The 259,745-nt window shown below is 44.4% G+C and overlaps 2 protein-coding genes across 2 annotated transcripts; one reads left to right on the top strand and one right to left on the bottom strand.

Moving 5' to 3' along the window:
• The first annotated feature begins 63,766 nt into the window (after positions 1–63,766).
• LOC120036882 (metalloprotease TIKI1-like) lies at positions 63,767–238,682 on the top strand. Its single transcript, XM_038983177.1, has 9 exons — positions 63,767–63,874; positions 64,710–65,270; positions 109,303–109,449; positions 110,034–110,208; positions 181,648–181,738; positions 196,011–196,289; positions 206,353–206,507; positions 235,352–235,747; positions 238,432–238,682. Exons 1-9 carry the CDS (start codon positions 63,767–63,769, stop codon positions 238,680–238,682), a joined length of 2,163 nt encoding a protein of 720 aa, XP_038839105.1.
• Positions 238,683–251,956: 13,274 nt separating this feature from the next.
• Positions 251,957–259,739, bottom strand: LOC120036877 (protein Hook homolog 3-like). The gene is made up of 3 exons (XM_038983173.1): positions 259,607–259,739; positions 259,258–259,329; positions 251,957–255,308 (listed from the first exon to the last, which is right to left on the bottom strand). Exons 1-3 carry the CDS (start codon positions 259,622–259,624, stop codon positions 255,168–255,170), a joined length of 231 nt encoding a protein of 76 aa, XP_038839101.1. The 5' UTR covers positions 259,625–259,739; the 3' UTR covers positions 251,957–255,167.
• Positions 259,740–259,745: the final 6 nt, after the last annotated feature.

The following is a 259,745-nucleotide window of genomic DNA, read 5'->3' on the forward strand; positions in this document are numbered from 1 at the left end:
CCTAGAGGTTACCTGGCTGGTATTAAATGGTGTCTAGAGGTTACCTGGCTGGTATTAAATGGTGCCTAGAGGTAACCTGGCTTGTATTTAATGGTGCCTAGAGGTTACCTGGCTGGTATTAAATGGTGTCTAGAGGTTACTTGGCTGGTATTAAATGGTGCCTAGAGGTTACCTGGCTGGTATTAAAAGGTGTCTAGAGATTACCTGGCTGGTATTAAATGGTTCCTAGAGGTAACCTGGCTGGTATTTAATGGTGCCTAGAGGTTACCTGGCTGGTATTAAATGGTGCCTCGAGGTTACCTGGCTGGTATTAAATGGTGTCTAGAGGTTACCTGGCTGGTATTAAATGGTGCCTAGAGGTTACCTGGCTGGTATTAAATGGTACCTAGAGGTTACCTGGCTGGTATTAAATGGTGTCTAGAGGTTACCTGGCTGGTATTAAATGGTGCCTAGAGGTTACCTGCCTGGTATTAAATGGTGCCTAGAGATTACCTGGCTGGTATTAAATGGTACCTAGAGGTTACCTGGCTGGTATTAAATGGTGTCTAGAGGTTACCTGGCTGGTATTAAATGGTGCCTAGAGGTTACCTGCCTGGTATTAAATGGTGCCTAGAGATTACCTGGCTGGTATTAAATGGTGCCTAGAGGTTACCTAGCTGGTATTTAATGGTGCCTAGAGGTTACCTGGCTGGTATTAAATGGTGCCTAGAGGTTACCTGGCTAGTATTAAATGGTGCCTAGAGGTTACCTAGCTGGTATTAAATGGTGCCTAGAGGTAACCTGGCTGGTATTAAATGGTGCCTAGAGGTTACCTGGCTGGTATTAAATGGTACCTAGAGGTTACCTGGCTGGTATTACATGGTGTCTAGAGGTTACCTGGCTGGTATTAAATGGTGCCTAGAGGTTACCTGCCTGGTATTAAATGGTGCCTAGAGATTACCTGGCTGGTATTAAATGGTGCCTAGAGGTTACCTGGCTGGTATTAAATGGTGCCTAGAGATTACCTGGCTGGTATTAAATGGTGCCTAGAGGTAACCTGGCTGGTATTAAATGGTGTCTAGAGGTTACCTGGCTGGTATTAAATGGTGTCTAGTGTTTACCTGGCTGGTATTAAATTGTAACTAGAGGTTACCTGGCTGGTATTAAATGGTGCCTAGAGGTTACCTGGCTGGTATTAAATGGTGCCTAGAGGTAACCTGGCTGGTATTAAATGGTGTCTAGAGGTTACCTGGCTGGTATTAAATGGTGTCTAGAGGTTACCTGGCTGGTATTAAATGGTGCCTAGAGGTTACCTGGCTGGTATTAAATGGTGCCTAGAGGTTAGCTGGCTGGTATTAAATGGTGCCGAGAGGTTTGAATCCCCCAAACACCTCAGTACTTCTTAGGTTATTACCGTGTCATTATATTTTGATCGTAACTTACATTCCAGCACAAAACTATCATAACAAAGCTATCGTTAGAAAGCTATCATAACAAAGCTATCGTTAGAAAGCTATCATAACAAAGGTATAATAATGGCCACTTTAAACTATGCACTTTTATGTTTACATACCCTACATTACTCATCTCATATGTATATACTGTACTCGATAGGCATCTTGCCTATGCCGTTCTCTACCATCACTCATTCATATATCTTTATGTACATATTCTTTATCTCTTTACACTTGTGTGTATAAGGTAGTAGTTAGTGGAATTGTTAGGTTAGATTACTCGTTGGTTATTACTGCATTGTCGGAACTAGAAGCACAAGCATTTCGCTACACTCGCATTAACATCTGCTAACCATGTGTATGTGACAAAATAAAATTTGATTTGATTTGATTTGATAACAAATCTATCATAACAGAGCTATCATAAAAAAGCTATCATAACAAAGCTGTCATAACAAAGCTATCATAACAAAGCTATCATAACAAAGCTATCATAACAAAGCTATCATAACAAAACTATCATAACAAAGCTATCATGACAAAGCTATCATGACAAAGCTATCATAACAAAGCTATCATAACAAAGCTATCATAACAAAGCTATCATAACAAAACTATCATAACAAAGCTATCATAACAAAACTATCATGGCAAAGCTATCATAACAAAGCTATCATAACAAAGCTATCATAACAAAACTATCATAACAAAGCTATCATAACAAAGCTATCATAGCAAAACTATCATGGCAAAGCTATCATAACAAAGCTATCATAACAAAGCTATCATAACAAAGCTATCATAACAAAGCTATCATAGCAAAACTATCATGGCATAGCTATCATAACAAAACTATCATGGCAAAGCTATCATAACAAAGCTATCATAACAAAGCTATCATAGCAAAACTATCATGGCATAGCTATCATAACAAAACTATCATAACAAAGCTATCATAACAAAACTATCATAACAAAGCTATCATAACAAAGCTCCAACACCAATAGTGTTACTGTACATCCTGTAAAAGCCATGTGGGGCGACTACAGTCAAAGGTTTGGTTATGTGGTAATGGCGCCATCTAGCATGGCTAGACTCACAAAGGAACAGGAAGTTAAACTGACCTCCTACCACCTTAAACTGAACAGGAAGCAAGAGGAAATCCTTGGTTCTTCCAAATTCTTCCACATGTTCCTATTATCAAAATATATGTAAATAAGGTCACATATAGTGTCACCGTTTACATTGAGAGAGGTACTATTCTCTTCCTTATCTCCTACGTTTTGCCTTACTCAGTTCGGACCAATCATCGCCCACTCAATACAGACCTGGCAACAAATTGAAAAATGTTGTAATTGTGATGTCCAATGGCATACCCAAACACCAGTATTTAGAAATATCCCTCCGGTTGCGGGAAACCTATTATTTTTCAAGAATGGTCTAAACAAGGAATTCATAAACTTTCGGACATAATGAACGATGAAGGTTTATTACACTTTCATGACCTAAAAAAAAATATATGTATAATTTACCTGGTTCGTAATTGTTTATTTATTTGCAGTTAAGAAACCTCTATGCTCACTTATGGTGTCCAGTGGAGTCAACCACTCCCACTCACTTACTGAGTCGTTAGGTAATCACAACAGAAGTAGAGGTTTTGTATCCAGTCTATATAAAAACTACTAGAAGCCCTCCGTAAACCAATGGGTATAGTTACTGTATGGAACATAGATCTTAAAGACTTCCGACAGAATACAGATTGGAAAAGATTCTAGAACAATATCTCTATGTCCTCTCAAAATTTGAATCATCAACCGAAATAAACTACAAAGTAATTAACAGATGTTATTTGACTCCGCGGGAAACGCTGTCAATTTAAACTTGCTCCTTTTCCAAATTGTCTGTTGTGTTCTCAAATAAATATTGGAACCTACAAATTGAAAAATGTTGTAATTGTAATTGTGATGTCCAATGGCATACCCAAACACCAGTATTTAGAAATATCCCTCCGGTTGCGGGAAAGTGCATTGGGAAAGTATTCAGACCCTTTGACTTTTTCCACATGTTGTTACATTACAGCCTTATTCTAAAAAGAAATCATCAATCTACACAGAATACCCCATAATGACAAAGCAAAAACAGGTTTTTTTTAGAAGAGTTTTCAAAAAACAGAAATATCTTATTTACTTCAGTATTCAGGCCATTTGCTATGAGAATCTAAATTGAGCTCAAGTGCATCCTGTTTCCATTGATCATCCTTGAGATGTTTCTACAACTTGATTGGAGTCCACCTGTGGTAAATTAAATTGATTGGACATGATTTGGAAAGGCACACACCTGTCTATATAAATTTCCCACAGTTGACAGTGCATGTCAGAGCAAAAACGAAGCCTTGAGGTCAAAGGAATTGTCCGTAGAGCTCCGAGACAGGATAGTGTCGAGGAACATCTGGGGAAGGGTACCAAAACATTTCTGCAGCATTGAAGGTCCCCAAGAACATAGTGGCCTCCATCATTCTTAAATGGAAGAAGTTTGGAACCACCAAGACTCTTCCTAGAGCTGGCCACTGAGCAATCGGGGGAGAAGGGCCTTGGTCAGGGAGGTGACCATGAACCCGATGGTCACTCTGACAGAGCTCCAGAGTTCCTCTGTGGAGATAGGACAACTTTCCAGAAGGACAACCATCTCTGCAGCACTCCACCAATCAAGCCTTTATGGTAGAGTGGCCAGACGGAAGCCACTCCTCAGTAAAAGGCACATGACAGCCCGCTTAGAGTTTGCCAAAAGGCACCTAAAGGACTCTCAGACCATGAGAAACAAGGCTCTCTGGTCTGATGAAACAAAGATTGAACTCTTTGGCCTGAATGCCAGGCGTCACATTTGGAGGAAACCTGGCACCATCCATACAGTGAAGCATGGTGGTGGTAGCGTCATGCTCTGGGGATGGTTTTCGGCGGCAGGGACTGGGAGACTAGTCAGGATTGAGGGAAAGATGAGGCGGAGCAAAGTACAGAGAGAGATCCTTGATGAAAACATGTTTCAGAGCGCTCGGGAACTCAGACTGGGGCAAAGGTTCACCTTCCAACAGGACAACGACCCTAAGCACAGAGCCAAGACAACCCAGGAGTGGCTTCGGGACAAGTCTCTGAATGTCTTTGAGTGGCCCAGCCAGAGCACGGACTTGAATCAAACATCTCTGGAGAGACCTGAAAATAATTGTCAGCAACACTCCCTATCCAACCTGAGAGAGCTTGAGAGGATCTGCAGAGAAGAATCGGAGAAACTCCCCAAATACAGGTGTGCCAAGCTTGTAGCGTCATACCCAAGAAGACTCAAGGCTGTAATCGCTGCCAAAGGTGCTTCAACAAAGTACTGAGTAAAGGGTCTGAATACTTATGTAAATGTAATATTTCAGTTTTCATTTTAATACATTTGCAAAAATCTGTTTTTGCTTTGTCATTATGGGCTATTGTGTGTAGATTGATGCAAAAAAACTATCTACTAAGACTGTAATGTAACAAAATGTGAAAAAAGTAAAGGGGTTTTAAATACTTTCCCGAATGCACTGTATATATATGATTAAAAACAGAGGGATTCCCGAAGCTGTTCCTTTGATATGTTGATTATTTACCACACGCACGCTTCACACTTGTAGCCTATGCATAATCTGTCGGGCAGGGAGAGCGCACAGCTCTCAAACAACTGGTTGTTCTGTGGAGTTAAGACTGACAGTGGTAGTGGTAGGAAAGATGTTCTGTGGAGTTAAGACCGACAGTGGTAGTGGTAGGAAAGATGTTCTGTGGAGTTAAGACTGACAGTGGTAGTGGTAGGAAAGATGTTCTGTGGAGTTAAGACCGACAGTGGTAGTGGTAGGAAAGATGTTCTGTGGAGTTAAGACCGACAGTGGTAGTGGTAGGAAAGATGTTCTGTGGAGTTAAGGCTGACAGTGGTAGTGGTAGGAAACATGTTCTGTGGAGTTAAGACCGACAGTGTTAGTGGTAGGAAAGATGTTCTGTGGAGTTAAGACTGACAGTGGTAGTGGTAGGAAAGATGTTCTGTGGAGTTAAGACCGACAGTGGTAGTGGTAGGAAAGATGTTCTGTGGAGTTAGAACTGACAGTGGTAGTGGTAGGAAAGATGTTCTGTGGAGTTAAGACTGACAGTGGTAGTGGTAGGAAAGATGTTCTGTGGAGTTAAGACTGACAGTGGTAGTGGTAGGAAAGATGTTCTGTGGAGTTAAGACCGACAGTGGTAGTGGTAGGAAAGATGTTCTGTGGAGTTAAGACTGACAATGGTAGTGGTAGGAAAGATGTTCTGTGGAGTTAAGACCGACAGTGGTAGGAAAGATGTTCTGTGGAGTTAAGACCGACAGTGGTAGTGGTAGGAAAGATGTTCTTCGTTAATATCTTCCAGTAAATGCTAAGGCAAGAATGGGTATGTTAATCAGCTATTTAAAAAAAAGTTAATAGTCTTGGTTGAATATATGCGTCATCATGGAATAGCCAATTTTATTCATCAGACTCAGGCTCTTTGGTCCTTGAAAAGTCACTGAAGTTACATTTTGGATGGAATTGTTTTTCTCGTACAACACTTAAACATAAAATGTAGGTCCATGAAAATTACATTTAAGTGCCAGAAAAAAGTCCTTGAAGTGCTTGAATTTGACTTGCCAATGTCTGTCTGAACCCTGTAGAGGTTATTTACTAAGCCTGCAAATGAAAGATCAAATATCCTGCTATTGAGTGGTGTTGGACTGGGTCTGAGTGGTGTTGGACTGGGTCTGAGTGGTGTTGGACTGGGTCTGAGTGGTGTTGGACTGGGTCTGAGTGGTGTTGGACTGGGTCTGAGTGGAGCTGGACTGGGGCTGAGTGGTGTTGGACTGGGTCTGAGTGGAGCTGGACTGGGTCTGAGTGGTGTTGGACTGGGTCTGAGTGGTGTTGGACTGGGGCTGAGTGGTGTTGGACTGGGGCTGAGTGGTGTTGGACTGAGTCTGAGTGGTGTTGGACTGGGTCTGAGTGGTGTTGGACTGGGGCTGAGTGGTGTTGGACTGAGTCTGAGTGGTGTTGGACTGGGTCTGAGTGGAGCTGGACTGGGTCTGAGTGGAGCTGGACTGGGTCTGAGTGGTGTTGGACTGGGTCTGAGTGGTGTTGGACTGGGGCTGAGTGGTGTTGGACTGGGTCTGAGTGGTGTTGGACTGGGTCTGAGTGGTGTTGGACTGGGTCTGAGTGGAGCTGGACTGGGGCTGAGTGGAGCTGGACTGGGCCTGAGTGGTGCTGGACTGGGCCTGAGTGGTGCTGGACTGGGTCTGAGTGGTGTTGGACTGGGCCTGAGTGGTGCTGGACTGGGCCTGAGTGGTGCTGGACTGGGTCTGAGTGGTGTTGGACTGGGGCTGAGTGGAGCTGGATATATAAATATCCTGCTATTGAGTGGTGCTGGACTGGGTCTGAGTGGACCTGGACTGGGTCTGAGTGGACCTGGATATATAAATATCCTGCTATTGAGTGGTGTTGGACTGGGTCTGAGTGGTGCTGGACTGGGTCTGAGTGGTGTTGGACTGGGTCTGAGTGGAGCTGGATATATAAATATCCTGCTATTGAGTGGTGCTGGACTGGGTCTGAGTGGTGCTGGACTGGGTCTGAGTGGTGTTGGACTGGGTCTGAGTGGTGTTGGACTGGGTCTGAGTGGACCTGGACTGGGTCTGAGTGGACCTGGATATATAAATATCCTGCTATTGAGTGGTGTTGGACTGGGTCTGAGTGGTGCTGGACTGGGTCTGAGTGGTGTTGGACTGGGTCTGAGTGGAGCTGGATATATAAATATCCTGCTATTGAGTGGTGCTGGACTGGGTCTGAGTGGTGCTGGACTGGGTCTGAGTGGTGTTGGACTGGGTCTGAGTGGACCTGGACTGGGTCTGAGTGGACCTGGATATATAAATATCCTGCTATTGAGTGGTGTTGGACTGGGTCTGAGTGGAGCTGGATATATAAATATCCTGCTATTGAGTGGTGCTGGACTGGGTCTGAGTGGTGCTGGACTGGGTCTGAGTGGTGTTGGACTGGGTCTGAGTGGTGCTGGACTGGGTCTGAGTGGACCTGGACTGGGTCTGAGTGGACCTGGATATATAAATATCCTGCTATTGAGTGGTGTTGGACTGGGTCTGAGTGGTGCTGGACTGGGTCTGAGTGGTGCTGGACTGGGTCTGAGTGGTGCTGGACTGGGTCTGAGTGGTGCTGGACTGGGTCTGAGTGGTGTTGGACTGGGTCTGAGTTGAGCTGGATATATAAATATCCTGCTATTGAGTGGTGCTGGACTGGGTCTGAGTGGTGCTGGACTGGGTCTGAGTGGTGTTGGACTGGGTCTGAGTGGTGCTGGACTGGGTCTGAGTGGACCTGGACTGGGTCTGAGTGGACCTGGATATATAAATATCCTGCTATTGAATTTATGCATCATTGCTTTGCTGTCAGATCTTGACCAGGGACAGTCTTTTTTTCCGTTTGGGTCAGCAGTTTTCAGTTAGCACTGGCCTGGTGTACCACTGGTACATTTACTTGAATGTCAAGCCCTGCTGTGTGCTGTGTAAATTTACTGAAATGTCAAGCCCTGTTGTGTGCTGTGTAAATTGACTTGAATGTCAAGCCCTGCTGTGTGCTGTGTAAATTTACTGAAATGTCAAGCCCTGTTGTGTGCTGTGTAAATTTACTGAAATGTCAAGCCCTGTTGTGTGCTGTGTAAATTTACTGAAATGTCAAGCCCTGTTGTGTGCTGTGTAAATTTACTGAAATGTCAAGCCCTGTTGTGTGCTGTGTAAATTTACTGAAATGTCAAGCCCTGTTGTGTGCTGTGTAAATTTACTGAAATGTCAAGCCATGTTGTGTGCTGTGTAAATTTACTGGAATGTCAAGCCCTGCTGTGTGCTATGTAAATTTACTTGAATGTCAAGCCCTGCTGTGTGTGGTGAAAATTTACTGAAATGTCAAGCCCTGCTGTGTGCTATGTAAATTGACTTGAATGTCAAGCCCTGCTGTGTGCTGTGTAAATTGACTGGAATGTCAAGCCCTGCTGTGTGCGGTGTAAATTTACTGGAATGTCAAGCCCTGCTGTGTGCGGTGTAAATTTACTGGAATGTCAAGCCCTGCTGTGTGTGGTGAAAATTTACTGGAATGTCAAGCCCTGCTGTGTGTGGTGTAAATTTACTGGAATGTCAAGCCCTGCTGTGTGCGATGCATGTAGGGCCTATATGTCGAACACTTTGTGGAGCTATTAGCGATGCTAATGATAACCTAACTGTTTTCGTTGAGATTGAAAGGCAATTGAAATGTAACTACAAAGTATGTTTTATGACTACCAGGCAGAATCGTGATTATTTGCATCAATCCAGTGGCCAACTCCATCACAAGTGTGCTAAAGAAACAGTGTTATCCAAACACTACTGTCTGTCTGGTGAATTAAAGAGTAACTACACAAAAAAAATCTACATTTCTCATCAATTTTCCCAGAGCTCTAAAATGGTTCCCTGATGTGGTTAAATCCTTCTTGTGGACTTAGAAAAACAATACAATTGGATGTTCTATTTTAAAAAGTGTGATTTAGAAAATAACCTGAAAAAACTTGGGGAAATCATAGTCCTCCCCTCTTTCCTAATTCTTATTTTCTGCCCTCTAGAGGATTTCACAGAAAACAACACGACACTTTGAAATCTGCAATAAATACAGTTTGCACTTTCTTTAATACTTTTGTTTATTATCAATATGTATTTTTATTTTACAAAAATGGTGTGATCAAATTATCTGATGGTGCCACCAATGGAAAATGTTAGTGTAGAAGCCCCCCACACACACACACACACACACACACACACACACACACACACACACACACACACACACACACACACACACACACACACACACACACACACACACACACACTCTCACTCTCACATGCTCCAGATATGCAGATGTGGTTCCAGGATAATCCCAGGCAATCATATCTGTTTAGCAGATACCGCTAATCACCGCTCATCCGTTAATTCATCATAAACAACAGTGGGAGCATAACATCTAATTAACAAGCCTCATCTAGCCATGATACTCTGTGTGTGTGTGTGTGTGTGTGTGTGTGTGTGTGTGTGTGTGTGTGTGTGTGTGTGTGTGTGTGTGGGTGGGTGGGTGGGTGGGTGGGTGGGTGGGTGGGTGGGTGGGTGGGTGGGTGGGTGGGTGTGTGGGTGTGTGGGTGTGTGTGTGTGCCTTAGTGTACGAGTGTTGCTCTAGGATCAGTTCACAGGTCCACAGACGACGGAATCGCAATCACACTGCACACTGCCCTAACCCATCTGGACAAGGAGAATAACTATGTAAGAATGCTGTTCATCGACAGCATCTCAGCATTTAACACCATAGTACCCTCCAAACTTGTCATTAAGCTCGAGACCCTGCGTCTGAACCCAGCCCTGTGCAACTGGGTCCTGGACTTCCTGACGGGCCGCCCCCAGGTGGTGTTGGTAGGTAACAACATCTCCACCCCGCTGATCCTCAACACTGGGGCCCCGCAAGGGTGCGTTCTCAGCCCTCTCCTGTACTCCCTGTTTACCCACGACTGCGTGGCCATGCACGCCTCCAACTCAATCATCAAGTTTGCAGACGACACTACAGTGGTAGGCCTGATTACCAACAACGACGAGACGGTCTACAGGGAGGAGGTGAGGGCCCTCGGAGTGTGGTGTCAGGAAAATAAACTCACACTCAACGTCAACAAAACAAAGGAGATGATTGTGGACTTCAGGAAACAGCAGAGAGAGCACCCCTCTATCCACATCGACGGGACATTAGTGGAGAAGGTGGAAAGTTTTAAGTTCCTTGGCATACACATCACGGACAAACTGAAATGGTCCACCCACACAGACAGCGTTGTGAAGAAGGCGCAGCAGCGCCTCTTAAACCTCAGGAGGCTGAAGAAATTCGCTTGTCACCAAAAACACTCACAAACTTCTACAGATGCACAATTGAGAGCATCCTGTCGAGCTGTATCACCGCCTGGTACGGCAACTGCTCCGCCCACAACCGCAGGGCTCTCCGGAGGGTAGTGCGGTCTGTACAACGCATCACCGGGGGAAAACTACCTCCCCTCCAGGACACCTACAGCACCCGATGTCACAGGATGGCCAAAAAGATCATCAAGGACAACAACCACCCGAGCCACTGCCTGTTCACCCCGCTATCATCCAGAAGGCAAGGTCAGTACAGGTGCATCAGAGCTGGGACCGAGAGACTGAAAAACAGCTTCTATCTCAAGGCCATCAGACTGTTAATAAACAGCCATGACTAACAGAGAGTGGCTGCTGCCAACATACTGACTCAAATCTCTAGCCACTTTAATAATTAAAAATTGGATGTAATAAATGTATCACTAGTCACTTTAATAAACAATGCCACTTTATATAATTTATTCATACCCTACATTACTCATCTCATATGTATATACTGTACTCTATACCATCTACTGCATCTTGCCTATGCCGTTCGGCCATCGCTCATCCATATATTTATATGTACATATTCTAATTCATTCCTTTACACTTGTGTGTCAAAGGTAGTTGATGTGAAATTGTTAGATTACTTGTTAGATATTACTGCATTGTCGGAACTAGAAGCACAAGCATTTCGCTACACTCGCATTAACATCTGCTAACCATGTGTATGTGACCAATAACATTTGATTTGATTTGATTTTCCTTTTTGAGATCATAATTAATACAATTTATATGGACCTGATCCTAGAACAGCACTCCTACTCTGAGATGCTTTGAGAACAGGTTCAGATCAAGGTTATAATAGTCAACTTAAACTGAAACTAAACATTTTACTAAAATTTTTTTTTTAGTAAACTGAAATAAAATAATAAACCAACTTGTTTGGAAAACTAAAACCAATTTCATGAAGCTCTCAACGAACAGTTCTTGTGCTGACGTTGCTTCCAGAGGCAGTTTGGAACTCGGTAGTGAGTGTTGCAACTGAGGACAGACGATTTATAAGCGCTTCAGCACTCGGCTGTCCCGTTCTGTGAGCTTGTGTGGCCTACCACTTCACCGGCTGAGCCGTTGTTGCTCCTAGACGTTTCCACTTCACAATAACAGCACTTACAGTTGACCGGGGCAGCTCTAGCAGGGCAGAAATTTGACGATCTGACTTGTTGGAAAGGCGGCATCCTATGACGGTGCCACTCTTGAATGTCACTGAGCTCTTCAGTAAGGTCATTCTACTGCCAATGTTTGTCCATGGAGATTGCATGGCTGTGTGCTTGATTTTATACACCTGTCAGCAATGGGTGTGGCTGAAATAGCCGAATCCACTAATTTACAACGGTTGTCCACGTACTTTTGTAAGTATTGTGGGGCTGGTATGTCTGGTGTATAGGACTTGTATTGTAATCCAACCGTAACTGTATTCTAATTGGCTCCTGTATTAGAGCAAGAATTTCTGGGTAGAAGATCAGTCAGAGCTGCCGTGATTTGTTATTATAATAATTTATTTTGATATGAATTATGAGTTTTGCATAGTCTCATCCTTAGAGTTTATAGTCTAATGTACTGACGGTGCGTTGTGTCAGCTTCTTCAACCACAAGACTTACAACCCACCGCCTTACAATATAAAACAAAAGTGACTGAATGAGCGATGATGATAAAAACTTCCGCAGTGTGGCTCATTAGTTCCTCACACAGTAGAAAAGTTTAGAATAAGGAAGTCACATCTTTTTAGATGAATAGTGAGACAAATTGAAAACATTGACATCAACAAATTGAACCATTTAGTCCAGGGGTCTTCAACCATTTATAGCGTGACGACTACTTTTAAATTGTGAGACATGTTGTGAGCAGCTGACACCTTCTTTTCCTACACTCCACGAAAAAAGGGTTCCAAAAGGGGTTTTCGGCTGTCCCCATAGGAGAACCCTTTTCGGTTCCAGGTAGAGCCCTCTTTGGTTCCAGGTAGAACCCTCTTTGGTTCGAGGTAGAACTATTTTTGGTTCCATGTAGAACCCTCTGTGTAAAAGGTTCTACATGGAACGAAAAAGGGTTCTACATGGAACCAAAAGGGTTCTTCAAAGGGTTCTCCTACGGGGACAGCCAAATAACCTTTTTAGGTTCTAGATAGCACCTTTTTTCTGAGTGTAGCTTTCAAATAGGCACTTTGTATTTTCCCAAATTCTTGGTTTTATTGGTTTTATTTGTTCCTGGTTATCTGCTCTCAAAATTCTAATTATTCTGCAAATGATGTGTACGCAACCAATAACATTTGATTTGATTTGACTAGCTGTCAAAGTGCTTTATAGGCAGATGGTCCAGGGGGTGACCTCTGATCCTGACAGGCTGATCAGAAATGGAATGGATCACGGCCATTCTTGATCATATCCATAATGCATTGACTGCTAATCTGCCTGCAAGGAGCTTTACCTATGAAACAGCCTACAAGGCAGAATATATAACAAGACTACCTAGCTCACTCACAAGACTAGCCAAGTTAGCTGCATTGCTACTTACGTGCAATTGGCTGGTGGTCTTGGGGCTGGCACACGGCCTGGGAGAGGCACGCGGCCTGGGAGAGGCACGCGGCCTGGGAGAGGCACGCGGCCTGGGAGAGGCACGCGGCCTGGGAGAGGCACGCGGCCTGGGAGACAGGGCTGCCTATCAGGCATCGTTCAGGTCTTAAATGTCCCACGAGGGCTTGGCTGCCCCACCAGCTCTTTAGCTCAAGGTAAAGGACGTTTAGCTCAATAACATTCAAACTTCTAAACTGACAATGAGCTCCAAACACAAATGAAAGCATGATGTCAGCATGTACCATCCCTTAGTGTAGCAGTCAATAAAATGTATGTTCTGATCCACCGTGGGCTCTGCCGCCTCGGCCATCCTGTCCATCCACCGTGGGCTCTGCCGCCTCGGCCATCCTGTCCATCTGTCATCAATACGTACACTCCTTTTTATAGAGTTTATCTCGTGATCTCGACAAAACCAACTTTTCTTATGTTGTCATCATGAGATAAATCAGATGTGATCTCAACATAACAAGGGAATTTTTTTTTTCATTCATATATGTCCTCTCTGGATTTCCGTAGTTTCAGCACATTAACTATTATTAATATTGATGTGTTGAAGAGATCTGGTAGTAGAATACCGGGGGGGAAAGTAAAAGTAGTGAAACAGACGATCTAACTTAGAACTTCCGTATGTAATCTGAGCAGGGCTTCCTTAAAGACAGCTGCTGACTTTCGGAATCTTCCACGAAGAACGGAAGCATGGTAGGACAAGACAGCAAGAGCCACACACCCAGGATGCATCACATCCAGTCGTGATTGAGAGTCCCATAGGGCGGCGCACAATTGGCCCAGCGTCGTCCGGGTTTGCCCGGGGTAGACCGTCATTGTAAATAAGAATGTGTTCTTAAATTAATTGATAAGTTAAATTAAGGTTAAAAAATTAATTAAAAATTAAAAACAAATTGACACAATCACTCTCTGGTCACGGAGATAACAATATAGATGTTATGTAAAGACCACGCAGTAAATTCACCCAGCAGCTCCCAAATGAAACCCTATTCCCTATATAGTTTACTACTTTAGACCAGAACCTTATGGAACCCTATTCCCTATATAGTTTACTACTTTAGACCAGAACCTTATGGAACCCTATTCCCTATATAGTGCACTACTTTAGACCAGAACCTTATGGAACCCTATTCCCTATATAGTCCATTACTTTAGACAGACCCCTATGGGTCCAAGTCAAAAAGAGGTGCACTATATAGGGATTTGGGTGCCATTTGGGACACAACCAAATAATAACCTTGTGTCCTCCACCAGAAACAGCTAGTCTCTCTGTTACCGCATTGCTAACTTCTGCTTCTGTTTACAGGATTAGTGGAACAGTGGTAGGAGTCAGGGTCGCCAGGGAGGGCCCCCTCAAACACATACAACCTCATCCAAGGTAGACTAGTCCTGGTTAACCTTCACTAGTCAGAGCAGAGGACCGAGAGATGGAACTGTTCCTCTGTGACCCACAGATCAGTCTGCAGCTGGACAGAATACTCCACTTCTATTTCATTTCATTGTAACTAGTAAAAGTAAAGAGGTAGAGTCCTGGCGACCTCAGCAGTGTGTTCACCAGAACATTACGAGTGTGTTTTGTTATCAACAGAAAGTGTCTGGGGGGCCTGCTGCTGTATTACACTTAAATTAAGCAGACCCAGTCCAGCTCCACTCAGACCCAGAACCATTCAGAACCAGCTCCACTCAGACCCAGTCCAGCACCACTCAGACCCAGTCCAGCTCCACTCAGACCCAGAACCATTCAGAACCAGCTCCACTCAGACCCAGTCCAGCACCACTCAGACCCAGTCCAGCTCCACTCAGACCCAGAACCATTCAGAACCAGCTCCACTCAGACCCAGTCCAGCACCACTCAGACCCAGTCCAACACCACTCAGACCCAGTCCAGCACCACTCAGACCCAGTCCAGCACCACTCAGACCCAGTCCAGCACCACTCAGACCCAGTCCAGCTCCATTCAGACCTAGTGCAGCACCACTCAGACCCAGTCCAGCACCACTCAGACCCAGTCCAGCTCCACTCAGACCCAGTCCAGCTCCACTCAGACCCAGTCCAACACCACTCAGACCCAGTCCAGCTCCACTCAGACCCAGTCCAGCACCACTCAGACCCAGTCCAGCACCACTCAGACCCAGTCCAGCACCACTCAGACCCATTCCAGGACCATTCAAACCCAGTCCAGCACCACTCAGACTCAGTCCAGCACCACTCAGACTCAGTCCAGCACCACTCAGACTCAGTCCAGCACCACTCATTCCCAGTCCAACACCACTCAAACCCAATCCAGCACCACTCAGACCCAGTCCAACACCACTCAGACCCAGTCCAACACCACTCAGACCCAGTCCAGCACCACTCAGACCCAGTCCAGCACCACTCAGACCCAGTCCAGCACCTCTCAGACTCAGTCCAGCACCTCTCAGACTCAGTCCAGCACCATTCAGACCTAGTCCAGCGCCACTCAGACCCAGTCCAGCGCCACTCAGACCTAGTCCAGCGCCACTCAGACCCAGTCCAGCTCCATTCAGACCTAGTGCAGCACCATTCAGACCTAGTGCAGCACCACTCAGACCCAGTCCAGCTCCACTCAGACCTAGTGCAGCACCACTCAGACCTAGTCCAGCACCACTCAGACCCAGTCCAGCACCACTCAGACCCAGTCCAGCACCACTCAGACCCAGTCCAGCACCACAGACCAAGTCCAGCACCACTCAGACCCAGTCCAGCACCACTCAGACCCAGTCCAACACCACTCAGACCGTCCAACACCCCTCAGACCCAGCCCAACACCACCCAGACCCAGTCCCGCGCCACTCAGACCCAGTCCAGCACCACTCAGACCCAGTCCAGCTCCATTCAGACCTAGTGCAGCACCACTCAGACCCAGTCCAACACCACTCAGACCCAGTCCCGCGCCACTCAGACCCAGTCCAGCACCACTCAGACCCAGTCCAGCACCACTCAGACCCAGTCCAGCACCACTCAGACCCAGTCCAGCTCCACCCAGACCCAGTCCAGCTCCACCCAGACCCAGTCCAGCACCACTCAGACCCAGTCCAACACCACTCAGACCCAGTCCCGCGCCACTCAGACCCAGTCCAGCTCCATTCAGACCTAGTGCAGCACCACTCAGACCCAGTGCAGCACCACTCACTGACAGACACTTGAGTGAGCATCCATCCAGCAGAGTGGAGAGACAAACGGTTAGACCCCCTTCTAGCTAGCTGACCACCTATTTTCATTGTATTTTATGTAAGTTAATTTAGGCTTTTGAGAGATTTCAAAAACACATGTTGTGGGACACGCTGTATATTGTACAATCTGACTGCGCGACAGATAACACATCATTTAATATCCAACTTTTTACCTCTGAAATATAGCTAATGGATTTCAGGCAAGACGGGTTTTTTTTTTTACCGGAATGCAAGCCAACTAGTCAACTCTCTCTTTTATGTGGTGTCTCTTTTATGAACAAAATTAAACGGAAATATACTTTTTTTGCCAAACCACTTATTCAAAAAGATGATCCTAGTTGTATTTCTACTGAAATGTCAAACCCGTTAGCTAACATTTTTACGACAACAATAATCACAAAACGTTGACGGCTTGATCACAAGATAACAGTGGTTGAATATTTCTTAAACGCTGTTGAATATGCCGATAATACGGGGTGATACGTGATATATTTGAGATCTGATATCTCTCATTTGATTTGAGAATGCTGCTAAGGGTGGGGAAGCAGGGAGTTTAGTTGCCCTGTATATCAAGAGAGCACTGGACTCTGGAGTCAACTGTGAACAGATGTGGGGCATGCTTGGATGTGTCATCTCTTTTTTCCTTCATTAACCAGTGAGACCTGTGTGACCTTGACAACAGCTAGCCATGAGGACACTGACTCTACATCTTCCTAATTAGCCACAGCCCTGTCTGCGGGTCCTCTGTGTCCTGTGTGTGTGTGTGTGTGTGTGTGTGTGTGTGTGTGTGTGTGTGTGTGTGTGTGTGTGTGTGTGTGTGTGTGTGTGTGTGTGTGTGTGTGTGTGTGTGTGTGTGTGTGTGTGTGTGTGTGTGTGTGTGTGTGTGTGTGTGTGTGTGTGTGTGTGTGTGTGTGGCCACCAGGTGAGAGTCTGAGAGGAAAAACCATTAAAAGAGCCATCGTTTTATGTGAATTGTCTTCACTTAGCACACACTCTGATCCACAAGCAGCAGTATCCTAAATGCACCTAAATCACAATGTGTCCTAAGAGTATAAGTATAGTACTGGGCTTCACTCAGTCCATCTCACTTCATTATTAAGTAAAAACTTTAAATTCAGCGAGTTGCAGATTCAGGTAGTTTTCAGCTAGGTTTAAAAGGTCTGAGTTATTCCTAACTGACACTGGCCAGTATGTCCTCAGTAACCCAAACCATACAAGCATCCCAAAATGCACCCTATTCCGTACGTAGTGCACTACTTTTAACCAGAGCCCTATGGGCCCTGTTTTAAAAGTAGTGCACTATATAGGGAATAGGGTGCCATTTGAGACGTATCTCATAGCAACGGTATTACTTTAAGCCCCACTAGGGAGCGGGGTTTTGATTTCCTATGTATAATAGCATTTTAATCTCTTCTCTTTACAGGAACTCATCTTTTCCCGCTCCTTGACCTTGACCTTTAATATTCTCCCTCGCTTTAAACATCAACAAAACAAAGAGCGTTTAGCAACAGGTTCTCAGAACCCATATTTATAGTCAGAATCACTCATGGCAACTAGGTTAAGGCAACTGACATAAGCTTGTTATAAAATACAAATGTTTTGTTTTGGTCAGCTAGATGGTGTAGTATGGAGACATATATGTATAACAGACAGTGTAGTATGGAGACATATATGTAGAACAGACAGTGTAGTATGGAGACATATATGTAGAACAGACAGTGTAGTATGGAGACATATATGTAGAACAGACAGTGTAGTATGGAGACATTTTTGTGTAGTATGGAGACATATATGTGTAGTATGGAGACATATATGTGTAGTATGGAGACATATATGTGTAGTATGGAGACATATATGTGTAGTATGGAGACATATATGTATAACAGACAGTGTAGTATGGAGACATATATGTATAACAGGCAGTGTAGTATGGAGACATATATGTGTAGTATGGAGACATATATGTGTAGTATGGAGACATATATGTGTAGTATGGAGACATATATGTGTAGTATGGAGACATATATGTGTAGTATGGAGACATATATGTATAACAGACAGTGTAGTATGGAGACATATATGTATAACAGACAGTGTAGTATGGAGACATATATGTATAACAGACAGTGTAGTATGGAGACATATATGTATAACAGACAGTGTAGTATGGAGACATATATGTAGAACAGACAGTGTAGTATGGAGACATATATGTATAACAGACAGTGTAGTAAGGAGACATATATGTATAACAGACAGTGTAGTACAGAGACATATATGTATAACAGACAGTGTAGTATGGAGACATATATGTATAACAGACAGTGTAGTATGGAGACATATATGTATAACAGACAGTGTAGTATGGAGACATATATGTAGAACAGACAGTGTAGTATGGAGACATATATGTATAACAGACAGTGTAGTACGGAGACATATATGTATAACAGACAGTGTAGTATGGAGACATATATGTAGAACAGACAGTGTAGTATGGAGACATATATGTGTAGTATGGAGACATATATGTAGAACAGACAGTGTAGCATGGAGACATATATGTAGAACAGACAGTGTAGTATGGAGACATATATGTATAACAGACAGTGTAGTACGGAGACATATATATGTGTAGTATGGAGACATATATGTGTAGTATGGAGACATATATGTAGAACAGACAGTGTAGTATGGAGACATATATGTATAACAGACAGTGTAGTATGGAGACATATATGTAGAACAGACAGTGTAGTATGGAGACATATATGTATAACAGACAGTGTAGTACGGAGACATATATGTATAACAGACAGTGTAGTATGGAGACATATATGTATAACAGACAGTGTAGTATGGAGTATTATATGTATAACAGACAGTGTAGTATGGAGACATATATGTATAACAGACAGTGTAGTATGGAGACATATATGTGTAGTATGGAGACATATATGTATAACAGACAGTGTAGTATGGAGACATATATGTATAACAGACAGTGTAGTATGGAGACATATATGTAGAACAGACAGTGTAGTATGGAGACATATATGTGTAGTATGGAGACATATATGTATAACAGAAAGTGTAGTATGGAGACATATATGTATAACAGACAGTGTAGTATGGAGACATATATGTATAACAGACAGTGTAGTATGGAGACATATATGTATAACAGACAGTGTAGTATGGAGACATATATGTGTAGTATGGAGACATATATGTATAACAGACAGTGTAGTATGGAGACATATATGTATAACAGACAGTGTAGTACGGAGACATATATGTATAACAGACAGTGTAGTATGGAGACATATATGTGTAGTATGGAGACATATATGTGTAGTATGGAGACATATATGTGTAGTATGGAGACATATATGTGTAGTATGGAGACATATATGTGTAGTATGGAGACATATATGTATAACAGACAGTGTAGTATGGAGACATATATGTATAACAGACAGTGTAGTATGGAGACATATATTTATAACAGACAGTGTAGTATGGAGACATATATGTATAACAGACAGTGTAGTATGGAGACATATATGTATAACAGACAGTGTAGTATGGAGACATATATTTATAACAGACAGTGTAGTATGGAGACATATATGTATAACAGACAGTGTAGTATGGAGACATATATGTATAACAGACAGTGTAGTATGGAGACATATATGTATAACAGACAGTGTAGTATGGAGACATATATGTATAACAGACAGTGTAGTAAGGAGACATATATGTATAACAGACAGTGTAGTACAGAGACATATATGTATAACAGACAGTGTAGTATGGAGACATATATGTAGAACAGACAGTGTAGTATGGAGACATATATGTATAACAGACAGTGTAGTACGGAGACATATATGTATAACAGACAGTGTAGTATGGAGACATATATGTAGAACAGACAGTGTAGTATGGAGACATATATGTGTAGTATGGAGACATATATGTAGAACAGACAGTGTAGCATGGAGACATATATGTAGAACAGACAGTGTAGTATGGAGACATATATGTATAACAGACAGTGTAGTACGGAGACATATATATGTGTAGTATGGAGACATATATGTGTAGTATGGAGACATATATGTAGAACAGACAGTGTAGTATGGAGACATATATGTATAACAGACAGTGTAGTATGGAGACATATATGTAGAACAGACAGTGTAGTATGGAGACATATATGTAGAACAGACAGTGTAGTATGGAGACATATATGTATAACAGACAGTGTAGTACGGAGACATATATGTATAACAGACAGTGTAGTATGGAGACATATATGTATAACAGACAGTGTAGTATGGAGACATATATGTATAACAGACAGTGTAGTATGGAGACATATATGTATAACAGACAGTGTAGTATGGAGACATATATGTGTAGTATGGAGACATATATGTATAACAGACAGTGTAGTATGGAGACATATATGTATAACAGACAGTGTAGTATGGAGACATATATGTAGAACAGACAGTGTAGTATGGAGACATATATGTGTAGTATGGAGACATATATGTATAACAGACAGTGTAGTATGGAGACATATATGTATAACAGACAGTGTAGTATGGAGACATATATGTATAACAGACAGTGTAGTATGGAGACATATATGTATAACAGACAGTGTAGTATGGAGACATATATGTGTAGTATGGAGACATATATGTATAACAGACAGTGTAGTATGGAGACATATATGTATAACAGACAGTGTAGTATGGAGACATATATGTATAACAGACAGTGTAGTACGGAGACATATATGTATAACAGACAGTGTAGTATGGAGACATATATGTGTAGTATGGAGACATATATGTGTAGTATGGAGACATATATGTGTAGTATGGAGACATATATGTGTAGTATGGAGACATATATGTGTAGTATGGAGACATATATGTATAACAGACAGTGTAGTATGGAGACATATATGTATAACAGACAGTGTAGTATGGAGACATATATTTATAACAGACAGTGTAGTATGGAGACATATATGTATAACAGACAGTGTAGTATGGAGACATATATGTATAACAGACAGTGTAGTATGGAGACATATATGTAGAACAGACAGTGTAGTATGGAGACATATATGTATAACAGACAGTGTAGTACGGAGACATATATGTATAACAGACAGTGTAGTATGGAGACATATATGTATAACAGACAGTGTAGTATGGAGACATATATGTATAACAGACAGTGTAGTATGGAGACATATATGTATAACAGACAGTGTAGTATGGAGACATATATGTGTAGTATGGAGACATATATGTATAACAGACAGTGTAGTATGGAGACATATATGTATAACAGACAGTGTAGTATGGAGACATATATGTAGAACAGACAGTGTAGTATGGAGACATATATGTGTAGTATGGAGACATATATGTATAACAGAAAGTGTAGTATGGAGACATATATGTATAACAGACAGTGTAGTATGGAGACATATATGTATAACAGACAGTGTAGTATGGAGACATATATGTATAACAGACAGTGTAGTATGGAGACATATATGTGTAGTATGGAGACATATATGTATAACAGACAGTGTAGTATGGAGACATATATGTATAACAGACAGTGTAGTACGGAGACATATATGTATAACAGACAGTGTAGTATGGAGACATATATGTGTAGTATGGAGACATATATGTGTAGTATGGAGACATATATGTGTAGTATGGAGACATATATGTGTAGTATGGAGACATATATGTGTAGTATGGAGACATATATGTATAACAGACAGTGTAGTATGGAGACATATATGTATAACAGACAGTGTAGTATGGAGACATATATTTATAACAGACAGTGTAGTATGGAGACATATATGTATAACAGACAGTGTAGTATGGAGACATATATGTATAACAGACAGTGTAGTATGGAGACATATATTTATAACAGACAGTGTAGTATGGAGACATATATGTATAACAGACAGTGTAGTATGGAGACATATATGTATAACAGACAGTGTAGTATGGAGACATATATGTATAACAGACAGTGTAGTATGGAGACATATATGTATAACAGACAGTGTAGTAAGGAGACATATATGTATAACAGACAGTGTAGTACAGAGACATATATGTATAACAGACAGTGTAGTATGGAGACATATATGTAGAACAGACAGTGTAGTATGGAGACATATATGTATAACAGACAGTGTAGTACGGAGACATATATGTATAACAGACAGTGTAGTATGGAGACATATATGTAGAACAGACAGTGTAGTATGGAGACATATATGTGTAGTATGGAGACATATATGTAGAACAGACAGTGTAGCATGGAGACATATATGTAGAACAGACAGTGTAGTATGGAGACATATATGTATAACAGACAGTGTAGTACGGAGACATATATATGTGTAGTATGGAGACATATATGTGTAGTATGGAGACATATATGTAGAACAGACAGTGTAGTATGGAGACATATATGTATAACAGACAGTGTAGTATGGAGACATATATGTAGAACAGACAGTGTAGTATGGAGACATATATGTAGAACAGACAGTGTAGTATGGAGACATATATGTATAACAGACAGTGTAGTACGGAGACATATATGTATAACAGACAGTGTAGTATGGAGACATATATGTATAACAGACAGTGTAGTATGGAGACATATATGTATAACAGACAGTGTAGTATGGAGACATATATGTATAACAGACAGTGTAGTATGGAGACATATATGTGTAGTATGGAGACATATATGTATAACAGACAGTGTAGTATGGAGACATATATGTATAACAGACAGTGTAGTATGGAGACATATATGTAGAACAGACAGTGTAGTATGGAGACATATATGTGTAGTATGGAGACATATATGTATAACAGACAGTGTAGTATGGAGACATATATGTATAACAGACAGTGTAGTATGGAGACATATATGTATAACAGACAGTGTAGTATGGAGACATATATGTATAACAGACAGTGTAGTATGGAGACATATATGTGTAGTATGGAGACATATATGTATAACAGACAGTGTAGTATGGAGACATATATGTATAACAGACAGTGTAGTATGGAGACATATATGTATAACAGACAGTGTAGTACGGAGACATATATGTATAACAGACAGTGTAGTATGGAGACATATATGTGTAGTATGGAGACATATATGTGTAGTATGGAGACATATATGTGTAGTATGGAGACATATATGTGTAGTATGGAGACATATATGTGTAGTATGGAGACATATATGTATAACAGACAGTGTAGTATGGAGACATATATGTATAACAGACAGTGTAGTATGGAGACATATATTTATAACAGACAGTGTAGTATGGAGACATATATGTATAACAGACAGTGTAGTATGGAGACATATATGTATAACAGACAGTGTAGTATGGAGACATATATTTATAACAGACAGTGTAGTATGGAGACATATATGTATAACAGACAGTGTAGTATGGAGACATATATGTATAACAGACAGTGTAGTATGGAGACATATATTTATAACAGACAGTGCAGTATGGAGACATATATGTATAACAGACAGTGTAGTACGGAGACATATATTTATAACAGACACTGTAGTATGGAGACATATATGTATAACAGACAGTGTAGTATGGAGACATATATGTAGAACAGACAGCGTAGTATGGAGACATATATGTGTAGTATGGAGACATATATTTATAACAGACAGTGTAGTATGGAGACATATATGTATAACAGACAGTGTAGTATGGAGACATATATGTAGAACAGACAGTGTAGTATGGAGACATATATGTGTAGTATGGAGACATATATTTATAACAGACAGTGTAGTATGGAGACATATATGTATAACAGACAGTGTAGTATGGAGACATATATGTATAACAGACAGTGTAGTATGGAGACATATATGTATAACAGACAGTGTAGTATGGAGACATATATGTATAACAGACAGTGTAGTATGGAGACATATATGTAGAACAGACAGTGTAGCATGGAGACATATATGTATAACAGACAGTGTAGTATGGAGACATATATGTAGAACAGACAGTGTAGTATGGAGACATATATGTAGAACAGACAGTGTAGCATGGAGACATATATGTATAACAGACAGTGTAGTATGGATACATATATGTAGAACAGACAGTGTAGTATGGAGACATATATGTCGAACAGACAGTGTAGCATGGAGACATATATGTGTAGTATGGAGACATATATGCATAACAGACAGTGTAATATGGAGAAATATATGTTTAACAGACAGTGTAGCATGGAGACATATATGTAGAACAGACAGTGTAGTATGGAGACATATATGTAGAACAGACAGTGTAGTATGGAGACATATATGTATAACAGACAGTGTAGTATGGAGACATATGCATAACAGACAGTGTAGTATGGAGACATATATGTAGAACAGACAGTGTAGCATGGAGACATATATGTATAACAGACAGTGTAGTATGGAGACATATATGTAGAACAGACAGTGTAGTATGGAGACATATATGTATAACAGACAGTGTAGCATGGAGACATATATGTATAACAGACAGTGTAGTATGGATACATATATGTAGAACAGACAGTGTAGTATGGAGACATATATGTATAACAGACAGTGTAGTATGGAGACATATATGTAGAACAGACAGTGTAGTATGGAGACATATATGCATGACAGACAGTGTAGTATGGAGACATACTATATATACAAAAGTATGTAGACACCCCTTCAAATGGCTGGATTCGGCTATTTTAGCCAGACCCGTTGCTGACATGTGTATAAAATCGAACACCAAGCCATGCTATCTCCATAGACAATAATTGGCAGTAGAATGGCCTTACTGAAGAGCTCAGTGATCGTAGGCTTGTGCGTTGGAACTCAGGTAGTGAGTGTTGCAACCGAGGACCGACGATTTTCCCGTTTTGTGAGCTTGTGTGGCCTGCCACTTTACGGCTGAGCCGTTGTTGCTCCTAGATGTTTCCATTTCACAATAACATCCCTTAGAGTTGACGGGGCCAGCTCTAGCAGGGCAGAGATTTGATGAACTGCCTTGTTGGAAAGGTGACATTCTATGACAGGGCCACTTCGAAAGTCACCGAGCTCTTCTGTAAGGCCCTTCTACTGCCAGTGTTTGTCTATGGAGATTGCATGGCCGTGTGCTTGATTTTATGCACCTATTAGCAACGGGTGTGGCTGAAATAGCCGAATCCATTATTATTATTTATTTTTTTAATTTTATTTAACCTTTATTTAACCAGGTAGACCAGTTGAGAACAAGTTCTCATTTACAATTGCGACCTGGCCAAGATAAAGTAAAGCAGTTCGACACAAACAACAACACAGAGTTACACATGAAATAAACAAACGTACAGTCAATAACACAAAAGGAAAAAAAAATCTATATACATTGTGTGCAAATGAGGTAAGATTAGGGAGGTAGGGCAATAAATAGGCCATAGTGGCGAAGTAAATACAATTTAGCCATTAAACACTGTGTGGTGGATGTGCAGAAGATGAATGTGCAAGTAGAGATACTGGGGTGCAAAGGAGCAAGATAAATAAATAAATACAGTATGGGGATGAGGTAGTTGGATGGGCTATTTACAGATGCAGTGATCTGTGAGCTGCTCTGACAGCTAATGCTTAAAGTTAGTGAGGGAGATATGAGTCTCCAGCTTCAGTGATTTTTGCAATTCGTTCCAGTCATTGGCAGCAGAGAACTGGAAGAAAAGGCAGCCAAATGAGAAATAGGCTTTGGGGGTGACCAGTGAAATATACTTGCTGGAGCACGTGCTATGGGTGGGTGCTGCTATGGTGACCAGTGAGCTGAGATAAGGGGGGCTTTACCTAGCAAAGACTTATAGATGACCTGGAGCCAGTGGGTTTGGCGACGAATATGAAGCGAGGGCCAGCCAACGAGAGCATACAGGTCGCAGTATATGGGGCTTTGGTGACAAAACGGATGGCACTGTGATAGACTGCATCCAATTTGCTGAGTAGAGTGTTGGAGGCTATTTTATAAATGACATCGCCGAAGTCAAGTATCGGTAGGATAGTCAGTTTTAAGAGGGTATGTTTGGCAGCATGAGTGAAGGATGCTTTGTTGAGAAATAGGAAGCCAATTCTAGATTTGATTTTGGATTGGAGATGCTTGATGTGAGTCTGGAAGGAGAGTTTACAATCTAACCAGACACCTAGGTATTTGTCAGAACCGTCCAGAGTAGTGATGCTGGATGGGCGGGCAGGTGCGGGCAGCGATCGGTTGAAGAGCATGCATTTAGTTTTACTTGCATTTAAGAGAAGTTGGAGGACCCGGAAGGAGAGTTGTGTGACATTGAAGCTTGTCTGGAGGTTAGTTAACACAGTGTCTAAAGAATGGCCAGAAGTATACAGAATGGTGTCATCTGTGTAGAGGTGGATCAGAGAATCACCAGTAGCAAGAGCGACATCATTGATATATACAGAGAAAAGAGTTTAGAATTTAACCCTGTGGCACCCCCAAAGAGACTGCCAGAGGTACGGACAACAGGCCCTCCGATTTGATAATGTGAACGATGTCTGAGAAGTAGTTGGTGAACCAGGTGAGGCAGTCGTTTGAGAAACCAAGGCTGTTGAGTCTGCCGATAAGAATGTGGTGATTGACAGAGTCGAAAGCCTTGGCCAGGTCGATGAATAAGGCTGCACAGTATTGTCTTTTATCGATGGCGGTTATGATATCATTTAGGACCTTGAGCGTGGCTGAGGTGCACCCATGACCAGCTCGGAAACCAGATTGCATAGCGGAGAAGGTATGGTGGGATTCGAAATGGTCGGTGATCTGTTTGTTAACTTGGCTTTCAAAGACCTTAGAAAAGCAGGGTAGAATAGATATAGGTCTTTAACAGTTTGGGTCTAGAGTGTCTCCCCCATTGAAGAGGGGGATGACCGCGGCAGCTGTCCAATCTTTGGGGATCTCAGACGATACGAAAGAGAGGTTGAACAGGCTAGTAATAGGGGTTGCATCAATTACAGCGGTTCATTTTAGAAAGAGAAGGTCCAGGTTGTCTAGCCAACTAATTTGTAGGGGTCCAGATTTTGCAACTCTTTCAGAACATCAGCTATCTGGATTTGGGTGAAGGAGAAATGGGTGAGGTTTGGGCAAGTTGCTGTGGGTGGTGCAGGGCTGTTGACCGGGGTAGGGGTAGCCAGGTGGAAAGCATGGCCAGCTGTAGAAAAATGCTCTTTGAAATTCTCGATTATCTTGGATTTATCATTGGTGACAGTGTTTCCTAGCCTCAGTGCAGTGGGCAGCTGGGAGGAGGTGCTCTTATTCTCCATGGACTTTACAGTGTCCCAGAACGTTTTGGAGCTTGTGCTACAGGATGCAAATTTCTGTTTGAAAAAGCTAGCCTTTGCTTTTCTAACTGCCTGTGTATATTGGTTCCTAGCTTCCTGGAAAAGTTGCATATCGCGGGGGCTATTCAATGCTATTGCAGTACGCCACAGGATATGTTTGTGCTGGTCAAGGGCTGTCAGGTCTGGATTGAACCAAGGGCTATATCTGTTCCTGGTTCTACATTTTTTGAATGGGGCGTGCTTATTTAAGATGGAGAGAAAAGCACCTTTAAATAATAACCAGGCATCCTCTACTGACGGAATGAGGTCGGTATCCTTCCAGGATACCCGGGCCAGGTCCATTACAAAGGCCTGCTCGCTGAAGTGCTTTAGGGAGCGATTGACAGTGATGACAGTTTGACAGTGATGAGGGGTGGTCGTTTGACCGCGTCTGTTTCTCAAACTACACACTCTAATGTACTTGTCCTCTTGCTCAGTTGTGCACCGGGGCCTCCCACTCCTCTTTCCATTCTGGTTAGAGACAGTTTGCGCTGTTCTGTGAAGGGAGTAGTTCACAGCGTTGTATGAGATCTTCAGTTTCTTTGGCCATTTCTCGCATGGAATAGCGAAACAAACACGTATACAAAACACAGTGATGAGACCCAAACAAAAGAGCGAGGAGTACCTCGACTAAATACACAAGCGCACAATGATTAACACATGGAACGAGACCCGTAATCATCTGCGCAATACAAGTGGCACGAAAGCCAAAACAACAAGGCACAGGCACTCACACAACCAACGGACATATAATAAATCGACAAGACTATGGTGAACAAAGGGCACACTTATTACTAATCAGGGAAATGGGGACCAGGTGTGCGTAATGACACAGTTCCAGATAGATCTGTGACACTCAACTAGTCTAAAGAAGGCCAGTTTTATTGCTTCTTAGGGCTGGGGTACTTTTTTCTCAATTTCAGCCTGACTGGCGTGCCCAAAGTAAACTGCCTGTTGCTCAGGCCCTGAAGCCAGGATATGCATATAATTGGTACCAATGGTAAGAAAACACTGAAGTTTGTAGAAATGTTAAAATAATGTAGGAGACTATAACACAATAGATATAGTAGGAGAAAATCCAAAGAAAAACCAACTGGATTTTTTTGTTTTTTGAGAGCCCAAGCTCTTACAATGGAAAGTATAGGGAAATAATGAATTCTTGCTCCCAGCATGCAGTTCCTATGGCTTCCACTGGGTGTCAGCAGTCTATGTTCAAAGTTTAAGGCTTGTAACTTCCAAAACGAGTAAGAAATATGAGTTTTAGTACAGGGACACACTCTTGGAAATTCGTGTTTGGGCGTGCGATGAAGACAAGACGCACCTGCTAATATCGGTTTCCTATTGAACATACTTCTTTCCGTATGTAATATTATAGTTTGATTACATTTTAGGGTATCTGAGGAGTCAGTAGAAATGTATTTTGACTTGTTTTAACAAAGTTTAGCGGTAGATTTTCAGATTCCTTTCTCTGCATGTTGAACGAGTGGATTACTCAAATCGATGGCGCGAACTAAACAGACTTTTTGGGATATAAAGAAGGATTTTATCTAACAAAACGACACTACATGTTATAGCTGGGACCCACTGGATAAGAAATCAGAAGAAGATTTTCAAAAAGTAATCGCTATTTGTGAATTTATTAAACCTGTGCCGGTGGAAAAATATTTTGATGTGGGACGCTGTCCTCAAACAATCACATGACATGCTTTCGCTGTAATAGCTATCGTAAATCAGACAGTGCAGTTAGATTAACAAGAATTTAAGCTTTCAACCGATGTAAGATACTTGTATGTACCTAAATGTTTAATATCCATAATTTTATGATAATATTTTTGAATTGCGCGCCCTCCAGCTTCACCGGAAGTTGTCCCGCTAGCGGGACGCCTAATCAGGACAACAGTTTGCAGCTGTGCTAACGGAATTGCAAAAGGGTTTTCTAATGACAAATTAGCCTTTTAAAATGATAAACTTGAATTTAGCTAACACAACGTGCCATTGGAACACAGGAGTGATGGTTGCTGATAATGGGCCTCTGTACGCCTGTGTAGATATTCCATAAACAATCAGCCGTTTCCAGCTACAATAGTCATTTAGAACATTAACAATGTTTACACTTTACTTCTGATCAATTTCATGTTATTTTAATGGACAAAATTTTTGATTTTCTTTCAAAAACAAGGACATTTCTAAGTGACCCCAAACTTTTGAACGGTAGTGTATGTAGAATAGTAAACTCAGCAAAAAAAGAAACGTCCTCTCACTGTCAACTGCGTTTATTTTCAGCAAACAAGATTCAACAACTGAGACATAAACTGAACAGTGCCACAGACATGTGACTAACAGAAATGGAATAATGTGTCCGTGAACAAAAGGGGGGTGTAAATCAAAAGTAACAGTCAGTATCTGGTGTGGCCACCAGCTGCATTAAGTACTGCAGTGCATCTCCTCATGGACTGCACCAGATTTGCCAGTTCTTGCTGTGAGATGTTACCCCACTCTTCCACCAAGGCACCTGCAAGTTCCAGGACATTTCTGGGGGGAATGGCCCTAGCCTTCACCCTCCGATCCAACAGGTCTCAGACGTGCTCAATGGGATTGAGATCCGGGCTCTTCGCTGGCCATGGCAGAACACTGACATTCCTTTCACGCACAGAACGAGCAGTATGGCTGGTAGCATTGTCATGCTGGAGGGTCATGTCAGGATGAGCCTACAGGAAGGGTACCACATGAGGGAGAAGGATGTCTTCCTTGTAACACACAGCGTTGAGATTGCCTGCAATGACAACAAGCTCAGTCCGATGATGCTATGACACACCGCCCCAGACCATGACGGATCCTCCACCTCCAAATTGATCCCGCTCCAGAGTACAGGCCTCGGTGTAACGCTCATTCCTTCGACGATAAACACGAATCCTACCATCACCCCTGGTGAGACAAAACCGCGACTCGTCAGTGAAGAGCACTTTTTGCCAGTCCTGTCTGGTCCAGCGACGGTGTCTTTGTGCCTATAGGCGACGTTGTTGCTGGTGATGTCTGGTGAGGACCTGCCTTATAACAGGCCTACAAGCCCTCAGTCCAGCCTCTCTCAGCCTATTGCGGACAGTCTGAGCACTGATGGAGGGATTGTGCGTTCCTGGTGTAACTCGGGCAGTTGTTGTTGCCATCCTGTACCTGTCCCGCAGGTGTGATGTTCGGATGTACTGATCCTGTGCAGCTGTTGTTACACGTGGTCTACCACTGCGAGGATGATCAGCTGTCCATCCTGTCTCCCTATGGCGCTGTCTTAGGCATCTCACAGTACAGACATTGCAATGTATTGCCCTGGCCACACAACCTTATGGGGAAATGGGGACCAGGTGTGCGTAATGACACAGTTACAGATAGATCTGTGACACTCAACTAGTCTAAAGAAGGCCAGTTTTATTGCTTCTTAGGGCTGGGGTACTTTTTTCTCAATTTCAGCCTGACTGGCGTGCCCAAAGTAAACTGCCTGTTGCTCAGGCCCTGAAGCCAGGATATGCATATAATTGGTACCAATGGTAAGAAAACACTGAAGTTTGTAGAAATGTTAAAATAATGTAGGAGACTATAACACAATAGATATAGTAGGAGAAAATCCAAAGAAAAACCAACTGGATTTTTTTGTTTTTTGAGAGCCCAAGCTCTTACAATGGAAAGTATAGGGAAATAATGAATTCTTGCTCCCAGCATGCAGTTCCTATGGCTTCCACTGGGTGTCAGCAGTCTATGTTCAAAGTTTAAGGCTTGTAACTTCCAAAACGAGTAAGAAATATGAGTTTTAGTACAGGGACACACTCTTGGAAATTCGTGTTTGGGCGTGCGATGAAGACAAGACGCACCTGCTAATATCGGTTTCCTATTGAACATACTTCTTTCCGTATGTAATATTATAGTTTGATTACATTTTAGGGTATCTGAGGAGTCAGTAGAAATGTATTTTGACTTGTTTTAACAAAGTTTAGCGGTAGATTTTCAGATTCCTTTCTCTGCATGTTGAACGAGTGGATTACTCAAATCGATGGCGCGAACTAAACAGACTTTTTGGGATATAAAGAAGGATTTTATCTAACAAAACGACACTACATGTTATAGCTGGGACCCACTGGATAAGAAATCAGAAGAAGATTTTCAAAAAGTAATCGCTATTTGTGAATTTATTAAACCTGTGCCGGTGGAAAAATATTTTGATGTGGGACGCTGTCCTCAAACAATCACATGACATGCTTTCGCTGTAATAGCTATCGTAAATCAGACAGTGCAGTTAGATTAACAAGAATTTAAGCTTTCAACCGATGTAAGATACTTGTATGTACCTAAATGTTTAATATCCATAATTTTATGATAATATTTTTGAATTGCGCGCCCTCCAGCTTCACCGGAAGTTGTCCCGCTAGCGGGACGCCTAATCAGGACAACAGTTTGCAGCTGTGCTAACGGAATTGCAAAAGGGTTTTCTAATGACAAATTAGCCTTTTAAAATGATAAACTTGAATTTAGCTAACACAACGTGCCATTGGAACACAGGAGTGATGGTTGCTGATAATGGGCCTCTGTACGCCTGTGTAGATATTCCATAAACAATCAGCCGTTTCCAGCTACAATAGTCATTTAGAACATTAACAATGTTTACACTTTACTTCTGATCAATTTCATGTTATTTTAATGGACAAAATTTTTGATTTTCTTTCAAAAACAAGGACATTTCTAAGTGACCCCAAACTTTTGAACGGTAGTGTATGTAGAATAGTAAACTCAGCAAAAAAAGAAACGTCCTCTCACTGTCAACTGCGTTTATTTTCAGCAAACAAGATTCAACAACTGAGACATAAACTGAACAGTGCCACAGACATGTGACTAACAGAAATGGAATAATGTGTCCGTGAACAAAAGGGGGGTGTAAATCAAAAGTAACAGTCAGTATCTGGTGTGGCCACCAGCTGCATTAAGTACTGCAGTGCATCTCCTCATGGACTGCACCAGATTTGCCAGTTCTTGCTGTGAGATGTTACCCCACTCTTCCACCAAGGCACCTGCAAGTTCCAGGACATTTCTGGGGGGAATGGCCCTAGCCTTCACCCTCCGATCCAACAGGTCTCAGACGTGCTCAATGGGATTGAGATCCGGGCTCTTCGCTGGCCATGGCAGAACACTGACATTCCTTTCACGCACAGAACGAGCAGTATGGCTGGTAGCATTGTCATGCTGGAGGGTCATGTCAGGATGAGCCTACAGGAAGGGTACCACATGAGGGAGAAGGATGTCTTCCTTGTAACACACAGCGTTGAGATTGCCTGCAATGACAACAAGCTCAGTCCGATGATGCTATGACACACCGCCCCAGACCATGACGGATCCTCCACCTCCAAATTGATCCCGCTCCAGAGTACAGGCCTCGGTGTAACGCTCATTCCTTCGACGATAAACACGAATCCTACCATCACCCCTGGTGAGACAAAACCGCGACTCGTCAGTGAAGAGCACTTTTTGCCAGTCCTGTCTGGTCCAGCGACGGTGTCTTTGTGCCTATAGGCGACGTTGTTGCTGGTGATGTCTGGTGAGGACCTGCCTTACAACAGGCCTACAAGCCCTCAGTCCAGCCTCTCTCAGCCTATTGCGGACAGTCTGAGCACTGATGGAGGGATTGTGCGTTCCTGGTGTAACTCGGGCAGTTGTTGTTGCCATCCTGTACCTGTCCCGCAGGTGTGATGTTCGGATGTACTGATCCTGTGCAGCTGTTGTTACACGTGGTCTACCACTGCGAGGATGATCAGCTGTCCATCCTGTCTCCCTATGGCGCTGTCTTAGGCATCTCACAGTACAGACATTGCAATGTATTGCCCTGGCCACACAACCTTATGGGGAAATGGGGACCAGGTGTGCGTAATGACACAGTTACAGATATATCTGTGACACTCAACTAGTCTAAAGAAGGCCAGTTTTATTGCTTCTTAGGGCTGGGGTACTTTTTTCTCAATTTCAGCCTGACTGGCGTGCCCAAAGTAAACTGCCTGTTGCTCAGGCCCTGAAGCCAGGATATGCATATAATTGGTACCAATGGTAAGAAAACACTGAAGTTTGTAGAAATGTTAAAATAATGTAGGAGACTATAACACAATAGATATAGTAGGAGAAAATCCAAAGAAAAACCAACTGGATTTTTTTGTTTTTTGAGAGCCCAAGCTCTTACAATGGAAAGTATAGGGAAATAATGAATTCTTGCTCCCAGCATGCAGTTCCTATGGCTTCCACTGGGTGTCAGCAGTCTATGTTCAAAGTTTAAGGCTTGTAACTTCCAAAACGAGTAAGAAATATGAGTTTTAGTACAGGGACACACTCTTGGAAATTCGTGTTTGGGCGTGCGATGAAGACAAGACGCACCTGCTAATATCGGTTTCCTATTGAACATACTTCTTTCCGTATGTAATATTATAGTTTGATTACATTTTAGGGTATCTGAGGAGTCAGTAGAAATGTATTTTGACTTGTTTTAACAAAGTTTAGCGGTAGATTTTCAGATTCCTTTCTCTGCATGTTGAACGAGTGGATTACTCAAATCGATGGCGCGAACTAAACAGACTTTTTTTCAACCGATGTAAGATACTTGTATGTACCTAAATGTTTAATATCCATAATTTTATGATAATATTTTTGAATTGCGCGCCCTCCAGCTTCACCGGAAGTGTGATGGTGTGATGTTCGGATGTACTGATCCTGTGCAGCTGTTGTTACACGTGGTCTGCCACTGCGAGGATGATCAGCTGTCCATCCTGTCTCCCTATGGCGCTGTCTTAGGCATCTCACAGTACAGACATTGCAATGTATTGCCCTGGCCACATCTGCAGTCCTCATGCCTCCTTGCAGCATGCCTAAGGCACATTCACGCAGATGAGCAGGGACCCTTTTTTTTTCAGTCAGTAGAAAGGCCTTTTTAGTGTCCTCATAACTGTGACCTTAATTGCCTACCGTCTGTAAGCTGTTAGTGTCTTAACGACCGTTCCACAGGTGCATGTTCATTAATTGTTTATGGTTAATTGAACAAGCATGGGAAACAGTGTTTAAACCCTTTACAATGAAGATCTGTGAAGTTAATTGGATTTTTACGAATTATCTTTGAAAGACAGGGTCCTTAAAAAGGGACGTTTCATTTTTTGCTGTTTATATAGACATACTGTATATATGTAGAATAGACAGTGTAGTATATAGAGATACTGTATATATGTAGAATAGACAGTGTAGTATATAGACTGACTGTATATATGTAGAATAGACAGTGTAGTATGTAGATCTATTGTGAAGGAGTGTTACGTGTTGCCAAATTGTCCTTTCACGAGTAAAAAACGAATATCCAAGAGTTGGCGCAGCGAAGAGTTAATAAAAACCTCTGAGTTTGAGTGAAGACAATAAATTGGAGCTGGCACTACAACTTACTTTCCGTCCGACCGATTCTGACCTCTGACCTGTGGGCATAACAGTTCTACACTACTATCAGACCGGACTGCCAACATCTGGATATCTCACTTTAAATTTACCAGTGAAAAGAAAAAAACCTAGTTTCTTTATCATAAGGTTATGTAAACGGCAGCCTGTGAGATTACGTCTGTCTTGGATGCTCTTAAAAGGTCGGAGCCAGACCCTCAGGCTGTCTGTGTTATTCACAGTGTTTTCCAGGGTTTCACAGGTTTTCACAGGGTTTTCCAGGGTTTTCACTGGGTTTTCCAGGGTTTCCCAGGGCTTTACAGGGTTTCCCAGGGCTTTCCAGGGTTTCCCAGGGCTTTCCAGGGTTTTCCAGGGTTTCCCAGGGCTTTCCAGGGTTTTCCAGGGTTTTCCAGGGTTTCCCAGGGCTTTCCAGGGTTTCCCAGGGTTTCCCAGGGCTTTCCAGGGTTTTCCAGGGTTTTCCAGGGTTTCCCAGGGCTTTCCAGGGTTTTCCAGGGTTTTCCCAGGGTTTTCCAGGGTTTACCAGGGTTTCCCAGGGTTTCCTAGGGTTTCACAGGGTTTCTCATTAAGTGTATTAATTCTTGAAAGCGCCGCTAATTTCTGCATATCTGCATTTACATTTTTGGTTTCGGTAATGTCCTTACATTGCCTTCCTTTTGAAAGCTTTGAGAGATCAAGGTTTTAATAGAGAAGAACAGACATGGGAGAAATAAGCATGGATGAATTATGTTGTGTTTGAGCCAGAAACATCTTTAGTTAAAGTCTAACACAGCTTGACAAGCCAACCCACCCCCCTCCCCCCTTAGGCTAACCATGAAGTCAACATAAAACAGGAACATGAATTTGTTATAGAGTCTACTAAATCCATGATGCATCTGTAATCTGAAATGGCACTCTATTCCACTACAATGACACATCAGACTTCAGACAGGAAGTAGGTAGAGAGATGACTGAATGTGTTAGCTAGATACACAGAACAGCTTCAGTGACATCGTCCAATCCAAAAACAAAGCCATCTTTCAAAACCGTGTTCGTTATTTTAGACAGTAGATGCTTTCAAAATGTCTGGTGATGTGCACAGAAAACCAATAAGCCGTTTGTTTGCCCCCATGCACACCCCAGGAGGTTGGTGGCACCTTAAATAGGGAGGACGGCTCATAATAATGGCTGGAACGGAATAAATGGAATGGTATCGAAACATTCACTCTGTTCCAGCCTTACTATGAGCCGTCCTCCCCTCAACAGCCTCCTGTGACAGGCACATGTGTACACACACACACACATACACACACACACACATACAGACACAGACAGTCATACAGGCAAGGACATGTGCACACACACACACAGACAATGAAAACTGCAATTTCCAATTTCTCGTACACAATGCCAAACTGCTCTCCGATATCAATAATTGAATCTGTTTAGTTGGAGTGAAAATTGATTCTTAAATGGTAGCAATATTAGTTAGCATTAGCATTCTCATAGAGAATAACTGGGGGTGTTAGCTAGATAGCATTCAGGCTGTATCCCTTTCCAATCAAAGATCAATGTTTGAAATGGCAATGTTGTTAGACACAGAATACCAATAACCAAAGAAAGAAACCGTGCTTTAATGTTTTTTTGCAGATAATATTAGGAAATGTGCAATCTGTTGTGCCGCAAAGCTAACTAGCTAAGCTAACGGTCTTTCACTACGAGAATTCTAATGCTAACAAACATCGCTAACAAGTACTGCCTGAAAACTAGTTTTCATCAACATAGAATGAACACATCTTTCAAATTCTGTGCACACTATTTAATAGATTTGATTAATTAAATTAATTTTTATTGACGTTTTTTTGTTTGTGAATAGCCCTGTAGGAGGAAAACAATCGCAACAAATTGGATGTGCCCTTGTTGCCAGGCATCATAAGGTGAATAGGGAATAGGGTGCCATTTGGGACGAATCCAGGGCTCCCTGAATGCAGTATCACATTAGTGGAAACCAAGACTGTTCTCAGGGCAGACCTGGATATATACACCGAGTGTAGAAAACATTAAGAACAACTTCCTAATATTGAGTTGCAACCCCCCCCCCCCCCCCCCCCCCCCCCACGTTTTGCTCTCAGAACATCCTCAATTCGTCAGAGCATGGACACTACGAGGTGTTGAAAGCGTTCCACAGGGATGTTGGTCCATGTTGACTCCAATGCTTCCCACAGTTGTTTCAAGTTGGCTGAATGTCCTTTTGGTGGTGGACCATTCTTGATACACACGGGAAACTGATGAGCGTGAAAAACCCAGCAGTGTTGCAGTTCTTGACATAAACCGGTGCGCCTGACACCTACTACCATACCCCGTTCAAAGGCACTTAAATATTTTGTCTTGCCCATTCACCTTCTGAATGGCACACATACACGATCCATGTCTCAATTATCTCAAGGATTAAAAATCCTTCTTTAACCTGTCTCCTTGCCAAGTTAATACTCCTGCCACATTACTTCTCCTAACCTTTTCCGAAAGGTCACGTCTGCTAGTCAAAACCGACAGACCTGCCCTGAGAACAGTCTTGGTTTCCACTAATGCGATTCAGCTCTCTGAACACCGGAGTTCATTTATATCTGTATCTGATGCTAAATATCGACCCCACTATATACATAGGGAAATCATGTGTGTTATCATCACAGCTGTGTACATACTACCACAATGAAACACCAAGGCGGCACTCGGAAAACTGCACAAGAATATTAGCTAGCAAGAATCCTCACACCCGGAAGCAGTCTTTATTGTCGCGCAAATTGAAAACTCAAGTCAAGACGGAGCCACCAACATAGAGAATAGTGAGGCGTTGGACAGAGGCAGGACTGTAAATTCACTAGGGTGTCACGCCCTGACCTTAGAGATCCTTTTTATGTCTCTATTTTGATTTGGTCAGGGCGTGAGTTGGGGTGGGAATTCTATGATTTGTGTTTCTATTTCTATGTTTTGGCCGGGTATGGTTCTCAATCCGGGACAGCTGTCTATCGTTGTCTCTGATTGGGAACCATACTTAGGTAGCTTTTTTCCCCACCGTTCTTTGTGGGAAGTTGACTTTGTTTAGGGCACATAGTCATTGAGCTTCACGGTTTGTTTTGTATTGTTTATTGTTTTGTCGGCGTCATTTCTAAAATAAAGAGAAAATGTACGATCACCACGCTGCACCTTGGTCCTCATCTTTCAACAACCATGACATAGGGATGCAAAAAGACAATACAAACTCAAACTTAAATCGATGTTTGACAATTCAGACTCGCAACACATTTGGCAAGGACTACAGACCATGACAGACTACAAAGGGAAATCCAGCTGTGTGATGCCCGCCGAATTCACCCTTCCCAGACAAACTTAACACATTCTATGATCGCTTTGAGGCAGACAATACCGAGCCATCCATGAAGACTCTCGCTGTTCCGGACGACCAGGTGCTTTCGCTCTCCAAGGCTGACTTGAGGAAAACTATACAGTATATATTTACAAATCGACCCGGCCCAGATGGCATCCCTGGCCGCATCCTCAGAGTGTGTTCTGACTAGCTGGCAGGCATCTTCTCAGACATTTTCAACCTATCCCTGTCCCTAGCTGTAGTCCCCACCTGCTTCAAGGAGACCACCAGTGCCCAAGAAAACCAAGGTGACATGACCAAATGACTATCGCCCCGTCGCATTCACCCCTGTCATCATGAAGTGCTTTGACAGGCTGGTCATGGCCCACATCAAGGCCAGCATGCCAGGCACCCTGGATATACTCCAATTTGCCTACCGCTCCAACCGATCCATGGAAGATGCCATTTCCATCGCTATTCGCACGGCCGTAACACATCTGGACAAGAGGAACACCTACAGTATGTGAGAATGCTGTTCATTGACTACAGTTCAGCATTCAACATTATTGTTCCTTCCAAGGTTGTCACCAAGCTCTGAGCCCTGGGTCTAGACAATACTATCCGCAACTAGATCCTGACGGGCAGACCACAGGCTGTGAGGATTGGCAACAACACCTCCTCCACACTGACTCTTGACACAGGGGCCCCCCAGGGGTGTGTCCTCAGTCCTCTGCTGTACTCCCTGTTCACCAACAACTGCGTGGCTTTCCGCGACAACAACTCCATCATCAAGTTTGCTAAACGACACCACGGTTGAGTCAGCCTATAGGGAGGTAGTAAGGGAACTGGCATTGTGGTGTCATGACAACAACCTTTCCCTCAACGTCAGCAAAACAAAGGAGTTGATTGTTGACTTCAGGAAACAGAGGAGGGAACATGCCACGATCCACATCAACAGGGACTGCAGTAGAGAGAGTTGGTCGTTTTAAGCTCCTCGGCGTCCACATCACAGAGGATTTTAAATGGACAAACAATTCCACCACTCTTGTCAAGAGGACTCAACAGCGTCTCTACTTCCTACTGTAGCTGAATAAAGTTAGCATTCCAGCCCGGGTCCTCTCCAAATACTTCCTCTGCACCATCGAGAGAATCCTGTCCAGTTGCATCATGGCCCGGTACGGGAATTGTTCCGTTCATGACCGCAAGGCCCCTCCAATGGGTGGTGAAGACAGCCCAGTACATCACTGGGGACGTGTTCAGGACATCTACTTGAAACGGTGCTTGAGGAAGTCCTGCAGCATAATCAAGGATCCCACACACCCCAGCCACAAGCTGTTCACTCCGTTGTCGTCAGGCAGACGGTATCGGAGCATGAGGTCTGACACCAACAGGCTGAGAGACAGTTTCTATCTACAAGCCATCAGACTGCTGAACACTTGAACTGTACTGTACTAACCATGTACCTGACTGTACTGACCACATGATCTGATTCTTCACACCTTAGAACACATGCACTCACTCACGCACACACCCACACGGATTTACACACACACACACACACACACACACACACACCCCCACACGGATCTACACACACACACACACACACACACGGATCTACACACACACACACACACACACACACACACACACACACACACACACACACACACACACACACACACACACACACACACACACACACACACCCCCACACGGATCTACACACACACACACACGGATCTACACACACACACACACACACACACACACCCACACGGATCTACACACACACACACATATACACACACCCACACAGATATATACACACACACACACACACACACACACACACACACACACACACACACACACACACACACACACACACACACACACACACACACACACACACACACACACACACAGAGAGAGAGAGATATACATTGAGTGTACAAAACATTAGGAACACCTGCTCTTTCCATGACATAGACTGAACAGGTCAATCCAGGTGAAAGCTATGATCCCTTGTTGATGTCACTGTTAAATCCACTTCAATCAGTGTAGATGAGGAGCCCACCCATGCCCACCCAAGCCCACCCATGGCTGCGCCCTTGCCCAGTCATGTGAAATCCATAGATTAGGGCCTAATGAATTTATTTTAAATTGACTAATATCCTTATATGAACTGTAACTTTGTAAAATAGTTGAAATTGTTGCATGTTGCGTTTATATTTTTGTTCAGTTTACTATTGCTAATAGTGCACAATTGAAACACTTGTCCCCCAATTCCCCCCTTCCCTTAAACGTATAAATGGTGTCTTCCTTCCTGTATTATATTGATGCTAAAATGTTTATATTCGATTCTACTGAGCCATTAACTTTATGTTGGTATTCTTATATTTGACTATTTCTTATTGGTGTTGCGTTGTCAAGAAGGAACCTGCAAGTAAGCATTTCATTAGACAGATATGACTAATAAAACTAGAAACTTAAAAACTGAACCTCTTATTCATTTCCTGCTTTATACAGCTCTAATCCTCTCTGGCAATCGGACAACAGAGCAGAACTAACAGGCATTGCATTCTGGGCACACAAACACCTCACTGGAGGCCAGTTTAGCGCATACTCGGCGGCAAGAGTCCTTTAATTAACATTAAAGGAATATGTGTTACTGACGATTGATCTACTGAAATATAGACAGTGTTAGACATGAAGGGTAGTGTGAAGAAACAGCGGACTGAACAGACTACATCTGTAAAAGCTATACTTGGCAAGGTTAGAGGTCAGAAGACATCCTAATTGTAAAGCAGATGGTAAAGGGAACTTGGAGGGTGACTGAGCGGTGAATACATTGTAACCTGCCTTACCTTAATTCATATATGAAACTGTCAGATCAGTTTCAAATGCACGGCTAATTCTTCATAGCACATGTTTCCTACAATAATGCGTTTTCCTTATCGCTTACTTTTTTGTTTTTTTTCTTAAATCTGCATTGTTGGTTAACGGCTTGTAAGTAAGCATTTCACTATACGTGTTGTATTCGGCGCATGTGACATGTCATTTAATTTATAGTGTCTGTATAATGTATGTTTAATGTCTCTATAATGTCTGTTTAATAACTGTATAATGACTGTTTAATGTCTCTATAATGACTGTTTAATGTCTCTATAATGTCTGTTTAATAACTGCATAATAATGACTATCTGAATAGTGACTGTTCATGTCGATATAATGACTGTACAATGTATGTATAATGACATCATAATGTTGGAATATAATGACTGTATGTCTGAATACTGACTGTACAATGACTGTAGAATGACTGTAGAATGACTGTATGTCTGTATACTGTCTGTATAATGACTGCATGTCTGTATAATGTCTGTACAATGACTGTATACTGTCTGTATACTGTCTGTATACTGTCTGTATAATGTCTGTAATAATGAGTCTCTAATGTCGGTGTACTGACTGCAAGTCTGTATAATGTCTATATAATGGCTTCATAATGTTGTAATATAATGTCTGTATAATGTCTGTATGATATCTGTGTAATGTCTGTATATTGACTATTTAATTCATCCTCCTTCCTCTAATTAAACATCTCCGACGGACACATGACATCTCTTCTCATGTTTCTTTTTTGGAAAATGTACCCAAGAAACCCCCTCGACCGTGTTCTGCCGCCTGCGTTCTGTCGCCTGCTGATAACGTGGTACAGTAGACTCCAGTGATAGAAACACACCTCGTTGGTGATGACGGTGTTCAGAGAGTTACATTGAGATGCTTGTAGACTCGTAGGTTTAGTGGTGTGTCCATAGGAAAGGTTGTCTGTTGACAGTCAAGCCTTATTAGTAGTGTTGGTTTCCCATATGGTGGGCTGTCGCGCACAGATTGGTATTTCGTAAAGCCTTCATCCATATCAAATCAAATCCAATTGTATTTGTCACATGCGCCGTTACAAGCCCTTAACCAACAATGGAGATTTAAGAAAAAATACCTAAAAAAATACAAATAAAAGTAACAAATAATTAAAGAGCAGCAGCAAATAACAATAGCAAGGCTATATACAGGGAGTATCAGTACATAGTCAATGTGCGGGGGCACCGGTTAGTCAAGGTAATTGAGGTAATATGTACATGTACTAGGTAGAATTATTAAAGTGACTATGTATAGATAATAACAGAGAGTAGCAGCAGTGTAGGGAGGGGGGGGGGGGGGGGGGGGGGGGCAATGCAAGTAGTCTGGGTAGCCCTTTGATTAGCTGTTCAGGAGTCTTATGGCTTGGAGGTAGAAGCTGTTTAGAAGCCTCTTGGACCTAGACTTGGTGCTCCGGTACCGCTTGCCGTGCGGTAGCAGAGAGAACAGTCTATGACTAGGGTGCTAAGTGGGTCCGTACCTCTTTGTACAGTCCGTACCTCTTTGTACAGCCCGTACCTCTTTGTACAGTCCGTACCTCTTCGTACAGTCCGTACCTCTTTGTACAGCCCGTATCTCTTCGTACAGTCCGTATCTCTTCGTGCAGTCCGTATGTAACCAATGTGAAATGGCTAGCTAGTTAGCGGTGGTGCGCGCTAATAGCGTTTCAATCGGTGACGTCACTCGCTCTGAGACCTTGAAGTAGTTGTTCCCCTTGCTCCGCAAGGGCCGTGGCTTTTGTGGAGCGATGGGTAACGATGCTTCGAGGGTGGCTGTTGTCGATGTGTGCAGAAGGTCGCTGGTTCAAGCCCAGGTAGGGGTGAGGAGAGGGATGGAAGCTAAACTGTTACACGTACCTCTTAGTACAGTGTACAAATCATCATCTAGTCATCTAAGGACAATGGAGATCCAGTGTGTCCTCCGTTGACAAAGACAGGTAGGCATGAATAACACTGCCTGCCTGAAAGTGTGTGTAGATGTGTGTAGACTGATGTTTTTAAAGGATTCATTCATTTAAGTCATACCTCGATACACAAGGTTTACTCTGAATATGACGAGAACATGTGTCAACGCTTAAACAGTGTTGATTTAAACATGAGTGACACCTCATGGCTCTACGCCAGGAACCGAATGGTTTGGTTCTTTATAATCTGACAATCCCAAATGGCACCCTAATCACTGTTTGTTTTTTTAAAGGTGCTATTTAGAACCTAAAAGGATTGTTTGGCTGTTCCCATAGGAGAACACTTTGAAGTTCCCTTTTTTGGTTCCAGGTTAAACCCTTTTGGTTCCAGGTTAAACCCTTTTGGTTCCAGGTAGAACCCTTTAGGGGTTCTCTGTGTGTCTGTGTGTGTGTTAGTTTGTTAGTGGGTGCACCCATGAATGATAGAGATTGAAGGGTTGTCTGAATAAGTGATAGAGATTGAAGGGTTGTCTGAATGAGTGATAGAGATTGAAGGGTTGTCTGAATGAGTGATAGAGATTGAAGGGTTGTCTGAATGAATGACAGAGATTGAAGGGTTGTCTGAATGAATGACAGAGATTGAAGGGTTGTCTGAATGAATGACAGAGATTGAAGGGTTGTCTGAATGAGTGATAGAGATTGAGGGGTTGTCTGAATGAGTGATAGAGATTGACGGGTTGTCTGAGTGTGTGATAGAGATTGAAGGGTTGTCTGAATGAATGACAGAGATTGAGGGGTTGTCTGTGTGTGTGATAGAGATTGAGGGGTTGTCTGAATGAATGACAGAGATTGAGGGGTTGTCTGAATGAATGACAGAGATTGACGGGTTGTCTGAGTGTGTGATAGAGATTGAGGGGTTGTCTGAATGAATGACAGAGATTGAGGGGTTGTCTGAATGAATGACAGAGATTGAGGGGTTGTCTGAGTGTGTGATAGAGATTGAGGGGTTGTCTGAATGAATGACAGAGATTGAGGGGTTGTCTGAATGAATGACAGAGATTGAGGGGTTGTCTGAGTGTGTGATAGAGATTGAGGAGTTGTCTGAATGAATGATAGAGATTGAGGAGTTGTCTGAGTGTGTGATGTTTCCACAGTTCCCAGGCCATCTACATCTCCAACTGTGAAGTAGAACTCATAAAAGAGACCGCTATCCCTGAACTCATGAAACACACCGCTCAACCCTACTCCCTTCTCCTTCAACCCTACTCCCTTCTCCTTCAACCCTACTCCCTTCTCCTTCAACCCTACTCCCTTCTCCTTCAACCCTACTCCTTCAACCCTACTCCTTCAACCCTACTCCCTTCTCCTTCAACCCTACTCCCTTCTTCTTCAACCCTACTCCCTTCTCCTTCAACCCTACTCCCTTCTCCTTCAACCCTACTCCCTTCTCCTTCAACCCTACTCCCTTCTCCTTCAACCCTACTCCCTTCTCCTTCAACCCTACTCCCTTCTCCTTCAACCCTACTCCCTTTCCTCCCAACCCTACTCCCTTCACCTTCAACCCTACTCCTTCAACCCTACTCCCTTCTCCTTCAACCCTACTCCCTTCTCCTTCAACCCTACTCCCTTCTCATTCAACCCTACTCCCTACTCCTTCAACCCTACTCCCTTCTCCTTCACCCTACTCCCTTCTCCTTCAACCCTACTCCCTACTCCTTCAACCCTACTCCCTTCTCCTTCAACCCTACTCCCTTCTCCTTCAACCCCACTCCCTTCTCCTTCAACCCTACTCCCTTCACCTTCAACCCTACTCCCTTCTCCTTCAACCCCACTCCCTTCACCTTCAACCCTACTCCCTTCTCCTTCAACCCTACTCCCTTCACCTTCAACCCTACTCCCTTCTCCTTCAACCCTACTCCCTTCTCCTTCAACCCTACTCCCTTCTCCTTCAACCCTACTCCCTTCTCCTTCAACCCTACTCCCTTCTCATTCAACCCTACTTCCTTTTCCTTCAACCCTACTCCCTTCTCCTTCAACCCTACTCCCTTCTCCTTCAACCCCACTCCCTTCTCCTTCAACCCTACTCCCTTCTCCTTCAACCCTACTCCCTTCACCTTCAACCCTACTCCCTTCTCCTTCAACCCTTCTCCTTCAACCCTACTCCCTTCTCCTTCAACCCCACTCCCTTCTCCTTCAACCCTACTCCCTTCTCCTTCAACCCTTCTACTCCCTTCTCCTTCAACCCACTCCCTTTCCTTCAACCCTACTCCCTACTCCTTCAACCCTACTCCCTTTCCTTCAACCCTACTCCCTTTCCTTCAACCCTACTCCCTTCTCCTTCAACCCTACTCCCTTCACCTTCAACCCTACTCCCTTCTCCTTCAACCCTACTCCCTTCTCCTTCAACCCTACTCCCTTTCCTTCAACCCTACTCCCTTCTCCTTCAAACCTACTCCCTTCTCCTTCAACCCTACTCCCTTCTCCTTCAACCCTACTCCCTTTCCTCCCAACCCTACTCCCTTCACCTTCAACCCTACTCCCTACTCCTTTAACCCTACTCCCTTTCCTCCCAACCCTACTCCCTTCTCCTTCAACCCTTCACCTTCAACCCTACTCCCTTCACCTTCAACCCTACTCCCTTCACCTTCAACCCTACTCCCTACTCCTTCAACCCTACTCCCTTCACCTTCAACCCTACTCCCTTCTCATTCAACCCTACTCCCTTCTCCTTCAACCCTACTTCCTTCACCTTCAACCCTACTCCCTTCTCCTTCAACCCTACTTCCTTCTCCTTCAACCCTACTCCCTTCTCCTTCAACCCTACTCCCTACTCCTTCAACCCTACTCCCTTCACCTTCAACCCTACTCCCTTCTCCTTCAACCCTACTCCCTACTCCTTCAACCCTACTCCCTTCTCCTTCAACCCTACTCCCTTCACCTTCAACCCTACTCCCTTCACCTTCAACCCTACTCCCTTCTCCTTCAACCCTACTCCCTACTCCTTCAACCCTACTCCCTTCACCTTCAACCCTACTCCCTTCTCCTTCAACCCTACTCCCTTTCCTCCCAACCCTACTCCCTTCACCTTCAACCCTACTCCCTGCTCCTTCAACCCTTCTCCTTCAACCCCACTCCCTTCTCCTTCAACCCTACTCCCGTCTCCTTCAACCCTTCTCCTTCAACCCTACTCCCTTCTCCTTCAACCCTACTCCCTTCTCCTTCAACCCTACTCCCTTCTCCTTCAACCCCACTCCCTTCTCCTTCAACCCCACTCCCTTCTCCTTCAACCCTTCTCCTTCAACCCTACTCCCTTCTCCTTCAACCCCACTCCCTTCTCCTTCAACCCTTCTCCTTCAACCCTACTCCCTTCTCCTTCAACCCCACTCCCTTCTCCTTCAACCCTACTTCCTTCTCCTTCAACCCTACTCCCTTCTCCTTCAACCCCACTCCCTTCTCCTTCAACCCTACTCCCTTCTCCTTAAACCCTACTCCCTTCTCCTTCAACCCTACTCCCTTCTCCTTCAACCCTACTCCCTTCTCCTTCAACCCCACTCCCTTCTCCTTCAACCCTACTTCCTTCTCCTTCAACCCTACTCCCTTCTCCTTCAACCCTACTCCCTACTCCCTTCTCCTTCAACCCTTCTCCTTCAACCCTACTCCCTTCTCCTTCAACCCCACTCCCTTCTCCTTCAACCCTACCTCCTTCTCCTTCAACCCTACTCCCTTCTCCTTCAACCCTACTCCCTACTCCCTTCTCCTTCAACCCTTCTCCTTCAACCCTACTCCCTTCTCCTTCAACCCTACTCCCTTCTCCTTCAACCCCACTCCCTTCTCCTTCAACCCTACTCCCTTCTCCTTCAACCCCACTCCCTTCTCCTTCAACCCTACTCCCTACTCCTTCAACCCTACTCCCTTCTCCTTCAACCCTACTTCCTTCTCCTTCAACCCTACTCCCTTCTCCTTCAACCCTACTCCCTACTCCTTCAACCCTACTCCCTTCTCCTTCAACCCTACTCCCTTCTCCTTCAACCCTACTCCCTTCTCCTTCAACCCCACTCCCTTCTCCTTCAACCCTTCTCCTTCAACCCTACTCCCTTCTCCTTCAACCCCACTCCCTTCTCCTTCAACCCCACTCCCTTCACCTTCAACCCTACTCCCTACTCCTTCAACCCTACTCCCTTTCCTCCCAACCCTACTCCCTTCACCTTCAACCCTACTCCCTGCTCCTTCAACCCTTCTCCTTCAACCCTACTCCCTTCTCCTTCAACCCCACTTCCTTCTCCTTCAACCCCACTCCCTTCTCCTTCAACCCTACTCCCTTCTCCTTCAACCCACTCCCTTCTCCTTCAACCCTACTTCCTTCTCCTTCAACCCTACTCCCTTCTCCTTCAACCCTACTCCCTTCTCCTTCAACCCTACTCCTTCTCATTCAACCCTACTTCCTTCTCCTTCAACCCTACTTCCTTCACCTTCAACCCTACTCCCTTCACCTTCAACCCTACTCCCTTTCCTCCCAACCCTACTCCCTTCACCTTCAACCCTACTCCCTGCTCCTTCAACCCTTCTCCTTCAACCCTACTCCCTTCTCCTTCAACCCTACTTCCTTCTCCTTCAACCCTACTCCCTTCTCCTTCAACCCTACTTCCTTCTCCTTCAACCCTACTCCCTTTCCTTCAACCCTACTCCCTTCTCCTTCAACCCTACTCCCTTCTCCTTCAACCCTACTCCCTTTCCTTCAACCCTACTCCCTTCTCCTTCAACCCTTCTCCTTCAACCCCACTGCCTTCTCCTTCAACCCTACTCCCTTCTCCTTCAACCCTACTCCCTTCTCCTTCAACCCTACTCCCTTCTCCTTCAACCCTACTCCCTGCTCCTTCAACCCTACTCCCTGCTCCTTCAACCCTACTCCCTCAACCCTACTCCCTTCTCCTTCAACCCTACTCCCTTCTACTTCAACCCTACTCCCTTCTCCTTCAACCCTACTCCCTTCTCCTTCAACCCTACTCCCTTCTCCTTCAACCCCACTCCCTTCTCCTTCAACCCTACTCCCTACTCCCTTCTCCTTCAACCCTACTCCCTTCTCCTTCAACCCCACTCCCTACTCCTTCAACCCTACTCCCTTCTCCTTCAACCCTACTTCCTTCTCCTTCAACCCTACTCCCTTCTCCTTCAACCCTACTCCCTTCTCCTTCAACCCTACTCCCTTCTCCTTCAACCCTACTCCCTTCTCCTTCAACCCTACTCCCTTCTCCTTCAACCCTTCTCCTTCAACCCTACTCCCTTCTCCTTCAACCCTACTCCCTTCTCATTCAACCCTACTTCCTACTCCTTCAACCCTACTCCCTTCTCCTTCAACCCCACTCCCTTCACCTTCAACCCTACTCCCTTCTCCTTCAACCCTACTCCCTTCTCCTTCAACCCTACTCCCTTCTCATTCAACCCTACTTCCTACTCCTTCAACCCTACTCCCTTCTCCTTCAACCCCACTCCCTTCACCTTCAACCCTACTCCCTTCTCCTTCAACCCTTCTCCTTCAACCCCACTCCCTTCTCCTTCAACCCTACTCCCTTCACCTTCAACCCTACTCCCTTCTCCTTCAACCCTACTCCCTTCTCCTTCAACCCTACTCCCTTCTCATTCAACCCTACTTCCTACTCCTTCAACCCTACTCCCTTCTCCTTCAACCCCACTCCCTTCACCTTCAACCCTACTCCCTTCTCCTTCAACCCCACTCCCTTCTCCTTCAACCCTACTCCCTTCACCTTCAACCCTACTCCTTTCTCCTTCAACCCTACTCCCTTCTCCTTCAACCCCACTCCCTTCTCCTTCAACCCTACTCCCTCCTCCTTCAACCCTACTCCCTTCTCCTTCAACCCTACTCCCTTCTCCTTCAACCCTACTCCCTACTCCTTCAACCCTACTCCCTTCTCCTTCAACCCTACTCCCTTCTCCTTCAACCCTACTCCCTCCTCCTTCAACCCTACTCCCTTCTCCTTCAACCCCACTTCCTTCACCTTCAACCCTACTCCCTTCTCCTTCAACCCTACTCCCTACTCCTTCAACCCTACTCCCTTCTCCTTCAACCCTACTCCCTTCTCCTTCAACCCTACTCCCTCCTCCTTCAACCCTACTCCCTTCTCCTTCAACCCCACTTCCTTCTCCTTCAACCCTACTCCCTTTCCTTCAACCCTACTCCCTTCTCCTTCAACCCTACTCCCTTCTCCTTCAACCCTACTCCCTTCTCCTTCAACCCTACTCCCTTCTCCTTCAACCCTACTCCCTTCTCCTTCAACCCTACTCCCTCCTCCTTCAACCCTACTCCCTTCACCTTCAACCCTACTCCCTTCTCCTTCAACCCTACTCCCTTCTCCTTCAACCCTACTCCCTACTCCTTCAACCCTACTCCCTACTCCTTCAACCCTTCTCCTTCAACCCTACTCCCTTCTCCTTCAACCCTACTCCCTTCACCTTCAACCCTACTCCCTTCTCCTTCAACCCTACTCCCTTCTCCTTCAACCCTACTCCCTACTCCTTCAACCCTACTCCCTACTCCTTCAACCCTTCTCCTTCAACCCTACTCCCTACTCCTTCAACCCTACTCCCTGGCTCATTGTTCTGTCACTCATTGGGACACTACGTCACCGCAAAATCTACGGGGAGGGCTTGAAAATTCAAGCCCCTTGGGTGCTGCCATAGAGTCACATTAGAAATGCCCATCCAAGAAAGCTCAAGGTCATTGGCCACAGATAAAATGACATCAAATCACTTCATATCTACCGTAGCTTTGATTGGACTATCAACATCATACTTTCAGAATCTTAGCTAGCAAGCTAGTAGTCATCATTATGAATGAAATCGAGAATCTACTGGCAAATCCTTTTCAAACCTTGTCATACGAAGAGAAATTATGAAGAGAAATTATAGATGAAACGTATCGGTGCTCATCGGCCATTGGACATGAACATTACACAACAAGTTGGAAATCACAAATTCAACAATGAGTGGTTTGGAAGGAATTCGTGGCTAACTGCAAGCATTGTAAAGCAATCACTAGCGTGCTATTCAGTGGAGTGGGTGTGTGGTCCAAGTCTGGGTTTAAGGGTCTCTTTTCCAAGCTTAAAAGGATAAACATTCCACATTGGCCATGCTGTCAATCCAGCATTACTTCTGCCACTTTCAAAACAACTGAAAACTTGGAACTGGGAAATCTCAGACTTCAGTGAGTTCAAGACAACTGGGAACTCTGAAAAAACTATCTCCGACTGGGAAAATACGTTTTGAACGGTCATCCAACTCGGAATTCCAAGGCGGGAACTCTGGGCTCTTTCTAGAGCTCCGACCTGAAGATCACTGATGTCATGATTTGACCTTGTTTTTTTCCTGAATTCACAGTTGTCTTGAAAGCACCATAAATCCAGAGAATGTCAGAGTTTGATGACAAAGTTTGATGACAGAATTTTGCCCAAAAAGGACCGCCACCCCACCATCCTGTTCAAGTGAGCACAACACAACAATGGTGAGTCCAAAAATGTATTGTATGCTGCTGCATAAAGTATGTAATATGCCAGGGCGATGGCTACTTTGAAGAATCTCAAATATAAAATATATTTATTTAACACTTTTTGGTTACTACATGATTCCATATGTGTTATTTAATAGTTTGGAATACTTCACTATTATTCTACAATGTAGAAAATAATGAAAATAACTAAAAACCCTTGTATGAGTAGGTGTGTCCAAACTTTTGACTGGTACTGTATGTATACTGTAGCTAAGAAAGTAATACTAACTGTATGTTGTGTAGTAAGCTGTTAGTAGCCCATGTGCCTCACCCTAATAATTTGGTCCCCTTTCCTTAACCTACTGTTCTGACTTGGTGGTGCACATGTCCTATAGCCTGTTTTAGAGAAATGTCATCATCAAATATTGAAAGAGCTTTCATTGTCTGCTTATATGCCCCCTTTATTTATCCTACGTTTCTGACTTGGTGTACAGGGAGAATACTGTAAGAACAGCCCATGTTCTGAATTCTGTCGCTGTCAATTTCTAAAGTGCTGAACAAATAATTTGATTGACTACGTCCGTCCTAGCTCGCTCATTAATGTCTTAATCAAAATTATGAATTCCCTCTTATCCGCTCGTTGTTCCCTTATGCCATAGTTTGTACATCTCAATTGTCAGTAGAAAAACCACATTTGTTTAAGTAAGTCAGCCGTATCAGCTATGTTTTTTTTGAAAGGCAGTAAATGAGGCTGAATGAACTACTTCGCTGCCAGACAAGGCTCCGTTGATAACCAGGTGTAGCAGTGGAAAGGTGTTGAGACTATGCTGCTGGGACTATGCTGCTGGGACAGCTTTATGTAGGCAGAGCTTGAGAGGATCTGCAGAGAAGCATGGGAGAAACTCCCCAAATACAGGTGTGCCAAGCTTGTAGCGTCATACCCAAGAAGACTCAAGACTGTAATCACTGCCAAAGGTGCTTCAACAAAGTACTGAGTAAAGGGTCTGAATACTTATGTAAATCTGATATTTCAGTTTTCTATTTCTTTAAATGTCTAAATACCTGTTTTTGCATTGTCATTATGGGTTATTGTGTGTAGATTGATGGGGGGGGGGGGGGGGAAACAAATGAATCCATTTTAGAATAAGGCTGAAACGTAACAATATGTGGGAAAAGTCCAGGGGTCTGAATACTTTCCGAATGCACCGTACAGTTACTGTTTGCTTTCCCCTTTAACTACAGTGGAAATCACACTGAAAACCTAGACATGGCAGGAGCAGGACTATAATGTAAGGGACCACAATGTGTGTGGTTGTGGGTGAAGAGGATGCCAGGATGCCAAAACCACATAGATATAACCAACCAAACAGCATCAAACAAAGGATACTTTGTTTTTTTAAAGTATAAATACATTTTCTATTAAATTTACTACATTAGGAAACCAGTACTTCATGAGGAGGGGCAAGTATTTATTTTTATTTAACTTTTATTTAACTACTTGTGGTATTTACAGTGTACAGTAGATACTAATTTCATTTTATATCGTTTTTATTATCATACCATATTAAAAAAAAAAAAAATTTTTTTTCTTCTCATTTTAAGGAAGCTTAGTTAAATTAAGTAAGTACTAGAGTACTGTTAAGGAATAGGTTAGGTAGTTTAGTCAGCACACTACAGCTCACTACCACTTCCACACTCCATTCCCCCAGGGGGCAGCAGAAACCTTGTCCAAGTGCTGAGCCTGGTTGATAAGGAGAAAGGTGCTGCCAATTATGGTGCTGAACAGTCAGTGTCCCAGCTGGCAGAGCCGTGAGGTGGCTGGGTTTGTTTGGTGGCCATGAGGCCTATTGTTTGCTTCAGAGTATTTAGTTTGGGCATGCCTCTTTGTATTTTCCCTTTATGTACATGTTTATGTTTCATCACCAGCTGAAAAAAATCTGATTGGACTGGCTGACCAAGAGGTCAAGAAGGATCTGGCCCTTTGTTTAAGGTAAGGTCACCGTCTGCTGGGTACATATAGTATATTCAACATTTAGTTGCACAGACTTACTTCCTACATTTATGTACACATCCAATCAGGTTCCAGACCATGTAGCTAGGCTTCAGACCCCTAGACATAATGAGTCAGGTTATAGACCATGTAGCTAGGACCCCTAGACATAATGAGTCAGGTTACAGGCCATGTAGCTAGGACCCCTAGACATAACGAGTCAGGTTACAGACCATGTAGCTAGGACCCCTAGATATAATGAGTCAGGTTACAGACCATGTAGCTAGGACTAGGACCCCTAGACATAATGAGTCAGGTTACAGACCATGTAGCTAGGACCCCTAGACATAATGAGTCAGGTTACAGACCATGTAGCTAGGACCCCTAGACATAATGAGTCAGGTTACAGACCATGTAACTAGGACCCCTAGACATAACGAGTCAGGTTACAGACCATGTAGCTAGGCCTAAGACCCCTAGACATAATGAGTCAGGCTACAGACCATGTAGCTAGGACTAGGACCCCTAGACATAATGAGTCAGGTTACAGATCATGTAGCTAGGACTAGGACCCCTAGATATAATGAGTCAGGTTACAGACCATGTAGCTAGGACCCCTAGACATAACGAGTCAGGTTACAGACCATGTAGCTAGGACTAGGACCCCTAGACATAATGAGTCAGGTTACAGACCATGTAGCTAGGACCCCTAGACATAATGAGTCAGGTTACATACCATGTAGCTAGGACCCCTAGACATAATGAGTCAGGTTACAGACCATGTAGCTAGGACCCCTAGACATAACGAGTCAGGTTACAGACCATGTAGCTAGGACCCCTAGACATAACGAGTCAGGTTACAGACCATGTAGCTAGGACCCCTAGACATAATGAGTCAGGTTACAGACCATGTAGCTAGGTCTAGGACCCCTAGACATAACGAGTCAGGTTACAGACCATGTAGCTAGGACCCCTAGACATAACGAGTCAGGTTACAGACCATGTAGCTAGGCCTAAGACCCCTAGACATAACTAGTGTAGCAAAATCAGGAGCCTAGTTACTGGTTTCGTAACAGTACCAAAAAAAAAAGCAGATACCGTAATTTGTACGTAGATACTAATAAGAATTCCCGGTCACACGTTACAATAAGGTAGTCCCTGAGACAGTTATTGGTGGTAGTAACTGACCAGAATGCACAGTTGCTACATCAATTTTTGGACTTATAAAAGAATGGTATATACCTATTGATTCTTGAAGAATATAACTTATAAAAGAGCTTAGTTCAACTGTTGTACTCCGTCAGAACCCAACATATAAGCTTGTTTTACTCCAATGTTTGGAGAATATCAGCTGAAGTAAGAAGGGCTATATAAATACATTTGATTTGATTTGATTTGGAGACAACATAAATGTAAACAAACACTGTATAGCCTCAAAACATATCATGGATACTGGAGTGATGGAGGTAGATATGTATAGGGGGAAGGTGACTATATACAGGGTCAGTACCATATTAACAATGTGCAGGGATACTGGAGTGATGGAGGTAGATATGTATAGGGGGAAGGTGACTATATACAGGGTCAGTACCATATTAACAATGTACAGGGATACTGGAGTGATGGAGGTAGATATGTATAGGGGTAAGGTGACTATATACAGGGTCAGTTCCAGTACCATATTAACAATGTGCAGGGATACTGGAGTGATGGAGGTAGATATGTATAGGGGAAGGTGACTATATACAGGGTCAGTACCATATTAACAATGTACAGGGATACTGGAGTGATGGAGGTAGATATGTATAGGGGAAGGTGACTATATACAGGGTCAGTACCATATTAACAATGTACAGGGATACTGGAGTGATGGAGGTAGATATGTATAGGGGTAAGGTGACTATATACAGGGTCAGTACCATATTAACAATGTACAGGGATACTGGAGTGATGGAGGTAGATATGTATAGGGGTAAGGTGACTATATACAGGGTCAGTACCATATTAACAATGTACAGGGATACTGGAGTGATGGAGGTAGATATGTATAGGGGGAAGGAGACTATATACAGCGTCAGTACCATATTAACAATGTACAGGGATACTGAGTGACAGAGGTAGATATGTATAGGGGTAAGGTGACTATTTACAGGGTCAGTACCATATTAACAATGTACAGGGATACTGGAGTGATGGAGGTAGATATGTATAGGGGTAAGGTGACTATACACAGGGTCAGTACCATATTAACAATGTACAGGGATACTGGAGTGATGGAGGTAGATATGTATAGGGGTAAGGTGACTATATACAGGGTCAGTACCATATTAACAATGTACAGGGATACTGGAGTGATGGAGGTAGATATGTATAGGGGTAAGGTGACTATATACAGGGTCAGTACCATATTAACAATGTACAGGGATACTGGAGTGATGGAGGTAGATATGTATAGGGGTAAGGTGACTATATACAGGGTCAGTACCATATTAACAATGTACAGGGATACTGGAGTGATGGAGGTAGACATGTATGTAAGGTGACTAGGCATCAGGATATATGATAAACAGAGTAGCAGCAGCTTGTGTGTGTGTGTGTGTGTGTGTGTGTGTGTGTGTGTGTGTGTGTGTGTGTGTGTGTGTGTGTGTGTGTGTGTGTGTGTGTGTGTGTGTGTGTGTGTGTGTGTGTGTTTATGTGTGTGTGTGTGTGTGTGTGTGTGTGTGTGTTTTGGAGTGACAGTGTGTGTGTGTGTGTGTGTGTGTGCCCCCCCCCCCTCCAGTTTCCTGTAGTCCACAACACTGGGGACTACTTCCTGTAGTCCACGATCAGCTCCTTGGTCTTACTGATGTTGAAGAAGAGGTTGTTGTTCCGGTACCACACGTCCAGGTCTCTGGCCTCCTCCCTGTCTCATCAGTGATCACGTCTACCACCGTCGTGTTGTCAGAAAACTTGATGAAGGCTTTGGAGTCATGCTTGACCACGTCGTGGGTCAACAGGGAGTACAGGAGGGGACTAAGCACACACCCCGGTTGGTCCCCCGTGTTGAGGAGGGGACTAAGCACACACTCCGGTTGGTCCCCCGTGTTGAGGAGGGGACTAAGCACACCCCGGTTGGTCCCCCGTGTTGAGGAGGGGACTAAGCACACACCCCGGTTGGTCCCCCGTGTTGAGGAGGGGACTAAGCACACACCCCGGTTGGTCCCCCGTGTTGAGGAGGGGACTAAGCACACACCCCGGTTGGTCCCCCGTGTTGAGGAGGGGACTAAGCACACACCCCGGTTGGTCCCCCGTGTTGAGGAGGGGACTAAGCACACACCCCGGTTGGTCCCCCGTGTTGAGGAGGGGACTAAGCACACACCCCGGTTGGTCCCCCGTGTTGAGGAGGGGACTAAGCACACACCCCGGTTGGTCCCCCGTGTTGAGGAGGGGACAATGCTGTTGAACGCTGAGATGTACTCAATGAACAGCATTCTAACATAGGTATTCCTCTTATCTAGGTGGGTGAGGGCAGTGTGAAGTGCAATAGAGACTGCGTCATCTATGGATCTGTTGGGGCGGTATGCAAATTGGAGTGAGTCTAGGGTGTCTAGGATGGTGGAGTCGATGTGTGCCATAACCAGCCTCTCAAAGCACTTCATCATGACAGATGTGAGTGCTACAAGGTGGTGGTCATTGTGACAGGAAGCCTCAGAGTTTTTGGGAAACAGGAAATGATGGGTGTCATCATGGGGATTACAGACTGGAACCAGGAGAGGTTGAAAATGGCCGTGAATATGCCTGTCAGCTGTTCTGCGCTCTGAGAACGCCCCCTGGAATACCGTCTGGCCTCGCGGCCTTGCGAGTGTTGACCTTACTCACGTCGACCTTGGAGAGCGAGATCACCCAGCCCTCTGGGTCGGTGATGGCCCCCACACCGGCAAGATGTTGTTGTTGTCGAAGCGTGCATGAAATGGATTGAGTTCGTCTGGTAGAGAGGCATCGTTGGGCAGATCACGGCCGGGTCTTTTGTTATCCGTAATGGACTGTAGCCCCCTGCCACGTGTGGTGGGCGTCTGAACCTGTGTAACATAATTCCACCTTCTTCCTATTTTGTCCTATATTGTCCCCGCTATGACCTCTGCGGTACATATTCAGAGTTGTCTGAGATAGCCCTGTGTGTGGTAGCCCTGTCCTGTAGTTTAGCACCAACCTCTGTGCCAACCTTTTGATTAAGAAAGCAGTGAAACTGTGGACAATGTGGCCCAATGCATTTCCTTATGAAGCCGGTGGCGGAGGTGATTAGCTCGTCAATGTTATCTGCGGAGTCTAGAAACATATTATAATTAGAGCTAGCGCAAAGCAGTCCTGTAGCACAATCTCTGATTCTAGTGACCATTTCTCAACAGATCGGGTCACGGGTACTTCCTGTTTGAGCTTCTGGTTGTAAACAGGAAGCAGGAGTCATGATCTTATTCGATCTGATTTGCCGACCTTCTATGAGGACAGAAACTTCCAGGGTCGTTCCCTATGAGTGCAGCAGCAACTATAATGAAATGAACTCCTATTTGAGCAGGTGCCAGTCCTGCAGGATTGAGAGTGGCTGATGCATGATCTACGACCAAAACAAGTACATTAGGAAACCAGTACTTCATGAGGAGGGGCAAGTATCCTGACTAGTACTTTGAAATGAGTGACTGCATCAGGTCCTTCCTCCTGATCCTCATGTCCAGAGGATCTGAGGAGAGAGAAAACATTCAGAGGTTATTTTTATCTTTATTTAACTAGGCAAGTCAGTTAAGAACAAATTCTTATTTTCAATGACGGCCTAAATGGAATTGATCAGGGACAGGGGCAGAACGACAGATTTGTATCTTGTCAGCTCGGGAATTTGATCTTGCAACCTTTCGGTTACTAGTCCCACACTCTAACCACTAGGCTACCCTGCCGCCTCCAGAGATGATGGACGACTGTGACTCCATCTTGGATCGTTACCGCATGAACAACTGCATGTCCTGCAACGTGATGGACGGCCACTGGCTGATGTACGAGCAACAGTACTTCAGAGGAAGGATTAGGCCTGGAGACTACAGGAACTTGGAAACATGGGAATGGGCATGGGTGATGTAAGAGGTATAAGGTTCATGAGTATGAGGCGTATCATGGTTTCCATGGAGTAAATATTGCTGGATATACCTTTAGCAAGAAAAGTAATTTAATAAAATAATTAAAAACCTTTCCTATTAGTTTGATGGTATCATTCATTGTATTTTATTTATTTAGCCAGGATACTCCACTCAGAATCACTTCCTAATGTTTTCCAGGGAGATTTTATTTATTTTTGTCTTTATTTAACTAGGCAAGTTAGTTAAGAACAAATTCTTATTTTCAATGACAGCCTAGGAACAGTGGGTTTAACTGCCTTGTTCAGGGGCAGAACGACAGATTTGTACCTTGTCAGCTCGGGGATTTGATTTTACAACCTTTCGGTTACTAGTCCAACGCTCTAACCACTAGGTTCCCTGCCGCCCCAGTTCTGGTTTCCAGGGTGTCAATACAATTGTTTTACTATCAATAGAACATGATTCAGTCCCAGTGCTGTGATGCCTGTTTGATCTGTAGATAATCTGATCAAATCCCCCAAAAATGCACAGAATAAAAGAGTTGTAGACCTTACAGTGAAATGCTTACTTACAAGCCCTTAACCAACAGTACTTTAAGAAGTTAATAAGAAAAAAATAATACAAATAAGTGTTAAGTCAAACAAAAGATAAGTCAAAAAATTTAAAAATGTTAAATAAAAGTAATAATGTGGAGGCTACATACAGGGGGTACAGGAATAGAGTCAATGCGGAGACTATATACAGGGGGTACCGGTACAGTGTCAATATGGAGACTATATACAGGGGGTACCGGTACAGTGTCAATATGGAGGCTATATACAGGGGGTACTGGTACAGAGTCATTGTGGAGGCTATATACAGGGGGTACCGGTACAGAGTCAATGTGGAGGCTATATACAGGGGGTACCGGTACAGAGTCAATGTGGAGGCTATATACAGGGGGTACCGGTACAGTGTCAATGTGGAGGCTATATACAGGGGGTACCGGTACAGAGTCAATGTGGAGGCTATATACAGGGGGTACCGGTACAGAGTCAATGTGGAGGCTATATACAGGGGGTACAGGTACAGAGTCAATGTGGAGGCTATATACAGGGGGTACCGGTACAGTGTCAATGTGGAGGCTATATACAGGGGGTACTGGTACAGAGTCAATGTGGAGGCTATATACAGGGTGTTACGATACAGAGTCAATGTGGAGGCTATATACAGGGGGTACCGGTACAGAGTCAATGTGGAGGCTATATACAGGGGGTACTGGTACAGAGTCAATGTGGAGGCTATATACAGGGGGTACCGGTACAGAGTCAATGTGGAGACTATATACAGGGGGTACCGGTACAGAGTCAATGTGGAGGCTATATACAGGGGGTACCGGTACAGAGTCAATGTGGAGGCTATATACAGGGGGTACCGGTACAGAGTCAATGTGGAGGCTATATACAGGGGGTACTGGTACAGAGTCAATGTGGAGGCTATATACAGGGGGTACCGGTACAGAGTCAATGTGGAGGCTATATACAGGGGGTACCGGTACAGTGTCAATGTGGAGGCTATATACAGGGGGTACCGGTACAGAGTCAATGTGGAGGCTATATACAGGGGGTACCGGTACAGAGTCAATGTGGAGGCTATATACAGGGGGTACTGGTACAGAGTCAATGTGGAGGCTATATACAGGGGGTACCGGTACAGAGTCAATGTGGAGGCTATATACAGGGGGTACCGGTACAGAGTCAATGTGGAGGCTATATACAGGTGGTACTGGTACAGAGTCAATGTGGAGGCTATATACAGGGGGTACCGGTACAGAGTCAATGTGGAGGCTATATACAGGGGGTACCGGTACAGAGTCAATGTGGAGGCTATATACAGGGGGTACTGGTACAGAGTCAATGTGGAGGCTATATACAGGGGGTACCGGTACAGAGTCAATGTGGAGGCTATATACAGGGGGTACCGGTACAGAGTCAATGTGGAGGCTATATACAGGGGGTACCGGTACAGAGTCAATGTGGAGGCTATATACAGGGTGTTACGGTACAGAGTCAATGTGGAGGCTATATACAGGGTGTTACGATACAGAGTCAATGTGGAGGCTATATACAGGGGGTACCGGTACAGAGTCAATGTGGAGGCTATATACAGGGGGTACCGGTACAGAGTCAATGTGGAGGCTATATACAGGGTATTACGGTACAGAGTCAATGTGGAGGCTATATACAGGGTGTTACGATACAGAGTCAATGTGGAGGCTATATACAGGGGGTACCGGTACAGAGTCAATGTGGAGGCTATATACAGGGGGTACCGGTACAGAGTCAATGTGGAGGCTATATACAGGGGGTACCGGTAACGAGTCAATGTGGAAACTATATACAGGGGGTACCGGTACAGAGTCAATGTGGAGGCTATATACAGGGGGTACCGGTACAGAGTCAATGTGGAGGCTATATACAGGGGGTACCGGTACAGAGTCAATGTGGAGGCTATATACAGGGTGTACTGGGACAGAGTCAATGTGGAGGCTATATACAGGGTGTACTGTTACAGAGTCAATGTGGAGGCTATATACAGGGGGTACCGGTACAGAGTCAATGTGGAGGCTATATACAGGGGGTACCGGTACAGAGTCAATGTGGAGGCTATATACAGGTGGTACTGGTACAGAGTCAATGTGGAGGCTATATACAGGGGGTACCGGTACAGAGTCAATGTGGAGGCTATATACAGGGGGTACTGGTACAGAGTCAATGTGGAGGCTATATACAGGGGGTACTGGTACAGAGTCAATGTGGAGGCTATATACAGGGGGTACCGGTACAGAGTCAATGTGCGGGGGCACCGGTTAGTTGAGGTAATTGAGGTAATATGTACATGTAGGTAGAGTTAAAGTGGCTATGCATAGATAATAAACAGAGAGTAGCAGCAGCGCAACAGAGGGGTCTGGGTAGCCCCCAGCTGTTCAGCAGTCTTATGGCTTGTGGTTAGAAGCTGTTAAGAAGCCAATCAATGACAGATATCAAGGCTTTGTTGACATATGACATAACTAGGCAAAACAGTCTTCACTTAAAAAAAAATCATATTCTACTAATCTACTTTATCACAAAACGAGGTTAACGTTAGGACATATTTCCAGGTGTAAGAATCACTTGGGAAGAAAGGGTGTCTCTTTCAGAGACTGTTTTCAGCCACTAGAGGGCGCTCCTACAGGTTCTATGGGTAATGGACAGGGAGAAGTAGCTATTATAATCGCTAATTTAGATCTTCAGTCAGGGTTGGGATCAATTCCATTTAAAATCCAGTCAATTCAAGAAGTAAACCAAATTCCTAATTGAAAAACTTTGAAGAGAATTGGAATTTCAGTGTACTTCCTGAATAGACTGGAATTTAAATGGAATTCACCCCAAGCCTACCTTTAGTAGTTGAGTTGATGAGAAACAGCATTTAAAAAAAAAAATTACATAATTTTTTTCATCACTAAAATAACGTATATTTCTATCGTTTCATAGACATTCAAATAAGCTTGTTTAAATCAATGAAACATGTCCAAGTACATTAACATTGAGGCCATGCAGGCCGAAACGCGTCGGTTTTTAAACAACTTTGTTTCTATTGAACATGCCATACTAATAAAGGCATTTTAATTAATTATATGAAGAGTGCCTTGGTCCTCCTTTCTTTTTGATGACCAATTTAGACCTTTTACCAAAGAGCACCTTCTATCTACCAAAATATACTATAGTGTCCCTTAGTGCTTCCCTTCCTCCTCTTTCTACATTAACATTGAGTCGGCCTGCACACTAAAGCCCATTGTAGTGGCTATTGCCTAGTATTGCCATACAACAATTTATAGGACTATCGATTTCATTGTGTGTTGTGTCAGATTTATTTGCCAACAAACCAACTGTCTTTGTCTTTACTCAATATTTTCATGAACAGACAGACGTATGTCTCTTTACTCTAGACTATATCAACATGTAGGCTATTAACTGCGTTGCATTTAAGGGCAGGGAGAATGAATGAGCGCCCAACGGTGCCCTTGGCGGGTGTATTCTAATGGTAATAGCTGATGGTTTTGTAGGACATTAGCGGGACATTATGGACCTACAGGAAATCCAACGCCCGTCTGCCCTCCTCAATGGCTGCTCCGCTAATAGTCAACACAGCCCATTATCCTTACAACCCCGCTCAATAAAGGACAATCAGTGACTTACCATTAGAATGAAAAAGTGTGTGATATTTCAAAATGTTTTCATTAAATAGTACCTTAATTACTACCTTAAATAGTAATCTACAAGTAATACAATTTGCTATTACAAAAGTTCTGGTTCTAGTTCATTTTTCTTATTGGTTCATATTCAAACATTGTGACTTAATAAAGTTTGCTTTGTTTGTTTGCCCTATTCTTAGTGTTAATTAATTGGTAGTCTACCGCTCTCACTCCTGCCGCTGTGAGCGCTCAACCACTCTCACTCCTGCCGCTGGGAGCGCTCAACCACTCTCACTCCTGCCGCTGTGAGGGCTCAACCACTCTCACTCCTGCCGCTGTGAGGGCTCAACTACTCTCACTCCTGCCGCTGTGAGGGCTCAACTACTCTCACTCCTGCCGCTGTGAGGGCTCAACCACTCTCACTCCTGCCGCTGTGAGGGCTCAACGACTCTCACTCCTGCCGCTGTGAGGGCTCAACCACTCTCACTCCTGCCGCTGTGAGGGCTCAACCACTCTCACTCCTGCCGCTGTGAGGGCACAACCTCTCTCACTCCTGCCGCTGTGAGGGCTCAACCACTCTCACTCCTGCCGCTGTGAGGGCTCTGGAAAAGCCGAATCTTGCCGACTCCTGATAAAGTCCTGAGCAGTAGATCAGACCATAGTCGGATTCTACTTTTGAAGTGAATGAGTGTACTCCTCTCGCCCCGACCCGCGGGGGGGTGAGATGTTAAATCAGATTATTGCACAGTGGGGAGGGGGTGGAGGAGTGGAGAGAGAGAGGGTGGGGGCAGGGGGGTAGGTAGTGCCCCATGCATGAGCCTAACATAGAGATGCTTACACACTCCAGCAACACTGTGAGAGAAATGAGGGGAGTCTGGAGTTATGGAAACAAGGAGGACACGATAGAGAAAGTTTCTTCGAGGATTTGGGGACGGTTGATGGCGCTTGGAATTGGACAACCAATTCAGGAGAAAGTGTTGCTCCGTTCGAATTCCGAACAGCACCTGGAAATCATTTATTTTCTGCGGGCCTGTGTTTTGGAAGTAGATAACAGCGGAGTAGTAACAACATTGTGGCGAGGAATTCCACCGCTCATTCCGGGAACCTGAAGACGCACGAAGTTTAGTTTAGAACCTGTTGCTTGCGTGCACTTTGGATACTAATTTACTCACTGTGAACAATCTGCTCGGTTCTAAGTGTGGCCTATCAAACACTGGATAGTTAGATTCGATTTTTTATCTCATTGAGGATTGTAGCCTAGTCTACTATCGCGGAGTAAGTTGTAGGTTTCCATCAAGTGCCATGCACGGCAGCGTATTATCAAATATGAGGGAGAGGGAAAGTGTCAGATTCAAGACGACAGCATGATGACATCGTCAATGCTTTCACACATGTAAAGAAAAAAAAACATCACTCAAAGTATTGAATGCAATTTCACTCAAACATGAGTTCTTCCGGCGGCAGAAAGGTAGATAGGCTACATGTCGGCGTGTTTGAATTATTATTTACATGGAACTGAAATTCGGGAAATTATTTAAGCAATTTCCCCAGGAAAGAATTGTTGTTGGGTAGCTTCATCTTTGCGACACGTTGTGAAAATAGCGTGCACGTTGGGAGTTACGATGCTCGTCTCTTGGGTCACATTTATTCAAGCGTTCCTAATACTGCTGGTGAAAGGAGCCGACCAATGGAGCCTCCGGGAGTCGTCTAACTGCGAGCTAAAAAGGAAAGTAAGTCCCCTAATATTACGTCCGATTGAATATAATGTCTTAGCCAACATCTAAGTAAATTAAGATTTTTTTTCATAATTTAAAAAATGTCCAATGGAACTGTTATTTGAATATCTGAATGTCCACGGTCCCGTTTTAGCCTATAAATATGTTAGGCTAAATGATTATTTCTTCCGTTCACGTTTCATTTACAAAATGTGTTGTTCTAGGCTAGTTCATTCATCCGCGAGTGTAGCCTAATCCACAGATAGGTGTGAACCTCAAAAAGTAGGTCTAAGTGTTTTCCTGTAAAGTTTCTACATCCTCTAAGAGCGCAGATCATTTCGGATGTCTATTGTGTGAGTCTAGTGCGCTGTGAAGTGTTCTGCTGATAAGACATTATCAGTCCATTACCGAGCATCAAATGGCCTATCGCACGTAGAATCAACAGTCTCGGTCAATTTAAATAGCTCCATGTTCACACTGTCTATTTGCAATGGATGCAACCTAGTAGGTATTTTTGTTTATTGCAAGTCTGTTTTTAGACCAGCCAGCAATTAAAATAGTTTGTTTGTCCATGTCTTTGTTTAATTTTAGTGACATGTTTTGTGAATGACATCACGCACGCACGCACGCACGCACGCACGCACGCACGCACGCACACACACACACACACACACACACACACACACACACACACACACACACACACACACACACACACACACACACACACACACACACTTAAGGACATAAGGGTTTTGGGTTGACCAAAAAACATGAATTTGGTTTTATAGCCTGGTAATACTATTACTAATTCACTCAATGTCTTCTTTCCTCTTTTCCGCATCGGTAGCAAAGTGATCTGAACTCTTTCCTGTGGACCATCAAACGTAACCCTCCGTCCTACTTCTACGGCACGATCCACGTCCCTTACACGCGCGTCTGGGACTTTATCCCAGAGAACTCCAAGAAGGCTTTCCAGGAGAGCAACATGGTTTACTTGGAGCTGGACCTGACTGATCCCTACACCATCTCAGCCCTGACCAGCTGCCAGCTTCTCCCTCAGGGGGGGACACTACAGGATGTTCTACCCAGAGACATCTACAGACGCCTCAAGAGGCACTTGGAGTACGTCAAGCTCATGATGCCATTCTGGATGACTCCTGACCAGAGGGGTAAAGGCCTCTACGCTGACTACCTGTTTAATGCAATAGCGGGGAACTGGGAGAGGAAGAGGCCTGTGTGGGTGATGTTGATGGTGAACTCGTTGACGGAGGCGGACATTAAGACGAGGGGGGTCCCGGTGTTGGATCTGTACCTGGCTCAGGAGGCAGAGAGGATGAGGAAGAGAACAGGAGCTGTGGAGAAGGTGGAGGAGCAGTGTCACCCGCTCAACGGACTCAACTTCTCTCAGGTGAGTCCATCGCAAATTGCACCCGGCCTATTTTCTACATAGTGCACTACTTTAGACCAGAGCCCTATGGAACCCTATTCCCTATATAGTGCACTACTTTTAACAGAGCCCTATAGAACCCTATTCCCTATATAGTGCACTACTTTAGACCAGAGCCCTAGAGAACCCTATATAGTGCACTACTTTAGACCAGAGACCATCCTAATCTATTAGATAGGATTTTAAACCTTCACAATTTCACATAAATCAAGAACATTGTTTGGATTTCAAGAAAGACCTAAAATCAAATTACATTTTATTCGTCACATGTTTCCTAAACAACAGGTGTAGACTAACAGAGAAATGCAGACTGACAGGTCCTTTTTCAACAATGTAGAGTTAAAGTATAAATGTTAAATGTGACACATGGAATAAATGCACAGAGAATAACAAATAACAATAACATGGCTATATGCAGGAGGTACCAGGTAATAACATGGCTTTATACAGGAGGTACCAAGTAATAACATGGCTTCATACAGGAGGTACCAGGTAATAACATGGCTTTATACAGGAGGTACCAGGTAATAACATGGTTATATACAGGAAGTACCAGGTAATAACATGGCTATATAGAGGAGGTACCAGGTAATAACATGGCTATATACAGGAGGTACCAGGTAATAACATGGCTATATACAGGAAGTACCAGGTAATAACATGGCTATATAGAGGAGGTACCAGGTAATAACATGGCTATATACAGGAGGTACCAGGTAATAACATGGCTATATACAGTGAGTACCAGGTAATAACGTGGCTATATACAGGTAGTACCAGTACTGAGTCAATTTGCAGGGGTACCAGGAAATAACATGGCTATAAACACATGGTGTACCAGTACCGAGTCGATGTGCAGGGATACAAGGTAATTTAGGTAGCTACAGTGCCATCAGAAAGTATTCATACACCTTGACTTATTCCACATTTTGTTGGATTAAATGGTTTAAATAGATTTTTTTCTCTCAACCATGTACTCACAATACCCCATAATGACATCACAATACCCAATAGTGACATCACAATACCCCATAATGACAAAGTCAAAACATGTTTTTAGACATTTTTCCACATTTCTTGAAAATGGAATACAGAAATATAGAATTTTCATTAGTATTAACACCCCTGAGTCAATACTTTGTTATTAGTATATATTTTAGGGGGTGGATCAGCTTTAATATTGCATATATATTGTGGCTTCTATCAATGTAATTATCTGCATCATTTCCAATCCCCCATATATTAAAAAAATAAAATAATACATATATATATATATACAGTGGCAAGAAAAAGTATGTGAACTCTTTGGAATTACCTGGATTTCTGCATAAATTTGTCATCAAATAGGATCTGATGTTCATCTAAGTCACAACAATAGACAAACACAGTGTGCTTAAACTAATAACACACAAAGTATTGTATTTTTCTTGTCTACATTGAATACAATAGTGTCAGCTAAAGACTTACAGAAATCTCTGGAACATGCTAACATCTCTGTTGACGAGTCTACGATACGTGAAACACTAAACAAGAATGGTGTTCATGGGAGGACACCACGGAAGAAGCCACCGCTGTCCAAAAAAACCATTGCTGCACGTCTGAGGTTTGCAAAAGTGCACCTGGATGTTCCACAGTGTTACTGGCAAAATATTCTGTGGACAGATGATATTACTATGTGTGGAGAAAAAAGGCACAGCACACCAACATCAAAACCTCATCCCAACTGTAAAGTATGGTGGAGGGAGCATCATGGTTTGGGGCTGCTTTGCTGCCTCAGGGACAGCTCGCTATGGACAGCTCGCTATCATCGACGGAAAAATGAATTCCCAAGTTTATCAAGGCATTTTGCAGGAGAATGTTAGGCTATCTGTCCGCCAATTGAAGCTCAACAGAAGTTGGGTGATGCAAAAGGACAGCGACCCAAAACACAGAAGTAAATCAACAACAGAATGGCTTCAACAGAAGAAAATACGCCTTCTGGAGTCGCCCAGTCAGAGTCCTGACCTCAATCCGATTGAGATGTTGTGGCATGACCTCAAGAGAGCAGTTCACACCAGACATCCCAAGAATATTGCTGAACTGAAACAGTTTTGTAAAGAGGAATGGTCCAAAATTCCTCCTTACCGTTGTGCAGGTCTGATCCGCAACTACAGAAAACGTCTGGTTGAGGTTATTGCTGCCAAAGGAGGGTCAACCAGTTATTACATCCAAGGGTTCACATACTTTTCCCACCCTGCACTGTGATTGTTTACATTGTGTGTTCAATAAAGACATGAAGACGTATAACTGTTTGTGTGTTATTAGTTTAAGCAGGTTGTCTTTGTCTTTTGTTGTGACTTAGATGAAGATCAGATCAAATTTTATGACCAATTTATGCTGAAATCCAGGTATTTCCAAAGGGTTCACATACTTTTTAATGCCACTGTATATTTGTTATATATTTCCCTTCATTATGTCCCCCTAACCCTACTACCCCTCCCCTATTTGGAGTAAACTAATTGACAACACTTAGGCTTCTTCTTCCTGTTTATACATACTATATACATTTTACAATTATCTTGTTGTTATTAATACAAACCTTCAGCTCCCCTCAACCCCTCCCATCTATCTCTGAACACCATCCAGTCCCATCCTTCAGCTCCCCTCAACCCCTCACATCTATCTCTGAACACCATCTAGTCCCATCCTTCAGCTCCCCTCAACCCCTCCCATCTATCTCTGAACACCATCCAGTCCCATCCTTCAGCTCCCCTCAACCCCTCACATCTATCTCTGAACACCATCCAGTCCCATCCTTCAGCTCCCCTCAACCCCTCCCATCTATCTCTGAACACCATCCAGTCCCATCCTTCAGCTCCCCTCAACCCCTCCCATCTATCTCTGAACACCATCCAGTCCCATCCTTCAGCTCCCCTCAACCCCTCCCATCTATCTCTGAACACCATCCAGTTCCATCCTTCAGCTACCCTCAACCCCTCCAATCTATCTCTGAACACCATCCAGTCCCATCCTTCAGCTCCCCTCAACCCATCCCATCTATCTCCCCTCCCATCTATCTCTGAACACCATCCGGTCCCATCCTTCAGCTCCCCTCAACCCCTCCCATCTATGGTTTGCAAGCCCTGCCACATCCGACGAGCGTCAGAGCCGGTGTAGTACGATTCGATCTTAGTCCTGTATTGACGCTTTGCCTTTTTGATGATTCGTCGTAGGGCATAGCGAGATTTCTTATAAGCTTCTGGGTTAGAGTCCCTCTCCTTGAAAGCGGCAGTTCTAGCCTTTAGCTCAGTGCGGATGTTGCCTGTAATCCATGGCTTCTGGTTGGGGTATGTACGTACTGTCACTGTGGGGACGACGTCGTCGATGCACTTATTGATGAAGCCAATGACAGATGTGGTGTACTCCTCAATGCCATTGGAGGAATCCCGGAACATATTCCAGTCTGTGCGAAACAGTCCTGTAGCATCTGCTTCATCTGACAACGTTTTTATAGACCGAGTCACTGGTGCTTCCTGCTTTCATTTTAGCTTGTAAGCAGGAATCAGGAGGATATAATTACGGTCAGATTTTCCAAATGGAGGGCGAAGGAGAGCTTTGTATGCATCTCTGTGTGTGGAGTAAAGGTGATTCAGAGTTTTTTTCCCCCTCTGGTTGCACATTTAACATGCTGATAGAAATTTGGTAGAACGGATTTAAGTTTCCCTGCATTAAAGTCTCCGGCTTCTAGGAGTGCCGCCTCTGGGTGAGCGTTTTCTTGTTTGCTTATGGCGGAATACAGCTCATTCATTGCTGTCTTAGTGCCAGCCGCTGACTGTGGTGGTATGTAAAACAGCTACAAAAAATACAGATGAAAACTCTCTAGGTAGATAGTGTGGTCTACAGCTTATCATGAGATACTCTACCTCAGGCGAGTAATAGCGCGAGACTTCCTTAGATATCGTGCACCAGCTGTTATTTATAAAAATACATAGTCCGCCACCCCTGGTCTTACCAGATGCCGCTGTTCTATCCTGCCGGTGCAGCGTATAACCATGTTGATACTGTCATTGTTCAGCCACGTCTCCGTGAAGCATAAGATGTTACAGTTTTGAATGTCTCGTTGGTAGTTAAATCTTCCGCGTAGGTCTTCTATTTTATTGTCCAAAGATTGCACGTTTTCTAGCAGAATGGAAGGAAGTGGGGGTTTATTCCTCGATATGAAAGTGAAATATTCCTCGATATTAAGAGACCCAAGCCTCTAATAACAACAACACAAGCCTATAGAGACACTTTCCTACTCGTTCATTACTGCTGCACTGCTGATAGTAGCTTGAGTGGAAGTAGGGTGAACGCACATTTTATGGTTTATAAAAGTGTTGACAGTACTGAATAAGAACTGAAACATGAAGTCACTCATTAACAACCCCATCTCTTTGCTGTATTCGTTGACAGTCTCTCTCTAGTCGTGGTTTTAAAACGTTTTACATCTCACAGTATCAACTTTGCTGTAGCTTTCCTTTATGCCTGCTACGTTACTGCAGACACGGTCATCTGAGCCATCTGATTGGCCAGCGGTAGGCCTATCGTACACTTGATTTGCTCTCTGGGTCCACCGGGAAGGAAGAGTTTGTACCTTCAGACACATGAAATGGTTCAAAATGGGAAAACTTCACCTTTATTATTGGGTTTTTTACAGAAATGTTTGGCGATCGACTAGCAATGCCTTGGCGATCGACCGGTTGGTGACCACTGACATAGAAGGTAATAGGAAATCCCAGGACATAGTGTCTGTAAAAAGCTCACATAGCTGTCACAAAACTATCTGGATATTCAATTCCCAACTAGTTCTGTACGTACAGTAATCATAGAAACTCATTTTGATCAGATTCTTGCTTTGACAAACCTTATTATTCATGAATTCAACTATTTACTGTTTATGTCAAATTGTTTTGGTTGTCCTGAACAGAAAACGGTAAAAACACTCTGTAGTGTTTTATAGGTTAAAACACTAAATATAAAGGGCTGAACATGCAGATAAATGAAAGGCAGATCAATGAAAAGAGGATTTTTGCTGGGTTCCTGGGACTGATAGGGTTAACAAGCAGAACTATCCCACTGGGCACACTGGTTAAATCAACGTTGTTTCAACGGTCATTTCAATTAAATTAACATTGAACCAACGTGGAATAGATGTTGAATTGACATCCGGGCCCGTGGGATGTCTCCATTTGAACGTGATCCATGTCAAGATCGTTCCCTTGTCCCGCATTTGGTTCTTTTAGATGTGGTCCTCTTTATTCCACCATTGCCACTGCAAAAATGTTAACTCCCATCTTCTTCACATGAGGAGAATAACATTATTTCAACCCCACATGTCTGCAATTCCACATGTAAAAGTTATTCCACATGTGAAAATTTAACATGTAAACCTAACAAATTAGATTCTCACGTGTGATTGATGTGAACTTCCAATTCCACGTGTGAAAGTAAGATTTTCACATGTGGATTTTTTTTAAATCATCATGTGAAATGGCAAATTTCAGATGTGAGGTGAAAATATGCTATTCTCCTCACATGTGAAAAGGTGGTGTTAACATGTTATTCTCCTCACATGTGAAAAGGTGGTGTTAACATGTTATTCTCCTCACATGTGAAAAGGTGGTGTTAACATGTTATTCTCCTCACATGTGAAAAGGTGGTGTTAACATGTGAACTCAAAATATAACACATGGGCAAAAACATTGTATTTTTATTTTTAGGTGCTGAAGAGCCCAGTAATGAATGTGGCTCTTTCTCCCGTCAGTGTAAGTAATGGTTTTAAAGGGATGTTCAAGTCTTCGTTCGTTACCGAGCTGAGAATGGGCCTTATGATGTCATGGTGGTGTCAAGGTGCCTCGTTTCGTTTCCTCCCCCTCTGGTTTGACTGGATTCTACTCCCACTTTACCTAAAGTTGATGCCTCATGTAATACCTAGTATATTCATTATGTCACAGTTCTAATTCCTCAAATTTACTGGCAGATGTGGCTTCGTTTTAGTGTCTTGGTGTCATTTTAACAGGAAACTGACAAGCAAGCAAGCCTTGTCCAGCCAGAAAGACCCATAGGGCAGGAGCCTATCTCATGTTTCTGTAGCGTGTGACAGCTTGATTTATAAGTACACCCCCTGGACAGGACAGGTAATTAGATATTGTCACCTGTTGCCAAGAATACCTTTTTTGTCCAGACTCCACAGTGGATAACTAAGGCTTGGCTGAACTAATGGTTGAAAACGTATCCTAAACACAGGCTCCTCTTCCCTATACTGCCCTGGGCCTTTCAGCTTGGTGAGCTCAGATCAGGACTTAATAGCTTGGCTCCGTTTTAACGCCAGGTCATGAAAAGCAGCGTGGGGAAGCTGGCTCAGTGCTTATGCTACTGCAGTACTGCAGAGAGCAGGCATTGATCAATATCAGTCCTGTTAGACAGGGAGGGAGAGGGAGAGATGAAGAGAGAGGGGAAGAGAGATATAGAGGGAGAAATGTCCACAAAATGAGGTGGAAACTGAGCTGCACTTCCTAACCTCCTGCCCAATGTATGACCATATTAGAGAGACATATTTCCCTCAGATTACACAGATCCACAAAGAATTTGAAAACAAATCCAATTTTGATAAACTCCCATATCTACTGGGTGAAATTCCACAGTGTGCCATCACAGCAGCAAGATGTGTGACCTGTTGTCACAAGAAAAGGGCAACCAGTGAAGAACAAACACCATTGTAAATACAACCCATATTTATGCTTATTTATTTTCCCTTGTGTACTTTAACCATTTGTACATTGTTACAACACTGTATATATATAATATGACATTTATAATGTCTTTATTGTTTTGAAACTTCTGTATGTGTAATGTTTACTGTTAATTTTTATTGTTTATTTCACTTTTGTATATTATCTACCTCACTTGCTTTGGCAATGTTAACATATGTTTCCCATGCCAATAAAGCCCCTTGAATTGAATTGAATTGAATTGAGAGAGAGAGAGGGAGAGAGAGAGAGGGGAAGAGAGAGAGAGGGAGAGAGAGAGAGCGAGAGATGGAGAGTTAGACAGAGAGAGAGAGAGAGAGAGAGAGAGAGAGAGAAAGAGAGGGAGAGATGAAGAGAGAGGGGAAGAGAGACAGAGAGACAGAGAGAGAGATGAAGAGTTAGACAGAGAGAGAGAGATGAAGAGTTAGACAGAGAGAGAGAGATGAAGAGTTAGACAGGGAGAGTTAGACAGAGAGAGAGAGACGAAGAGTTAGACAGAGAGAGATGGAGAGTTAGACAGAGAGATGAAGAGTTAGACAGAGAGAGAGAGATGAAGAGTTAGACAGAGAGAGAGAGAGATGAAGAGTTAGACAGAGAGAGCGAGAGGAATGTGTTAATGCCTACAGGACTAGTATAATTACAATAGATGCTTACTTACTTTGGCCTGTCCATGCCAGGTGCTGGGAAGTCAAGTCTTGTTGCTCAGCAACGTGTGAGAAAAGATCAGCGGGGGGAAAGTCTGCATCATTACAGGGGTCTTTTTTGGATTCAATACAAGCAACAGTCACCTAAATAGTGCATATAATTGATATAACTACCTTCAGTACTTAGATCAAACATCTGATTACCGATAGATGAAAAAACAGGGGATTTACACTATAGTGTACTACTTTTGACCAGAGGCCAGAGGGCCCTATGTAGTGCACTACTTTTGACCAGAGAGCCTAGAGGGCCCTATATAGTGCACTACTTTTGACCAGAGAGCCTAGAGGGCCCTATATAGTGCACTACTTTTGACCAGAGAGCCTAGAGGGCCCTATGTAGTGCACTACTTTTGACCAGAGAGCCTAGAGGGCCCTATGTAGTGCACTACTTTTGACCAGAGAGCCTAGAGGGCCCTATGTAGTGCACTACTTTTGACCAGAGAGCCTAGAGGGCCCTATATAGTGCACTACTTTTGACCAGAGAGCCTAGAGGGCCCTATATAGTGCACTACTTTTGACCAGAGAGCCTAGAGGGCCCTATATAGTGCACTACTTTTGACCAGAGAGCCTAGAGGGCCCTATGTAGTGCACTACTTTTGACCAGAGAGCCTAGAGGGCCCTATATAGTGCACTACTTTTGACCAGAGAGCCTAGAGGGCCCTATATAGTGCACTACTTTTGACCAGAGAGCCTAGAGGGCCCTATATAGTGCACTACTTTTGACCAGAGAGCCTAGAGGGCCCTATATAGTGCACTACTTTTGACCAGAGAGCCTAGAGGGCCCTATGTAGTGCACTACTTTTGACCAGAGAGCCTAGAGGGCCCTATATAGTGCACTACTTTTGACCAGAGAGCCTAGAGGGCCCTATGTAGTGCACTACTTTTGACCAGAGAGCCTAGAGGGCCCTATATAGTGCACTACTTTTGACCAGAGAGCCTAGAGGGCCCTATGTAGTGCACTACTTTTGACCAGAGAGCCTAGAGGGCCCTATATAGTGCACTACTTTTGACCAGAGAGCCTAGAGGGCCCTATGTAGTGCATTACTTTTGACCAGAGAGCCTAGAGGGCCCTATATAGTGCACTACTTTTGACCAGAGCCCTATGGTCACAGGGTGTCGTTTGATGGTTGTAATGACGCTGAACTAAACAGCCACACTAAAAGAGTAGAAATGCAGATTTCGTTACAGATATATCGCTCCCTTGATTCCTTTCAACTATAATACACGTTAGGGAAAATAGCTTTTTTAGCGTTCAGTAGTCTTGTGTTTGATGATTTCATCAGAGTTAAAAAATTACCTCTTGAAGTTCCTTTTTTTATATCATGGAATTGAACCTTTTTGTATTTATTGTACATTTTAAGTTATAAATTTGTACATTTTAAGTTATAACCTCTATGAATATCTTCTCAATCAGGTTTAATTTCAATATTTCTCAGTCAATATTGATTCATGTTGTATTTTCTAGACGGTCCATGTGTTCCACTTAATAGCTATAATACAACCTAGTAGTAGGGGTCTATAGTAGTGTCCTGGTCTATAGTAGTGTCCTGGTCTATAGTAGTGGTCTATAGTAGTGTCCTGGTCTATTGTAGTGTCCTGGTCTATAGTAGTGTCCTGGTCTATAGTAGTGCCCTGGTCTATAGTTGTGGTCTATAGTAGTGTCCTGGTCTATAGTAGTGTCCTGGTCTATAGTAGTGGTCTATAGTAGTGTCCTGGTCTATTGTAGTGTCCTGGTCTATAGTAGTGTCCTGGTCTATAGTAGTGTCCTGGTCTATAGTAGTGCCCTGGTCTATAGTAGTGGTCTATAGCAGGGGTCTATAGTAGTGTCCTGGTCTATAGTAGTGGTCTATAGTAGTGCCCTGGTCTATAGTAGTGTCCTGGTCTATAGTAGTGTCCTGGTCTATAGTAGTGTCCTGGTCTATAGTAGTGTCCTGGTCTATAGTAGTGGTCTATAGTAGTGCCCTGGTCTATAGTAGTGTCCTGGTCTATAGTAGTGGTCTATAGTAGTGTCCTGGTCTATAGTAGTGGTCTATAGTAGTGTCCTGGTCTATAGTAGTGCCCTGGTCTATAGTAGTGTCCTGGTCTATTGTACTGCCCTGGTCTATTGTAGTGTCCTGGTCTATAGTAGTGTCCTGGTCTATAGTAGTGGTCTATAGTAGTGCCCTGGTCTATAGTAGTGTCCTGGTCTATAGTAGTGCCCTGGTCTATAGTAGTGTCCTGGTCTATAGTAGTGTCCTGGTCTATAGTAGTGTCCTGGTTTATAGTAGTGGTCTATAGTAGTGCCCTGGTCTTTAGTAGTGTCCTGGTCTATAGTAGTGGTCTATAGTAGTGTCCTGGTCTATAGTAGTGGTCTATAGTAGTGTCCTGGTCTATAGTAGTGTCCTGGTCTATAGTAGTGTCCTGGTCTATAGTAGTGTCCTGGTCTATAGTAGTGGTCTATAGTAGTGCCCTGGTCTATAGTAGTGTCCTGGTCTATAGTAGTGTCCTGGTCTATAGTAGTGGTCTATAGTAGTGTCCTGGTCTATAGTAGTGCCCTGGTCTATAGTAGTGTCCTGGTCTATAGTAGTGCCCTGGTCTATAGTAGTGGTCTATAGTAGTGTCCTGGTCTATAGTAGTGCCCTGGTCTATAGTAGTGTCCTGGTCTATAGTTGTGTCCTGGTCTATAGTTGTGTCCTGGTCTATAGTAGTGGTCTATAGTAGTGCCCTAGTCTATAGTAGTGTCCTGGTCTATAGTAGTGTCCTGGTCTATAGTAGTGTCCTGGTCTATAGTAGTGCCCTGGTCTATAGTAGTGCCCTGGTCTATAGTAGTGCCCTGGTCTATAGTAGTGTCCTGTTCTATAGTAGTGTCCTGGTCTATAGTAGTGCCCTGGTCTATAGTAGTGTCCTGGTCTATAGTAGTGTCCTGGTCTATAGTAGTGGTCTATAGTAGTGCCCTGGTCTATAGTAGTGTCCTGGTCTATAGTAGTGTCCTGGTCTATAGTAGTGGTATATAGTAGTGTCCTGGTCTATAGTAGTGTCCTGGTCTATAGTTGTGTCCTGGTCTATAGTAGTGTCCTGGTCTATAGTAGTGTCCTGGTCTATAGTAGTGCCCTGGTCTATAGTAGTGTCCTGGTCTATGGTAGTGTCCTGGTCTATAGTAGTGCCCTGGTCTATAGTTGTGCCCTGGTCTATAGTAGTGTCCTGGTCTATGGTAGTGTCCTGGTCTATAGGAGTGGTCTATAGTAGTGTCCTGGTCTATAGTAGTGTCCTGGTCTATAGTAGTGTCCTGGTCTATAGTAGTGCCCTGGTCTATAGTAGTGTCCTGGTCTATAGTAGTGTCCTGGTCTATAGTAGTGTCCTGGTCTATAGTAGTGTCCTGGTCTATAGTAGGGGTCTATATTAGTGCCCTGGTCTATAGTAGTGCCCTGGTCTATAGTAGTGGTCTATAGTAGTGCCCTGGTCTATAGTAGTGTCCTGGTCTATAGTAGTGTCCTGGTCTATAGTAGTGTCCTGGTCTATAGTAGTGCCCTGGTCTATAGTAGTGTCCTGGTCTATAGTAGTGTCCTGGTCTATAGTAGTGCCCTGGTCTATAGTAGTGCCCTGGTCTATAGTAGTGGTCTATAGTAGTGTCCTGGTCTATAGTAGTGTCCTGGTCTATAGTAGTGCCCTGGTCTATAGTAGTGTCCTGGTCTATAGTAGTGCCCTGGTCTATAGTAGTGTCCTGGTCTATAGTAGTGCCCCAGTCTATAGTAGTGCCCTGGTCTATAGTAGTGCCCTGGTCTATAGTAGTGCCCTGGTCTATAGTAGTGCCCTGGTCTATAGTAGTACCCTGGTCTATAGTAGTGCCCTGGTCTATAGTAGTGTCCTGGTCTATTGTAGTGTCCTGGTCTATAGTAGTGTCCTGGTCTATAGTAGTTCCCTGGTCCATAGTAGTGCCCTGGTCTATATTATTGCCTTGGTCTATAGTAGTGTCCTGGTCTATAGTAGTGCCCTGGTCTAAAGTAGTGTCCTGGTCTATTGTAGTGTATTGGTCTATAGTAGTGGTCTATAGTAGTGTCCTGGTCTATAGTAGTGCCCTGGTCTATAGTAGTGGTCTATAGTAGTGCCCTGGTCTATAGTAGTGTCCTGGTCTATAGTAGTGTCCTGGTCTATAGTAGTGCCCTGGTCTATAGTTGTGGTCTATAGTAGTGTCCTGGTCTATACTAGGGGTCTATAGTAGTGTCCTGGTCTATAGTAGTGTCCTGGTCTATAGTAGTGGTCTATAGTAGTGTCCTGGTCTATTGTAGTGTCCTGGTCTATAGTAGTGTCCTGGTCTATAGTAGTGTCCTGGTCTATAGTAGTGCCCTGGTCTATAGTAGTGGTCTATAGCAGGGGTCTATAGTAGTGTCCTGGTCTATAGTAGTGGTCTATAGTAGTGCCCTGGTCTATAGTAGTGTCCTGGTCTATAGTAGTGTCCTGGTCTATAGTAGTGTCCTGGTCTATAGTAGTGTCCTGGTCTATAGTTGTGCCCTGTTCTATAGTAGTGGTCTATAGTAGTGTCCTGGTCTATAGTAGTGTCCTGGTCTATAGTAGTGTCCTGGTCTATCGTAGTTCACTATAGGCCCTGGTCTATAGTAGTACCCTGGTCTATAGAAGTGTCCTGGTCTATAGTAGTGCCCTGGTCTATAGTAGTGTCCTGGTCTATAGTAGTGTCCTGGTCTATAGTTGTGCCCTGGTCTATAGTAGTGGTCTATAGTAGTGCCCTGGTCTATAGTAGTGTCCTGGTCTATAATAGTGTCCTGGTCTATAGTTGGTGTCCTGGTCTATAGTAGTGGTCTATAGTAGTACCCTGGTCTATAGTAGTGTCCTGGTCTATAGTAGTGGTCTATAGTAGTGTCCTGGTCTATAGTAGTGCCCTGGTCTATAGTAGTGTCCTGGTCTATAGTAGTGCCCTGGTCTATAGTAGTGGTCTATAGTAGTGTCCTGGTCTATAGTAGTGCCCTGGTCTATAGTAGTGTCCTGGTCTATAGTAGTGTCCTGGTCTATAGTTGTGTCCTGGTCTATAGTTGTGTCCTGGTCTATAGTAGTGTCCTGGTCTATAGTAGTGCCCTGGTCTATAGTATTGTCCTGGTCTATAGTTGTGTCCTGGTCTATAGTAGTGTCCTGGTCTATAGTAGTGGTCTATAGTAGTGTCCTGGTCTATAGTAGTGTCCTGGTCTATAGTTGTGTCCTGGTCTATAGTTGTGTCCTGGTCTATAGTAGTGGTCTATAGTAGTGCCCTGGTCTATAGTAGTGTCCTGGTCTATAGTAGTGTCCTGGTCTATAGTAGTGGTCTATAGTAGTGCCCTGGTCTATAGTAGTGTCCTGGTCTATAGTAGTGTCCTGGTCTATAGTAGTGCCCTGGTCTATAGTTGTGGTCTATAGTAGTGTCCTGGTCTATAGTAGGGGTCTATAGTAGTGTCCTGGTCTATAGTAGTGTCCTGGTCTATAGTAGTGGTCTATAGTAGTGTCCTGGTCTATTGTAGTGTCCTGGTCTATAGTAGTGTCCTGGTCTATAGTAGTGTCCTGGTCTATAGTAGTGCCCTGGTCTATAGTAGTGGTCTATAGCAGGGGTCTATAGTAGTGTCCTGGTCTATAGTAGTGGTCTATAGTAGTGCCCTGGTCTATAGTAGTGTCCTGGTCTATAGTAGTGTCCTGGTCTATAGTAGTGTCCTGGTCTATAGTTGTGCCCTGTTCTATAGTAGTGGTCTATAGTAGTGTCCTGGTCTATAGTAGTGTCCTGGTCTATAGTAGTGTCCTGGTCTATAGTTGTGCCCTGTTCTATAGTAGTGGTCTATAGTAGTGTCCTGGTCTATAGTAGTGTCCTGGTCTATAGTAGTGTCCTGGTCTATCGTAGTTCACTATAGGCCCTGGTCTATAGTAGTACCCTGGTCTATAGAAGTGTCCTGGTCTATAGTAGTGCCCTGGTCTATAGTAGTGTCCTGGTCTATAGTAGTGTCCTGGTCTATAGTTGTGCCCTGGTCTATAGTAGTGGTCTATAGTAGTGCCCTGGTCTATAGTAGTGTCCTGGTCTATAATAGTGTCCTGGTCTATAGTTGGTGTCCTGGTCTATAGTAGTGGTCTATAGTAGTACCCTGGTCTATAGTAGTGTCCTGGTCTATAGTAGTGGTCTATAGTAGTGTCCTGGTCTATAGTAGTGCCCTGGTCTATAGTAGTGTCCTGGTCTATAGTAGTGCCCTGGTCTATAGTAGTGGTCTATAGTAGTGTCCTGGTCTATAGTAGTGCCCTGGTCTATAGTAGTGTCCTGGTCTATAGTAGTGTCCTGGTCTATAGTTGTGTCCTGGTCTATAGTTGTGTCCTGGTCTATAGTAGTGTCCTGGTCTATAGTAGTGCCCTGGTCTATAGTATTGTCCTGGTCTATAGTTGTGTCCTGGTCTATAGTAGTGTCCTGGTCTATAGTAGTGGTCTATAGTAGTGTCCTGGTCTATAGTAGTGTCCTGGTCTATAGTTGTGTCCTGGTCTATAGTTGTGTCCTGGTCTATAGTAGTGGTCTATAGTAGTGCCCTGGTCTATAGTAGTGTCCTGGTCTATAGTAGTGTCCTGGTCTATAGTAGTGGTCTATAGTAGTGCCCTGGTCTATAGTAGTGTCCTGGTCTATAGTAGTGTCCTGGTCTATAGTAGTGCCCTGGTCTATAGTTGTGGTCTATAGTAGTGTCCTGGTCTATAGTAGGGGTCTATAGTAGTGTCCTGGTCTATAGTAGTGTCCTGGTCTATAGTAGTGGTCTATAGTAGTGTCCTGGTCTATTGTAGTGTCCTGGTCTATAGTAGTGTCCTGGTCTATAGTAGTGTCCTGGTCTATAGTAGTGCCCTGGTCTATAGTAGTGGTCTATAGCAGGGGTCTATAGTAGTGTCCTGGTCTATAGTAGTGGTCTATAGTAGTGCCCTGGTCTATAGTAGTGTCCTGGTCTATAGTAGTGTCCTGGTCTATAGTAGTGTCCTGGTCTATAGTTGTGCCCTGTTCTATAGTAGTGGTCTATAGTAGTGTCCTGGTCTATAGTAGTGTCCTGGTCTATAGTAGTGTCCTGGTCTATCGTAGTTCACTATAGGCCCTGGTCTATAGTAGTACCCTGGTCTATAGAAGTGTCCTGGTCTATAGTAGTGCCCTGGTCTATAGTAGTGTCCTGGTCTATAGTAGTGTCCTGGTCTATAGTTGTGCCCTGGTCTATAGTAGTGGTCTATAGTAGTGCCCTGGTCTATAGTAGTGTCCTGGTCTATAATAGTGTCCTGGTCTATAGTAGTGTCCTGGTCTATAGTAGTGGTCTATAGTAGTACCCTGGTCTATAGTAGTGTCCTGGTCTATAGTAGTGTCCTGGTCTATAGTAGTGGTCTATAGTAGTGTCCTGGTCTATAGTAGTGCCCTGGTCTATAGTAGTGTCCTGGTCTATAGTAGTGCCCTGGTCTATAGTAGTGGTCTATAGTAGTGTCCTGGTCTATAGTAGTGCCCTGGTCTATAGTAGTGTCCTGGTCTATAGTAGTACCCTGGTCTATAGTAGTGCCCTGGTCTATATTAGTGCCCTGGTCTATAGTAGTGTCCTGGTCTTTAGTAGTGTCCTGGTCTATAGTAGTGTCCTGGTCTATAGTAGTGCCCTGGTCTATAGTAGTGCCCTGGTCTATAGTAGTGTCCTGGTCTATAGTAGTGTCCTGGTCTATAGTAGTGTCCTGGTCTATAGTAGTGTCCTGGTCTATAGTAGTGCCCTGGTCTATAGTAGTGTCCTGGTCTATAGTAGTGTCCTGGTCTATAGTAGTGTCCTGGTCTATAGTTGTGTCCTGGTCTATAGTTGTGTCCTGGTCTATAGTAGTGTCCTGGTCTATAGTAGTGCCCTGGTCTATAGTATTGTCCTGGTCTATAGTTGTGTCCTGGTCTATAGTAGTGTCCTGGTCTATAGTAGTGGTCTATAGTAGTGTCCTGGTCTATAGTAGTGTCCTGGTCTATAGTTGTGTCCTGGTCTATAGTAGTGGTCTATAGTAGTGCCCTGGTCTATAGTAGTGTCCTGGTCTATACTAGTGTCCTGGTCTATAGTAGTGGTCTATAGTAGTGCCCTGGTCTATAGTAGTGTCCTGGTCTATAGTAGTGTCCTGGTCTATAGTAGTGCCCTGGTCTATAGTTGTGGTCTATAGTAGTGTCCTGGTCTATAGTAGGGGTCTATAGTAGTGTCCTGGTCTATAGTAGTGTCCTGGTCTATAGTAGTGGTCTATAGTAGTGTCCTGGTCTATTGTAGTGTCCCGGTCTATAGTAGTGTCCTGGTCTATAGTAGTGTCCTGGTCTATAGTAGTGCCCTGGTCTATAGTAGTGCCCTGGTCTATAGTAGTGTCCTGGTCTATAGTAGTGCCCTGGTCTATAGTAGTGTCCAGGTCTATAGTAGTGCCCTGGTCTATAGTAGTTGTCCTGGTCTATAGTAGTGTCCTGGTCTATAGTAGTGTCCTGGTCTATAGTAGTGTCCTGGTCTATAGTAGTGTCCTGGTCTATAGTAGTGTCCTGGTCTATAGTAGTGTCCTGGTCTATAGTAGTGCCCTGGTCTATAGTAGTGTCCAGGTCTATAGTAGTGCCCTGGTCTATAGTAGTTCACTATAGGACCTGTTCTATAGTAGTGCCCTGGTCTATAGTAGTGTCCTGGTCTATAGTAGTGTCCTGGTCTATAGTAGTGTCCTGGTCTATAGTAGTGGTCTATAGTAGTGTCCTGATACAGCCCAGTCTCCTAATGCAGGCTAGCAGTGAAGTAGGAGCTAACATGATGCAGCCTTTCCTCCCAGGGCAGGCTAGCAGTGGAGCAGGCAGGGTGCTCTATAATAAGGGCTAGCAGTGAGTTAGGGGAGCAGGCAGGGTGCTCTATAATAAGGGCTAGCAGTGAGTTAGGGGAGCAGGCAGGGTGCTCTATAATAAGGGCTAGCAGTGAGTTAGTGGAGCAGGCAGGGTGCTCTATAATAAGGGGTAGCAGTGAGTTAGTGGAGCAGGCACGGTGCTCTATAATAAGTGGTCGCATTGAGTTAGGTGAGGTGTTCAGCAAGGCCCGGGCCACGTCGCTTCCGCCGCACCGACCCTTTGACTGCGGGATTGACCTTCTCCCTAGCACCATGCCTCCCCGGGGACGTCTGTACTCTCTGTCGGGACCGGAGACCAAGGCTATGGATACCTACATTAGGGATTCCCTAGCTGTTGGATTTTTCCGTCCCTCTTCCTCTCCCGCCGGCACAGGCTTCTTCTTCGTGGAGAAAAAGGACAAGACCCTGCGCCCGTGCATTGACTCCAGGGGACTCAACGACTCAATGGTTAAGAACCGTTACCCGCTACCACCCATTTCCTCGGCCTTCGAGCCGCTCCAGGGGGCCACTGTGTTTTCCAAGCTGGATCTATGGAATGCCTACCACCTGGTGCGGATACGAGAGGGGGATGACTGGAAGACCGCCTTCAACACGGAAAGTGGCCACTACGAGTATCTGGTCATGCCCTTTGGTCTCACCAACGTCCCTGCTGCGTTCCAGGCTCTGGTGAATGATGTTCTCCGCGACATGTTGAACCGGTTCGTCTTCGTCTACATTGATGACATCCTCATCTTCTCCCGCTCCCCTCAAGAACATGTGCTCCACGTGTGGCAAGTCCTTCAACACCTTCTGGAGAATCAGCTGTTTGTGAAGGCGGAGAAGTGCGAGTTCCATCTCTCCACCATCCCATTTCTGGGTTACACCATCTCTGTTGGGAGTGTCCAGATGGATCCCGGGAAGGTGAGAGCAGTGATTGATTGGTCTCAGTCTACGTCCAGGGTGCAGCTGCAATGTTTCCTGGGGTTCGGCAATTTCTATCGACGCTTTATCCGGGGTTACAGCACCCTGGCTTCCCCCCTGTCAGCACTCACCTCACCCAAGGTTCCGTTCACGTGGTCCCCAGCTGCTGACCGGGCGTTCAAGGACCTCAAACATCGCTTCACAACAGCTCCCATCCTGGTTCATTCTGACCAATCTCGTCAGTTCGTAGTGGAGGCCGATGCTTCGGACGTCTGAGTGGGGGCTGCCCTATCCCAACGTTCTCCCCTTGACCTCAAGCTACATACCCGTACCTTCTTCTCCCATCGCCTGAACGCCACGGAAAGGAACTACGATGTGGGGAATCGGGAGCTTCTCGTAGTAAAGATGGCGTTGGAGGAATGGAGGCACTGGCTGGAGGGGGCGGAACATCCGTTCATCGTGTGGACCGATCACAATAACCTGGAGTATCTCCGCACCACCAAGCGCCTCAACTCCAGGCAAGCCAGATGGGCCCTGATGTTCACTCGGTTCAACTTCTCCCTCTCGTACCGGCCGGGATCCAAGAATGTCAAACTGGATGCACTGTCCCGCGGCTACACCCCCGGAAGCCAAGACCTTTCCCCCCTGCTTCAAAATCAATAGCCCCTCTTCTGTTCTTCCTCTGTTGCCCTGTACCCGCCGTATACTTCCTACTTTTCATGTGTCTAGATGTAAACCCTTGTCTTACAGCCCTTTGGCTCCTGTTTCCTGTGTTTTCTGTCTGTCTGTGCCAGTTCATCTTGTTTGTTAAGCATACCAGCGTTTGTCCTGTCAGCTCCTGTCTTTTCCCAGCCTCGCTTTTTCTCGCCCTCCTGGTTTTTTACCCTTGCCAGTCCTGACCCCAAACCTGCCCGCCTGACCACTCTGCCTGCCCCTGAGCCTGCCTGCCGTCCTGTACCTTTGCCCCTATCTGGATTTACGACCTCTGCCTGACCCTGAGCCTGCCTGCCGTCCTGTACCTTTGCCCCTATCTGGATTTACGACCTCTGCCTGACCCTGAGCCTGCCTGCCATCCTGTACCTTTGCCTCTGTTGCTGTAATACACATTGTTACTTCGACACGGTCTGCATCTGGGTCTTACCTTTATCCTGAGAGGCAGGCTGTTTTCAGGGAGAACAGCAGGCAGGCTGTTTTCAGGGAGAACTCTTCCTTCTCAGATGAAACGGCAGGCTGAGTTTTCAGGGTCATTTTGCTGTTTGTCTTTGTCTGGCTTTGGTAGCTGACATCATAAAAGCTGTGGACAACAAGCCCACTGTTCCTCTCTGCCCTAAATTCATTACATATTTCTCTTCTCTCTCTGTCGATCTCTCTGTCTCTCACTCTCTCTGTCTGTTGCTCAATCTCTCTCTCTCTCTCCATCTTCTGTGAAAGCCTCTCATGTCGTCCATTCTAAACTGGTCTTCTGCATAGAAAGTTGATTTCTTTGTCTAAAACTCAAACATAGAAAATTGATAGAAACCTGTATGGAAATAATCTAGAAATCTGGATTGGATTCTCTTTCCTAATATGGTGCTATACAAACCTCCATGTGTGGATTTACAATCAGAGACGCATCGTTTCACATGGTTCCTCAACGATGTGACAAACACTGTTCATTAGAAGAGTTTAAGAAAGAAAATGTTTACGTGACCTCTGAGCACATGTGGTTCAAATAGGAAGTGCATTAGTGACCTTACGGCTGTGCAGATGTAGCAGGGTGAACCCTTGTAGCCTGGGCACCTAAACACTGGGTAGTGTCCCTATTCCCTGTAGGGCACTATTAGGCTGCCATTTAGGACTGAGACTCCATCTATCTACAGGATGACGGTTATGAAAGAGTTCAGGATAATGGATCTGAGATCGGTTGATTGATTGAGATGGATTGACAAAGAATCATACAGTAATTACTGCGTGTCTTACAATATTGGGTTTTCACAATGTTGTGCCTATGGAACCATTAAAGTGATTCAGGACAGACTTTTTATTTTACCTTTACTTAACTAGGCAAGTCAGTTTAGAACAATTTCTTATTTACAGTGACGGCCTAGGAAAAGTGAATTAACTGCCATATTCAGGGGCAGAACAACAGATTTTTACCTTGTCAGCTCAGGGATTCGATCCAGCAACCTTGCGGTTACTGGCCCAACGGAATAACCACTATGCTATCTACCGCCCAGAAGAGTAGACAATGTTAACATTTACAACAACATTTATTGTTATAATATATAGTGACTCTTTTCTTTATAACGACTCTCACAGAGATCAGTGGATAAAGTCAGTTCACTGGTCTGTTGCTATGTTGTGTTTAACACATGCTGTCCTCTAGATTAACATGATGTCCCTGTGTCAGATTATAATGATGTCCCTGGGTCAGATTAACATGATGTCCCTGGGTCAGATTATAATGATGTCCCTGGGTCAGATTAACATGATGTCCCTGGGTCAGATTAACATGATGTCCCTGGATCAGATTATAATGATGTCCCTGGGTCAGATTAACATGATGTCCCTGGATCAGATTATAATGATGTCCCTGGATCAGATTATAATGATGTCCCTGGGTCAGATTATAATGATGTCCCTGGGTCAGATTATAATGATGTCCCTGGATCAGATTATAATGATGTCCCTGGGTCAGATTATTAATGATGTCCCTGGGTCAGATTATAATGATATCCCTGAGTCTGATTATAATGATATCCCTGGGTCAGATTATATTGATGTCCCTGGGTCAGATTATAATGATGTCCCTGGGTCAGATTAACATAATGTACCTGGGTCAAATTATAATGATGTCCATGGGTCAGATTAACATGATGTCCCTTGGTCAGATTATAATGATGTCCCTGGGTCAGATTATAATGATGTCCCTGGGTCAGATTAACATGATGTCCCTGCGTCAGATTATAATGATGTCCATGGGTCAGATTAACATGATGTCCCTGGGTCAGATTAACATAATGTACCTGGGTCAGATTAACATGATGTCCTTGGGTCAGATTATAATGATATCCCTGGGTCAGATTATAATGATGTCCCTGGGTCAGATTATAATGATGTCCCTGGGTCAGATTATAATGATGTCCCTGGGTCAGATTAACATGATGTCCATTGGTCAGATTATAATGATGTCCCTGGGTCAGATTATAATGATGTCCCTGGGTCAGATTAACATGGATGTCCCTGGGTCAGATTAACATGATGTCCCTGGGTCAGATTATAATGATGTCCATGGGTCAGATTAACATGATGTCCCTTGGTCAGATTATAATGATGTCCCTGGGTCAGATTATAATGATGTCCCTGGGTCAGATTAACATGATGTCCCTGCGTCAGATTATAATGATGTCCCTGCGTCAGATTATAATGATGTCCATGGGTCAGATTAACATGATGTCCCTGGGTCAGATTAACATAATGTACCTGGGTCAGATTAACATGATGTCCTTGGGTCAGATTATAATGATATCCCTGTTTCAGATTATGATGATGTCCCTGGGTCAGATTATAATGATGTCCCTGGGTCAGATTATAATGATGTCCCTGGGTCAGATTAACATGGATGTCCCTGGGTCAGATTAACATGATGTCCCTTGGTCAGATTATAATGATGTCCATGGGTCAGATTAACATGATGTCCCTTGGTCAGATTATAATGATGTCCCTGGGTCAGATTATAATGATGTCCCTGGGTCAGATTAACATGATGTCCCTGCGTCAGATTATAATGATGTCCATGGGTCAGATTAACATGATGTCCCTGGGTCAGATTAACATAATGTACCTGGGTCAGATTAACATGATGTCCTTGGGTCAGATTATAATGATATCCCTGGGTCAGATTATAATGATGTCCCTGGGTCAGATTATAATGATGTCCCTGGGTCAGATTATAATGATGTCCCTGGGTCAGATTAACATGATGTCCATTGGTCAGATTATAATGATGTCCCTGGGTCAGATTATAATGATGTCCCTGGGTCAGATTAACATGGATGTCCCTGGGTCAGATTAACATGATGTCCCTGGGTCAGATTATAATGATGTCCATGGGTCAGATTAACATGATGTCCCTTGGTCAGATTATAATGATGTCCCTGGGTCAGATTATAATGATGTCCCTGGGTCAGATTAACATGATGTCCCTGCGTCAGATTATAATGATGTCCCTGGATCAGATTATAATGATGTCCCTGGGTCAGATTATAATGATGTCCCTGGGTCAGATTATAATGATGTCCCTGGATCAGATTATAATGATGTCCCTGGGTCAGATTATTAATGATGTCCCTGGGTCAGATTATAATGATATCCCTGAGTCTGATTATAATGATATCCCTGGGTCAGATTATATTGATGTCCCTGGGTCAGATTATAATGATGTCCCTGGGTCAGATTAACATAATGTACCTGGGTCAGATTATAATGATGTCCATGGGTCAGATTAACATGATGTCCCTTGGTCAGATTATAATGATGTCCCTGGGTCAGATTATAATGATGTCCCTGGGTCAGATTAACATGATGTCCCTGCGTCAGATTATAATGATGTCCATGGGTCAGATTAACATGATGTCCCTGGGTCAGATTAACATAATGTACCTGGGTCAGATTAACATGATGTCCTTGGGTCAGATTATAATGATATCCCTGGGTCAGATTATAATGATGTCCCTGGGTCAGATTATAATGATGTCCCTGGGTCAGATTATAATGATGTCCCTGGGTCAGATTAACATGATGTCCATTGGTCAGATTATAATGATGTCCCTGGGTCAGATTATAATGATGTCCCTGGGTCAGATTAACATGGATGTCCCTGGGTCAGATTAACATGATGTCCCTGGGTCAGATTATAATGATGTCCATGGGTCAGATTAACATGATGTCCCTTGGTCAGATTATAATGATGTCCCTGGGTCAGATTATAATGATGTCCCTGGGTCAGATTAACATGATGTCCCTGCGTCAGATTATAATGATGTCCCTGCGTCAGATTATAATGATGTCCATGGGTCAGATTAACATGATGTCCCTGGGTCAGATTAACATAATGTACCTGGGTCAGATTAACATGATGTCCTTGGGTCAGATTATAATGATATCCCTGTTTCAGATTATGATGATGTCCCTGGGTCAGATTATAATGATGTCCCTGGGTCAGATTATAATGATGTCCCTGGGTCAGATTAACATGGATGTCCCTGGGTCAGATTAACATGATGTCCCTTGGTCAGATTATAATGATGTCCATGGGTCAGATTAACATGATGTCCCTTGGTCAGATTATAATGATGTCCCTGGGTCAGATTATAATGATGTCCCTGGGTCAGATTAACATGATGTCCCTGCGTCAGATTATAATGATGTCCATGGGTCAGATTAACATGATGTCCCTGGGTCAGATTAACATAATGTACCTGGGTCAGATTAACATGATGTCCTTGGGTCAGATTATAATGATATCCCTGGGTCAGATTATAATGATGTCCCTGGGTCAGATTATAATGATGTCCCTGGGTCAGATTATAATGATGTCCCTGGGTCAGATTAACATGATGTCCATTGGTCAGATTATAATGATGTCCCTGGGTCAGATTATAATGATGTCCCTGGGTCAGATTAACATGGATGTCCCTGGGTCAGATTAACATGATGTCCCTGTGTCAGATTATAATGATGTCCATGGGTCAGATTAACATGATGTCCCTTGGTCAGATTATAATGATGTCCCTGGGTCAGATTATAATGATGTCCCTGGGTCAGATTAACATGATGTCCCTGCGTCAGATTATAATGATGTCCCTGCGTCAGATTATAATGATGTCCATGGGTCAGATTAACATGATGTCCCTGGGTCAGATTAACATAATGTACCTGGGTCAGATTAACATGATGTCCTTGGGTCAGATTATAATGATATCCCTGTTTCAGATTATGATGATGTCCCTGGGTCAGATTATAATGATGTCCCTGGGTCAGATTATAATGATGTCCCTGGGTCAGATTAACATGGATGTCCCTGGGTCAGATTAACATGATGTCCCTGGGTCAGATTATAATGATGTCTATGGGTCAGATTAACATGATGTCCCTTGGTCAGATTATAATGATGTCCCTGGGTCAGATTATAATGATGTCCCTGGGTCAGATTAACATGATGTCCCTGCGTCAGATTATAATGATGTCCATGGGTCAGATTAACATGATGTCCCTGGGTCAGATTAACATAATGTACCTGGGTCAGATTAACATGATGTCCTTGGGTCAGATTATAATGATATCCCTGGGTCAGATTATAATGATGTCCCTGGGTCAGATTATAATGATGTCCCTGGGTCAGATTAACATGATGTCCATGGGTCAGATTATAATGATGTCCCTGGGTCAGATTATAATGATGTCCCTGGGTCAGATTAACATGGATGTCCCTGGGTCAGATTAACATGATGTCCCTGGGTCAGATTATAATGATGTCCATGGGTCAGGTTAACATGATGTCCCTTGGTCAGATTATAATGATGTCCCTGGGTCAGATTATAATGATGTCCCTGGGTCAGATTATAATGATGTCCCTGGGTCAGATTAACATGATATCCCTGAGTCAGATTATAATGATGTCCCTGGGTCAGATTAACATGGATGTCCCTGGGTCAGATTAACATGATGTCCCTGGATCAGATTATAATGATGTCCATGGGTCAGATTAACATGATGTCCCTTGGTCAGATTATAATGATGTCCCTGGGTCAGATTAACATGATGTCCCTGGGTCAGATTAACATAATGTCCCTGGGTCAGATTAACATGATGTCCCTTGGTCAGATTATAATGATGTCCCTGGGTCAGATTAACATGATATCCCTGGGTCAGATTAACATGATGTCCCTGGGTCAGATTATAATGATATCCCTGTTTTAGATTATAATGATGTCCCTGGGTCAGATTATAATGATGTCCCTGGGTCAGATTATAATGATGTCCCTGGGTCAGATTATTAATGATGTCCCTGGGTCAGATTATAATGATATCCCTGAGTCAGATTATAATGATATCCCTGGGTCAGATTATATTGATGTCCCTGGGTCAGATTATAATGATGTCCCTGGGTCAGATTATAATGATGTCCCTGGGTCAGATTAACATGGATGTCCCTGGGTCAGATTAACATGATGTCCCTGGGTCAGATTATAATGATGTCCATGGGTCAGATTAACATGATGTCCCTTGGTCAGATTATAATGATGTCCCTGGGTCAGATTATAATGATGTCCCTGGGTCAGATTAACATGATGTCCCTGTGTCAGATTATAATGATGTCCATGGGTCAGATTAACATGATGTCCCTGGGTCAGATTAACATAATGTACCTGGGTCAGATTAACATGATGTCCTTGGGTCAGATTATAATGATATCCCTGTTTCAGATTATAATGATGTCCCTGGGTCAGATTATAATGATGTCCCTGGGTCAGATTATAATGATGTCCCTGGGTCAGATTATAATGATGTCCCTGGGTCAGATTATAATGATGTCCCTGGGTCAGATTAACATGATGTCCATTGGTCAGATTATAATGATGTCCCTGGGTCAGATTATAATGATGTCCCTGGGTCAGATTAACATGGATGTCCCTGGGTCAGATTAACATGATGTCCCTGGGTCAGATTATAATGATGTCCATGGGTCAGATTAACATGATGTCCCTTGGTCAGATTATAATGATGTCCCTGGGTCAGATTATAATGATGTCCCTGGGTCAGATTAACATGATGTCCCTGCGTCAGATTATAATGATGTCCCTGCGTCAGATTATAATGATGTCCATGGGTCAGATTAACATGATGTCCCTGGGTCAGATTAACATAATGTACCTGGGTCAGATTAACATGATGTCCTTGGGTCAGATTATAATGATATCCCTGTTTCAGATTATGATGATGTCCCTGGGTCAGATTATAATGATGTCCCTGGGTCAGATTATAATGATGTCCCTGGGTCAGATTAACATGGATGTCCCTGGGTCAGATTAACATGATGTCCCTGGGTCAGATTATAATGATGTCCCTGGGTCAGATTAACATGATGTCCCTGCGTCAGATTATAATGATGTCCATGGGTCAGATTAACATGATGTCCCTGGGTCAGATTAACATAATGTACCTGGGTCAGATTAACATGATGTCCTTGGGTCAGATTATAATGATATCCCTGTTTCAGATTATAATGATGTCCCTGGGTCAGATTATAATGATGTCCCTGGGTCAGATTATAATGATGTCCCTAATAATGATGTCCCTGGGTCAGATTATAATGATGTCCCTGGGTCAGATTATAATGATGTCCCTGGGTCAGATTATAATGATGTCCCTGGGTCAGATTATAATGATGTCCCTGGGTCAGATTAACATGGATGTCCCTGGGTCAGATTAACATGCATGTCCCTGGGTCAGATTAACATGATGTCCCTGGGTCAGATTATAATGATGTCCATGGGTCAGATTAACATGATGTCCCTGGGTCAGATTATAATGATGTCCCTGGGTCAGATTAACATGATATCCCTGAGTCAGATTATAATGATGTCCCTGGGTCAGATTAACATGGATGTCCCTGGGTCAGATTAACATGATGACCCTGGGTCAGATTATAATGATGTCCATGGGTCAGATTATTAATGATGTCCCTGGGTCAGATTATAATGATATCCCTGAGTCAGATTATAATGATATCCCTGGGTCAGATTATATTGATGTCCCTGGGTCAGATTATAATGATGTCCCTGGGTCAGATTATAATGATGTCCCTGGGTCAGATTAACATGGATGTCCCTGGGTCAGATTAACATGATGTCCCTGGGTCAGATTATAATGATGTCCATGGGTCAGATTAACATGATGTCCCTTGGTCAGATTATAATGATGTCCCTGGGTCAGATTAACATGATGTCCCTGCGTCAGATTATAATGATGTCCATGGGTCAGATTAACATGATGTCCCTGGGTCAGATTAACATAATGTACCTGGGTCAGATTAACATGATGTCCTTGGGTCAGATTATAATGATATCCCTGGGTCAGATTATAATGATGTCCCTGGGTCAGATTATAATGATGTCCCTGGGTCAGATTATAATGATGTCCCTGGGTCAGATTATAATGATGTCCCTGGGTCAGATTAACATGATGTCCATTGGTCAGATTATAATGATGTCCCTGGGTCAGATTATAATGATGTCCCTGGGTCAGATTAACATGGATGTCCCTGGGTCAGATTAACATGATGTCCCTGGGTCAGATTATAATGATGTCCATGGGTCAGATTAACATGATGTCCCTTGGTCAGATTATAATGATGTCCCTGGGTCAGATTATAATGATGTCCCTGGGTCAGATTAACATGATGTCCCTGCGTCAGATTATAATGATGTCCCTGCGTCAGATTATAATGATGTCCATGGGTCAGATTAACATGATGTCCCTGGGTCAGATTAACATAATGTACCTGGGTCAGATTAACATGATGTCCTTGGGTCAGATTATAATGATATCCCTGTTTCAGATTATGATGATGTCCCTGGGTCAGATTATAATGATGTCCCTGGGTCAGATTATAATGATGTCCCTGGGTCAGATTAACATGGATGTCCCTGGGTCAGATTAACATGATGTCCCTGGGTCAGATTATAATGATGTCTATGGGTCAGATTAACATGATGTCCCTTGGTCAGATTATAATGATGTCCCTGGGTCAGATTATAATGATGTCCCTGGGTCAGATTAACATGATGTCCCTGCGTCAGATTATAATGATGTCCATGGGTCAGATTAACATGATGTCCCTGGGTCAGATTAACATAATGTACCTGGGTCAGATTAACATGATGTCCTTGGGTCAGATTATAATGATATCCCTGTTTCAGATTATAATGATGTCCCTGGGTCAGATTATAATGATGTCCCTGGGTCAGATTATAATGATGTCCCTGGGTCAGATTAACATGATGTCCATGGGTCAGATTATAATGATGTCCCTGGGTCAGATTATAATGATGTCCCTGGGTCAGATTAACATGGATGTCCCTGGGTCAGATTAACATGATGTCCCTGGGTCAGATTATAATGATGTCCATGGGTCAGATTAACATGATGTCCCTTGGTCAGATTATAATGATGTCCCTGGGTCAGATTATAATGATGTCCCTGGGTCAGATTATAATGATGTCCCTGGGTCAGATTAACATGATATCCCTGAGTCAGATTATAATGATGTCCCTGGGTCAGATTAACATGGATGTCCCTGGGTCAGATTAACATGATGTCCCTGGGTCAGATTATAATGATGTCCATGGGTCAGATTAACATGATGTCCCTTGGTCAGATTATAATGATGTCCCTGGGTCAGATTAACATGATGTCCCTGGGTCAGATTAACATAATGTCCCTGGGTCAGATTAACATGATGTCCCTTGGTCAGATTATAATGATGTCCCTGGGTCAGATTAACATGATATCCCTGGGTCAGATTAACATGATGTCCCTGGGTCAGATTATAATGATATCCCTGTTTTAGATTATAATGATGTCCCTGGGTCAGATTATAATGATGTCCCTGGGTCAGATTATAATGATGTCCCTGTGTCAGATTAACATAATGTCCCTGGGTCAGATTATAATGATGTCCCTGGGTCAGATTATAACGATGTCCCTGGGTCAGATTATAATGATGTCCCTGGGTCAGATTAACATGATGTCCCTGGGTCAGATTATAATGATGTCCCTGGGTCAGATTATAATGATGTCCCTGGTTCAGATTATATTGATGTCCCTGGGTCAGATTAACATGATGTCCCTGTGTCAGATTAACATGATGTCCCTGGGTCAATGGCCAGCCCCCAGATTGATGTGTGTTTTGGTTCTGCTTGTATTTTTATCCTCACAATCCTGTTTTTTCCCCCAATGGACTTCTGAATTGAGTCCCTCCCTTATTTTGTTGCCGTTATGAAAGGCCTGTGAAAGACCCTGTGAGTTCTGTAAAGGACCCTCTGGGTTCATCCTAAATGGCTCCCTATTCCCAATGCAGTGCACTTCTTTTGACCAGGGCCCATAAGGAAACCCAGTAGTGTGCTAGATAGGGAATAGGGAGCCATTTCTGACCTACTGTACAAGAGGGGGCCCGCAGGGGACAAGGGGAGCCCGCAGGTGGTTTGAGTAAAAAAATATATATATATCGAAACTGTAAAAATTATAATGGACCTACATTCATACAGTATCTTGACTGTGTCCATTATGCTTATAATCACCAAAATGTAAGCTAGACAGTCAGGGAGCATCGGAAATTCCCCCCAAAATGGATGACAGACTGTTTTTGGGGAGGAAACATAACACATTTTCAGTGCGGCCCCTCTGGACCTGGTTGAAGACCGAATGCGGCCCACAGGGGAAAATCAGTTTGACACCCCTGATCTAAACAGTCTCAGCCCGTCCCGTTGCCTGGCTACCCAGATTCCTTGCTCCTGCCCAACGATGTTATTTTCTTCTCCGCAATGAGTCGTCTGTCTGGATCTGAGTACCTCCCTGACACTGCCCCCGAATGCAAACACATTCTAGGCTGTCTGATTGGTCCAGAAACCTGTTGGTTCTGGCCAGAGCCAGAACTCACGTGAGTGAAGCAGCGGTTAGAAAATGTGTCATTGGCTTCACCACAAATGACTTTAATGATGGCAGTCTCTGACTGAAATATGTGGAGAACAACAGAGCAGCGGTGGAATTTAGTGTGAGTCATCAGGCTACCCACCCTGGAACAGAATGTTTGTTTATTTTCCCCATAACATGACAGAAAACCATTCTCTCATTCCTATAAATACAAACTGGTTACTCTCTCATTCCCATACATGCAAACAGGTTACTCTCTCATTTCCATACATACAAACAGGTTGCTCTCCAATTTAAAACCTATTTACCTTGGTTGATTGTCAATCTGCATTTTATTTATTTGTGTATGTGTGTAATGTATTTATAGAACAGACAGATGTAGGATCTTAATTTGATCCCTCTTTTGCTGCTGAGAATGTGTAGCGTATTTGAGTTTTAAAAAGACTTCTAAAGTTTGTAATGTCCACTTTGACATTTCAGACTTGATTTTCCCTAGTGAAAAATGTATCAACCCCTTATAAAAAAGCCCGTGATTTATAGTCTACATAATACTTAACATTTCCTGATGCTGCAGGATTACTTTCCTGCTGTAGCAAACTGGCTCAATTTAAGATCCTACATCGATCTGTACAGGGCTGGTTTTGTAGCTGTACTGACAAAGCAGGTCTCCCAAAATAGACCAACATTCTCTATGTCAAAGTTCTACAAAAGCTGTTTCTGTACAGTTGCTAGAGACTTCAGTTACATTGTAAATGACTGAACACATCTATTGACTCAGTCTTTTAGTACTTTTTCATGAATGAAGTTGTCAAAGAAGGGAAACCTGCTATAGCAACCCCCTTTACTTTCCTGTTGTCGTATAGGAAGTCTGTAGACTAGCACCCCATACTACCCTTCCCTTTGTCCCGGTCAGGATTGAAAAGTTAATAAAGAACCATCAAAGACATGCCTGAGTCAGACTTGAGTAATCCGTAATGAGGAGTTAGTCCCTGCTACTTGCTGATCCCTCTACTCATTAGCCCCCCCCCCCCCCCCCCATAGGAATGCAGGGGTCAAATGTGAAGACCTGGACTGCTGCTGGAGTCTCTGATTGAGCCTCTGAGGGGCTTGTGGGGTCCAATAGGAAGGTGTGGAGAGCAGAGCAAAGCAGCTAGACGACAGACTGCAGAGATAATGTCAGCAGGCTTTAAACAGAGATTTACTGGCCTGTCCAACCATCATGCATTGCTGTAGTCTGGTCCAGACCTGGGTTCAAGTAGCATTTTAAATATTTTCAAATGCTTAAGATGTGTTTGATTGAGCTTGCCTGGCTCCCGAGTGGCGCAGCGGTCTAAGGCACTGCATCTCAGGGCAAGAGGCATCACTACAGTCCCTGAATCAAATCCAGGCTGAATCACATCCAACGGTGATAAGGAGTCCCGTAGGGCGGCACACAATTGGACCAGCGTCGTCTGGGTTTGGCCGGGGTAGGCCGTCATTGTATATAAAGTGGGGCGGCAGGTAGCCTGGTGGTTAGAGCTTTGGACTTGTAACTGAAAGGTTTCAAGATTGAATCCCCGAGCTGACAAGGTCAAAATCTGTCGTTCTACCCCTGAACAAGGCAGTTAACCCACTGTTCCCCGGTAGGCCATTGTTGAAAATAAGAATTTGTTCTTAACTGAATTGCCTAGTTAAATAAAGATTAAATATAAAATAAAAATGGACCTACAGATGTGCAGTAGGATCTTAATTTGATCACCCTGTAGCAGTGTATTTGAGGCTTAAAAAAGCTTCTGAAATTTGGTATTTCATACTTGCTTTTCCCGTACAATTTTTTAAATCAACCCCAACAAAAATGTCCATTAATTATAATCCACATAATAATTCACATTTCCTAAAGCTGCAGGATTCAAACTGGATCAAATTATGATCCTACAATTTGTAGGAATAGTCACAAAAATATAGAAACGTACCCATCTGGCACTCCAGGCAAGGCTAGAGAAAAAGGATTTGAAAGATCTTAAACAGGATTTGAACACAAGTGTGGTCTTGTCTACCTGCTGGAGAATGTTCCCTCTGTTGAACAGAACACAGAACACTATGAGTGTTCTGGAACAAGAGTTGACAGACTGGTGACAGGCAGTGTTGTTCAGGGTATAGGGGAAAGCAGAGAACACTCAAGCTGTGGTGAGGGATTTATTAAAACTCAGCATCACTCCTCAGTACAGACAGCAGAGCAGAGCAGGACAGGCTCATTGTGGATCAACCCTCAGTACAGACAGCAGAGTAGAGCAGGACAGGCTCATTATGAATCAACCCTCAGTACAGAGAACAGAGCAGGACAGGCTCATTATGAATCAACCCTCAGTACAGAGAACAGAGCAGGACAGGCTCATTCAGGATCACTCCTCAGTACAGAGAGCAGAGCAGGACAGGCTCATTCAGGATCACTCCTCAGTACAGAGAACAGAGCAGGACAGGCTCATTCAGGATCACTCCTCAGTACAGAGAACAGAGCAGGACAGGCTCATTCAGGATCACTCCTCAGTACAGAGAACAGAGCAGGACAGGCTCATTCAGGATCACTCCTCAGTACAGAGAACAGAGCAGGACAGGCTCATTATGGATCAACCCTCAGTACAGAGAACAGGACAGGCTCATTATGAATCAACCCTCAGTACAGAGAACAAAGCAGGACAGGCTCATTATGGATCAACCCTCAGTACAGAGAGCAGAGCAGGACAGGCTCATTATGGATCAACCCTCAGTACAGAGAACAGAGTAGGACAGGCTCATTATGGATCAACCCTCAGTACAGAGAACAGGACAGGCTCACTGTGGATCGCTCATCAGTACAGAGAGCAGGACAGGCTCATTCAGGAGCAATACTCAGAATTTGTAGTGAGGTTGTAAAAATTGGTTAGTAATTGACAGTGGGAAAGTGAAGTATATTTTGACTTCCAGAAAGTCTCTTTAGTGGAGTGCAAAACGGGCCACGGAGTCTCAGAGGAAGTGGCTTCAGAGAAATAGGAGTTGAGGAGAGCAAACCGCTGCATAGTGTGGTCAAACTCCTCTACCTTGCTCCACTAAACCGTCTCGTCAAATAATCCCCTCTAACTTGCTCTGACTGCTACAGTGTGGTCTTGTAAAAGGGATTCTGTCCTCAACCACAGGTCAAACAGGATATGGCTGATGCCAGGCTAAACTACAAGACATGGCTGATGCCAGGCTAAACTACAGGACATGGCTGATGCCAGGCTAAACTACAGGACATGGCTGATGACAGGCTAAACTACAGGACATGGCTGATGCCAGGCTAAACTACAGGACATGGCTGATGCCAGGCTAAACTACAGGACATGGCTGATGCCAGGCTAAACTACAGGACCTGGCTGATACCAGGCTAAACTACAGGACATGGCTGATGCCAGGCTAAACTACAGGACCTGGCTGATACCAGGCTAAACTACAGGACATGGCTGATGCCAGGCTAAACTACAAGACATGGCTGATGCCAGGCTAAACTACAGGACATGGCTGATGCCAGGCTAAACTACAGGACATGGCTGATGCCAGGCTAAACTACAGGACATGGCTGATGCCAGGCTAAACTACAGGACATGGCTGATGCCAGGCTAAACTACAGGACATGGCTGATACCAGGCTAAACTACAAGACATGGCTGATACCAGGCTAAACTACAAGACATGGCTGATGCCAGGCTAAACTACAGGACATGGCTGATGCCAGGCTAAACTACAAGACATGGCTGATGCCAGGCTAAACTACAGGACATGGCTGATGCCAGGCTAAACTACAGGACCTGGCTGATACCAGGCTAAACTACAGAACATGGCTGATGCCAGGCTAAACTACAAGACATGGCTGATGCCAGGCTAAACTACAGGACATGGCTGATGCCAGGCTAAACTACAGGACATGGCTGATGCCAGGCTAAACTACAGGACATGGCTGATGCCAGGCTAAACTACAGGACCTGGCTGATACCAGGCTAAACTACAGGACATGGCTGATGCCAGGCTAAACTACAAGACATGGCTGATGCCAGGCTAAACTACAAGACATGGCTGATGCCAGGCTAAACTACAGGACATGGCTGATGCCAGGCTAAACTACAGGACATGGCTGATGCCAGGCTAAACTACAGGACATGGCTGATGCCAGGCTAAACTACAGGACATGGCTGATGCCAGGCTAAACTACAGGACATGGCTGATACCAGGCTAAACTACAAGACATGGCTGATACCAGGCTAAACTACAAGACATGGCTGATGCCAGGCTAAACTACAGGACATGGCTGATGCCAGGCTAAACTACAAGACATGGCTGATGCCAGGCTAAACTACAGGACATGGCTGATGCCAGGCTAAACTACAGGACCTGGCTGATACCAGGCTAAACTACAGAACATGGCTGATGCCAGGCTAAACTACAAGACATGGCTGATGCCAGGCTAAACTACAGGACATGGCTGATGCCAGGCTAAACTACAGGACATGGCTGATGCCAGGCTAAACTACAGGACATGGCTGATGCCAGGCTAAACTACAGGACCTGGCTGATACCAGGCTAAACTACAGGACATGGCTGATGCCAGGCTAAACTACAAGACATGGCTGATGCCAGGCTAAACTACAAGACATGGCTGATGCCAGGCTAAACTACAGGACATGGCTGATGCCAGGCTAAACTACAGGACATGGCTGATGCCAGGCTAAACTACAGGACATGGCTGATGCCAGGCTAAACTACAGGCTGTGTACTTAAAATCTCTCCAAGACCAACCAGCTACTGACTTACCTGACTCAAGCCCTTGGCTCCGTGAGGAGTGTAGGCCGTTGACGAGTTACTGCTGCTACCACTACACAATGCGGCCCTTTCTTTTGAGTATAGGTTTGGTTATTTTGTCGTAAAGACCAGTTTAGTAGGACAAAATACTTTTTATGAGTGACAGATTGAATTTAAAGCTGCAATTTGTAACCTTTTGGGGCGACCTGACCAAATTCACTTAGAAATATGAGTTATAGATCTGTCATTCTCATTGAAAACAACTTTAAAAAGTGGTAGATCTGTTCTATGTCGCTTTTTCTATGCTTCCCATTCTTAAGTTTAGTTTTTTTGTGTCTTTGTATTTCGGTTTTGTACTGTAGCTTCAAACAGCTGCAAATAAAATATTTTTGATAATTGAAAATATATTTCAAAGTGGTTTAGATGGTATAAGGATTCCCTACACTTGCTTGTTTTGTCACAAACTTAAATTAGGCGAACTGTTAGAATTTTAGCCACCAGGAAATAGCGGAGCGATTTCTGTATATTGCACCTTTAAACCATCGTGTAGTAACCTCTCTACCACTCTGCTCTAATCCTGTCAATTGGGACAAAGCTACAGTGTTCTCTTCACCTAACAGGTAGTCTGTTTTGAATTATTCTGCTCGTATTCTCATGTTTCCTCTCTTAATATCTTAACTTCCTTAACTGTGTTTAACACTCGGCTGTTAAAGCAGTACTTTGAATCTCTACACAAAAGCACACTCGTTTCTTATATCACCCCGGAGATATGTAGCTGTGGCAGTCATTGAATATGCCTACTTATATCACCCTGGAGCATATAGCTATGACAGTCATTGAATACGCTTACTTATATCACCCTGGAAGTATACACTTAGAAAAAAAGGTGCTATCTAGAACCTTAAAGGGTTGTTGGGCTGTCCCCATAGGAGAACCCTTTGAAGAATCATTTTTGATTCCAGGTAGAATTATTTTGGTTCCAGGTAGAACCTTTTTGAGTTCCATGTAGAACCCTTTTCACAGAGGGGGTGTTAAATGGAACCCAAAATAGTTCTACCTGGGACCAAAAGGGGTTCTACCTGGGACAAAAAAAGGGTTCTATCTGGGACCAAAAAGGGTTCTACCTGGGACCAAAAAGGGTTCCTCTATGAGGACAGCTGAACAGCCCTTTTGGAATCCTATTTTCTAAGAGTGTAGCAGTCATTGAATATGCTCACGCCAGAACGTCTTTGCCAAGACATTTCTTATTTCTGTCTGTATTTTCTGTAAAGCTTCTGTGAGTTTAATTCTACCTGATCAGAATAGTTATTTTGGGGTGGCAGGAAGCCTAGTGATTAGAGCTTTGGCCCAGTAACTGAAAGGTTGCTGGATCGAATCCCCGAGCTGACAAGGTAAATATCTGTCGTTCTGCCCCAGAACAAGGCAGTTAACCTACTGTTCCCCGGTTACACGTCATTGAAAATAAGAATTTGTTCTTTAACTGACTTGCCTAGTTAAATAAAATAACATTTAATAGAAAGAAAGGATCTGACAGACCATAAAGTTGAGGGTGTCTTTGTCATATGTAACATGGTGGAAATTAGACTAACAGGAAGTCTTCATTTGTCCTTGGGTTCTGGCCAAGAGACCATTCGGCTGGCTGGCTGCTGGAATCATCATCATGGTCCCAAATAGCACCCTATTCCCTATATAGTGCACTACTTTAGACCAGAGCCCTATGGAACCCTATTCCCTATATAGTGCACTACTTTAGACCAGAGCCCTATGGAACCCTATTCCCTATATAGTGCACTACTTTAGACCAGAGCCCTATGGAACCCTATTCCCTATATAGTGCACTACTTTGGACTATAGGCTCTGGTCAAAAAGATTGCACTACGTAGGGAACAGGGTTCCATTAAGGATATAGCCATAGTGAGAGGAGGCTTGTCAGGTAGAAGAGCGTCCCCAAAATCCCGGACTCTCTCCCGCTACAGAAAGACAGACAGGAGTATTTGCTAATTGATTTAGAAATAGTAAACTTGAGTAATTAAACTACTGCCATGTTTATTCATTGAGTAGTTTAATAGTCATGTCATCAAGGACTGATACTAGCAAACTAACCTCCATCTCTATTGCTTGCTTTCGTGCAATCCTTTGAGTAGTAACAAGGCAGGTAGCCTAGTGGTTAGAACGTTGTGCCAGTAATTGAAAGGTTGCTAGATTGAATCCCACGAGCTGACAAGGTAAAAAAAATCTGTCCTTCTACCCCTTGAACAAGGCAGTTGAACCCACTGTTCCTAGGCCGTCATTGTAAATAATAATTTGTTCTTAACTGACTTGCCTAGTTAAATTAAACCCAGCTCATCCTAGTCTCTGATCTCAGTGATAATCAATGTTTTCTGTGAGTCCTGTTGGACACATGGCAGGCTACGTTTTGTATCACCATGGAATCCTCCTGTGTTTTCCCCAGTGGCTCTTGCTAGCCCGGATCACTACACTCTAGGTCTCCCCAAAGCTCTTCATCAGCCCCACCATTGATCTCTCACAATGGCTCTCCCCTCACAAAAAAAATAAAAACCCTCCTTTATTTGTTTCTCAACAAGGAAAGTCAATGAAGCAGCCAGGCGTAGCGTGTGAATCCACAGCCGCAGCTACGTGATGTGTGTAGGGATACGCATGGATAAGAGGGGCGGCACATGAATATAGATTTATATGCACACCCCTACACCGGGACCTCTTTTATGTGTTGTTTTCTACAGTGCTCAGATGACACATTTCTTCCTCCGGCAGTCATTGTAGTCGGGGGATGGTATAGGAGAAGAAGGCAGAGCTCAGCAGATGCCTTCTTGTCTGCTACAAAGGCCCCCCCCCCCCCACCCTGTCAACCTCTCCACTCCCCAGACTTTCATCAGCTCTTGATCAAAGCTTGTACTCTGCATATGAAAAGGGTCCCGGCTTTATGCTGCTCAAATTAGACTATCGCCACCCCACCAGCCTCCCAAGTCCTCAACAAAACCCATCTGTTCTGTCCAGACTACATCTTCAGAGGCTTTTCTCAGCCCTCGCCTCACAGCCCTTTCAGCTCATTACATGACGGTTGTGGAGTGGGGAGCGCAGATCGCTCACACAGAAAAATAAGGAGAGAAAGGGAGAGAGGACAGCAACACAATTAGAACCAACCAAATCGTGACAAAACAAAAAAAGATAATTACTTGACATATTGGAAAGAATTTACAAAAAAAACAGAGCAAACTAGAATGCTATTTGGCCCTAAACAGAGAGTACACAGTGGCAGAATACCTGACCACTGTGACTGACCCAAACTTAAGGAAAGCTTTGACTATGTACAGACTCAGTGAGCATAGCCTTGCTATTGAGAAAGGCTGCTGTAGGCAGTCCTGGCTCTCAAGAGAGGACAGGCTATGTGCACACTGCCCACAAAATGATGTGGAAACTGAGCTGCACTTCCTAACCTCCTGCCCAATGTATAACCATATTAGAGACACATATTTCCCTCAGATTACACAGATCCACAAAGAATTTGAAAACAAATCCAATCTTGATAAACTCCCATATCTACTGGGTGAATTACCACAGTGTGCCATCACAACAGCAAGGTAGAGAGAGAGAGAGAGGAGAAGAGTAGAGGGGAGAGTTGAACGAATGACAGTTCCTCCTGTGATCCCTTCTCTGTTGGGGTCATGCTGTGGGTCAGTGGGTGCATTTTCCTCTTATTTTCTCTCTCTCTCTCATTACTTTTCTCTCTCTACTCTCTCTCTCTCTTTCTCTCTCTCTCTCTCTCTCTCTCTCTACTCTCCTCTCTCTCTCTCTCTCTCTCTCTACTCTCCTCTCTCTCTCTCTCTCTCTCTCTCTCTCTCTCTCTCTCTCTCTCTCTCTCTCTCTCTCTCTACTCTCCTCTCTCTCTCTCTCTCTCTCTCTTTCTCTCTCTCTCTCTCTACTCTCCTCTCTCTCTCTCTCCTACTCTACTCTCCTCTCTCTCTCTCTCTCTCTCTCTCTCTACTACTCTCACTACTCTCCCTCTCTCTCTCTCTCTCTCTCTCTCTCTCTCTCTCTCTCTCTCTCTCTCTCTCTCTCTCTCTCTCTCTCTCTCTCTCTCTCTCTCTCTCTCTCTCTCTCTCTCTCTCTCTCTCTCTCTCTCTCTCTACTCTCCTCTCTCTCTCTCTCTCTCTCTCTCTCTTTCTCTCAATTCAATTTTCAATTTAAGGGCTTTATTGGCATGGTAAACGTATGTTAACATTGCCAAAGCAAGTGAAGTAGATAATAAACAAAAGAGAAATAAACAATACAAATTAACAGTAAACATTACACTCACAAAAGTTCTAAAAGAATAAAGACATTATAAATATCATACCATGTGCAAATAGTTAAAGTACAAAAGGGAAAATATGGGTTGTATTTACAATGGTGTTTGTTCTTCACTGGTTGCCCTTTTCTTGTGGCAACAGGTCACACATCTTGCTGTTGTGATGTCACACTGTGGTATTTCACCCAATAGATACGGGAGTTTATCAAAATTCGATTTGCTTTCAAACAAATTGTGGATCTGTGTAATCTGAGGGAAATATGTCTCTCTAATATGGTCATACATTGGGCAGGAGGTTAGGAAGTGCAGCTCAGTTTCCACCTCATTTTGTGGGCAGTGAGCACATAGCCTGTCTTCTCCTGAGAGCCATGTCGGCCTATGGTGGCCTTTCTCAATAGCAAGGCTATGCTCACTGAGTCTGTACATAGTCAAAGCTTTCCTTAAGTTTGGGTCAGTCAGTGGTCAGGTATTCTGCCACTGTGTACTCTCTGTTTAGGGACAAATAGCATTCTAGTTTGCTCAGTTTTTTTATTAATTCTTTCCAATGTGTCAAGTAATTATCTTTTTGTTTTCTCATGATTTGGTTGGGTCTAATTGTGTTGCTGTCCTGGGGCTCTGTGGGGTCTGTTTGTGTTTGTGAACAGAGCCCCAGGACCAGCTTGCTTAGGGGACTCTTCTCCAGGTTCATCTCTCTGTAGGTGATGGCTTTGTTATGGAAGGTTTGGGAATCACTTCCTTTTAGGTTGTTGTAGAATTTAACAGCTCTTTTCTGGATTTTGATAATTAACGTGTATCGGTCTAATTCTGCTCTGCATACATTATTGGGTGTTTTACGTTGTACACAGAGGATATTTTTGCAGAATTCTGCATGTAGAGTCTCAATTTTGTGTTTGTCCCATTTTGTGAATTCATTGGTTGGTGAGTAGACCCCAGAAATCACAACCATAAACGGCAATGGGTTCTATGACTGATTCACGTATTTTTAGCCAGATCCTAATTGGTATGTCGAATTTTATGTTTCTTTTGATGGCATAGAATTCCACCACTATACTACACAGATCCACCACTATACTACACAGATCCGCCACTATACTACACAGATCCACCATCGTACTACACAGATCCACCACTATACTACACAGATCCACCACTATACTACACAGATCCACCACTATACTACACAGATCCGCCACTATACTACACAGATCCACCACTATACTACACAGATCCGCCACTATACTACACAGATCCACCATCGTACTACACAGATCCACCACTATACTACACAGATCCACCACTATACTACACAGATCCACCACTATACTACACAGATCCACCACTATACTACACAGATCCACCACTATACTACACAGATCCAACACTATACTACACAGATCCGCCACTATACTACACAGATCCACCACTATACTACACAGATCCGCCACTATACTACACAGATCCGCCACTATACTACACAGATCCACCATCGTACTACACAGATCCACCACTATACTACACAGATCCACCACTATACTACACAGATCCACCACTATACTACACAGATCCACCGCTATACTACACAGATCCACCACTATACTACATAGATCCACCACTATACTACACAGATCCACCACCATACTACACAGATCCACCACTATACTACACAGATCCACCACCATACTACACAGATCCACCACCATACTACACAGATCCACCACTATACTACACAGATCCACCACTATACTACACAGATCCACCACTATACTACACAGATCCGCCACTATACTACACAGATCCACCATCGTACTACACAGATCCACCACTATACTACACAGATCCACCGCTATACTACACAGATCCACCACTATACTACACAGATCCACCACTATACTACACAGATGCACCACTATACTACACAGATCCACCACTATACTACACAGATCCACCGCTATACTACACAGATCCACCACTATACTACACAGATCCGCCACTATACTACACAGATCCACCACTATACTACACAGATCCGCCACTATACTACACAGATCCACCATCGTACTACACAGATCCACCACTATACTACACAGATCCACCGCTATACTACACAGATCCACCACTATACTACACAGATCCACCACTATACTACACAGATCCACCACTATACTACACAGATCCACCACTATACTACACAGATCCGCCACTATACTACACAGATCCACCATCGTACTACACAGATCCACCACTATACTACACAGATCCACCACTATACTACACAGATCCGCCACTATACTACACAGATCCGCCACTATACTACACGGATCCACCACTATACTACACGGATCCACCGCTATACTACATAGATCCACCACTATACTACACAGATCCACCACCATACTACACAGATCCACCACTATACTACACAGATCCACCACCATACTACACAGATCCACCACCATACTACACAGATCCACCACTATACTACACAGATCCACCACTATACTACACAGATCCACCATTATACTACACAGATCCACCACCATACTACACAGATCCACCACCATACTACACAGATCCACCACTATACTACACAGATCCACCACTATACTACACAGATCCACCACTATACTACACAGATCCACCACTATACTACACAGTGGGGATTAGGTTATTTTCTGCATGACCCTGGCTTTTTTTTCTCCAAACCCACCTCTGGTGTTTGTTGCCAATAAGCTCTATTTTAGTCTTATCAGACCATAGCACCTGGTTCCAATGACATTTAGTCAACTCCAGTCTCTTACGTTTGTGTTTTGGTGAAAGCAGAGTTTTTCTTTCTGACAACCCTTCCAAATAACTTGTTGGCATTGAGTTTTTTCTTATTTTTTCTTAAACCTTTATTTGACTAGGCAAGTCAGTTAAGAACAAATTCTTATTTACAATGACGACCTACGGAGGTGGCGTCTAATTATATTTTTGGAGACTCGGTGTCCCCAAGATGTAACCAACTTCTTCAATTCTACAACTGTGATCCTTGGAGTTTTTCAACTCAAACTTTCAGTTTTTCACTTAAAATTATTATACAAAATTCTTGCAGCCAATAAAGTGTTATATATATATGGGAGAAACCAACCATCCCAGCTCTGCAGAATTTGCTGCGAACAGCCAGAATCATTAGTTCACTTGTTTTGGTACTGTCTATATGTAGCTTGTTTTGGGTCGCAGGTTCAGGAATGGCTGAAGAATCACAACATTTACCTTGAGCTAACTCTGCAGATAGCACTGCTGGGTTATCTGAAAAGTCAATCGATCAATAATATAATAATACTCTTAGCAAAAAAATGTGTATCTTGAATTATGTATATCTTGAATTATGTATATCTAGAATGATGTATATCTTGAATGATGTATATCTTGAATGATGTATATCTTGAATGGTGTATATCTTGAATTATGTATATCTTGAATGATGTATATCTTGAATGATGTATATATTGAATGATGTATATCTTGAATGATGTATATCTTGAATGATGTATATCTTGAATGAGAAACTATGAGCATAGAAAGGTTCAACACTTTTGTGAAACATCTCAGTTGAAATAAAAATACAAATCAAACTGGATGGTGTTCAGAGATAGATGGGAGGGGTTGAGGGGAGCTGAAGGATGGGACTGGATGGTCTTCAGAGATAGATGGGAGAGGTTGAGGGGAGCTGAAGGATGGGACTGGATGGTCTTCAGAGATAGATGGGAGAGGTTGAGGGGAGCTGAAGGATGGGACTGGATGGTGGTCAGAGATCGATGGGAGGGGTTGAGGGGAGCTGAAGGATGGGACTGGATGGTGGTCAGAGATAGATGGGAGGGGTTGAGGGGAGCTGAAGGATGGGACTGGATGGTGGTCAGATATAGATGGGAGGGGTTGAGGGGAGCTGAAGGATGGGACTGGATGGTCTTCAGAGATAGATGGGAGAGGTTGAGGGGAGCTGAAGGATGGGACTGGATGGTGTTCAGAGATAGATGGGAGGGGTTGAGGGGAGCTGAAGGATGGGACTGGATGGTGGTCAGAGATAGATGGGAGGGGTTGAGGGGAGCTGAAGGATGGAACTGGATGGTGTTCAGAGATACATGGGAGAGGTTGAGGGGAGCTGAAGGATGGGACTGGATGGTGGTCAGAGATAGATGGGAGAGGTTGAGGGGAGCTGAAGGATGGGACTGGATGGTGGTCAGAGATAGATGGGAGGGGTTGAGGGGAGCTGAAGGATGGGACTGGATGGTGTTCAGAGATAGATGGGAGGGGTTGAGGGGAGCTGAAGGATGGGACTGGATGGTGTTCAGAGATAGATGGGAGGGGTTGAGGGGAGCTGAAGGATGGGACTGGATGGTGGTCAGAGATAGATGGGAGGGGTTGAGGGGAGCTGAAGGATGGGACTGGATGGTGTTCAGAGATAGATGGGATGGGTTGAGGGGAGCTGAAGGATGGGACTGGATGGTGGTCAGATATAGATGGGAGGGGTTGAGGGGAGCTGAAGGATGGGACTGAATGGTGGTCAGAGATAGATGGGAGGGGTTGAGGGGAGCTGAAGGATGGGACTGGATGGTGTTCAGAGATAGATGGGAGGGGTTGAGGGGAGCTGAAGGATGGGACTGGATGGTGTTCAGAGATAGATGGGAGGGGTTGAGGGTAGCTGAAGGATGGGACTGGATGGTGGTCAGAGATAGATGGGAGGGGTTGAGGGGAGCTGAAGGATGGGACTGGATGGTGTTCAGAGATAGATGGGAGGGGTTGAGGGGAGCTGAAGGATGGGACTGGATGGTGTTCAGAGATAGATGGGAGAGGTTGAGGGGAGCTGAAGGATGGGACTGGATGGTGGTCAGAGATAGATGGGAGGGGTTGAGGGGAGCTGAAGGATGGGACTGGATGGTGGTCAGAGATAGATGGGAGGGGTTGAGGGGAGCTGAAGGATGGGACTGGATGGTGTTCAGAGATAGATGGGAGGGGTTGAGGGGAGCTGAAGGATGGGACTGGATGGTGTTCAGATATAGATGGGAAGGGTTGAGGGGAGGGGGGTAGTGTTAGGGGAGGTGGGGTAGTGTTAGGGGAGGGCGGTAGTGTTAAGGGAGGGGGGGTAGTGTTAGGGGAGGGGGGTAACGTTAGGGGAGGGGGGGTAGTGTTAGGGGAGGGAGGGTAGTGTTAGGGGAGGGGGGTAAAGTTAGGGGAGGGGGGGTAGTGTTAGGGGAGGGGGGGTAGTCTTAGGGAAGGGGGGTAGTGTTAGGGGAGGTGGGGTAGTGTTAGGGGAGGTGGGGTAGTGTTAGGGGAGGGGGGGTAGTGTTAGGGGAGGGGGGTAGTGTTCAGGGAAGGGGGGTAGTGTTAGGGGAGGGGGGTAGTGTTAGGGGAGGGTGGGTAGTGTTCAGGGAGGGAGGTAGTGTTAGGGGAGGGGGTGGGGTTTGGGGAATAATAAAGGAAAGCCTTTTTTGGTAATATTTACCAAGGGTGCCAATAATTCAGGAGGGCACTACATATATATATATATATATTTACCAAGGGAATCAATAATTCCGGAGGGCAATATACATATATATTTGCAAGGATTCCCTTCCTCTTATTATTGATTCATGTAGTAAATGTGATTCCCTTCCTCTTATTATTGATTCATGTAGTAAATGTGATTCCCTTCCTCTTATTATTGATTCATGTAGTAAATGTGATTCCCTACCTCTTATTATTGATTCATGTAGTAAATGTGATTCCCTTCCTCTTATTATTGATTCATGTAGTAAATGTGATTCCCTATCTCTTATTATTGATTCATGTAGTAAATGTGATTCCCTACCTCTTATTATTGATTAATGTAGTAAATGTGATTCCCTTCCTCTTATTATTGATTCATGTAGTAAATGTGATTTCCTTCCTCTTATTATTGATTAATGTAGTAAATGTGAATCCCTACCTCCTATTATTGATTCATGTAGTAAATGTGCATATCTTCCCCATCTCCAGGTGATCTTTGCCCTGAACCAGACCCTTGTACAGCAGGAGAGTGTGAGAGCAGGCATTCTGCAGGGCTCCTATACCACTGAGGACCTCATCAAACACTACAACTGTGGAGACCTTAACTCCATCATCTTCAACCACGACACCTCACAGGTCAGTTATAACCACCCTGACCCCTAACCCTGACCCCTAACACTAACGACCCCTAACACTACAACCACCACACCTCTCAGGTCAGTTACAACCACCCTGACCCCTAACCCTGACCTCTGACCTCTGACCCCTAATTCAGACCTCTAACCCTGTCCTTACCTCTGACCCCTAACCTCTAACCCTGACCCCAACCTCTGACCTCTGACCCCTAATTCAGACCTCTAACCCTGTCCTTACCTCTGACCCCTAACCCTGACCCATAACCCCAACCCCTGAGCCCTATCCCTTACCCTGTCATAACCCTGTCCTTACACTGTCCTAACCCCGTCCTAACCCTATCGTAACCATGTCCTAACCCTGTCCCCACCCTGTGCTAACCCTGCCCTTACCCTGTCATAACCCTGTCCCCACCCTGTGCTAACCATGCCCTAACCCTGCCCCCTGTCAAGGTCCCCAACTTCAACAACCTGACCTTGCTCCCCAGTCAACAGATTCCAGCTTAATGAATGACCAGCTATAATGTCATGATTGTGCTTACTGGAGTGTAATATGTCCTTTATGACTTGCAAATGATCCCTCTGCAGGTCCCCAACTTCAACAACGTGACCCTGCGCCCCAGTGAACAGATAACGGCCCAGGAGATAGACAGCTACTTCAGACAGGAACTGATCTACAAGAGGAACGACAGGATGGGGAACAGGGTCAAGGCTCTGATGGAAGAGCACCCTGACAACAGCTTCTTCTTTGCCTTCGGAGCAGGTCAGTGATGATGATGATGAGGAGGAGGGTGATGATGATGATGATGATGGTGGTGGGCTATTATCTGCTGGACCCCAGGAAGAGAAGCTGCTGCCTTGGCAGGAACTAATGGGGATCCATAATAAACCCCAGGAAGAGTAGCTGCTGCCTTGGCAGGAACTAATGGGTATCCATAATAAACCCCAGGAAGAGTAGCTGCTGCCTTGGCAGGAACTAATGGGGATCCATAATAAACCCCAGGAAGAGTAGCCGCTGCCTTGGCAGGAACTAATGGGGATCCATAATAAACCCCAGGAAGAGTAGCTGCTGCCTTGGCAGGAACTAATGGGGATCCATAATAAACCCCAGGAAGAGTAGCTGCTGCCTTGGTAGGAACTAATGGGGATCCATAATAAACCCCAGGAAGAGTAGCTGCTGCCTTGGCAGGAACTAATGGGGATCCATAATAAACCCCAGGAAGAGTAGCCGCTGCCTTGGCAGGAACTAATGGGGATCCATAATAAACCCCAGGAAGAGTAGCTGCTGCCTTGGCAGGGATCCTTAATAAATACAAAAACAAATGGGGATTGCACCCTGAGTTCTACTACCCTCTTCTAAATGTCAGCCATGATGGGAAAGGATCATGACTGCTAGGTTGGTGTGTATAGGCCTACAACAATGTTGTGGTTTGCCTTTCTAATGATTGGGCCCACTTGACCATTGCTTGATTCAGTATGGAGCTATGAAAAGTGAATCATCTTTACTCCATTGGTTATGAGCAGACTGTATATGTCCTCTCTTTATCCTCCCTTCACTCCTTCACTCCCCGGCACGGTGGTAAAACACTTCTCCAAGGCCTGAAGTCATACATCTACACCCCAAATCGCAACCTAGTCCCTATGTGCTCTGGTCTAAAGAAGTGCACTATATAGGGAATAGGGTTCCATAGGGCTCTGGTCTAAAGTAGTGCACTATACAGTATAGAGAATAGGGTTCCATAGGACTCTGGTATAAAGTAGTGCACTATATAGGGAATAGGGTTCCACAGGGCTCTGGTCTAAAGTAGTGCACTATATAGGGAATAGGGTTCCATTTGGGACACATCCTTAATCTGGGTTCAGTCTGAGGTCACCTCTAGATCATGTGTAGACCGTGGTCAGGTCAGGCAGTCAATTAAACGAGTGGAAAATTTAATCTGATTAAAGTTACTTTAGAACAAACAGCTTAATTTTTTTTTTTGTGAGCACGGCACGTGCAGAATAGAGAGGGCTTAGCTAGACTGACGGAGGTTAAGTTCAAACCCTAGAGGTTTGACAAACCCTCGTAGTCCTTCTCTTTGACCTGCCGACCTCCGCTATTATCTATCGTAGTCATTCTCTTTGACCTGCCGACCTCTGTTGGCTGGATGTATTGTAGTCCTTCTCTTTGACCTGCCGACCTCCGCTATTATCTATCGTAGTCATTCTCTTTGACCTGCCGACCTCTGTTGGCTGGATGTATTGTAGTCCTTCTCTTTGACCTGCCGACCTCTGTTGGCTGGATGTATTGTAGTCCTTCTCTTTGACCTGCCGACCTCTGTTGGCTGGATGTATTGTAGTCCTTCTCTTTGACCTGCCGACCTCTGTTGGCTGGATGTATTGTAGTCCTTCTCTTTGACCTGCCGACCTCTGTTGGCTGGATGTATTGTAGTCCTTCTCTTTGACCTGCAGACCTCTGTTGGCTGGATGTATTGTAGTCCTTCTCTTTGACCTGCCGACCTCTGTTGGCTGGATGTATTGTAGTCCTTCTCTTTGACCTGCCGACCTCTGTTGGCTGGATGTATTGTAGTCCTTCTCTTTGACCTGCCGACCTCCGCTATTATCTATCGTAGTCATTCTCTTTGACCTGCCGACCTCTGTTGGCTGGATGTATTGTAGTCCTTCTCTTTGACCTGCCGACCTCTGTTGGCTGGATGTATTGTAGTCCTTCTCTTTGACCTGCCGACCTCTGTTGGCTGGATGTATTGTAGTCCTTCTCTTTGACCTGCAGACCTCTGTTGGCTGGATGTATTGTAGTCCTTCTCTTTGACCTGCCGACCTCTGTTGGCTGGATGTATTGTAGTCCTTCTCTTTGACCTGCCGACCTCTGTTGGCTGGATGTATTGTAGTCCTTCTCTTTGACCTGCCGACCTCTGTTGGCTGGATGTATTGTAGTCTTTCTCTTTGACCTGCCGACCTCTGTTGGCTGGATGTATTGTAGTCCTTCTCTTTGACCTGCCGACCTCTGTTGGCTGGATGTATTGTAGTCCTTCTCTTTGACCTGCCGACCTCTGTTGGCTGGATGTATTGTAGTCCTTCTCTTTGACCTGCCGACCTCTGTTGGCTGGATGTATTGTAGTCCTTCTCTTTGACCTGCCGACCTCTGTTGGCTGGATGTATTGTAGTCCTTCTCTTTGACCTGCCGACCTCTGTTGGCTGGATGTATTGTAGTCCTTCTCTTTGACCTGCCGACCTCTGTTGGCTGGATGTATTGTAGTCCTTCTCTTTGACCTGCCGACCTCTGTTGGCTGGATGTATTGTAGTCCTTCTCTTTGACCTGCCGACCTCTTTTGGCTGGATGTATTGTAGTCCTTCTCTTTGACCTGCCGACCTCTGTTGGCTGGATGTATTGTAGTCCTTCTCTTTGACCTGCCGACCTCTGTTGGCTGGATGTATTGTAGTCCTTCTCTTTGACCTGCTGACCTCTGTTGGCTGGATGTATTGTAGTCCTTCTCTTTGACCTGCCGACCTCTGTTGGCTGGATGTATTGTAGTCCTTCTCTTTGACCTGCCGACCTCTGTTGGCTGGATGTATTGTAGTCCTTCTCTTTGACCTGCCGACCTCTGTTGGCTGGATGTATCGTAGTCCTTCTCTTTGACCTGCCGACCGCTTTTGGCTGGATGTATCGTAGTCCTTCTCTTTGACCTGCCGACCTCTTTTGGCTGGATGTATCGTAGTCCTTCTCTTTGATCTGCCGACCTCTGTTGGCTGGATGTATCGTAGTCCTTCTCTTTGACCTGCCGACCTCTGTTGGCTGGATGTATCGTAGTCCTTCTCTTTGACCTGCCGACCTCTGTTGGCTGGATGTATTGTAGTCCTTCTCTTTGACCTGCCGACCGTGCTCTTTTGGCTGGGATTCCTTATGGCAACGTTCTCAGATTTAGGGGTGAAATTCAGGAATCTACTTGTTGCCACATTGTTTGGTTCATTTAACTGAGACTTGGAAGCTGAGCATGTTTAAAGAGTGTGTGAACTTTGGAGAGTTCATATTGATGGAGCTACGAGAGCAGAGGGTCGAGGGCTAAGGGCTGAGAGCTGATATCTGAGGGCTGAAAGCTGGGAGCTGAGGGCTGGGGGCTGAGAACTGAGTGCTGGGGGCTGAGAGCTGAGGGCTGAGATCTGTGGCTGGGGGCTGAGGGCTGGGGGCTGAGATCTGTGGCTGGGGGCTGAGAGCTGAGGGCTGGGGGCTGAGGGCTGAGAGCTGAGAGCTGAGGGCTGGGGCTGAGTGCTGGGGGCTGAGGGCTGAGAGCTGAGAGCTGAGATCTGATGGCTGGGGACTGAGAGCTGAAGGCTGAGAGCTGAGGGCTGGGGGCTGAGAGCTGAGATCTGAGATCTGATGGCTTGGGGCTGAGGGCTGAGGGCTGGGGGCTGAGAGCTGGGGGCTGAGAGCTGAGGGCTGATATCTGAGGGCCGGGGGCTGAGAGCTGGGGGGGGGGGGGGGGGCTGAGGCTACTCCTGCCAAGTCTCATTCTGGAGAGTTAGGACTCTCTCTCTCTGCCACTCTTACACTACCTCCTCCCCTCCAACTACCACCTCGCCATTTCTGCATCTGTAATCATGTGTTTTACAGCAGCTGCATATAAAGTGCTGTTCTGCTTTTAAAGTGCTGCTTCCCAGAGGTGTGAACTGAAGCCTTGAGACGATGTCGTCACCTTTAGTTAATGATGACCAGCACCAGCCAAAATGTGTGTGTGTGTGTGTGTGTGTGTGTGTGTGTGTGTGTGTGTGTGTGTGCGTGTGCGTGTGCGTGTGCCTGTGTGTGTGCGTGTGTGTGTGTGTCTTCATATGTGTGTGTGTTGAGTTCTGAGGAGAGTTTAAAGGGAAACTGCACCCGCTGATTTGGCCTCGTTTTTTGGCTTGCTCCTCAAGAACTGCTGTCGGCCATGACAGCAGTCAAACGTGAGTTGGCTTGGGGGTGTGCTTCGATATTGGGTGTTTTTTGGGTGTGTCCTTGCCACCCCTAAGACACACCCATCTGTCAGAACCTTGCTGTTTCCTCCCGCTCCATCACAACATGGGGCGGCAGGTAGCCTAGTGGTTAGAGCGTTGGACTTGTAACTGAAATGTTGCAAGATCGAATCCCCCGAGCCGACAAGGTAAAAATATGTCGTTCTGCCCCTGAACAAGGCAGTTAATCCACTGTTCCTAGGCCTTCTTTGAAAATAGGAATTTGTTCTTAAATGACCAAGTTAAATAAAGGTTAAAACAGAAAGACTCCTGCAGGTTGAGTTTAATAACTACAAGCAGATGTACGGTGAGGGCTTTGCAATCAAATCAAATTGTATTGGTCACATACACGTGGTGTGCAGATGTTAATGTGAGTGTAGCGAAATGCTTGTGCTTCTAGATACGACTATGCAGTAATATATAACAATTATACATATGAGATGAGTAATGTAGGATATGTAAACATTATTAAAGTGGTGTTATATAAAATAATGTTATATTACCTTTATTATTATTAAATCCATTTATTTAAGTGGCCAGAGATTTGAGTCAGTATGTTGGCAGCAGCCACTCAATGTTAGTGGTGGCTGTTTAACAGTCTGATGGCCTTGAGATAGAAGCTGTTTTTCAGTCTCTCGGTCCCAGCTTTGATGCACCTGTACTGACCTCGCCTTCTGGATGATAGCGGGGTGAACAGGCAGTGGCTCGGGTGGTTGTTGTCCTTGATGATCTTTATGGCCTTCCTGTGACATCGGGGGCTGTAGGTGTCCTGGAGGGCAGGTAGTTTGCCCCCGGTGATGCGTTGTGCAGACCGCACTACCCTCTGGAGAGCCTTGCGGTTGAGGGCGGTGCAATTGCCATACCAGACGGTGATAAAGCCCGACGGGACGCTCTCGATTGTGCATCTGTAAAAGTTTGTGAGTGTTTTAGATGACAAGCCAAATTTCTTCAGCCTCCTGAGGTTTAAGAGGCGCTGTTGCGCCTTCTTCACGCTGTCTGTATTATCTATCCTGCTGCTACTCTGTTTATTATCTATCCTGCTGCTACTCTGTTTATTATCTATCCTGCTGCTACTCTGTTTATTATCTATCCTGCTGCTACTCTGTTTATTATCTATCCTGCTGCTACTCTGTTTATTACCTATCCTGCTGCTACTCTGTTTATTATCTATCCTGCTGCTACTCTGTTTATTATCTATCCTGCTGCTACTCTGTTTATTATCTATCCTGCTGCTACTCTGTTTATTACCTATCCTGCTGCTACTCTGTTTATTATCTATCCTGCTGCTACTCTGTTTATTATCTATCCTGCTGCTACTCTGTTTATCTATCCTGCTGCTACTCTGTTTATTATCTATCCTGCTGCTACTCTGTTTATTATCTATCCTGCTGCTACTCTGTTTATTATCTATCCTGCTGCTACTCTGTTTATTATCTATCCTGCTGCTACTCTGTTTATTATCTATCCTGCTGCTACTCTGTTTATTATCTATCCTGCTGCTACTCTGTTTATTATCTATCCTGCTGCTACTCTGTTTATTATCTATCCTGCTGCTACTCTGTTTATTATCTATCCTGCTGCTACTCTGTTTATTATCTATCCTGCTGCTACTCTGTTTATTATCTATCCTGCTGCTACTCTGTTTATTATCTATCCTGCTGCTACTCTGTTTATTATCTATCCTGCTGCTACTCTGTTTATTACCTATCCTGCTGCTACTCTGTTTAACATGTTTAAATTATGTATTCAATGTAGACAAGAAAACTACAATACTTTGTGTGTTATTAGTTTAAGCACACTATGTTTGTCTATTGTTGTGACTTAGATGAAGGTCAGATCAAATTTGATGACCAATTTATTCAGAAATCCAGGTAATTCCAAAGGGTTCACATACTTGTTCTTACTACTGTATATAGCCATGTTATTATGTTGGAAATGTGCTCGTCAGTAAGCATTTCCCTGTGAAGTCTACACCTGTCGGGAAAGGGCTCGTCTGGAAGCATTTCCCTGTGAAGTCTACACCTGTCGGGAAAGGGCTCGTCTGGAAGCATTTCACTGTGAAGTCTACACCTGTCGGGAAAGGGCTCGTCAGGAAGTATTTCCCTGTGAAGTCTACACCTGTCGGGAAAGGGCTCGTCTGGAAGCATTTCCCTGTGAAGTCGACACCTGTCGGGAAAGGGCTCGTCAGTAAGCATTTCCCTGTGAAGTCTACACCTGTCGGGAAAGGGCTCGTCTGGAAGCATTTCACTGTGAAGTCTACACCTGTCGGGAAAGGGCTCGTCAGGAAGTATTTCCCTGTGAAGTCGACACCTGTCGGGAAAGGGCTCGTCAGGAAGTATTTCCCTGTGAAGTCTACACCTGTTGGGAAAGGGCTCGTCTGGAAGCATTTCCCTGTGAAGTCGACACCTGTCGGGAAAGGGCTCGTCAGGAAGTATTTCCCTGTGAAGTCGACACCTGTCGGGAAAGGGCTCGTCAGGAAGTATTTCCCTGTGAAGTCTACACCTGTCGGGAAAGGGCTCGTCTGGAAGCATTTCACTGTGAAGTCTACACCTGTCGGGAAAGGGCTCGTCAGTAAGCATTTCCCTGTGAAGTCTACACCTGTCGGGAAAGGGCTCGTCAGTAAGCATTTCCCTGTGAAGTCTACACCTGTCGGGAAAGGGCTCGTCAGTAAGCATTTCACTGTGAAGTCTACACCTGTCGGGAAAGGGCTCGTCTGGAAGCATTTCACTGTGAAGTCTACACCTGTCGGGAAAGGGCTCGTCAGGAAGTATTTCCCTGTGAAGTCTACACCTGTCGGGAAAGGGCTCGTCAGTAAGCATTTCCCTGTGAAGTCTACACCTGTCGGGAAAGGGCTCGTCTGGAAGCATTTCCCTGTGAAGTCTACACCTGTCGGGAAAGGGCTCGTCTGGAAACATTTCACTGTGAAGTCTACACCTGTCGGGAAAGGGCTCGTCAGGAAGTATTTCCCTGTGAAGTTTACACCTGTCGGGAAAGGGCTCGTCTGGAAGCATTTCCCTGTGAAGTCTACACCTGTCGGGAAAGGGCTCGTCTGGAAGCATTTCACTGTGAAGTCTACACCTGTCGGGAAAGGGCTCGTCAGGAAGTATTTCCCTGTGAAGTCTACACCTGTCGGGAAAGGGCTCGTCTGGAAGCATTTCACTGTGAAGTCTACACCTGTCGGGAAAGGGCTCGTCAGTAAGCATTTCCCTGTGAAGTCTACACCTGTCGGGAAAGGGCTCGTCAGTAAGCATTTCCCTGTGAAGTCTACACCTGTCGGGAAAGGGCTCGTCAGGAAGCATTTCCCTGTGAAGTCTACACCTGTCGGGAAAGGGCTCGTCTGGAAGCATTTCACTGTGAAGTCTACACCTGTCGGGAAAGGGCTCGTCAGGAAGTATTTCCCTGTGAAGTCTACACCTGTCGGGAAAGGGCTCGTCTGGAAGCATTTCACTGTGAAGTCTACACCTGTCGGGAAAGGGCTCGTCAGGAAGTATTTCCCTGTGAAGTCGACACCTGTCGGGAAAGGGCTCGTCAGGAAGTATTTCCCTGTGAAGTCTACACCTGTCGGGAAAGGGCTCGTCTGGAAGCATTTCACTGTGAAGTCTACACCTGTCGGGAAAGGGCTCGTCTGGAAGCATTTCACTGTGAAGTCTACACCTGTCGGGAAAGGGCTCGTCAGGAAGTATTTCCCTGTGAAGTCGACACCTGTCGGGAAAGGGCTCGTCTGGAAGCATTTCACTGTGAAGTCTACACCTGTCTGGAAAGGGCTCGTCTGGAAGCATTTCACTGTGAAGTCTACACCTGTCGGGAAAGGGCTCGTCAGGAAGTATTTCCCTGTGAAGTCTACACCTGTCGGGAAAGGGCTCGTCTGGAAGCATTTCACTGTGAAGTCTACACCTGTCGGGAAAGGGCTCGTCTGGAAGCATTTCACTGTGAAGTCTACACCTGTCGGGAAAGGGCTCGTCCGTAGCATTTCACTGTGAAGTCTACACCTGTTATATTCGCTGCATGTGACATATAAAATGTGATCTGATTTGATGGAATGTCCCCCAGCATACACTGTTAAAATAGAAAGACTTTAAAACGCCATCATTGTGTCGTGAAACCATGAGAAGTAGTTCACCTAAGCTGAGATCTGGTGTTTGAATGGAAACCCAACGGAAGAGTTATAATTCACTGATTGTATTTCCTAACAGAAGGGAAGCACTCTGAAACACCTAAAGTGGTTCTTCAATCTGAATATTGGTGTTTTTAAGAGAGCCTTGTGGAATCCATTGTTGTTGTGTAAAAGGCAACAGTAAAGCACAAAAAAACATGTTTTGGCAGACTGTGTCTCATACAATCAAATGGTTTTTGAAATGCCAATGGTTTATATCATAAATATTGATTGATGATTTTCCGACAATATTTTAATTAACATTTTAAAGAAGACATTTAATAGTTTTCCTAAGGGTAGACAATGGTATTAATTATAGGCTACAGTTGCCAGTTCCAGTGGCATTATATATAATCTATGTTACGATCAAATGATAAGGTAAGTTATAGGAAGGGTAACATGAGGGAACGTATGAAGTGGACCTTCATAACTGGTCTGTGAGAAAGTGGATGTTAACACGTGTCTCCTGCTTATCAAAACACTGCCTTAGTCCACTCAGCCAGTCTTCAGAACTAAACGGTTGTGCTGAACATTCAGCACATGGGACCCGATTCAGACTTGAGATACAGTTGAAGTCGGAACTTTACATACACCTTAGCCAAATACATTTAAACTCAGTTTTTCAAAATTCCTGACATTTAATCCTAGTAAAAATTCCCTGTCTTAGGTCAGTTAGGATCACCACTTTATTTTAAGAATGTGAAATAATGGTAGAGAGAATAATATAATAATGGTAGAGAGAATAATAGAATAACAGAATAATAGTAGAGAGAATGATTTGTTTCAGCTTTTAATTCTTTCATCACATTCCCAGTGGGTCAGACGTTTACATACACTCAATTAGTATTTGGTAGCATTGCCTTTAAATTGTTTAACCTGGGTCAAACGTTTGGGGTAGCCTTCTACAAGCTTCCTACAATAAGTTGGGTGAATTTTGTCCCATTCCTCCTGACAGAGCTGGTGTAACTGGATCAGGTTTTGTAGGCCTCCTTGCGCGCACACGCTTATTCAGTTCTGCCCACAAATGTTCTATAGGATTGAGGTCAGGGCTTTGTGTTGGCCACTCCAATACCTTGACTTTGTTGTCCTTAAGCCATTTTGTCACACCTTTGGAAGTATGCTTGGTGTCATTGTCCATGTGGAAGACCCATTTGTGACCAAGCTTCAACTTCCTGACAGATGTCTTGAGATGTTGCTTCAATATATCCACATCATTTTCCTCCCTCATGATGCCATCTATTTTGTGAAGTGCACCAGTCCCTCCTGCAGCAAAGTACCCCCACAACATGATGCTGCCACCCCCTTGCTTCACGGTTGGGATGGTGTTCTTCAGCTTGCAAGCGTCCCCCTTTTTCCTCCAAACATAACAATGGTCATTATGGCCAAACAGTTCTATTTTTGTTTCATCAGACCAGAGGACATTTCTCCAAAAAGTATGATCTTTGTCCCCATGTGCAGTTGAAAACCGTAGTCTGGATTTTTTATGGCAGTTTTGGAGCAGTGGCTTCTTCCTTGCTGAGCGGCCTTTCAGGTTATGTCGATATAGGACTCGTTTTACTGTGGATATAGATACTTTTGTACCTGTTTCCTCCAGCATCTTCACAAGATCCTTTGCTGTTGTTCTGGGATTGTTTTGCACTTTTCACACCAAAGTACGTTCATCTGAGCGGTATGATGGCTGCGTGGTCCCATGGTGTTTATACTTGCATACTATTGTATGTACAGATAAACGTGGTACCTTCAGGCGTTTGGAAATTGCTCCCAAGGATGAACCAGACTTGTGAAGGTCTACAATTTTTTTTGAGGTCTTGGCTGATTTATTTTGATTTACCAATGATGTCAAGGAAAGAGGCACTGAGTTTTAACCTGTTAGGCGGGCTGTCCCGACATCGGTACACTTATGACAACATCCAGCTCAAGTGCAGGGCGCGAAATTCAAAATCTATTTTTTAAAAATATTTAACTTTCACACATTAACAAGTCCAATACAGCATTTGAAAGATAAACATCTTGTCAATCCAGCCAACATGTCCGATTTTTTAAATGTTTTACAGAGAAAACACCACATATATTTATGTTAGCTCACCACCAAATAAAAAAGAGGACAGACATTTTTCACAGCACAAGTAGGATGCAAGTAGCATGCACAAGCCAACCTAACTAACCTAGAACCAACCTAAATAACCTAGAAAAAACTACCTCAGATGACAGTCCTATAACATGTTACACAATAAATCTATGTTTTGTTCAAAAAATGTGCATATTTTAGCTATAAATCAGTTTTACATTACTGCTACCATCATAGCTACAGTCAGAAATCGCACGGGAGTAGCCAGAGAAAATACAGACACCAACGTCAACTACTAATTACACATCATAAAACATTTCAGAAAAATATATGGTGGATAGCTAATGAAAGACAAAGATCTTGTGAAAAGAGCCAATATTTCCGATTTTTGAAGTGTTTTACAGCGAAAACACAATATATCGTTATATTAGCTTACTACATTAGCTAGCACACAGCAGCATTGATTCTAGTCGAACGGTAGCATAGCACAGTTCGACAGATATATGAAAAAGCATCCCAAATTGGGTCCTTATCTTTGTTGATCTTCCATCAGAATGTTCTCCAAGGGGTCCTTTGTTCAGAAACGTCTTTATTTCGATCCAGAACGAACGATTTCCCTCTTGAATTAGCAAGCACACTGGCAGTGCGACGCTAACCTCTCCATCTTGACAAAATTCTTGCGTCGCATCACGTCTAAAGTCCAGAATAAATTTCAATAATATAATTAAACTATATTGAAAAAACATACTTTAGGATGATATTGTGACATGTATCAAATAAAATCGAAGCCGGAGGTCATATTCACCTTTAACGAGCGTTTTCCAGGAGCCGAGTACAGGTCCTACTTCGCGCCCAGAAAAAAAAAATAAAGTGCGCAAGTCTCACTCCAAGAGGTTGTGTTCAGTCCCTGGACGAGATATTCAAGTCCTTTCTGCTCTCACTTCCGCATGACACCCAGGGGAAGGCGTATGACGTGTTTCTACAGTCCTAAGTGACATGCCCTTTTATAGACAAGGTCTTGAAGAGAGACATCGATGTTGGAAATCTCACTTCCGGATAGGAAATGGGCTGTAAAAATAGTTCTGTTCCACTTAGAGAAATAATTCAAACGTTTTTAGAAACTAGAGACTGTTTTCTATCCAATAGTAGTAATAATATGCATATTGTAAGAGCAAAAATTGATTAAGAGGCCGTTTGAAAATGGGCACATATTTTCCAGTTTTTCAATACGCCCCCTGCAGCCATAAGAAGTTAAGGTAGGCCTTAAAATACATCCACAGGTACACCTCCAATTGGCTCAAATTATGTCAATTAGCCTATCAGAAGCTTCTAAAGCCATAGCATCATTTTCTGGAATTTTCCAAGCTGTTTAAAGGCACAGTCAACTTAGTGTATGTAAACTTCTGACCCACTGGAATTGTAATACAGTGAATTATAAGTGAAATCTGTAAACTGTTTATAAACAATTGTTGGAAAAATGACTTGCACAAAGTAGATGTCCTAACCAACTTGCCAAAACTATAGTTTGTTAACAAGCCATTTGTGGAGTGGTTGAAAAACGAGTTTTAATGATTCCAACCTAAGTGTATGTAAACTTCCGACTTCAACTGGTAGTAGACTGACTTATCAAAACATGGACTTAAGTAAAATAAAAAATTAAGTCCATGGTAAATCAACTCAAATCTTGGAATTCCACCTTTATTTATCTTTGCTTTGTTTAGACAGACTAGAAACAGGAGGAGAGCTCCCGACTTTTGTTTGCATAATCAACTTACACACAGCTCTGACACACACTTACCCCACCAGACGTGCCACCAGGGGTCTTTTCACAGTCCCCAATTCCAGAACATATTAAGGAAAGTGTACAGTATTATATATTATTAATATAATATTAATATTAATAATAAATAATATTATTGCATGGAACTCAATTCCATCTCATGTTGCTCAAATGAAACGCAAACCTGGTTTAAAATAACAGATAAAGCAACACCTCACGGCACAACGCCTCTCCCCTATTTGACCCAGATAGTTTGTGTGGATGTATTGATATGTAGGCTACGTGTGCCTTTTGATATTTTTTTTAATGTAGTTCTGTCCTTGAGCTGTTCTTGTCTATTAATGTTCTGTATTATGTCATGTTTCATGTTTTGTGTGGACCCCAGGAAGAGAAGCTGCTGCTTTTGCAACAGCTAATGGGGATCCTAATAAAATGTGACCGACCGGCTTGATTCGGTCTCATGTAATAGAAATTTGTAATTGTGTTTTTTACATTGGATAAAAGACTCAGAGCAAGAAAATGTTATATCATACACTACAGTTGAGGAACAATGGGAAAGTAATTATGTTTTGAAAGTTAATAAACTTGTAACCTCACTTTTGAGAAAATGTCCCTGAGAACACTGCTCCCGAGTGGCGCAGTGGTCTAAAGCACTGCATCTTAGTGCTAGAGGCATCACTACAGACCCTGGTTCGATCCCGGGCGATATCACAACCGGCCGTGCTCGGGAGCCACCGGCCATATTCAACGGGTGTTGAGCGTACGTAAATTTGTCAGTTATTCTGTGCTCTGGCACACTCAGATGAGAGTGCTCTGAAATCGGAGTAGATAGCCAGAGCGAATGTACCAGCTACATAAACATTCTATTGAAATAGTTACTTGCATAGTGGAGTCTTTTGTTTAGACATGTAGCTTGCTATCTAAACAACGAACCATAATCTCAACTCATAACGTTACTACCCTGCATAAATCTGCAGATAGCTAACCAACCAGGTTCAATGTTAGCTAGCTAATATTAGGCTATAACTAGCAATGCAAATGGCTCTGAGATATAAATCATATTACTACACAGATCATACATGTAATGTTAGCTAGCGAGCCAACCAGCTAACGTTAGCTAGCTAGTTCACTGTACATTTTAACTTGAAATGAAAATGGCTTTCTAACAAAAGTAGAAACGTGTAATATCTGAAAATGTAGCTAGCTAGACTCTCTTACCCGTATACAAGGATAGACGCTTCTTCCTCTCTGTCACGGATGCCATGGTTGCCCTTAGTTTGAAGATGTAATCCGGAGACAGGCGTTTTCTACAACATGTGTGTGTTCTCTTTTCGACTCTGTCTGCATATTTGCAGTCAAACGCCAGAACCTTCTCCATCTCCTTAGCTATCTTAATTCCACTGATTTCAAAACTCGGTCCTCCAGAAAGTGGAGAGCAACACTGATGCAGTTCTACTGTGTGATTTCTTTCAACAAATCTGTGTTAGAAAGTATTATCAACACTTACTGACCAGCTCATGTTATAGACAGAAGCCTGCTACATGGCAGACCAATCCGAACTCATCTCTCGGCATGTCCAGCCCACTCATTATCTCAGCCAATCATGGCTAGCGGGAAGGTTGCTGACTTTTTCCATGGCTAAACCAACTAGGCTCTTAATTTAACAAATGTATTTCATATTTACAGATGGAACAGAAGTTTGTTATTAAAGCACATGAAAATTCACATATTCCATAATGCATTTCTGCCAAAAAAACGAAGTAGTGATGCGCGACATATGCCTAGTTTCCTGAAATGAGTCACAAATACCAAACATGGTATATGTCTGGCTTAATGGAGTCTTGATGGATCAGGAGTTCTGTTGGTGATGGAATGAGGCTCTTTTTTCAAATCTTCTGGGCTGTCCACACCTCAGATTGATGAATTAGTTGATGGAATGATTAGCCCTAACTCTTCAGTATGATGAAGCATTAGAGGTGTTGTGTTAATGGATCTTAGATAAGAGTTGAGGATGAAAATATGGTTTCCATACGTTTTAGTTCCATAATGTTTTTTGCTGTTGTTGAACATTTACTCATGGCTGTTTATTAACCCTACCCATGTTGTGTTGAATTGAACGACACTCTCTGTTTCTGTGAAGAATGTAGAGTAGCAAGGGGCTAGTTGAGGCCTTCGAGGTCTTCACAGTCTGGTGAGCGTGGAGCCTACAGGAAGTCTGGGAGTGAAAGCAGAGGCGGACTAATAGGTCTGCCTGTCGGGCCCCTGGCTTTGCACGTCTAACAAGGACTACATTTAGTTACCCCCTGTCCCAGAGGGTTATTTACAAGGGTCTTGTCCACTAAGGTGAGTGAAACTGATCTGCTTGTTCCGTTCAGCCCAGGAGGCTGCTAAGAGGCACTGCCCCTTTGACTCAGAGAGAGATGAAGAGACAGAGGCACCCCTCAGACTGCAGGCAAGTCCCTCCCTATCACTGTTTCACCGGGAGTGTGTGAAGTAGAGTGAGAAAGAGAGATAGAGGGAGGGGGGGAGATGGGGAGAAAGAAAGAAAGGAACAGGGGGAACAGAGAGATGTAGAGGGCTGAGAGAGATTGTGAGAGGGGGGAGATGGAGAGAGTGAGGGAGAGAGATGGAGAGAGGGGGAGGGAGAGAGAGGAGGGGAGGGGGAGAGAGAGAGAGAGTGGGAGGGGATCTGTACCTAATGACTCCCCAGAGGAGAGGGTGAGAAGTAAAGTGAGAGTCAAGGTTAAGAACAGGGTCTTGGAGGGTCCGCAGGGCCACAATGGACCCCTTCATTACGAAGCAGAGGCCCCTCAAGGCTCTTCACTGCTCAAGAACATCAGCTGTAGGAACAGGCCCTCATCGCTTGTCCAACTTGTCTTGTAACATAGAGAAATCAACCACACCAGCACTAAAGTCAGTCCTATTTTGAGACCATCTGCAGCCCTGGCTGACAGAGGGTATTTTAACACGTTGTTTAAAGTACACTGAGAATTTTAAAAGCTTTTTTTTTTATTAGTCACCATGAACTGTGCCTTCTCCAATTGCTACTGAGAGTTGAACTTTGCCCTTTTAAAAAAAGAATCTGACGCGATCATCTTGTTGTTGTTCAGTTGAACCTAACAAATACATGTCTACTATAACTTATGTAAATGTCATCAGGAACATTTGGAAAACAAGAGCCACACCGAATTATGTTTACATGCAGCCAGAGACAACGGCCAAGTCCCAAAATGGCACCCTATTCCCTACCTAGTGCCCTATGGGCCCTGGTGCAAAGTAGCGCACTATGAAGGGAATAGGGGTGCCATTTGGGACACAGAAAAGAGTGCTTGGCTTGCGGCTCTCTGCCTGAGTGAATCATGTGGACACTAGCGTGTGTTTATCTCAGTCAGTGGTGTGAGAAATATGGCCTAATGTTGTTTGGGTTTCAGAGCGTTGTATCTTGGAGCCCCATTTAGTATCGTCTGTAGAATGACAGTTGGATGCAGATCATTTAGTTACGACTTTGTAGGCTGCCATCTTTCGGATGGTATGTTAAACGGGTTTCCTGACTCTCTGTGGTCACTAAAGAGTCCATGGCTCTTATCGTAAGAGTAGGGGTGTTAACCACGTTGTCCTGGATTAATTCACAATCTGGCCCTCATACCATCATGGCCACCTAATCAAATCAAATTGTATTTGTCACATGCGCCAAATATAACAGGTGTTGACCTTACAGTGAAATGCTTATTTACAAGCCCATAAACAGCAATGCAGTTCAAGAAATAGAGTTAAGAAAATATTCACTAAATAAACTAAAGTTAAAAAAATAAGTTAAAAAAAGTAACACAAGAAAATTAAATAACAATAACGAGTCTATATACAGGGGGTACCGGTACAGAGTCAATGTGGCAGGAAGCTCGGCCCCAGCGATGTACTGGGCCGTATGCACCACCCTCTGTAGCGCCTTACAGTCAGATGCCAAGCAGTTGCCATACCAGGTGGTGATGCAACCGGTCAGGATACTCTCGATGGTGCAGCTGTAGAACTTTTTGAGGATCTGGGGACCCATTCCAAATCTTTTCAGTCTCCTGAGGCGGGATAAGGTGATGTTGTGCCCTCTTCACGAGTGTCTTGGTGTGTTTGGACCATGTTAGTTTGTCGGTGATGTGGACACCAAGGAACTTGAAGCTCTCAACCTGCTCCACTACAGCCTCATAGATGTTAATGGAGGCTTGTTTGGCCCTCCTTTTCCTATAGTCCACGATCATATCCTATAGTCCCTGAGCTCTAACCCCTTGTTCCCCTGGCTCTAACCCCTGGCTCTAACCCCTGGCTCCCCTGGCTCTAACCCCTGGTTCCCCTGGCTCTATCCCCTGGCTCCCCTGGCTCTAACCCCTGGTTCCCCTGGCTCTAACCCCTGGTACCCCTGGCTCTAACCCCTGGTTCCCCTGGCGCTAACCCCTGGTACCCCTGGCTCTAACCCCTGGCTCCCCTGGCTCTAACCCCTGGCTCTATCCCCTGGCTCCCCTGGCTCCCCTGGCTCTAACCCCTGGTTCCCCTGGCTCTAACCCCTGGTTCCCCTGGCTCCCCTGGCTCTAACCCCTGGTTCCCCTGGCTCTAACCCCTGGTTCCCCTGGCTCTATCCCCTGGCTCCCCTGGCTCTAACCCCTGGTTCCCCTGGCTCTAACCCCTGGTACCCCTGGCTCTAACCCCTGGTTCCCCTGGCGCTAACCCCTGGTTCCCCTGGCTCTAACCCCTGGTTCCCCTGGCTCTATCCCCTGGCTCTAACCCCTGGCCCGAACCCCTGGCTCTAACCCCTGGTTCCCCTGGCTCTAACCCCTGGCCCGAACCCCTGGCTCTAACCCCTGGTTCCCCTGGCTCTAACCCCTGGCCCGAACCCCTGGCTCTAACCCCTGGTAGCCCTGGCTCTAACCCCTGGTTCCCCTGGCTCTAACCCCTGGTTCCCCTGGCTCTAACCCCTGGTTCCCCTGGCGCTAACCCCTGGCTCTAACCCCCGGTTCCCCTGGCTCTAACCCCTGGTTCCCCTGGCGCTAACCCCTGGTACCCCTGGCTCTAACCCCTGGTTCTAACCCCTGACTCCCCTGGCTCTAACCCCTGGTTCCCCTGGCGCTAACCCCTGGCTCTAACCCCCGGTTCCCCTGGCTCTAACCCCTGGTACCCCTGGCGCTAACCCCTGGCTATAGCCCGGGGACTATAGGGGTTACTGGATTGTAGCTTGTTGTAGAATACATTTAACTAGCTGCCAATAAATCCAAATACCGTTCAGCTATGTAAAGTATGCAGAAATAAAGACATTTTGAAATTAAGGTATACTAAGCTGTGTGTCAGTTTGAACTGGGTCCAGTTAAATAACTTAATATCTCTGAGAGAAGCACTTATAGGGCCTCAGGTTATGATTTTAATAATTTTAATAATATAAGGAACTTTGTACTTGCAATTATCTCTTAGTGTCACGCCCTGACCTTAGAGATCCTTAGTATTCTCTCTGTTTGGTTAGGTCAAGGTGTGACTCGGGTGGGAAAGTCTATGTTTTCTATTTCTTTGTTTTTTGCCGTGTGTGTGTGTGTGTGTGTGTGTTTCCCAATCAGAGGCAGCTGTCTATCGTTGTCTCTGATTGGGGATCATACATAAGTTGTCATTTTCCTTTTGGGTTTTGTTGGGATCTTGTTTTCTGTTTAGTGTTTCTGTCTGACAGAACTGTCCACTTTCGTTTTCACGTTTGTTATTTTGTTTGAGTGTTTTTTGAAATAAAAGAATCGTGAACACTTTCCACGCAGAGCTTTGGTCCACTCTTCCTACCACCAACGAGAGCCATAACCACATCCTGCTCTTTGGTCCACTGTTCCTACCACCAACGAGAGCCGTAACCACATCCTGCTCTTTGGTCCACTGTTCCTACCACCAACGAGAGCCTTAACCACATCCTGCTCTTTGGTCCACTGTTCCTACCACCAACGAGAGCCATAACCACATCCTGCTCTTTGGTCCACTGTTCCTACCACCAACGAGAGCCTTAACCACATCCTGCTCTTTGGTCCACTGTTCCTACCACCAACGAGAGCCGTAACCACATCCTGCTCTTTGGTCCACTGTTCCTACCACCAACGAGAGCCTTAACCACATCCTGCTCTTTGGTCCACTGTTCCTACCACCAACGAGAGCCATAACCACATCCTGCTCTTTGGTCCACTGTTCCTACCACCAACGAGAGCCGTAACCACATCCTGCTCTTTGGTCCACTGTTCCTACCACCAACGAGAGCCGTAACCACATCCTGCTCTTTGGTCCACTGTTCCTACCACCAACGAGAGCCGTAACCACATCCTGCTCTTTGGTCCACTGTTCCTACCACCAACGAGAGCCGTAACCACATCCTGCTCTTTGGTCCACTGTTCCTACCACCAACGAGAGCCTTAACCACATCCTGCTCTTTGGTCCACTGTTCCTACCACCAACGAGAGCCGTAACCACATCCTGCTCTTTGGTCCACTGTTCCTACCACCAACGAGAGCCTTAACCACATCCTGCTCTTTGGTCCACTGTTCCTACCACCAACGAGAGCCATAACCACATCCTGCTCTTTGGTCCACTGTTCCTACCACCAACGAGAGCCGTAACCACATCCTGCTCTTTGGTCCACTGTTCCTACCACCAACGAGAGCCTTAACAACATCCTGCTCTTTGGTCCACTGTTCCTACCACCAACGAGAGCCTTAACAACATCCTGCTCTTTGGTCCACTGTTCCTACCACCAACGAGAGCCTTAACCACATCCTGCTCTTTGGTCCACTGTTCCTACCACCAACGAGAGCCTTAACAACATCCTGCTCTTTGGTCCACTGTTCCTACCACCAACGAGAGCCATAACCACATCCTGCTCTTTGGTCCACTGTTCCTACCACCAACGAGAGCCGTAACCACATCCTGCTCTTTGGTCCACTGTTCCTACCACCAACGAGAGCCGTAACCACATCCTGCTCTTTGGTCCACTCTTCCTACCACCAACGAGAGCCGTAACACTTAGCTACATACTGAATATTATTCAACCAGAAAACTACAGCTTTGTAGTCCTGATTTTACTTCTCTCCTAAACTGCTTTGACTATAATGTAATTCCACATGAATTTAATGAATCATTTAAAGTTGATTGAATTAATTTAGATAAGCATCTGTCAAAAGCCAGATGTATGGTGAACGACAGACCTGATGTTCTCTAGTTGTTGTTTAGCTCATTAGCAAATAAGATAATACTTTTTTTTTTTTTGTCCTTGTTTAATTCAAATTAAATGTCATTGTTAAATTAGATTCCAATTCAATGTATTTATGTTTGCCAATCATGTTTTTCTCAACAGTTAACACTTGTGGGATGGATTAAAGCTTTTTATATTTTTGACAAGAAACTTATTTAACAAATTGGTTATACTGTATGTAGAATTCACATGAATTAATATCTTGTTTGGTATTGCACTGTGTTCAATACATAGCATTTATGCCACAGCATTGTTAAATACTCGTTTCTGATTGGCTAGAAGGGCATTCTAGAATGGACAATTAAACCAGATAATGGGACAGTTGAAAACTTGCAATCATGACGCACTAAGTACCTACACATGTAGACCGTACTTACTACAAAGTTACAGAAAGCTAAACCAACAACCACACAAACCAAAAATGTAATATATTGTAAATGCAAGTCCAACAAGGCAAAACTTTGCTGGCTAATTAGCTAGAATTGATTTGTTTTTGCAGAGACATATTTTTTTTTTGAGCATCTGATGACCTAATGTTGTGATGAGCATGAATTTTTCTAGTTCCTACTAGTCATGACACAAGTGGGGCTACGCTCTCAAATCCTCCCTTGTGTTTCTACTTTAGTGGGTCTATGCTCTCAAATCCTCCCTCGTGTTTCTACTTTAGTGGGGCTATGCTCTCAAATCCTCCCTCGTGTTTCTAGTTTAGTGGGGCTATGCTCTCAAATCCTCCCTTGTGTTTCTACTTTAGTGGGGCTACGCTCTCAAATCCTCCCTCGTGTTTCTACTTTAGTGGGGCTACGCTCTCAAATCCTCCCTCGTGTTTCTAGTTTAGTGGGGCTACGCTCTCAAATCCTCCCTCGTGTTTCTAGTTTAGTGGGGCTATGCTCTCAAATCCTCCCTTGTGTTTCTACTTTAGTGGGGCTACGCTCTCAAATCCTCCCTCATGTTTCTAGTTTAGTGGGGCTATGCTCTCAAATCCTCCCTCATGTTTCTAGTTTAGTGGGGCTATGCTCTCAAATCCTCCCTTGTGTTTCTACTTTAGTGGGGCTATGCTCTCAAATCCTCCCTTGTGTTTCTACTTTAGTGGGGCTACGCTCTCAAATCCTCCCTCGTGTTTCTAGTTTAGTGGGGCTATGCTCTCAAATCCTCCCTCGTGTTTCTACTTTAGTGGGGCTACGCTCTCAAATCCTCCCTCGTGTTTCTAGTTTAGTGGGGCTATGCTCTCAAATCCTCCCTCGTGTTTCTAGTTTAGTGGGGCTATGCTCTCAAATCCTCCCTCGTGTTTCTACTTTAGTGGGGCTATGCTCTCAAATCCTCCCTCGTGTTTCTAGTTTAGTGGGGCTATGCTCTCAAATCCTCCCTCATGTTTATAGTTTAGTGGGGCTACGCTCTCAAATCCTCCCTCATGTTTCTGGTTTAGTGGGGCTATGCTCTCAAATCCTCCCTCATGTTTCTAGTTTAGTGGGGCTACGCTCTCAAATCCTCCCTCATGTTTCTAGTTTAGTGGGGCTATGCTCTCAAATCCTCCCTCGTGTTTCTACTTTAGTGGGGCTATGCTCTCAAATCCTCCCTCGTGTTTCTACTTTAGTGGGGCTATGCTCTCAAATCCTCCCTCATGTTTCTAGTTTAGTGGGGCTATGCTCTCAAATCCTCCCTCGTGTTTCTAGTTTAGTGGGGCTATGCTCTCTAATCCTCCCTCGTGTTTCTACTTTAGTGGGGCTATGCTCTCAAATCCTCCCTCATGTTTCTAGTTTAGTGGGGCTACGCTCTCAAATCCTCCCTCATGTTTCTAGTTTAGTGGGGCTATGCTCTCAAATCCTCCCTCATGTTTCTACTTTAGTGGGGCTATGCTCTCAAATCCTCCCTCGTGTTTCTAGTTTAGTGGGGCTGTGCTCTCAAATCCTCCCTCATGTTTATAGTTTAGTGGGGCTATGCTCTCAAATCCTTCCTCGTGTTTCTAGTTTAGTGGGGCTATGCTCTCAAATCCTCCCTCATGTTTCTAGTTTAGTGGGGCTATGCTCTCAAATCCTTCCTCGTGTTTCTAGTTTAGTGGGGCTATGCTCTCAAATCCTCCCTCGTGTTTCTAGTTTAGTGGGGCTACGCTCTCAAATCCTCCCTCATGTTTCTACTTTAGTGGGGCTATGCTCTCAAATCCTCCCTCATGTTTCTAGTTTAGTGGGGCTATGCTCTCAAATCCTCCCTCGTGTTTCTAGTTTAGTGGGGCTATGCTCTCAAATCCTCCCTCATGTTTCTAGTTTAGTGGGGCTATGCTCTCAAATCCTCCCTCATGTTTCTACTTTAGTGGGGCTATGCTCTCAAATCCTCCCTCGTGTTTCTAGTTTAGTGGGGCTATGCTCTCAAATCCTCCCTCATGTTTATAGTTTAGTGGGGCTATGCTCTCAAATCCTTCCTCATGTTTCTAGTTTAGTGGGGCTATGCTCTCAAATCATCCCTCATGTTTCTAGTTTAGTGGGGCTATGCTCTCAAATCCTCCCTCATGTTTCTAGTTTAGTGGGGCTATGCTCTCAAATCCTCCCTCATGTTTCTGGTTTAGTGGGGCTATGCTCTCAAATCCTACCTCATGTTTCTGGTTTAGTGGGGCTACGCTCTCAAATCCTCCCTCGTGTTTCTACTTTAGTGGGGCTATGCTCTCAAATCCTCCCTCATGTTTCTAGTTTAGTGGGGCTATGCTCTCAAATCCTCCCTCATGTTTCTGGTTTAGTGGGGCTATGCTCTCAAATCCTCCCTCATGTTTCTGGTTTAGTGGGGCTATGCTCTCAAATCCTCCCTCATGTTTCTAGTTTAGTGGGGCTACGCTCTCAAATCCTCCCTCGTGTTTCTAGTTTAGTGGGGCTACGCTCTCAAATCCTCCCTCGTGTTTATAGTTTAGTGGGGCTATGCTCTCAAATCCTCCCTCATGTTTCTAGTTTAGTGGGGCTATGCTCTCAAATCCTCCCTCGTGTTTCTACTTTAGTGGGGCTATGCTCTCAAATCCTCCCTCATGTTTCTAGTTTAGTGTTACTATGCTCTCAAATCCTCCCTCATGTTTCTAGTTTAGTGGGGCTACGCTCTCAAATCCTTCCTCGTGTTTCTACTTTAGTGTTACTCTGCTCTCAAATCCTCCCTCATGTTTCTACTTTAGTGGGGCTACGCTCTCAAATCCTCCCTCATGTTTCTACTTTAGTGTTACTATGCTCTCAAATCCTCCCTCATGTTTCTAGTTTAGTGGGGCTATGCTCTCAAATCCTCCCTCGTGTTTCTAGTTTAGTGGGGCTACGCTCTCAAATCCTCCCTCGTGTTTATAGTTTAGTGGGGCTATGCTCTCAAATCCTCCCTCGTGTTTCTGGTTTAGTGGGGCTATGCTCTCAAATCCTTCCTCATGTTTCTAGTTTAGTGGGGCTATGCTCTCAAATCCTCCCTCATGTTTCTGGTTTAGTGGGGCTATGCTCTCAAATCCTTCCTCGTGTTTCTACTTTAGTGGGGCTACGCTCTCAAATCCTCCCTCGTGTTTCTACTTTAGTGGGGCTATGCTCTCAAATCCTCCCTCATGTTTCTACTTTAGTGTTACTATGCTCTCAAATCCTCCCTCATGTTTCTAGTTTAGTGGGGCTATGCTCTCAAATCCTCCCTCGTGTTTCTAGTTTAGTGGGGCTGTGCTCTCAAATCCTCCCTCATGTTTATAGTTTAGTGGGGCTATGCTCTCAAATCCTTCCTCGTGTTTCTAGTTTAGTGGGGCTATGCTCTCAAATCCTCCCTCGTGTTTCTAGTTTAGTGGGGCTATGCTCTCAAATCCTCCCTCATGTTTCTAGTTTAGTGGGGCTACGCTCTCAAATCCTCCCTCATGTTTCTAGTTTAGTGGGGCTATGCTCTCAAATCCTTCCTCGTGTTTCTAGTTTAGTGGGGCTATGCTCTCAAATCCTCCCTCATGTTTCTAGTTTAGTGGGGCTATGCTCTCAAATCCTCCCTCGTGTTTCTAGTTTAGTGGGGCTACGCTCTCAAATCCTCCCTCATGTTTCTACTTTAGTGGGACTATGCTCTCAAATCCTCACTCATGTTTCTAGTTTAGTGGGGCTATGCTCTCAAATCCTTCCTCGTGTTTCTAGTTTAGTGGGGCTATGCTCTCAAATCCTCCCTCGTGTTTCTAGTTTAGTGGGGCTATGCTCTCAAATCCTTCCTCGTGTTTCTAGTTTAGTGGGGCTATGCTCTCAAATCCTTCCTCGTGTTTCTAGTTTAGTGGGGCTATGCTCTCAAATCCTCCCTCATGTTTCTAGTTTAGTGTTACTATGCTCTCAAATCCTCCCTCATGTTTCTACTTTAGTGGGGCTACGCTCTCAAATCCTCCCTCGTGTTTCTACTTTAGTGGGGCTACGCTCTCAAATCCTCCCTCATGTTTCTAGTTTAGTGGGGCTACGCTCTCAAATCCTTCCTCGTGTTTCTACTTTAGTGTTACTATGCTCTCAAATCCTCCCTCATGTTTCTACTTTAGTGGGGCTACGCTCTCAAATCCTCCCTCATGTTTCTACTTTAGTGTTACTATGCTCTCAAATCCTCCCTCATGTTTCTAGTTTAGTGGGGCTATGCTCTCAAATCCTCCCTCGTGTTTCTACTTTAGTGGGGCTACGCTCTCAAATCCTCCCTCATGTTTCTAGTTTAGTGGGGCTATGCTCTCAAATCCTCCCTCGTGTTTCTAGTTTAGTGGGGCTACGCTCTCAAATCCTCCCTCGTGTTTATAGTTTAGTGGGGCTATGCTCTCAAATCCTCCCTCGTGTTTCTGGTTTAGTGGGGCTATGCTCTCAAATCCTTCCTCATGTTTCTACTTTAGTGGGGCTATGCTCTCAAATCCTCCCTCATGTTTCTGGTTTAGTGGGGCTATGCTCTCAAATCCTTCCTCGTGTTTCTACTTTAGTGGGGCTACGCTCTCAAATCCTCCCTCGTGTTTCTACTTTAGTGGGGCTATGCTCTCAAATCCTCCCTCATGTTTCAACTTTAGTGTTACTATGCTCTCAAATCCTCCCTCATGTTTCTAGTTTAGTGGGGCTATGCTCTCAAATCCTCCCTCATGTTTCTACTTTAGTGGGGCTATGCTCTCAAATCCTCCCTCGTGTTTCTAGTTTAGTGGGGCTGTGCTCTCAAATCCTCCCTCATGTTTATAGTTTAGTGGGGCTATGCTCTCAAATCCTTCCTCGTGTTTCTAGTTTAGTGGGGCTATGCTCTCAAATCCTCCCTCGTGTTTCTAGTTTAGTGGGGCTATGCTCTCAAATCCTCCCTCATGTTTCTAGTTTAGTGGGGCTACGCTCTCAAATCCTCCCTCATGTTTCTAGTTTAGTGGGGCTATGCTCTCAAATCCTCCCTCATGTTTCTAGTTTAGTGGGGCTACGCTCTCAAATCCTCCCTCGTGTTTCTAGTTTAGTGGGGCTACGCTCTCAAATCCTCCCTCATGTTTCTACTTTAGTGGGACTATGCTCTCAAATCCTCACTCATGTTTCTAGTTTAGTGGGGCTATGCTCTCAAATCCTTCCTCGTGTTTCTAGTTTAGTGGGGCTATGCTCTCAAATCCTCCCTCGTGTTTCTAGTTTAGTGGGGCTATGCTCTCAAATCCTTCCTCGTGTTTCTAGTTTAGTGGGGCTATGCTCTCAAATCCTTCCTCGTGTTTCTAGTTTAGTGGGGCTATGCTCTCAAATCCTCCCTCATGTTTCTAGTTTAGTGGGGCTATGCTCTCAAATCCTCCCTCATGTTTCTAGTTTAGTGGGGCTATGCTCTCAAATCCTTCCTCGTGTTTCTAGTTTAGTGGGGCTATGCTCTCAAATCCTCCCTCGTGTTTCTAGTTTAGTGGGGCTACGCTCTCAAATCCTCCCTCATGTTTCTACTTTAGTGGGGCTACGCTCTCAAATCCTCCCTCATGTTTCTAGTTTAGTGGGGCTACGCTCTCAAATCCTCCCTCATGTTTCTAGTTTAGTGGGGCTATGCTCTCAAATCCTCCCTCGTGTTTCTAGTTTAGTGGGGCTATGCTCTCAAATCCTCCCTCATGTTTCTAGTTTAGTGGGGCTATGCTCTCAAATCCTCCCTCATGTTTCTACTTTAGTGGGGCTATGCTCTCAAATCCTCCCTCGTGTTTCTAGTTTAGTGGGGCTATGCTCTCAAATCCTCCCTCATGTTTATAGTTTAGTGGGGCTATGCTCTCAAATACTTCCTCGTGTTTCTAGTTTAGTGGGGCTATGCTCTCAAATCCTCCCTCATGTTTCTAGTTTAGTGGGGCTATGCTCTCAAATCCTCCCTCATGTTTCTAGTTTAGTGGGGCTATGCTCTCAAATCCTCCCTCATGTTTCTGGTTTAGTGGGGCTATGCTCTCAAATCCTCCCTCATGTTTCTGGTTTAGTGGGGCTATGCTCTCAAATCCTCCTCGTGTTTCTACTTTAGTTGGGCTACGCTCTCAAATCCTCCCTCATGTTTCTGGTTTAGTGGGGCTATGCTCTCAAATCCTCCCTCATGTTTCTAGTTTAGTGGGGCTATGCTCTCAAATCCTCCCTCATGTTTCTAGTTTAGTGGGGCTATGCTCTCAAATCCTCCCGCATGTTTCTAGTTTAGTGGGGCTACGCTCTCAAATCCTCCCTCGTGTTTCTAGTTTAGTGGGGCTATGCTCTCAAATCCTCCCTCATGTTTCTGGTTTAGTGGGGCTACGCTCTCAAATCCTCCCTCATGTTTCTAGTTTAGTGGGGCTATGCTCTCAAATCCTCCCTCATGTTTCTAGTTTAGTGTTACTATGCTCTCAAATCCTCCCTCATGTTTCTACTTTAGTGGGGCTATGCTCTCAAATCCTCCCTCGTGTTTCTACTTTAGTGGGGCTATGCTCTCAAATCCTCCCTCATGTTTCTACTTTAGTGGGGCTATGCTCTCAAATCCTCCCTCATGTTTCTACTTTAGTGGGGCTATGCTCTCAAATCCTCCCTCGTGTTTCTACTTTAGTGGGGCTATGCTCTCAAATCCTTCCTCATGTTTCTAGTGGGGCTACGCTCTCAAATCCTCCCTCATGTTTCTAGCTTAGTGGGGCTATGCTCTCAAATCCTCCCTCGTGTTTCTAGTTTAGTGGGGCTACGCTCTCAAATCCTCCCTCGTGTTTATAGTTTAGTGGGGCTATGCTCTCAAATCATCCCTCGTGTTTCTAGTTTAGTGGGGCTATGCTCTCAAATCCTCCCTCATGTTTCTACTTTAGTGGGGCTACGCTCTCAAATCCTCCCTCATGTTTCTAGTTTAGTGGGGCTACGCTCTCAAATCCTCCCTCGTGTTTCTACTTTAGTGGGGCTACGCTCTCAAGTCCTCCCTCGTGTTTCTAGTTTAGTGGGGCTACGCTCTCAAATCCTCCCTCGTGTTTCTAGTTTAGTGGGGCTACGCTCTCAAATCCTCCCTCATGTTTCTAGTTTAGTGGGGCTATCATCTCAAATCCTCCCTCATGTTTCTAGTTTAGTGGGGCTATGCTCTCAAATCCTCCCTCATGTTTCTAGTTTAGTGGGGCTATGCTCTCAAATCCTTCCTCGTGTTTCTACTTTAGTGGGGCTATGCTCTCAAATCCTCCCTCGTGTTTCTACTTTAGTGGGGCTATGCTCTCAAATCCTCCCTCATGTTTCTACTTTAGTGTTACTATGCTCTCAAATCCTCCCTCATGTTTCTAGTTTAGTGGGGCTATGCTCTCAAATCCTCCCTCGTGTTTCTAGTTTAGTGGGGCTACGCTCTCAAATCCTCCCTCATGTTTCTAGTTTTTTGGGGCTATGCTCTCAAATCCTCCCTCATGTTTCTACTTTAGTGTTACTATGCTCTCAAATCCTCCCTCATGTTTCTAGTTTAGTGGGGCTATGCTCTCAAATCCTCCCTCATGTTTCTAGTTTAGTGGGGCTACGCTCTCAAATCCTCCCTCATGTTTCTAGTTTAGTGGGGCTATGCTCTCAAATCCTCCCTCATGTTTCTACTTTAGTGTTACTATGCTCTCAAATCCTCCCTCATGTTTCTAGTTTAGTGGGGCTATGCTCTCAAATCCTCCCTCATGTTTCTACTTTAGTGGGGCTATGCTCTCAAATCCTCCCTCATGTTTCTACTTTAGTGGGGCTATGCTCTCAAATCCTCCCTCGTGTTTCTAGTTTAGTGGGGCTATGCTCTCAAATCCTCCCTCATGTTTATAGTTTAGTGGGGCTATGCTCTCAAATCCTTCCTCGTGTTTCTAGTTTAGTGGGGCTATGCTCTCAAATCCTCCCTCATGTTTCTAGTTTAGTGGGGCTATGCTCTCAAATCCTCCCTCATGTTTCTAGTTTAGTGGGGCTATGCTCTCAAATCCTCCCTCATGTTTCTGGTTTAGTGGGGCTATGCTCTCAAATCCTCCCTCATGTTTCTGGTTTAGTGGGGCTATGCTCTCAAATCCTCCTCGTGTTTCTACTTTAGTTGGGCTACGCTCTCAAATCCTCCCTCATGTTTCTGGTTTAGTGGGGCTATGCTCTCAAATCCTCCCTCATGTTTCTACTTTAGTGGGGCTATGCTCTCAAATCCTCCCTCATGTTTCTGGTTTAGTGGGGCTATGCTCTCAAATCCTCCCTCATGTTTCTAGTTTAGTGGGGCTACGCTCTCAAATCCTCCCTCGTGTTTCTAGTTTAGTGGGGCTATGCTCTCAAATCCTCCCTCATGTTTCTGGTTTAGTGGGGCTACGCTCTCAAATCCTCCCTCATGTTTCTAGTTTAGTGGGGCTATGCTCTCAAATCCTCCCTCATGTTTCTAGTTTAGTGTTACTATGCTCTCAAATCCTCCCTCATGTTTCTACTTTAGTGGGGCTATGCTCTCAAATCCTCCCTCGTGTTTCTACTTTAGTGGGGCTATGCTCTCAAATCCTCCCTCATGTTTCTACTTTAGTGTTACTATGCTCTCAAATCCTCCCTCATGTTTCTAGTTTAGTGGGGCTACGCTCTCAAATCCTCCCTCATGTTTCTAGTTTAGTGGGGCTATGCTCTCAAATCCTCCCTCATGTTTCTAGTTTAGTGGGGCTATGCTCTCAAATCCTCCCTCGTGTTTATAGTTTGACAAGCTGTTTTCAGCAACTGATATGTTCGGTTGTCATGTTGGCAGGTTTCCTAGCAAGAAACTATTTAGCTAGCTTCTAGCCTAGTGTTTTGATGTGCGGTGCAATCTCCTTCGTAATGAACAGTGTCCAGTGTGCTGACGAGAAGGCAAACTTTTCTAGCTATGCCAGGCAAAATCAGGCATCATCAACTCATAGTAATGTATCCAAATGAACGTCAATAGAAAACAGCTACCTTGCTGTTATTCTGGCTGCAGCAGTCGTGACTCTGTTAGCTGTAGCTAGCTGGCTAGAAAACAAAGGATACAAACGTTGCCAACGAACATGGCAACGGAACACGAAGAAGAAACGACTGGGTCGCGTCCATAAATATCAAACTAATCAAACGAACGAGTAAGAAACTATGAATTTGCTTATAAAAAATAAAATATGTAAGAAAAAAAATATTTATACTGGTAAATGTGTGCTTTTCATATTGTTTTCTTTGGCAATTGTGGTAGAAGCGGGATAAACACCTACCTTGGAAAAATGATCTGCCTCGTCCCGCTACGCTGTCCATTATTTCAACAGTAATCCATTTATCCCTAACTTATATCATATAGAATTTATATAGGGATAAACACCAACAATCTGTACATGGGAACCAGTTGGACCAGGGGGACCAGGGGAACCAGGGGGACCAGGGGGACCAGGGGAGCCAGTAGAACCAGGGGGACCAAGGGAACCAGGGGAACCAGGGGAACCAGGGGGACCAGGGGAGCCAGTAGAACCAGGGGAACCAGGGGAGACAGGGGAGACAGGGGGACCAGGGGAGACAGGGGAGCCAGTAGAACCAGGGGGACCAGGGGAACCAGGGGAGACAGGGGAGCCAGGGGGACCAGGGGAACCAGTAGAACCAGGGGAGCCAGTAGAACCAGGGGGACCAGGGGAGCCAGGGGAGCCAGTAGAACCAGGGGAGCCAGGGGAGACAGGGGAGCCAGGGGAACCAGGGGAACCAGGGGAGACAGGGGAGCCAGGGGAACCAGGGGAGACAGGGGAACCAGGGGAGTAGTAGAACCAGGGGGACCAGGGGAACCAGGGGAGCCAGTAGAACCAGGGGGACCAGGGGAACCAGGGGAGCCAGGGGAACCAGGGGAGACAGGGGGACCAGGGGAACCAGTTGGACCAAGGGAGCCAGTAGAACCAGGGGGACCAGGGGAGCCAGTAGAACCAGGGGGACCAGGGGAACCAGTTGGACCAAGGGAGCCAGTAGAACCAGGGGGACCAGGGGAGACAGGGGAGCCAGGGGAGCAGTAGAACCAGGGGGACCAGGGGGACCAGGGGAGCCAGTAGAACCAGGGGGACCAGGGGAACCAGGGGAGCCAGGGGAACCAGGGGAGCAGTAGAACCAGGGGGACCAGTAGAACCAGGGGAACCAGGGGGACCAGGGGAGCCAGTAGAACCAGGGGAACCAGGGGAGACAGGGGAGCCAGTAGAACCAGGGGGACCAGGGGAGCCAGTAGAACCAGGGGAACCAGGGGAGCCAGGGGAGCCAGGGGAACCAGGGGAGCAGTAGAACCAGGGGGACCAGTAGAACCAGGGGGACCAGGGGAACCAGGGGAGCCAGTAGAACCAGGGGGACCAGGGGAGCCAGGGGAACCAGGGGAGCAGTAGAACCAGGGGGACCAGTAGAACCAGGGGGACCAGTAGAACCAGGGGGACCAGGGGAGCAGTAGAACCAGGGGGACCAGTAGAACCAGGGGAGACAGGGGGACCAGGGGAGACAGGGGAACCAGGAGAACCAGGGGGACCAGTAGAACCAGGGGAACCAGGGGAGACAGGGGCACCAGTAGAACCAGGGGAGACAGGGGGACCAGGGGAGACAGGGGAGACAGTAGAACCAGGGGGACCAGTAGAACCAGGGGAACCAGGGGAGCAGTAGAACCAGGGGAGACAGGGGAGACAGTAGAACCAAAGGGACCAGGGGGACCAGTAGAACCAGGGGAGACAGGGGAGACAGGGGGACCAGTAGAACCAGGGGGACCAGTAGAACCAGGGGTACCAGGGGATCCAGGGGATACAGGGGAGCCAGTAGAACCAGGGGAACCAGGGGGACCAGTAGAACCAGGGGAGACAGGGGAGCCAGTAGAACCAGGGGGACCAGTAGAACCAGGGGAGCCAGTAGAACCAGGGGGACCAGTAGAACCAGGGGGACCAGCAGAACCAGGAGAACCAGGAGAACCAGCAGAACCAGGGGGACCAGCAGAACCAGAAGAGTGCAAGTTGCGATTTCCCACAGACTTGACAGTCTATAGTTTATAGTTTGTAGGGCTCCCGTGTGGCACAGCTGTGTAAGGCACTACATCTCAGTGTTAGAGGTGTCACTACAGTCCCTGGTTCGAATCCAGGCTGTATCACATCCGGCCGTGATTGGGAGTCCCATAGGGCGGTGCACAATTGGCCCAGCATCGTCCGGGTTTGGCCGGGGTAGGCCGTCATTGTAAATAATAATTTGTTCTTAACTGACTTGCCAAGTTTAAAAAATACAAATAATTTAAGGGGAGCCAGAGGTTGTATCTCTACTGGCATCACTACTTCAACCTCAAGTATATATCTTTCGTTTTTGTCTTTAGAGCAACCTAACTGTACAACCTAACTGTACAACCTAACTGTAACATTCAGTATTTTACAGACGCGTAAGAAAAATGTTTAGAACAAACATGCTGGAATTTCCTGTCCTCCTCTGTCTCATAAACTGGTGTTTTACAACTGTTGGTGTGACCGGTCACATGACTGTATACATGTCAGAAAGAGGAGTAAAGAAAACCAGACCATTAGTGCTGTAACCATAGAAATATAATTATTGGGAATGTCCGGTTTCGATGGCTACAGCCCTGTGAACATGGCCACCACATAGAACAGGAGAGACAGTGACAGAGCACGAGAGACTCGTCTGCTCATAGAGTTGTGTCGCGTTTGCCTGCTCAGACGTGGCATGTATCAACCAATGGAACCACGTGGCACACTTCCAGATTAGAGTGCAAGTTGCGATTTCCCACAGACTTGACAGTCTATAGTTTATAGTTCGTAGGTCTCCCGAGTGGCACAGCTGTCTAAGGCACTACATCTCAGTGTTAGAGGTGTCACTACAGTCCCTGGTTCGAATCCAGGCTGTATCACATCCGGCCGTGATTGGGAGTCCCATAGGGCGGTGCACAATTGGCCCAGCATCGTCTGGGTTTGGCCGGGGTAGGCCGTCATTGTAAATAATAATTTGTTCTTAACTGACTTGCTAAGTTAAATAAAGGTAAAATAAAAAATGAATATATATATATATATAAATGGCTTTCCACATGTCTACATTGCTTTTCACCCTCTCCTGCTTGAGGTCTGGTTTTCAATTTCCACGTTCGGAGTTTCATACAACTATGTAGTAGGAACTTGTCACAACATCCTCAGTGATTTATGAAAAGAGTTGAACTCACCTGAACTGTCACCTTCGACCCTGAAGCCCAGAGCCGTGGTTGGTGCACCTGGAATTAGGGGTTTATGTCTTCGCCCGGGGCCAACTCTCATTTAACCGACAAATACCTCAGCGCTATGAAAGGAGAGAACATGACATATCTAGAGCTTCAACTGATTATCATCCACAGGAAGTGTTCTGAGAAGCTTGTCATTTAGAACTACAAACACACAGAACTAAGGGTGCCCGGAGGGGACAGAACTAAGGGTGCCCGGAGGGGACAGAACTAAGGGTGCCCGGAGGGGACAGAACTAAGGGTGCCCGGAGGGGACAGACACAGGATAATTATTACATAGAAAACTCTTACTCGACCAAAAGTTGAAAGTTGATTCGAAATATTTTTGTTTTGTTGGAGTTTCTCTCTCTCTCCTTCTAGTGTTTGTGTCTGCTGTTTTGGAGCTGTGAGGTTTATATACTAGGACCTCATCCTTTTAAAACATGACCATTACACAGTGCCTTCAGAAAGTATTCATACGCATTGACTTACTCCACAGTTTATTATGTTATAGCCTGAATTCAAAATGGATTACATTGATTTATTTTCTCACACATCTACTCACAATACCCCATAATGACAAAGTGAAAAACATGTTTTTAAATATTTTAGCAAATTTATTGAAAATGAAATACAGAATTATCTAATTTACATAAGTATTCACACCCCTGAATTAATACTTTGTAGAAGTACCTTTGGCAGTGATGAGTCTTTCTGGGTAAGTCTCTAAGAGCTTTCCACACCTGGATTTTGCATCATTTCCCCATTATTATTTTCAAAATTCTTTAAGATCTTTCAAATCGATCATTGCTAGACAACCATTTTCAGATCTTGCCATAGATTTTCAAGCAGATTTAATTCAAAACTGTATCTCAACTCAGGAACATTCACTGTCTTCTTGGTAAGCAACTCCAGTGTAGATTTGGCCTTGTGTTTTAGGTAATTGTCCTGCTGACAGGTGAATTCATCTCCCAGTGTCTGGTGGAAAACAGACTGCACCAGGTATTCCTCTAGGATTTTGCCTGTGCTTAGAGCTATTCCACTTATTTTTATCCTGAAAAACTCCCCAGGCCTTAACAATTACAAGCATACCTATAACATGATCCAGCCACAACTATGCTTGAAAATATGGAGAGTGGTACTCAGTAATGTATTGTATTGGATTTGCCCCAATCATAACACTTTGTATTCAGGACAAAACATGAATTGCTTTGCCACATTTTTTGCAGTATTACTTTATTGCCTTGTTGCAAACAGGATGCATGTTTTGGAATATTTGTATTCTGTACAGGCTTCCTTCTTTTCACTCTGTCAATTAGGTTAGTATTGTGGAGTAACTACAATGTTGTTGATCCATCCTCAATTTTATCCTATCACAGCCATGAAGCTCTGTAACTATTTTAAAGTCACCATTGGCCTCATGGTGAAATCCCTGAGCGGTTTCCTTCCTCTCCAGCAACTGAGTTAGGAAGGACGCCTGTATCTTTGTAGTGACTGGGTGTATTGATGCACCATCCAAAGTGTAATTCATATCTTGCTCAAAGGGATATTCAATGTCTGTTTTTTTACCAATAGGTACCCTTCTTTGTGAGGAATTGAAAAACCTCCCTGGTTTTTGTGGTTGAACCTTTGTTTGAAATTCACTCCTCGACTGAGGGACCTTACAGATAATTGTATGTGTTGGGCTACAGAGATGAGGTAGTCCTTCAAAACTCATGTTAAACACTATTATTGCACACAGAGTCCATGCAACTTATTATGTGACTTGTTAAGTACATTTTCACTCCTGAACTTATTTAGGCATCGTCATAACAAAGGGGTTGAATACTTATTGACTCAGGACATTTCTAGCTTTTCATATTTTTATTAATTTGTAAACATTTCTAAAAACATAATTCCACTTTGACATTATGGGGTATTGTGTGTAGGCCAGTGACACAAATAATCTCTAATTGATAAATTATAAATTCAGACTGTAACATAACAACATGTGTAAAAAGTCCAAGGTGTGTGAAGGCACTGTATACTTCTGTTTCCATGTGTATTTTATTGATATACTTCTGTCAAGGAGTCAAGTAGGCAAATACTCAACTTTTGTGTATTTAATATATACAATATATAATAATATACGGTACATTGCTTCTTTCCTCGGAGCCCTGCATTGTATAGTACAGCATGTACCGGATGTTTCTGAGATTTGGACATGGTTCATGAACGCTACTGGCAAACCTGAAGACTGATGATGGATTATATACTGTATATATTTTAAAAGTTTTCTTCATTTTAACGATCACATGTTTTGTTGGATTTGGTCTTCCTGTGCTAGGACAATCGTTGAAACATTAGAATGTAGAAAATGCTAAGTATACTCTGGACTTGATGCTGTGAAGTTCTAATGGGAAAAACATGGAATGTGTTTTTGAATTCAACATCAGATAGTAGTTTAGTGGGCCCATATGGATCTCTGGGTTTGTTTCATTATGTAACTTAACGTTGTTGAATGGTTACAGGCTTTCTGGGAAGCAAGCCGATGCCTCTTTCCAGAGCTCAGAGGGTCGTTCAGGAAGGATGGGATGGAGAGGTGGTATAGAGAGGAGAGAGGGTGGTATAGAGAGAAGGGGGGGTGGTATAGAGAGGAGAGAGGGGTGGTATAGAGAGAAGGGGGGTGGTATAGAGAGGAGGGGGGGTGGTATAGAGAGGAGGGGGGGTGGTATAGAGAGGAGAGAGGGGTGGTATAGAGAGGAGAGAGGGGTGGTATAGAGAGAAGGGGGGGTGGTATAGAGAGGAGAGAGGGGTGGTATAGAGAGGAGAGAGGGGTGGTATAGAGAGAAGGGGGGGTGGTATAGAGAGAAGGGGGGGTGGTATAGAGAGGAGAGAGGGGTGGTATAGAGAGAAGGGGGGTGGTATAGAGAGGAGGGGGGGTGGTATAGAGAGAAGGGGGGGTGGTATAGAGAGGAGAGAGGGGTGGTATAGAGAGAAGGGGGGTGGTATAGAGAGGAGGGGGGGTGGTATAGAGAGGAGGGAGGGGTGGTATAGAGAGGAGGGGGGGTGGTATAGAGAGAAGGGGGGGTGGTATAGAGAGGAGAGAGGGGTGGTATAGAGAGGAGAGAGGGGTGGTATAGAGAGAAGGGGGGGTGGTATAGAGAGAAGGGGGGGTGGTATAGAGAGGAGAGAGGGGTGGTATAGAGAGAAGGGGGGTGGTATAGAGAGGAGGGGGGGTGGTATAGAGAGAAGGGGGGGTGGTATAGAGAGGAGAGAGGGGTGGTATAGAGAGAAGGGGGGTGGTATAGAGAGGAGGGGGGGTGGTATAGAGAGAAGGGGGGGTGGTATAGAGAGAAGGGGGGGTGGTATAGAGAGAAGGGGGGGTGGTATAGAGAGGAGGGGGGGTGGTATAGAGAGAAGGGGGGGTGGTATAGAGAGAAGGGGGGGTGGTATAGAGAGGAGATAGGGGTGGTATAGAGAGAAGGGGGGGTGGTATAGAGAGAAGGGGGGGGGTATAGAGAGAAGGGGGGGTGGTATAGAGAGGAGAGAGGGGTGGTATAGAGAGAAGGGGGGGTGGTATAGAGAGGAGGGGGGTGGTATAGAGAGAAGGGGGGGTGGTATAGAGAGGAGAGAGGGGTGGTATAGAGAGAAGGGGGGGTGGTATAGAGAGGAGAGAGGGGTGGTATAGAGAGAAGGGGGGGTGGTATAGAGAGAAGGGGGGGTGGTATAGAGAGAAGGGGGGGTGGTATAGAGAGGAGAGAGGGGTGGTATAGAGAGGAGAGAGGGGTGGTATAGAGAGAAGGGGGGGTGGTATAGAGAGGAGAGAGGGGTGGTATAGAGAGAAGGGGGGGTGGTATAGAGAGGAGGGGGGTGGTATAGAGAGAAGGGGGGGTGGTATAGAGAGGAGAGAGGGGTGGTATAGAGAGGAGAGAGGGGTGGTATAGAGAGGAGATAGGGGTGGTATAGAGAGGAGAGAGGGGTGGTATAGAGAGAAGGGGGGGTGGTATAGAGAGGAGAGAGGGGTGGTATAGAGAGGAGGGGGGGTGGTATAGAGAGAAGGGGGGGTGGTATAGAGAGGAGGGGGGGTGGTATAGAGAGAAGGGGGGGTGGTATAGAGAGGAGAGAGGGGTGGTATAGAGAGAAGGGGGGGTGGTATAGAGAGGAGAGAGGGGTGGTATAGAGAGGAGGGGGGGTGGTATAGAGAGGAGAGAGGGGTGGTATAGAGAGGAGGGGGGGTGGTATAGAGAGGAGAGAGGGGTGGTATAGAAAGAAGGGGGGGTGGTATAGAGAGAAGGGGGGGTGGTATAGAGAGGAGATAGGGGTGGTATAGAGAGGAGGGGGGGTGGTATAGAGAGAAGGGGGGGTGGTATAGAGAGGAGAGAGGGGTGGTATAGAGAAAAGGTGGGAGGGGTGATATAGAGAGAAGGAGTGATGGGATGGAGGGAAGGATAGAGGGATAGTGAGATGGAGGGAACGGGTGAAGGGATAGGATATAGGATTTGGATGGAGGGATGCGCTAGAGAGGGGATGGGATGGAGGGATGAGATAGGGAGGGATGAAATAGAGAGGGGATGAGATGGAGGGATGAGAGAGAGAGGGGATGGGATGAGATAGAGAGGGGATGGGATGGAGGGATGAGAGAGAGAGGGGATGGGATGAGATAGAGAGGGGATGGGATGGAGGGATGAAATAGAGAGGGGATGGGATGCAGGGATGAGATAGAGAGGGGATGGGATGAGATAGAGAGGGATGGGATGGAGGGATGAGATGGAGAGGGGATGGGATGGAGGGATGTGATAGAGAGGGGATGAGATGGAGGGATGAGAGAGAGAGGGGATGGGATGGAGGGATGAGATAGAGAGGGATGGGATGGAGAGGGGATGGGATGAGCTAGAGAGGGGATGGGATGGAGGGATGAGATAGAGATGGGATGGAATGGAGGGATGAGATAGAGAGGGGATGGGATGGAGGGATGAGATAGGGAGGGATGGGATGAGATAGAGAGGGGATGGGATGGAGGGATGAGATAGAGAGGGGATGGAATGGAGGGATGAGATAGAGAGGGGATGGGATGGAGGGATGAGATAGAGAGGGGATGGGATGGAGGGATGAGAGAGGGAGGGGATGGGATGGAGGGATGAGATAGAGAGGGAATGGAATGGAATGGAGGGACACAGAGAGATGAGTTAAGGAGTTCTGAGGAGTAACAGACCTACAGACTTGTCTGCTTGTCTTCTGATAGAGTCCAGCCACCCACCCTGGGGGTATTCTAGCCTGGTCCCAGATCTGTTTATGCTATCTAGCCAACTGCCGTGACAACCATAGAAGTTGACTATACAATACAAACAGATCGGAAACTAAGCTAAAACCTTTTCCGCGCGTCTCTAGATATAAAAACTCTCCTAGAGGATCTGCAATCAGTACAACTACTAGTGCTGCTGCTGCTAGAAAACGTAGAGTTTAGGTTTGTTTTGGTTTTCCACAAAAATCAAATAAGAGTCTAAGACATAACATGGCAAAGACTCTGAAAAGGAATCTGACGTTAAAATGCAATGTGATGTGCTGTTAATTCAGCTGGTTTGTGTTCAACTGGCATAATTCCTCCTTGCTTTTGCTTGGCAGTGTGAGAGGACCTACAGCTCTAGCTGCCAGCGAGATGTAATCCCTGAACCAATCCCTGAACTCCTTGAAGTCTCCATCCCAAATGGCACACTATTATCTATGGACCTTTGGTCAAATGTAGTCCCGTCTATATAGGGAATAGGGTGCCATTTGGGACAAACTCTCCAGGTTTATTTAAGGAATGGCTTCACACCCTCCTGTTCGTCATGTAGCACTCTGGGTTTCGTTGTTCATAGTAGACATCTAAAAAGCTGTTCGACATAAACAACTGCGGCTCGGGGGTGGCTTGTAAGGACCTCGTCTTGATGGTGAGGTTTGTTGAAGTTTTGTCGGGAAGATGTTGAGTCGATGGAGGAAAGTTGTGAACGTTATGTGTGAGCACTTGGTATTTTCTTACTTTAGCCTGGATTACTTCTTATGGAAGTGTCGTGCATGTATGACATGACCCCCCCCCCCCCCCCCCCCCCCGACCTCTTCCCCAACATGGCAGTTGAAGGACTGCTCTGTTCTATGGCTGAGGCTGGGGTCCCAAATGGAAACCTGTATCATATGTAGTGCACTACTGTTGACCAAGGGCTGCATAGGGCTCTGAACTAAATAAGGTATAGTGTGCCTTTCAGATGTTCTCCTGTCTGTTCTTTAGGAATTTAAAGCATATTATTTACTTGTGTTATTGAAAAAAAACGACCTACAGGCTAACCAGAAACTAGGGAAGTGTACAAACTAAATGATAATATGGGTGGAAATCTACCCTCAGGAATAGGTTATTTGGTTACCAATGAAAGAGCTCCATGATTGACACCAAGACATTTAGTTTGAGTCTTGAGACTTATAATTTGTTCATACATTTCACCAGAACAGTAGTCATGTGTTAAACCTATCTATTCCTGATTCGTAAACTGATAACTTTCATTTCCAGTAAATGTTCATTTTCAGTTTCTTTTAAAGGTGGTCAACAAACACTTCTGGTGCCCTGAAGCAGACTTTACACAGGCCCCTTGTCAAGCCACAGTCTATGTGGTCGTTCTGTGTGGTTTGAAGTTAAGCCTGATCTGCCTGGATGGTTTCACATCCCTCTCCTATCATACCTTAGCATCAAAGGACTTCAAATTCCTAGATTTTGTTCGACCTGCCTTTTTCCCCAGTTCTTTATTATTTATTCAATTTCTCTCTCTCTCTCTCTCTCTCTCTCTCTCTCTCTCTCTCTCTCTCTCTCTCTCTCTCTCTCTCTACTCTCTACTCTTCTCTCTCTGTCTCTCTCTCTCTCTACTCTCCTATCTCTCTCTCTCTCTCTCTCTCTCTCTCTACTCTCCTCTCTCTCTCTCTCTGTCTCTCTCTCTACTCTCTACTCTCCTCTCTCTCTCTCTCTCTCTGTCTCTCTCTCTCTCTCTCTCTACTCTCTACTCTCCTCTCTCTCTCTGTCTCTCTCTCTACTCTCTACTCTCCTCTCTCTCTCTCTCTCTCTCTGTCTCTCTCTCTCTCTCTCTACTCTCTACTCTCCTCTCTCTCTCTCTCTCTACTCTCCTCTCTCTCTCTCTCTGTCTCTCTGTCTCTCTCTCTCTCTCTCTCTCTCTCTGTATCTCTCTCTCTCTCTCTCTCTCTCTCTCTCTCTCTCTCTCTCTCTCTCTCTCTCTCTCTCTCTCTCTCTCTCTCTCTCTCTCTCTCTCTCAATTTCAATTCAATTTCAATTCAAGGGGCTTTATTGGCATGGGAAACATGTGTTAACATTGCCAAAGCAAGTGAGGTAGATAATATACAAAAGTGAAATAAACAATAAAAATTAACAGTAAACATTACACATACAGAAGTTTCAAAACAATAAAGACATTACAAATGTCATATTATATATATATACAGTGTTGTAACAATGTACAAATGGTTAAAGTACACAAGGGAAAATAAATAAGCATAAATATGGGTTGTATTTACAATGGTGTTTGTTCTTCACTGGTTGCCCTTTTCTTGTGGCAACAGGTCACAAATCTTGATGCTGTGATGGCACACTGTGGAATTTCACCCAGTAGATATGGGAGTTTATCAAAATTGGATTTGTTTTCAAATTCTTTGTGGATCTGTGTGATCTGAGGGAAATATGTCTCTCTAATATGGTCATACATTGGGCAGGAGGTTAGGAAGTGCAGCTCAGTTTCCACCTCATTTTGTGGGCAGTGTGCACATAGCCTGTCTTCTCTTGAGAGCCATGTCTGCCTACGGCGGCCTTTCTCAATAGCAAGGCTATGCTCACTGAGTCTGTACATAGTCAAAGCTTTCCTTAAGTTTGGGTCAGTCACAGTGGTCAGGTATTCTGCCGCTGTGTACTCTCTGTTTAGGGCCAAATAGCATTCTAGTTTGCTCTGTTTTTTTGTTAATTCTTTCCAATGTGTCAAGTAATTATCTTTTTGTTTTCTCATGATTTGGTTGGGTCTAATTGTGCTGTTGTCCTGGGGCTCTGTGGGGTGTGTGTCTCTCTCTCTCTCTCTCTCTCTCTCTCTCTCTCTCTCTCTTAGAGGTGTGCTCTTTCATTACCATACAGCCATCTCGCTGGTCTCACCTGTTTTACCATACAGCCACCTCACTGGTCTCACCTGTTTTACCATGCAGCCATCTCACTGGTCTCACCTGTTTTACCATACAGCCACCTCGCTGGTCTCACCTGTTTTACCATACAGCCATACCACTGGTCTCACCTGTTTTACCATACAGCCATCTCACTGGTCTCACCTGTTTTACCATACAGCCATCTCACTGGTCTCACCTGTTTTACCATACAGCCATACCACTGGTCTCACCTGTTTTACCATACAGCCATCTCACTGGTCTCACCTGTTTTACCATACAGCCATCTCACTGGTCTCACCTGTTTTACCATACAGCCATACCACTGGTCTCACCTGTTTTACCATACAGCCATCTCACTGGTCTCACCTGTTTTACCATACAGCCATCTCACTGGTCTCACCTGTTTTACCATACAGCCATCTCACTGGTCTCACCTGTTTTACCATACAGCCATACCGCTGGTCTCACCTGTTTTACCATACAGCCATCTCGCTGGTCTCACCTGTTTTACCATACAGCCATCTCACTGGTCTCACCTGTTTTACCATACAGCCATCTCACTGGTCTCACCTGTTTTACCATACAGCCATCTCACTGGTCTCACCTGTTTTACCATACAGCCATACCACTGGTCTCACCTGTTTTACCATGCAGCCATACCACTGGTCTCACCTGTTTTACCATACAGCCATCTCACTGGTCTCACCTGTTTTACCATACAGCCATACCACTGGTCTCACCTGTTTTACCATACAGCCATACCACTGGTCTCACCTGTTTTACCATGCAGCCATCTCACTGGTCTCACCTGTTTTACCATACAGTCATCTCACTGGTCTCACCTGTTTTACCATGCAGCCATCTCACTGGTCTCACCTGTTTTACCATACAGCCATCTCACTGGTCTCACCTGTTTTACCATACAGCCATACCACTGGTCTCACCTGTTTTACCATACAGCCATCTCACTGGTCTCACCTGTTTTACCATACAGCCATCTCACTGGTCTCACCTGTTTTACCATACAGCCATCTCACTGGTCTCACCTGTTTTACCATACAGCCATACCGCTGGTCTCACCTGTTTTACCATACAGCCATCTCGCTGGTCTCACCTGTTTTACCATACAGCCATCTCACTGGTCTCACCTGTTTTACCATGCAGCCATCTCACTGGTCTCACCTGTTTTACCATACAGTCATCTCACTGGTCTCACCTGTTTTACCATGCAGCCATCTCACTGGTCTCACCTGTTTTACCATACAGTCATACCACTGGTCTCACCTGTTTTACCATGCAGCCATCTCACTGGTCTCACCTGTTTTACCATACAGCCATACCACTGGTCTCACCTGTTTTACCATGCAGCCATACCACTGGTCTCACCTGTTTTACCATACAGTCATACCACTGGTCTCACCTGTTTTACCATGCAGCCATCTCACTGGTCTCACCTGTTTTACCATACAGCCATCTCACTGGTCTCACCTGTTTTACCATACAGCCATCTCACTGGTCTCACCTGTTTTACCATACAGCCATCTCACTGGTCTCACCTGTTTTACCATACAGCCATACCACTGGTCTCACCTGTCTTTCCGTGGTCTGACAGAGAGTGCATCTTGTTTCCATAGATGATGATAATGCCTCCATGTTTGATGTTGTTGTACATCTTTTCAAGCTAAAACATTCCACTCTATTCTGTCTGGAAGAGAGAACACCTATGCAGAGAATTAATGAATTAAACGAATGAATGAAATCAGAGATTTGTTTTCTCCGTGAAACTCTTTGTCATTACCAGCTGCTGTTACAGTGTGTATTACAGCACCCTGTCTCACACTGCTGTTACAGTGTGTATTACATCACCCTGTCTCACACTGCTGTTACAGTGTGTATTACAGCACCCTGTCTCACACTGCTGTTACAGTGTGTATTACAGCACCCTGTCTCACACTGCTGTTACAGTGTGTATTACAGCACCCTGTCTCACACTGCTGTTACAGTGTGTATTACATCACCCTGTCTCACATCACCCTGTCTCACACTGCTGTTACAGTGTGTATTACAGCACCCTGTCTCACACTGCTGTTACAGTGTGTATTACATCACCCTGTCTCACACTGCTGTTACAGTGTGTATTACAGCACCCTGTCTCACACTGCTGTTACAGTGTGTATTACAGCACCCTGTCTCACACTGCTGTTACAGTGTGTATTACAGCACCCTGTCTCACATCACCCTGTCTCACACTGCTGTTACAGTGTGTATTACAGCACCCTGTCTCACATCACCCTGTCTCACACTGCTGTTACAGTGTGTATTACAGCACCCTGTCTCACACTGCTGTTACAGTGTGTATTACATCACCCTGTCTCACACTGCTGTTACAGTGTGTATTACAGCACCCTGTCTCACACTGCTGTTACAGTGTGTATTACAGCACCCTGTCTCACACTGCTGTTACAGTGTGTATTACAGCACCCTGTCTCACACTGCTGTTACAGTGTGTATTACAGCACCCTGTCTCACATCACCCTGTCTCACACTGCTGTTACAGTGTGTATTACAGCACCCTGTCTCACACTGCTGTTACAGTGTGTATTACAGCACCCTGTCTCACACTGCTGTTACAGTGTGTATTACAGCACCCTGTCTCACACTGCTGTTACAGTGTGTATTACAGCACCCTGTCTCACACTGCTGTTACAGTGTGTATTACAGCACCCTGTCTCACACTGCTGTTACAGTGTGTATTACATCACCCTGTCTCACACTGCTGTTACAGTGTGTATTACATCACCCTGTCTCACAGCACCCTGTCTCACACTGCTGTTACAGTGTGTATTACATCACCCTGTCTCACATCACCCTGTCTCACACTGCTGTTATAGTGCCTATTACATCACCCTGTCTCACACTGCTGTTACAGTGCCTATTACATCACCCTGTCTCACACTGCTGTTACAGTGTGTATTACAGCACCCTGTCTCACACTGCTGTTACAGTGTGTATTACAGCACCCTGTCTCACACTGCTGTTACAGTGCCTATTACATCACCCTGTCTCACACTGCTGTTACAGTGTGTATTACATCACCCTGTCTCACACTGCTGTTACAGTGTGTATTACATCACCCTGTCTCACATCACCCTGTCTCACACTGCTGTTACAGTGTGTATTACATCACCCTGTCTCACACTGCTGTTACAGTGTGTATTACAGCACCCTGTCTCACACTGCTGTTACAGTGTGTATTACATCACCCTGTCTCACACTGCTGTTACAGTGCCTATTACATCACCCTGTCTCACACTGCTGTTACAGTGCTTATTACAGCACCCTGTCTCACATCACCCTGTCTCACACTGCTGTTACAGTGTGTATCACAGCACCCTGTCTCACACTGCTGTTACAGTGTGTATTACAGCACCCTGTCTCACACTGCTGTTACAGTGTGTATTACAGCACCCTGTCTCACATCACCCTGTCTCACACTGCTGTTACAGTGTGTATTACAGCACCCTGTCTCACATCACCCTGTCTCACACTGCTGTTACAGTGTGTATTACAGCACCCTGTCTCACATCACCCTGTCTCACACTGCTGTTACAGTGTGTATTACAGCACCCTGTCTCACATCACCCTGTCTCACACTGCTGTTACAGTGCCTATTACAGCACCCACACTCTCTGTCAATCCTTTCCTCCCCCTTATTTACCAAGTCTTTCAGGTTGTGTGTTTGTGTTGGAGAAATGACCATGACTTTTTAGCTTTCCCCCAGTTACTGAGGGAATCATGGCTTGAAGTCATTAACGACTACAGACTAGAAACACTGTAACAACATGTTGAGGTTGGCTCAGTCCTGAGCTTCAGCTGGTCTTTATATAGGATCTACAGTATGTCAATCCACACAGTAAGCCATGGAAACAGGCCAGAGAGCGTTTTTTGGTGCCAGAGTTGGTGCCTTTTATTCTGAGTGTGACAACACAAAAACCCTGATGAAGGCTAAGGGTTGGAAACGGGTTGGTTTGACTTTAATTAAACCATAAAAAGCACTTGTAAATCCGGTTCCGATAGAGATGGCCGCCTCGCTTCGCGTTCTTAGGAAACTATGCAGTATTTTTTATTTTTTTTCTGTGTTACACTGTTACCCCAGGAAATCTTAAGTCTTATTACATACAGCCGGGAGGAACTATTGGATACAAGAGCAACGTCAACTTACCAACATTACGACCAGGAATACGACTCCCGAAGCGGATCCTCTGTTTGATCCACCACCCAGGACAATGGATCGGATCCCAGCCGGCGACCCCAAAACAACGGCGTCGCAGAAGGGACAGACGGAGCGGTCTTCTGGTCAGGTTCCGTAGACGGACACCATGTGTCAGCTTCCGCTGTCCTCTAAGAGTTGCTGGATCTCCTCTGGACTTTAATTTGCTCCTCAATTGGTTGGTTCCCTTCACCCTTCGACTGTGACAAGGCTGTCTGTTTTATTATAGGCATCTGTGCTTACTGTCCTGTATACTGCACACAGATGGACAGGTCTGTGGTTTGATTTTCTGTGGTGTTATTGTCTTTCACTTCCTGGCCTGTTATATCACCATTACCCTGTATAGAGTAACAGAGTAACCCTCTAAGAAGAAAGTATTTAAGTGCAGTGATGGGTTAGAGGGCTATAAACTGTGGCTGAGTGGAGGTGGAGGTAGAGGGAGTGACGGGTTAGAGGGCTATAAACTGTGGCTGAGTGGAGGTGGAGGTAGAGGGAGTGACGGGTTAGAGGGCTATAAACTGTGGCTGAGTGGAGGTGGAGGTAGAGGGAGTGACGGGTTAGAGGGCTATAAACTGTGGCTGAGTGGAGGTGGAGGTAGAGGGAGTGACGGGTTAGAGGGCTATAAACTGTGGCTGAGTGGAGGTGGAGGTAGAGGGAGTGACGGGTTAGAGGGCTATAAACTGTGGCTGAGTGGAGGTGGAGGTAGAGGGAGTGACGGGTTAGAGGGCTATAAACTGTGGCTGAGTGGAGGTGGAGGTAGAGGGAGTGACGGGTTAGAGGGCTATAAACTGTGGCTGAGTGGAGGTGGAGGTAGAGTGAGTGACGGGTTAGAGGGCTATAAACTGTGGCTGAGTGGAGGTGGAGGTAGAGGGAGTGACGGGTTAGAGGGCTATAAACTGTGGCTGAGTGGAGGTGGAGGTAGAGGGAGTGACGGGTTAGAGGGCTATAAACTGTGGCTGAGTGGAGGTGGAGGTAGAGGGAGTGACGGGTTAGAGGGCTATAAACTGTGGCTGAGTGGAGGTGGAGGTAGAGGGAGTGACGGGTTAGAGGGCTATAAACTGTGGCTGAGTGGAGGTGGAGGTGGAGGTAGAGGGAGTGACGGGTTAGAGGGCTATAAACTGTGGCTGAGTGGAGGTGGAGGTAGAGGGAGTGACGGGTTAGAGGGCTATAAACTGTGGCTGAGTGGAGGTGGAGGTAGAGGGAGTGACGGGTTAGAGGGCTATAAACTGTGGCTGAGTGGAGGTGGAGGGAGTGACCGGACTGGGGCAGCCACTGGCAATTTGACTGTGTGTTTGTCCCAAACGGCACTCTATTTCCTACATAGTGCACTACTTTTGACCAGGCTGGGGTGGGGGCAGTGGATGAGGTCTTCCCGGTGCATACATCTATACATATGCTTTACATATGTGTGTATACAGTACCAGTCAAAAGATTGGACACCTACTCATTCAATGGTTTTTCTTTATTTTTTAGTGTTCTACATTGTAGAATAATAGTGAAGACATCAAAACTATGAAATAACACATGTAATTATGAAGTAACCAAAAAAATCTAAATATATTTTAGATTCTTCAAAGTATCCGCCCTTTGACTTGATGACAGCTTTGCACAGTCTTGGCATTCTCTCAATGCTTTTCCCACATATGCTGAGCACTTGTTGGCTGCTTTTCCTTCACTCTGCAGTCCAACTCATCCCAAACCATCTCAGTTGGGTTGAGGTCAGGTGATTGTGGAGGCCAGGTCATCTGATGCAGCACTCCATCACTCTCCTTCTTGGTCAAATAGCCCTTACACAGCCTGGAGGATTGATTTGGGTCATTGTCCTGTTGAAAAACAAATGATAGTCCCACTAAGGACAAACCAGATGGGATGGCGTATCACTGGAGAATTCTGTGGTAGTCATGCTGGTTAAGTGTGCCTTGAATTCTAAATAAATCACTGACAGTGTCACCAGTAAAGCACCCACAGACAATCACATCTCCTCCTCCATGCTTCACGGTGGGAACCACAAATGCAGAGATCATTCGTTCACCTACTCTGCGTCTCACAAAGACACGCCGGTTGGAACCAAAAATCTCACATTTGGACACATCAGACCAAAGGACAGATTTCCACCGGTCTAATGTCCATTGATTGTGTTTCTTGGCCCAAGCAAGTCTCTTCTTCTTATTGGTGTGCTTTTAATTTTGAATTTTTAAAATTTAAATTGAACCTTTATTTAACTAGGCAAGTCAGTTAAGAAAAAAAATCGTATTTACAATGACGGCCTACCCCGGCCAACGCTGGGCCAATTGTGCACCGCCCTATGGGACTCCCAATCACGGCCAGATGTGATACAGCCTGTATTCGAACCAAGGACTGTAGTGATGCCTCTTGTACTGAGATGCAGTGCCTTAGACCGCTGCGCCACTCGTGAGCACATTAGTAGTGGTTTCTTTGCAACAATTCAACCATGAAGTCCTGATTTACACAGTCTCCTCTGAACAGTTGATGTTGAAATGTTTATGTTACTTGAACTCTGTGAAGCATTTATTTGGGCTGCAATCTGAGGTGCAGTTAATGCTAATGAACTTATCCTCTGCAGCAGAGGTAACTCTGGGTCTTCCTTTCCTGTGGCGGTCCTCATGAGAGCCAGTTTCATCAAAGCGCTTGATGGTTTTTGCGACTGCACTTGAAAGGAACTTTCAAAGTTCTTGAAATTTTCCGGATTTACTGACCTTCATGTCTTAAAGTAATGATGGAATTTCGTTTCTCTTTGCTTGTTTGAGGTGTTCTTTCCATAACATGGACTTGGTCTTTTACCAAATAAGACTATCTTCTGCATACCCCTACCATGTCACAACACAACTGGTTGGCTCAAACGCATTAAGAAGGAAAGACATTTCACAAATTAACTTTTAACAAGGCACACCTGTTAATTGAAATGCATTCCTGGTGACTACCTCATGAAGCTGGTTGAGAGAATGCCAAGAAAGCTGTGCAAAGCTGTCATCAAGGCAAAGAGTGGCTACTTTGAAGAATCTCAAATATACAATATATTTTGATTTCTGTAACACATTTTCGGGTTACTACATGATTCCATAGGTTTTAATTCATAGTTTTGATGTCTTCACTATTATTCTACAATGTAGAAAATAGTATAAATAAAGAAAATCCTGGAATGAGTTGGTGTGTCCAAACTTTTGACTGGTACTGTATTCACACTCTACCATTCAAAAGTTATTTTCTATGAAAACAGACATGAAATGAGTTGCAAAATGAATAGGAAATATAGTCAATACGTTATAAATAATGATTTTTTATTGAAATAATAATTGTGTCCTTCAAACTTTGCTTTCGCCAAAGAATCCTCCATTTGCAGCAATTACAGTCTTGCAGACCTTTGGCATTCTAGTTGTCAGTTTGTTGAGGTAATCTGAAGAGATTTCACCCCATGATTCATGAAGCACCTCCCACAAGTTGGATTGGCTTGATGGGCACTTCTTACGTACCATACGGTCAAGCTGCTCCCACAACAGCTCAATAGTGTTGAGATCCGGTGAATGTGCTGGCCACTCCATTATAGACAGAATACCAGCTGACTGCTTCTTCCCTAAAGAGTTCTTGCATAGTTTGGAGCCGTGCTTTGGGTCATTGTCCTGTTGTTGGAGGAAATTGGCTCCAATTAAGCGCCGTCCACAGGGTATGGCATGGTGTTGCAAAATGAGGTGATAGCCTTCCTTCAAGATCCCTTTTACCCTGTACATATCTCCCACTTTATCGCCACCAAAGCACCCCCAGACCATCACATTGCCTCCACCATGCTTGACAGATGGCGTCATACACGCCATCATCTTTTTCATTTTTTCTGCGTCTCGCGAATGTTCTTCTTTGTGATCCGAACACCTCAAACTTAGATTCGTCAGTCCATAACAGTTTTTTTCCAATCTTCCTCTGTCCAGTGTCTGAGTTATTTTGCCCATCTTAATCTTTTCTTTTGATTGGCCAGTCTGATATATGGCTTTTTCTTTGCAACTCTGCCTAGAAGGCCAGCATCCCGGAGTCGCCTCTTCACTGAGACTGGTGTTTTGAGGGTACTATTTAATGAAGCTGCCAGTTGAGGACTTGTGAGGCATCTATTTCTCAAACTAGACACTGTAATGTACTTGTCCTCTAGCTCAGTTGTGCACCGGGGCCTCCCACTCCTCTTTCTATTCTGGTTAGAGCCGGTTTGCGCTGTTCTGTGAAGGGAGTAGTACACAGTGTTGTGCGAGATCTTCAGTTTCTTGGCAATTTCTCACATGGAATAGCCTTCATTTCTCAGAACAAGAATAGACTGACGAGTTTCAGAAGAAAGTTATTTGTTTCTGGCCATTTTGAGCCTGTAATCCAACCCACAAAATGTTGATGATTCAGATACTCAACTACTCTAAAGAAGGCCAGTTTTATTGCTTCTTTAATCAGAACAACAGTTTTCAGCTGTGCTAACATAATTGCAAAAGGGTTTTCTAATGATCAATTAGCCTTTTAAAATGATAAACTTGGATTAGCTAACACAACGTCCCATTGGAACACAGGAGTGATGGTTGCTGATAATGGGCCTCTGTACGCCTATGTAGATATTCCATTAAAACATCTGCCGTTTCCAGCTACAATAGTCATTTCCAACATTAACAATGTCTACACTGTATTTCTGATCAATTTGATGTTATTTTAATGGACCAAAAATGTGCTTTTCTTTCAAAAACAAGGACATTTCTAAGTGACCACAAATCTTTGAATGGTAGGGTATATATATATATACACACACATGTATTTTTTTCAGTGGTGGCCACGATGCAACATTAGCTGCTGCTAAATGCATATAGGGGAATCACTGGTGCCAGTACTAACGCTGTCATCCTGAGCTGACTTCGTAGACAAGACAGGACGCCTCTGGCCAATGGCTACCGTTTCCCATTAGCTAGGACCCTGAGACAGACCAGGAAGAGCCTGCAGTGGTCAGGACCAGAAGGGTATGGAGTGGTCCGGACCAGAAGGGTATGGAGTGGTCAGGACCAGAAGGGTATGGAGTGGTCCGGACCAGAGGGGTATGGAGTGGTCTGGACCAGAGGGGCCTAGAAAGGACTTATGAGGGATGAGGTAGGGTTGGGGGGAGCAGATAAGCAGGCAGACAGACAGGCCCTCCCAGCCGACAGTATCCCATTAGGCTGTGTGACTGAAAAGCCTGGAGGGGCCAAGCCTCCCCGTGCCTTCACCTCTCATCCCCTGGGGTCATCTAAAGGTCAGGCAGGGAGCCAGCCAGTCCAGGGGAGCTCAACTGAAGCTGTTAAATATCAAAGGCAAAACATTTTAGACAGGCAAAGCTAGGCAAGGAGAAACCTTTCAGACAGGCAAGGCAAAACATTTTAGACAGGCAAAGCTAGGCAAGGCAAGGAGAAACCTTTCAGACAGGCAAGGCAAAACATTTTAGACAGGCAAAGCTAGGCAAGGCAAGCTCATACACATCACCCACACCAGGTTCCTTTCCTTAGGGCACATCGTAGCAAAATGTTTTGCAACGGAATATGAAACGTAGAGTTTCTTATTCAACTTTTTCAGTCCGTTTTGTTCCATTTGGTGCCTAATTAAAATACAAGCCGGCTCTCCACTGACCAACACAGCCAGGCACTCTGTCCTAGAGGTATAGTGACCAGGCCCAGCCATTCAAACTGGCTAGATGGTCGATGGTCGATGGTCATTGACAATGTATAATCACAGTGTTTGTTTGGGGTTTATTTCTGAATGTTAAAAGCAGATTGTAGTCCTCACTAAAAGCTGAGTTTAGTTTAGAGACGGGGAGAGACTGTCCATCAGGGGGATGAAGATGTGGCTGAGGGGTTTCAAAGGGGCAATCTGGGATTCAACAACAAAACAGTAACCCTGACACTTTTCTTTTTTATAAAAGGGCGGATGGATAGGGCAGAAGAAATGTAATCACAGTCAAATGAATAGATGGAGCTATGGATGTAAAGGACTGTACCAGTCCCAGATTGCCTCTTTAAAGAGTCAGATACACCGAGAATGTAGCATAAGAAATAAATCCGTTTAAGCTAGAGAGATCTGTTTTCTTGTTCGGACTGCTTCTAAATCTACCGCATCAGACTACGTCTCCTTTCTGCGGTGTAAAGTGGCCGGAGCTACAGCGTCGTTTTTGTCAGACCAGGAGACATCCTTGAAAATCGGTCTTCTCACGAAAACATCTGTGGCACATCCGAAACGGTTTGGCCTAAAAACTAGTATGAAAAGGTGAGACTCTCACGAACACGATGGTGTTCTCCGTTTCGCGCCACAAGCCCCACCGGACTTATATAAAGGTAACCCATACAAATGAATGGAAGTATGGAGGGCGTTTTGTGCCAACAAAAATAAGGTGTTAAATATGTGTCCAATTTAACATAAATAAGGGGTTAAATATGTGTAAAAAAAAAAATATATATATATATATATTTCCTGAGCTTTCTTATATATCATTGATATAGGACAGACACTTCAAAACCTTAACCTTAATCCTAATGATTTATTTTTTGACTTTTTTTGCCATTTAGGAATGTGTTATTCAATGCATTTCTATGTGCTGTAGTAGTAAAGGCCAAATTCAATATTTTATCAAATGATACCTACAGGGGTCCTAAAATTCAAAATCAAATAGCTAAATGATCCATAGTGCGACCTTCTTAAAACAATTCTATATGTTAGCTTAGATCCCCGCCCCAACAGCTTAGACTTTTAAGAATTACATCACAATGGATTTGTTTTTAATAAAGCAGCTGCCTTTAAGCTGTCAAAAGTCGGTGGAGTAGCTAGCTAGCTAATGTTAAGTTTAGCTAGTAAGTGAACTGGCACTGGCAGTATGTGATAATAAAGAATGAATTAAATAATTTCTCCATCATCTAGCTACATAGCTAGCTTGGTAAAGCATTTAGTGTTGTGTGTATTGTGTTGCACTTACCACCCAATTTGTTTCATACGAAGTGTCTGCCTGGCTCAGTTAGGAAGCTAACGCTAGCTTTCGTTAGCTAGCTAACTAATGAGCACATGCACATTATCAAACTGAATCTAACAAAAAAAAATCCTTCTTCAAGAACAAAACTCCTTAGCTAGATGTAAAGTATGTAAAGACTAGAAAAAAATAGATAGGTTATGCAGTTTTATTGTTTTAGTTTAATTGTGATGAAAAGGGGGGTGATTACATCAGGAGAAGGGAGTGATTACATCAGGAGAGGGGGGTGATTACATCATGAGAAGGGAGTGATTACATCATGAAAAGGGGGGGTGATTACATTAGGAGAAGGGAGTGATTACATCAGGAGAAGGGGGTGATTACATCAGGAGAAGGGGGTGATTACATCATGAGAAGGGGGTGATTACATCAGGAGAGGGGGGTGATTACATCAGGAGAGGGGGTGATTACATCATGAAAAGGGGGTGATTACATCAGGAGAGGGGGGTGATTTACACCTGGAGAGGGGGGTGATTACATCAGGAGAGGGGGTGATTACATCAGGAGAGGGGGTGGTTACATCAGGAGAGGGGGTGATTACATCAGGAGAGGGGGTGATTACATCAGGAGAGGGGGTGATTACATCAGGAGAGGGGGTGATTACATCATGAGAAGGTCCCTCTTTTTCTCTTTTTCTCATCACTCCTGTTGGCTCCCCCATGTGGAGGTTTGTGCAGTCAGAGTACCATAATAAAACCATGCTCATGTTAATTACCAAGGCGGGAGGTTGTCGGAGACTTGGTATTAATGACAGTTTGGCACCGTTTTATATTCCCATGTGGTCAATGTGGGTGGCAGCGCCAGCGTATAAAACCGGTTATTTTCTTTATGTGTGTGCCACCGGCCTGTCATTGCAGTGAATGGCAACTGCTGCCTAACAGCTACAGATGTAGAGTTACCCACTGTCTCGGGCCCACTGGACGCAAGCAATGATTTTCCCAATTACAACTTTTAATCATTTTTTACCCCCCCTCTGTTAATGTCAAATCATGACTCCGGCATGATGATTCTCTCTCTAGAAGTTAGAGCTCAGTAGAAAAGCGCCGAGTGAAAAACAAGGGTTAGAGGTGGTCTTCCTGGTCACCTTTGACCTATTTCATCCCCCTCACACACACACACACACACACACACACACACACACACACACACACACACACACACACACACACACACACACACACACACTACAACACACACACACACACACACACACACACACACACACACGCGCGCGCGCGCGCGCGCACCAGTGGGCCTACTCCCTAGCTCACAGTTTAGATAACCAGTAGTATGGACGTCGTTAGAGTTGTTTACTCAGTTGTCAGTAGACGCCGGGGGCTGAGGGAGGGCTTATGTTGACATTTTGACCCAGCCAACAGCGTTATCCGTTGGACATCAAAAAACACCTCGGCCCTGGTCTGGGAAATGGCTGGCTCCAGCTGCCTGATGTGTCTGGATCTGAGTGCCTGTCTAGGAGCAGTGAAGGTATGAGCATGAGAATCTATACCCCTGGATGTACATTGTGTTCATTCATTTGCCTTGGTCTGTTTTTCCATTTGAGTAATTATATTTCTAGGGTTTAACAGCACAAATACCTGACTCAACTACCCAGTACTGTAAAGCCAGTGTCCAACCTGGCTGGTGATACACAACCGTATGGATAATTATCAAGCTGGACATGCTCCAAGCTCTCCATTCCACCTCCACTAGAAAAATAAATTAAATAAAGGTTTATTTAAAAAATGGTTCTTCACCTTTAAAAGTTCCTTTGGAGAACTCTGGTCCGGTAAAGAACCTTTTGAGTGAAGTGTGGGGGTTCTTGTCGTGGCATCTACGGTTCTGCAGAATTCTAAAAGGTTCCTGACGTGTATGGAAGCCTACAGATGTGTCCATTTCATAGCACACTTACCAGTGTTATTTTTTTCTCCCCCAGTGTAATATTTCTACTGTTGATTCAAGAGTTAAATTCACACTGTGAAGAGAAAACCCAGCCAATAAGATGTAGAAGCATGGTAGCTAGGGAAAAAAAGTCCCTAGAAAGGCAGGACCCTGGGAAGAATCCTAAAGCCCAGTCCTCTTCTGGCTTTGCTGGGTGGAGATTATAAAGAGTACATGACCATTAAGGCCAGATCGTTCTTCAAGATGTTCATAGTTCGTAGACGTCAGTTGGCTTTTCGTCGCCGAGCATACAGAGGTTTAGACATCAGGTGAGGTAGAGAGAGAGAGAGCGAGAGAGAGAGGGGGAGAGGGAAAGAGAGAGAGGGGGAGAGAGAAAGAGCGAGAGAGAGAGAGGGGGAGAGGGAAAGATAGAGAGGGGGAGAGAAAGAGAGAGAGAGAGGGATAAGATTATTTAATTTTTTTTACTATTCCAATCTGTCACCCGTTACTGAAATGGTTGTTCCAAATTAGATGTTTAAGGTAATCTCTTACCTTAGTCTTCCCAACCCTGGCAGTCATTCTGAATGGAGTTTGCACAAGGAAATAGAAATTCCAAATGTTGGATGTCCCCACTCTGGCTGGATTCCAATAGGAATTACACAGAGTTTCAGGCCAGTCTATTACCAGTCTATTAGGGTAAAACTAGGCCCTCAAAGACAGATTATATGTATAGTATTATCCTAAATAATTACATTTTAAATGATGACATATTAAATTAGGATCTTACTCGGTGAAGGACACAGGACTGAAAACGAAGAACGCAACAACCATGTCTCTATCACTATCAAACACAGTCATGGGTGATACTGATAACTCTACAATTCACTCGAGAAAGGCACCCTGGGAAATATGCAAATCAAGTTTAAAACCTTACATCACGGTTGTTCAATTCCGGTCCTGGAGGGCTGAAACATTTGTGGTTTGGGATTTTGGTATGGTTCTTCAGAGACCATAACATGGTTCCTCTATGGCATCACTCTCAAGAACCTTATTTGGTTCCAACTTGCACTTTGATTTTTAAGAGTGTAGTCGGACAAGCTAGTCTGTAGCTGGCCAAGTTAAAAGGTGCAATTTGCAATATGTAGTCATTTTTGTTGGTCATTTCAGTGAATAACCCTTTGGCTGAGAAATGAAGGATTGTGTCTTAAATCGCCAGCTGGCTGTAGTGATTATGGTCTGACTGTGTGTGTGTGTGTGTGTGTGTGTGTGTGTGTGTGTGTGTGTGTGTGTGTGTGTGTGTGTGTGTGTGTGTGTGTGTGTGTGTGTGTGTGTGTGTGTGTGTGTGTGTGTGTGTGTGTGTGTGTGTGTGGAATACCTAGCTATGAAGGATGGCTACACATTGTAGGATTAACACACACACACACACACACACACACACACACACACACACACACACACACACACACACACACACACACACACACACACACACACACACACACACTGCCTGGCGTTTATTTATTTAGTTACTGTGTAATGTTTTGGGAACTGCTATTCAGCCCCGGTTACCATTTGTAATATAAATATTGCTGCGCTGTATGGAAAGGAACTCTATTTAAGACTTACCATATGTTCTATTAATTGGTAGGAAGGATTGGTGACGATGGATGTGTTTTTAGGGAACACGTAGCAGAGTGACTGGTTGTGTCAGTACTTGGATACGACATACTCTTTGAGAAAAATGTGCTATCTAAAACCTAAAAGGGGTTAGGGGTTAGAGTTAGGGGTTATGGTTAGGGGTTAGGGGTTAGAGTTAGGGGTTATGGTTAGGGGTTAGGGGTTAGAGTTAGGGGTTATGGTTAGGGGTTAGGGGTTAGAGTTAGGGGTTATGGTTAGGGGTTAGGGGTTAGAGTTAGGGGTTAGAGTTAGGGGTTAGAGTTAGGGGTTATGGTTAGGGGTTAGGGGTTAGAGTTAGGGGTTAGGGTTAGAGTTAGGGGTTAGAGTTAGGGGTTAGAGTTAGGGGTTAGGGTTAGAGTTAGGGGTTAGAGTTAGGGGTTAGAGTTAGGGGTTAGAGTTAGGGGTTAGAGTTAGGGGTTAGAGTTAGGGGTTAGAGTTAGGGGTTAGAGTTAGGGGTTAGAGTTAGGGGTTAGGGTTAGAGTTAGGGGTTAGGGGTTAGAGTTAGGGGTTAGAGTTAGGGATTAGGGTTAGGGGTTAGGGTTAGGGGTTAGAGTTAGGGGTTAGGGGTTAGTGGTTAGTGTTAGGGGTTATGGTTAGGGGTTAGGGGTTAGAGTTAGGGGTTATGGTTAGGGGTTAGGGGTTATGGTTAGGGGTTATGGTTAGGGGTTATGGTTAGGGGTTATGGTTAGGGGTTATGGTTAGGGGTTATGGTTAGGGGTTAGGGGTTATGGTTAGGGGTTATGGTTAGGGGTTAGGGGTTAGAGTTAGGGGTTATGGTTAGGGGTTAGGGGTTAGAGTTAGGGGTTAGAGTTAGGGGTTATGGTTAGGGGTTAGGGGTTAGAGTTAGGGGTTAGGGTTAGAGTTAGGGGTTAGAGTTAGGGGTTAGAGTTAGGGGTTAGGGTTAGAGTTAGGGGTTAGAGTTAGGGGTTAGAGTTAGGGGTTAGGGTTAGGGGTTAGAGTTAGGGGTTAGAGTTAGGGGTTACGGTTAGGGGTTAGAGTTAGGGGTTAGAGTTAGGGGTTAGGGTTAGAGTTAGGGGTTAGGGGTTAGAGTTAGGGGTTAGAGTTAGGGATTAGGGTTAGGGTTAGGGGTTAGAGTTAGGGGTTAGGGGTTAGTGGTTAGTGTTAGTGGTTAGGGGTTAGAGTTAGGGGTTAGAGTTAGGGTTAGGGGTTAGAGTTAGGGGTTAGGGGTTAGGGTTAGAGTTAGGGGTTAGGGTTAAGGGTTAAGGCTTAGTGGTTAGGGTTAGTGGTTAGGGTTAGTGGTTAGGGTTAGTGGTTAGGGTTAGTGGTTAGGGGTTAGAGTTAGCGGTTAGAGTTAGCGGTTAGGGGTTAGAGTTAGGGGTTAGAGTTAGGGGTTAGAGTTAGGGGTTAGGGTTAAGGGTTAAGGGTTAGGGGTTAGTGGTTAGGGGTTAGAGTTAGGGGTTAGGAGTTAGGGGTTAGGGTTAGAGTTAGGGGTTAGGGTTAAGGGTTAGGGGTTAGAGTTAGGGGTTAGGGTTAAGGGTTAGAGTTAGGGGTTAGGGGTTAGAGTTAGGGGTTATGGGTTAGGGGTTAGAGTTAGGGGTTATGGGTTAGAGTTAGGGGTTAGAGTTAGGGGTTAGGGATTAGAGTTAGGGGTTAGAGTTAGGGGTTAGAGTTAGGGGTTAGTTAGGGTTAGGGGTTAGGGTTAGGGGTTAGAGTTAGGGGTTAGGAGTTAGGGGTTAGGGTTAGGGGTTAGAGTTAGGGGTTAGGGTTAGTGTTAAGGGTTAGGGGTTAGAGTTAGGGGTTAGGGTTAAGGGTTAGGGGTTAGAGTTAGGGGTTAAGGCTTAGGGGTTAGGGGTTAGAGTTAGGGGTTATGGTTAGGGGTTAGAGTTAGGGGTTAGAGTTAGGGGTTAGAGTTAGGGGTTAGGGGTTAGAGTTAGGGGTTAGAGTTAGGGGTTAGGGGTTAGAGTTAGGGGGTTAGAGTTAGGGGTTAGGGGTTAGAGTTAGGGGTTAGGGTTAGAGTTAGGGGTTAGAGTTAGGGGTTAGGGTTAGGGGTTAGAGTTAGGGGTTAGAGTTAGGGGTTAGGGGTTAGAGTTAGGGGTTAGAGTTAGGGGTTAGGGGTTAGAGTTAGGGGTTAGGGTTAGAGTTAGGGGTTAGAGTTAGGGATTAGGGTTAGAGTTAGGGGTTAGGGTTAGGGGTTAGAGTTAGGGGTTAGAGTTAGGGATTAGGGTTAGAGTTAGGGATTAGGGTTAGGGGTTAGGGTTAGGGGTTAGAGTTAGGGGTTAGGGGTTAGTGGTTAGTGTTAGTGGTTAGGGGTTAGAGTTAGGGGTTAGAGTTAGGGTTAGGGGTTAGGGTTAGAGTTAGGGGTTAGGGGTTAGGGTTAGAGTTAGGGGTTAGGGTTAGTGGTTAGGGTTAGTGGTTAGGGTTAGTGGTTAGGGTTAGTGGTTAGGGGTTAGAGTTAGCGGTTAGAGTTAGCGGTTAGAGTTAGCGGTTAGGGGTTAGGGTTAGGGGTTAGAGTTAGGGGTTATGGGTTAGAGTTAGGGGTTAGAGTTAGGGGTTAGGGATTAGAGTTAGGGGTTAGAGTTAGGGGTTAGAGTTAGGGTTAGGGGTTAGGGTTAAAGGTTAGGGGTTAGTGGTTAGGGGTTAGGGTTAGGAGTTAGGGGTTAGGGTTAGGGGTTAGAGTTAGGGGTTAGGGGTTAGGGTTAGGGGTTAGAGTTAGGGGTTAGGGTTAAGGGTTAGGGGTTAGTGTTAAGGGTTAGGGGTTAGGGTTAAGGGTTAGGGGTTAGAGTTAGGGGTTAAGGCTTAGGGGTTAGGGGTTAGAGTTAGGGGGTTAGGGTTAAGGGTTAGGGTTAGGGGTTAAGGGTTAGGGGTTAAGGGTTAGGGGTTAGTGGTTAGGGTTAGTGGTTAGGGTTAGGAGTTAGGGGTTAGGGTTAGAGTTAGGGGTTAGGGGTTAGAGTTAGGGGTTAGGGTTAGGGGTTAGAGTTAGGGGTTAGGAGTTAAGGGTTAGGGGTTAGTGGTTAGGGTTAGTGGTTAGAGTTAGGGGTTAGGGTTAGAGTTAGGGGTTAGAGTTAGAGGTTAGGGGTTAGAGTTAGGGGTTAGGGTTAGGGGTTAGGGGTTAGTGTTAAGGGTTAGAGTTAGGGGTTAGGGGTTAGGGTTAAGGCTTAGGGGTTAGAGTTAGGGGGTTAGGGTTAAGGGTTAAGGGTTAGGGTTAGGGGTTCGAGTTAGGGGTTAGAGTTAGGGGTTAGGGGTTAGAGTTAGGGGTTAGAGTTAGGGGTTAGGGTTAAGGGTTAGGGGTTAGTGTTAAGGGTTAGGGGTTAGGGTTAAGGGTTAGGGGTTAGAGTTAGGGGTTAAGGCTTAGGGGTTAGGGGTTAGAGTTAGGGGGTTAGGGTTAAGGGTTAGGGTTAGGGGTTAAGGGTTAGGGGTTAAGGGTTAGGGGTTAGTGGTTAGGGTTAGTGGTTAGGGTTAGGAGTTAGGGGTTAGGGTCAGAGTTAGGGGTTAGGGGTTAGAGTTAGGGGTTAGGGTTAGGGGTTAGAGTTAGGAGTTAAGGGTTAGGGGTTAGTGGTTAGGGTTAGTGGTTAGGGTTAGGAGTTAGGGGTTAGGGTTAGAGTTAGGGGTTAGGGTTAAGGGTTAAGGCTTAGTGGTTAGGGTTAGTGGTTAGGGTTAGTGGTTAGGGTTAGTGGTTAGGGTTAGTGGTTAGGGGTTAGAGTTAGCGGTTAGAGTTAGCGGTTAGGGGTTAGAGTTAGGGGTTAGAGTTAGGGGTTAGAGTTAGGGGTTAGGGTTAAGGGTTAAGGGTTAGGGGTTAGTGGTTAGGGGTTAGAGTTAGGGGTTAGGAGTTAGGGGTTAGGGTTAGAGTTAGGGGTTAGGGTTAAGGGTTAGGGGTTAGAGTTAGGGGTTAGGGTTAGGGGTTAGGGTTAAGGGTTAGAGTTAGGGGTTAGGGGTTAGAGTTAGGGGTTATGGGTTAGGGGTTAGAGTTAGGGGTTATGGGTTAGAGTTAGGGGTTAGAGTTAGGGGTTAGGGATTAGAGTTAGGGGTTAGAGTTAGGGGTTAGAGTTAGGGGTTAGTTAGGGTTAGGGGTTAGGGTTAGGGGTTAGAGTTAGGGGTTAGGAGTTAGGGGTTAGGGTTAGGGGTTAGAGTTAGGGGTTAGGGTTAGTGTTAAGGGTTAGGGGTTAGAGTTAGGGGTTAGGGTTAAGGGTTAGGGGTTAGAGTTAGGGGTTAAGGCTTAGGGGTTAGGGGTTAGAGTTAGGGGTTATGGTTAGGGGTTAGAGTTAGGGGTTAGAGTTAGGGGTTAGAGTTAGGGGTTAGGGGTTAGAGTTAGGGGTTAGAGTTAGGGGTTAGGGGTTAGAGTTAGGGGGTTAGAGTTAGGGGTTAGGGGTTAGAGTTAGGGGTTAGGGTTAGAGTTAGGGGTTAGAGTTAGGGGTTACGGTTAGGGGTTAGAGTTAGGGGTTAGAGTTAGGGGTTAGGGGTTAGAGTTAGGGGTTAGAGTTAGGGGTTAGGGGTTAGAGTTAGGGGTTAGGGTTAGAGTTAGGGGTTAGAGTTAGGGATTAGGGTTAGAGTTAGGGGTTAGGGTTAGGGGTTAGAGTTAGGGGTTAGAGTTAGGGATTAGGGTTAGAGTTAGGGATTAGGGTTAGGGGTTAGGGTTAGGGGTTAGAGTTAGGGGTTAGGGGTTAGTGGTTAGTGTTAGTGGTTAGGGGTTAGAGTTAGGGGTTAGAGTTAGGGTTAGGGGTTAGGGTTAGAGTTAGGGGTTAGGGGTTAGGGTTAGAGTTAGGGGTTAGGGTTAGTGGTTAGGGTTAGTGGTTAGGGTTAGTGGTTAGGGTTAGTGGTTAGGGGTTAGAGTTAGCGGTTAGAGTTAGCGGTTAGAGTTAGCGGTTAGGGGTTAGGGTTAGGGGTTAGAGTTAGGGGTTATGGGTTAGAGTTAGGGGTTAGAGTTAGGGGTTAGGGATTAGAGTTAGGGGTTAGAGTTAGGGGTTAGAGTTAGGGTTAGGGGTTAGGGTTAAAGGTTAGGGGTTAGTGGTTAGGGGTTAGGGTTAGGAGTTAGGGGTTAGGGTTAGGGGTTAGAGTTAGGGGTTAGGGGTTAGGGTTAGGGGTTAGAGTTAGGGGTTAGGGTTAAGGGTTAGGGGTTAGTGTTAAGGGTTAGGGGTTAGGGTTAAGGGTTAGGGGTTAGAGTTAGGGGTTAAGGCTTAGGGGTTAGGGGTTAGAGTTAGGGGGTTAGGGTTAAGGGTTAGGGTTAGGGGTTAAGGGTTAGGGGTTAAGGGTTAGGGGTTAGTGGTTAGGGTTAGTGGTTAGGGTTAGGAGTTAGGGGTTAGGGTTAGAGTTAGGGGTTAGGGGTTAGAGTTAGGGGTTAGGGTTAGGGGTTAGAGTTAGGGGTTAGGAGTTAAGGGTTAGGGGTTAGTGGTTAGGGTTAGTGGTTAGAGTTAGGGGTTAGGGTTAGAGTTAGGGGTTAGAGTTAGAGGTTAGGGGTTAGAGTTAGGGGTTAGGGTTAGGGGTTAGGGGTTAGTGTTAAGGGTTAGAGTTAGGGGTTAGGGGTTAGGGTTAAGGCTTAGGGGTTAGAGTTAGGGGGTTAGGGTTAAGGGTTAAGGGTTAGGGTTAGGGGTTCGAGTTAGGGGTTAGAGTTAGGGGTTAGGGGTTAGAGTTAGGGGTTAGAGTTAGGGGTTAGGGTTAAGGGTTAGGGGTTAGTGTTAAGGGTTAGGGGTTAGGGTTAAGGGTTAGGGGTTAGAGTTAGGGGTTAAGGCTTAGGGGTTAGGGGTTAGAGTTAGGGGGTTAGGGTTAAGGGTTAGGGTTAGGGGTTAAGGGTTAGGGGTTAAGGGTTAGGGGTTAGTGGTTAGGGTTAGTGGTTAGGGTTAGGAGTTAGGGGTTAGGGTCAGAGTTAGGGGTTAGGGGTTAGAGTTAGGGGTTAGGGTTAGGGGTTAGAGTTAGGAGTTAAGGGTTAGGGGTTAGTGGTTAGGGTTAGTGGTTAGGGTTAGGAGTTAGGGGTTAGGGTTAGAGTTAGGGGTTAGGGGTTAGAGTTAGAGGTTAGGGGTTAGAGTTAGGGGTTAGGGTTAGGGGTTAGTGTTAAGGGTTAGAGTTAGGGGTTAGGGGTTAGGGTTAAGGCTTAGGGGTTAGAGTTAGGGGGTTAGGGTTAAGGGTTAAGGGTTAGGGTTAGGGGTTCGAGTTAGGGGTTAGAGTTAGGGGTTAGGGGTTAGAGTTAGGGGTTAGAGTTAGGGGTTAGGGTTAGGGGTTAGGGGTTAGGGGTTAGAGTTAGGGTTAGGGTTATCTGTCCCCAATAGGAGAAGCCTTTGAAAAACCCTTTTTTGTTGTTTCAGGGGACTATGGGGGGGTGGAATTGAACTGTGTTGTTCTTCACTAGTCATATGTAGTTAGGGAGCTGTGGTAGTTAGGCTCTTGTAGTTAGGGACCTGTGGTAGTTAGGCTCTTGTAGTTAGGGAGCTGTGGTAGTTAGGCTCTTGTAGTTAGGGACCTGTGGTAGTTAGGCTCTTGTAGTTAGGGAGCTGTGGTAGTTAGGCTCTTGTAGTTAGGGAGCTGTGGTAGTTAGGCTCTTGTAGTTAGGGAGCTGTGGTAGTTAGGCTCTTGTAGTTAGGGAGCTGTGGTAGTTAGGCTCTTGTAGTTAGGGAGCTGTGGTAGTTAGGCTCTTGTAGTTAGGGACCTGTGGTAGTTAGGCTCTTGTAGTTAGGGAGCTGTGGTAGTTAGGCTCTTGTAGTTAGGGACCTGTGGTAGTTAGGTAGCTGTGGTAGTTAGGCTCTTGTAGTTAGGGACCTGTGGTAGTTAGGCTCTTGTAGTTAGGGAGCTGTGGTAGTTAGGCTCTTGTAGTTAGGGAGCTGTGGTAGTTAGGGACCTGTGGTAGTTAGGGAGCTGTGGTAGTTAGGCTCTTGTAGTTAGGGACCTGTGGTAGTTAGGCTCTTGTAGTTAGGGACCTGTGGTAGTAAGGCTCTTGTAGTTAGGCTGTGGTAGTTAGGGAGCTGTGGTAGTTAGGCTCTTGTAGTTAGGGACCTGTGGTAGTTAGGCTCTTGTAGTTGGGGACCTGTGGTAGTTAGGCTCTTGTAGTTAGGGACCTCTGGTAGTTAGGCTGTGGTAGTTAGGCTCTTGTAGTTAGGGCCCTGTGGTAGTTAGGGACCTGTGGTAGTTAGGCTCTTGTAGTTAGGGAGCTGTGGTAGTTAGGGTTAGGGTTAGGGTAGTTAGGCTCTTGTAGTTAGGGACCTGTGGTAGTTAGGCTGTGGTAGTTAGGGACCTGTGGTAGTTAGGCTCTTGTAGTTAGGGACCTGTGGTAGTTAGGCTCTTGTAGTTAGGGACCTGTGGTAGTTAGGCTGTGGTAGTTAGGGACCTGTGGTAGTTAGGCTGTGGTAGTTAGGGAGCTGTGGTAGTTAGGCTCTTGTAGTTAGGGACCTGTGGTAGTTAGGCTCTTGTGGTTAGGCTGTGGTAGTTAGGCTCTTGTAGTTAGGGACCTGTGGTAGTTAGGCTCTTGTAGTTAGGGAGCTGTGGTAGTTAGGCTCTTGTAGTTAGGGACCTGTGGTAGTTAGGCTCTTGTAGTTAGGGAGCTGTGGTAGTTAGGCTCTTGTAGTTAGGGAGCTGTGGTAGTTAGGGACCTGTGGTAGTTAGGGAGCTGTGGTAGTTAGGCTCTTGTAGTTAGGGAGCTGTGGTAGTTAGGCTCTTGTAGTTAGGGAGCTGTGGTAGTTAGGCTCTTGTAGTTAGGGACCTGTGGTAGTTAGGGACCTGTGGTAGTTAGGGAGCTGTGGTAGTTAGGCTCTTGTAGTTAGGGACCTGTGGTAGTTAGGCTCTTGTAGTTAGGGACCTGTGGTAGTAAGGCTCTTGTAGTTAGGGAGCTGTGGTAGTTAGGCTGTGGTAGTTAGGGAGCTGTGGTAGTTAGGCTCTTGTAGTTAGGGACCTGTGGTAGTTAGGCTCTTGTAGTTGGGGACCTGTGGTAGTTAGGCTCTTGTAGTTAGGGACCTCTGGTAGTTAGGCTGTGGTAGTTAGGCTCTTGTAGTTAGGGCCCTGTGGTAGTTAGGGACCTGTGGTAGTTAGGCTCTTGTAGTTAGGGACCTGTGGTAGTTAGGGTTAGGGTTAGGGTAGTTAGGCTCTTGTAGTTAGGGACCTGTGGTAGTTAGGCTGTGGTAGTTAGGGACCTGTGGTAGTTAGGCTCTTGTAGTTAGGGACCTGTGGTAGTTAGGCTCTTGTAGTTAGGGACCTGTGGTAGTTAGGCTGTGGTAGTTAGGGACCTGTGGTAGTTAGGCTGTGGTAGTTAGGGACCTGTGGTAGTTAGGCTCTTGTAGTTAGGGACCTGTGGTAGTTAGGCTCTTGTGGTTAGGCTGTGGTAGTTAGGCTCTTGTAGTTAGGCTGTGGTAGTTTAGGCTGTGTTAGTTACTTTGTGGTAGTTAGGCTGTGGTAGTTAGGCTGTGGTAGTTAGGCTGTGGTAGTTTAGGCTGTGGTAGTTTAGGCTGTGTTAGTTACTTTGTGGTAGTTAGGCTGTGGTAGTTAGGCTGTGGTAGTTTAGGTTGTGTTAGTTACTTTGTGGTAGTTAGGCTGTGGTAGTTAGGCTGTGGTAGTTTAGGTTGTGTTAGTTACTTTGTGGTAGTTAGGCTGTGGTAGTTAGGCTGTGGTAGTTAGGCTGTGGTAGTTTAGGCTGTGTTTTTTTTTTTTTTTTTTTTTTTTTTTTTTTTTTTTTTGGGGTGGATCAGCTTAATATTGCGGAAAGAATGTTGCTTCCAATGTAATTGTCTGCATCATTTCCAATCCCCCATATTTTTTTGGGTAAATATATATATCCATACACGCATGCATACATATATACATATATACATACACATACCTATATAGACATACATACTTTTTTAAAGAATATACCTTTATTATTATTCCCCGCAACCCTACCACCGCTCCCCCAATTGGAGTAAACTAATAAACACTTCTGCTTTTACCTTCAATTTATACATCTTATACCTATTTTACAGACACAGACTACTTTATAATAGTTCTCTCTTGTTTGTTCTTAGTCCTTCCTCTATTTCTGTTGTCCATCCAATTTTATTTCCACTTGTAACTGTGCTATTTCACAAAAGCTCCGCACCTATACACATTTCACAGATCCCGTATGCCCTACATTGTTTATCTTGTTATTAGTCCCACCCTTCAGTTCTACTCAACCCTTCCCATCTATCTTCCAACATCATCCATTTCGGATTTTTATTTGCCATATATTTTTCAACTGTGCTGTGATGCTTCACAAAAGATTTGAACCTTCCTATTCTCATAGCTTCTACAGATTGTAAATTAAAAATAAACATTTTTGCTAAAATAATTATTATATTATTGATTGATTGACTATGGCTTTTCAAATCCCCCAGTATTGCTATCTGTAGCGTTAGTTCTAGGCAAATGTTGCAATTCTTCAGCCATTCCTGGACCTGTGACCAAAAACGAGCTACATACGGACAATACCAAAATAAATGGTCTAATGACTCTGCCTCCTCACAGCAGAATCTACAGAGCTGGGAAGATTGTATACCCCATATATATAACATTCTATTAGTTGCAAGAATTTTGTACAATAATTTAAATTGAAAAATTCGAAGTTTTGAATCCGGCGTTGTTTTGCGTATCAATTCATAAACCATGTGCCATGGAATGGGTACATCGAACATCTCTTCCCAACTATTTTGCAATTTATATGGCACAGCTGTCAGTTTTTTGGTCCTTAAATGAAATTGGTATATGTTTTTATTTATCACACTTTTCTTTAACCATTTATGTTCTTTAATACAGGGCCGACATACAAGTTCCTTACTTTTTTCCCCTTCTACTTGCCTCTTCCATTTTTGTGGTAATGCTGCAATTAATTGGTCGTAATTTTGGGTAGAGCAGACATTTCCATATGTCTGTGTGAGCTGCATGTGTGACATAACTCCACCAGTCCTATTTATGATATCATTCACAAAAATTATACCTTTTTTAAACATTTCTTCGATAAATACAGTTTTTTTATCAATTACTATATTTGAATTTAACCACAATATTTGTTGTACTATTTGTTCCGTCCTTTCAGGTGGATTAAACTGAAATTGCAACCAACTTTCTAAGGCTTGTTTAAAAAATAAGGATATTTTGGAGATTATTTCCTTTTCAAACAACCGAAAGTGAGCAGGTGTAATCTGAATAAAGGGAAAAAGGCCCTTCTTGAACATAGGATGAGACATTCGTACCAATTTACTAGAGAACCAGTTTGGATTTAAGTATAACTTTTGTATGACTGATGCCTTTAGTGAGAGGTCTAATGCTTTAATATTTAATAATTTCTGCCCTCCGAATTCATATTCGTTATATAAATAGGCCCTTTTAATTTTATCTGGCTTGCCGTTCCAAATAAAATGGAATATTTTTTGTTCATATAATTTAAAAAGCAGGTCACTAGGTGTAGGCAAAACCATAAGCAAATAGGTAAACTGTGATATGACTAAAGAGTTAATCAGGGTGATTTTTCCACAAATAGACAAGTATTTTCCTTTCCATGGTAGCAAGATCTTATCTATTTTTGCTAACTTTCTATAAAAATTTATTGGAGTGAGATCATTTCTTTCTTTTGGGATTTTTATACCGAGTATATCCACATCTCCGTCAGACCATTTAATTGGTAAACTACATGGCAATATAAAATGTGTATTTTTTAGTGATCCAATACGTAATATGGTACATTTATCATAATTTGGTTTTAATCCAGAGAGGATAGCAAAGGTATCTAGATCCTCTATGAGGCCGTGGAGAGACTCTAGTTGTGGTTTTAAAAGAAAACATGAATCATCAGCGTACAATGACACCTTAGTTTTTAAGCCACGGATTTCTAATCCATTAATATTAATGTTTGATCTAATTTTAACAGCTAACATTTCGATGGCAATAATAAATAGATATGCCGATAGTGGACAACCTTGTTTTACTCCTCTAGATAGTTTAAAACTTTCTGAGATGTAGCCATTATTTACTATTTTACACCTAGGGTTACTATACATAATTTTAACCCATTTTATAAGAGATTCCCCAAAATTGAAATACTCTAGGCATTTATATATAAACTCCAGTCGTACTTTATCAAAAGCCTTTTCAAAATCAGCTATGAAAACCAGACCTGGTGTCCCCGATATTTCATAGTGTTCTATTGTTTCCAGTACTTGCCTTATATTATCTCCAATGTATCGTCCATGTAAAAAACCTGTCTGATTAGGATGAATAATATCTGACAAAACTTTTTTTATTCTATGCGCCAAGCATTTTGCTAGGATTTTTGCATCACAACACTGAAGTGTAAGAGGTCTCCAATTTTTTAATTGGACTGGATCTTTATATATACCACTTGGGTCCTGTTTCAGTAATAACGATATCAGACCTTCTTGTTGCGTGTCTGATAATCTACCATTTATATAGGAGTGGTTAAAACAAGCTAATAATGGTCCTTTGAGTATATCAAAAAAAGTTTTGTATACTTCCACTGGTATGCCATCCAGCCCTGGAGTTTTCCCATCCTTAAAGGCCCCAATTGCATCAAGCAGTTCCTCCTCTGTAATTTGGCCTTCACATGAGTCTTTCTGTACAGATGTTAATTTTACATTATTAATAGGAAAAAAATCCATACAATTAGTTTCAGTTAGTGGAGATGGAGGAGCCTGAAACGAAAACATATTCTTAAAGTACTTTACTTCCTCTTTCAAAATATCATTTGGTGAATCATGCGTGACTCCATCATTTGTAACAAGTTTTAATACATTTTTTTTGGTAGCATTTCTATATTGAAGATTGAAAAAGAATTTGGTGCATTTTTCCCCATATTCCATCCAGTTCGCTTTATTTTTATAATGTATTACACTGGATCTTTCTTGAATAAGTTCCTCCATTTCTTTTTGTTTTTCCTCTAACTTATTCTGTGCCTCTATGGTACTGTTTTTATTGCTATCTAACTGTACTGTTAGTCCTTCAATTTCCTTTGTTAATATGGACTCTTTTGATCTAAATTGCTTTTGTTTTATAGATGAGTACTGAATTGCATGGCCTCTAAAGGCACACTTAAAAGTGTCCCATACAATAAGGGGATCTGCTGTACCTATGTTATGTCTGAAAAAGTCAGTTATAAAATCTTCTGTCCTAGTTCTAAACAATTTATCATCTAGTAGACTTTGATTAAATTTCCAATATCCTCGCCCACGTGGAAATTCTGTAAGAGAAATATATATGCCAATTATGTGATGATCCGACCGCATTCTGTCCCCTATCAACACTTTTTTAACTTTTGGTGCCAGAGAGAATGGTATAAGAAAGTAGTCAAGACGACTAGCTTGATTCAGCCTCCGCCATGTATATCTCACTAAATCAGGGTATTTAAGTCTCCATATATCCACTAATTCCAATATATCCATGACATTCATGATTTCCTTAAGTGCCTGAGGGTGATAGTTTGTAGTGTGATTTCCTTTCCGGTCTATAGAGGTATTTAAGACCGTATTAAAATCTCCCACTATAATAATAGAGTCTAGAGTTTAGGCTGTGTTAGTTAGGCTCTTGTAGTTAGGCTTTTGTAGTTAGGCAGTGTTAGTTACTTTGTGATTGTTAGGCTGTGGTAGTTTAGGCTGTGTTAGTTAGGCTGTGGTAGTTTAGGCTGTGTTAGTTAGGCTGTGGTAGTTAGGTTGTGTTAGTTAGGCTGTGGTAGTTAGGTTGTGGTAGTTAGACTGTGGTAGTTAGACTGTGGTAGTTAGGCTGTGGTAGTTAGGTTGTGTTAGTTAGGCTGTGGTAGTTTAGGTTGTGTTAGTTAGGCTGTGGTAGTTAGGCTGTGGTAGTTAGGCTGTGGTAGTTAGGCTGTGGTAGTTAGGTTGTGTTAGTTAGGCTGTGGTAGTTTAGGTTGTGTTAGTTAGGCTGTGGTAGTTAGGCTGTGGTAGTTAGACTGTGGTAGTTAGGCTGTGGTAGTTAGACTGTGGTAGTTAGGCTGTGGTAGTTAGGTTGTGTTAGTTAGGCTGTGGTAGTTTAGGTTGTGTTAGTTAGGCTGTGGTAGTTAGGTTGTGTTAGTTAGGCTGTGGTAGTTTAGGTTGTGTTAGTTAGGCTGTGGTAGTTAGGCTGTGGTAGTTAGGCTGTGGTAGTTTAGGCTGTGGTAGTTAGGTTGTGGTAGTTAGGCTGTGGTAGTTAGACTGTGGTAGTTAGGCTGTGGTAGTTAGGCTGTGGTAGTCAGGCTGTGTTAGTTAGGTTGTGGTCGTTAGGCTGTGGTAGTTAGGCTGTGTTAGTTAGGCTGTGGTAGTTTAGGCTGTGGTAGTTAGGTTGTGGTAGTTAGGCTGTGGTAGTTAGGAATACAGCCCTGTGGTGTTAGGGTGTACATCCCTGTGGTAGTTAGGGTGTACAGCCCTGTGGTAGTTAGGCTGTGGTAGTTAGAGTGTACAGCCCTGTGGTAGTTAGGGTGTACAGCCCTGTGGTAGTTAGGCTGTGGTAGTTAGGGTGTACAGCCCTGTGGTAGTTAGGGCCTACAGCCCTGTGGTAGTTAGGCTGTGGCAGTTAGGGTGTATAGCCCTGTGGCAGTTAGGGTGTATAGCCCTGTGGTGGTTAGGGTGTACAGCCCTGTGGTAGTTAGGGTGTACAGCCCTGTGGTAGTTAGGATGTACAGCCCTGTGGTAGTTAGGTTGTACAGCCCTGTGGTAGTTAGGGTGTACAGCCCTGTGGTAGTTAGGGTGTACAGCCCTGTGGTAGTTAGGTTGTACAGCCCTGTGGTAGTTAGGTTGTACAGCCCTGTGGTAGTTAGGGTGTACAGCCCTGTGTTGGTTAGGGTGTACAGCCCTGTGGTAGTTAGGGTGTACAGCCCTATGGTAGTCAGGGTGTACAGCCCTGTGGTAGTCAGGGTGTACAGCCCTGTGGTAGTCAGGGTGTACAGCCCTGTGGTAGTCAGGGTGTACAGCCCTAAGGTAGTTAGGGTGTACAGCCCTGTGGTAGTTAGGGTCCATGAAAGGCTCTGATTTTGTTTACACACTGCCACGCTACATGGCTTAGTTTGTGAGGACAAGGAGAGCCTCCGTCCTTTTGTGACGTACTGCAACCTGAACCAACAATGCTTCACTTCACCTAGAGAGTGGGGGGAGAGGAGGGAGGAAGGAGAGGAAAGAAGAAGAGAGGAGGATTCATTCTGTTTCCTTCTCTTCCACTGAAGCTAATCCACTCTCTGTTTCCTTCTCTTCCTACTTCACTGAAGCTGATCCACTCTCTGTTTCCTTCTCTTCCTACTTCACTGAAGCTAATCCACTCTCTGTTTCCTTCTCTTCCTACTTCACTGAAGCTAATCCACTCTCTGTTTCCTTCTCTTCCACTGAAGCTGATCTACTCTCTGTTTCCTTCTCTTCCACTGAAGCTAATCCTCTCTCTGTTTCCTTCTCTTCCTACTTCACAGATGCTAATCTACTCTCTGTTTCCTTCTCTTCCTTCTTCACTGAAGCTAATCCACTCTCTGTTTCCTTCTCTTCCTTCTTCACTGAAGCTAATCCTCTCTCTGTTTCCTTCTCTTCCTACTTCACTGAAGCTAATCCACTGTCTGTTTCCTTCTCTTCCTTCTTCACTGAAGCTGATCTACTCTCTGTTTCCTTCTCTTCTTACTTCACTGAAGCTGATCCACTCTCTGTTTCCTTCTCTTCCTTCTTCACTGAAGCTAATCCTCTCTCTGTTTCCTTCTCTTCCTACTTCACTGAAGCTAATCCACTGTCTGTTTCCTTCTCTTCCTTCTTCACTGAAGCTGATCTACTCTCTGTTTCCTTCTCTTCTTACTTCACTGAAGCTGATCCACTCTCTGTTTCCTTCTCTTCCTACTTCACTGAAACTGATCCACTCTCTGTTTCCTTCTCTTCCTACTTCACTGAAGCTGATCCACTCTCTGTTTCCTTCTCTTCCTACTTCACTGAAACTGATCCACTCTCTGTTTCCTTCTCTTCCTACTTCACTGAAACTGATCCACTCTCTGTTTCCTTCTCTTCCTACTTCACTGAAACTGATCCACTCTCTGTTTCCTTCTCTTCTTACTTCACTGAAGCTGATCCACTCTCTGTTTCCTTCTCTTCCTACTTCACTGAAACTGATCCACTCTCTGTTTCCTTCTCTTCCTACTTCACTGAAACTGATCCACTCTCTGTTTCCTTCTCTTCCACTGAAACTGATCTACTCTCTGTTTCCTTCTCTTCCACTGAAGCTAATCCACTCTCTGTTTCCTTCTCTTCCTTCTTCACTGAAGCTAATCCAGTCTGTTTCCGTCTCTTCCTACTTCACTGAAGCTAATCCACTCTCTGTTTCCTTCTCTTCCTTCTTCACTGAAGCTAATCCAGTCTGTTTCCATCTCTTCCTACTTCACTGAAGCTAATCCACTCTCTGTTTCCTTCTCTTCCTACTTCACTGAAGCTAATCCTCTCTCTGTTTCCTTCTCTTCCTACTTCACTGAAGCTAATCCACTCTCTGTTTCTATAGTTTACCACTGGCCATAGTCAGTTAGTTGTTAAACCACTAAAAGTACACATTAAGTTCAAAGCTCCCAGTCAGCGACTGACTCGATGACCCTTTATGTGTTTTAGTTTTTTACTGATGAGAATCAATGCCACCAGATTAGTGGTGAAATAACCAGAGTAATGGTGAAATAACCAGATTAATGGTGAAATAACCGGATTAATGGTGAAATAACCGGATTAATGGTGAAATAACCAGAGTAATGGTGAAATAACCAGAGTAATGGTGAAATAACCAGAGTAATGGTGGAATAACCAGAGTAATGGTGAAATAACCAGAGTAATGGTGAAATAACCAGAGTAATGGTGAAATAACCAGAGTAATGGTGAAATAACCAGAGTAATGGTGAAATAACCAGATTAATGGTGAAATAACCAGAGTAATGGTGAAATAACCAGAGTAATGGTGAAATAACCGGATTAATGGTGAAATAACCAGAGTAATGGTGAAATAACCAGAGTAATGGTGAAATAACCAGAGTAATGGTGAAATAACCAGAGTAATGGTGAAATAACCAGAGTAATGGTGAAATAACCAGAGTAATGGTTAAATATCTCTCTTGGTTTGTTGTATTTCACTCTGACTACTCTGTGAGAGCTGAGCTAGATATAGTGTCACAGTGAGTTAGCAGGCGCTGCCCCCCTCCTCTTCACGGCTCTGAGAGGGCTGGCTGGCAAGTGCTACCAGACCTAGTGTGCTTTAACCTGGTCCTGGAGTGCCAGGTGGGCAGGGTTTGAACATTGCAACACGCAAGCTCAATCAAGCACAGTGTAAGTATTTGAAAAGATTTCAAATAGTATTTGAACCCAGGTCTGGTTGGCTGAGTGGCACAGCCTTGGTCCTGTTTGCAACTCTCATGTTGACTGAAAGAAAAGGTCCTTGCAGCGTCTCTGAAACAGAGAGATTGAAACAGAGACACCCTAACTCTAACACGAGAACTGTGTTTTTATTGCAGGTCACTTCCTGGGCAACAACACAGTGATTGATGTGCTGAGGAGTCAGGGCTATGAAGTGGAGCACACTCCTGCAGGGCAGCCCATTAACAGGTAATAATACACCCTGTCCTCACCAACAGACAACCCTCCCTCCCTCTCTATCTGACTACCCACAATCCCACCTCCACTCCCCACCCTCCTTCCCTCTCTATCTGACTACCCACAATCCCACCTCCACTCTACCCCCCCACCGCACGCTCTCTATCTTACTACCCACAATCCCACCTTCACTCCCCACCCTCCCTCCCTCTCTCTCTGACTACCCATAATCCCACCTTCACTCTGAACCCCCACTGCACGCTCTCTATCTTACTACCCACAATCCCACCTTCACTCTAAACCCCCCCACTGCACCCTCTCTATGTTACTACCCACAATCCCACCTCCACTCTACCTTCCTCACTGCACCCTCTCTATCTGACTACCCACAATCCCACCTCCACTCTAACCCCCCCACCGCACCCTCTCTATCTTTATTTTATTATACATGTTAGTATACACATTATACATGTTAATATACAACATGTTAGTTTACACATGATACATGATAGTATACACATTGTACATGTAGTATGCACATTATACATGTTAGTATACACATGATACATGTTAGTATACACATGATACATGTTAGTATACACATTTTACAAATAGTATAAACATTGTACATGGTAGTATACACATTATACATGTTAGTATACACATTATACAAATAGTATACATATAATACATGTTAGTATACACATTATACAAAAGTATACACATTGTACATGTAGTATGCACATTATACATGTTAGTATACACATTATACAAGTTAGAATACACATTATACAAATAGTATACACATTGTACATGGTAGTATACACAGTATACATGTTAGTATACACATTATACAAGTTAGAATACACATTATACAAATAGTGTATACATTATACAAATAGTATACACATAGTACATGTTATTATTATACACAAGACATAATTGCAGAAACTAAATAATTACTGCAAATTATACACACTGCAAATATATTATACACATTATAAGAAAGGGTTACACTCTGACTTCCATCCCTCACTGGTCATTGTAAAATATTTGCCCATTTGGACGTTCTGTTGTTTCAGGGCATAAGAATGTCTTCCTGTGGGCAAAGTGACCATAAAGCCCCAATGCCACACAGCCTGAATACAATCTGAGTACATAGCATGAACAGGCCCTATCCCACTATCCACATAATCAGCTACAGAACATCCCAAGGGTTCTTGTAAATTCAAACGTTCACAAGCCCAATGGACTCTTTGTGTGTTCAGAGCAGTAGTCTAGATTCACCACAGCTCCTCCACTCTACACAGCTCCTCCACTCCACACAGCTCCTCCACTACACACAGCTCCTCCACTCTACACAGCTCCTCCACTCCACACAGCTCCTCCACTACACACAGCTCCTCCACTACACACAGCTCCTCCACTCTACACAGCTCCTCCACTCTACACAGCTCCTCCACTACACACAGCTCCTCCACTACACACAGCTCCTCCACTCTACACAGCTCCTCCACTCCACACAGCTCCTCCACTCCACACAGCTCCTCCACTCCACACAGCTCCTCCACTCTACACAGCTCCTCCACTCTACACAGCTCCTCCACTCTACACAGCTCCTCCACTCTACACAGCTCCTCCACTCTACACAGCTCCTCCACTCCACACAGCTCCTCCACTCCACACAGCTCCTCCACTCTACACAGCTCCTCCACTCCACACAGCTCCTCCACTCCAGACAGCTCCTCCACTCTACACAGCTCCTCCACTCCACACAGCTCCTCCACTCTACACAGCTCCTCCACTCCACACAGCTCCTCCACTCCACACAGCTCCTCCACTCCACACAGCTCCTCCACTCCACACAGCTCCTCCACTCCACACAGCTCCTCCACTCCAGACAGCTCCTCCACTCTACACAGCTCCTCCACTCCACACAGCTCCTCCACTCCACACAGCTCCTCCACTACACACAGCTCCTCCACTCTACACAGCTCCTCCACTCTACACAGCTCCTCCACTCCACAGCAGCTCCTCCACTCCACACAGCTCCTCCACTCCAGACAGCTCCTCCACTCCACACAGCTCCTCCACTCCAGACAGCTCCTCCACTCCACACAGCTCCTCCACTCCACACAGCTCCTCCACTCTACACAGCTCCTCCACTCTACACAGCTCCTCCACTCCACAGCAGCTCCTCCACTCCACACAGCTCCTCCACTCCAGACAGCTCCTCCACTCCACACAGCTCCTCCACTCTACACAGCTCCTCCACTCCACACAGCTCCTCCACTCCACACAGCTCCTCCACTCCACACAGCTCCTCCACTCTACACAGCTCCTCCACTCCACACAGCTCCTCCACTCTACACAGCTCCTCCACTCCACACAGCTCCTCCACACAGCTCCTCCACTCTACACAGCTCCTCCACTCCACACAGCTCCTCCACTCCACACAGCTCCTCCACTCTACACAGCTCCTCCACTCCACACAGCTCCTCCACTCTACACAGCTCCTCCACTCTACACAGCTCCTCCACTCCACACAGCTCCTCCACTCCACACAGCTCCTCCACTCTACACAGCTCCTCCACTCTACACAGCTCCTCCACTCCACACAGCTCCTCTACTCTACACAGCTCCTCCACTCCACACAGCTCCTCCACTCCACACAGCTCCTCCACTCCACACAGCTCCTCCACTCCACACAGCTCCTCCACTCCACACAGCTCCTCCACTCCACACAGCTCCTCCACTCTACACAGCTCCTCCACTCCACACAGCTCCTCCACTCCACACAGCTCCTCCACTCCACACAGCTCCTCCACTCTACACAGCTCCTCCACTCTACACAGCTCCTCCACTCCACACAGCTCCTCCACTCCACACAGCTCCTCCACTCCAGACAGCTCCTCCACTCTACACAGCTCCTCCACTCCACACAGCTCCTCCACTCCAGACAGCTCCTCCACTCTACACAGCTCCTCCACTCCACACAGCTCCTCCACTCTACACAGCTCCTCCACTCCACACAGCTCCTCCACTCCACACAGCTCCTCCACTCCAGACAGCTCCTCCACTCTACACAGCTCCTCCACTCCACACAGCTCCTCCACTCCACACAGCTCCTCCACTCCACACAGCTCCTCCACTCCACACAGCTCCTCCACTCTACACAGCTCCTCCACTCCACAGCAGCTCCTCCACTCCACACAGCTCCTCCACTCCAGACAGCTCCTCCACTCCAGACAGCTCCTCCACTCCACACAGCTCCTCCACTCCAGACAGCTCCTCCACTCCACACAGCTCCTCCACTCTACACAGCTCCTCCACTCTACACAGCTCCTCCACTCTACACAGCTCCTCCACTCCACAGCAGCTCCTCCACTCCACACAGCTCCTCCACTCCAGACAGCTCCTCCACTCCACACAGCTCCTCCACTCTACACAGCTCCTCCACTCCACACAGCTCCTCCACTCCACACAGCTCCTCCACTCCACACAGCTCCTCCACTCTACACAGCTCCTCCACTCTACACAGCTCCTCCACTCCACACAGCTCCTCCACTCTACACAGCTCCTCCACTCCACACAGCTCCTCCACTCCACACAGCTCCTCCACTCCACACAGCTCCTCCACTCTACACAGCTCCTCCACTCTACACAGCTCCTCCACTCCACACAGCTCCTCCACTCCACACAGCTCCTCCACTCTACACAGCTCCTCCACTCTACACAGCTCCTCCACTCCACACAGCTCCTCTACTCTACACAGCTCCTCCACTCTACACAGCTCCTCCACTCCACACAGCTCCTCCACTCCACACAGCTCCTCCACTCTACACAGCTCCTCCACTCCACACAGCTCCTCCACTCCACACAGCTCCTCCACTCTACACAGCTCCTCCACTCCACACAGCTCCTCCACTCCACACAGCTCCTCCACTCCACACAGCTCCTCCACTCCACACAGCTCCTCCACTCTACACAGCTCCTCCACTCCACACAGCTCCTCCACTCCACACAGCTCCTCCACTCCACACAGCTCCTCCACTCCACACAGCTCCTCCACTCCACACATGGAGTTTGAATGTTGATTTGTGTTTTTAGTGGTCTAGGTCCCCTGTCAGACTGGTGGTACAGCGTGATACCAGTGTCTGGTGGTACAGCGTGATGCCAGTGTCTGGTGGTACAGCGTGATACCAGTGTCTGGTGGTACAGCGTGATGCCAGTGTCTGGTGGTACAGCGTGATACCAGTGTCTGGTGGTACAGCGTGATACCAGTGTCTGGTGGTACAGCGTGATACCAGTGTCTGGTGGTACAGCGTGATACCAGTGTCTGGTGGTACAGCGTGATACCAGTGTCTGGTGGTACAGCGTGATGCCAGTGTCTGGTGGTACAGCGTGATACCAGTGTCTGGTGGTACAGCGTGATACCAGTGTCTGGTGGTACAGCGTGATGCCAGTGTCTGGTGGTACAGCGTGATACCAGTGTCTGGTGGTACAGCGTGATGCCAGTGTCTGGTGGTACAGCGTGATACCAGTGTCTGGTGGTACAGCGTGATACCAGTGTCTGGTGGTACAGCGTGATGCCAGTGTCTGGTGGTACAGCGTGATACCAGTGTTCTATGTAACTTAACATAAACACATGATAGAACAATCATGGGCTCCCGAGTGGCATAGCGGTCTGAGGCACTATATCTCAGTGCTAGAGGCGTCACTACAGACCCTTGTTCAATTCCAGGCTGTTTCACAACCGGCTGTGATTAGGAGTCTTATAGGGCGGCGCACAATTGGCCCGGGGTAGGCTGTGATTGTAAATAAGAATTTGTTCTTAACTGACTTGCCTAGTTAAATAAAGGTAAAATATTCCAACTAAGCTTGTTAAATGTTAGTCCCTCACTCCAACAATGAAAGATGGCAAATCAGGCCACATTAAGAATATTTTATTTTACTAAACAGTAATCGCACAATGAACAGATGAAAGTCAATTCACTCATTCATTTTACACACAAAATATTCCATATAAGATGAAGGCCTCTATTTGATCAAACCTAGTGGTAAATCAAAATGCTGGCGGTAACGCTATTTGGTCTAAGGGTGTGTTAGAAATAGTTTAGCAATTCTTTTACAGCCGGAATTATGAGCGCAAGAGTTGGCGGTGGCGGGAAAGGGCTGGGTTTAAAAGAATGAACAACTTGTAGGTATGACGAGAGCTTGGCCACTCACTGGCCAATGAACGCATGGCTTAATACTGCATACGTTTGTCTCAAGACGGTGTTTACGTTGTCATCAACTCCCTTCCAAGATGGCTCAGCAGTAAGACGTGTTTGATTTTGTCCCGTGTAAATATTCTGTCTTTTTTTTTTTTTTTTTTTGATACATTTCATTATATTTCAATCTCAACCAATTTCCAAAGACTGGTGACATCCAGTGGAAGCGGTAGGAACTTTCTGCCCATTCATCGCCATTTACCCGTTGTTGTTGTCCTAGCTGTTTACCCGTTGTTGTTGTCCTAGCTGTTTACCCGTTGTTGTTGTCCTAGCTGTTTACCCGTTGTTGTTGTCCTAGCTGTTTACCCGTTGTTGTTGTCCTAGCTGTTTACCCGTTGTTGTTGTCCTAGCTGTTTACCCGTTGTTGTTGTCCTAGCTGTTTACCCGTTGTTGTTGTCCTAGCTGTTTACCCGTTGTTGTTGTCCTAGCTGTTTACCCGTTGTTGTTGTCCTAGCTGTTTACCCGTTGTTGTTGTCCTAGCTGTTTACCTGTTGTTGTCTTAGCTCTCCCAATCAACACCTGTGATTGCTTTATGCCTTTCTATAATGTCAATATGCTTTGTATACTGTTGTTTTGGGCAGCTGTCATTGTTTTATTTTACTGCGGAGCCCCTAGTCCTAATCAACATGCCTCAGATAGCCCCCTTGTCCCATCCCCCACACATGCGGAGACTGCACCTAGCTTAACTGGCACCTCCAGAGATGCAACCTCTCTCATCGTCACTCAATACCTAGGTTTACCCCCAGTGTACTCGCACCCTACCATACCCTTGTCTGTACACTATGCCCTGAATCTATCCTACCACGCCCAGAAATCTGCTTATTTTATTCTCTGTTCCCAAAGCACTAGACAACCAATCGTATAGCCTTTAGCCGTACCCTAATCCTACTCCTCCTCTGTTCCTCTGGTGATGTAGAGGTTAACCCAGGCCCTGTGTGTCCCCAGGTACTCTCATTTGTTGACTTCTGTAACCGTAAAAGTCTTGGGTTCATGCATGTTAACATCAGAAGCCTCCTCCCAAAGTTTGTTTTACTCACTGATTTAGCACACTCCCCCAACCCTGATGTCCTAGCCGTGTCTGAATCCTGGCTTAGGAAGGCCACCCAATTACACAATTTTCCGTCAAGACAGAACTGCTAAAGGGGGGCGGAATTGCAATCTACTGTAGAGATGGCCTGCAGAGCTCTGTCATACTATCCAGCTCTATGCCCAAACAGTTCGAGCTTCTACTTTAAAAATTCCATCTCTCCAGAAATAACTCCCTCACTGTTGCCGCTTGTTAAAGACCCCCCTCAGCTCCCAGCTGTGCCCTGAACACCATATGTGAATTGATTGCCCCGCATCTATCGTCAGAGTTCATACTGCTAGGTGACCTAAATTGGGAAATGCTTAACACCCCGGCCATCCTACAATCTAAGCTAGATGCCCTCAATCTCACACAAATTATCAAGGAACCTACCAGGTACAACCCCAGATCTGTAAACATGGACACCCTCATAGATATCATCCTGACCAACTGGCCCTCTAAATACACCTCTGCTGTTTTCAACCAGGATCTCAGCGATCACTGCCTCATTGCCTGCATCCGTTATGGATCTGCGGTCAAACGACCACCCTCAACACTGTCAACCGCTCCCTAAAACACTTCTGCGAGCAGGGCTTTCTAATCGACCTGTCCCGGGTATCCTGGAAGGATATTGACCTCATCCCGTCAGTAGAGGATGCCTGGTTGTTCTTTAACTTCTAGTTCCTCCCAAACCCGGATCCGGGAGCACCCCCATCAGTAAAAAAGCTGACTAGCATAGCCTAGCATAGCGTCACAAGTAAATACTAGCATCTAAATATCATTAAATCACAAGTCCAAGACACCAGATGAAAGATACACATCTTGTGAATCCAGCCATCATTTCTGATTTTTAAAATGTTTTACAGGGAAGACACAATATGTAAATCTATTAGCTAACCACGTTAGCAAAAGACACCACTTTCTTACTCCACCATTTTTTTACTCCATCAGTAGCTATCACAAATTCGACCAAATAAAGATATAAATAGCCACTAACCAAGAAACAACTTCATCAGATGACAGTCTGATAACATATTTATTGTATAGCATATGTTTTGTTAGAAAAATGTGCATATTTCAGGTATAAATCATAGTTTACCATTGCAGCCACCATCACAACTCTCACCAAAGCGACTAGAATAACTACAGAGAGCAACGTGTATTACTTAATTACTCATCATAAAACATTTCTTAAAAATACACAGCGTACAGCAGATGAAAGACACAGATCTTGTGAATCCAGACAATATTTCAGATTTTCTAAGTGTTTTACAGCGAAAACACAATATAGCGTTATATTAGCTTACCACAATAGCAAACATCACAACAGCATTGATTCAAGGCAAAAATAGCGATAACGTATAAACCACCAAAATCTATTAATTCTTTCACTAACCTTCTCAGAATTCTTCAGATGACAGTCCTATAACATCATATTACACAATGCATATAGAGTTTGTTCGAAAATGTGCATATTTAGCGGCACAAATCGTGGTTATACAATGTGATTAGTGGCCAAAACTTCAAGCAATCTGTCCGGCGCCATCTTGGAGAGGCACCTATTCTAATCGAAAACTATTCATAAACTTGACTAAAAAATACAAGTTGGACAGCAAATGAAAGATAAATTAGTTCTTAATGCAATCGCTGTGTTAGATTTTTAAAATTAACGTTACTGCGCAATACAGCGTGCGCTAAAGCGAGACCGCACCATAATTCATGGCGGAATTATTATTTGACATTTGTCAACATAAGTGCGAATTAACAGCATAAAGACTGCTTACTATTTGCTGAGCTTCCATCAGAATCTTGGGCAAGGTGTCCTTTCTCCAGAACAATCGTCTTTTGGTTGAAAGATGTCCTCTTGTCCTGTCGAAATAGCCGCTAACGTTAGCCACCCACTGGAGAGGTGTCCAACTCGTGAAAGCGCATGACAAAGAAATCCAGGAAAATCGCAATAAACTGATATAAACTGCTATAAATCGGTTTAAATTAACTACCTTATGATGTCTTTAACAACTATAACGAATAAAAACATGACCGGAGATACAGAACTGCTAAAACGAAAGCTTTGCAGGAGGCCATAGTGATGTCCCTGATGCGCCAGGCGCGACTCCATTCAAATTCTCACCGCTTACTGACATCTAGAGGAAGGCGTATGCAGTGCATGTAGCCCGATGGCTTACATGGGGACTTATAAACTGACCTCAGAACAGGGACCTCGATTTCTGAAATCTCACTCCCTGACAGGAAATGTGCTGCAGAATGAGTTCTGTTTCACTCAGAGAAATAATTCAAACGGTTTTAGAAACTAGAGAGTGTTTTCTATCCAATAGTAATAATAATATGCATATTGTACGAGCAAGAATTGAGTACGAGGCAGTTTAATTTGGGAACTCATTTTTACAAAGTCGAAATGGCGCCCCCATAGGCTCAAGAGGTTTTAAAAGTGCTTACCATCTTAAATAAGTATGCCCCTTTCAATTTCTTTTTAACTAAGAACAGATACAGCACTTGGTTCACTCCAGACTTGACCAGCAAAAAAACACCCTATGGCGTACTGCACTAGCTTCGAATAGTCCCCGTGATATGCAACTTTTCAGGGAAGTCAGGAACCAATACACACAGTCAGTTAGGAAAGCAAAGGCTAGCTTTTTCAAACAGAAATTTGCATCCTGCAGCACTAATTCCAAAAAGTTTTGGGACACTGTAAAGTCCATGGAGAATAAGAGTACCTCCTCCCAGCTGCCCCCTGCACCAAATCCAGACAGCTGATGTTCTGAAAGAGCTGCAAAATCCAAATCTGGATCCCTACAAATCAGCTGGACTAGACAATCTGGACCCTCTCTTCCTAAAATGATCCGCCGCCATTGTTGCAACCCCTATTACTAGTCTGTTCAACCACTCTTTCGTATCGTCTGAGATTCCCAAAGATTGGAAAGCTGCTGCGGTCCTCCCCCTCTTCAAAGGGGGAGACACTCTAGACCCAAACTGCTACAGACCTATATCCATCCTGCCCTGCCTTTCTAAAGTCTTCGAAAGACAAGTTAACAAACAGATCACCGACCATTTCGAATCCCACCGTACCTTCTCCGCTATGCAATCTGGTTTCCGAGCTGGTCACGGGTGCACCTCAGCCACGCTCAAGGTACTAAACGATATCATAACCGCCATCGATAAAAGACAGTACTGTGCAGCCGTCTTCATCGACCTGGCCAAGGCTTCGACCCTGTCAATCACCGTATTCTTATCGGCAGACTCGACAGCCGTGGTTTCTCTAATGACTGCCTCGCCTGGTTCACCAACTACTTCTCAGATAGAGTTCAGTGTGTCAAATCGGAGGACCTGACCTCTGGCAGTCTCTATGGGGGTGCCACAGGGTTCAATTCTCGGGCCGAGAATCGCTCTTGCTGCGGGTAATTCTTTGATCCACCTCTATGCAGACGACACCATTCTGTATACATCTGGCCCTTCTTTGGACACTGTGTTAACAAACCTCCAAACGAGCTTCAATGCCATACAACACTCCTTCCGTGGCCTCCAACTGCTCTTAAATGCTTGGCTGGTCCTCGCTACATATTCGTTGCCAAACCCACTGGCTCCAGGTCATCTATAAGTATTTGCTAGGTAAAGCTCTGCATTATCTCAGCTCACTGGTCACCATAGAAACAATGACTGGAACGAATTGCAAAAATCACTGAAGTTGGAGACTTATATCTACCTCACTAACTTTAAGCGTCAGCTGTCAGAGCAGCTTACCGATCGCTGCAGCTGTACACAGCCCATCTGTAAATAGCCCATCCAACCAACTACCTTCCTCATTCCCATAATTGTTTTAGTTTTTCTGCTCTTTTGCACACCAGTATTTCTACTTGCACATCCTCATTTGCACATATATCACTCCAGTGTAAATGGCTAAATTGTAATTACTTTGCCACTGTTAGTCTATTTATTGCTGTCCCGAATATTAGGTGTGGATGGTCGGAGTCAGGCGCAGAGAGCAGAGGGTTCAATAATAGACGATTTAATTCTCTCCGTCAAAAACAAACAGTTACGCCAAACACAGGGCGCAGCAACACTGACCCGCCCAAACACACAGGGCAAAAAGATCTGTAGCTTCTCCAGTCTCCCTGCGTGGCTATCTCTCCCTGGTGATCAGCTGTATCTTCTCCAGTCTCCCTGCGTGGTTATCTCTCCCTGGTGATCAACTGTATCTTCTCCAGTCTCCCTGCGTGGTTATCTCTCCCTGGTGATCAGCTGTATCTTCTCCAGTCTCCCTGCGTGGCTATCTCTCCCTGGTGATCAGCTGTATCTTCTCCAGTCTCCCTGCGTGGCTATCTCTCCCTGGTGATCAGCTGTATCTTCTCCAGTCTCCCTGCGTGGCTATCTCTCCCTGGTGATCAGCTGTATCTTCTCCAGTCTCCCTGCGTGGCTATCTCTCCCTGGTGATCAGCTGTATCTTCTCCAGTCTCCCTGCGTGGCTATCTCTCCCTGGTGATCAGCTGTATCTTCTCCAGTCTCCCTGCGTGGTTATCTCTCCCTGGTGATCAGCTGTATCTTCTCCAGTCTCCCTGCGTGGTTATCTCTCCCTGGTGATCAGCTGTATCTTCTGCAGTCTCCCTGCGTGGCTATCTCTCCCTGGTGATCAACTGTATCTTCTCCAGTCTCCCTGCGTGGCTATCTCTCCCTGGTGATCAGCTGTATCTTCTCCAGTCTCCCTGCGTGGTTATCTCTCCCTGGTGATCAGCTGTATCTTCTCCAGTCTCCCTGCGTGGCTATCTCTCCCTGGTGATCAGCTGTATCTTCTCCAGTCTCCCTGCGTGGCTATCTCTCCCTGGTGATCAGCTGTATCTTCTGCAGTCTCCCTGCGTGGTTATCTCTCCCTGGTGATCAGCTGTATCTTCTCCAGTCTCCCTGCGTGGTTATCTCTCCCTGGTGATCAACTGTATCTTCTCCAGTCTCCCTGCGTGGTTATCTCTCCCTGGTGATCAGCTGTATCTTCTCCAGTCTCCCTGCGTGGCTATCTCTCCCTGGTGATCAGCTGTATCTTCTCCAGTCTCCCTGCGTGGCTATCTCTCCCTGGTGATCAGCTGTATCTTCTGCAGTCTCCCTGCGTGGTTATCTCTCCCTGGTGATCAGCTGTATCTTCTGCAGTCTCCCTGCGTGGTTATCTCTCCCTGGTGATCAGCTGTATCTTCTCCAGTCTCCCTGTGTGGTTATCTCTCCCTGGTGATCAGCTGTATCTTCTCCAGTCTCCCTGCGTGGCTATCTTTTTTTATTTATTTAACTAGGCAAGTCAATTAAGAACACATTCTTATTTACAATGACAGCCTAGGAACTGCCTTGTTCAGGGCCAGAATTACATATTTTCTTACCTTGGGGATTCGATTTAGCAACCTTTCAGATTTAGCAACCTTTCAGTTCCTGGCCTAACGCTCTAACCACTAGGCTACCTGCCACTCTCTCTCTGATGATCAGTTGAAATTCTGGCCTCGTCTGTCCTCACCATCACAAGATGTCACGTCAGCTGCATAGGGATTCTATCTCCGGCTCTAACCCCACCACCACCACACAGCTCTCTCTCTCTCTCTCTCTCTCTCTCTCTCTCTCTCTCTCTGATGTTAAAAGGTTATCGTTGCATTATTGTAATACAGCTAATAATATGATTAGTGTCACGTCTGTCCCCCCCCCCCCCGGCACTTGAGGGCGCCAGACTGCCCTGCATCACGCACTCCTATCATCCATTACGCACACCTGCCTTCCCTCGTCATGCGCATCAGCGATTTTGGATTCACCTGGACTCACTCATCACCTGTTTATTACCTCCCCCTATATTTATCAAGTTCCGTGCTCTGTTCCTCGCTTCTGCATGAATTGTTTTTCGTTTGTTTGTGTAACTCGTTTGCTGACGCTGTTCCTGTCTCGTTACATATCCGTTCCTTATTAATTGTTTGACTCCCCGTACCTGCTTAGTCTCTTCGGCGTCAACCCATGTGATAATTAGATAATTATCTTTACATGGAAAACCAAGTCTATCAAAATTCCAGTCATTCCAATTAATTTAGTAACCTTTGATCTTCTACAACAGGACTTGAAAATATAGAAATATAGATTAGCCAAATTGTTTTACCTGAGCATAACCCCAAAAACTAGGAACTTATTAGCCAGCCCTACTCTGTTGTTTATGATTTAGTTGTCATGGACGACTGATTGGGGCTCATTGATTCCAGTTGGAAAATAAATGCTGTGCTCATGGAATGGCTTTGAGCACTACTGAAAAGGGCTGTTTACATGTGAAACATGAATGTCATATGCTGCATTTGCTACAGGAATATATTGTTTACCTTTTAGTTGGTGACTCTTTGATATCTTGATAAAATGCAGCTGATTAAGTTGATCAACGTGAGCGAGTTTGTGTCTGTTAGGCCTATGGATATTAAAAAATTATCAGCAGGAAATAGATTGAGCAGTAAAAGCCCCATTCGCGGTCTCCTTAAAACAAACTGTTTTTTGACCGTACGGAGCACAATGCCACGGAGGAGGTTAGAAGGGATGAACTCTCTCAAACTGTTATCCCATAGAGGCTGGGATTTGTACTATACAGCTGTTGCAAGAGACGCATTTTTCACTGACTGTCCACTGGTCGCAAAAACAATGATTGACAGGCAGCTAAAAACGTCTTCAATTCAACCATTACTGGGTTAAAATACACATACTGTATACAAAAACACACGGTATACAACTAATATTGAGTTGCACCCACGTTTGCCCTCAGAACAGCCTCAATTCCACAGGGATGCTGGTCCATGTTGACTCCAATGCTTTCCACAGTTGTGTCAAGTTGGCTGGAGGACCATTCATGATTCACACAGGAAACTGTTGAGCGTGAAAACCCCCAGCAGGTTTGCAGTTCTTGACACACTCAAACCGGTGTGCCTGGAACCTACTACCGTACCCTGTTCAAAGGCACGTCAATCTTTTGTCTTACCCATTCACCCTCTTAATGGCATACGTACACAATCCATGTCTCAGTTGTCTCGAGGCTTAAAAATCCTTCTTTAACCCGTCTCCTCCCCTTCATCTACACTGATTGAAGTGGATTTAACAGGTGACATCAATAAGGGATCGTAGCTTTCACCTGGATTCACCTGTTCAGTCTATGTCATGGAAAGAGCAGGTATTCTTAATGTTTTGTCCACTCAGTGTACATTTGAACAGCTATCCACAACAAACCCAATCCGTAAGGCGCAAATATCAAAATGAGAGAGCAGCAGTGTGATTCACATCAAAGCTCTATGTAGATATCAATAATAAGTGATATCCGTATCGCCCGTGGACTACCCCACCGCTGTCATCCTTACCTCCAAGCGTTTATTCAAGTTGCATCATCATTGGATGCCGGCAGCAGTCGCACCATCGGAAGACAGTACAGTAGCCTTCTATTCCTGCTCTTTCCCTGCAATTCATCAAACACATTTGGTGTGTCGTCATAGTGGTCTCTGATTAGTGGTCTTCATTTGGTGTGTCATCATAGTGGTCTCTGATTGGTGGTCATCATTTGGTGTGTCATCATAGTGGTCTCTGATTGGTGGTCATCATTTGGTCAGACTCGCGCAAGTGTTACCAACAAAATTAAATTTAATTAAACTTACGCCTTTTTTTAAATGCTGATTTGATTATCGTTGAGAAAACAGAAACAGAAAGGTGTCGCAAACATCTTTTCGGGAATTTAAAAGTCATTCTAGAAGTAATAATTACTTTTTCAAAAGTATCCGTAGTTTGATTACAGTATCTTTGCTGGTAATTTAACAGATTACAGTTACAGTTTTTGGATAACCCGTTACATGTCATCAGTTACTCCCCAACCATGACTGTTTAGATGTTAAATCCAAGACCTTTTAACAACTGCTCTCTATTTCTAACTTTACTCTCTCCATCACCACAGTCGATCGATATCGGCCCCCGACCAGACGGGTCATTCTCTGGGTCGGGACCTGGATGAGTCCCCTTACCTGGAGCCTTTCCTCCACGAGCTTCATGATGAGGAGCAACAGCACCCTCTGCAGGACAACCCACTACCCAACATACTGCCGCCTCGTCACTCCCACAGCCTGGAGCTGATGAACAAGATGGACCGCAAGCTGAAGAAGAAACGACGTAACAAACAGAGGAAACACCAGAGAAACGGACAGTTTAATGACCTCTGGGTTCGCATCGAAGAGAGGTGAGATGGTTGTGCTGTGTGTTGCTGATCTAGTGAGAAACACCCTAAAGATTTTAGTACTACAATGATATAAGTGTACAGTCAGTTGGGTCGTAGGTTCAATTCCCACAGAGATCGCTTTGGACAAAAGCATCTGCTAAATGGTATATATTAAATAACTATGGGGGATGATTAGCATACCAGCATCTTATTGGGTCGACTGGTAGCCTAGTGGTTAGAGTGTTGGGCCGGTAACCGCAAGGTCGCTAGATCAAATCCCTGAGCTGACAAGGTAAAAATCGTTCTGCCCCTGAACAAGGCAGTTAACCCACTGTTCCTAGGCCGTCATTGTAAATAAGAATTTGTTCTTAACTGACTTTCCTAGTTAAATAAAAATATTATGATGTTATGTTCCTTAAATGGTGACATCACAGGTATTACATTCACCTCATCAAGATGTCAAGACAGTTGGTCCAGTTGAGAAGCAAATCTTGTCCTCGGTAGCTATCACTTTACGGCTTAAAGTCTGGCCAGTGTACTTGTCAGTACTGGGTGTTACTGCTCTGTCAAGGGGGATCTAACCTGTAACTGACACTTCCTGTTAGAGAGACCATGGCAGGCACAACCACCCATCATATCACATCACAAACCACCCCATTAATACGTTTTTTCCCCCCCTCAACATACATGTTATTTATGGGAATTTGTCAAGACTGGTTCTCTACTGTTTCAGTGTTATGGAAAGGAAATACGTCTAGGAAGATTATAGCTGCAGGCAAGAGAACGTTGTGACAAAAACGTGTTCCTATTTTCACAAATTTGTCTAAGATCACAAAGAGAGCATAGTTAAATTTGCTATAAAGAATAACCACACAATTGTTAACATGGTTGATTATCTGACTGACTGGTTATATATAAATATAGGGTCAGTTTCCTAAACCCGGGACTGAAAAGCTCAATGGAAACGGTCAATTGATAAGGGAAAACAGCCTTTAGTTTAATATAAAATATCCAGGAATAATTATAGACAAGAGTCATGTTATATCTTGACCGATTTAGCTTTTTAACTGTCAAGGCTGACAAAGAGATGAATGCTAAATTCAAAATAATCCTTTTAGTCATTCAGTTGTCTTCCTCCACGCGGCCAATAGGAGTTGTTAAATCTATCCTGAGGCAATGGGGCGAATGGGTGGCAACGGTCTCCTGATTCTAACCGGCCAGCCGTTTGTTGAGCCAGCCGTTTATTCTCCATCATGTTGACACAGATGGAGGGTATGAATGAAATTAATGAATTAATTAATGAAACAATTTATCCCAACTTCCATTTCTGTGTTTCTGCCTGCTGAAAGTCCAGGATCTGTCAGATGGACGGCTCGCTCCAGTCCTCGACTCCTGGCAGCCAGAAACCGCCTGTTTCCAGACTTTATTTATTCTCCATGGAAAATAAAGCTGAACAATTAGAATACATTCCAAATGGCACCCTATTCCCTATGGGCCCTGGTCAACAGTAGTGCACCCTATTCCCTATGGGCCCTGGTCAACAGTAGTGCACCCTATTCCCTATGGGCCCTGGTCAACAGTAGTGCACCCTATTCCCTCTGGGCCCTGGTCAACAGTAGTGCACCCTATTCCCTCTGGGCCCTGGTCAACAGTAGTGCACCCTATTCCCTCTGGGCCCTGGTCAACAGTAGTGCACCCTATTCCCTCTGGGCCCTGGTCAACAGTAGTGCACCCTATTCCCTCTGGGCCCTGGTCAACAGTAGTGCACCCTATTCCCTCTGGGCCCTGGTCAACAGTAGTGCACCCTATTCCCTATAGACCCTGGTCAACAGTAGTGTACCCTATTCCCTCTGGGCCCTGGTCAACAGTAGTGCACCCTATTCCCTCTGGGCCCTGGTCAACAGTAGTGCACCCTATTCCCTCTGGGCCCTGGTCAACAGTAGTGCACCCTATTCCCTATGGGCCCTGGTCAACAGTAGTGCACCCTATTCCCTATAGACCCTGGTCAACAGTAGTGTACCCTATTCCCTCTGGGCCCTGGTCAACAGTAGTGCACCCTATTCCCTCTGGGCCCTGGTCAACAGTAGTGCACCCTATTCCCTATAGGCCCTGGTCAACAGTAGTGCACCCTATTCCCTATAGACCCTGGTCAACAGTAGTGTACCCTATTCCCTCTGGGCCCTGGTCAACAGTAGTGCACCCTATTCCCTATGGGCGCTGGTCAACAGTAGTGCACCCTATTCTTTATAGGCCCTGGTCAACAGTAGTGCACCCTATTCCCTATAGGCCCTGGTCAACAGTAGTGCACCCTATTCCCTATGGGCCCTGGTCAACAGTAGTGTACCCTATTCCCTATAGACCCTGGTCAACAGTAGTGCACCCTATTTCCTATGGGCCCTGGTCAACAGCAGTGCACCCTATTCCCTATGGGTGCTGGTCAACAGTAGTGCACCCTATTTCCTATGGGCCCTGGTCAACAGTAGTGCACCCTATTCCCTATGGGCCCTGGTCAACAGTAGTGCACCCTATTCCCTATAGACCCTGGTCAACAGTAGTGCACCCTATTCCCTCTGGGCCCTGGTCAACAGTAGTGTACCCTATTCCCTCTGGGCCCTGGTCAACAGTAGTGCACCCTATTCCCTCTGGGCCCTGGTCAACAGTAGTGCACCCTATTCCCTATAGACCCTGGTCAACAGTAGTGCACCCTATTCCCTATAGACCCTGGTCAACAGTAGTGCACCCTATTCCCTATAGACCCTGGTCAACAGTAGTGCACCCTATTCCCTATGGGCGCTGGTCACTATAAAGGCTATGGGGACAGAGCCATAGACCCTGGTCACTATAAAGGGTAGGGGACAGAGCCATAGACCCTGGTCACTATAAAGGGCATGGAGACAGAGCCATAGACCCTGGTCACTATAAAGGATATGGGGACAGAGCCATAGACCCTGGTCACTATAAAGGGTATGGGGACAGAGCCATAGACCCTGGTCACTATAAAGGGTATGGGGACAGAGCCATAGACCCTGGTCACTATAAAGGGTATGGGGACAGAGCCATAGACCCTGGTCACTATAAAGGGTATGGGGACAGAGCCATAGACCCTGGTCACTATAAAGGGTATGGGGACAGAGCCATAGACCCTGGTCACTATATAGGGTATGGGGGACAGAGCCATAGACCCTGGTCACTATAAAGGGTATGGGGGACAGAGCCATAGACCCTGGTCACTATAAAGGGTATGGGGACAGAGCCATAGACCCTGGTCACTATAAAGGGTATGGAGACAGAGCCATAGACCCTGGTCAACAGTGTAAAGGGTATGGGGACAGAGCCATAGACCCTGGTCACTATAAAGGGTATGGGGACAGAGCCATAGACCCTGGTCACTATAAAGGGTATGGGGACAGAGCCATAGACCCTGGTCACTATAAAGGGTATGGGGACAGAGCCATAGACCCTGGTCACTATAAAGGGTATGGGGACAGAGCCATAGACCCTGGTCACTATAAAGGGTATGGAGACAGAGCCATAGACCCTGGTCACTATAAAGGGTATGGAGACAGAGCCATAGACCCTGGTCAACAGTGTAAAGGGTATGGAGACAGAGCCATAGACCCTGGTCACTATAAAGGCTATGGGGACAGAGCCATAGACCCTGGTCACTATAAAGGGTAGGGGACAGAGCCATAGACCCTGGTCACTATAAAGGGTATGGGGACAGAGCCATAGACCCTGGTCACTATAAAGGGCATGGGGACAGAGCCATAGACCCTGGTCACTATAAAGGGTATGGGGACAGAGCCATAGACCCTGGTCACTATAAAGGGCATGGGGACAGAGCCATAGACCCTGGTCACTATAAAGGGCATGGGGACAGAGCCATAGACCCTGGTCACTATAAAGGGTATGGGGACAGAGCCATAGACCCTGGTCACTATAAAGGGTATGGGGACAGAGCCATAGACCCTGGTCACTATAAAGGGTATGGGGACAGAGCCATAGACCCTGGTCACTATAAAGGGTATGGAGACAGAGCCATAGACCCTGGTCACTATAAAGGGCATGGGGACAGAGCCATAGACCCTGGTCACTATAAAGGGTATGGAGACAGAGCCATAGACCCTGGTCAACAGTGTAAAGGGTATGGAGACAGAGCCATAGACCCTGGTCACTATAAAGGCTATGGGGACAGAGCCATAGACCCTGGTCAACAGTGTAAAGGGTATGGGGACAGAGCCATAGACCCTGGTCACTATAAAGGGTATGGGGACAGAGCCATAGACCCTGGTCACTATAAAGGGTATGGAGACAGAGCCATAGACCCTGGTCACTATAAAGGGTATGGGGACAGAGCCATAGACAATCCCAGTCCTGAAATGAAAACCTCCTGATGTTTCTAGACACATGTAGTCTACTGAAGGTCTGGAAAATGTTTTTATTAATATTCTGGACTTTGATCCAGGAACGGTAGCCTGCAGAGTTTCTCTAAACATATGGCAGTTTGTACCAAACCAGAATAAAATGGATACTTATTGTGAATGTACCTTTCTAAAAGGAACTGGCATAGGTTGTATCCAAGAAAGCTGCCTGCTGTTGCCAAGACCAATCAATGAGAAGGAAATATTATTAAGTACAAGCATATGCCCGGTGATGAAAAGAGTTCCAGACTGATTAAATATGCTGGGTAACTTGGACCTCTGGTCAGTCCAATGTGAGTCTGAAAAGGCACCCTATTCCCTATATAGTGTACTACTTTAGACCAGTGTCCTATGGGCCCTGATGCACTATTTAGGAATTATGTTTCCATTTGGAATGCTCCCTAGTCATCACAGGCCTGCTGACATTCACCATTTTACCAGGGTTCAGTTCTTTCCTTTCAAGTTGAAATATGTGGCAATTACAACTTCAATTGAACATTTGTATAATGAATTTAATTAGATTTTTAGAATTTCTGTATATTTATATTTTCTTTACTAATGGGAGTTAGTTACTGGGTTGGCTTTTCTCTCAACCAATGACAGCAGGCAGAGAAACCGGTCTGTTTGTTGTGATTGGCTGAGACCCAGTCAGCCCATCCCCAGTTCCTGGTTCTAACAGGCATGGCTACATTAAACAGGACGCACTCTTTTCAAGCCATTTCGCCTGGTGGGCGCTGCTATGGATTGGCCATAGATTTTAGCGCAAATACCGGTGAGTCAGTCAGTGTCGATAACTAGCTGAGTACTCGCTCATGTCCGGATTGTGTAATCTATTCAACACATCGCTAAACCGTAGAGTACAGACTGGCTAAACCTCAGTAACGGACGATACTGATTCATCAGAAAAAAATATGAAATAAACAAATGGAATCGCTGAATTCACGTTATGTTCGCTATTTCATGCGGCCACAGAATAGACAGAAGCCAAACAAATGATTGTCGGTTCCAATTTCGCATTGTTTAAAGTTGAGATATATCATTGACGCAAAGTAATGAGACTGGGTGTGTAAATATGGTCAAATTGGTCTCGTGTATAGGCCCTCGAACACATAAACTAAATAAAACTAAAACCAGCAGATTAACAGTTTTTAATGACGCCAGCAACGTAAATAATTAATCTCAGTGATTGACAGGTATCCTATATACACTACATTACCGAAAGTATGTGGACAACTACTCGTCGAACATCTCATTCCAAAATCATGTGCATTAATATGGAGTTGGTCCCCCCCTTTGCTGTTATAACAGCCTCTACTCTTTCTGGGAAGGCTTTCCACTAGATGTTGGAACATTGCTGTGGGGAATTGCTTCCATTCAGCCACAAGAGCATTAGTGAGGTCGGGCACTGATGTTGGGCGATAAGGCCTGGCTCCCCGGTCGGCACTCCAATTCATCCCAAAGGTGTTTGATGGGGTTGAGGTCAGGGTTCTGTGTAGGCCAGTCAAGTTCTTCCACATCGATCCCGACAAACCATTTCTGTATGGACATCGCTTTGTGCACGGGGGCATTGTCATGCTGAAACAGAAAAGGGCTTTCTCCAAACTGTTGCCACAAAGTTGGAAGCACAGAATCGTCCAGAATGTCATTGTATGCTGTAGTGTAACAGTACTCTTCTTGCGTTGTGTACAATCAATCCTCGACACGAACTCCAACGTGTAGCACCAGTCATGGAGATTTATTCTGGTAGGAACAGCACAAAATTGCACGTCATGCAATGCACGGCTCACCATCCAACTCTGCACTCACGCACGCTGGTTTGGTGCTTGTTCACTGGGGCATGTAGTTACCAAAATAATACAATTACAATATACAATATAATATCTTTAACAATGTACCTGGTAGGAACAGCACAAAATTGCACGTCATGCAATGCACGGCTCACCATCCAACTCTGCACTCACGCACTGTACAAAATATATGAACCCCCCCACCAGACACAGTAAGTTGCTAGCTAGTACTGGCGGGAATTCTTTACAACCAAAATGCACAACCAATATTCTCCAAAAAACACTGCATCTTATGTGTGATGTTCGAATAACATTTACAAACAAATGTATATAAATTGTACATTTAAATCATCACTTGGGAGTATAAAAATCACTTTTGACGTACAGTGCTTTGCAACCAACAACTTACCGCTGGTTTGGTGCTTGTTCACTGGGACGATTCTAACTGAAACATCCTCCCTCGTAAGCAAGCTACGCAAACCAGCCAATAAGATGCCATGTTGAGTAGGTGAAGGCAAGACAAAACTAAAACCAAAAACCCATTGGCTTAACAATAAAGTGGCAAGGGGAATCACCAATATAACCCTGTTACACTAGCGTTAAGATTTCCCTTCACTGGAACTAAGGGGCCTAGCCCGAACAATGAAAAAAATTATTCCTCCTCCACCAAACTTTACAGTTGGCACTATGCATTGGGGCAGGTAGCTTTCTCCTGGCATCTGCCAAACCCAGATTCCTCCGTCGGACTGCCAGATGGTGAAGCGTGATTCATCACTCCAGAGAACGTGTTTCCACTGCTCCAGAGTCCAATGGTGGCGAGCTTTACACCACTTGGCATTGAGCATTGTGATCTTAGGTTTGTGTGTGGCTTCTCGGTCCTGAAAACCCATTTCATGAAGCTCCCGACGAACAGTTCTTGTGCTGACGTTGTTGCTTCCAGAGGCAGTTTGGAACTTGGTAGTGAGTGTTGTAACCGAGGACAGATTTTTACACGCTACGCGCTTTAACACTCGGCGGTCCCGTTCGGTGAGTTTGTGTGGCCTACCACTTCACCCCTGAGCCGTTGTTGCTCCTAGACGTTTCCACTTCACAATAACAGCACTTACAGTTGACCTGGGCAGCTCTAGCAGGGCAGAAATTTTACAAACTGACTTGTTGGAAAGGTGGAATCCTATGACGGTCCCACGTTGAAAGTCATTGAGCTCTTCAGTAAGGGCCATTTTACTACCAATTTTTGTCTATGGAGATTTGCATGGCAGTGTGCTCATTTTTATACACCTGTCAGCAACGGGGGTGTGGCTGAAAAAGCTGAATCCACTAATTTGAAGGGGTGTCCACATACTTTTATATATAGAGTATATATTATACATCGTTCACTTTTGGGAAAGCTACCAAGTGGCTGGACCAGTTATCTAATGTTAATTTGAACACATCTAAATTATGTTCTTATAAGAAAGATTGTCAGCTATAAAGTGTAAACCCACTAGAGTTTAATTTACCAATGAGGTCCCAGGCGGAGGGTTCGCAACTGAATGTGGACGCGCATTGAATCCCACACCTACAGTCCACTACCTGACAACAGTCCACTACCTGACAGCAGTCCACTACCTGACAACAGTCCACTATCTGACAGCAGTCCACTACCTGACAGCAGTCCACTACCTGACAACAGTCCACTACCTGACAACAGTCCACTATCTGACAACAGTCCACTATCTGACAACACAACAGTCCACTACCTGACAACACAACAGTCCACTACCTGACAGCAGTCCACTACCTGACAACAGTCCACTACCTGACAGCAGTCCACTACCTGACAACAGTCCACTATCTGACAGCAGTCCACTACCTGACAGCAGTCCACTACCTGACAACAGTCCACTACCTGACAACAGTCCACTATCTGACAACAGTCCACTATCTGACAACACAACAGTCCACTACCTGACAACACAACAGTCCACTACCTGACAACACAACAGTCCACTACCTGACAACAGTCCACTACCTGACAACAGTCCACTACCTAGCAGCAGTAAACTACCTGACAACAGTCCACTACCTGACAACAGTCCACTAACTGACAACAGTCCACTACCTGACAACAGTCCACTACCTGACAACAGTCCACTACCTGACAACAGTCCACTACATGACAACAGTCCACTACCTGACAACAGTCCACTACCTAGCAGCAGTAAACTACCTGACAACAGTTCACTACCTGACAACAGTCCACTACCTGACAACACAACAGTCCACTACCTGACAACACAACAGTCCACTACCTGACAACAGTCCACTACCTGACAACACAACAGTCCACTACCTGACAACACAACAGTCCATTACCTGACAACAGTCCACTACCTGACAACAGTCCACTACATGACAACAGTCCACTACCTGACAACAGTCCACTACCTGACAACAGTCCACTACCTGACAACAGTCCACTACCTGACAACAGTCCATTACCTGACAACAGTCCACTACATGACAACAGTCCACTACCTGACAGGAGTCCACTACCTGACAACAGTCCACTACCTGACAACAGTCCACTACCTGAGAACAGTCCACTATCTGACAACAGTCCACTACCTGACAACAGTCCACTACCTGACAACAGTCCACTACCTGACAACAGTCCATTACCTGACAACAGTCCACTACATGACAACAGTCCACTACCTGACAGGAGTCCACTACCTGACAGGAGTCCACTACCTGACAACAGTCCACTACCTGACAACAGTCCACTACCTGACAACAGTCCACTACCTGACAACAGTCCACTACCTGAGAACAGTCCACTACCTGACAGCCGTCCACTACCTGACAACCGTCCACTACCTGACAACAGTCCACTACCTGACAGGAGTCCACTACCTGACAACAGTCCACTACCTGACAACAGTCCAAGGTTCTAGAGTTCTGGAGATCTCTGTTTGGCATCTTCATGTGGTATTAGCAGTTAAAGGTATACTCAGTAAGCAGCACCACAGATATTGAGATGAGTGAGATGCAAGACTTCGCTCTCACACAGTCACACAGAGTATCTGCACATGTGCACGGGTTCGCTTCACACTGTTACAGCGAGGTAGCCAGGACACCAAAACAGGGAAGAAGATTGAGCCTCACGCATCAACGCTATTAGTTGTTGCGGAAATTTACCCACTATGATGTTTACTTTCTGCATCTACGTCATATTGCTGAGTCTACCTTTCAACTAGGAACAGTATCAATGTTAGGGATCATGTAGAAACTGTTCAACTAGGAACAGTATCAATGTTAGGGATCATGTAGAAACAGTTCAACTAGGAACAGAATCAATGTTAGGGATCATGTAGAAACAGTTCAACTAGGAACATAATCCATGTTAGGGATCATGTAGAAACAGTTCAACTAGGAACATAATCCATGCTAGGGATCATGTAGAAACAGTTCAACTAGGAACAGAATCAATGTTAGGGATCATGTAGAAACAGTTCAACTAGGAACATAATCCATGTTAGGGATCATGTAGAAACAGTTCAACTAGGAACATAATCCATGTTAGGGATCATGTAGAAACAGTTCAACTAGGAACATAATCCATGTTAGGGATCATGTAGAAACAGTTCAACTAGGAACAACGTAGAACAGATCCTCTGTGAGTGACAGGTTCTGTTGATAGAACATACAACAGTGTTGCTGTTTTGTTTAGGAAAGTCATATTGAGATGACTTAATATTTATTTCAAGGGAGAGTCTGAGACCATGTGTTGGCAGGGAATGTGTGCCCTCATCTCTCAACCCACAGGACATAACACACTGATTACTATCCAATATTAATCTAACATGCAATCCTCTTGTCTCTCTTGTCTCTCAGCACCACAGTCGAGTCCCCTCCTCCTCCGCTGGTCCGTATTATTAATGGTTACATCACCGTACGGCCTCACCACCACAACTACGAGAGAGGCCACACCCACGGCAGAGCCAATTACAACAGGTTGTTGTCAGGCTCCTCCGCCTCTACGCCCCTGTGTGTCCTCTGGTTACTTTTTACAGTGTTGGGTCATATCTGGACTCTCTAGTAGCAGGTCTGTACAGGAGGTTACTGGTTCAAAACCCTCCTGCTAACATCTGGACTCTCTAATACCATATCTGTACAGGAGGTTGTTGGTTTAAAATCCTCCTGGACTCTAGTAGCAGCTCTAGTCTAAAGCACAAGGTTATTGGTTCAAATCCCTCCTGCTCACAATGAATAATCTATTTCAACACACAATGGGGGCGAATCCAAACTTTCCCTTGTGTCATATTTTCAGTTAATCATGCATTGATGTTGAGTGACAATGTGACTTAAAGGGATATTTCAGGATTTTGGCAATTAAGCCATTTATGTACTTTCCCAGAGTCAGATAAACTCATGGATACAATTTGTATGTCTCTGCATCTAGTATGAAGAAATGTACAGGTAGTTTCGCGAGCCAATGCTAACTAGCGTTAGCGCAATGCCTGGAAGTCTATGTTATCTGCTAGCATGCAATTGCGCTAGAGCTAGTTAGCGACTTTCTTCAAACTGCCATCAGGGGAATAACAATGGTATCCACAAGTTCACCTGACTCTGGCGAAGTAGATAAAGGGCTTCATTGCCAAAATCCTGCAGCATCCCTTTAATGGAAGTTAGGATTTGCCCAAATCCTGCAGCATCCCTTTAATGGAAGTTAGGATTTGCCCAAATCCTGCAGCATCCCTTTAATGGAAGTTAGGATTTGCCCAAATCCTGCAGCATCCCTTTAATGGAAGTTAGGATTTGCCCAAATCCTGCAGCATCCCTTTAATGGAAGTTAGGATTTGCCCAAATCCTGCAGCATCCCTTTAATGGAAGTTAGGTTTTGCCCAAATCCGTCTCAACTGGATCTTTTTACGTGTTTATTATTTCAAAAAAATAAAATGTAAATATTTTTTTTGCAGCAGCAATGTATTATAATAACCCAAACGGCTCTTAGTCTAACAAGATTGTGTTCTTCCAACCCCCTTAATCAATTTATTCTTCACTTTTTGAAGAATGTGTTTTGTATCGCATAATACTGTGGGAATTGTATATATCTACATATTATAGATTGTATTTTAGAAATATGACATTTTGAATGGTTGAATTTGTTTTGTTTATTTGTTGTTGTTTATAAATAGATACAGTGTATTTTCTAGACTAATGCTGGTACTAACCACCATTACCCGTATTTGACAGCCTGGTTCCCGATCTGTTTGTGCTGTCTTGGCATTGACCATTGGGCAGGGGTATTGAAATCCGAGCCCGGAGGTCCATAATACTGCTGGTTTTATGTTCCCACCTGATAATTAATTGCATCCACCTGGTAGCCCCAGGTCTAAATCGGTCCTTGATTTAGAGGCAATCAGCAGTGGAACTGGCTTCAAGGTCAAGATTTTGAATAGGCGTTGTCAAGACAGCACAAATATACCTGGAACCAGGCTACATATCTCTTCTAGGTTGAAATGTGACGTCGGGGAAAAAACGATCCAAACCAGTGTTATCTACGGCTTGTTGTCTGGGAGAAACGATCCAAACCAGTGTTGTCTACGGCTTGTTGTCTGGGAGAAACGATCCAAACCAGTGTTGTCTACGGCTTGTTGTCTGGGAGAAACGATCCAAACCAGTGTTGTCTACGGCTTGTTGTCTGGGAGAAACGATCCAAACCAGTGTTATCTACGGCTTGTTGTCTGGGAGAAACGATCCAAACCAGTGTTATCTACGGCTTGTTGTCTGGGAGAAACGATCCAAACCAGTGTTGTCTACGGCTTGTTGTCTGGGAGAAACGATCCAAACCAGTGTTGTCTACGGCTTGTTGTCTGGGAGAAACGATCCAAACCAGTGTTATCTACGGCTTGTTGTCTGGGAGAAACGATCCAAACCAGTGTTGTCTACTGGTTGTTGTCTGGGAGAAACGATCCAAACCAGTGTTGTCTACGGCTTGTTGTCTGGGAGAAACGATCCAAACCAGTGTTATCTACGGCTTGTTGTCTGGGAGAAACGATCCAAACCAGTGTTGTCTACGGCTTGTTGTCTGGGAGAAACGATCCAAACCAGTGTTATCTACGGCTTGTTGTCTGGGAGAAACGATCCAAACCAGTGTTGTCTACTGCTTGTTGTCTGGGAGAAACGATCCAAACCAGTGTTGTCTACTGCTTGTTGTCTGGGAGAAACGATCCAAACCAGTGTTGTCTACGGCTTGTTGTCTGGGAGAAACGATCCAAACCAGTGTTGTCTGGGAGAAACGATCCAAACCAGTGTTATCTACGGCTTGTTGTCTGGGAGAAACGATCCAAACCAGTGTTATCTACTGCTTGTTGTCTGGGAGAAACGATCCAAACCAGTGTTATCTACGGCTTGTTGTCTGGGAGAAACGATCCAAACCAGTGTTGTCTACGGCTTGTTGTCTGGGAGAAACGATCCAAACCAGTGTTGTCTACGGCTTGTTGTCTGGGAGAAACGATCCAAACTTGTTGTCTGGGAGAAACGATCCAAACCAGTGTTATCTACGGCTTGTTGTCTGGGAGAAACGATCCAAACCAGTGTTGTCTACTGCTTGTTGTCTGGGAGAAACGATCCAAACCAGTGTTGTCTACGGCTTGTTGTCTGGGAGAAACGATCCAAACCAGTGTTATCTACGGCTTGTTGTCTGGGAGAAACGATCCAAACCAGTGTTATCTACGGCTTGTTGTCTGGGAGAAACGGTCCAAACCAGTGTTGTCTACGGCTTGTTGTCTGGGAGAAACGATCCAAACCAGTGTTGTCTACGGCTGATTGTTTGTCTATCGTATGCTGAGAGAATTTTGTTTTAATATTTTTTACATAATGTGTTTAATTTATTTAACTTTATAGTTGTAGGTAATCTAAACATGTCTTGTGATTGTTGTTGATCATCCCAATGTGATTTTGTTCATTTCTCTCTCCAGCCTCCCAGTCAACCTAAAGGCTGGTTTATACTAGGTCAAACAACATGTCTGTAGACTAATCGAATGTGACGTGTCCACAGACCGTCTTTAGACCGACAGTAAATCAACCTTAAGTTTGGATCATGTACTACTGTATAGCAGCAGATTGATGAAATGAGTTGTATCCTGTTGTAGCTCACTGAAATGAGTTGTATCCTGTTGTAGCTCACTGAAATGAGTTGCATCCTTTTGTAGCTCACTGAAATGAGTTGTATAAGGTTGTAGCTCACTGAAATGAGTTGTATAAGGTTGTAGCTCACTGAAATGAGTTGTATCCTGTTGTAGCTCACTGAAATGAGTTTCATCCTGTTGTAGCTCACTGACATTTAAATTGTGAGGCATGAGATGATTGAAATATTTTTTGCTAAAATGTTGAGAACAATAAAATATTTATCTAGTTAAACGTTTGAGTCGGATGACTTTGTTAGAACGTTCCAGAATCACTCAGAGGAGAATGTCAAATCAAGTTTATTTTATATAGCCCTTCGTACATCAGCTAATATCTCGAAGTGCTGTACAGAAACCCAGCCTAAAACCCCAAACAGCAAGCAATGCATGTCATGTCTAATAAGACGAATCGGTACATTAGTAATCACATTTTCTGGCTTCTGGTATATTACCGTAATATACAACACTGGCATCTCTGCAGATTATTTCTACTTTTACCTAAGCAGGTATTATTTAACTTTTATCTAAAAAGGCCTCTATCACAAGGGACGTCTTCTGTTGTAGCACATTTAACAGATGGTCTGTGAGCTCCACACAACATGAGTGACATGGTATTTAACCCCCGGGCTGTTAGAGTACGATGCAGGCCCAAATGTTCCAGAATAATCCTTTCCCAAGCTCAAATGATCCAGAGACATGATACCTGGCAGATCTACTTATTGCCCCTTTTAAAAGACCAGGGAGGTTTTCATCTTTGGACAGCAGAATGGTGATAAAAAGAGAGGCGTTAAATTATGTTCTGTGGGTGTTTTCAGTCTGTTGCTGCCCTACCAGTTATTAACCTTAACTATGGCTGGCATCAGTAACTGTTGGAAAATATTCCTCCTGTACAGCACTAAAATGAATGATGCTTTAGGGTAGAGCCTTTCGGAGGACCATTAAACCCTTTTTAACCCTACAGTGTAAGCTATACACTACAACCTCTATACCAGGCGGTGTCAGAGGAAGGCCCTAAACATTGTCAAAGACTCCAGCCACCCTAGTCATAGACTGTTCTCTCTCTGCTATCGCACGGCAAGCGGTACCGGAGCACCAAGTCTAGGTCCAAGAGGCTTCTAAACAGCTTCTACCCCCAAGCCATAAGACTCCTGAACATCTAGTCAAATGGCTACCCAGACCCCCCTCCACACCACTGCAACTCTCTGTTATCATCTATGCATAGTCCCTTTAATTAACTCTACCTACATGTCCATACTACCTCAACTAACCGGTGCCCCCACACATTGACTTTTTTTTTACTGCTGTTCTACAATGACTTGTTACTTATCTGTATTTTTTGAAACTGCATTGTTGGTTAGGGGCTTGTAAGTAAGCATGTCACTGTAAGGTGAAACCTGTTGTATTCAGCATGTCACTGTAAGGTGAAACCTGTTGTATTCAGCATGTCACTGTAAGGTGAAACCTGTTGTATTCAGCATGTCACTGTAAGGTGAAACCTGTTGTATTCAGCATGTCACTGTAAGGTGAAACCTGTTGTATTCAGCATGTCACTGTAAGGTGAAACCTGTTGTATTCAGCATGTCACTGTAAGGTGAAACCTGTTGTATTCAGCATGTCACTGTAAGGTGAAACCTGTTGTATTCAGCATGTCACTGTAAGGTGAAACCTGTTGTATTCAGCATGTCACTGTAAGGTGAAACCTGTTGTATTCAGCATGTCACTGTAAGGTGAAACCTGTTGTATTCAGCATGTCACTGTAAGGTGAAACCTGTTGTATTCAGCATGTCACTGTAAGGTGAAACCTGTTGTATTCAGCATGTCACTGTAAGGTGAAACCTGTTGTATTCAGCATGTCACTGTAAGGTGAAACCTGTTGTATTCAGCATGTCACTGTAAGGTGAAACCTGTTGTATTCAGCATGTCACTGTAAGGTGAAACCTGTTGTATTCAGCATGTCACTGTAAGGTGAAACCTGTTGTATTCAGCATGTCACTGTAAGGTGAAACCTGTTGTATTCAGCATGTCACTGTAAGGTGAAACCTGTTGTATTCAGCATGTCACTGTAAGGTGAAACCTGTTGTATTCAGCATGTCACTGTAAGGTGAAACCTGTTGTATTCAGCATGTCACTGTAAGGTGAAACCTGTTGTATTCAGCATGTCACTGTAAGGTGAAACCTGTTGTATTCAGCATGTCACTGTAAGGTGAAACCTGTTGTATTCAGCATGTCACTGTAAGGTGAAACCTGTTGTATTCAGCATGTCACTGTAAGGTGAAACCTGTTGTATTCAGCATGTCACTGTAAGGTGAAACCTGTTGTATTCAGCATGTCACTGTAAGGTGAAACCTGTTGTATTCAGCATGTCACTGTAAGGTGAAACCTGTTGTATTCAGCATGTCACTGTAAGGTGAAACCTGTTGTATTCAGCATGTCACTGTAAGGTGAAACCTGTTGTATTCAGCATGTCACTGTAAGGTGAAACCTGTTGTATTCAGCATGTCACTGTAAGGTGAAACCTGTTGTATTCAGCATGTCACTGTAAGGTGAAACCTGTTGTATTCAGCATGTCACTGTAAGGTGAAACCTGTTGTATTCAGCATGTCACTGTAAGGTGAAACCTGTTGTATTCAGCATGTCACTGTAAGGTGAAACCTGTTGTATTCAGCATGTCACTGTAAGGTGAAACCTGTTGTATTCAGCATGTCACTGTAAGGTGAAACCTGTTGTATTCAGCATGTCACTGTAAGGTGAAACCTGTTGTATTCAGCATGTCACTGTAAGGTGAAACCTGTTGTATTCAGCATGTCACTGTAAGGTGAAACCTGTTGTATTCAGCATGTCACTGTAAGGTGAAACCTGTTGTATTCAGCATGTCACTGTAAGGTGAAACCTGTTGTATTCAGCATGTCACTGTAAGGTGAAACCTGTTGTATTCAGCATGTCACTGTAAGGTGAAACCTGTTGTATTCAGCATGTCACTGTAAGGTGAAACCTGTTGTATTCAGCATGTCACTGTAAGGTGAAACCTGTTGTATTCAGCATGTCACTGTAAGGTGAAACCTGTTGTATTCAGCATGTCACTGTAAGGTGAAACCTGTTGTATTCAGCATGTCACTGTAAGGTGAAACCTGTTGTATTCAGCATGTCACTGTAAGGTGAAACCTGTTGTATTCAGCATGTCACTGTAAGGTGAAACCTGTTGTATTCAGCATGTCACTGTAAGGTGAAACCTGTTGTATTCAGCATGTCACTGTAAGGTGAAACCTGTTGTATTCAGCATGTCACTGTAAGGTGAAACCTGTTGTATTCAGCATGTCACTGTAAGGTGAAACCTGTTGTATTCAGCATGTCACTGTAAGGTGAAACCTGTTGTATTCAGCATGTCACTGTAAGGTGAAACCTGTTGTATTCAGCATGTCACTGTAAGGTGAAACCTGTTGTATTCAGCATGTCACTGTAAGGTGAAACCTGTTGTATTCAGCATGTCACTGTAAGGTGAAACCTGTTGTATTCAGCATGTCACTGTAAGGTGAAACCTGTTGTATTCAGCATGTCACTGTAAGGTGAAACCTGTTGTATTCAGCATGTCACTGTAAGGTGAAACCTGTTGTATTCAGCATGTCACTGTAAGGTGAAACCTGTTGTATTCAGCATGTCACTGTAAGGTGAAACCTGTTGTATTCAGCATGTCACTGTAAGGTGAAACCTGTTGTATTCAGCATGTCACTGTAAGGTGAAACCTGTTGTATTCAGCATGTCACTGTAAGGTGAAACCTGTTGTATTCAGCATGTCACTGTAAGGTGAAACCTGTTGTATTCAGCATGTCACTGTAAGGTGAAACCTGTTGTATTCAGCATGTCACTGTAAGGTGAAACCTGTTGTATTCAGCATGTCACTGTAAGGTGAAACCTGTTGTATTCAGCATGTCACTGTAAGGTGAAACCTGTTGTATTCAGCATGTCACTGTAAGGTGAAACCTGTTGTATTCAGCATGTCACTGTAAGGTGAAACCTGTTGTATTCAGCATGTCACTGTAAGGTGAAACCTGTTGTATTCAGCATGTCACTGTAAGGTGAAACCTGTTGTATTCAGCATGTCACTGTAAGGTGAAACCTGTTGTATTCAGCATGTCACTGTAAGGTGAAACCTGTTGTATTCAGCATGTCACTGTAAGGTGAAACCTGTTGTATTCAGCATGTCACTGTAAGGTGAAACCTGTTGTATTCAGCATGTCACTGTAAGGTGAAACCTGTTGTATTCAGCATGTCACTGTAAGGTGAAACCTGTTGTATTCAGCATGTCACTGTAAGGTGAAACCTGTTGTATTCAGCATGTCACTGTAAGGTGAAACCTGTTGTATTCAGCATGTCACTGTAAGGTGAAACCTGTTGTATTCAGCATGTCACTGTAAGGTGAAACCTGTTGTATTCAGCATGTCACTGTAAGGTGAAACCTGTTGTATTCAGCATGTCACTGTAAGGTGAAACCTGTTGTATTCAGCATGTCACTGTAAGGTGAAACCTGTTGTATTCAGCATGTCACTGTAAGGTGAAACCTGTTGTATTCAGCATGTCACTGTAAGGTGAAACCTGTTGTATTCAGCATGTCACTGTAAGGTGAAACCTGTTGTATTCAGCATGTCACTGTAAGGTGAAACCTGTTGTATTCAGCATGTCACTGTAAGGTGAAACCTGTTGTATTCAGCATGTCACTGTAAGGTGAAACCTGTTGTATTCAGCATGTCACTGTAAGGTGAAACCTGTTGTATTCAGCATGTCACTGTAAGGTGAAACCTGTTGTATTCAGCATGTCACTGTAAGGTGAAACCTGTTGTATTCAGCATGTCACTGTAAGGTGAAACCTGTTGTATTCAGCATGTCACTGTAAGGTGAAACCTGTTGTATTCAGCATGTCACTGTAAGGTGAAACCTGTTGTATTCAGCATGTCACTGTAAGGTGAAACCTGTTGTATTCAGCATGTCACTGTAAGGTGAAACCTGTTGTATTCAGCATGTCACTGTAAGGTGAAACCTGTTGTATTCAGCATGTCACTGTAAGGTGAAACCTGTTGTATTCAGCATGTCACTGTAAGGTGAAACCTGTTGTATTCAGCATGTCACTGTAAGGTGAAACCTGTTGTATTCAGCATGTCACTGTAAGGTGAAACCTGTTGTATTCAGCATGTCACTGTAAGGTGAAACCTGTTGTATTCAGCATGTCACTGTAAGGTGAAACCTGTTGTATTCAGCATGTCACTGTAAGGTGAAACCTGTTGTATTCAGCATGTCACTGTAAGGTGAAACCTGTTGTATTCAGCATGTCACTGTAAGGTGAAACCTGTTGTATTCAGCATGTCACTGTAAGGTGAAACCTGTTGTATTCAGCGTTTCACTGTAAGGTCTACACCTGTTGTATTCGGCGCATGTGACTAATAACATTTGATTTGATTTGAATATGCTACGGTATCAGCAATGATAGGTAGGCAGCGATGGAGGTTCCTCAGAGGAGGAACGGGAAGACCATCCTCAGGTAATTTAATAAAAATAAAAATAGTGAAACATTTAAAAAGTTATCCTTTTTAGATTAACTATACTAAATATATTCACGTCACCAAATAACTGATTAAAACACACTGGCAATGAAGGACTACAATACACTCAACAGCACCCACTAGGGACAACGATTTTCCGTCCTCTGGGTACATTGACTTGGTTCTCACCCCATTCCATAGACTTACACAGTAATTATGATGACTTCCGGAGGATGTCCTCCAACCTATCAGAGCTCTTGCAGCATGAACTGACATGTTGTTCGTCCAATCAAAGGATCAAAGAATGAATCTAGTACTGAAAGCATAAGCTACAGTTAGCTAGCACTGCAGTGTATAACATGTGGTGAGTAGTTGACTCAAAGAGAGAGAAAGACAATAGTTTAACAGTTTTTTAACAAATTAATTTATTCAAAAAATTCTGGAGAAGCAGCAGAGAGAGAGAGAGAGATATTTTGTTGTATTTGTTTCTTCTTCTTAGTTTTCCTTTCACTTAGCTAGCTAATGAAGCTAATTTAGCCAACTCAACATCTTGACTCAGACGCTTACTTTTTGTTTAGGAAAACGCGGCAGCGAGGGTCCAACGTTACAGAGCCCTCAGCCCACTTGTTTAACATGATTTTTGAATGACTACCTCATCTCTGTTCCCCACACATACAATTATCTGCAAAGTCCCTCGGTCAAGCAGTGGCATTTCAAACACAACGATACAGGTGTCCTTCCTAACTCAGTTGCCGGAGAGGAATGAAACCGCTCAGGGATTTCACCATGAGACCAATGGTGACTTTAAAATAGTTATAGAGTTTAATGGCTGTGATGGGAGAAAACTAGGAATGAATCAACAACATTGTGGTTATTACTCCACAATACTAACCTGATTGACAGAGTGAAAAGAAGAAAAAATATTCCAAACACTCATCCTGTTTGCAACAAGGCACTAAAGTAATACTGCAAACAATGAGGCAAAGCAATTAACTTTTTGTCCTGAATACAAAGTGTTATGTTTGGGGCAAATCCAATACAACACATTACTGAGTACCACTCTCCATATTTTCAAGCATAGTGGTGGCTGCATCATGTTATGGGTATGCTTATAATCATTAAGGACTGGGGAGTTTTTCAGGATAAACAATAAACAGAATGGAGCTAAGCACAGGAACAATCCTAGAGGAAAACCTGGTTCAGTCTGCTTTCCACCAGACACTGGGAGATTCATTCACCCCAATAACCTAAAACACAGGGCCATTTCTACACTGGAGTTGCTTACGAAGAAGACAGTGAATGTTCCTGAGTGGCCAAGTTACTGTTTTGACTTCAATCTACTTGAAAATCTATGACAAGACCTGAAAATAGTTGTCTCATAATGATCAACAATTTTACACTGCTTGAAGAATTTAAAAAGTAATAGTAGGTGAATTTTACACAATCCAGGTATGAATAGCTCTTAGAGATTTGCCCAGAAAGACTCACAGCTGTAATCGCTGCCAAAGGTGCTTCTACAAAGTATTGACTCAGGGGTGTGAATACTTATGTAAATGAAATAATTCTGAATTTCATTTTCAATAAATTTGAAAAAAAATAAAACTGTTTTCACTTTGTCAAAAACATATATTTAATCCATTTTGAATTCAGGCTGTAACACAATCAAATTTGGAATAAGTCAAGGGGTATGAAACCTTTCTGAAGGTACTGTATATGTACAGTATCTACCTCAATTACCTCATACCCCTCCACATCGGCTCGGTACTAGTACCCCGTGTATATAGCCAAGTTATCGTTACTCATTGTGGATTTATTACTCGTATTATGTTTTCTATCTTTTTCTCTCTGCATTGTTGGGCATAGGCCCGTAAGTAAGCATTTCACTGTTAGTTTACCAAGCATGTGACAAATAAAATTTGATTTGATTTTCTTCATGGCATAGTAATCCAAATGTATCATATTAGTTCTCAGTGTGTTCCCAAAAATCCGAACCCTTACCCAGTAAACAAAATTAAGTTTAAAAATATGTATTTTTAAAGATGTTGAAGTGAAGATAATTTTAGAATGAAAGGTGAAAATACGTATTTTAAGGACATTTTAAATATGTATTTTCCAGACGTTGAAAATACGTATTTTACGGACGTTGAAATCAGGTTAATTTTCGGGTTCTGAAAGAATGTAGAAAAGACTTTCTCTACTATTTTTTTCATTTTTTTTTACCGTATTGTAATGTACTGCAACCTGCTGCTGTGGTTCTCAAACCTCCTCGGGGACCAATCAGAATGTAGCTGTGGCTCTGAACTTTAACTTTGGATTTCATAGCTAGCTAAAACGGTTGCCTAGCAACAGACATCTTCAGAAGATTTGTAAGAAGATATCTGAGAAATTCGAAAAATTAACATCATTACATCTTAAGATATTGTTGAGGAATTGCACTTATGAACTATCTTATGAACTTAAAAAAAAAGTTTTTAAGGCCTAAGGGGTGTGTGTGAGTGGTGGAGAGGGCCGGAGGGGTGTGTGTGAGTGGTGGAGAGGGCCGGAGGGGTGTTTGTGAGTGGTGGAGAGGGCCGGAGGGGTGTGTGTGAGTGGTGGAGAGGGCCGGAGGGGTGTGTGTGAGTGGTGGAGAGGGCCGGAGGGGTGTTTGTGAGTGGTGGAGAGGGCCGGAGGGGTGTGTGTGAGTGGTGGAGAGGGCCGGAGGGGTGTGTGTGAGTGGTGGAGAGGGCCGGAGGGGTGTGTGTGAGTGGTGGAGAGGGCCGGAGGGGTGTGTGTGAGTGGTGGAGAGGGCCGGAGGGGTGTGTGTGAGTGGTGGAGAGGGCCGGAGGGGTGTGTGTGAGTGGTGGAGAGGGCCGGAGGGGTGTTTGTGAGTGGTGGAGAGGGCCGGAGGGGTGTGTGTGAGTGGTGGAGAGGGCCGGAGGGGTGTGTGTGAGTGGTGGAGAGGGCCGGAGGGGTGTGTGTGAGTGGTGGAGAGGGCCGGAGGGGTGTGTGTGAGTGGTGGAGAGGGCCGGAGGGGTGTGTGTGAGTGGTGGAGAGGGCCGGAGGGGTGTGTTTGAGTGGTGGAGAGAGCCAGAGAGGTGTGTGTGAGTGGTGGAGAGGGCCGGAGGGGTGTGTGTGAGTGGTGGAGAGAGCCAGAGAGGTGTGTGTGAGTGGATGGGGGGGCCTTAAGTTTTTTTTTTGTGAATCTGGGCCCTTGAGGATTAATTGACAAGTTGAATCAGGTGTGAGAGCTCTGGAATAGCAGGTGTAGAAGCAAGTAAGTAAGAAGTAACGTGATCCGGTACCGTGAAAATTATTATTATTGTTTAACCTTTATTTAACTAGGCAAGTCAGTTAAGAACAAATTCTTATTTACAATGACGGCCTACACCGGCCAAACCCAGACGATGCTGGGCCAATAGTGTGCCGCCCTATGGGACTCCCAATCACGGCCGGATGTGATATAGCCTGGATTCGAACCAGGGACTGTAGGGACGCCTCTTGTACTGAGATGTAGTGCCTTAGACCTCTGTGCCACACAGGAGTAATTTGCCACCTTTTTTGATATTGAATGTTGTTAAATCTTCAACCAAAACCAAATATTAGATTAAGGGAACCTGAGTTTACAAATAACACAAAAATATGGATACGTCTTTAATTAATTTACTTTGCACAGTTATGCAATACCCAATTCTCCTGTGTGAAAAAGTAATTTACACATCTATAGCTGGTTATGCCTCCTTTAGCTGCAATGACTTCCCGTTGATCAGTCTCTCACATCGCTGTGGAATTTTGGCCCCACTATTCCATGCAGAACCTCTTTACCTCAGCTATATTTCAAGCATGAACTGCTCGTTTCAAGTCCTGCCACAACATCTCCGTAGGGATCAGGTCTGGACTTTAAACTAGGCCATTCCAAAACTTCAAATGTGTTGCTTTTATAGCCATTTTTATGTCGACTTTGATTGTGTGTTTTGGATCATTGTCTTGCTGCGTGACCCAGCTGCACTTCAGCCCGCAGACGGTTGGCCTGTCATTCTCCTGTAGAACTCTCTGATACAGAGCAGAATTCATGGTTCCTTACTATTAAGGCAAGTCGTCCAGGTCCTGAGGCAGCAAAACATCCCCAAACCCTCACACTACCACCACCATGCTGACCCCCAAACCATCACACTACCACCACCATGCTGACCCCAAACCATCACTCTACCACTACCATGCTGACCCCAAACCATCACACTACCACCACCACGCTGACCCCAAACCATCACACTACCACCACCATGCTGACCCCACACCATCACACTACCACCACCACGCTGACCCCAAACCATCACACTACCACCACCATGCTGACCCCAAACCATCACACTACCACCACCATGCTGACCCCAAACCATCACACTACCACCACCATGCTGACCCCCAACCATCACACTACCACCACCATGCTGACCCCAAACCATCACACTACCACCACCATGCTGACCCCAAACCATCACACTACCACCACCATGCTGACCCCCAAACCATCACACTACCACCACCATGCTGACCCCACACCATCACACTACCACCACCATGCTGACCCCCAAACCATCACACTACCACCACCATGCTGACCCCAAACCATCACACTACCACCACCATGCTGACCCCACACCATCACACTACCACCACCATGCTGACCCCAAACCATCACACTACCACCACCATGCTGACCCCACACCATCACCATGCTGACCCCACACCATCACACTACCACCACCATGCTGACCCCAAACCATCACACTACCACCACCATGCTGACCCCACACCATCACCATGCTGACCCCACACCATCACACTACCACCACCACGCTGACCCCAAACCATCACACTACCACCACCATGCTGACCCCACACCATCACACTACCACCACCATGCTGACCCCAAACCATCACACTACCACCACCATGCTGACCCCACACCATCACCATGCTGACCCCACACCATCACACTACCACCACCATGCTGACCCCACACCATCACACTACCACCACCATGCTGACCCCACACCATCACCATGCTGACCCCACACCATCACACTACCACCACCATGCTGACCCCCAAACCATCACACTACCACCACCATGCTGACCCCAAACCATCACACTACCACCACCATGCTGACCCCACACCATCACCATGCTGACCCCACACCATCACACTACCACCACCATGCTGACCCCAAACCATCACACTACCACCACCATGCTGACCCCAAACCATCACACTACCACCACCACGCTGACCCCAAACCATCACACTACCACCACCATGCTGACCCCACACCATCACACTACCACCACCATGCTGACCCCAAACCATCACACTACCACCACCATGCTGACCCCACACCATCACCATGCTGACCCCACACCATCACACTACCACCACCACGCTGACCCCAAACCATCACACTACCACCACCATGCTGACCCCACACCATCACACTACCACCACCATGCTGACCCCAAACCATCACACTACCACCACCATGCTGACCCCACACCATCACCATGCTGACCCCACACCATCACACTACCACCACCATGCTGACCCCACACCATCACACTACCACCACCATGCTGACCCCACACCATCACCATGCTGACCCCACACCATCACACTACAACCACCATGCTGACCCCAAACCATCACACTACCACCACCATGCTGACCCCAAACCATCACACTACCACCACCATGCTGACCCCACACCATCACCATGCTGACCCCACACCATCACACTACCACCACCATGCTGACCCCAAACCATCACACTACCACCACCATGCTGACCCCAAACCATCACACTACCACCACCACGCTGACCCCCAAACCATCACACTACCACCACCACGCTGACCCCCAAACCATCACACTACCACCACCATGCTGACCCCCAAACCATCACACTACCACCACCATGCTGACCCCCAAACCATCACACTACCACCACCATGCTGACCCCAAACCATCACACTACCACCACCATGCTGACCCCAAACCATCACACTACCACCACCATGCTGACCCCAAACCATCACACTACCACCACCATGCTGACCCCAAACCATCACACTACCACCACCATGCTGACCCCAAACCATCACACTACCATCACCATGCTGACCCCAAACCATCACACTACCACCACCATGCTGACCCCAAACCATCCCACTACCACCACCATGCTGACCCCAAACCATCACACTACCACCACCATGCTGACCCCAAACCATCACACTACCACCACCATGCTGACCCCAAACCATCACACTACCACCACCATGCTGACCCCCAACCATCACACTACCACCACCATGCTGACCCCACACCATCACACTACCACCACCATGCTGACCCCAAACCATCACACTACCACCACCATGCTGACCCCCAAACCATCACACTACCACCACCATGCTGACCCCCAAACCATCACACTACCACCACCATGCTGACCCCCAACCATCACACTACCACCACCATGCTGACCCCAAACCATCACACTACCACCACCATGCTGACCCCAAACCATCACACTACCACCACCATGCTGACCGTTGGTATGAGGTTCTTACTGTGGAATGCACTGTTCGGTTTTTTTCGCCAGACATAATGGGAACCATCTCGTCCAGAAAGTTGATTCAAGTTTGCCAAAAGAAACACCTGGATGCCTCTGGTTGATCCTCAAGACTCTTGGAAGACAGATGATTCAACGGTTAACTTTCTGTACAAAACATGGGTCCCATTCTGCCGGGTCCCATTAACATGGTGTTCGTGACTGGTGCAGCTGTTAGGCTCTATCATCTCCAAAGAAAATGCCAAACCTGTAACTGTAACTTTGTGGCATACTATATACAGTGCATTCGGAAAGTATTCAGACCCCTCGACTTTTTCGACATTTTGTTACGTTACAGGATTTGTTATGGTACAACCTAAATTTTAGCAAATGTATTACAAATAAAAAACAGAAATACATTATTTACATAAGTATTCAGACCCTTTGCTATGAGACTCGAAATTGAGCTCAGGTGCATCCTGTTTCCATTGATCATCCTTGAGATGTTTCTTCAACTTGATTGGAGTCCATCTGTGGTAAATTCAATTGATTGGAGATGATTTGGAAAGGCACACACCTGTCTATATAAGGTCCCACAGTTGACAGTGCATGTCAGAGCAAAAACCAAGCCATGAGGTTGAAGGAATTGTCCCAAATTCTTAAAGGCTTGTTTTTGGGCTACTTCGAAGTTACACCGTGGGCGCCATGGCCTTTCTCATTTCAGAAAAAAAAAATATTTCACTGACCTGCAGCTGCTGACTATCAGGCAGTTAGGCAGGCTGTTACTGAGTGAGTGGATGGATGGGAGGGCCTAAGGGGTGTGTGTGAGTGGTGGAGAGAGCCGGAGGGGTGTGTGTGAGTGGTGGAGAGAGCCGGAGGGGTGTGTGTGAGTGGTGGAGGGGTGTGTGTAAGTGGTGGAGAGGGCCTAAGGGGTGTGTGTACTGAGAGAGCACTGCTTATGCTAATCGGAACTACAAAACTCTGACATTTCTGACTTGCTAACTGGTCGTAGTTATACAAGTTCAGCAAATCAGCGAGTCGGAAATTTCAGGGTTTCCTAGTTCCGACTAGCATATACAGTTGAAGTCGAAAGTTTACATACACTTAGGTTGGAGTCATTAAAACTTGTTTTTCAACCACTCCACAAATTTCTTGTTAACAAACTATAGTTTTGGCAAGTCGGTTAGAACATCTACTTTGTGCATGACACAAGTCATTTTTCCAACAATTGTTTACAGACAGATTATTTCACTTATAATTCACTGTATCACAATTCCAGTGGGTCAGAAGCTTACATACACTAAGTTTACATACACTAAGTTTACATACACTAAGAAGCTTCTGATAGGCTAATTGACATACTTTGAGTCAATTGGAGGTGTACCTGTGGATGTATTTCAAGGCCTACCTTCAAACTCAGTGCGTCTTTGCTTGATACCATGGGAAAATCAAAAAAAATCTGCCAAAATTGTAGTCATCCACAAGTCTGGTTCATCCTTGGGAGCAATTTCTAAATGCCTGAAGGTACCACGTTCATCTGTACAAACAATAGTACGCAAGTATAAACACCATGGGACCACGCAGCCGTCAAACCGCTCAGGAAGGAGACGCGTTCTGTCTCCTAGAGATGAACGTACTTTGGTGCGAGAAGTGCAAATCAATCCCAGATCAACAGCAAAGGACCGTGTGAAGATGCTGGAGGAAACAGATACAAAAGTATCTATATCCACAGTAAAACGATTCCTATATCGACATAACCTGAAAGGCCGCTCAGCAAGGAAGAAGCCACTGCTCCAAAACCGCCATAAAAAAGCCAGACTACGGTTTGCAACTGCACATGGGGACAAAGATCGTTCTTTTTGGAGAAATGTCCTCTGGTTTGATGAAGCAAAAATAGAACTGTTTGGCCATAATGACCATCGTTATATTTGGAGGAAAGAGGGGGATGCTTGCAAGCCGAAGAACACCATCCCAACCGTGAAGCACGGGGGTGGAAGCATCATGTTGTGGGGGTGCTTTGCTGCAGGAGGGACTCATGAGGCAGGAAAATTATGTGGATATATTGAAGCAACATCTCAAGACATCTGTCAGGAAGTTAAAGCTTGGTCGCAAATGGGTCTTCCAAATGGACAATGATCCCAAGGATACTTCCAAAGTTGTGGCAAAATGGCTTAAGGACAACAAAGTCAAGGTATTGGAGTGGCCATCACAAAGCCCTGACCTCAATCCCATAGCAAATTTGTGGGCAGAACTGAAAAAGCATGTGCGAGCAAGGAGGCCTACAAACCTGACTCAGTTACACCAATTCTGTCAGGAGGAATGGGCCAAAATTCACCCAACTTATTGTGGGAAGCTTGTGGAAGGCTACCCAAAATGTTTGACCGAAGTTAAACAATTTAAAGGCAATGCTGCCAAATACTAATTTGACACACTGGGAATGTGATGAAAGAAATAAAAGCTGAAATAAATCATTCTCTCTACTATTATTCTGACATTTCACATTCTTTAAAAATAAAGTGGTGATCCTAACTGACCTAAAACAGGGAATTTTTACTAGGATTAAATGTCAGGAATTGTGAAAAACTGAGTTTAAATGTATTTGGCTGAAGGGTATGTAAACTTCCGACTTCAACTGTATATCTGCATAAGTCCACTATTGGGTCAGGTGAGTGAGGAGACAGAGCAGTAACAACTTTTGACCAGTTGTATGTGGACACTTTAGATTGTCATTATGGAGACACATATTATTTTTCTGACTCTTTTTCCATAAAACATATTAATTGTCTAGAACCGATGCGCATCGACAAATAATGAGGACAAAGCGACTAGGCGCCTTCACACAGAGGTGGTCAATTATTTTATTTATTTAATTAACTAGGCGAGTCAGCTTAGAACAAATTCTTATTTACAGTGACGGCCTAGGAACAGTGAATTAACTGCCATGTTCAGGGGCAGAACGACAGATTTATACCTTGTCAGCTCGGGGATTCGAGCCAGCAACCTTTAGGTTACTGGCCCAACACTCTAACCACTAGACTTCCTGCCACCTCTTCTGATCTCCATTCCAATGTCAACTTTGATTAATGAAAACGATATCAAGCGAAGTGTCTTGGTGGAAATTTGAAATGGAAGTTATGGAACTCCCTGGCGTGCTTCTGTTATGGGGAAAAGTCTTCAATGAAACTGACATTAAATGTGGAGAAGGATATATTTGCATCTGTTGGCCATCAAGTAGCCTATTAATTGATTTACCATCGTACAACTGGTGGGTCTAATCCTGAATGCTGATTGGTTAAAAGCACATTCCAGCCGGTGTCTATTCCACAAGTTACCACCGGCTAAATCTGTGATGTTAAAATGTTATTTACTCTGTTCCATCTGATTGGGCAATCCACTGTCTCATCAACCCAGGCAGGCAAGTTAAACTTGATCTTCACTCTAAAAAGCATCTAGACATTATCTGACGTTTATTTTAGACTAACATTTAGTTTTCAACAGCGGATATTTGTATAAACATTGATGGTCTGTCTCTCAGACATTTGCAACATTGTTTCAATGCTGGATCTCCAGCTGTACTAATGAACGTGTAGAGGTCTGAAGTCAGGACAAGAGAGAGACAGACAGCGTTTCTCAGCCAGTTGAAATCATGAATCAACTGGCATAATTTTTATGGAAATATACAAAGAAATAGCTACTGAAAAAAGGTCAAACGAAACAAAGGGCAGTTAGTTTCCAGCTTCCGTTTGAAGTGATTGTGTTAGCTGTGTTGTTGGCTGTAGTGTTGGCTAGCTCCTCTGGACAACAGTGTCCTGACGAGAGAGTACATTTTCTATGGTGAAACCGCGCTTCATTAGCTCATTGTTATGCATGTATCCAAATAAATGTCAGTAGAAAACAACTTATTAAACACATGCATATGAGGCTACTGTTGTTAATCTGCACTGTTTGACGTGACTCTAAGTTAGCCGTAGTTGGCTAGCTAGCAAACAAGGGATAAGAACGTTGCCAGCCAGTATGGCAATGGAACATTTTGAATGAACGACTGGGTCGCGCGTCCATAGATACAGAACAAAAAGACTGAATGACTGGGTCGCGTCCATAGATACAGAACAAAAAGACTGAATGACTGGGTCGCGTCCATAGATACAGAACAAAAAGACTGAACGACTGGGTCACGCCCATAGATACAGAACAAAAAGACTGAACGACTGAGTCGCGTCCATAGATACAGAACAAAAAGACTGAACGACTGGGTCGCGTCCCATAGATACAGAACACAAAGACTGAACGACTGGGTCACGCCCATAGATACAGAACACAAAGACTGAACGACTGAGTCGCATCCATAGATACAGAACAAAAAGACTGAACGACTGGGTCGCGTCCATAGATACAGAACACAAAGACTGAACGACTGGGTCGCGTCCATAGATACAGAACAAAAAGACTGAACGACTGGGTCGCGTCCATTTCCAGGAGTTCAAACTCATTTTATGTCTTTGAAATCTCTACACAAGGTATCACTTGTTCTGATAGTTTTTCATCAAAGTTCTCCATGTTTGTTGTCAAGGAAGCTGTCAAGGAAGTGAGTGTGTTTGTGGTAATACAGGATGTACCGCCCCCACCTCCTGTAAACCAATCATGTCAATGCAAAGCTATGACCAGTCAATTTGTTTTATTTATTTGTAATAATGACAAATAAAACAATACTGAATTCACACTTTTATTTTAACTTAATATAATACATAAATAAAAATAATTTAGTCTCAAATAAATAATGAACCGTGTTCAATTTGGTTTAAATAATGCAAAAACAAAGTGTTGGAGAAGAAAGTAAAAGTGCAATATGTGCCATGTAAGAAAGCTAATGTTTAAGTTCCTTGCTCAGAACATGAGAACATATGAAAGCTGGTGGTTCCTTTTAACATGAGTCTTCAATATTCCCAGGTAAGAAGTTTTAGGTTGTGGTTATTATAGGAATTATAGGACTATTTCTCTCTAAACCATTTGTATTTCATATACCTTTGACTATTGGATGTTCTTATAGGCACTTTAGTATTGGCAGCCTAATCTGGGGAGTTGATAGGCTTGAAGTCATAAACAGCGCTGTGCTTCAAGCATTGCTAAGAGCTGCTGGCAAACCCAGTAAAGTGTTGTTTGAATGAATGCTTATGAGTCTGCTGCTGCCTACCACCGCTCAGTCAGACTGCTCTATCAAATACCAAATCATAGACATAATTATAATATAATAAACACACAGAAATACGAGCCTTTGGTCATTAATATGGTCAAATCCGGAAATGTTTATTCTTTCAGTGAAATATGAAAGAGGGAGAGATGAGAGGGTGGAGAGATGGTGAAGAGAGGGAGAGTGGATGGAGAGAGCGTGGAGAGAGGGAGAGGGTGGAGAGGAGGAGAGAGGTTGGAGAGAGGAGGGAGAGGGAGGAGAGAGGGATAGGGTGGAGAGCGTGGAGAGAGGTTGGAGAGGGAGGGAGAGGATCGAGAGGGCGTGGAGAGAGGGAGAGGGTGGAGAGGAGGAGAGAGGTTGGAGAGAGGAGGGAGAGGGAGGAGAGAGGGTGAGGGAGAGGGTGGAGAGAGAGGAAGAGGGTGGATAGAGGAGAGGGTGGAGAGAGGGAGAAGGTGGAGAGGGAGAGTGAGATAGTAAACGCTGTACATTTTCCACATTTACAGTAAACACTGCATATCTTGGCTCAATCGGAAATTACATTTAAATGCCTCCCGGGTGGTGCAGTGGTCTAAGGCACTGCATCGTAGTGCTAGCTGTGCCACCAGATATTCTGGGTTCCAGCCCAGGCTCTGTCGCAGCCGGCCGCGACAGGGAGGCCCATGGGGCGGCGCACAGTTGGCCCAGCGTCGTCCGGGTTAGGGAGGGTTTGGCCGACAGGGATATCCTTGTCTCATCGATCACTAGCGACTCCTGTGGCAGGCCGGGTGCAGTGCACGCTGACCAGGTCGCCAGGTGTACGGTGTTTCCTCCGACACATTGGTGCGGCTGGCTTCCAGGTTGGATGGGTGTTGTGTCAAGAAGCAGTGCGGCTTGGTTGTGTTTCGGAGGACGCATGGCTCTCAACCTTCGCCTCTCCCGAGTCCGTACGGGAGTTGCAGCGATGAGACAAGACTGTAACTACTACCAATTTGATACCACGAAATTGGGGAGAAAAAAAGGGTAAAAATAATTTTCATTTAAATTGCTCATTGTCAAAATTAGCGATTGGATTGAATCCGGCCCTAATAGTTATTCATAAATCCTCAACTAAACATCCTCTTAAACTGAAGTACTGAGACAAAGTCGGACTGCCTCCCCTTTTGACGTAGATTCATATTGACAATTATCCTGGTCCCAGATCTGTGTGTGCTGGCTTGCCAAATCCTATGGTCATTGTCCAACCAATGACAATAGCCACGCCAATGATCATAGTAGAGTTGGAAAAACAACAACAGAGCTGGAAACAGAAAATACTGTTAATCCCATCCTTATTTTCTCCTTCACTAAAACGTTCCTCAATATTGAAGCGATTTAGAGTTCCAACATTCCATAGAAACCTGAGGCTAACGAGGGGTGGCATTTTTTTTTTATATGAAAGGATAGTTGTTGGGGTTATTTTAACTTCAAGATTGGTCGACGTCGACAATACAAGCAGTATGAGATTTTCATTTTAATTTCAAACAGGCTGCGGGGCTGATGACAACACAAAGTAGTCATTGATTCCCTCATGTGTGAGTTTTCCTGGGTTAGTTAGTTTGACTGTGGCAGCATAGCTGGTCCTGGTCCTGGACCGGAGCCTACTGTAGAGGCAACGTCCCAAATGACACTATTTTCCCCATAGGGCTCTGGTCAAACGTAGTGCACGATATAGGGAGTAGGGTGCCATAGGGCTCTGGTCAAACGTAGTGCACGATATAGGGAGTAGGGTTCCATAGGGCTCTGGTCAAACGTAGTGCACGATATAGGGAGTAGGGTTCCATAGGGCTCTGGTCTAAAGTAGTGCACTATATAGGGAATAGGGTTCCATAGGGCTCTGGTCTAAAGTAGTGCACGATATAGGGAATAGGGTTCTATAGGGCTCTGGTCTATAGTAGTGCACTATATAGGGAGTAGGGTGCCATAGGGCTCTGGTCTAAAGTAGTGCACGATATAGGGAGTAGCGTGCCATAGGGCTCTGGTCAAACGTAGTGCACGATATAGGGAATAGGGTGGCATTTGAGACGTATCCTAGCAGTCACCTGACACAGCACTGAATCACACAGTCGGCTCCAGCAGCCACGTTTCTCTAGTCTGTTCACAGCGTTAATAAATGGCAGGTGAGAAGTGCATCACGAAAACTCAAACCTCATGCTTGGGCTGTTTGCCACAGTGAGAGGGAAAAAAGACACTCTTTGAATCGTTTTGACACCAGGAAGCAATGACAGCTTCTGACAGACCCTTACATGGTTCAGTTAGTTAAACAGCCCTCAGTCAGAGCACAAAGTCCAAACTCAGTGTGTTCATTTAGTTGAAACAACCATCTCTAACGTATCGTTTAGTTGAAACAACCAGCTCTAACGTATCGTTTAGTTGAAACAACCATCTCTAACGTATCGTTTAGTTGAAACAACCAGCTCTAACGTATCATTTAGTTGAAACAACCAGCTCTAACGTATCGTTTAGTTGAAACAACCCTCTCTAACGTATCATTTAGTTGAAACAACCAGCTCTAACGTATCATTTAGTTGAAACAACCAGCTCTAACGTATCATTTAGTTGATACAACCAGCTCTAACGTATCATTTAGTTGAAACAACCAGCTCTAACGTATCATTTAGTTGAAACAACCAGCTCTAACGTATCATTTAGTTGAAACAACCTGCTCTAACGTATCATTTAGTTGAAACAACCCTCTCTAACGTATCATTTAGTTGAAACAACCAGCTCTAACGTATCGTTTAGTTGATACAACCAGCTCTAACGTATCATTTAGTTGAAACAACCAGCTCTAACGTATCATTTAGTTGAAACAACCACCTCCAACGTATCATTTAGTTGAAACAACCAGCTCTAACGTATCATTTAGTTGAAACAACCAGCTCTAACGTATCATTTAGTTGAAACAACCAGCTCTAACGTATCATTTAGTTGATACAACCAGCTCTAACGTATCATTTAGTTGAAACAACCAGCTCTAACGTATCATTTAGTTGAAACAACCAGCTCTAACGTATCATTTAGTTGAAACAACCAGCTCTAACGTATCATTTAGTTGATACAACCAGCTCTAACGTATCATTTAGTTGATACAACCAGCTCTAACGTATCATTTAGTTGATACAACCAGCTCTAACGTATCATTTAGTTGAAACAACCTGCTCTAACGTATCATTTAGTTGAAACAACCAGCTCTAACGTATCATTTAGTTGAAACAACCAGCTCTAACGTATCATTTAGTTGATACAACCAGCTCTAACGTATCATTTAGTTGAAACAACCAGCTCTAACGTATCATTTAGTTGAAACAACCAGCTCTAACGTATCATTTAGTTGATACAACCAGCTCTAACGTATCGTTTAGTTGAAACAACCAGCTCTAACGTATCATTTAGTTGAAACAACCAGCTCTAACGTATCATTTAGTTGATACAACCAGCTCTAACGTATCATTTAGTTGAAACAACCAGCTCTAACGTATCATTTAGTTGAAACAACCAGCTCTAACGTATCATTTAGTTGATACAACCAGCTCTAACGTATCGTTTAGTTGAAACAACCAGCTCTAACGTATCATTTAGTTGAAACAACCAGCTCTAACGTATCATTTAGTTGATACAACCAGCTCTAACGTATCATTTAGTTGATACAACCAGCTCTAACGTATCATTTAGTTGAAACAATTAGCTCTAACGTATCATTTAGTTGAAACAACCAGCTCTAACGAATCATTTAGTTGAAACAACCAGCTCTAACGTATCATTTAGTTGATACAACCAGCTCTAACGTATCATTTAGTTGATACAACCAGCTCTAACGTATCATTTAGTTGATACAACCAGCTCTAACGTATCATTTAGTTGAAACAACCAGCTCTAACGTATCATTTAGTTGAAACAACCAGCTCTAACGTATCATTTAGTTGAAACAACCAGCTCTAACGTATCATTTAGTTGAAACAACCAGCTCTAACGTATCATTTAGTTGAAACAACCAGCTCTAACGTATCATTTAGTTGATACAACCAGCTCTAACGTATCATTTAGTTGATACAACCTGCTCTAACGTATCATTTAGTTGATACAACCAGCTCTAACGTATCATTTAGTTGAAACAACCTGCTCTAACGTATCATTTAGTTGAAACAACCAGCTCTAACGTATCATTTAGTTGAAACAACCAGCTCTAACGTATCATTTAGTTGATACAACCAGCTCTAACGTATCATTTAGTTGAAACAACCAGCTCTAACGTATCATTTAGTTGAAACAACCAGCTCTAACGAATCGTTTAGTTGATACAACCAGCTCTAACGTATCGTTTAGTTGAAACAACCAGCTCTAACGTATCATTTAGTTGAAACAACCAGCTCTAACGTATCATTTAGTTGATACAACCAGCTCTAACGTATCATTTAGTTGATACAACCAGCTCTAACGTATCATTTAGTTGAAACAACCAGCTCTAACGTATCATTTAGTTGAAACAACCAGCTCTAACGTATCATTTAGTTGAAACAACCAGCTCTAACGTATCATTTAGTTGATACAACCAGCTCTAACGTATCATTTAGTTGATACAACCAGCTCTAACGTATCATTTAGTTGATACAACCAGCTCTAACGTATCATTTAGTTGAAACAACCTGCTCTAACGTATCATTTAGTTGAAACAACCAGCTCTAACGTATCATTTAGTTGAAACAACCAGCTCTAACGTATCATTTAGTTGATACAACCAGCTCTAACGTATCATTTAGTTGAAACAACCAGCTCTAACGTATCATTTAGTTGAAACAACCAGCTCTAACGTATCATTTAGTTGATACAACCAGCTCTAACGTATCGTTTAGTTGAAACAACCAGCTCTAACGTATCATTTAGTTGAAACAACCAGCTCTAACGTATCATTTAGTTGATACAACCAGCTCTAACGTATCATTTAGTTGAAACAACCAGCTCTAACGTATCATTTAGTTGAAACAACCAGCTCTAACGTATCATTTAGTTGAAACAACCAGCTCTAACGTATCATTTAGTTGATACAACCAGCTCTAACGTATCATTTAGTTGATACAACCAGCTCTAACGTATCATTTAGTTGAAACAACCTGCTCTAACGTATCATTTAGTTGAAACAACCAGCTCTAACGTATCATTTAGTTGAAACAACCAGCTCTAACGTATCATTTAGTTGATACAACCAGCTCTAACGTATCATTTAGTTGAAACAACCAGCTCTAACGTATCATTTAGTTGAAACAACCAGCTCTAACGTATCATTTAGTTGATACAACCAGCTCTAACGTATCGTTTAGTTGAAACAACCAGCTCTAACGTATCATTTAGTTGAAACAACCAGCTCTAACGTATCATTTAGTTGATACAACCAGCTCTAACGTATCATTTAGTTGATACAACCAGCTCTAACGTATCATTTAGTTGAAACAACCAGCTCTAACGTATCATTTAGTTGATACAACCAGCTCTAACGTATCGTTTAGTTGAAACAACCAGCTCTAACGTATCATTTAGTTGAAACAACCCTCTCTAACGTATCATTTAGTTGAAACAACCCTCTCTAACGTATCATTTAGTTGAAACAACCAGCTCTAACGTATCATTTAGTTGAAACAACCAGCTCTAACGTATCATTTAGTTGAAACAACCATCTCTAACGTATCATTTAGTTGAAACAACCATCTCTAACGTATCATTTAGTTGAAACAACCAGCTCTAACGTATCGTTTAGTTGAAACAACCAGCTCTAACGTATCATTTAGTTGATACAACCAGCTCTAACGTATCATTTAGTTGAAACAACCTGCTCTAACGTATCGTTTAGTTGAAACAACCAGCTCTAACGTATCGTTTAGTTGAAACAACCAGCTCTAACGTATCGTTTAGTTGAAACAACCAGCTCTAACGTATCGTTTAGTTGAAACAACCAGCTCTAACGTATCGTTTAGTTGAAACAACCAGCTCTAACGTATCGTTTAGTTGAAACAACCAGCTCTAACGTATCATTTAGTTGAAACAACCAGCTCTAACGTATCGTTTAGTTGAAACAACCAGCTCTAACGTATCGTTTAGTTGAAACAACCAGCTCTAACGTATCATTTAGTTGAAACAACCAGCTCTAACGTATCGTTTAGTTGAAACAACCAGCTCTAACGTATCATTTAGTTGAAACAACCAGCTCTAACGTATCGTTTAGTTGAAACAACCATCTCTAACGTATCGTTTAGTTGAAACAACCAGCTCTAACGTATCGTTTAGTTGAAACAACCAGCTCTAACTTATCGTTTAGTTGAAACAACCAGCTCTAACATATCGTTTAGTTGAAACAACCAGCTCTAACGTATCATTTAGTTGAAACAACCAGCTCTAACGTATCATTTAGTTGAAACAACCAGCTCTAACGTATCATTTAGTTGAAACAACCTGCTCTAACGTATCATTTAGTTGAAACAACCAGCTCTAACGTATCATTTAGTTGAACCAACCAGCTCTAACGTATCATTTAGTTGAAACAACCGGCTCTAACGTATCATTTAGTTGAAACAACCGGCTCTAACGTATCGTTTAGTTGAAACAACCAGCTCTAACGTATCATTTAGTTGAAACAACCAGCTCTAACGTATCATTTAGTTGAAACAACCAGCTCTAACGTATCATTTAGTTGAAACAACCAGCTCTAACGTATCGTTTAGTTGAAACAACCAGCTCTAACGTATCATTTAGTTGAAACAACCAGCTCTAACGTATCATTTAGTTGATACAACCAGCTCCAACGTATCATTTAGTTGAAACAACCAGCTCTAACGTATCAATGTGTTTCGGGTTGGTTAGTGGTCCTCTCAGCTTTGGTTAGTGGTCCTCTACAGTGGTCCTCTATAAAGGAATGGTTCTGTTCTCAACATAAGAGAGGTTTCTGACCATAATGTAGCCAATTCCACAACCTCAGTGGATTTAATTACTAAATGTATTCAGTAAAAACACTTCATTCTTCAACACATTTATTGTTTTGAAGTCAAGGTACATGTTACACATTTAACTACGATGACATGTGGATCTCATTATACTAGATTTGTAAAGCTACCGGTATTTTACCAAAGCTACCGGTCATTTACCAAAATTCACGGAATCTTTGCTAATTTTGGTAATTGGCAGGTTATCTATGGCAATCGATGGTAACTTTAGTAATTTATACATAAATAACTTTTTTTAAATTTATTCATATATAATATAGATTTTTTTTTAAATAACTGTGTCCATATTATCCAAGAGTTTCTAGTAGATAGACCAGATGGTTCAAGAGAAAATAGGCTAAATAATAAACAATGGCATTATTTTTCAATTAACTCTTCGAGCTTTTGACTTCTTTCACAACTGCCACCAATTTGGGGCCAAAACATGTACAAAATACATATTAACGTTGTAAAATACTGTAAATAAAAGTGTGTGTAATTTTTTTTTTTAAATAAAAGAAGATTTTTCATGCTGAAACCCTCATGTTAAACACCAATGCTATTCACTAAGGTCATGGTTTATCTATAGGATGTTTTACAGCTTTGTCATTCTATTTTTCATGTAAAAAATAATCTTATTAGATTGTTTTATACTAAATAAAAATAAACACAACATGAAAAAACGTCAGTTCATACAGTATAAGGAAATCAGTCAACTTAAATCAATTCATTAGACCCTAATCTATGGATTTCCCATGACTGGGCAGTGGCGCAGCCATGGGTGGAGAGCTGGAGAGCTGCAATCTGAGGTGCAATTAACTCTAATGAACTAATCCTTTGCAGCATAGGTAACTCTGGGTCTTCCTTTCCTGTGGAGATCCTCATGAGACACAGTTTCATCATAGTGCTTGTTTGTCACGTATTCTCCCTCTCCAGCCTCTAGGTCATCAGGCTGCTGATTATCCCGCGCACCTGTCACCATCGTCAAGCGCACCTGCGCCTCATAACACTCACCTGGACTCCATCACCTCCTTGATTATCTTCCCTGTATCTGTCACTCCCCTCGGTTCTTTCCTCAGGTGTTATTGTTTGTGTTTCGTGTTTATTGTTTGTGTTTATTTATTAAAACACTTCCTGAACTTGCTTCCTGACTCTCAGCTCACTCGTTACAGAATAACACCTCACCTAAGGGAAGCATCAGGGACTTTTTTTGTGTAAATGACATTGCGTCCGGGAGCCGCTACAGGGAGCCTGTAGCGGCTCCCGGACGCAATGTCATTTACACAAAAAAAGTCTGCTTCCCCCGGCTCGTCAGGTTCTCATGCCTCAGCTAGATCGCCAGGCTCCCCTCTCTCAGGTAGATCGTCAGGTTCTCATGCCTCAGCTAGATCGCCAGGCTCCCCTCTCTCAGGTAGATCGTCAGGTTCTCATGCCTCAGCTAGATCGCCAGGCTCCCCTCTCTCAGCTAGATCACCAGGCTCCCCTGCTTCCCCCGGCTCGTCAGGTTCTCATTCCTCAGCCAGATCGCCAGGCTTCCCTGCTTCCACCGGCTTGTCGGGCTTTCATGCCTCAGCTAGATCGCCAGGCTCCCCTGCTTCCACCGGCTCGTCAGGTTCTCATGCCTCATCCGGATTGCCAGGCTCCCCTGCTTCCACCGGGTCGTCGGGCTTTCATGCCTCACCCGGATTGCCAGGCTCCCCTGCCTCAGCCGGTCTGCCAGGTTCCAGCGCCCCAGCCGGCTCGACAGGTTCTCGCACCCCCAGCTGGCGTGACCGGTCCCCTCCTGATCCCCGGGTTCGTCCCCTTTGTTGGTGTCCTGTGGCTGGAGCCGCGCGTCAGGGAGGGGGTACTGTCCCCTCCGGCCTCTAGGTCATCAGGCTGCTGATTATCCCGCACACCTGTCACCATCGTCAAGCGCACCTGTCACCATCGTCAAGCGCACCTGCGCCTCATGAAACTCACCTGGACTCCATCACCTCCTTGATTACCTTCCCTATATCTGTCACTCCCCTTGGTTCTTTCCTCAGGTGTTATTGTTTGTCTTTCGTGTTCACTGTTTCTTTTATTTATTAAAACACTTCCTGAACTTGCTTCCTAACTCTCGTTACAGAGCTTGATTGTTTTTGACTGCACTTGAAACTTTCAAAGTTCTTGAAATGTTACGGATTGACTGACCTTCATGTTTTAAAGTAATGATGGACTGTCATTTCTCTTTGCCTATTTGAACTGTTCTTGCCATAATATGGACTTGGTCTTTTACCAAATAGGGCTATCAACTGTATACCAGCCCTACCTTGTCACAACACAACTGATTGTCTCTAATGCATTAAGAAGGAAATAAATTCAAGGCACACATGTTCATCCTCAAATATTTGTTGAACACTTTTTTGGTTACTACATGAATCCATATGTGTTATTTCATATGTTTGATGTCTTCACTATTATTCTATAATGTAGGAAATAGTAAAAAAAAGAAGAAATACCCTGGTATTTGAGTAGATGTGTCCAAACGTTTGACTGGTACTGTATATTTGAGATGTGATAAGGCTACTCAGAGGGCAAGAGATACTTACAGACACCTGTGATAATCTGAAGTAGAGGGCCAGGGATAATTACACCCCTGTGGTAATCTGAAGTAGAGGGCCAGAGATAATTACACCCCTGTGATAATCTGAAGTAGAGGGCCAGAGATAATTACACCCCTGTGGTAATCTGATGTAGAGGGCCTGAGATAATTACACCCCTGTGATAATCTGATGTAGAGGGCCTGAGATAATTACACCCCTGTGATAATCTGAAGTAGAGGGCCAGAGATAATTGCACCCCTGTGATAATCTGATGTAGAGGGCCAGAGATAATTACACCCCTGTGGTAATCTGAAGTAGAGGGCCAGAGATAATTACACCCCTGTGATAATCTGAAGTAGAGGGCCAGAGATAATTACAGACACCTGTGATAATCTGAAGTAGAGGGCCAGAGATAATTACACCCCTGTGGTAATCTGAAGTAGAGGGCCAGAGATAATTACACCCCTGTGGTAATCTGAGGTAGAGGGTCAGAGATAATTACACCCCTGTGATAATCTGAAGTAGAGGGCCAGAGATAATTACACCCCTGTGATAATCTGAAGTAGAGGGCCAGGGATAATTACACCCCTGTGATAATCTGAAGTAGAGGGCCAGGGATAATTACACCCCTGTGGTAATCTGAAGTAGAGGGCCAGAGATAATTACACCCCTGTGATAATCTGAAGTAGAGGGCCAGAGATAATTACACCCCTGTGATAATCTGAAGTAGAGGGCCAGGGATAATTACACCCCTGTGATAATCTGAAGTAGAGGGCCAGACATAATTACACCCCTGTGATAATCTGAAGTAGAGTGCCAGAGATAATTACAGACACCTGTGGTAATCTGAAGTAGATGGCCAGAGATAATTACACACCTGTGATAATCTGAAGTAGAGGGCCAGAGATAATTACACCCCTGTGATAATCTGAAGTAGAGGGCCAGGGATAATTACACCCCTGTGATAATCTGAGGTAGAGGGCCAGAGATAATTACACCCCTGTGATAATCTGAGGTAGAGGGCCAGAGATAATTACACCCCTGTGATAATCTGAAGTAGAGGGCCAGGGATAATTACACCCCTGTGATAATCTGAAGTAGAGGGCCAGGGATAATTACACCCTTGTGATAATCTGAGGTAGAGGGCCAGAGATAATTACACCCCTGTGATAATCTGAAGTAGAGGGCCAGAGATAATTACACCCCTGTGATAATCTGAAGTAGAGTGCCAGAGATAATTACAGACACCTGTGGTAATCTGAAGTAGATGGCCAGAGATAATTACACACCTGTGATAATCTGAAGTAGAGGGCCAGAGATAATTACACACCTGTGATAATCTGAAGTAGATGGCCAGAGATAATTACACCCCTGTGATAATCTGAAGTACCAAAAGGACCACTAGAGGTTGTGGTAAATTACAAAATCCTTTAAAGTTAACAAAATGTGGGTAGTTTACTGGTAAACCTTGAACGTTTCCAGTAATATCCCCTGCCTTTGTCAGCCTAGCTATAATTTATGTGATGTGAAAGTTTTCATACAAACAGAGGCAAGCAACACACACACACCCGACCGAGAGAGGATGCATTTGAGTTATCGTGACATTTTTAGCCAGCGTGTCGTGACTCATGCTCTGAGCTCTGTCCAGTAAATCAAATGATTGTTTGAACAGCTGAGGTTTTTCTCACACAGCCTTGCCGGGACAGGTTGCTGGGAATAACACTGATTAATTAAGCCCCTTAGACCTCAGAGGACCGATATCTCAGGCCATAGACCTCAGAGGACCGATATCTCAGGCCATAGACCTCAGAGGACCGATATCTCAGGCCATAGACCTCAGAGGACCGATATCTCAGGCCATAGACCTCAGAGGACCGATATCTCAGGCCATAGACCTCAGAGGACCGATATCCCCGGTCCATAGACCTCAGAGGACCGATATCTCAGGCCATAGACCTCAGAGGACCGATATCTCAGGCCATAGACCTCAGAGGACCGATATCTCAGGCCATAGACCTCAGAGGACCGATATCTCAGGCCATAGACCTCAGAGGACCGATATCTCAGGCCATAGACCTCAGAGGACCGATATCTCAGGCCATAGACCTCAGAGGACCGATATCTCAGGCCATAGACCTCAGAGGACTGATAGCGGTACCGGAGCACCAAGTCTAGGTCCAAGAGGCTTCTAAACAGCTTCTACCCCAAAGCCATAAGACTCCTGAACAGCTAATCAAATGGCTACCCAGACTACTTGCACCCCCCCCCCCCCCCCCCCCCATACTCCTGCTACTCTCTGTTATTATCTATGCATAGTCACTTTAATAACTCTACCCACATATTCATAATACTTCAATTAACTCGACACCGGTGCCCCCGCACATTGACTCTGTACCGGTACCCCCTGTATATAGCCTCCACATTGACTCTGTACCGTAACACCCTGTATATAGCCTCCACATTGACTCTGTACCGTAACACCCTGTATATAGCCTCCACATTGACTCTGTACCGGTACCCCCTGTATATAGCCTCCACATTGACTCTGTACCGTAACACCCTGTATATAGCCTCCACATTGACTCTGTACCGGTACCCCCTGTATATAGCCTCCACATTGACTCTGTACCGTAACACCCTGTATATAGCCTCCACATTGACTCTGTACCGTAACACCCTGTATATAGCCTCCACATTGACTCTGTACCGGTACCCCCTGTATATAGCCTCCACATTGACTCTGTACCGTAACACCCTGTATATAGCCTCCACATTGACTCTGTACCGGTACCCCCTGTATATAGCCTCCACATTGACTCTGTACCGGTACCCCCTGTATATAGCCTCCACATTGACTCTGTACCGGTACCCCCTGTATATAGCCTCCACATTGACTCTGTACCGTAACACCCTGTATATAGCCTCCACATTGACTCTGTACCGTAACACCCTGTATATAACCTCCACATTAACTCTGTACTGTAACACCCTGTATATAGCCTCCACATTGACTCTGTACCATAAAACCCTGTATATAGCCTCCACATTGACTCTGTACCTGTACCCCCTGTATATAGCATCCACATTGAATCTGTACCAGTACCCCCTGTATAATGCCTCCACATTGACTCTGTACTGGTACCCCCTGTATATAGCCTCCACATTGACTCTGTACCAGTACCCCCTGTATATAGCTTCCACATTGACTCTGTACCGGTACACCCTGTATATAGCCTCCACATTAACTCTGTACTGTAACACCCTGTATATAGCCTCCGCATTGACTCTGTACCGTAATACCCTGTATATAGCCTCCACATTGACTCTGTACCAGTACCCCCTGTATATAGCCTCCACATTGACTCTGTACCGGTACCCCCTGTATATAGCCTCCACATTGACTCTGTACCGGTACCCCCTGTATATAGCCTCCACATTGACTCTGTACCGGTACCCCCTGTATATAGCCTCCACATTGACTCTGTACCGGTACCCCCTGTATATAGCCTCCACATTGACTCTGTACCGTAACACCCTGTATATAACCTCCACATTGACTCTGTACCGTAACACCCTGTATATAGCCTCCACATTGACTCTGTACCGTAATACCCTGTATATAGCCTCCACATTGACTCTGTACCGTAAAACCCTGTATATAACCTCCACATTGACTCTGTACCGTAACACCCTGTATATAACCTCCACATTAACTCTGTACTGTAACACCCTGTATATAGCCTCCACATTGACTCTGTACCGTAAAACCCTGTATATAGCCTCCACATTGACTCTGTACCTGTACCCCCTGTATATAGCATCCACATTGAATCTGTACCAGTACCCCCTGTATAATGCCTCCACATTGACTCTGTACTGGTACCCCCTGTATATAGCCTCCACATTGACTCTGTACCAGTACCCCCTGTATATAGCTTCCACATTGACTCTGTACCGGTACACCCTGTATATAGCCTCCACATTAACTCTGTACTGTAACACCCTGTATATAGCCTCCGCATTGACTCTGTACCGTAATACCCTGTATATAGCCTCCACATTGACTCTGTACCAGTACCCCCTGTATATAGCCTCCACATTGACTCTGTACCGGTACCCCCTGTATATAGCCTCCACATTGACTCTGTACCGGTACCCCCTGTATATAGCCTCCACATTGACTCTGTACCGGTACCCCCTGTATATAGCCTCCACATTGACTCTGTACCGGTACCCCCTGTATATAGCCTCCACATTGACTCTGTACCGTAACACCCTGTATATAACCTCCACATTGACTCTGTACCGTAACACCCTGTATATAGCCTCCACATTGACTCTGTACCGTAATACCCTGTATATAGCCTCCACATTGACTCTGTACCGTAAAACCCTGTATATAACCTCCACATTGACTCTGTACCGTAACACCCTGTATATAACCTCCACATTGACTCTGTACCGTAAAACCCTGTATATAACCTCCACATTGACTCTGTACCGTAACACCCTGTATATAGCCCCGCTATTGTTATTTACTGCTGCTCTTTAATTATTTGGTATTCTTGTCTCTTACTTTTTTAGGGATTTTCTTAAAACTGCATTGTTGGTTAAGGGCTTGTAGGTAAGCATTTCACTGTAAGGTCTACTACACCTGTTGTATTCAGGCGCATGTGACAAATAAAATTTGATTTGAATATATATATATTGATACAGTGGGGCAAAAAAGTATTTAGTCAGCCACCAATTGTGCAAGTTCTCCCACTTAAAAAGGTGAGAGAGGCCTGTAATTTTCGTCATAGGTACACTTCAACTATGACAGACAAAATGAGGAAATAAAATCCAGAAAATCACATTGTAGGATTTTTAATGAATTTATTTGCAAATTATGGTGGAAAATAAGTATTTGGTCAATAACAAAAGTTTACCTCAATACTTTGTTATATACCCTTTTTTGGCAATGACAGAGGTCAAACGTTTTCTGTCAGTCTTCACAAGGTTTTCACACACTGTTGCTGGTATTTTGGCCCATTCCTCCATGCAGATCTCCTCTAGAGCAGTGATGTTTTGGGGCTGTTGCTGGGCAACACGGACTTTCAACTCCCTCCAAAGATTTTCTATGGGGTTGAGATCTGGAGACTGGCTAGGCCACTCCAGACCTTGAAATGCTTCTTATGAAGCCACTCCTTTGTTGCCCGGGCGGTGTGTTTGGGATCATTGTCATGCTGAAAGACCCAGCCACGTTTCATCTTCAATGCCCTTGCTGATGGAAGGAGGTTTTCACTCAAAATCTCACGATACATGGCCCCATTCATTCTTTCCTTTACACGGATCAGTCGTCCTGGTCCCTTTGCAGAAAAACAGCCCCAAAGCATGATGTTTCCACCCCCATGCTTCACAGTAGGTATGGTGTTCTTTGGATGCAATTCAGCATTCTTTGTCCTCCAAACACGAGGAGTTGAGTTTTTACCAAAAAGTTATATTTTGGTTTCATCTGACCATATGACATTCTCCCAAACTTCTTCTGGATCATCCAAATGCTCTCTAGCAAACATCAGACGGGCCTGGACATGTACTGGCTTAAGCAGGGGGACACGTCTGGCACTGCAGGATTTGAGTCCCTGGCGGGGTAGTGTGTTACTGATGGTAGGCTTTGTTACTTTGGTCCCAGCTCTCTGCAGGTCATTCACTAGGTCCCACCGTGTGGTTCTGGGATTTTTGCTCACCGTTCTTGTGATCATTTTGACCCCACGGGGTGAGATCTTGCGTGGAGCCCCAGATCGAGGGAGATTATCAGTGGTCTTGTATGTCTTCCATTTCCTAATAATTGCTCCCACAGTTGATTTCTTCAAACCAAGCTGCTTACCTATTGCAGATTCAGTCTTCCCAGCCTGGTGCAGGTCTACAATTTTGTTTCTGGTGTCCTTTGACAGCTCTTTGGTCTTGGCCATCGTGGAGTTTGGAGTGTGACTGTTTGAGGTTGTGGACAGGTGTATTTTATACTGATAACAAGTTCAAACAGGTGCCATTAATACAGGTAACGAGTGGAGGACAGAGGAGCCTCTTAAAGAAGAAGTTACAGGTCTGTGAGAGCCAGAAATCTTGCTTGTTTGTAGGTGACCAAATACTTATTTTCCACCATAATTTGCAAATAAATTAATTAAAAATCCTACAATGTGATTTTCTGGATATTTTTTCCTCATTTTGTCTGTCATAGTTGAAGTGTACCTATGATGAAAATTACAGGCCTCATCTTTTTAAGTGGGAGAACTTGCACAATTGGTGGCTGACTAAATACTTTTTTGCCCCACTGTATATATATATATATATATATATATATATATATATATATATATATATATATATATATATATGCGAGTGAGAGTGTATATATACAGTTGAAGTCGAAAGTTTACCTACACTTAGGTTGGAGTCATTAAAACTTGTTTTTCATCCACTCCACAAATTTCATGTTAACAAACTATAGTTTTGGCAAGTCGGTTAGGACATCTACTTTGTGCATGACACAAGTAATTTTTCCAACAATTGTTTACAGACAGATTATTTCACTTATAATTCACGGTATCACAATTCCAGTGGGTCAGAAGTTTACATACACTAAGTTGACTGTGCCTTTAAACAGCTTGGAAAATTCCAGAAAATGATGTCAATGCTTTAGAAGCTTCTGATTGGCTGATTGACATCATTTGAGTCAATTGGAGGTGTACCTGTGGATGTATTTCAAGGCCTACCTTCAAACTCAGTGCTTCTTTGCTTGATATCATGGGAAAATCAAAAGAAATCAGCCAAGACCTCAGAAAAAAAATTGTAGACCTCCACAAGTCTGGTTCATCCTTGGGAGCAATTTCCAAATGCCTGAAGTTACCACGTTCATCTGTACAAACAATAGTACGCAAGTATAAACACCATGGGACCAAGCAGCCGTCATACCGCTCAGGAAGGAGACGCGTTCTGTCTCCTAGAGATGAACATACTTTGGTGCAAAAAGTGCAAATCAATCCCAGAACAACAGCAAAGGACCTTGTGAAGATGCTGGAGGAAACAGGTACAAAAGTATCTATGTCCACAGTAAAAGGAGTCCTATATCGACATAACCTTAAAGGCCGCTCAGCAAGGAAGAAGCCACTGCTCCAAAACCGCCATAAAAAAGCCAGACTACGGTTTGCAACTGCACATGGGGACAAAGATCGTACTTTCTGGAGAAATGTCCTTTGGTCTGATGAAACGAAAATAGAACTGTTTTGCCATAATGACCATCGTTATATTTGGAGGAAAAAGGGGGAGGCTTGCAAGCCGAAGAACATCATCCCAACCGGGGGTGGGAGCATCATGTTGTGGGGGTGCTGTGCTGCAGGAGGGACTGGTGCACTTCACAAAATACATGGCATCATGAGGCAGGAAAATTATGTGGATATATTGAAGCAACATCTCAAGACGTCTGTCAGGAAGTTAAAGCTTGGTCGCAAATGGGTCTTCCAAATGGACAATGACGCCAAGCATACTTCCAAAGTTGTGGCAAAATGGCTTAAGGACAACAAAGTCAAGGTATTGGAGTGGCCATCACAAAGCCCTGACCTCAATCCCATAGCAAATTTGTGGGCAGAACTGAAAAAGCGTGTGCGAGCAAGGAGGCCTACAAACCTGACTCAGTTACACCAGCTCTGTCAGGAGGAATGGGCCAACATTCACCCAACTTATTGTGGGAAGCTTGTGGAAGGCTACCCAAAATGTTTGACCCAAGTTAAACAATTTAAAGGCAATGCTACCAAATACTAGTTGAGTATATGTAAACTTCTGACCCACTGGGAATGTGATGAAATAAATAAAAGCTGAAATAAATCATTCTCTCTACTATTATTCTGACATTTCACATTCTTTAAAATAAAGTGGTGATCCTAACTGACCTAAGACAGGACATTTTTACTAGGATTAAATGTCAGGAATTGTGAAAAACTGAGTTTAAATGTATTTGGCTAAGGTGTATGTAAACTTCCGACTTCAACTGTGTATAGAGAGAGGAGAGAACATAGAGAGAGCGTGAGAGAGAGACAGAAGAAAGGGGTGAGAGAGGGGTGGGGGGATATAGAGAAATATAGAAATGGGGAGTGGGCTCTGCTCGAATACGTCAGAGCTGCAGGTCATTCATTGAGCCTGACAGGAAGTGAGATCATTCATAGAGCCTGACAGGAAGTTAGGTCATCATGGGCTCCACTTCATCTGCAAGGCAGTTTGAGGAAGGGCCATGTTTTCTCAGACCATAGCAGTTTGAGGAAGGGCCATGTTTTCTCTGATCACATCAGTATGAGGAAGGGCCATGTTTTCTCAGACCACATCAGTTTGAGGAAGGGCCATGTTTTCTCAGACCACATCAGTTTGAGGAAGGGCCATGTGTTCTCTGATCACATCAGTATGAGGAAGGGCCATGTTTTCTCAGACCACATCAGTTTGAGGAAGGGCCATGTTTTCTCAGACCACATCAGTTTGAGGAAGGGCCATGTTTTCTCAGACCACATCAGTTTGAGGAAGGGCCATGTTTTCTCAGATCCTCACTATCTGTGTGTGTTTTACTGTTTAGAACCAGAAGTCCTCAATAGAATACTAAACCAAGGAGAATATAAAAAAAAAGAAGTATATTTATGGTTAGAATGAGGGTTAGGTTCAGGGTAATGGGTTAGAATGAGGGTTAGGTTCAGGGTAATGGGTTAGAATGAGGGTTAGGTTCAGGGTTATGGGTTAGAATGAGGGTTAAGTTCAGGGTTAGAATGAGGGTTAAGTTCAGGGTTAGGGGTTAGGGTTAGAATGAGGGTTAAGTTCAGGGTTAGAATGAGGGTTACGTTCAGTGTTAGGGTTAAGTTCAGGGTTAGCGGAATGAGGGTTAAGTTCAGGGTTAGGGGTTAAAATGAGGGTTTACGGCTAACAGGATGTTGAATGGGAATCAATTGTTGGTCCCCAAAAGGTCCTCAAGTATATTAATAACCAACTGTGTGTGTGCGTGTCAACACAAGAGGAGATCTATGATGTTGACTTTATTGAGTTTGGCAGTGGTAATATCTCTGTCAGTCCTCTCATCATCAGATGGTATGGTAACTCCATGATGACTTCACGGCTCAGAACACAATCAACTCTTTAAATAATTCTGCTTTTTCCAATCACATGACAAGTCTTATCGCTGAGCTAAGGGTTCCACTGATCTAAGACACGTTTTTAGCACAATAAACATCTGGTGGATCAGATGGGGTTGAATCATAGGCTGATGATGTTATACACAGCCTACGAAAGGAAGGAAGGAACCCGTGAACAGCTATTTTCAGTCTTCTTACTGGAAGTTTAGTTGGTCATAATTGTTAATAAACAGACTTCAAAGAAAGAACAAATGTTTTCCGTGAACATTACAAACACATTGAGAACAAGATGGAGGAATTCTGGATGGATAATATGCAAGACCCAATGAGAAAAAACTGGTTTTAATCCACATTATTTCCACGTATATAAAATATTATCTGGTGACAATGCAAAAAGTCATCAATGTAAGGGAATTCATTTTTTTTTTTTTTTACTTTTATTAACCTCAGTACAATGACATGTTGACATTTTTCATTGATTTCCTGTTGAATTCACGTTAGTTGACAACTCAACGAAAGTCAAAACTAAACGTTGAACTGACGTCTGTGTCGAAACCAATTTCTAACCTTCCAAGAGAATTGTTTTTGTGCCAATACTTTGATTAAACGCTCCAAGGGGAATCTTTGGGGAAGGACTCTACCAAAACACACTAGTGACTGTTACGGATTACTCTTTGTTTCAATGTCAACAGTCCTCTCTAACATGTAGTCATGAACATAACCCAGAACTGAACAGGACTCCCCACAGGAGAAGAGCTATTTGTTCTGTACAACCTGGTGGTCTCTTGTATTTAGGCCAAACACAACACATCTCCAAATGAATTGGACAGCTAGCTAGCTAGTCTTTTCCAAGGTACTTTTTAATCCGGAACATATTGGCGCCATTTTGTGGAAATGTATCGCTTTGGACCTCATACATACCAAGCCGTCTGCCATGTCAGGGAGATGAAACAGTCGTTTCAATCTGAAGGCTACGGTTTATGCGGTTGGTGAAATAAAAATGCTTTGGATGTGGTTGGTAAGGACAGCTACGGATGATATGATTGTCCATCTGCAAGTTCACCGATTCATTTCCAAGGCAATCAAACCCTTCCCATTACAGGAAGTCCGGTTTCATGTGGTTGGCTTCAGGATGACAGGAGACATTTCAATGGATCCTCCTGTAAAGATATTCTCCCACACACTGTTACAATTAGGGTAAGAAAGGGAGGATATATTACTGGAAACTATCCAAGTTTACCAGTAAAGTACCAGAATGTTGGTAACTTTCAAGGATTTTATGGAATTTTATAATAATTGTGTGTAATTATCTCTGGCACTCTACTTCAGATTATCACAGGGGTGTAATTATGTCTGGCCATCTACTTCAGATTATCACAGGGGTGTAATTATCTCTGGCCCTCTACTTCAGATTATCACAGGGGTGTAATTATCTCTGGCCATCTACTTCAGATTATCACAGGGGTGTAATTATCTCTGGCCCTCTACTTCAGATTATCACAGGGGTGTAATTATCCCTGGCCCTCTACTTCAGATTATCACAGGGGTGTAATTATCCCTGGCCCTCTACTTCAGATTATCACAGGGGTGTAATTATCCCTGGCCCTCTACTTCAGATTATCACAGGGGTGTAATTATCTCTGGCCCTCTACTTCAGATTATCACAGGTGTCTGTAATTATCCCTGGCCCTCTACTTCAGATTATCACAGGGGTGTAATTGTCTCTGGCCCTCTACTTCAGATTATCACAGGGGTGTAATTATCCCTGGCCCTCTACTTCAGATTATCACAGGGGTGTAATTATCCCTGGCCCTCTACTTCAGATTATCACAGGGGTGTAATTATCCCTGGCCCTCTACTTCAGATTATCACAGGGGTGACCCTGAAACAACACCTTGTCTAATGACCCTGAAACAACACCTTGTCTAATGACCCTGAAACAACACCTTGTCTAATGACCCTGAAACAACACCTTGTCTAATGACCCTGAAACAACACCTTGTCTAATGACCCTGAAACAACACCTTGTCTAATGACCCTGAAACAACACCTTGTCTAATGACCTGAAACAACACCTTGTCTAATGACCTGAAACAACACCTTGTCTAATGACCCTGAAACAACACCTTGTCTAATGACCTGAAACAACACCTTGTCTAATGACCCTGAAACAACACCTTGTCTAATGACCTGAAACAACACCTTGTCTAATGACCTGAAACAACACCTTGTCTAATGACCCTGAAACAACACCTTGTCTAATGACCCTGAAACAACACCTTGTCTAATGACCCTGAAACAACACCTTGTCTAATGACCTGAAACAACACCTTGTCTAATGACCTGAAACAACACCTTGTCTAATGACCCTGAAACAACACCTTGTCTAATGACCTGAAACAACACCTTGTCTAATGACCTGAAACAACACCTTGTCTAATGACCCTGAAACAACACCTTGTCTAATGACCCTGAAACAACACCTTGTCTAATGACCCTGAAACAACACCTTGTCTAATGACCCTGAAACAACACCTTGTCTAATGACCTGAAACAACACCTTGTCTAATGACCTGAAACAACACCTTGTCTAATAACCCTGAAACAACACCTTGTCTAATGACCCTGAAACAACACCTTGTCTAATGACCTGAAACAACACCTTGTCTAATGACCTGAAACAACACCTTGTCTAATGACCTGAAACAACACCTTGTCTAATGACCCTGAAACAACACCTTGTCTAATGACCTGAAACAACACCTTGTCTAATGACCCTGAAACAACACCTTGTCTAATAACCCTGAAACAACACCTTGTCTAATAACCCTGAAACAACACCTTGTCTAATGACCCTGAAACAACACCTTGTCTAATGACCTGAAACAACACCTTGTCTAATGACCCTGAAACAACACCTTGTCTAATGACCTGAAACAACACCTTGTCTAATGACCTGAAACAACACCTTGTCTAATGACCCTGAAACAACACCTTGTCTAATGACCTGAAACAACACCTTGTCTAATGACCTGAAACAACACCTTGTCTAATGACCCTGAAACAACACCTTGTCTAATGACCCTGAAACAACACCTTGTCTAATGACCCTGAAACAACACCTTGTCTAATAACCCTGAAACAACACCTTGTGGAACTTTGGTCCAGAGGATATTCCTAGAAAAAGGGGCCCCAGTCCCAGTGTTACATACAGAGCGATGTCTGTCTAGGAGACTCTATACTCCAACCTCAGCTCATTTCCCAGGGAACCTGTGAAGACATTCCTTCACACCACTCCTTGCCCAACCAAAACCTCCCCTCCCGGCTCCAGTGTGTCCAAAGGTGCCATTTGAAAGCCATTCTCGGTCAGGACAGGAGCACCAAGCAGGCAGTTCTGTTTGTATTGTTACCTCCAGTAAACCGCAGTAGTATGTTATGTATCAAGGTGGGAAGCAGATGAAGGCCAACTCTCTCTCAGCATGTGAGAATTACAATGTTAAAACAGAGAGCGGGAGGGGGGGAGGGGAAAGGAAGTGTTTGACCATATTTCTCCCATAGACGATGACACAACACAATCAGTGGCTTAGAAAAAGGTCTTACAACATTTGGGGGGAAAGAATGGTTAGGAAACGTGAATATGACTTTTTATAAAAAGACTCAGAGAAACAGGTGAATTTAGTTTTATACAATCTTTATTACAACGTCCTCACCCGCTGTACATGGTCACATTTTAAATCAACACGTTTTACAAGGACAGGAAACTATGAAATCCATCTGATTTTAAAATATCATGTTCTCTTCTCAAATGACCTCGGACTTCCTCATTCCACTGTTTGTTTCTCCCATACAGTGTGTACATATTGTATACAAACAGCAATATAAACACATGGAAAATGTTATTTGGTAATTCAGTTAATGTAAAATAAGTTTTCTTCCTATGAATACAAATACAGTAACCATAAAACCTGCTGATAAGTTCTGACTGAAAAGCCTCAGTTATTATTGTTATTTTTAAACAAATATTTCCTCCTAGAAGTTTATTATAGCCTGGTTAAACCATACTGGAATGCTGATCGCCATTGTTTGAAACATTCAGTCTGGTTTAACCAGGCTATAAAAGGTTTATTGTCCCAAAGTTCCGGTTTCCCTGTCAAGACTGCACAAACCGATGTGGGACCAGGCTAGGAGACTAGCTGCTGTGGGACCAGGCTAGTAGACTAACTGATGTGGGACCAGGCTAGGAGACTAGCTGGTGTGGGACCAGGTTAGGAGACTAACTGATGTGGGACCAGGTTAGGAGACTAACTGATGTGGGACCAGGCTAGGAGACTAACTGATGTGGGACCAGGCTAGGAGACTAACTGATGTGGGACCAGGCTAGGAGACTAGCTGATGTGGGACCAGGCTAGGAGACTAGCTGCTGTGGGACCAGGCTAGGAGACTAGCTGCTGTGGGACCAGGCTAGGAGACTAGCTGCTGTGGGACCAGGCTAGGAGACTAGCTGCTGTGGGACCAGGCTAGGAGACTAGCTGATGTGGGACCAGGCTAGGAGACTAGCTGATGTGGGACCAGGCTAGGAGACTAGCTGGTGTGGGACCAGGTTAGGAGACTAGCTGGTGTGGGACCAGGTTAGGAGACTAGCTGATGTGGGACCAGGCTAGGAGACTAGCTGATGTGGGACCAGTGTAGAACCGGTAGGAGTTAATAGACCCATTATCATGGACGGTAGTGAAAAAAACTGTCGTAACTTCAGTACCACTTTACTTAACACCAGAGGTTATAATGCAATGTCATAAGCATATGACCCTATTATAATGTCTCATCTCATAACGGATGAAATACCAGCCGTTTGAGTAAGTTGACATAAAGAGACAAGATAATACTCTTATAGGTGCTTATAAACAGTTATGAAGCATTATAAGGCTTGAAGTAAAGTGTTACCATCATTTTCCCCAGAGCTCCTGTGTCATGATTAATGAAACTAACTCTTAGTTCCAAACTGCACCCTATTCCCTATATAGGGCCCATAGGGATCTGGTCTAAAGTAGTGCACTAAGTAGGGAATAGTGTTCCATTTGGGATGCAGAGGGCAGTTTTACGTTCATCGGGAGACATGCAAAAAAACAAAAACAGGACAGACAGTTAAGAGACACGTTGCCCTACCAATCATATCAACACACGTCAGGAGACCAGTCTTTCACACAAGAAGAGTCATAAAAAGTTCATCAGTTGCATAATAAGATGGGACAAATATATTTTTGTTATTATGTGAAAACTTGAATTAAAAAGAGACAGATTCAGGATCAACTACAATACTACAGCCCCTAAGCTGTCTCTTCCTGTCTCTTCCTGTCTCTTCCTGGTTTTACACTAACAACTACAATACTACAGCCCCTAAGCTGTCTCTTCCTGGTTTTACCCTAACAACTACAATACTACAGCCCCTAAGCTGTCTCTTCCTGTCTCTTCCTGTCTCTTCCTGGTTTTACACTAACACTTGAGGTAAAAGCCCTTTTAAACACCTTCATAACATCCTTGTTGACTTGCTGCCTGTTTGTCCACGGGCGCCACACCTGGGTCGTGTTCATTAGGGCACATCGTAGCAATACGTTTCAAAAACATTGTGCAACACAAAAAAGAAAAACAAATAGTACTCCCTGTTTCTGTCCATTTTCTTCCATTTGGTGCCTGATGAACATGACCCAGGCTTCAAAAAGGATTTGGGGAAAAGTGTTTCATATCAAACCAGGCTACTAGCTTTATAAAAGGTTCGACAGGTTATCCGCTCTCATTTAATACAACCATTTAGAGAGAGAGACTTCTCCCACTACTCTACCATTTAGAGAGAGAGAGAGAGAGAGAGAGAGAGAGACTTCTCCCACTACTCTACCATTTAGAGAGAGAGACTTCCTAGCAGCCCCAGCTCCCCAACCCCATTAGAGGCTGTTGTGTCTGGTAGTGTCAGAGACAATATGAGCAGTCAGAGAGAGGACAGAGACAATATGAGCAGTCAGAGACAGGACAGAGACAATATGAGCAGTCAGAGACAGGACAGAGACAATATGAGCAGTCAGAGACAGGACAGAGACAATATGAGCAGTCAGAGACAGGACAGAGACAATATGAGCAGTCAGAGACAGGACAGAGACAATATGAGCAGTCAGAGACAGGACAGAGACAATATGAGCAGTCAGAGACAGGACAGAGACAATATGAGCAGTCAGAGACAGGACAGAGACAATATGAGCAGTCAGAGACAGGACAGAGACAATATGAGCAGTCAGAGACAGGACAGAGACAGGACAGAGACAATATGAGCAGTCAGAGACAGGACAGAGACAATATGAGCAGTCAGAGACAGGACAGAGACAATATGAGCAGTCAGAGACAGGACAGAGACAATATGAGCAGTCAGAGACAATATGAGCAGTCAGACAGGACAGAGACAATATGAGCAGTCAGAGACAATATGAGCAGTCAGAGACAGGACAGAGACAATATGAGCAGTCAGAGACAATATGAGCAGTCAGAGACAGGACAGGAGAGTTGTTTAACACGTTGAAGGTTTCAACATGATAGGTAGGAGGATGAAACGATTAATGAACTAGCAAAGTAGGGTTGTGAACGTTAAAACAAAATTGGGATCGTTAATAAAAAAAATCCCTAACCGAAAAACAAATGTTTTTTTCTTTCATTTTATCATTTGTCCCAAAATCAGAAATAACTTTCTCTGTTAGCTGCTCATCTCTGGCCCTGCTCATCTCTGGCCCTGCTCATCTCTGGCCCTGCAATGTCCTTCTTCTGCTCCACGTGCTCTCTCCCTGTTAGTATCCATAGCAACGCCGCCGCTCGAACGATGAGTGAGAGAGACAGAGCTTTTAGATTATTTTTCGTCACAAAAAAATCAACTGACAAAACTCATGGAATATTATTATTTTCTGTCAGATATTCTCTCGCGTCGACTCTTAACGATGTTCCGGTCTTATATTGGATGAACTTGGTTGTTAATATTTGATGAAGTCGATTCACTTCTGACACCATGTTATGATGGTAAGAGATGACTGTACAGAGACCCTGCTCAGCAGAGCAGGAGGCAACAAACCCCGACCACATTCTGCCCCTTTTTAATACGAATTTTCCTTAACAGTGAATATTTTTTTTTTTTTTACACATCTTGTTTTTAAAATGGCAGTTTTAAAATGTTAAGAAAACATTTCCAAAAGCTTAAAGTCCAAGACAAAACCATGAGGGTGCAGAGTTGTCAGAACACGTCAACAACAATCTCTTTTATGTCACGTTAAAACGTCATACATCATGTTAAAACGTCATATATCACGTTAAAACGTCTCGTATATCACTTTAAAACATGATACCCTCACCAAAACCCTTTTTTTTACAATGACATCAGTGGCTGATAAACAGATATTCAGATTGTATGAAAATGAAATAAAAATCAGGAGATTCTAACGTTCCTAGTACGAAGTCCGTCTACGTTCTACTAAATCACAACAGTAGTCAAGTAAACAGTACACGGTCCAACCCGTTGGTAACCTACTGCTCGTTTCATTGGACAGACACCATGTTAGACAGTCAAACTCCTTTTCAAGTACGACACGACGCCCCACGTTGCGTCAGAGACGTAAAGGCGTAGCACAGTGAGTGAGAACGGGAAATTACGCCCCCACGCTAAACTCGAAGATCAATTTCATGTGTTATAATCCACCTCCTCGAGGCAGCAGTGGTTCTTTTACGAGTTCATGTGTTTTGTATTTCAGACCCTTTCGATACGTTCAAAATTACAATTTCCATCTGTTAGATATCGTCAGATATGACCACTGACTTAAGTCCACTGCTTAAAATATGGACACTAGCGTTTAGAAAGCAACTGGTACACTACACACTGAAATATGAACGAAGGACAGTTTCGTTCACACAGCAGAACTGTTCTCACATGGTCATAGGACAAAAGAGGAAGGAGCCATTTGGAATTCCCTTCAAACAACGCAGGAGGACACGGGGAGAGAGATGCTTGATCAACGCAGGAGGACACGGGGAGAGAGATGCTTGATCAACGCAGGAGGACACGGGGAGAGAGATGCTTGATCAACGCAGGAGGACACGGGGAGAGATGCTTGATCAACGCAGGAGGACACGGGGAGAGAGATGCTTGATCAACGCAGGAGGACACGGGGAGAGAGATGCTTGATCAACGCAGGAGGACACGGGGAGAGAGAGATGCTTGATCAACGCAGGAGGACACGGGGAGAGAGAGATGCTTGATCAACGCAGGATGACACGGGGAGAGAGAGATGCTTGATCAGTAAATCGCTGGTTCAATAATCAATAATGACCGCTGGGTGAGCGGACTACAGAGGGGAAGACGGTGCTCGCCTTATTTCAGGATCATTAAATAATTCAGCCAATTAAAAATGTTTGATTTAGAAAACAGTCAATTAGAAATAGGAAACTTTCTACTGTTAACATTTCTGATGATGATGATGATGAAGAAAGGCCTTGTCTAAAACACCCGGGACACTTGTGGAATATATTCTACAGCTAAATACACTGCCAACAGGCTAGAGGAGTCCCTATACAACTAACCTTTCAAATCTCCCACTACAGGCAATAACAAGACTGTCGAACACAGACAAACGGAACGCACACTCAGAGTTACTGAACACATATAAAAAGGTACCGGGACAACTAAAGAGACCAACTCAGAGACATACCATGTCCCTCCTCTGTTACTAAACATGTCCCGACAGTCACTGGCTGCATGTCATTACATCACGTTCTGTAAACATCAAGATACGAAAATATCCTCCGATTTTAGAACGATTTAACAAAACATCAATCCACTACCAATTTGTGAAAAGTGCATCTCTGCTCACAACATTGTGTTACAAAAGAAATGTGAAAACAGTTATTAGATAGAGGATTCCTGACAGAACGGGAACATGTTTTAGAGAAATGTGAAAACAGTTATTAGATAGAGGATTCCTGACAGAACAGTAACATGTTTTAGAGAAATGTGAAAACAGTTATTAGATAGAGGATTCCTGACAGAACGGTAACAGAACGGTAACAGAACGGTAACATGTTTTAGAGAAATGTGCATAATAATAATAATACTGTCAGTTAAAGAGCCAGGTAGACCAACTCATCCATCCTGAGCTGAAGGACTGAAGAGGAGGACAGAACAGCGGAACGGTACAGGAGAGGTTTAATTCATCCTGAACTGTCTGGATTGCTTGGCAAAGCAGACGCACGTTACAGAGTAGCGTCTGTCTGTCTGGTGGATAACTGGAGGGTTCCGGGGCTGGGGTCAGTTGTTGCCGTGTCTACCTGGCCTGGAGGGTCAGGACTCAGGGTGAAGGGTCACGTAGGGGTCATGGTGCCGTGTCGACCTGGAGGGTCAGGACTCAGGGTGAAGGGTCACGTAGGGGTCATGGTGCTGTGTCGACCTGGAGGGTCAGGAGTCAGGGTGAAGGGTCAGGTAGGGGTCATGGTGCCGTGTCTACCTGGCGGTGGTAGGCTGTACGTGTCCGGGGTAGGAGCGGCGTGTGCTGGTAGCCTGTCTCTGGCGGGCCAGGAAGGACTGTCCTGAACCCGTACTGGCCAGACGGTCCTCTGCTGCCTTCTTCTGGAGAGCCATGCCCTGAGGGGGGGACAGACACGGTGGCTTCATTAACACAGATATTCATTAAAGGAATTGATGGTTCAATCCCCTGCGTCTGCTGTGGGACATTTCTTCAAATGTTTCACTCACAATCGCTGAAGACAGCACCACTACTCCTCAACAAAATACACACTGAAGCCAGACAGCACCACTACTCCTCAACAAAATACACACTGAAGCCAGACAGCACCACTACTCCTCAACAAAATACACACTGAAGCCAGACAGCACCACTACTCCTCAACAAAATACACACTGAAGCCAGACAGCACCACTACTCCTCAACAAAATACACACTGAAGTCAGACAGCACCACTACTCCTCAACAAAATACACACTGAAGCCAGACAGCACCACTACTCCTCAACAAAATACACACTGAAGCCAGACAGCACCACTACTCCTCAACAAAATACACACTGAAGTCAGACAGCACCACTACTCCTCAACAAAATACACACTGAAGTCAGACAGCACCACTACTCCTCAACAAAATACACACTGAAGCCAGACAGCACCACTACTCCTCAACAAAATACACACTGAAGTCAGACAGCACCACTACTCCTCAACAAAATACACACTGAAGCCAGACAGCATCACTACTCCTCAACAAAATACACACTGAAGCCAGACAGCACCACTACTCCTCAACAAAATACACACTGAAGCCAGACAGCACCACTACTCCTCAACAAAATACACACTGAAGCCAGACAGCTCCACTACTCCTCAACAAAATACACACTGAAGTCAGACAGCTCCACTACTCCTCAACAAAATACACACTGAAGTCAGACAGCACCACTACTCCTCAACAAAATACACACTGAAGCCAGACAGCTCCACTACTCCTCAACAAAATACACACTGAAGCCAGACAGCACCACTACTCCTCAACAAAATACACACTGAAGCCAGACAGCACCACTACTCCTCAACAAAATACACACTGAAGCCAGACAGCACCACTACTCCTCAACAAAATACACACTGAAGCCAGACAGCACCACTACTCCTCAACAAAATACACACTGAAGCCAGACAGCACCACTACTCCTCAACAAAATACACACTGAAGCCAGACAGCACCACTACTCCTCAACAAAATACACACTGAAGCCAGACAGCACCACTACTCCTCAACAAAATACACACTGAAGCCAGACAGCACCACTACTCCTCAACAAAATACACACTGAAGCCAGACAGCACCACTACTCCTCAACAAAATACACACTGAAGCCAGACAGCACCACTACTCCTCAACAAAATACACACTGAAGCCAGACAGCACCACTACTCCTCAACAAAATACACACTGAAGCCAGACAGCACCACTACTCCTCAACAAAATACACACTGAAGCCAGACAGCACCACTACTCCTCAACAAAATACACACTGAAGCCAGACAGCACCACTACTCCTCAACAAAATACACACTGAAGCCAGACAGCACCACTACTCCTCAACAAAATACACACTGAAGCCAGACAGCACCACTACTCCTCAACAAAATACACACTGGTCAGACAGCACCACTACTCCTCAACAAAATACACACTGAAGCCAGACAGCACCACTACTCCTCAACAAAATACACACTGAAGCCAGACAGCACCACTACTCCTCAACAAAATACACACTGGTCAGACAGCACCACTACTCCTCAACAAAATACACACTGAAGCCAGACAGCACCACTACTCCTCAACAAAATACACACTGAAGCCAGACAGCACCACTACTCCTCAACAAAATACACACTGAAGCCAGACAGCACCACTACTCCTCAACAAAATACACACTGAAGCCAGACAGCACCACTACTCCTCAACAAAATACACACTGAAGCCAGACAGCACCACTACTCCTCAACAAAATACACACTGAAGCCAGACAGCACCACTACTCCTCAACAAAATACACACTGAAGCCAGACAGCACCACTACTCCTCAACAAAATACACACTGAAGCCAGACAGCACCACTACTCCTCAACAAAATACACACTGAAGTCAGACAGCACCACTACTCCTCAACAAAATACACACTGAAGTCAGACAGCACCACTACTCCTCAACAAAATACACACTGAAGTCAGACAGCACCACTACTCCTTGTTTTTAATCTGGATGGAGTTTTCATTAGAAGTGACATAGGAAATCCTACAGCGCCCTCTAGTGTATGAAATGACTAATATAATGTATTATAAACTGGGTGGTTTGAGCCCTGAATGCTGATTGGCTGACAGCCGTGGTATATCAGACTGTATACCACGGGTATGAACAAAACATTTATTTTTACTGCTCTAATTACGTTGGTAACCAGTTTATAACATAGCAATAAGACACTGTAGGGGTTTGTGGTATATGACCAATATACCACGGCTAAGGGCGTTGCATTGTGCATAAGAACAGCCCTTAGCCGTGATATATTGGCCATATACCACACCCCCTCGGGCCTCATTGGTTATGTCATGACGTCGCCTGCTTGGGTAGTGCAAACCCCATCCCCCTCTCCCTGCCTCTCCCTTTCCTACCACAACCCCTGCGGTGATCACAGAGAGATGTCGTAAATTCCTGAGAATCTCCTCATGGCCAATAGTATTATAGACAGAGGGTAAACTTTCAGGACAAATGAATTCTCTTCCACCTCACAGAACTTGAGGTACGAACATATTTCATATTCCTGCAAAAGTATGAAAGCTCGGTGGAGAGTCCAGCTATGAACCGGTCCATTTGTCACCACGTGGGAAACTCAGGAGAGACTGTGGGACCACATTACCATACCGCTGTTTATATAATAACCTCAGATATGAGGTTTACATCTGTTTGTTGTATAAAATGAATGAGTGAGTATGATACTGTTTGTATAATTGTGTAATATGATTTTGAACTGTTTAATGAAGGAAAATACAACTCCCTGTTGTATTTGAACTAAATCCAAGGACCGCCCTGAGCCAGTTGGGTCAGAGACCATGGGACCACCCCTCTCTGCTATCTGAATAAAAGCCAACTCTAAGAAATTACCATTTAGACCATGTTTATCCTCCAAGGAGGAGAACGAAGGTTGAGTATAATTGCTGAATCTTTAACCATACCACGTGGTTAAAACTCTTATACTAATAAGAACAAGTTTTGATATTGACTACTAGTCTGCAGCTAGGAATTCGGTATCATTGAACGCGAAGAAAGACAACCGCCGAAACATCCATCCTATAACGAATGTCACTCTGAACAATCCACAATAACTACGACAGAAGGAACTCCAACAAAACAAACTTCTCTCCAACGATCAAGACGACACACACACCGAGCGTAACTATATATATATTGATTGCAATTGTTCCCGAATGAGTGAGCGTTCATGTGTAAGGATTAGCATGTCAATTGTTATAATTATGGACTCTGTAGTGAATTCTTAGTCGAACGCCATTTCCCCTTTGTCTAACAAGCAATGCCGGTTCAGCCCACTAGGGCATATTTCTCCCATCATTTCATGTAACTATTTTAAGTTTGTTTGTTTGTTTAAGCATTTCTGTGAATTCATTAGTTAGTAATAAATAAATGATTTAAGACAATTGATGTATGGATGACTCATAGTGAAGACTGGGTTCGTGCAGATAATCAACAATTTACGACATTTGGAATGAGACTAACGTGAGGTACAGTAAATAAATCATTAATTAGAGGACTATTGATCAGATATGAAAATATCTGAAAGGTTATATTGGGAAATTATAACTTTGTAATCTAATAACTTTCCCTGGTGCCCTCGAATTCATAGTTAATTAATTACGTTATTACTCAAGTGATCGCGTAATCCCTAATTACAGGGATCTTTGAAAAAAACTATAAGTCTTCAATTTAACGATAGCAAAGACACGACAGTTAAATATTGTGCTGGTTCAATACAACACTGACCATGCTGTACCAGGCAGACACTATGAGTTTCTCCTCCTGGTCTCTCTGAGCCTTGGTCTTGTCGTAGTCTTTCTGTAGAGGGAGATCAACAGAGGAACAGTAGGTTAGTAAAACGGTTTGAGTCTGACTGAGAAGGTAAATGTAGTAAAGTTCTCTCTCTCTCTCTCTCTCTCTCTCTCTCTCTAACCCCTACACCATCCTCTCTCTCTAACCCCTACACCCTACCCCTTTCTCAAACCCAACCCCCATGTGAAGTATCCTGTAGCTGGTTCTTCAGGGCCTGGACCTAACCCTTACCCTCACCCTAAACCCAGTTCAACCCCTAACCCCTACACCAGCCCCTTGGTACCTCCAGAGAGTGCAGCATCCTCTCCTTCTCCTGCAGCTGGTTCTTCAAGGCCTGGACCTCTGGTGCTGAGCCCTGGTTCTGTTTAGGGTCCAGGGTCCGGATAACACTCTTCGCCTTCTCCAGGTACTTCTTATATCTG

Source organism: Salvelinus namaycush, unplaced genomic scaffold, assembly GCF_016432855.1.
Source record: "Salvelinus namaycush isolate Seneca unplaced genomic scaffold, SaNama_1.0 Scaffold15, whole genome shotgun sequence".
Taxonomy (NCBI): domain Eukaryota; kingdom Metazoa; phylum Chordata; class Actinopteri; order Salmoniformes; family Salmonidae; genus Salvelinus; species Salvelinus namaycush.

Excerpts from the sequence above, each read along its gene's own strand:
- LOC120036882 (XM_038983177.1), top strand. The coding sequence starts at position 63,767 with ATGCTCGTCTCTTGGGTCACATTTATTCAAGCGTTCCTAATACTGCTG. Across the intron at positions 181,739-196,010 it reads GCAGGGCAGCCCATTAACAG|TCGATCGATATCGGCCCCCG; the intron begins GTAATAATACAC and ends CCATCACCACAG. Across the intron at positions 196,290-206,352 it reads TGGGTTCGCATCGAAGAGAG|CACCACAGTCGAGTCCCCTC; the intron begins GTGAGATGGTTG and ends CTTGTCTCTCAG.
- LOC120036877 (XM_038983173.1), bottom strand. Across the intron at positions 255,309-259,257 it reads TGTCTGCCTGGTACAGCATG|GGCATGGCTCTCCAGAAGAA; the intron begins GTCAGTGTTGTA and ends TCCCCCCCTCAG.